Below are 288358 nucleotides of genomic sequence, written 5' to 3' on the forward strand. Positions count from 1 at the left end.
AAATCCCTGAGTTTGCTTTATTTTTAAAAATCAGATTCCGGAGTGACATATGCACTTATATGTTCACCGCAGCACTGTTTACAATAGCCAGAATCTGGAAAAAACCCGAGTGCCCTAGAACAGATGACTGGTTGAAGAAACTCTGGTACATATATACAATGGAATACTATGCAGCTGTTAGAAAAAATGAGGTCATGACGTTTGCATATAAGTGGATCTACATGGAAAGTATCATGCTAAGTGAAATGAGTCAGAAAGAGAGAGACAGACATAGAAAGATTGCACTCATCTGTGGAATATAGAATAATAGACTATAAGACGAATACCCAAGAATAGTAGAAATAAGTACCAGGAGGTTGTCACCATGGCTTGGAGGCTGTTCTCTTACTCTGGGCAACTCAGAGAAGGGAACAGCAAGTAAAATGTGGTTGTTGGTCATGAGGGGGAAAGATGATGCGGGCCAAATATAGACTAGAGACAACGCAATGGCCACTCAACACCTTTATTGCAAACCACAACACCTAACCAGAGAGAGAGAACAAAAGGGAATTCCCTGCCATAGTGGCAGGGTGGGGTGGGGGGAGACGGGACTGGGAAGGGGGGGTGGGATGTTGGGTTTACGGGTGGTGGAGAATGGGCACTGGTGAAGGGATGGGTTATCAAACTCTGTAAGGGAGAAACATGAGCACAAAAATGTATAAATCTGTAACTGTACCCTCACGTTGACTCACTAATTAAAAATAAACTATAAAAAAAAAAATCAGATTCCGGGGCTTGAGTGATAGCATAGCGGGTAGGGCTTTTGCCTTGCACGCAGCCGACCCGGGTTCAAATCCCAGCATCCCATATGGTCCCCTGAGCACCGCCAGGAGTAATTCCTGAGTGCAGAACCAGGAGTGACCCCTGTGCATCGCCAGGTGTGACCCAAAAACCAAAAAAAATAAAAATAATAAAAATAAAAATCAGATTCCTTCTGTTTTACTCTTCTATTATGCCTGTAGTCAATGTGGCATCATTCCTCTTACACCCCTTCAGTCTACTATCTTTGGTACCCTCAGTTCTATGATCACAAACAAAGGATTTGGTTTCTCTTGCTTTGTTTCTTCATGTACCATATTTGTGTGAGGGCTTTCTTTTTCTGGCTTATTTACTGAATATGGCCCCTTCATTTTGATCCATGTTGTCATAAAAGAAAAGTATTTTATAGACTTAGTATTCCATTGTGTGTATATGTATACATATTATATAAGGATATGGGGAGTTATAGTCTTAGATATAGATACGTGTGTATTTATATGTGTATCCCCATATACTTACCCACTCATCTAGTATTGGAGTATTGTGTGTGTATTATATGTATTATATAAGGATATGGGGAGAGTTATACAGTTTAAGTTTTATCATTTACATATATATGTGTATATGTGTGTGTGTCATATCTTTATCCACTCATCTAGTATTGGAGTGTTGGGTTATTTCCTTGTATCTTAGCTCTTATAGATATAAAATGGACAGAGATAAGTATGTGTCTTCAGATTCATGTTCTTTTGTTCTTCAAATAGAAAACTAAGAGTGAAATTCCTAAGTCATATAGATAGTTAAACAGATCTATTTTTATTTTTTTTGAGATCTCTTTCATACTGTTTTTCAAGAGGCTGAACAATTTACATACCCATCAACAACAGTGTCTAACCATATGAGGTTCATTTTACTTACCTCTTCAAACAAGTTCTGCTTTGTGCCTTTTTGATACAGTTCATTTTCAAAATGGTAAAGTGAATTATTCTTAAATTGAAAAAAATTGTTCACAATTTCCTGATAAATTATAATCAGGGGTATTTTGTTGATGTGTTTGTTTTGATGGAACTCTTCTCCCCATTTTGGAAGGGCTTATTTGTTTTGTTGTTGAGTTTTGTGAGTTATGTACCTTGAATATACAGTTTTATTCGATGTAGGGTGTGCAAATATTTTTTCCCATTCAGTAGAATGTCTTTAATGACAATTGTGCAGAATCTTAGTTAAAGGCTTATTTTTTAATTTTTACTTAATTTGTTTGGGAGCCACACCGAGCAGTGATCAGGGATCACTCCTGGCTCTGAGCTCAGGGATCACTCCTTGTGGACATATGGGACATCTGTGTGTCAGTCACGTGAAAGGTGAGTGCCCTACGCACTCAGTACTATCACTCAGCCCTCGAGGCTTGTTTTTCCTTTTTGCTTTTTCTTTTGCCACTGAAGTCTAATGCTCAGACAACATTGAAGGCAGAGATCACGGAAAGGGCCTAGGTTGAGATCCCCTGAGCTCCATTGGTAGTGACCTCTGAAAGTTGTGGCCCCAAAACACAGAAAAAAGTACCGCTAATGTTAATATGGAGTATTTTTCCTGTGTTATCTTCATTGTGGTTTTATTAATTAGGGTCTGCATTCAAGTCTTTAATCCACTTAGAGTTACCTTGTGTTGGTGTAAGATAGTGGTCCATTTTCATTCTTTTGCAAGTGGCTATCCAACTAATTCAATTTATTTATTTTATTATTATTATTTTTTTGCTTTTTGGGTCATACCCAGCGATGTTCAGGGGTTACTCGTGGCTTTGCACTCAGGAATTACTCCTGGCGGTGCTTGGGGGACCATATGGGATGCCGGGGATTGAACCCGGGTCGGCCGCATGCAAGGCAAATGCCCTACCCGCTGTGCTATCGCTTCGGCCCCTTATTTTCTTTTTGGATCACACCCAGCGATGGAAACCCGGGTAGGCTGCATGCAAGGCAAGCATCCTACTCACGTTACTATCGCTCCGGCCCCTCAATTTATTAAAGAGGTTTCCCTCTCTATTCTATGCTTTTAATGACAGTCATTATAAATTAATTCTTTCATTGTAAATTACTATGAGAATTTCATTCTGGGCTGTTGATTCTGTTCCACTGACCTTAGTCTATTTTCATTCTAAAATCAGTTTTCATTTGATAATTTTTTAATGTAAAATCAGGAATATGTTGCGTCGATTCCTTTTTCTTTTACTCTAAGAATATCTTTGACTGTCTTAGGTGGTTCCATAACATTTTCAGTAATCATTTTATTTCCTTGACAGTTCCATTGGAGGGGCTGGAGCAATAGCTCAGCGGGTAGAGCGTTTACTTTGCACGCGGCAAACCCGGTTCGATTCCCACCATCTGTAGCACCGCCAGGAGTAATTCCTGAGTGCAGAGCCAGGAATAACCCCTGTGCATCGCTGGGTGAGACCCCCCCAAGAAAAAAACAAAACAAAACAAAAAGATTCCATTGGAATTTTGATGAGGATTGCATTGAATCTGTAATATTTTGGGTAGAGCGGTCATTTTAAAAACATTTTCCCAATCTGTAAATTCAGAATATCATTCCATCCCTTGAATGTCTTCTTTCTATAGTGACAAGTTTTTGTTTTTTTTTACTTTTCGGGCCACACCCAGCAATGCACAGGGGTTACTCCTGGCTCTGCTCAGGAATCAGTCCTGGAGTGCTGGGGGACCATATGGGATGCTGGGGATCAAACCCGGGTCAGTCGCGTGCAAGGCAACGTCCTACCCGCTGTGCTATCACTCCAGCGATAGTGACAAGTTTTGATATATAACTCATTACTCCTCTGTTGATTCATAGGTGTCAATTCTTATAATGCAACTAAAAATATTAGTTCATTGTTTATCTTCTTTGCTCATTGCATATATAAATGAAACAGGTTTGTAAATTGGCTTTTTAGCCTTCCACTTTACTGGTTTATTGTGTCTAATATTTTGATTGTTTTGGGGTCACAGCCTGCAGTGCTCAGGGCGTACGCTTGGATCTTCACTCAGAGATCACTCCTGGCAGGCTCAAGAAACTCATGGGGTGCCAGGGATCAAACCCAGGCCCGCTGTGTGCATGTCGAATGCCCTACCCACTGTACTATTGTTCCAGGCCCTGGCTAATATTTTTTCAATGGAATTTTCCGTAATTTTTTAGTTTTGCACTCCAAATTCACTCTTTTGCAAATCAAATTCATCTTGGGTGACAAGGAGAAATACTGCATCATAGCATATTTTCATTTTATTCTGATCCTTTGTGATATGTAATGTTAGTAAATAGTTTACATATTTTGACATAATTCTTTTAATTTCATGGTACATTGGTGACGTATCTATTTTTTAAATCCTATGTAAAAATGCCTCCATGCAGCTAGAGTATAGCAGTTAAGGTGTTTGCCTTACACACATCTGTGTCTAAGAAGAAAATCTTTTTTTAAACCGTTGCCTATGATGTAACCTGTAGATTATTTTTTTATGCTTTTTGGGTCACACCCGGCGATGCACAGGGGTTACTCCTGGCTCTGCACTCACGAGTTACTCCCTGGCGGTGCTCAGGGGACCATATGGGATGCTGGGAATCGAACCAGGGTCGGCTGCATCCAAGGCAAACCCCTACCCGCTGCGCTATCGCTCCAGCCCCAAACCTGTGGAATTTTTATATGGGCATTTCTGTGATGAAGTATGTTCTATTCCCCACCCCCCCCTTTTTTTTTATTTGGTTTTGGTTTGGGCCACACTTAGTTCAAGTATCAACAATCCTGTGCTACGCTCAGGGATAACTGGGTGGGGGGACCATATGCAATGCCACAAACTAGGCGGGTGAACTGCAAACAGCAAATGCCCTTACTCCTGTGCTATTGCTCCAGCCCTTTATCTTCATTTGGTTGAGTTTTTAATCTTGTCAAATTGTGTGGTTTGGAGAAATCATATGGTGGGTACAGCACTTGTTTTGCATGTGGACAACTCAGGTTGGTCCTTGGCACCCTATGTGGTTCCATTGAGCCTGTCAGGAGTGACTCCTGAACATACTATGTGTTTCCCCCCCAAAAAAAAAGTTTTCTGAGCATCTGTTGATGAGTTTTATCTTTTCTTGCTGTATTCAAATGCATAGCTTCAATCTACTCATAGAGTTATCCTTAATGTATGTCATAAATCCTGTTTAATCACATTTCATGATTCTTTACATGTACTGTTCAGTTTATTACTACTTAGTTCAAGATTCTTGTGTTTGTGTGTGTGTGTGTGTGTGTGTGCGCTAAACCCAACACATCAGTTGCGCGCACACACACACATGCTTGCATGCACATTCTCATGGTAGTCTTGCCTCAAAGTGGGACCCTGAGGCTTGATAAGGAAGTTAGGAAGTTAGGTTGTTGATATTTTTCTTGTTCACTGATTTCTTTTCTTCTGATTTGATTCTTGCATTGCTATTAACTTTGGGTGGGGGCAGTATTTATATAACACCTGGTACTGCTGAAGGCTTACTCCTGGCTGTGTGCTCAGTGATCTCTCCTGGCAGGACTCAGGATCACAGGCAAGATTAGTGTGCAAGGGAAGAGCCTCACCACCGTATTATCTCTCCTGCCCCTGAGCTTTGGTTTCTCTTAATGTGGTCTTCTATCCACGTTAGAAAATTTGTGGACAGAGTTATGGTTCAGCAGGAAGGGCACTTGCCCTGCACCCAGCAAAGACATGTTCGATCCCCAGCATCCCATATGGTCCCCTGAGCAGGGCCAGGAGGGCAGAGCCGGGAGTAAGCCGTGAGCACCGTCTGCTGTGCCCCTCCCCACCCCTCACACTGAAAAGTTGGATTTTGTCTTCTGATCTATCCCAGTGTCTATTGATGTGTGAGTCCAGGCCGTTGGGTTTAGTGAGATCATTGCAATGTAGGGCTGCCGCCATTTTCCAGTACGACTCAGGGTGCTCAGGATTCCCCTACACTTCTCTTATTCTCTTTCCTTGTACTTTGATACCTGCCTTTCTTGCAGCTGCTGAGCTCCAGCTGACTTTCATTCATTTCTCCTAAGCATTGCGCTTGCAATGTCAGCATCTAAAGAAGCTCAGGGCCGGTGGAGCACGGGTGTCACTGGGACTGCTTCTCGGTTGGAGAGAGAATTCACTCAGCTGAGTACATGCATTGCCGGAGGGAGGTCCAGGGCCAGTCCCTTGAACCACGGAAGAAGCTGCTAAACACTGCAGTGTGGGCCGCAAATCAAACCATATTTTACAAAGCACATTGCTTTGAGGTTTTTGTTTGGTATTTTACACAGCTCTGTTCTGGGGTTTTCCCCCAGGATTTCTTCTTCTTTGGGTTGCTTGAGTTCCTCGTGACCGCCATTCAGTCTGCTCAGGGCCTAGGTGGTGGTCAGGGGCTGACGTGACAGCACAGCCCAGACGCTTCCCCAGGAGGAAGCCCCAAGCACAGCTGGTTGCCCCCCCACCCCCACAGAAGACCCTGCCAGCAGCTCCAGGGCAGAGCCTGCAGGCCCGGGTGGTGAGGTGCCAATGCCCGCCAGCACCCAGCACCGCAGTCACACAACCTGGCTGCCTATGTTGTGCTTGTGACACTCCAGGCAGGCAGGCTGGGGGGCAACCAGGGTTTCGTAGGGTCTTGGGAACCTGGCAGCTGCCAAGGTGCCAGTGTCTCAGTGGGAACCCACTGGAAGTCCGTGTGACGGTAACCAGGAAGGCAGACTCAGGCCTCAGCTCCATTTGGGGACTGAGCTCTCGGGAACTGGTCGGGATCCACCTGCTGGCTGTGGTCCCAAGGGAGCAGCCAGTGGGGGGGGCCCCCGTGCCAGTTAGCGGGCCTTTGGGTTGCGTGTGGATCCCTTGCCAGCGGGAACTGGTAGAGTGCAGGAAAAAGCATTCTCGAGAGTTGTTCTCTGCCCCCAGCTCACTTAGTTATCTGCCAGGTGGAGTTTTGCAGGGCTTGGCTCCGGTGTCTGCTAGTGTGGAGGGAGGGTCACAGCCCACTCACCACAGTGACGCCGTTCGGAAGGCGCCCACAGCCACCAAGAGGGATGTGTAGGCCTGGCCAACCTGGGCTCACCCTTCCTGGGTTCCTGCCTGTCGCTCCCTCCTCTCAGGGTAGGGTTGAGGTGAGGATTGGAGAGCAGGGTAGATGGCAGAACTCTCACCCTCAGGGTAGGGTTGAGGTGAGGATTGGAGAGCAGGGTAGATGGCAGAACTCTCACCCTCAGGGTAGGGTTGAGGTGAGGATTGGAGAGCAGGGTAGATGCCAGAACTCTCACCCTCAGGGTAGGGTTGAGGTGAGGATTGGAGAGCAGGGTAGATGCCAGAACTCCCATCGTGCCACCAGAAGGACGTTCCGCACCTACAGAATCTCTTCCTGACCACAGCTTGTTGCGAGCATGGTGAGGTTTCTTTCTTGGAAACTAGTGTCTCTTAGTTTCCTGCCTACGTACTTTTTTTGTCCATTGTTGTGAACGTTGTTTTTTCTGGGTTTTGGATTGCTTCTAAATGTTGGTGTAGATTTGCTGTGACCATGAGAAAAGGTCAACATAATTTCTCGGGGCTGGAGCAATAGCACAGTGGGTAAGGCATTTGCCTTGTACGCAGCTGACCTGGGTTCGATTCCCAGCATCCCATATGGTCCCCTAAGCACCGCCAGGAGTAATTCCTGAATGCAGAGCCAGGAGCAACCCCTGAGCAGTGCTGGGTGTGATCCCCCCCCCAAAAAAAAACCCACGTAATTTCTCACTTCTTGTTTTGTTTCGGGGTTTCTCCTGGCTTTGTACTCAGGAATCACTCTTGGAAATGTTCGGGGGAACATATGGGATGCTGAGGATCAAACCCAGGCCACGTGCAAGGCAAGTGCCTTCCCTATGGTACTATATCTCTAGCCCCCGCCACACAGTTTTAAGTAGCATTGCTTTGTAGTGTAGTTTGAAGTCAAGCACCATGATGCCTCAATTTTTTTTCTCTTCCTTAGAATTCATTATTTTGAGTCTATATAAATGTGTTTCTATTTCTTTCTTTACAAAATATCATTGGAAATTATATTTTGGAAATAATATTTATATTATAAATTATAACATTAGATATTATAATAAAATATAATTTTTCAATTCTTAGGGCCAAAGAGATAGTAGAGCAGATAAGGTGCCTATCTTGCATGCAGTCAGTCCAAGTTTGATATGCAGCAACACAGAGCTGAGCTCCGGAAAGAGTGATCTCTGAGCACCGGGGGGTATTGCCCAAAAACAAACCAAAAAAATGAAAAAGTTTTTCCAATTCTGATTAGAGTACCGTGAGGAAACTCAGTACTAGGCGGAAGGATCATTTGTACACTTTCTGTAGAGGAATCTGAGAATAAGTATGAAGAGCCTTCAGAAGGCTCCTAGTATTCAATAGAATTGAGTTGGGAGGAGATGGTTAAATTACACCAGAGATCATTCAAATGAAGGCAATCTGCTGCAACTTGAAATGTTTTTGGGGAGCTAGGAGAATATTAAGTGTATTAAAATGGGGTACAACTATGTACAATATTCCAACATTTTTTAAAAGGGCAAAAACCAAAAATGTACTAGGATTTTTTTTTTTTAAATATCAAAGAATTGTTTTTCTCTATGCTTTCATTTGGTCTCCAAGTCACTCATAGTAAATAAGAGTTAAGTGACAAGGAGAAAAATGCTTTTTAGAGGGGCTGGAGTGATAGCACAGCGGGTAGGGCGTTTGCCTTGCACGCGGCCGACGCAGGTTCAAATCCCAGCATCCCATATGGTCCCCTGAGCACCGCCAGGAGTAATTCCTGAGTGCACAGCCAGGAGTAACCCCTGTGCATCTCCAGGTGTGACCCCCAAACCAATAATAATAATAATAATAATAAAATAAATGCTTTTTAGAAGTTTCAGTCTTCCTTGGTGCGAGAGGCTGAACAAGGACTTGGAGACGCCGCCTGCAGTTTCAGGTTTCTTGTCTGTGACAGACAGGACGGCTGTTACCCAGCACCCTGCGGCTTGCTGTGCTTGCTGCTGGTCTGTGCGGGCAACCCCTGCGTCTTTGGGGCTGTGCAACCCCGTCAGTCAGAAGCAAACGAACGTCTTCCCCTCCCTTCCCCTTTCCCTCTGTTCCTTCTGGCTCAGAGCACCAGAGGAGATAACCCACAGAAGCTAGATTTTTTTTGGGGGGGAGGGGGAAGGCACACTGGGAAGTTCTCCTGGCAGTACTCCTGGCTCCGCACTCAGGAACCACTCCTGGAGGCCCGGGGGACTGTGTGGGATGCTGGGAATTCCCTGGTCAGCTGCACAGGAGACAAGGCCCCCTCGGGTCCTCTCTTGGCTTTAGCGTTTGGGAAGGAGGGCACAGCTTCGTGATCCTGAGAGTATCACTACACTTCCCTGACTGGGCATGGCTAATAAAAGGAGTTACTCACCTTCCTTCTTCTAGGACTAAATGAATTCATAGATGTGCAAGTTGGAATTTTCTTCTGTTGGAGAATTTTGCCTTCATGACTGATTTTCTTACTTTCTCTTCTAAGGCAATGAAAGAAATGGGATTTACTTAACCAGTGGTTTGTAACTGAGCTGCGTAGTTGAGGTCACAGGGAACCTTTTTTCATAAATGCAGAGCCAGGAGTAAGCCCTGAGAACTGCAAGGGGTGGTCTCCACAGCCCCCTCCCCAAATGGCAAGAAGGGGTGATAGTGTGGTGCAACAGTGTCACTTGCAAGTATTAATCCCTAGCACAGCAAAGCAAAATATAAACAAAAACCTCAACATTAATAAAATTAAAAAATGGGGCCCGGATCAAGATGGGTTAACATTAAAATGAACAGGGGCACATGATTTGCATGCAGAAGGCCTGGCGTTGATCCTGGGCACTGCATGATCCCCTGAGCACCTACAGGTGTGTCCCTCAAAACATAAACATAAAGTTAAAAAGGCAGTATGTAGGCTCAGTCCAAACTAATCTAATCAGTCTCTTGGTGTGGGATCATTTAAAATCTCCCCAGGTGGAAGCTAATGGCAGCCAGTAGCAGGGCACTCTGTGTCTTCCTTACACCCCTGCCGATCACAGCTGTTCTGGTAGAACAACACAATTACATCCGTTTGTCTTGAAATTCTTTGGATTCCATCCCTGCTCAGGAGATGGTAGCACCTGAAATTTCTAACAGCCACCCTTGTCCTCCCCACCACAAACACTTTTTAAAAACCTGTGTTCAAATTCTAATCTATCATCTTATCTAGGGTTTCAATTAAGCAGATGAGATCTCAAACATTTGAACATTTCCAAAGTGCAATCAGCCTTATAGGGACTTGGCCAGGTTATGTATGCTTAACTCAACAGGCTTTTATTTACCTACTTGCCTGAACAAATTAGATACTTTAAAAATTATCATTGTACCCTTTGGACCCTGCTGCGGAGCGAGCATGATGGAAGAGCCCAAGGAAGCGCTCTTGGACTCCAAGCAGCCCACTGAACTAATTCCGGCATGGGACCAGAGACCCCACGGTGCGCTGAAACAGTGGGAGCCGGGCATCCCCCAATTCTTTTAACCTCTCTCTCTCTCCACACCTCCCCCCTGAGCACAGCGCAGGATCCGAGGTTTTCCTGAGCGCAAAATGGAGACGCCGAGCCTCTCTCTAGGCTTCTCCATCTTATGAGCACCATAAAAGGGTAAAAGTTTGTAGTGATATTTCTGGTTGTACTTTTCCTGGACTTTATACAGAAACCCAAAACCGCGCGGCCGCTGTTGCGGCCGCGCGACCTAATGTCATCTTAGCATCAGCAATATGTAATATGTCCCTTTTTAATGGGTCGGACTTTTGTGGGAGATCCTAACAAGAATAGTAAGTCTGTTGCTGAAATATTGAAGGCAATCAAAGTGGTAGCCATCTCTCTAGACTGAACTAAGCTATATCCCCACGCCGGCTGAGAAGAAATTTTCTTCTTTCTTGGGAAGAAACGCGGCGTGGTGTCAAACATAGTGTGATGTCCATTAAGCAAACAGACCTGGTGGCGTGGGAATGGGATATAAGGGGAAAAATTATGTACATGGAACAGTGGGACGCTGGTGGAATCTCGAGCCGGAGCCGATACCAGCGCAAGCCCTTCGGTTCCAGAAACTGCTGGCAGAAACTCTACTAGTCTATCAACTAAGCCAGAGCCCCACGCCTGCCGATGACGGGAAATAACCATCCTTTTCGGTTTTTTTTTCCCTTGTCAGGCAGCGTGGCGATTACCAAACAGGCGTGAACTCGGTGGCGCGGGGCAAGGGGGAAAAAGAAAAGTTATGTAACAAACAGCGGGACTTAATATCTCTATATTCTTAGCAGTGGAGAACTATCAAATGCCTCCTTGGCAATAGGACTGCTTTCCTTTTTTTGGGGGAAACCCCAACAATGGTAGTGAGTTGTGTGTTGAAACATGGAATGTAATCGAGATAAGGCATAAACGAAGTGGAACTTATCATGTACAAGGGTGGGGACTGGGGAGGTGGGAGGGGGTGGCAGGTATACTGGGGGGGTTGGTGATGGGAGATGGGCACTGGTGAAGGGAAGGGTGTTTGAGAATTGTATAACCGACATAATCCTGAGAACTATGTAACCCTCCACATGGTGATTCAATAAAATTATTTAAAAAAAAAATTATCATTGTAGGGGCTGGAGAGATAGCACAGCGGGTAGGGCGTTTGCCTTGCACGCGACCGACCCGGGTGCGAATCCCAGCATCCCATATGGTCCCCTGAGCACCGCCAGGGGTGATTCCTGAGTGCAGAGCCAGGAGTAACCCCTGTGCATCGCCGGGTGTCAAGAAAAAAAAATTCATTGTAATGCAGCTTTTTCTAAATCATCTCAGAATTCATTATTTTTTCATAAAGATAGCATACCTGCCTTAGCTAGGGCAAGTACTTTACCCACCTCTACAATACAGCATGCTCTCCTACACCCACCTGGTCATACACTAGTGTGGCAGTACACGGCAGCAGGTTCCCCCTCTCTTACACAGCCTTAATCTGGACTGACCTTCAAGTGTCAGTGTGAGCCTTCTCTTTGCCCTCTGTGTAACCGACCACAGAATGTGGGAGTCGTAATCTGTAGAGCCTACATGTCCAGCTCCATATCCTCCTCTGACGTTTTTGATCATTACAACGTATCTTTGACAAGACACTGTATACCCTGGTGTTCCTTTGACGAATGCTCGTCCTATCACTGTTCATGCTCTTGCTAGTGAGTCTTTCACTGTGATGAAGTCATTAGGATGTAACTGCTAAAAAAATAGAATAAAAGGAGGCCTCTGGCAGTTGGTCTTTGCCTCGAGCCAGAATGAGCCTTGGCTCTCTGTGCTCCTTACATTCCTCTGGAGTGTTTTATCTCTGTGCCTCTGACCGGAAGAATATCATGCAACACAACCTTAAGCAGCTTTTTGTGTGCTCTCTTCACTTTCAGTCTCTTCATTTTTTTAACAACCTTGATGAGTGGTGTTAGTCTGACTTTCCCAGGACCTTCGGCTGGGAATGGTGAGATAGATCTGACAGCCAGAGCCCAACCCTGTGTTTACCGGCACCTCAGCGCTCCCTCTGCACCCTGCAGCCTGCCTGGTTAGGTGTCCGTTTCAGCCAACTGCATCTGTATTTCTTGACCAATCCCACTCTCTCTCTCTCTCGAGAGAGATCTCACTCCCCAGTCAACTAGAACAACCCTTCAAGGGGTCACTCTTTCTAGTCTTGTTTTCCAGTTCATCCTGAATACCAATCACTCAGTTTAACTAATGTTAACACTTGCGCTAAGCAATGAAATTTCATATGCCATCCTGCCAGAAAACTTTTTACGACAAAACTCCTTCAAACAAAATCTCAAAACTAAAACTTTTTTTTTGGGGGGGGGAGGTTGGGTTACAGCTGGTGATGCTCAGGAGTTACTCCAAATACCTTTTAACAGATCTGCTCAGGCTGAGGATGATTTAAAATTATCACTGTAATGTGCCTTTTTCTCAATCATTTCAGAAATCTTTAAAGACAGCATGCCTGCCTTAGCTGTGTGTGGCAAGTACTTTACTGTGTAGAGTATGTTGCCTCTTCCCAGCCCATTTTCTTTTGAGGCATCTATGATGTCTTTCTAGAATTCCTCAACACCTAATTGGAGTATTTAATTTGTAAACTGTTTTAGGCTGCTCTGTGGCAGTATCTAGCTAGTCTGAGATTGTTCCACAGCTAAGTAAATGCTCAACAGAAATGCAGGCTCAAGTGCACCAAAAGATACAATCATTTGTTATGGTTCCAAACTGGAAAAAAATCCAAATGCTATCAACGTTGGAATATTTTTCATCAATGAAAATAAATGAACTATTGCTTCTTGTAATGAGATAGATGAATCTTAAGACCAAGTGAAAATGACAGAAACCGAGGTCAATCCAACATTGTATTTCTTTTTTTTAAAAAAAGTTTTATTGAATCACCGTGAGATAGTTACAAGCTTTCATGTTTGGGTTACAATCTCACAATGATCAAACACCCATCCCTCCACCAGTGCACATTCCCCACCACCAATATCCCGTGTATACCCCCCTTTCCCACCCTCCCCCTGCCTCCATGGCAGACAATATTCCCCATACTCTCTTTCTAATTTGGGGCATTATAGCTTGCAACACAGACACTGAGAGGTCATCATGTTTGGTCCATTATCTACTTTCAGCATGCATCTCCCATCCCAACTGGTTCCTCCAGCCATCATTTTCTTAGTGATCCCTTCTCTATTCCATCTGCCTTCTCCCCTCCGCTCATGAAGCAGGCTTCCAGCTATGGGGCAGTCCTCCTGGCCCTCGTATCTACTGTCCTTGGGTGTCAGCCTCACAACATTGTATTTCTATATGTTTAAAAAATAAACAAAACTAGTTGAGTGGGTAGGTGTTGGCCTTGCACTCAGTCAACACGGTTTGATCCCTGGCACCCCATCTGGGACCCTGAGGCTGCCAGAAGTGATCCTTGAGGCAGAGACGGAGGAATCCCTGAGCTCTGCCAGTTGTTCACAAACAAAAGTGACAAAACTATAAAATAGCATATGAAGTTACTGCTTAGGTTATTAAAAAAAACAAAACCAAACACTCCCTCCCCCACTCCAAGAGTGTGGGATCTGCCTCGAGTCGCAAACTTGCCTAACATGTACCCTGCCTTGAGTTCGAGCCTTGGCATATCATGCCCCACCCAGCATGGCCCCAGTGAAACACACATGCAGGAAAGGAATTCTTCAAAGTCAAGATGCTAGCGCAGAGAAATGGCATCAGGTGTTTGCCTTCCATAGGGAGGGCTCTGCTTGGACCCCTGGCTCTGCATATGATCCCCGGAGCACTGCCCGCGGCTGTTCCTCTGCAAAAATGAGGACTGGCCCCAAGCGCTGCCAGGTATGCTCAAACCCCATCTCTTCCCCCAATAGTCAGGATCGCTGACTTGGGCGAGGAGCAGAGAGGGATGGAGGCTTTCTGAGAAGAAAAGACTACCAAGCTCTATTTTTTAAAAAAACTTTAATTGAGTCACTGTGAGATAAGATTATTACAAAGCTGCTCATGATTGGATTTCAGTCCACCGTGAGTTTACATTTCCCAGCACCAGTGTCCCCAGATCTCTCCCTCTCATCCCCCCGCCCCTGCCTGCCTCTAGGCAGACCCCCCCCTCTCCTTAAGGGCACTGTGGTTTGCAATATTGATATGAATGGCTACCAAGAACATAACTACTACTTTTAACCCTCAGATCTTGTCCAGCGTGATCATTCCCAGTTATTATTTTTTTAAATCGGGCCGAGTCACAGCGCCGTCAGACACAGGGCCGTGGCGGCAGTGCGTGCAGTGGCGCATCCACTGTGGGTGCTGTCAGCCAACCACCCGGTGACCTGGGACTCGGTGCAGGTGTTCGAGCTGGCACAGACCCTCCGTGATAGGGTCCTGCTCTGCCAGCTGCTCCACAACCTCTGGGCGCACTCCCTCAACCTCAAGATCAGCCTGAGGCCGCAGATGGCCCAGGTGCTGCCCAGAGACACAGGCAGGTGCGTGTTTGTCAGTGTGCAGGTCGTTACAACATGCCAGTCGACCTAAAGCTTACATTCAGTAGACTGGGAACACCTGGAAAGGCGATTAGAGGCCGTCCCAAAAGCCTCTGTTCCTCTCGGAGAGCCCGGAAAGCTACAGAGAGTATCCCGCCCCCACGGCAGAGCCCAGCAAGCTACCTGTGGCGTACTCGATATGACAAAAACAGTAACAACAACAGTCCTCATTCCTCTGATCCTGAAAGAGGCCCCAATTATGCCATTGGGCTACACTAGCACTCGACAGGAACGAATAGAGACGTTACTGGTGCCCACTCGAGCAAATCGATGAACAATGGGATGACAGTGATAGTGAGATATATGCATATATATATATATATATGTTCCTAATATTGGTTGTCTTCTCCCTTATACCCCATCAAATGTGGTGTGCTATGGAACCCCTGAAGGTTTTGATTCTAGCGATGCCAATGTAATAAAACATTAAAAAGGCAAAACCAAATGCACAAGACATCTAATAGAAATAATGCAGCAAATAAAAATTTGCATAAAAATAGATGTCTTGTGTGTATATCCAGGTGTCTGACTTCCTGTGCAAAGAATTCTGATTGACCTCTGTAATTTGGCTGCCTAATAGTTCAAATTAACTTGCCATATAACCATCCTAACTAACCCTCTTTTGTCATTTGTAAACAGTAGATTTTACTTTGCATTACTATGAACTCCGAGACAATGCATATAAAATGACTACAGCACGGACCAGAAAACCAGTTCTACACATACCAGAATACTTAGTCTGGAAACGATTTGTGTCCCTCAAGAAGGTCTAGTGAAATACATCACCATACCTACAGACGGAATACTTCTGTAACTTAAGGAAACTGCTCTAGTGAAATACATCACCATACCTACAGACGGAATACTTCTGTAACTTAAGGAAACTGCTCTTAAGAAACATGGGAATATATTATAAATTGTAAGTGCATGTTCAAGGAATAAAACATTTTATATAAAGAGGAAAATACTATTTTCTAGTATAAAATCAACACGAGATGCATTTAAGAATGCTTAATAGCGGCTCTGACAGTCACTCCCAGCACAGTGGGAGAACGGGAGACTCCCCAAGCTCTGAAGACTCTTGGCTCCTCTATGTTCGGGGGCTACACTCAGCACAAGGGCACCCCCAGCACTGCTTGGGAATCAAACCCAGGCCCACCGCCTGAAAGCATCTTTGGCTCCGTCCTCACAGCATCTAGGAGCCATCCTACGTAGGAGCCATCCCATCCAGGAGTTAACCCACGGAGAAATTATCCCACCCAGACGCCGGCTAGGAGCCATCTCCCAGGCACCAATCTTTTTATTTTGGGTCACACAGTGTCTGGGGCTTACCCTGGCTCTCTGCTCAGAGACTATTTCTGCGGTGCATGAGGGAGGACTACTGGGATGCAGGGGAGAGAAACTGGGTGGGCCAGACGTAAGGCCATGTACTACCCGGCCCCCAGATTTCTGATTCTTGAATTGCAGTTTTATTAGCTATTCCCATTTTTTGAACACTGGGCAGTGTTCCAGAGTTACTCCTGGAAGAACCACGTGGTGCCAAGAGATCGACTACAGGTTTCCTTAAACACCATTTATCTTTTGAATACCTGGAACCAAATGTGAATTCTAGATAGCCTTTCTCTTCATATTTTTTTTTTCTTTTTGGGTCACACTGGCGATGCACAGGGGTTACTCCTGGCTCTGCACTCAGGAATTACCCCTGGCAGTGCTCAGGGACCATATGGGATGCTGGGAATTGAACCTGGGTGGGCCATGTGCAAAGCAAACGCTCTACCCGCTGTGCTATCGCTCCAGCCCCTCCTTTAGTATTTTAAAATGTGGCCTTTATCAGAAAAAAATGCATGTGCTAGGTGACAATGTGCCTCAGACCTATTTATAGGCCCTGTAATCTTTGGACTTTTTTTTTTGCTGTGCTTGAGACTGCCGGGGTCTTATGAACGTAAAGCATTTCACTTCCTAGCCTGCAAAACTGGACCTTTAATCAGTAGAAGCATTTACTTTTTTTCCAATAAAATGAGGATAAAAGAATGCAACACAAGATTCACATATCTAGTGGATCATCATAAGATCATCAGAACATTTCGGCTGTTATTCAAGTAAATTCTGTCTTCATGGATTTCGCTGCTTCAGGAACAAGTTTTTAAAATTCTATCTCTGGGAATGTTTTGTACTCTGAAGATTCCGTGTCGAGCAAACTGAGCGAAAAGCTAAAATTTCCCCTGGATGGTCAGTCAACAGTTGGACTGGACTTCCCCCCACTTTTAACTTAGTTCAATTTTAGCTAAAATAACTGAAAGTGCCAGGTATCCCATACGATGAGTTCTGAGCTCTGTTCTTGCTTTTTTGCAGCTTCTATTTTGGTAACAAAGAACTTCATGTTCCCATTGTTTGGTGTTAAGTAATCACAGTGATTAATCAGGACAGAAAGTCACTTATCCAAAACATTCTCATTTTAAAAATCATTTTTATTGTCATTTTATGGATAAAAAAAAATACATGGCATGACTATAAAGTAATGAGACAAGTTTTCATGTGTGGCTTGTGTTACTGAGTCTCATTAGTATATAGTCACATCCTGTCTCAAGCTCGGAAGAAAAATATGCCTTGGCTATATGATTATCAATTTTGTTACTTAAAATTTATTGAGTGCCAACAGAGCACTAGGCACATATTAACACAGAATTGTACAGTCTCTATGTTGTAGACTATATTATTTACAGACTTCTCAAAGATCACATTAAAGCATGTATTTACAGAACTTTAGACAAAAATAACAATACTGCAAATCAGCAAGTTTGTCTAGCAAGGAGCACCTTTTTCCATGAGTGAGAGCATAACGAAGAATCTACTGTGCGAGAGCACAAAACTTTCATTATCCAACAAGTCCATGGTATTTCATTATAGAGTTCTATAAAGCTAGAAGAAAAGTCTAAGTGGGATTGGTTTAATTAGGTCAAATAACATTTAGAAAACTTTCTGCGGAGACCACCACTCGGAGGGGTTATCGATGTATATACATACGCAGAAACTAGAATGCAGCTGCAGGGAGGCGGAAGGATGGCGAATGTGAAAATCAGTTCCCCCAAACCTAGAGTTTCTTTCCTGTAATCATCATGGAAGCTTTTTGCTTTTCAAAGAAGCAGTTTTCTTTTAAACACATTATACAAAATTATTTCAGAAAACTTCAAGAGATTCTTAGTTCAGTGTAACAAATAGAAAATTCTCCAACACATGTCGTCATCGGAGGCCTTTTAAGACTAGGGAAAGTCAAAGGTCATTTCAGTGATGTCCACATGATGTCCAGGTGTCTGGCAGGCAGCCCCAGTCTTGGGAAGTGGGCCAAGAATAAAACCCCACAACCCTATTATTTATCCTGACTAATGCTGGAAAAGTCTGATCATCAATATACGGCAGAGTGCAATGCCAGTTATCCCCCTTCAGGGAGAAATCAGATTTTCCTTTGAATGAAAAGTTTTAAAAATTTATATCCACCTCTGGTTCTTTTACTAAGAGAATCTGTCCCCAAATTCAAGTTGAATATATTGTGATTATAAGCAGTCAAACAGTTTGAAACAATAATCTGAATTTACTTTGCATTATAACAAATGGAAACTGCCTCCCAATCCTCACGTAAGTTTTTTTCTTTAATGTGAAGAACCCTTCTTATCTGTTCTCATTTTAATGTCCTATAAATCAAAATATACTAAAATAGACAGGTGACTGGACCTGGCCTTCAGTTAAATTTGTCTCTCTCTATATTTTTAAAGAATGTCTTAAATGAAATGAAGGACTCAAGAAAATGTTCAGTTTTTTATTTAAAAACTATAAACAGTCACCAAAGTAAATAAAGCCATTCTATAACATAAACTGTTAGGTCTATATTTTTTACTGCACATCCTAAGGACACAGCAGAAATGGTGGTTGGGAGGCCTTCCACATTTTTGGATGCTAATAGAACAGGCAATAGGCAGTTATAAATGGATACATTTCACGCTGGGGAGGAAAAAGACAATTTAAGGAAGTGAGCAGTTTCTGAGCAGGAATGTGGTACAGTATTAAGAATGGAAGAATAATACAATAAAATTCCACACTATATTAAGATAGAAAAAGTAGTGAAGAAAATATCATACCTGCACATAATGCATATATAACACAGGAGAAAACCTGTATAAAATTCCATGTATTTAAACCAATTTACAAATACAAAAAATTCTGTCCAAGCTCTGAGCTTGCACGTGACAAACGTTTACAGTGGATACATGTTAGGGAAAAACCAAAAACAAACAACAACAACAACAAAACCAACAACAAAAAAAAACCCCACCAAAACAAAACCTTCAAATAGTTTTTCTTCTACAAAAATGACATGAGATATATTATTCCATACTCTTTCAGCCAGCAAAATGAGTTCTATAAGGTGTATAATACAAAGAAAAAAAAAAGGAAGAAAAAAAAAGAAAAAGGAAGGAAGAAAAACAAAAGGGGAGGGGAGAAAAATGGAAAAAAAAAAAAATCACAGTTCCACAAAACTGTTTTGACTTTACAGCATCAGTACCTTTGCAGAAGTATTTACACAAATTTAAAGAACATTCATCCACTGCATAGAGTATATCACAATTACTTACAATTGACAGGAAAGTCTAGAAAACTTTAGAACCTACCAATAATGCTTCTAGGACACCACAGAATGTATTTCCAGTGGCTGCAGTGGCATGAAAGGTGTTCATTCTATTCACAAATATTTACAAGATCTATTCAGACTGGTAAATTTTATGATAATAAATAAGTGAAAATATATTGGCTCAAGTAAGAAAACCAAGCTACTGATTTCTAAACAAAACACACAATCCATAGCTAGATATTGGTGGCCCCCTCTGAGATCGGGGTACAGGTGTGCTGAAACATTTTTTTTTAATTATTCAAACCAGCTTAAATGGTTTTGTAAATATAAAAATGTGCTCCTTTTTGGATATAGATAAAAATATTTAATGCTTCTATTTCATCTGCTCATGTAGGTTTTACAATATCCCATGTATATTCCAATGTGGATGGTACTGAATTCTGATCCTACCAGTTTCCATCAGGACTTATCAGGGCTGAGCGACATCCTGCAGATGAGCTGGCTGACAATCCCACAGCAGTTTTTTTTTTCTTTTTCTTTTTAGATTTTTTTTTTAAAACAGAGAACAAAGGGATTCGTTCAGAGATCAGAATACAAAACTTCCTCTCAGTATCACGGAGGAGATAAATTCATTCTATGGTCTCTGCTCCATTAAGACGCGGTGCTTTCTTCAGTAACAGTATTGAAATGTGTCTGACGCTGTGTCCCCACTGTAGAAGTGGAATTTTCACTGCAGCATTTCAGAATCTTTTTCTTGTTCTTTACTCTGAACTGTACAAGTAAGTTCATAAAGGCATTTGGCAAGGGTGGAGGAAGCTTCCATGTTACTAATGGCTAGCACTGATAAGTTGTTTTCATGTCTCTTTAACAATCTGGAAGAAAACCAGAAGATTCTCAGTATCCGAAGTTACAGTAGAGATTCCTCCTAGATTGTTTAAGTTAAAAAGCACCTCGAATATCTCTGCCCCTGAAGGAGCCACATGGCACTGCAAGAGGGCTGGCTCAGGAAACGGAGCGAGCCCTGCTCACATTCCTATGAGCAAACAGAGGCACAGCCCAGGCACTCGGGACGGAAACGACCTCTGGTTAAATGTAGGCAGCCAATCAGTGGCAAAATGTATTTATTTTTGGCTTGGGGGCCACACCCAGCGATGCTCAGGGGTCACTCCTGGCTCTGCACTCAGGATCCGTCTTAGTGGTGCGTAGGGACCATCTGGTATGCCAGGGATAGAACCCGGGTTGGCCACATGTGAGGCAAACCACCGTTCTATCGCTCTGGCCCATGCATGACGAAATTCTGTACCTTCACACTTCCAGAAAATTCGTATCTTGTCTCTCAGCCAAAATTATGAAACCACAGACCGGTGGTTAGGGACCAGGGGAAGGTAGACACCAAGAGGCACGCATGGATGGGGGAGAAAGCGTTCTTTCCTCAGTGCCGGGGACTGAGTGAGGTCTCGGGGCTGCAAGGGACAGGCCATGCTGCTGAGCCACGCGCCGTGCTCCAGACCGGAGGTCTGAATTAGGCAAGGCGTGTTCAGTGAGCTCAGACACATTCGTGCTTGGGGAAAGAGGATGTACACGTCAAGGTGGAGGGTTAAGTTGACACCTGCACGCACCTAACCCGACTGACCCAGCCCCACACTCAGTCCGCGGCACTGCCAGGTTAGTCCAAAAAGGAAAAAAAAATGATCAACCACGCATCTCATGTTATGAATCCTTATCACAGTAAAAAAGGAAGTGACCTCTAGGACTGGAAAGGCAGCAGGCGGGGCCGAGCGGCATGCTGCCCCCTGCTCGGTCACCGAGGCCACCTCTCCCCAGAGCTGTCCCTGCAGCCAACGCCAGGAGCAAGTCCTGACCGAGGCTGGGTGTGGTCGGAGGAAGAGCAGCAGCGCAAAGACGCAGTGTCTCCTCGGAGGCCACGGGAGGGCTGGGCTGAAGAGGGTGCTCGCCTACACACAGCACCCGGGCCAGCCCCAGAATCCCACATGGTTTCCTGAGCAGCGCAAGAGTCATTCCCAAGCAACCCCTGAGCACTGTAAGGTGGCAGCGAAAAACAGTAACAACTACAAAAACACCACTAGAAAATAAAGTATATCTGAAGAGAAATAGAGTCACAATTAGAGAATGCAATTTGTGTCACAGAAAAAGGAAATATTTTGTAAAATTGCTCTTAAATAAAACTGACTAATGCATTTTTCAAGTTTTCTGCTCTTAAAATTACTTATGAAATAACTATAATTTATGAAGTTACTGATAGTAATCTCACCCCTCCACCAGGGTTCCAGTATTTCCTCCCCAACCCAACCCCCACTCCATCCCTGCCTCAAGTTTTTTTTTCTAAAGTTAGTTGAAGTTTTCTTTCGTTGTTGTTCTCCTGGCTTAGCAGTCACTCCTGGCCGTGCCCAGGGGCCATACGAGGATGCTGGGCACGGGACCTGGGTGGCTGCACACAAGACAAGTGCCCTCTCTGTTTTGCTATGACTCTGGTTCTTGGGTGTTTGCTTTTATCTCGTTCCCTGTTTATATATGCTATCTACTCAAAAGAGAAGCTGAAACTAAATATTGAAATTATATAACGAAACGCTGGCAAGCATAGGAAGAGACTGAGACTCATTACTGGAGAGATTAAAAACTGACAATACCTGTTTAGAATTATACAGCATTATGTACTTAAGTTATAAAAACCAATAAATCACGAACCCTCTTAAAAGTTCAAAAAGCAATTATTTATGACATGTGTACAACCAATTCATGTCATATAAATATTTCCCTTATTCAAAGTTGTGTACAATGCATTCAGCCAAAAACATGTATAGAATGCACACAGCAGATTGTCTTACTAGATTTCCAAACTGGAAACAGGTTATTCAATATGCCAATCAAAAGTAAAATAGAAAAAAAAAATCAATGTTAGTATACGTTTATGATATAATTCTATACTGCAACAATATGAACCAAGAACTGCCTCATGAACAACATGAGTATATCTGAGTAAAAAAATAAAGGAAAAAAAATGAAGCACAGCAAATGTGCTTCTACTCTGTTAAGTACGAAGTCAGGCAAAAGCGACGCAGAGTTCAGAACGGGGCCAGGGAGAAGAGCACCGAGACTGCGGGGCCGGAAGGGCTGCATGGACAGGGCCTGTCTGAACTGGCCACTGCAGAGTACCCCGAGAGTCCAGCAATACCTATGACTTGCCAGCTTCGTACAAACGCTCGTCATTTCCGTGGTTAGTCTCGCTCTGGGGGCCACGCCTCGTGGTGCTCGGGGGGACTGAGTCCGGCAAGTGCCTCCCTGCCGCCTGCTGCCGCCCGGCTCCCCAGGGCCTGCCCCGGGGCGCAAGGGTTTGCAGAAGGGCTGGAGAACAAGACTGGCACCAGGAGGCCCGGCCCGGCCCCTGACTCCTACAACCGCGGCCCCCGCCCCAGCAACTGCAGTTGAGGCCCCCGCGGCCCCCTCCAAGCCACTAGAGAACGAGCACCACGCGGTCAGGGCGCCGCTCCTCCCGAGACGGCTCCCTGAGCCCTGCACTGAGTGCCCAGGGGTTCCCTTCTGACAGCCAGCAGGGCCTGGGGCTGCTTCTGTGACGCCCAGGCCCACACCTGAGGGAATCAAGCCCAAGCATGAAAAACCATCTCCTTGGATCTCCTGCGCTTCCTCCGAAACAGACTGACTTTTCACTCTAAATTAGCCATTAAAAAAATTAATAATAAAATGTTAAAAGCATATAAAACTTCTAATGGTTTGGCTTTTAAGAGATCATGAGAGCCTTACTCTGGCGTGAGTTTCTGTACATACAAAAACCGATGAGATAAACCTGCAGCTAATCTTATTCCATTTAAAAACTAATTCCTGACTGCTGGAGAGACAGTGCAGCAGTAGGGCACTTGCCTTAACTGGCTCAATCTGGTTTGGAACCCTGGCACCCTCTTTGGTCTTCTTAAGTCCCACCAAGACTGATCCAGAGTGCGGGGCCAGGAAGAAGCCCTGAGCACTGCCGGGTGGGATGCAACCCCCATTAGAAATTCACGCTGGCTACAGAAACCAGATTACTCACCTGCGACCACATTCTGAATATTTACCAATATTTTTTAATATTAAGGCAGCTGTTAGTCGGATGTGTTTAGTTATTGGTCCCTCTTTTTCATCCTTGAAAAAGAAAGGAAGAAAGAATAAGGATCTAAATCACGCAGCAGACGCTTCTCTCCGAGTAAGGTTCAAGGGCGCCTTACTGTAAAGTCCCGGAAGACGAGGTTTCTCGACCCTCTCCGGAGAGCCATCAGGGCAGCGCTCGGGTGGTTCACAATGGCCTTTTGTGCTCTCGGAGTCGAGCCTGTGCCCCCCACAGCCGGCGGCCTACAGGGAGAAGACACAGAAACGACAGTTACCGGTACGCCAGTGACACTGCCAACAGTGACCGACTAGACAAGGGTGCACAGACAGCAGTGCCCACTGACCGGGATGGTGCCGCTTCTCAGTGCTGGCCAAGAGAAGCTCAGTATCGAAGTCAAGCCGTTTGCTCTCTGGTCTCCCAAACGGACTTGGCCTTGGGGCAGCCCGACAGGCGGCACTTAGGGCTCTCCTCGGCTTCTCTGGAGCCGGGATCCAATTGGGGTTGGTGTGCGGAGGCAAGTGCCTCCCCTGTACCAACTCTTCGGCTCCCGCCAATACATCATTTTAAAACACAACACACAGACCCATTTCAAAAGTCACCGTGCCAGTAAACATGTCATCAAAATAAACATAATACAGGCTGGGAAAGAACAGTACAGTGGGCAGGCCACTTGCGTCACATGTGGCTGACCTGGGTTCGACTGCTGGCACCTCAGACAACCTTCCAAACAAGACCGAAAACAGTCCCTAGTGTAGAGCCAAGCATGAGTGCTGAGCACCACCGGCTGTGGCCCAAGATCCAAACACATAAACACAACAGTGCCAAAGCGGCAAGAGTTCCCAGCGTTGAATAGGACACAAAGATGTTAAGAAAAAGGTCTATAATTTGCGCTGCGAAGTATGACTAAACAATACCTAAGTAAAACATCATCTAAGTATACAGCGGTACATGTATACGTCATCTGAATGACATGAAACTGTGCCAAATTCTTGGGCTGCAGCAACAGCACAGCAGGTGCCTCGCATGCGGCCAACCCGGATTTGACTCCCAGCAGCTCATATGGTTACCCCGAGCACCGCCAGCAGTAACCCCTGTGCATCGCCGGGTGTGACCCCCCAAAAAATTATACCAAATACATTTTTAAAAAGTACTGTACAATCTTACATTCCATGATCACTAACTTCAAACAATCCTCCTAATACAGATCTACTGTCTTTTGAGTTGCAGAGATAAATCTTATATAAAATCAGATTTATAGATATATTTTTTTCTTTTTGGGTCACACCTGGCAATGCACATGGGGTTACTCCTGGCTCAGCACTCAGGAATTACCCCTGGCAATGCTTGGGGGACCATATGGGATGCTGGGAATCGAACCCGAGTCGGTCGCATGCAAGGCAAACGCCCTACCCGCTGTGCTATCGCTCCGGCCCCAAAATCAGATTTATATTAATAACACTCAATATTTCCTTTGGTTTTGGTCACACCCAGCGGTGCTTAGGGCTTAGTCCCAACGGGCTCAGGGACCGTATGGGGTGCTGGGGTCGAACCAGGGTTGGCTACACCAAGGCACGTGCCCGACCATCTCTGGCCCTACTCAGTATTTCTATGTGAAAAACTGCATCAATATTTATTGTAATCTGGTGAGGCAGCGGGGAAGAGAGAACGGGCTTCCAGGGAAGGAAGCCATGTCTGCATCTGGTATTCTAACTAAGGGTGTGACTGAGTAAGTACTTCAGACTCACCCCACTGCATTTCAGGTTTCATAACTGTAAAGTACGATATTCTTGACACTTTTTAATCTGGTAAACTAATTCCAAATATTAAATAAAACATAAAAGCCATCTTTAAAATTTTTTTATCTGTATCTATATCTAGGAAATGTTATTAGTTTTATGTAAGTGATAAGCAATTTTAATTTACTGTAACTGAAATATCAAGTTTGAAAGCTAACATCCACTGTATTATATAAAGTAAATAGTGTATACAAATTTAAACAAAGTAAAAATCATAGAAAAATTTGTGGTAGAAAAATGTACCTTTCCACTGACTTGAGAATAAAATCCAAACTCATTACTATAACTTAGGAGTCTCTCAGCTACTTACTGTTCATTATTTGGGTCTCAGTTTGAATGAACTTTCGTACAAAAAGCCTATTTTTTTTATTTTTAATTTTTTTGAAGTAAATAGATTTTATTTAGAGGTTTCTGAGGGAAGGAGGAAGGGATAAGTGGCAGAGAGAATAGTGAAAATAACGCGCTCAAGAGAGAACGCAGGCTTCTCCAAGGGTGGAGGAAGCCCCTACACATAAACGAGCTTTAGACACAAAAGTATGGAAGCATGAAAGTACACATCTCAAGAGGGGAGATGGGGGCGACACATATGCTCGGCCACTCGGGTGCAAGCAGCACATGGGCTCAGGGAGCATATATGCGCGCCAAAAAGCCTATTTTGATCTCCCCAGATTGGAACAGCGAAGTGCTTATAGTATAGTATCTTGTGCATCCATTTTAGTACTTTTACACTGAACAGTGAGAACTGTCTCTAGCCCTCAACAGATCTTCCAGACACTCAAGAGTAGCACAATCACTGCACCTTACTGCCCAACAGATGGAAAAGCATGTTGGAAGACTCTATGTACCCCTTCAATTTCAGCTCTACGAAGTTAGATTCGGGGTGCTCAGGGCTTGGGAGACCAGACGGCATGCTGGGGATTGAATTCTGGTCAGTCACAGGAAAGCGAGCCCCTACCTCTCTGATCCCTTTGTGAAGTTGTAGACTATGTGTTGTTCTCTAAATTCCCTATGTTTGAAACAATACCCAACATAAAGCAGATTATTTTTTTTTTTGGAGGGTGTGGGATTCTCAATGAATTAGACCAGCAGCTCAATGAAAGGGACTGTGGTGCTGAAGGTCCCGGGGTCACCATCATGAACTGAGCGTTGGCACTATCTCCTGGCCCCTGCAGAAGCTTAATAACTGGTAAGAAGTCATGTAACATTATGAGAGTTAAAAATACCTGGATTCAGAACTTGTTAACACTACTAGGAGTTAGCACGACTAGTATGCACTGCAGCACTGTCCTCCTGTTATTCATCGATTTGCTCGAGTGGGCACCAGTAACGTCTCCATTGCGAGACTTGTTGTTGCTGTTTTTGGCATATTGAATATGCCATGGGTGGCTTGCCAGGCTCTGCCATGCGGGCAGGAGACTCCCAGTAGTTTGTCGGGCTCTCCAAGAGGGACTGAGGAATCAAACCTGGGTTGGCTGCGTGCAAGGCAAATGCCCTACCCGCTGTGCTTATTGGACTGGACTACTGGTAATAGATCAGTAACTGTACAATAAATATTACACACACATCTAACTGTAAAGAGAAATCTTTGCCATTATCAAATACATGTTTATTTTCTAAAAAAAAATTTAAAACTAAATTTTTCAATTTACAAAAAATCTCTCATATATTATGTCATTACCGCTAAGGAATTGAATACAAAATACAAGGCAGAAATCAAATATGAGGGCCAAAAGGTACCGTATAGATCACATTGTCCAACTAGCTAACAGGTACCAGAGTAACTTCCAGAGGGACAGGGAGATGGCTTACAGGGCTAGCCTAGACTAAGTATGAGACGGTACTGGGCTTGGGTCCCCAAGAATGGTGACTAAAAAAGCCCTCCTACCCCAGCATTTCTGGCTGTGATACAAACACTAAAATGAAAAGAGAATAAAATAGTTAGGGCCGGACAGATAGTACAGCAGGTAGGGCGCTCGCCTTGCACGTGCTGAACCAGGTTCAATCCCTGGCACCCCACAGAGTTCTCTGAGCACTGCCAGGAGTGGTTCCTCAGGGGTGAGGCAGCAGTAACCCCTGAGTGTGGCCCAAATACAATAACAGCAAAAGGAAACAAAAAGAACTATCAATTTACCCAGATACAGAATGTACACAATGTGAACAAGGCCACACAGCTGTCCCTGCAGACAGGACAGATGTGCAACAGGGTGTGGATACAGCACTTACTTGGTAGAAGACTTCTGAGTTCCTGCTTGTCCTGGTTCGTCTTGTTTTAACCCCGCAAGTAGGGCATCCTTTGAACAGTGCTTATCCTTTTTGATCAAGAGGAAACAAAAGAATACACATCAGGGTCCTTACTGCATCCACGTGAATTACTCCCTAAACAGTAATAGGAAAGCGTACCTGCAAGTGGGTAATGAAAGAAAACCTCTGACGCTGAAAAGGTTCACACCCTTCCCAAAGACACTGCCCCGGATAGACATCTTTTCCTCCATGTTCAGTTGCGGCATGGTAGAAAACCTGGGAAGGTGTCTGAAACCACCTAAAAAAAAAAAGTGGAAACAGTCTGAAATAGTCATTAAAACGAAAAGTCGGCTTTCCTAATTTTCTAAATTAATCATAGAATTAAGAAACTAGTACATGCAGATTTCAAGTTCAACGAATATTTTGAAACTATTTTGAAATATCCCTGCTTATATTTCCAAGTCAAATTGTTAAACTTTACTTAACATTTTTGGTAATTGAATTTTAATGTCCACCCTTAATTCTCTACTGTCAATGAAGGTTGTCTGAAAATTTATTAAACTTAAGTATTTTATTAAAAAAAACCTTTTTCAGACCACCCCAGCTGCACGCAGGGCTTCTCTCCTTTCTCTGTGCTCAGAGGTCACTCCTTGAAGGGCCTGGGTATCCTACGGGGCACCAGGCATTGAACCCGGGTTGGTAGCATGCAAGGCAAACGCCCTACTCACTGTACTCACTCCAACTGAACGTATTTAAAAATATAATAGGACATTATCTTGTGGCACTGTAGCACTGTCATCCCATTGTTCATTGATTTGCTCGAGTGGGCACCAGTAACTTTTCCATTGTGAGAGTCGTTGTTACTGTTTTTGGCATATAGAATACACCACGGGAAGCTTGCCAGGCTCTGCTGTGGGATACTCTCGGTAGCTTGCTGGGCCCTCCGAGAGGGATGGAGGATTTGAACCCAGGTCGGCCTCATGCAAGGCAAACGCCCTACCTGCTGTGCTATCGCTCCAGTCCGTTATCTTTTAAGTAAATATATTCTACTGTACTCTTTAGTTATTCAACATTTATATAAAAACTGCTAAATATTCCATAAAACAGTTCATATTACACATTCTCTTGAGCATAATGCATTTGAAAGCTATAAATATTGTCTTGTCTATTAACTGAATTTACATTTTGTATATCCACCTAGATTTAAAGCTTTATCTAATTTATAAATGTCATACTTCTTCATTCATGTCTTAAAATCTGCGATATGAATGTCTGAGTTAGAAAATGGCAAAAGACACAGACCTAAAGTCAGATACTAGTCTCTAGTATTAGTTAAAACACAAAGTGATCTGAGAAAACACTGGGTTCTAGATGAGCAAATACGTCAAAAAGTCTCACTACAAAAATTAGCAACTAAAACATTTGTATAATCTTCAAGGTTATGGCTGACCTCTCAGGATTTAAAAAATGCATATGTAAGCATGCCTATCTTTGGTACCAATTTTTGCAATGCAATAAATATATATCTCAAATTAACATTTAGTATTTTTTCCAGGAGGTGAGAAAATTATTTTCAGAATGGGGAGGTTCTCCACAGTGCTTGGGGACTCGGGGACATTCCTTGGGGTACACATCCTTGCCACGTGCTGCCAGGGCCAGGGCCGGTGCGAGCCGCGGAGGCCGGGAACGAGATGCCGAGGATTAAACGGTGTAAGCCAGCGCTCTGAGCACCACCAGCCTGGCTCCAGGAAACAAAGGACTTCACTTAAAACGGGCTTCCCCAGCCAGTGCTCAAGGGGCCACGTGGCACAGGAGACTGAAACCAGGGACAGCTAAGCTCAAGGCCACTTCTGTAGTCTGCATGTCCTCGGGTCCCCCTGTGACTAGATCCTAGAGCTATGATAGTCGTAAGACGAGGGACAGAAATCAATACCACTGTTGCTTAATGTCTTTGCTACTGCAGTGAAGAGTTTTAGGGTCCAATATTCAACTTCCAGGTTCCTTTCCTGTACCAGGATAGTCCTATTATTAAACTTCCGATACTTTGCCATGGGCTAAGAATTGAGCTTTTCCCTTGAAAGTCCTGGTTGGGCCCTGGAGAACAAGGAGACTCCCAAGTGCCCAACCCATTTCTCCGAACAGCTCCGGAAGGGCTTGTGGAGGCTGAGGTCAGAGAGCTCGTCTTTAGAGAAGCCAATAATCACTTGCAACACCGTGCTCTGCCATATTTGATTTCTTTCCCCATGCACAGAACAAGCTTTTCTCTCTTTTCCTACCTTGTTAAGAGAAGGATCCTCTACTACTTCCTTTTTGTAAGATTCTAATTATGAGAACTATCTCAAACAGAAAGGGGGTTCGAGAAGTCAGCCAGAACAATAGCTTTACTTTTTCTTTCCCACAAAACTATGATTTGGGGTGAGGGTGGGGCTGGGGCCACCCCTACGGAGGTCTCCCTCACTCTGTGCTCAGAGATCTCCACTAAGGGTACTCAGGAGGCCATCTTCAGTTCTGGTGACTGGATCTGGGTTGGCTGCATGAAAAGCAAGCACCTAATGCATGTATTATTATCTATTCGTTAACTTCTTTCCATTCTAATAATCATTAATACCAGTATTATAGTATACACTCTCAATACTGTTAGTAAAATTAATGTGTGTGTATATATATCTTTCAGCACCAATTCCCACTTATTAGTCTATCAAATTGTCACACGTTTTACATCACTTGTATCACTTGTATCGGAACATGCGACAATAGAGGTGTTGGTGGCATTGGGGTCCTTGTCAACACAAACTTGGCCACGAGCACTGATTCATTCGAATGCCTAACAACCTGAATTGGACGATTACGCTTGAAGAGATGTGGCTCACTGCCTGCTTCTTTAAATATTCTTTTAAAATGTGTGTCCCAAGCTGGACATAGAGCAGGGGTTAAGGTGCACAGCTTGCATGTGGTCGACTCCAGTTGAACCCCCAACACCACATGCCCTGCATACAGACCCCCAGTTCTCCAGTAACTGACCACGGTGACCTCTGGCATCCCAGGACCCACGCTGCACGTGTCAGCAGGTCCTCCTGCCCGACTGCTGGCTTGGATGACCAAGCATTGCTGAGAGAGGCCCCCAGACCTCCTGAGCACAACTCTGGAACCTCCACTCCCTAAGTAAATAAAGTTTGTGGCCTCCACTAACACCTTTATGAAATAGGATTTGTACAACTTGCGCAGCATAATAATGCAATATTTAAAAAGTGGAACCTAAGCTTAAGGATTAACATAACATTAAAGTGATAAGTATCTGAGTGTTCTTTTTTTAAAAATTTTACTTTTTTTGCTTTTTGGGTCACACCTGGTGAGGTACAGGGGCTACTCCTGACCCATGCACTCAGGAATCACCCCTGGCAGTGCTCAGGGAACCATATGGGATGCTGGGAATTGAACCCGGGTCAGGCGCATGTAAGGCAAACACCCTACCGGCTGTGCTATCGCTCCAGCCCCGTATCTGAGTGTTTTAAATGAGAGAAAGTATGTGATTAGATTTGGAAACTTAGGAAAATGAATCTGAGACTGAATTCCTTGAAAGATGTGGCAGTATTTATCACCTTTACACTATTCTTAATGCAACGTCACATGCACAATATTCTAGGTTCTGTTTAGTACCGTGTTATTTTGCACATTCACGTAAGTAGCTTCAATCATTCTATGATTCTTTCCTTGGTGAGGAGAGGCTGGGGCCACACCCAGCAGTCACTCCTGGGAGAGCCTGGAGCTTGACAGGAATCGGTCATGTGCGAGGACAGCACCTTAACCCTGCTACTCTCTCCAATCTATAATAGTTCTTCAAGGAAAGTAACTTTCCCAGAACCATGAATGACTGGGCAAGAGCTGGAATTGGAAACTGACAGAACACCTGGTATTTTCCGTACTGTTCTGTAATACACGACTGTTTACTCGGATATTATGAATTTAACACTAGGGAAGAACTCTGGTATATCTGAGTTTTGGAGGGGGTCACATGTGGCAGTGCTCAGAGGTTACTCCTGGCATGCACTAGGGATAACAAGGCGTGCAGGGTGAGGCAAACACCCCCGGGTACTCTCAGCATGGTACTCGGGAGCCAGGTACACAAAGCATGTGCTCCAATCTGAGCCATCTCCCTGCTCCCTGACATATATTTTCCCTAAGTATTTTAAATAAAACCAAACAGAACTTAATCAGAATGTGAACAATGTGGCTGATAGCAAATAACTGTTTTGTTTTTTGGCTACACGTGGAGTGCTCAGGCGACCATACTGGAGGCCGGGGACCAGACCTGACTGTCCACATGCAAGCAAACGTCCAGCCCACTGTGCTATCTCTTGTGTATGTAACTTGTCATGGGGCGGCCATCGTGAAGTATTCTTTTGAGTCCAATACTTAAAAGATCTAGAATAAATCTAGAAAAAAAAATCTAAAATAAAATTCCTGCCATCAATTATTACTAGTCTCTAGTAAAATATTTATTTATGGTAGTCAGTGTTTATAAACCCCAAGGAAAAGAGGTGTGTGTGTGTGTGTGTATATATATAAATATATATTTTGCTTTTTGGGTCATACCGGCGATGCACAGGGGTTACTCCTGGCTCTGCACTCAGGAATTACTCCTGGAGACCAATTACTCCCAGGAGACCATATGGGATGCTGGGAATTGAACCCGTGTTGGCCATGTGCAAGGCAAACGCCCTACCTGCTGTGCAATCGCTCTAGCCCCGGAAAAGAAGCATCTTAAACTCATGTTGTCAAAAATACTATTACATAAGGTAATTCTCACATTGACAAAAACTAAACTGGCTTAAGATTCAAATATAATTCCAGAAAAATACAGAGTTCCAGAGTTTTAATACAAAACCTTCCACATGCACTAATGTGATGAAACTTTCTGACAAGAGAAACATCAATTCTCTGAAGATAATTTCTGGTTTTATGGCTGTAATATAAAAACTCAGGGAAAAGATACTATAAAACTAATTTCAATTTTACTCTCCTATTGCCATCTAATTTGAGTTGTTGGTCAATCCAGTTACTGATGAATTTCAAACTAGCAACTTACTCAGAATCTCAGTCACTGGCACATTATCATGAAAAACAAAATTTCCATTCAAGTTACCTTATTCTATCAAATATTTCCAAACTACCACGATTAATATTTGAAATATTACCCTCAACTATAGTCTTCAGACACTTCTTTACAAAATGTATCAAATTGCTAGTTTTTGTTACACATCTCTTTTTAACTATTTAATAAACTATAGTACTTCTAAAATTTTAATTAATAATAGAAATAAAAGATTTAGCATCGGGGCTGGAGAGATAGCACAGCGGGTAGGGCGTTTGCCTTGCACGCGGCCGACCCGGGTTCAAATCCCAGCATCCCATATGGTCCCCTGAGCACGGCCAGGGGTAATTCCTGAGTGCAGAGCCAGGAGTAACCCCTGTGCATCGCTGGGTGTGACCCCCCCCCAAAAAAAAAAAAAAAAGATTTAGCATCAATTTGGCTACTGTTTCTGGATGAAATGGAAGCACCTTTGTTGAAAACACAGATTTAAGATAAGCTTTTATTCATCTGTAGTATCTGAGTTAATATATTTTATTACTTTCTATCAGACCGATGAATATTTAAGACCTCATATTGATATTTAAACATTACTCTGGACTGGAGAAACAGCATAACAGGTTGAACATGCTTTTTGAACACAGGAGGTTTCATGCCTGAAGTGTCATGATTCCCCAGGCTTGCTGAGGAGTCACCCGGAAGGACGTGGAGCGGCCTCCACACACCACGGGTGCAGACCCACAGCAAGCCACAAAGAGTAGACTGCTCAGGTTTCTACAATAAAAGTCATGAAAACGTCTGTGAGGATATGCAGGAGGAACTGCAATCTTATTAAGATCCAGCTGGAACCAGAGATTTGACCCTCACTCTAACTTGAGCGGCCAGTCGGGATGAACCCCGGCTGGCGGCATGCAAGGCCAGTGCCTCACCTCCGGCACTCTCTCTAGTACTTAGAGACGCTTCTTTTTGTTTTTGTTTTGGGGGCACACCCAGTGATGCTCAGGGGTTACTCCTCGCTCTGAACTCAGGAATCACTCCCAGCAGTGCTTAGGATGCCCCAGGTGGAACCCGGGTGAACGGCGTGGCAAGGACAGGGCATTGGCCACTGTACCATCTCTTCGGCCTGGCAATGTGTCTTTAGGATAAGTCTGAGGACCTCTCAATTGCCAGTTTCACCTTTAAGTACACAATTTTCATTTGTCTATAGCAGTGATGAATAGATATGGGCTGGAGGGATAGTATAGAGGGGAGGGCATTTGCCTTGCACGCGGCCGACCGGGTTCAATCCCAGCATCCCATAATGGTTCCCTGAGCACTGCCAGGAGTAATTCCTGAGTGTAAAATCAGGAGTAACCCCTGTGCATCGCTGGTTGTGACCCAAAAAGCAAAAAAAAAAAAAAAAAAAAAAAAAGAAAGAAATAAGATATCTAGGAGAAGCAATATAGGTCTAAAAGAAGAGGCGTAAAATATCTTTTTAAGGGCTGAAGCAATAGAAAAGGGGGGAGGCTGGAGCGATAGCGTAGCACCCCATTTGCCTTGCACTCGGCCGACCCGGGTTTGTTCCCCAGCATCCCGTATGAATTCCTGAGCGCAGAGCCAGGAGTAATCCCTGAGCATTGCTGAGTGTGACCCAAAAGAGCCAAAAGCAGTAGAATTACTGTACGAACAAGGTATACTTGAAACCTCTTAGAACTAAGCAAAGAAAAAAAAAGAGATCCTACGTTAATGATAAGCTGGGGAAGGAAGCTCTTATAAACATCCCATTTGCCGTTTATCTTAACACTGCTCATTCAAAGATACTATGACCAAGAAACAGCACCAAAAACAGTGTATGTCAATTTCTGGCACCCAAGACAACGAGTCCTTTCCTGCAAAGAGAATTTAAAGTGCAGTTCAAGCGGCTATGAAGACTGGGGTTGAATTCCTGGTACTGCACATGTCCCCAGAGCAATAGATAGTAATGGCCCCTGAGCCATCACTGGAGGTGACCCAAAATCAAACAAAATGAAATTTAAAATTAAAAGTGACAGAGAGGTGGCTCAAAGGCCCTGAAAATCCTAGGAATGTTGAGTATTGCCCCCAAAACAACAAAATACTTGGATAAAAAAGTAAATTACAGGTACTTTTTTAATCACAGGATTTTTTTTTTTGCGTCACACCTGGCAATGCACAGGGGTTACTCCTGGCTCTGCACTCTGGAATTACTCCTGACAGTGCTCAGGGAACCATGGGATGCTGAGAATCGAACCCGGGTCAGCCTCGGGCAAGGCAAATGCCCTACCCGCTATGCTATCACTTCAGCCCCTCAGGGATTTTTTTTGGGAGAAGGAGTCAATTTTCTTTAATAAAAATAGAAAAAAAAAAAAACCCAGGAGCTCTAGAGATAGTACAGCAGGTAGACACTTGCCCTGTGCGCAGTCATCCCATATATCCCCTACGCACGGCCAGGAGTAATTTCCGAGTGCAGAGCCAGTAGTGAGCCCTAAGTATCACTGGGTGTGACTTGAAACAAACAAAAACAAAATCAAAGGAGCCAGAGACATAGTACAGCAGGTAGGGCATTTGCTTGCCTTGCATGCTGCCATCGTGGCAAACAAAATCAAAGATCGAATCAAAGACTGAATCGCCATTATTTATACTTGTTCTATGTACTGCAAGCCAATAGTCAATTATCTTGCTGAAATGTACAAATGAAAATAAAAAGATAAGTTCTAGGTAAAGAACCCAAGTTGATTTTTTCCTCTGAGAGCAAGTGAACATATTCACAAAATGAAAACCAGTAGCTCTTAATTCTTTGAGAACCAAGATCAAAACTGCATTAATGAAACTAATCAACTAAACAGGTAATCACAATTTCTACTCACAGAAGTCAGTAACTAATAGGAATACTTATATAATAATCATAACTAGTATGAACTATTTTGAAAGCTAAGTCTTCTGAGGGCTTGAGCTCCAAAGGAAGAGGATTAAAACTTGTCCAAGTTTCTAAGTTCCTCCAGAAACCCCAGTGGATAAATGACAGTGAAGGTTAGAGAGAAACTCCCCAATGTCCTTCTTGTAGGGCATAATTACTTAAAAACACGCCCAGAGTTGCCTTTTCTTTAACAAAGGCTTGCCCTCACAGAAAATTAGTTCAACCCAGTATACTAAAATAGTGGAGTATATGCCTTATATGTACAAGATTATGAAGTCAATCCTCTGAACCACATGGAAAATATTACTTCACCAGAAAAAGCTTACTTACTTTGCAGAAAAAGCAATTACAGAATGAAGCCCGCCACACAATATTCCACTTGTCTATTATAAAGGGTGAAAAATAAAGGCTAAGAAATTCTTCTCAAAGACAGAAGTGTTAGATTCACATCCCCTGTAATATATAACGACAGGATATAGTTTCCAGCACCAAGGTACCTCTCCACCAAACACCAGCGTAGTAATAGCAGCACACTACGATTTACAGAGTTCCAAGACACAGGCTCAGCTGAAGAGTGCCTATGGAAACCCACAGAAAATGGGGGGCAGGAGAGGGCACTAAAGGCCACTGATGGCCACTAACTGACACCAACAGTTAGTAGAATGTTACATACAGAATAGCTCACTCGCTAAACAAAAGCCTAATCCTGGAACTCTACCTCAGTTTGCATTAAATGACAGAACAAGTCAGTTTCTAACAAAGACTCACAGATAACGCCAAATACAAGCAAAAAGTAATAGCAAAACGAAACACAACAAAAGCCAAAAACTCAACTATAGATGATAGAGACAAAGCATGCAAGGTCTGACAGGCAGAGATTCTGGAACAATTGTACTTCCTGTGATAAGACGAATGAAAAAGTGGTAGTATACAAGGGCATGTTTAATGTCAGCAGAACAAAGAAAACTGCTAACGGGAGAAATACTGTCACCTGGGGCCAGAGAGAGGAGAGTGGGAAGTAGGTACAGACACAGTCCAACAGGCAGGGCCGAGACGAATCTGATTCCCAGCACCCCATATGGTGCCCGAGCCCCGCCAGAGTGATCCCTGGCCCAGGTGTTGGCCCCAGAGAGCAGCAATGGGTAAAGCAGCTGGCCAGGTTCAATCTCAGCAACACATACAATCCTCTTCAAGAAGAGATTCCTGAGGGCTGAGCCGAAGTATGCTCTGAGTACAGTTTGGTGGGTGCAAACCCCCACCCCCTTAAAAATAAAGCATGCTATTAATGAACCCATCAGTAGAAGAGGAATACTCAAGGAAAAAAAATGATAAGCCTGAAGATACATCACAGAGACTACCAAAGCAGATGGCTCAAAGTGCTGGAACAGAGGTTTCGGGTGCAGGAGCCTGGACTTTCAGCCCCAGGACAAGTTTTCAGAGCAGCACTGGGAGTTATGAAGGGTGGGCGGGGGCTGGAACGACAGCACAGTGGGCAGGGTGTTCGCCTTGCACTCGGCCAACCAGGGTTCAATTTCCAGCACCCCACATGGTCCCCCAAGCACGGGCAGGAGTGATTCCTGAGTGCAGAGCCAGGCATAACCCCTGAGCATCACTGGGTGTGACCCAAAAAGCCAAAAAAATAAAAGAAATTAAAAAAAAGAGAAGGGAGGGAGGAATGTCTACACACACACACACACACACACACACACACACACACACACACACACACACGATGCAAATTTAAATTCCATTCTAGGTAGTGAGCATCCTTGTGGTTCGCATGTAACAGAAAGTTCCCAAACTGACCTGTCAAGCTGGGGAGGGGAGGGGCACGGGAAGGCTGGCATGGGAAGCTGATGCTGGTGATGGAACTGGTACTGAAACAGCATATGCCTGAAACTCAACTGTCAGAAACCTTGAAATCACAGCTCTTGAAAACAGAACCAAACAAAACAACTTTTCCAAATCTTTTAATTTGGAAAAACGTAAGTATAATTATGGGGTTGCGGTGGAGAGGAGTAGGTAGGGCACGCGCTCCGCATGTGGCGCACAACCCAGGAGCCCGGGTGCAACCCTCGGCGCTCTGTTTGATCCCGAGCCCGTCAAGAGAGCGCCTGGAGCGCCGTGAGCACCGCGGCTGTGGCCCAAACACCCCCAAACCCTCCATCCCCTCACCCCACGCAAAAGCACTATTCAAGGACCGTGAAACTATGAAGAAAAGGCACACCACTTGACAGACAGGAAAGATCTATCCTACATTCTACTTATTAACTGAAACAAGGATAAAATTACAGTGGATATCACTTGAGAAATCACATAAGCAAAAATGGAGGAAAATAGTTAAAGCATTTAAGAAAGTCATGAACACAGAATTTTAAGTTCACAAAACTATTTCTCAAAAGTGAGAAGGAAATATTTTTCCAAAAAAAAAAAACCAAAAACTGAGAACATCTGCAACACTAGACCTGACTCAAGAGAAGTAAAAAGTAGTTCTTCAGAGAAGACAAATGATACAGGCCAGAAACACAGATCTATAGAAAGGAAAGGTGGCGTTTTTTGAGGGGGTGCACACCTGGCCAAATGGGATTCTGAGGATCAAAACTGGCTTTTTTGCATGCCAAGTGGCCTACCTACTGTCCTGTTGCTGTGACCTTGAAAATATGGGTTTAAGGAAGGAAAAAATGGAGATAATTTTAAAAACAGGGAAAAATCCAGAGAAAAGTCAAGAGAGACTAAGAGTACATTATGTCAGGTCACTCCCCAAACGGAGCATGTACCAAAATAATTTTTCCTATTCTTTTGGGCCACACCCAGTGATGCTCAGGGGTTACTCTGGGCGTTGCACTCAGAAATTACTCCTGGTGATGCTTGGGGGACAATATGGGATGGACATGGGTTGGCTGTATGCAAGACAAAAACCCTACCTGCTGTACTACCACTCAGGGCCCATTTTTTTCTTATTCTTAAGTGATCAAATTAAAATTTATTCAAAATATAAGCCAGGAAGATGGCTCTGGGAATAGAAAACATTCTCTGCACGCAATGTGCCTTACAAAGCTAGCTCTGAAATGACCCCTGAACCCACCAAGAGTGATGCCCGAGTGCAGTGCCAGGAGTAAGCCCTGAGCACAGGAAGGAGTGATCCTAATTCCCCTGAACAAACAAACTAATGATTTTGTATTAGAAGCACTAGTGGATATATGTAAACTATTCAATACAAATATTTTTATGAAAGTTAGTGCTAGGAGACTAGGGAGAGGGCCCGAAGGGCTGAAGCATTGCATGTGGACGCCGCAGGTCTGGAATCAGGTATGTAGTATCTGACGCACCGCATTAAGATCAGCCTGAGTCCAGGTGCATCTCCTTCCCAATAGAAAATGATTTCAAAAGGAAAATTTCATAAAATTACAGATGACAGAAATTCCGATGTAAAAGAACTGAGAACAGAGACCCTCTGCTCGTAAAGACTGTGATCCAAGAGGTCTTCTAACCCACTTTGGCACCCAGAGCGGCTTCTTACAGAAATGCATCTAGACTGTGAGCTGTACCAAGACTATATGGGAAGGATTTTCCCTCTCCACCCTGTTTTTCTGCGTGGAAAATGGTAGCAGCAGCATCATCCACGTGGCGAGAGTCACCCCCTAAGACTTCTACCCAGAGGCAGGAACTTTGCAATATTGTGGCTCATAGGGGATCATGGGAAGGGGGTGGTACCGGTATGCCCTCGGCCCAGATAAGATCCAGAGCTACTGCTCTCGAAACAGACCCTCTGCTCCTGAAGACTATGATCCGAGAGGTCTTCTAACCCATTTTGGCACCCAGAGCAGTTTCTTACACAAATGCATCTAGACTGTGAACTGAACTAAAATACCAGAAATCCAAAACCGCGCGGCTGTGATAGCTCATAGAATCTTCATTCTCAGCAATGAAAAGAAATTATTAAATGATGCCTTTTCATCAGGCTTGATTGTTGGGGGAAAATTCCAAACAATAATAGTGAGTTCTCATTTGAAATATTGAATATATTCAAAGTATAGAGAATAAAACGAAGATCATTAGCTACTTAGGTGGGGGCTGGGTGGGAGGTGGGCATATTGGGGTTCTTGGTGGTGGAACATGTGCACTGGTGAAGGGATGAGGGTTCAATCATTGTATGACTGAGACTTAAACCTGAAAGCTTAGCATTTTTTTTTATCTCACGACGGTGATTCAATAAAAAAAAAAAAAAGAACCGAGAACAAAGAATATTCATGTGAATCTAATAAATTTCCCATTACTTTTTGCAAGACTGCCATAGACACATGAAGTTATGTCCAGGTTTCCTCACGGGATCCCCAGGCTGACTGGATGGACTGAATGGAGGCTGAGAGCTGTTGGGCTGGCTCTGCACTTGTACAGCTGGTGAAGGAGTCATAGGAGTGTTCTGTGAAAAGACATAAGAGCATGATAGTGAGACAAATGAAAGATCCATTTCATACCATGGGTTTGTAAGTGAATACACTGAAAGTATGCACATCTAACACCTGAAATTTTCATTAATGCTTTTAATAATTACATTATTCCTTTGAAAACACTTCTTTCACAAAAATTCTTAAGAAATCAGATTCTTGGGCCGGAGCGATAATATAACGGGTAGGGCATTTGCCTTGTACACAGCTGACCTGGGTTCGATCCTTGGCACCCCAGGTCATATGGTTCCCTAAGGAGTAACCCGCTGGGTGTGACCCCAAAAAGGAAAAAAAAAAAAAAAAGAAATCAGATTCTTTAATCCATAGAAACCAGACCAAGATCACACTGCTGTTATAGGATATACACTATTTAGAATTAAGACTTTTGATACGTCTAAAATTCTAGTATCTGTGGATTTAACTAGAAATAAATTTACTATAAATATATCTAGCTAATTTGCTTATATTTTTCAAAGAAAAAAAAAAACCCTGCAATTTGTGAGTGTGTGTGTTTGTTTTGGGCCACACCTAGCACTGCTCAGGAGGAGTTCTTCCTGGTTCCGCATCTAGCAGTACTCGGAACCATACGGTATGCTGGGGATCAAACCCAAGTTGCTGTGCAAACGTCCCACCACTATAGTATGGTTCCAGTCCCCCCAAATTACAAACTATTACGTTGTCAAGAGAGAGCCCATGTGTGAGGATACACGCATGGTATGTACTCCATCACTTAGTCCTTTGAAAATAATCCCGTTGAGAAATATTTCATTTTAGAATTTTTGGGGGGGGGGGAAGACTGGGGGCTTATGGCTTAACGCTCAGAACTTACTCCTGGCGGAGTTAGGCGTAGGCTGCATGCAAGACAAGCACTATCCGGTCTACCACTCCTACCCTCACTTTAGAACTTTTTGTTTTTTTTTTTTTTTTGCTTTTTGGGTCACACCCAGCGATGCTCAGGGGTTACTCCTGGCTTTGCACTCAGAAATTACTCCTGGCAGTGCTTGGGGGACCATATGGGATGCCGGGGATCGAACCCGGGTCGGCCGCATGCAAGGCAAACGCCCTACCCGCTGTGCTATCGCTCCGGCCCCTCACTTTAGAACTTTTAATAAAGTGACAGCAAAGTCAAAAGAAATTTCAGTTGTTCAATATGCTGTAACTCTACATAGAATGTACTGAATATTCTTCAGCAAGCTATTTTAACTAAAACCTTCATTTTTAAAGATGCTCAATCATAGTTTTGAGGATGAATTAAAGAATTCTAAATGTGGACATAATTCTTAAATACAAGCTGTTATTTTTTCCTTTTACATCCCTTTCTCTGAAAAACAATTACAGTCACTTAAAACAAAGGCAACACGATTTCAAGTCGTAACTCATATTTCTTTTTTTTTACTCATATTTCATTTATACTGTATGACAAAAACATAATGCTGAATTTCTCATAGAAGTGGCAGCACACCATTCTCAAATCATTTACTTAAAGGCAATCAATTTAAACTTTGGAAAGAAAATATAATTTTCACTCAGAAAGTAGCAATGGTAGTTGAGCAAAACAGTTAAAAATCACTGAAGACCTCAAGCCAAAAGTCACAGTAATTAAAAAAAAAGATAAAAAGAGGAACACAGGGTTGTAACACTGTAATACTGTTGCTCATCGATTTGCTCAAGTGGGCACCAGAAACGTCTCCAATTCGAGACTTATTACTGTTTTTTTTTTTTTTTTTGCTTTTTGGGTCACACCCGGCAATGCACAGGGGTTACTCCTCAGGAATTACCCCTGGTGGTGCTCAGGGGACCATATGGGATGCTGGGAATTGAACGTGGGTCGGCCGCGTGCAAGGCAAATGCCCTACCCGCTGTACTATCGCTCCAGCCCCTTGTTACTGTTTTTGGTGTATCGAATACACCACGGGTAGCTTGCCAGGTTCTGCCGTGTGGGTGGGATACTCTTGGTAGCTTGCTGGGCTCTCTGAGAGGGGCAGAGGAATCGAACCTGGGTCGGCCGCACGCAAGGCAAACACCCTACCCACAGTGCCATCGCTCCAGCTCCTAAACACAGGGCTATAGCATACAACTGCAAAATGAAACATTGAAGAAAATTCTTGTCAGGAACGTAAAGCCATAACTTTGTTTTTTGGCTTTTTGGGTCATACCCGGCAATGTTCAAGGCTTACTTCTGGCTCTACACTGAGAAACTACTCCTGGCTCTGCACGGAGGGACCACATGGGATGCTGGGGATCGAGCAAACGCCTTCCCCACTGTGCTAACACGACAGCCCCAAGCCATAACTTTTGAATTCAACTTTCTTGGTTTTTTTGGGGGGGTTTTGGGCCACACCCAGCAATGCTCAGGGTTCACGCCTGGTGGGCTCAGGGGACCACGTGGGATGGCAGGGATTGAAATCAGGCTGACCACTGCGTGCAAAGCAGACACCTTACCCCTTGTACTATTGTTCTGGCCCTTGCGTTCCAAATTTCAAGAAATAATCTACTTTGAGGATATAACTGAATTATTTCTGTAACAGGTAGCATCCTTACTATTTTACAATCTTGGGCCAGAAATAATGTACAGTATATATTCCAGTTTGACTCCTGGGGCCACTTGAGCACTGTCAAAGTATTAACAGTATTTTGATGACACTGTTATTAATAGATACACACATGCACACATGTATAAAAGATGCATTTATGGTCATTAAAGGTGTCATGGAAAAGATGTGGACTTTCAAACTTAAAGACCAAATTTTCTTTCTGCCTTTTACTTATTTACTTATTTATTTATTTATTTATTTTTGGGTCACACCTGGCGATGCACAGGGTTCACTCCTGGCTCTGCACTCAGGAATTACCCCTGGCCGTGCTCAGGGGACCATATGGGATGCTGGGATTTGAACCCGGGTCGGCCGCGTGCAAGGCAAACGCCCTACCCGATGTGCTATCTCTCCAGCCCTCTTTCTGCCTTTTAATTAGCAGTTTTGAGCCACCAACTTAACCTCTCAATTTTGTTTCCTCATCTAAATAACATGTAACTGATGGGATGGAAACTTAGAAAAACTATACAAGAAGAATCTAGTTCTAGATTAATAAATGGCAACTGTGGGGGTGTGGGGCCAGAGAGGCAGCAGAGTGGGTAGGGGCTGACTCTTCATACAGCCACCCTGGGTCCGACCCTCCAGCTCCCCAGTGTGTTCACAGCAGGATCCCTGGGTGCAGAACTAGCAGGAAGCCCTGAGAACTGCCGGGTGTGGCCCTCAAACAAAAAACACAACTGTAACTCTTTGCATGCTAACAGAAAAATTTACCAAGGAAATCAACATTTTAGAGATGATATGTTGAGAAAGAGAAAGGAAAGGAAGATAACATAAGAATGCATTTATTTACGTAAAAAAATTGGTGAAACCAATTACTTAAAATAAAAATATTATATTGAGTCGAAATTCTAACAAGGGATAACCAATACCCGTCTCAGCCAAATACAGAGTGAAATGACAAATACCTGGAAATTTAAAAGGCAAATTTGTCAGAGACATCAAATTTCCCAGAACCTGCTTTCCTAGAGTAACAAACATTAAAACTATTTAGCATTCAATTTTAACAAAGTATTTTACCATGTTATTTATTTATAAGACTTAATTCTTCTGTCCCTTTTTTGTGGGGGGGCGGGGTACATCCATTTGTGCTCAGGAAACCATGTGGTAGAGGGATCAAACCCTGGGTTCTCTCATGCAAAGCAGCCCTTTCATTCATCTCTTCCTCAAGTTGCCTTGCTGAAGTTGTAGGTACAAACATACACTGTTATATATTTCTCAGACACAGCTGAGAAACAGATACTGAAGTATATTATGTATAATGTTTGTGATTAAGTTGAAAACACTCCAGGAAAAGAAGTATGATGGACGGGAACAGACTAAGAAAAAACTTGGCGGCCAGAAACACTGTGCAGCAGCAGTGAGGGCGCTTGCCTTGCACGCGCCCTCCTGGGCTCCATCTCCAGTGCCCATACGGTCCACAAGCATCACCAGGAGGGACCCCTGTGTGAAAAGCCAGGAGAAGCCCAAGACAAAAACAAAACAGAAAAAGAAAAAAATTACAGTGAAATGGAACTAGAATGACAAAATGGTGATACTGGAAGGAAGACGATGGATACAGTAGAACTTAGAGATTCTACTTCTGCAGCATTTGGAAAAAACCTCACAATGTAATCATACAGTGCTACATGAAACAAAAATTAAGTACATAATATATTTCAAATTACAATTCCGTGACTTACTTTAACAGAAATTACTTCTTAGATTATTTTAATATTGTGAGACTGGAGCTAGAACATGTTTTGCCTCGTTTCGAACCAAGAAATCCCCTGAGCACGGCTGAGAATGAACCCTCAAACACCAAGGTCGTACTATACAATGTTTTTCAATATACCAATTAAAATAATTTTTAACAACTGTTTCCATTTTTTTGTGGTTTCTGGGGCACACCTGGCGATGCTCAGGGGTTACTCCTGGCTCTGTACTTAGGAATTAATCCTGGCGGTGCTCAGGCAACTGACTATATGAGATGTTGGGGATCAAACCCACGTCACCCACATGCAAAGTAGATGTCCTACCCTCTGTACTATTGCTCCGGCCCCTTAACAACTACTTCTTATATAAAATGCAATATATTTCTTTTATGATGTTGCTGAAGGAATCATAAACACAGCTGGGTATTGAACCAGGGTTACACAAGGCAAGCAACTTACACCTTGTAATCTCTCCAACCTTGATACCACATGATAAAAAAAATTACTTAAATGTTGTTTACTCTTGACTTATCAGATCATTAATAATAACCATAGCTCCAATGTAAAATTAAGTACAGATATTCGTTACTACAGATTTGGTTTTTAAAAACATATTGCTGTTTTGTTAAATCTTGCTTAGCATCTTTTCTCAAGGGCAAATTATGGTTGAAAATTCTAGGTGACATTGCAAATATCTTTTGATATGAGTACAGATTTCAGATTCTTACTCATAATATAGCAAAATTTTTAGAATGACTAAAATTTAAATGTTTCAATAGTGTTAGAAAAACTAGCCTATTCTCAAAATGAATTAAGTAGTAAGTTCAACTTCTTTCTTTTTCTTTTTTGGGTCACACTCAGCGATACTTAGGGGTTACTCCTGGCTCTGCACTCAGGAATTACTCCTGGCGGTTTTGGGGCGACCATATGGGATGCTGGGGATCGAACCCGGGTCGGCTGCGTGCAAGGTAAACGCCCTACCCACTGTGCCATTGCTCCGGCCCCACAACTTCTTTCCCTTTGAAAGTCACTTGTGAAAGGGGAGGAGGAGGGTGCTGGAGAGATAGTACAGTGGGCGAGGCACTGGGACATGGCCAGCACTGGTCTCATCCCCCTACTGAGAATGGTCACCTCAGCACTGCCAAAAGTGATTCCTGAGCTAGGAGTAAACCCAGGGACAGCAAAGTACAGTCATTTTTTAATTTAAAATATATTAAATCAAAAGGAATCGGCTGGGTAAATGAATATGTAAACAAGATCCCATAAGAGCTTAATTTAAGGAACTGTGAAAGTATATTCCTTTTCAAAAAGTTAGAGAGACTTTGAAAAGGAACAAGAATTACATTAACTCTAAATGCGGTATCAAAAAGATTTTTTGAGCACAATAAACAATGTTTAAATTTTATTCCTGTAGGTGAGCACTTCGCTGCTGTTCGGAACATGTTTCCTTCCTCTAAAACACAAACAAAAACCCCACAACACTCCCAAACCATCACTGTGGTTTAGTTAACATGTTCACAATAGTATTCACATTTCCGGTTGTGATCTAAGTACCAACTCGAGAAGAGTCGGGAACTGGGGCGAAGTACTGATGTTCGAATCCAGCAACACACACTACCCAGAGACTGGTACAGTCCCAAAGACTCCTGAGCACTAACGGGCTTAGCAGTTCTGCATCTCTGGGCCTCGGCACCAAACCAGGTTGATGGGTGGAGAGTTGCCAGAAGGGCTCCCAGGCCTCCTGAACACTTGTGAGGTACCTCCCCACATCTCATCCCCACAAAAACAGAAGACTTCAGAACCTTAACCCCTAATGTAGCCTACAGAAACATCAAAGGAAGGTATCAATGGAAACACGTACAAGAATAACCATTTTCCATAAACCTGTATCTCCGAGCAGTGCTGTGAGTGCTTGTGTGCTGGTTCAGTTCCAGGGTTCAGAGCTGGCCAGGTCAAGTAGTGCCAGGAAGCCACCAGATTCATCTTCAACAGATGGTGTGTGTGTGTGTGTGTGTGTGTGTGTGTGTGTGTGTGTGTGTGTGTGTGTGTGTGTGTGTGTGTGTGTGTGTGTGTGTGTGTGTGTGTGTGTGTGTGTAAGTGGATGCTCATGACACCAGAGAATGAATTGGGCCTTGAACAAACAAGGGAGCAAGGGAGCGAATACTTTACGAGACAGTAATTAATATTTTTCATTTTAACTGTAAATAATCTTTCTGCAAATAGGTACAATTTTTATTTAAACTATCAGTTAAAATACTAATACCAGATCTGTGTTTATAAGATTTGTTTTAATGTATATTTTCTATTAAATTTTTTTTTAAAGATTTATTTTCTCAATGGGGGCTGGAGCAATAGCACAGCGCACGCAGCCGACCCGGGTTCGATTCCTCCACCCCTCTCAGAAAGCCCGGCAAGCTACCGAGAGTATCCCGCGTGCACAGCAGAGCCTGGCACGCTCCCCGAGGCATATTCAATATGCCCAAAACAGTAAAAACAAGTCTCACAATGGAGACATTCCTGGTGCCCGCTCGAGCAAATCGATGAGCAACGGGACAACTGTGCTACAGTGATTTTCTCAACTGGGGTTGGTTTGGGGTGGGGGTGGGTGCTTGGGTCACACCCAGTTGCACTCACAGATCACTACTGGCAGTGCTCAAGGGACCAAATGTGGTGCTGGGGACCAAGCCCCAGAAGGTCATATGCAAGACAAGCGACTTATCTGCCGTACTATTTTCTCCAGCCCCTCTGTAATGAAACCCTTACAACTGATCAGTAGAGAAGGCATGCCAAGTAAAGGGAAAAGTACAGGAAGGATGGTTCCAGGAGGAACATTTCCTACAGTATTCCTAGCCCCTCCTGCTCATTATAAATGTTTAACCTCCGTAATATCCCCAGGCCTCTAAAATGTGGAAATAACAAGGTTTGGCTGAAAAAATCATTTTGAATCCTTATTTTCACTACCTCTTTAAGATAATTCAGATAGTATATAAAATGGATTGATCTGATGCCATTTTATATACTATGTGAATTGTAAAATGTTAAGAGGCAGGGAAATAGCTAAAGGATCTGGAGTAAATGCCTTGCACGCACTCCGGGGCCCACGGCACTCCTCAGCCCCCGCATCCAACTGTTAGGTCTACACGTTTGGCCAAGTATCTCCAAAAGGGGCTCTGGATCCCAAACCTGACCCCAGCCCAGCCCCACCCGAAAGACCCAGATTGATGAGCATATAAATTTTTCTTTTTTAAAAAATCTGGGCAAAGTGAAAATGTTTCCTTATTAGAATTAAGAATGCACAACTGCCCACTGTTAAATGGCAACTTACAATGCCACTGAACAGGTGATCTTTTTCAGAGTCTCTAACTACCTTATCCAAAATAAAAAGCTAAAATATACCTGCATTTACTAAGTGCCTAACTTTGCACAACGCACTGTATTTTGCACTGTGTCTTTGACAGATTTTAAACTTCTTCCATGTCACCTAAACATCAATTTTAGAAATACAGAATGCAGTTACTATTTTTTACATAAGATACAATCTGTGGGTGGGTACATGGAAGCTTAGAACAAGGTTTTCTCTTAGATTAGGAATAAATATATTAGTGGCTTGAATTAGATACATATATTCAATGTATTCTGTATTTTTGCATTAAAATACAAAAATGATCACTTAATGACATACACATTCTGTAATGCCGGAGTTCAAATAATCAACATGGTAGATATATAAAAGCGCTTTCTAGAACTTTACAAGAAATCTTTTAGAATAATGGAAAAACAAAATCAGAACATCTGTTTCGGCTTCAGATATATATCCAGGTTTCAGTCCTGGCACTAGCTCCTATTAATCTGTGACACTGAACGAACTATACCATCTTCATGCGTCATCTCTGAACAGTACTAACATATTTTCTTTCTTTTTCTTGGGGGCGGGGAGAGGTGTAGCATCAGTAGGTGCTCAGGAGGTCTAGGGGTCCCACGAGTGATGTCAGTTCAGCTCAAGGGTTCAAGGACATGATGCTGCTCGGTCCTGCAGTGCTGGGGGTGCCGGACAAGCACCCTAACTACCACACCACACCCCAACCCAGTATTAACAGTTTTCATCTACTTAATAGAATTGTGTTGGTTAAATGAGAAAATGCTTTAGCGCAAAATTTCTAGTACAAATCAGATACTTAGCACTTAGCTTATCATGTGCTACTTAAATAACATTATTGAACATAAAGACATTTTAAGAATAGCAGAGACAAAAAAAGGGTTAATGAAACAGTTTCACATAATGAATTTTTCTTTTAACTTGGCTTGGTCCATTACAACCACTTAGGATTATAAGGAAATCTAAGAAGAAAACATTAAGGCACAGAATCAAGATAAATTGGGAAATTTAAACGATAGAAAACAATTTAATGAACGCTTACTAGTACTACATATTGTACTAAAACTTTTAGCATGACTAATTGAAAATTTCAATGTGTAGAAACTGAGTAAAGTTAATTGTTTTAAACAAAAATTAATATTATCAATCATGTATATTCACTACAGAACATTCAACAAATTATTTAGGTACTGTAAAATTAGATCCAAGAAGTAATAAAACACAAATTAAAATCTCACTTTGCTCTTACGTTCTAAGCTTTACCAATCAACTGTTCCGAAGTGGCACTATTTCACCTTCCAAATTTTCTCCACACACCTTTACATTTTACGCCAATGCCCAAAATGATCATATATTTGATGCTATAACCGTAAGCAGAAATAAAAAACCAACAGAAGAGAAACTATTCACAACAGAGTTGGCAATGGTCACAAAAGGTTCAGACTACATCATAATTTTAGACAGGGAAGGGAAGGTAATCCAGAAAACAGGTGAGAGACAACTTAAGTAAGACCTTAGTTTCAACTGAGACAAACACAATTATTATTCAGATCTTTGTAAGTTTACTGGACATTCCCCTCACTTCCCCTATTCGCAACATATAATCCTAATCCTAAAAATCACTTTCTTTACTAAAGCACATCAAATATGGAACAGCAGGTATTAAAAGAGTATAGCAGAAACATGACAGTAAAGTACAGAAGAAACATAAAATTAGGGGAATCAGAATAGCTGAAACAAAAACTACATGTAATCATACTTAAAAAAATATAGACAACTAATTTATTATATAAATGTAACAAGAACACATCTGGTAAAATTCTTAATGGGGCCTACACTTTTTACAGAAGGATCGTGAATACAACCATAAAACCAAACTAATGTCAAAATTAAATACAGAATTTCCCTTCTGCAGTACTTTTAACACCTGGCCACCATCCTTACCCAAACTCTAAGAAGGCTAAGATACATTTGACATCTTCAAAATTCTGCAGAGGATGCTAGTTTATAAATATTCCTTTGTCAACAGATTTACTGATTTGATCTACAACAAGAGTTTTCTTAAACAGCCCTAAGAATAACAATTGAAAATTAGTCTTACACAAATATAAACACAGCACCACAGCTTGTGCATACCGGTTAATTAACTTTTCACGGTGAGACCTGGGAGAAGAGTGCACGTCCCCTGACCACACCTGTAAACCGGAGTTTCTCGGGGAGATGCAACGGTAGAGAGCCTTACCTGTGCGACCACACTCTGCGTGTGTGCTGGCGGCTGCTGCTGCTTCTGCTGGACAGCACTTTCGATTGCGGCTTTAGCGACAGTGCTCGGATCTGCTCCCGCTGGCACCGCGACCATGGTTGCACTGCAGCCCGCGTTGTTGGGGTCACTGATTGTAACGATTCTAACTCCTACTTTATTTGGAATTCCTGTGATGGTTTCCCTATCATTATCCTCTGCTGGTCTCTTTACAGTTTTGCACTCTGCTGTGCCGTTTGTTGACCTAACATCAGACGACAGGGCAGGAGAATGAGACACTCTGGATCCTGAGTGGGGGACTGCTAGGATTTGATGCCCCTGTATAACAGAGGACGTAGAATGTGGTGAGACAACTACACTTGGGCGTTGCTGAGGCACATCTGAATTCAAACTTGAAGCTAGAGGTCCATTAGGCAAATCAGTACCACTAAACTGCTGTGTTGCCACGTTTGAAGCCTCCTGTAAACTGCCCCCAGGTGACGAGCCACCCAGAGTTAATACGGGTCCATTAGAAATTCTGTCTAATTGATCACCTTTGGCAGTCTCTTGCTGAGTGGTATCTAATGTCCCTTGTGGCTCCACTGGAGATATCTCACCGTTTCCTACATGATTGGAAGTTTTGTGATTTGGAATGTTTTTGCTTAAATGAGAACCATCTCCTTTATCAAAATCACATATTCCATTAACTAGAGGTTTTTTCAAATCATTTTTTATATCCTGCATGTCCATTTGTTCTGAGTTCTGTTTTCCAGACGCTCCATTCTCACCTAACTCTAACAATGGCCCATTACTCACCAGTGAGCACTGACTAGCCTCACTCTGACTTTTCCCTGAGTTTGAAGGAGGTAGACTCGAGTCACTGTACTTTCTCCCATTTAAGAGACTCCCCACCTGCATTTCACTCTCCTTTGCATCCCCATTGCTGGTGCTCAAGGCGCCTCGTCGGCAGGACGGGTTCTCCATCACTTCAATTTTACGTTCATGAACATGTAAACCTGTTGCTTCTTTTGCTTCCTCCTCCTTTTGGCAAATGATTTTATCACCTTTGAATGGGGGAGTAGCAGTAGTACAGGATGATTGTCCAGCTGGAGACGCCTGATTGGCTGGAAGTGTTTGCACCTGAAGCCCAACTCCTGCCTGGGTTCCGCTCACGGTGATGCCTGCTGGCGCAATGAGCTGAGTTGTATTTCCCTGACTCACAGTTGCAGTTGCAAAACTTGTATTTGGCACAACTGTTATGGTTACCTGGTTGCCAGAAGTCCCTTGAAAAATGGTTGCTGGGCTATTTGAGATCAGTGGGCCCGGCAATATTTGCAAGTTCGAGATGGGCACAGTCTGTACTCCCCCTGTGGATGGCATTGCACTTTGGACCAACTGAACATTTTGCTGCCCAACCAACAGTTGCTGAGCTGGAGTCTGCCCCTGCACTCCAAAACCCGCAGCCTGGTTATTAGCCACCTGGTAGACCACCTGAGGGCTGGGAGCTCTTGCGTTGTTAGGGGGGGGAATCTGTGGAGCTGGGAGGATAAGCTTACCACCCGGAGTGGAAGGACCACGCTTCGGAAGCAGCAACTGTTTTATCAGACTCGACTCACCAGAAGCAGGCTGAGCAACGCCTGTACTCGTCGGCTGTGGCGGAACCTGCATCTGTACTTGCGACGGCTGCACTTGGACCTGTACCTGCTGTGGTTGGGGTGCTGGTGAATGCTGCTGCTGCTGCTGCTGCTGCTGCTGCTGCTGCTGCTGCCTTTTCACAGAGAGCATCTGACTGACAGTGGGAGGTGGTCCCTGTGACTGAAGGGTGGAGGATGACGACATGGCAGTAGGGACTTGATTACTAGTAGCTGGAACTGGTGATGGTGAGGAAGATGGAGTTATGTTTGGTTGTCCAGTGAGTTGAACTGTCTGACCAGTTGGAAGAGCTGCTGGATTAGCAAGAACAATTTGGTGAATGGCTGGTGCGTACGTTTGACCTTGCTGAGCTGGCTGACTTACAATGACCACACTCTGCTGGGCTGGCTGCTGTGGTGGTGGGACAGGCTGCTGGACCACTGTTGATGGAACTTGCTGAGAAGGGAGAGGTTTGGGCGCAATGTTCTGGAACCCGACCCTTGAAGGCTGTGGACTGGGGACACCAGCAATGGTAACCATTTGTCCTGCAGCGACCTGAAAGTTCTGTACGGAAGTTGCTGAGACAATATTGGATGCAGAAGTTGTGACATACTGTGGAGGCGCTATGATAACAGTGTCTTGCGGCTGACTACCAGTTGATGACTGTTGAGATGAAGTTTGCACAGGCTGGGGTGATGTGGTGATTAACTGCTGACCCTGTGAAACTGTGGAAGTACATGCAGGTATGTTCTGTACTCTGCCAAATATGTGGCTCTGGGGAACAGCCTGCTGAATCACTGTCACAGGAGTACCGGAAGGTACGCCCGGCACCACCGTATGTAACGGAGACTGCTGTGGAATCACCGATGGGTGGTGAAGCAACGTCTGAGAATTTACAACTGTGACCGGCTGTGGTCCTGTGCTGTGATTCTGAACCAGAGGGCTCTGTGAGGCTGCTCCCACAGCGATAGTGACAGGAACTGCAGTCTGGGGTACAGAGTTCTGGATGACTGTGGCCTTAACAACTTCACAGGGAATTGGAGTTTTATTCTGAATGACAGTCACTGGAGCATTTTGCTGCTGGTGAGTATGAACAGAAGGATTTGGTGGGATTCTCGAAACAGTCTGTGCCACAGTATGAACACCTTGTACTGGAAAGGACATCTGTGTTGCAGTCATATTGGAAGATTGGTTGGTAACAGGAGTTCTCTGAAAATGGTTTCCTACAGTTTGTGGTCCATGAGGAATACCTAAAAATATGAAGAAAATAATTATAATAGAATGACTTAAAAGATATGAGTTTATTTTACTTAATATAAAAGGGCCTTAAAATTTTTTTCTCTTTCATTTTTGGGTTTTAGGGTCACACGTGGAGATGTTCAGAGGTTACTCCTGGCGGTGCAAGGGGAACTGTATGGGGTGCTGGGGCTTGAACCTGGGTTGGCCTCAATGCAAGGCAAGTGCCTTCCTCACAGTACCATCGCTCCAGCACAGGGAAGCTTAATACAAGGGTTTTAAGAAATTAATATAACAACTTTAATTCCTATGGATATAGTAAAATAAACAAGAGAGCGCTACTGGAGAAGTTTTATTAGTCAACGAGTAATACTACTACAGAGCAGCAGCAATACCTGCAGGTGAAGGGCTCGAAGAGACATCAGGAACAGAATCAACACGCACGACAGGAGCAGACACTGGCTGCTGCTGATAGTACATCTGGACGGGCAGCGGCAGGGCCCTCCGCTTCACGCCCACCACGTGGATGTGCACCTGCCCGCTGCTGCTGGAGTCCTCCACTCTCTTCACTGTGTGGTTTGCAAAGACTGTTCTGTAGAGCAGACACAGACTCCGTTTTTATCACTGGCACAGAACTCTACTAAACATCACGGCTCACCTAAACAGGTGTTCTTACTCAAAGCAACAATATATTTACTGCTATTTATGAACTATGACTCATAGTTATATTGTACAAGTGTAGGAAAGAGAAAATCCAACACTCCAATATTTTAAATTATTTATTAATATCACTGTCGCATTTTAAACATTTCTGCTGCATATAGTTCAAAAAGAGCTGATATTATATAAGCTTTGTAAAAATATCACAAAGCCTTGATAAGTCTAAGACAATATTAGTTAGACTAAAAATTAAGATTAAAATGGTCAAATTAATTTCTTTAAAAGCATAAAGAAGTAATTTAATCTCTCCTCTTTCTTTAATAAGTCTCATAATATTCAAACACAAACACTAGATGATATTTCAAAACTTTCCCTGCACTTGAACTTCGAGCATGTTATAATGTAACCATACAAAATTTTAAATACTGAGAATATTTAAAAATAGCTAGATGTAGGAGGGATACTGGGAACACTGGTGGTGGAAAATGGGCACTGGTGGAGGGATGGGTACTTTGTATGACTGAAATGTAATCACTAAAGGTTTTTTTTTTTTGCTTTTTGGGTCACACCCGGCAATGCACAATGCACAGGGGATACCTCCTGGCTTTGCACTCAGGAGTTACTCCCGGCGGTGCTCAGGGGACCATATGGGATGCTGGGAATCGAACCCGGGTCGGCCTCGTGCAAGGCAAACGCCCTACCCGCTGTGCCATTGCTCCAGCCCCATAATCACGAAAGTTTTTAAGACTGTAACTATCCCTTAAAAACTGTGATTCTTAAAACGAAAAACAACTAGCTAGACGCTTGGTATCTTCTCCAAAGAGGAACAGGATAATTATAAGTTCTTCGCTTAACTAAGTTAAGAACTAAGCATCTTACCTAAGACATTTATAAAATCCAGTTGATGTTAAAATTCCACCCCGAGCTAATTTACTGCAGGTTGAGAGATACTCAGAATACATTTCTGCTCGAGAGACAGAACAATCTGGATTTACTTCAAAATGAGCATTAAGCCTAAAAGATGAGAAAAAATAAGTGGCATTATACAATATGATATGAGACTCTACATTAGTTTTAGTCTATTCTGTATCTACAACAAAAACCATGTTAAGGCAATGTTATAAACAAATAATAATGTCTTATTAATCATTTCACTCAAGCTATTAGCAAAAAGTTTGGTTTTAGAAAAGTCAAATGAAAGGGATTAGCTACTATTTTAGTATACAATCATTAACAATATACAAACTATCTTACATCCCAGTGAGAGTAGGACTGGTCTGTTTGCAAATAATTAAAATTAAAATCTATCAGGAATCATCAATTGTGAACTATTTTTATGGAAGAAACAAAAATAAAAAGAAAAGTGGAATTAAAGTTACACTTTTGCTGAAAATCTTATCAAATTCCTTCTCAAAAAACTTACTAAAGTTTTCAACTACTCACTAAAATATTCCTCATGCTGCACACTCCCGTAACATTTCAAATACTTTTCATCCTAATATATTACAAACTAATTCAAACTTCAGAAACTAATCTTTTTCACAAAATGACATTCCCTAGAAGTAAAGGCCCAGTTATCCTTGTGAAGACCATTCTAAGACTATATAAAAAACCACTTACTGCCATATCTTATAATATTTGGGAGGAATTTAAGTCAAAATTTACGAATTTAAGTCAAAAATTAATAAACAATGTAAAGATAACTATGATAAAAGAAGTTTAACCAACTGTATGTTTATTTTTTCACAAAGTGGCTACCAGTGTTATCATAAAAATATTTATTAACTGATTATGTTATTGTTGACACACCAGGCTCTTTTATCACATCCCTTGATTATTCACAAGAAGGCAAAATAAGCTACCAAAGACAGGAAGTTATGCTTTTAATGAAAACAGAAGGGACGTTAACAATAAAATCTACTCCTCCCCCCCTTTTTTGGGGGGATGGGGGAGAGGAACCGGGCAACACCCAGTCCTATGTTCAGGGACTATTCCTAGGTCTATGCTTTGGAGAGAGCAGAGTGGAACTAGTGGGACCACTAGAACCCTGTGGTGCTAACTGGATCCTACGTGGTGCTGGGGATCTGAACCAGGAGGGCCCGCTGCACGGGGAAGAGCATACTGTATCCCTGGCCTGTGGCTTGAGTTCTTCAGCACTTTCTGAGAGGGCAGGGGAATCTCCAAGAATGATGAGAAACTCAGAGACCACTCTCAGTAACAAGTCAACTGACCAGACAGTGCCCAGTGTTAATCCCGCCCACTGCTGCTGGCACCCAGCAGGAATGGGTCCACAGGACCCCTGTGGCAGTGCTCAGGAGATTAATTTGGGTTCTTGGGCAGGCAGGGCATTCAAAAGGCACTATCTCCAGATCTATCTTCCAAATCCTAGTTTTATCTTCCTAAAATCACACAAATTAAATTTCCATTAAAAAAAACTTTACTTAGGGGCCAGAGAAATACAAGCCTTATACACAGCTGACCTGGTCCAACCCTTGCTCCCACATATGGTCCTCGAGCCCCGCCAGGACTGATCCCTGAGCACAGAGCTGAGAGGAAACCTGAGCACAATTAGGTATGGCCCCGGGTTTGATTCCCAGCATCCCATGTGGTCCCCTGAGCACTGCCAGGGGTAATTCCTGAGTGCAGAGCCAGGAGTGACCCCTGTGCATCACTGGGTGTGGCCCAAAAAGAAAAAAAATAAACAAATAAACCAAGGTTGTTAAGACAACTGCCTTGCATGCAGTGGACTCTGATTTCTAGCCCCGCATTTAATTTTTTTCCACAAGAAGGATCCAAGACGGTTATTAGACAGCCGTGCAAAATACAAAATGATTACTAGCAAAAGTCTCTGACAGTCTACCATCCAAGCACCGCTGGACACTATGGTGCTACCCATCGAGTCTCCAGCTCCTAACAGGCTGCCTGGAAGAGGCGGTGCCCGTCCAAAGCAAGGCCTGCACAGAGGGGCTGCAGAGCCCACCGGGCACAGGCTCAGGAAGCTGGTGCTCATGAGCTGCTGCAGGCCAGCGTCAACGTCCCTACTTGGCGGAAGGGAGTAAATGTGCAAGTGAAGTTTCTGAGGTGTGGGTCAGGAGGTGGGGGCAGAGCAGGGGCCCAGAGGCAGCAGTGGGGCCTTGACGGGTCTCTCTTCATTCCTTCTGGCACCATCAGAGTAACCCCTGAGTCAGGAGTAGCTCCCAATCACCCACGAGGAGTGGCCCCTAAATCCTGTAAGTCGACACATTATTTTCCTTCTTTTTCATCTTTGTTCTGGGGCCACACCTGGTAATGCCAGAGCTTATTCCTGGCTCTCTGCTCAGGGCTCAATCCTGGCAAGGCTGGGGACCATACCCAGTACTGAGAACAGCTGCACGGCCCGAACTGGGCTGGCCATGTGCAAGGCAAGCATCGCACTGCCGCAATCGCTCTCTGACCCCAGACAAATCTTATTTTCAAAGATGATTTAGAACACAATTTTACTCTGAAAAGTTATACAGTAAAATTTAATGAAATTCTAGTCAAACACTATTGTACTGATGAATATTTTCATTTTTAGTCTTCTAAATTACTAGTAGGGTGTTTCACTTTTCTTTGTTATATAAGCACTAAAAAGAAATACTAAACTAAAAAGAAATATAAAAGCTACCTAAAAAGAAATACAAAATAAAACATTTTGCAAGACTGTTGAAATACATCTCCTTTTCTCTTTTGCTCGAGTCATCTGAAGGATGAAACCTTAATAGAAATAAACTACTTACCACTGACAAGCAAACTTCTCACTGTCTATTTCCACTATTCCTGGAGGCGGAGCAACATGCTGTGCTACAACTGCTCTGGAAGCTGAAAAAAAAAAACAAAACCACACATTAGGGACATCATTTTTAAAGACTCATCTCTGTATGTCATATTTCGTGCATGGACATTGAATCAATGGACATCTGCATCTTTTCTAAATAGGTGTATCAACATATGTAAATATACAAATTTGAGAAACATAATGAAGCTGTCATTGTCCTGTATACTTTACATAACTTAAAATATTTTTTAGCTCAAATAATAAAAATCTGTGGATAGATTAGATCACTAGCAAACTATTTTTTTTCCATAACAGAGAAATCAGAGCTGAGCACAGTGGGAAAGTTCTCTCAGAACTAGACTTGACTGGACTCTAGGTCAGCAATTTCTGAGGTCATAGATGTCTTGTTCCTTAACAAAATCTCAAAATCCAGTCTTTCTGCCATAACCCCAGTTCACTAATCTTTTCTTCTCTTAATTTCATGATGCTGTTATAGGATCTGTAACTCTTTCAGGGTCCAGAGAACTTTTGTACCTTTTATCAATTATACTATGATAAAGTATAACATACTCTGATGGAAATCTCCTGAATCAATTGTCAAGTGTATGAGATATTAAACATATTACCAACACAAAACCAACTGTATTTTAAATGGAATTAATTTTAACTTTTGTATGCACCTCATAAATCTTCCTATTTGAAAGTAATACACTATTAAATTTTTTTAAAATTTACTTTTTGCTTTTTTTGGGTCATACCAGCGATGCACAGGGGTTACTTCTGGCTCATGCATTCAGAAATGCATGAATGCACGAACTTTGGTGGTGCTCGGGGGATGATATGGGATGCTGAGAATTGAACCTGGCTCGGCTGCATGCAAGGCAAATGCCCTGCCTATTGTACTATCGCTCCAGCCCCATATTTATTTTTGATAACTCTCCCAATTTGAAAAAGCCAGCTTTCCTGCAGTCTTTCTAGGATTGCAGGATGAGAGTTAAATGCATGGCACCGGAGACAGGCTGGTTCTGGAGTTCCACCCTTAGGTACCAGGTATTCAAGGGCAACTGAGACATTCTCAGGCCTACCTCAAACAGAAAATTAAGGGAATGGAGACTAGAAGTTAACTTATCAATTTGTTGAGAATGTTAAAAATACAGCATGGGGGCCAGAGAGATAGTACATCAGGCAGGGAACGGTACAATTAAATTTGAGGGTCACTGTGCTATTCTTGAATACATGAGTTTAAATAAGGTGTAGCTAAATAGAGTGGCAATTATTCAATGTATTATTTGATGCTTATTACTAGATCTTACCCTCGAAAGTGTTTTAGATACAAAGGCAGGGAAGTAAAAGTTTTTAATTAAAAATGTGTTCTCATCTATAGATGAGAGAATGAGATGTAGTCTGAGAGTATTGAATAAATTTTTTTTAAAAGCTGTGATTGTAAAACTTCTCACATTGAAGGTTTTTTTTTTTTTATAAAGCACTGAAGTAATAGTACAGCCGGTAGGGTGCCTGCCTTGCATGTGGCCAACCTGGGTAAAATACCTGGCACTGTAGATGGTCCCTGAGTCTGCTTGGAGTAATCCTTGAGCAGAGCTAGGAGTAATCCCTGAGCACAGCTGGATCACTAGATCACTTTCATCCCGTTGTTCATCAATTTACTCGAACGGGCACCAGTAACATCTCTATTCCTCCCAGCCCTGAGATTTTAGCAGACTCTTCTTACTCATCTTCCCCAATGATCAGAGGCTCTTTCAGGGTCAGGAGAATGAGACCTACCTATCATTACTGTTTTTGACATATTGAATACGCCATGGGTAGCTTGCCAGGCTCTGCCATGTGGGCAGGATACTCCTGGTAGCTTGCGGGCTCTCCGAAAGGTATGCATATATCTGTTACTGTATTTGGGATATGAATATGAATAAGGAGAGCTTGCCAGGCTCTCCTGAGCAGGCAACAGACTCTCTGTAGCTTGTCAGGTTCTCCAAGAGGGAGAACTAGGCTATTAGATGTTGAGAGGCCGTGATGCTTCCGGGAGCTTGGTTTTATAGTCTCTGGATGTTGGCTGTTGATAGGATTACATGGCACTGGGGGCAGTTTCTGTGTGTGACTGCCTAGCTACGGGAAAATGGGGGATCTGGGTGGTAGAGGCCAGCTGGATATATAGACCAAAATTTTTAAAAAAAGATTATGTTTTTTAAAAACGGGCAACAGTATCAAGAGTCCATTGACAGAGAAAGTAACTTTTATTTTAGAGTATCAATTTATAAACATACTTGCAGCTATTTAAATGATGATGAAGAAATTTAGGTCAACCTAACCACAGATACAAAGTTATATATTGTATAGCAATTCAGAGAAACAGAATAATAAAGATGCACATTACATATGAAAACTATTAAAAATACTACATATGAGCGCTGATGGGAGGAGCCAAACTATAAATGAAAGTTATCAGTAAAAATTTTTAAAGTTATCTTTGATAATTAATCAAAGATTAAAAAGTATCATTTATCATTTTTAAAAACTCACCAGCTCAAAAATAACTTATTTTAAATACGTAGGTGCCTATTTCTACCAATGGGCGTGTATATGCATGTATACACACACATAGGTCTCCAATACATATACATACACACATATATATATTGTGCACATATACATCCAAAATATATTTTCTCTCTATATATGCACATCCAATATATATCTGCAATATATAGAAACAAGTCACAAACTAATTTTGCTTATTTGCCAAATGAGGATCAAATCTTAGGTTGGGGTCTAGGTTCATCTGTTAATAAGTGGAAAAGCAAAACACAGTAGCTTTCATAAAAATTACCTTTGAATTTTCTTTAAATGACCCATTATAGTTCAGTGTCTCACTGACAACCTATTTTTGATTTTAGGGTCACCCCTCGTAGAGCTCAGGGCCGATTCCAGGCTCTGTGCTAAGGGTCACTCCTAATGATAAGGGAACCAGGTGTGATGTGGATGTTCAAGTGGAGGTCAGTCACATGCAAGGCAGGCCGCTTAGTCCTGGTACGATCCTCTGGTTCTTTCTCAAAGCCTTTTTTGTTCTGCTTGTTTGGGGGCAACACTTGGTATGCCTAGGCCTTACTCCTAGCTCTGTGCTCCGGAAGCACTACTGACTCCTGGCAGTGCTCAGTGACAATATACACTCCTGGGGAACAAGCCAGCATTGGCTATCTGCAAAGCATGGGCTTTCACTCTCTCTCCAGCCTTCCTCTCACTATTAAACACCATTTTTCTGTGTCCGTCAATTAATCTTCCATTTCTTCCTTGATGACAACCCCCCAAAATGGCAATATGTGTTTCATTGAGAAGCTACTAATATTCTGACCACAGAGTATACAATATACATGACTATGTAACATTTATTGCCTGTAGGTAAGAGCTCATTGAAGCGGACTGGCAGCCAAAATTAGTTTTGCTCTTTCATATCTTATTTGATTCTGTTTATTCAAGTAAGTGCACATATGACATGACTCTACGGTGTACTTTAAAAGACAGTAATGGAAATCAATAAAATATGCAATATATTTTCTCTTCCTTGTATAGAATATATAATTTTGATACAATGAAAGCAGGAGAGACTAGGTTCAAGATCAAATGAGATTTAACTAGGAGACATAAGAGTTTGAACTATGGCCATAGAAAATTTAAGGTATAAGAAGTTTCAACAAGAGTTGGTGACTGAATGGATATAGTGTTTAATCACTAAGGAAAATGAAATTTTTATTTTAACAAAGTAAGTAAGGTTTAGGGAAACCTGAATGGATTTCTAGACTAAAATGAAGAAGCAGAAAAAAAAAAAACCCAAAGGTTTTAGACAGAGAAAAGAGGTAATGGAGAAACAGATCAGAGCTAAGATTCAGAAGTTTGTGTCTCTTCTGGAGAAAAGAAGAACTTCTTAGATGTTCAAATTTGCAAATCAAGAAATAAGATTTGAAGAAATCCAAGTCACGTGACTTCCATGTTAATTACAAAATGAAAGGTATAATCAACAGAGAAAATGAATATCCTCCAATTTAAAAAACACTGAAAAGAAATAACTTGGGGATTTTAGAAGGTGTGAGAACACATGAGGTAAAAGACAAACTGTTTTAGTTAGGACAAATCAAGGTGGAGAAAGCTGAATATGCTAGAACATAAAAATGACTCATAAGTAAGGAGAAAAAAAAGTCCAAGGAGTGAAGACAATGCTAGTCAAAACAGGTCTGAATGAGAGATTCTTACAGTTAAACAAAACTGATCTAACGGACCCAACAAACTGCTCAAGTGCAAGTATACACGAACCATTGTATGCATGCGCAGACACCTACGTCTGATCCTAAGTTCTGATTCTGTGGTGCTTGGTTCAAGATGTACTAATATTAGAGAGTATTATATTTATTTATTTTGTTCATTGCCTAAAAGAATTATAAGACAATATATGATTCATATATTCTTGGTAAATCAAATTTTGATGAACAAAATCACAAATAAGAAGATCATTGGACATAATTTATCCTTCTTACATTTTTAAAATACCTCACATCACTTCACATTCCCCTAAATTCATCTCAACTTCATTTCTTTATTATTCTTTCTCTCATCTTGATCCTGCTGCTCCTAGAATGTTTAACATCTAAGAAATTACACACTCATGTTGTCCTTTAGTCTACTATAAAATAAGTTTCCTTTATTTATTTACTGCATAGTATTAAATCTTACACACCAATTACCATACTCAGAAAAGATCACATGAAGTCACTAACCTGGGGCCGATGCTACATGTGTCTGGGTTTGAACTTGTTCAATAGCTTGTGGCCTAATTTCAGATAAAACTTGATGAGTGGAACTTGGATGTTCAACAAGTTTTACTGCAGCTAGAGCATCAGGACCAAACATCTGAATATCCATAGAAACCAGACACACTAACATGTCTAAAATAGATTAAGAATTAATAATCATTCATTAATAGATATATGAAACAATGATATTGAAAACATGTGATACAGAATACTGCTTCTTTAAAGTACACAAATTAAAAAAAAAAGATATTTAGGTTTAATCTCTGAAGACTAATTTAGCAACTCTGAATCGGGGAATTAGGGAGTGTTTTACAAAGTTCCCTAAGTGACTCTGATGTACAGGCACTTTTAAGAAAATGATATCTTAATTTCCAAATAATACTTTTAAAGAAAACTTGAAAAGTATTTCTTTATTAGTGCTAGTACTTTAAGAAAGTGAGTTCATTGATTTCACGAATAGTACTACTACCAGCAACTTCCAAGAAAAGAATGACATTTGTTCCAATTAGTTTCAGTTGCATAATTTAGTCATACCTCAAAATCTGAAGCAGAAAGACCAGCTCCCCAAAGTTAGACATACACATTTTATTGATTCCAAATTTGATACACATATATGAGAAATGAAAATAAAATTACGGATAGTCACGTAAATTTTCGTATCTGATAGAAGTGTCTGCTCTTTTAAAACAGAAATAATAAACTGAATAAGTATGTCTAAAAGGATAATGATCCTCAAAATAAAACAGCAACCTGAGACATCAACTGTGATTTTTGTATAGTAAGTTAACAGAAAATAACCTAAATGTCCCTTTAGTTTAATCTTACCTATGCTTTTTTCTACTTTTGCAATTTTTGTGCAAGCCACATCTCCCATTTCTGTAAGCATATATAGCACCTCAAGTGTTGAGATTACAAGCAGCACATCAGGCAAAGTGAGATGACATATGATCTCTCTATATGAGTCCTGATCAACATATTCACAAATCAAAACACCATTATCTTCAGCTTTGCAAAGATTTCCCAAAATTTCCATTCCTGAAAAGCACATACACAAACATGCATTTATTTTTAACATTAAAAAAAGTGACATATTTTTAGATAATGATAAATTTAAAAGAACACTCACCCCTCATCTTTAAAAATCTATCCCTGGACATTAAACATTTTGTAACAGTATGAAACATCAGATGAGTGGTTTTAAAGTCAACCGGGTCCAACAAAAGCTAGAAAAAAGAAATAATATATTGTTAAGGCAAGCTTCATTCAATGCAATACATTTCCCTTTTGGTGAGGAAAGTCAGGGAGGCGAATACCGAGGGGTACCCAGGAGCTACTCCCAACAGAGTGCTAGCAAACGGCCCCCAGACTGGCTTTGGGAACAGTGCTGGGTCAAAGAACAAAGCTGGTTCTGCACGCAGAGCATGCACTCCAGTCCAATGAGCTACCTCTGGCCCCCAATGCTATAATTTTTTAAAATTTAAAAATAACAAAAAATATGATTGCTTAAATAATTACTGTGAAACTATCAATAAATATTTTCCCACAAAAAATGCATAATTCTTCTGTACCACTACTTTTGGGCAAAAAATATACAAAAGCATTTAATAATCTATAAACGCAGCAAGTATAATAATGTCACATCCTAAAGTTTTAAAGGCATATCATTACTAACTATAAAAATGATATTATATTATTGTCACATGCTTACCTCAGCTGCAATATTTCCTAATGTGTCAAGGCCTAGTTGCCTTAGGGAAATAAAATGACTATGTGCAGAAAGTAAAAGGAAACGCAGACAAGTGCGATTAGCTGCCAAGAGCTTAACATTGCCCTCCTCAAAGGAAAGATTCCGCAAAATCACTGCAATCTGAAGTACCCGCTGTCCTTCAATATCATTGATGCCCAGTTTTCGGGGAGGATGAAATAATGATTCCCAAATCCATTCTCCTGATGAACCTTCTACAACAGAAAAAAACACCATAAGTTCACACCCCACTTATTATTTCAAAGCTCTTTAAAATTTGTTGTCAGTGACTTACCTTGAGACTTGTTTCTATCAGAAATGAGGTCACGTACTTCACTGTCATCAACAATGTCTTTCCAAAACTATAAAAAGAAATTACTACACTTACTGCTGACAATTTGAAATTATTGAATTATTTTGAAACTAACCACAGACTGTAAAATTAAACTATTTCTAGTTTAATTAATATAAATTCACTATATTCTATGAATTTCATTCTCTAAAATAAATGCTTTAAATTTTTTAAAGTTTAAGTTACTTTTTAAAATAAAGATCTTTTTAGAGCAAGTTTTCAAACCTGAATTTCAGAGATTCCCTAGAAATTTATGAAAAAAGAGCATTTGTAAAAATGTATAAAGCAGAATATAACATGTTTATGTTTATTAAATTCTAACTTCAATTCTGAATGTTAAGAAAACAAACAAGAGGGATACTAATAGTATCTATGACATTGTTACTAATGAGTAATAGATGTTTTGAGATCACTTTAGAGCTACAAGAATTCTAGAAACAGCACTTAATGGTCCCTGAAAATTATGCTATTATGTCAGTAAGTTTCACAAGATTGTATCTTTCCTCTTTACAGACACTCTTGAACATAGCCAGCAAAATACTGAATCTATTCCTAAAATAATGTTAAACAGCAATGGTAAAACCACATGTTCCAAATCGGAAACCTAGTCTCTTTCCAGTACTCCATTATCTACAAACTGTCTTCGTTTGCCTTTCAGTCTATTACAGTTCAGGTAACATGATTAGATAGTGTTGACTCTCAACACTATTGACACAGTAAGCCAGTATGCCCCTCCCACCACCAAAGAACCCAATGTCCCACCACTGTTCCTACATCATCCCCAGTCTGCCTCTTTGTCACCCTGCTCTCCCCACTGTGCTTCTTAATTTGAGTTTTGTTACTAAAAGTCAAGGTACAAAATGTGTTTTTTGGATCCAAATATATGTGCACTAGTCAATAGGCACTGTGCCAGATTCCTTCTCAGATTAAGAAATAAATGTTAGGGAATTTGAGCCATAATACAATGGGTACAGTGCTTGTCTGTATGTCCCAAAGCACTGCAGGAAGGAAGGAAAGAAGAAAGGTAGTTAAAATACGAATCATTAAAGTATAAGAGATCAAAACCAAATGGGGGGCTGGAGCGATAGCACAGCGGGTAGGGTGTTTGCCTTGCACGCGGCTAACCCGGGTTCTAATCCCAGCATCCCATATGGTCCCCTGAGCACCGCCAGGGGTAATTCCTGAGTGTAGAGCCAGGAGGAACCCCTGTGCATCGCTGGGTGTGACCCAAAAACAAACAAACAAACAAACAAAAAATGAAAAACAAAACCAAATGGGCAGGAAGACACTAGCTAAAAATTAAAAGTCATGGAAATAAAACAAAACAAATGAGCCCGGTGGAATAGTAGGCACACTGGAAGAGTGATTAAAGCGAACTTGAGAAACAATGCTAAGGAAAACTACCCAAAATACAATCCAAAACATATTTAAAAGACAGTTAATGTAAGATAGAAGACTGAATGAGAAAGACATATTGGGTATTACAGAAGTAACAAAAGCATAAACCTTGTCCCATGGATGCAAAAGACAAAACAAATATAGAACTAATCAAAAAACAAAACCATGACAGAAAGGTTACTTCAATAAGAGGCTATAAAATAGCACGCAGGCGACCCAAGTTTGATTCCCAGCATGCCATATGGTCCCCTGAACGCTGCCAGGAGTGATTCCTGAGTGCATGAGCCAGGAGTGACCCCAAGACAAAAAAACAAGACGTCATAAAGTCAGAGGAATAAAAGAAAATTAACAACTAAGGAATATACACACATATCTGAAACAAATTAAAAAATGTTTCCATAAGATAACCAAAAACAATGACTTAAGGATGACATCCAGAGAGACAGTTCAGCAGGCTGGTCTGCACGCACTAATGCATGCTGGATTCTGGGCACTCTGTATGGTCTGAACACCACCAGGAGAGATCCCGAGTTTGAGTCAAGGAAGCCCTGGACACTGCTGGAGGCGCTCCCCACCAAATCCTCCCCCCTCCCTTAATTTAAGAGAAATTAATGAAAGATCTTGAAAAAAGAAAATAAATATTCAGAAACTGATGTGATATACAAAAATGGGACAATTAGATTAAAATGTGTATTTTCTTGGATATTAAATTACAGGAAGATACAAAAATTGAGATCAGTGCCAGAAAAACAGAATATGGATTGAGAAGGTCTTGCCTTGCAGGTGGCCACACCCAGCACGCATGTGGTCTCCACCAAGCACTGCAGGACTGACCCCTGAGCACAAGCCAGGAAGGAATAAGCCCTGGGTATCACTGTGTGGCAGCAAAATCAGAACCAAACACAAAATAGAGACTATATTCTTAGTGATGAGTCAGGAATAAAAGGAAATGTTTTCTCAAGTTAGAAAATGCAACATTTTAATTGAAATTTCAGTATTAAGATTTATTTACTGAAAAGCTCGAGTGGGCACCAGTAACATTTCCATTGTGGGACTTGTTACTGTTTTTTGCATATCGAATATGCCACGGGCAGCTTGCCGAGCTCTGCCGTGCGGGCGGGATACTCTTGGTAGGGTTGCTGGGCTCTCCGAGAGGGACGGAGGAAGCATGCAAATACACAGAGCAAATAGACTAATGAAACAGAAATTAATATAGAATATGATCAGCTGATTCATTTAAAAGGATAATAAAAAACAATGGGTAAAAGTTCTTCCAGCAAATAATTTAAGCTCAACTGTGCAACAAAATGATAAAAGGAGAAATCTGACTCCTACTTTTATGCTAAACAAAAAATTACATTTATTTAAATAAACATCTAAATTATTAATTTAAATGTGATTCATTTATTTATTTAAAAGTGAAAAGTAAGACAGAGGTTAAAGAACCCTAAATTTTTTTACAACCTTGGGGTAAAGTTGTAAACAGGCACATTAAGGGTTAGCTTTAATAAAATTTAAATTAAAATGCACTAAAATTTTGATCAAAATATGTCCATTTAAAGAATAAAAGAATAAGAAGACAAGTTGCAAAGCAGATGGTCCTTTCCAAGCACATCCTATTTTTTTTTAATCTCAAACATATGAAGAGCTCTCACATATCCTAAAGCACCTAAGTAGATACCCATGGATGTGTCTGACTGATATGAATGAGGCTGAGTTCAATCTAGACACACGGACTCCATAGTCAACCCTCCCCAAGCACTGCCAAGTACGACACACCTAGATAGCCCTTTATGTTTTGTTCTGGGGCCACAGCTGGCTGTGCGAAGGGCACAGAGTAACCCTGACTCTGACTCAGGATCACTCCTGGCAGACCTGCATGGTGCTGGGAATGGAACCTGGACAGGCCACGTGAAAGCCAAGTGCCTTGTCAGCTGCACTATCTCTTTGGCTCCCCCAGCTGGCTCTTGAAAAAAAAAAGAAAAGAAAAAAGAACTGCAGAAGTTTCCACTGACTGATGGATAATGAAAATGTGGCCACACACATACTAGTATTAGAAAGGAATCTTTGCATTTAAAACAATACGAATAAACTGAGGATAAGTGAAATAAACCAGAGGAAAACAAATACCACACGTTCTCACATGTATGTGAAATCTTTAACACACACACACACACACACACACACACACACACACACACACACACACACACACACACACACACGGGGTTGCCAGATACCAGATTGGGAATTAAAAAAAAATGTGTCATAGGGAAATAGCGCACTGCATTCTGATTATCTAATAATAAATTCTTAAAGGTTGCTCAGTAGTTCTGAGAAGGATTCACCGGGAAAGGGAAAACCCCTCTGGCTCCCCCAGCACTGGCAACCCCGGGCACCAGAATCAAGAGCACCCCCGACCCACCTACCCACTGGGCCTGGCATCAGAGGCAGTGGGCCCTAAGTCCCTCAGTCCCTAAACTAGGATGGGGGCTCCCCAACCACCACCCCTGCCACAGAAGCTAATCAGACTTATATGGTAATAATGATTTTATATTAGGTCAAAGCGTCAAAAAATTATATTACCTGAAATTGTTATACGTTAACAATATCCTGATTTTAAAAAGACAGCCAGAAAGTATTTTTTTTTAAGTAGCAGAAGCTTATCAGCAAATTTTATCAGTCAAACCGAAATACTATCAACATTTTTTTGGCGGGTGTGTGTGTCTCTGTGTGTGTGTGTGTGTGCAAACCTAAATACTATCAGCATTTTTTGGGCGGGTGTGTGTAATTTAACTAGTTGGGATATAAATCCTCATTTCATGACTCTGTTTTTGGGGGTACATCCAGTGGTGCTCAGGAGGTAGTCCTGGGTCTTCACCAGAAGTCACTCCTAGTGGGCTCAGGAGACCACACGGGATGCTGGGGATGGAACCTGGGTCCCACGTACAAGGCAAGTGCTCTACATCACTCCAGACCCATAATTTATGTTTCTTTTAGTAAAATAACTACGAGAAAAATCCTATTTGCTGACAGATTCTTGGTGCTTTGGGTTTTGGTTTGTTTCGGTTTTCTTGGTAGTGCCTGGGGAATACTTCCAGCCTTGGTGCTCAGTACAAGAAGTGGGTGACGACTGTGTGGTGCTGGGGACTGATCCTGGGCTCCATGCAGTCACTGCAGCCCCCTGAGCTACCTCCCACCCTCCATCCCCTCAATCGATACTCTTCAAAACAAGTTTCTTAAATGAGATTTACAAGTGTTTCACTATCCAAATTTGTATTGAAATTGAGTTTTATTTTCATGCTTATTTGGGGGCCATACCTGACAGTACTGGCGGGCTCTGAGGATCATGTGGGGATCAAGACCAATCAGGCCTGTGCAAGGCAAGCCCCCTACCTGATGAAACCATCTCTCCAGCCCCTGAAACTGCTTTGCAATATTTAACTACTTACTCTACGGAGTCTGAGGCCCCAGAAGTAAGTGTAGGGGCTGGAGAGACAGCACAGACAGTAAGGCACCTGCTCTGCTTACAGTGGAGCCAGGATCAACCCCCGGCACTGCATATGGTCCTCTAAGCACCTCCCAAAGCAATACCCATGCAGAACCGAAAGTAGGTCCAGAGTATCTCTGGGCATGGCCCGAATATACAAACAAGAGGGGATGGGAAAGGGGGAAAGGGAAAAAAGGCAGGAGAGGAGACTGGTCTAGAATGATATTAAAAAGGGGGAAAGTTCAACATAGTCTACATAAACTAAACATGAAAGTTAAAAATCAGGAATCCAAATATTATGGGCTAAATGTCGTGCACTGCATGAAGCTGGCCCTGCTCTGATCTGCAGCACTGTCTACCGTCCTCTGAGCACTGCAAGGGTCACTCCTGAACATGAAATCAGTGCTTGGCCAAGGGAAGTGTAAAACCCAAGCCCTGAAAGTTAAAAATCAGTTTTGCCCACAAATACTGTTTTTGTGTATGTCCTACTTAAAGTAACAATGGAGACAGTAGTCTAAAAAGATAAATTAGGGGCTGGAGTGACAGTACAGAGGGTAGGGTGTTGGCCTTGCAGAAGGCCGACCGAGATTCAATCCTGGCATCCCATATGGTCCCCTGAGCACTGCCAGCAGTAATTTCTGAGTGAAGAGTCAGGAGTTATCTTTGAGCACTGCCAGGTGTGATTTCTGAGTATAAGTCAGGAGCAACCCCTGAGAACTGCCAGTTGTGGCCCCAAAACCATAAAATTTTACAAATATAAATTAAACTGTTTGACATTTTCTGCAACTTCCTACTAGAAATTCACAAGTTAATGTTTCTGAAACTTATTCCAAAAACTTTCCTCCAGATCAACAGCTATGAATCTTTGTAGATTCACATATACCTTTGAGGATTTTTATGAAAGTCTGATTCCTCATCACATCCAAACATTATAATTTCAGAGAGTACATAAAATTAAAACTTCCTGAAGCCCATTCTCAGAATGCCTAGTTGAACTTTTTGCTTTTGTTACAGATTTATCATATCATTCTTAGAAGCCAAAGTATAATGAAAGATATTTAATGAACTCAGTCACAATTTTAAAATAGGTATCTTTAGAAATTATGCAAAAGAGAAAAGTACAGGTAGTTCAATGTTTATAAAACTGATCACAGACCTTTGATCACTAACCCTTGGTCCTTGGCTATGTGTAATTTAATGGACCAATATTTTAATTTATGTCAATTACCTTAACAAAATCTCTATCAGTCTTCTCCTTCCATTCTTCTCCAAATACAGTAGAAAATGATCCTAAGGCTAAAAGATAAATAGTATATTTAGTAAAATCTCTTAGTTCCCTAACAGATAGGCTTGGAAAAACAGTGAAAATGCATTTTAAAATATCTTGCTTAATAAAAATCATTCTGTAGTAAATGAGAAAAAAAAATCACGAAAATTTCTCGACAAATTATATAATTTATCTAACTTATGGGAAATTCTTATCTCTTCAAACTGAAAAACAGACAACAAAGGAAAAAACAGAATAATAGTTTCCCTGTCTTAACTTTCACCTGTAACAAAGAAAAAATAATGACGTCAAACTGATAGTTTTACACTGCCAAATTATTTTAATTTAAAATTTTCATAACAATTATGTAATTCACATTTCAATACAATAGGACAAGAAATCCATTGAAAATAATTCTCACAAAGGATATCTCCTTTAAGGCATATTCTTAGCCCCACAGCTCATTTGTATTCCTTGATCAAATGATCCATTTCAAAAGCTTCTTCTTAATAAAAACCTGACCTTACTACAAAAGTTAAAACATACAGTAACATGTTGGATTTCACTTTCCTTGTGAGCAGTGGGGTGACACTGGCTCGTATTGTCAGTATGGAGAAAATAAAGCAACAGGATATAAATGTCTAAGCTATGATTTCCCCCCCCAAAAGAATTAGGTCATGGCTTTTATCAGCTATTAGATAAACTATATAAAAAATCCACTGCTTTAAGAAAGCAAAAAGAAAACTGTAAAGTCGAAATTTCATGTTTTTTTTTTTTTAACTTTTTGGGTCACACCTGGTAATGCACAGGGGTCACTCCTGGCACATGCACTCAGGAATTACTCCTGGTGGTGCTTGGGGACCATATGGGATGCTGAGGTTCAAACCCAGGTCAGCCACGTGCAAGGCAAACGCCCTACCCGCTGCGCTATCGCTCCAGTCCCTGATTTTTTTTTAAAAAAAAGCAAAAGTAAGCCTCTGAATATGCTATGATAAGTATAAAAAAGGGATATAAACCTTAAGTCTTATGTCTTTAAATATAGGTAGAATTTTCATCAAAAAGGGGAATAAAAATAGTCTAACAAATTTATATAATCAACAAACTTTAATATTGATAAAGATCATAGAAGACAATATATAAAGAATGTAAAGTTCTCAAAAAGCAAATTAACTATAATGACCTACAAAAATATTTATAAAAATATCAAATATACATATAAAGAGCACTTAATGAGAAAAATTAAACTCAGGTGCCATCCAGGGGACATACGGTGAATTTTTTAACTTGTTCCTGTGTCACACTGGGTGGTGCATCACTCCTGAACCTGCACTCAACAATCACCCTGGTGGGCTCCAGGGCCTGTGAGAGGCTGGGGATGAACCCAGCTTGGCTGAACGGAAGGCAAACGCTCCAACGAACGTGCCATTTCTCCGGGCCACAGGTTTTGTTTGTTCGAAAAAGCCTTACAAGAAGAACTTCATTGGGCAAAGAATATTGGATAAAAATGTAAATGAAAAAAATCAAACTTCTAAATCACATGAAATTTCATTACTTTTTAAAAACAAAAATGTAGAAACATTCCATACTTTAGAAAAATGCACTTATAATTATTTTTCAATAGAAATACTCAGAAAACCAAAACCTTTCCTCACAAGCCTCCTCAGATGAAATACATACAGAATCACCACACTTGAAGCATTCCATGCTAGTGTCAAGCTAAATTACTGTTTAAATAACCGTTTGATAATCTGGTCTTTAGATAGAAGTGCTTACAGAACAGACATTAAGTCAGAGAAATTTGGTCTAAAGAACATCGTGCTTCAGTGCACAAGAAATTAGAAAGATTGCTTGTATGTTGTAATCCGTCCTTAATCAATGACTATAAGACTTCAAAAAAAAAATCACTCTGGTTTGAGAATATCCATTCTAAAAATTTCATGTTAAAGTTTATAAAACATGAGAAAGAATTAAAGCCCCCTTTTATATTAAATGCTGTGAGATATCTTTCAAGGAACAAATCAAAAAATTAAGACACACAAAAACATGTGGGTGAGATGCAGAGCCATCGTATTTACTAATTTTTTCCGGGTTGTCCTCCTGAATGAGCTTGAACAGGCGTGACCTTAAGCCAAGCCAATAAACCAGTGGAGGCTCCCTGACGAGCAGCTCGGGAAGAGCACAGGCCTGCACTGTGCTGGCCTAGGTCCAAACTGTGAGCACTGAACTACAGCACGGGCAGTTTGGCAGCATGGACACTCATGCCCTCCAACACTGCAGGGAGGGCTGGTGCTGGGGAGCATTCCACTCCGCTTTAAATGGGCTCTGAGCATTTATCACTGAAGAGCACTGTTCTGTTGAGAAACTCTTGCTATGAAGAGTATTCTGATGTACCCAGTTTAAGTTGGTATGAAATTTTGAAATCTAAGAGGAGGCAGAGAGAGGGCAATGAACAGGGTATGGAGAAGAGGAAAGACACAGGCAGGAAGACAAGCAGAATGCGAGGGAGGAAAGAAGGGTAGAGTGGAGGAGAACGGCGGAGAAACACAGATGTTCAAGTCACTTTATTAGGTTCTAGATCTTTAAAACAGTCTTTAAAAAAAAACTAATGACAAAATCACAAACAATTCTTTAAAAGTAGATTTTTTTAACAGCTTTCACTTTACCAGTAATCTCTGACTGACTAGTGGACAACTAATCCCAAGAAGTTAAGTGAGAAATACAAACAATTTTACTTTAAAGATAATAAAAAAGACAATTTAAAGAAATAAATCTGTAGATTAAATCAATTATTCTTAGCAACCATCACTATCAGATTATTCTCTGATAGTCACCAAATTTAGATATTCAAAGTTACACATGAGGAGAAGTCCTGTGTAGCCAGCAACAGTTTCAGGCATGGTAATGTAATCTTCACTTTCGCTTGCTTAAGCCAATTACAAAATGTACTCACACAAAATAGGAAACTATAAAAATTTAAGGAATTCTAATTAAATAATAATCCCAAAAACTGTACACTATTTAACTCCAATCAAATCACAGAAAAGAATACTCATTTGCAAATATTCCTAATATAAAGACAAAATTTGACATGGGACTATTTTAAGAAATTTTTACACTATGCCTACTGTGAGATTATGATACGTTCAATATATACTAACATACTTTCTCCTTTAATGGGATACACTAATGATGAAAGAAGTTAAATTAGGATAGAGGAAGGTTAAGAAGAAAAAAATTATACTGATAGTATTCAGCTAATTAAAATATTTTAAAAATAAAAATTATGAGCAGGAAAGATTTAAGAATATATCTTGCAAATTCCTACAAAACTAATACTAAAGAATCAAATAATTTGGTCATGTTAAGAAAACCTGGACTTCAGCTGGAGCAATAGTACAGTGAGTAGGGCATTTGCTCTGCACGTGACCAACCCGGATTTGATCCCCAGCATCCTATATGGTTCCCTGAGCACCACAGGAGTAATTCCTGACTGCAGAGCCAGGAGTAACCCCTGTGCAACATTGGGTGGGTGTGACCGAAAAAACCAAAAAGAAAAAATAAAGCAGACTTAATAAAATATAACTTCACAGAAAATAATCTGATTTGTAAAAACTTGCATATACCAAGTAGAATACAAATTACTTAATAAATATTACTTTTCATATTCAAGTACCAAAATTTCAACTGTACACCCTTAAACTGATTGGTTAACAACTATCGTTACACACTAACGGATATTTAGTTTACACAATATTTTTCAAGTTTTTTGTTTTCTCTATCAAAGTCCTCTAACACTCTTCTAAAAACAAGTTACCCATATGTTACTCCGAAGAAACCCCATGATTTTATTTTAAGAGTTCTCCTGGGATTAATTAGCATTCCATGTGTTTGAGATTAAAAAAAAAATATCTCAAAGAATATATTAAACATAATAAAAGCATATACATTATGTGATGTTAACAGAAAGAATTTTTCTCATTAAAAATCTTAAAGAATGCTTTAATACATATTTAAAATGATCAAACAATATGTTCAACTTAAAACTTACTGTCATCAAACACCCCAGCATTAGCAAGTAATAAAGTGATGATTTTAGGATCTTTTTCAAGTTGCATGACGTGTTTGCTTTCATTTGACAGGAGAGTGCATACATTAATTGCAAAATCCACTTCATTTGGGAGTCCAGACAGCAGTGAAAGCACCAATTTATTATAATCATTTGGCGAATTGAAATCCATGGATAGCCCATAACTTTGACGCAGATAATCTAACGAAGATAAAAATGAAAACACCTTGAGTAAATTGAGTACACAAAAAATTATGGTTAACATCTTTTTTGAACATAAGACTGAAACTTACTTTTTTTTTTATAACATAAACTAAGTAGATATAAAAAAAAGAAATTTGGAGAGTTCAACTTTCTGTCTTAATTTAAAAGTACATTCTTTAAATGGGCTGGAGCGATAGCACAGAAAGTAGGGCATTTGCCTTCCTCCATCCCTCTCGGAGACCCTGGCAAGCTACCCATGGCATATTCAATATGCCAAAAACAGTAACAACAATGCTACAGTTGTTAAAACTATACTTTAAATAGTTTTAAAATGCAAAAAAAATACATATATCCTTTAGCTATCATTTCCAAAATATAATTGCATCACTAGGTAAAAATAACCCAACTTTATGCTTATATTTTTATGCTTATATATATATATATATATATTTAAATTCTTTTGTTAATTCACCATGTGGAAAGTTACAAAGCGTTCAGGTTAAAGTCTCAGTTATACAATGTTCAAACACCCATCCCTTCACCAGTGCACATATTCCACCACCAAGAATCATGATATACCTCCCCCCTTCCCCCCACCTCCCTATGCTTATATTTTTAAAAGATAAAATATTATTTTGTTTCTTGGCCACACCTGGCAGTACTCAGGACTTACTCCTGGTTTTGTGCTCAGAAAATCATGAGGTGCTGGGCATTGAACCTGGGTGGCTGCAAGCAAGGCAAGTACCCTCGCCGCAATACCGATTTTCTGACCCAAGATAAAAGTCTTATTCTTATACACTATATATAAGCCAGAGATCCAGGGTTCTTTGAAAGCTCTATGTTTTTCACACAAAGCTTACTTTACTTGATCATATTTATTGTGACATATTTGACAAGTACTTATCAAGCACTATAAACATTAACATGACAGGACGTTAACTTATTTAATATTTTATTTGCAAATATTTCCTCAGATAGTATCCGCTTTTAAAATTTTTTAGCTTTGGGACCAGCTCTGACGGTGCTGAGGGGCACTTCTGGCTCACCATTAGGAATCACTCCTGCTGGTGCTCAGGGACCAGATGAAATGCCAGGAATAGAACCAGGGCCTGCTGTGCGTAAGGCAAATTGCCTTACCTGCAGTACTATCAGTCCAGCCCCTGGTCTTTCATTTTCTTTAGTGTCCTCAGAGAGCAGAAATTTTCATTTTGACTAAGTTTAATACATGTGTACGTACCTTTATGGTTCATGCTTTTGTGTCCTAAAAAAAAAAAGTTATAACCTATTGTAACCCAAGGAAAGACTTTCTCTAAAAAAACTTAAAACTCTTCAAAAATTTAAAGGGGAGGGGCCGGAGCAATAGCACAGCGGGTAGGGCGTTTGTCTTGCACTCGGCCAACCCGGGTTCGATTGCCAGCATCCCATATAGTTCCCTGAGCACCGCCAGGGGTAATTCCTGAGTGCAGAGCCAGGAGTAATCCCTGTCCATCGCTGGGTGTGACCCAAAAAGAAAAAAAAAAAAAAGGAGAGAGATGCTTATTGAAAAATAATCTGCTATAAAAACCAGTATTTAAAACTGCCATTCTGTGAACTGGTGACACTGTGCAAGTGGGAAAAAAAATGGTTAAAAGCCACTAATGAAAAAACATAAAAGAAAATATCAGTTTTATAAACAATGACTCCTAACTGGAATAATTTAGGCCTACATCGAGTATGTTCTAAGACAGAAGAAGACAGAAGTACATTTTTGAAATAAAGAGTAAATAAATTCAATCAAGAAGAAGCAAGATTTAAGACAAATTTAAACTTCCCATAAAACCTTTATATCAGCCAGCTTTTTATAATTTTGATAAACAGAAAATTTTTCATGTAGAACATAACTACCTGGAGAAAAAGTTAAGATAAATCTCAGCAATAGATTGCAAAGAGCATTCAGGCAGACTGAATGGAAAAACATTCAGGAACTACATTCAAAACTGTTCATATTTTTTATGTACTTTCAAAATGTCTTAGAATTATCATATTTTCTATTGAAGAATTCCACCAGAGTCAATTCAATGCATCCCCATTCAAATAATTTTGTCAAAATTATCTTCAATTAGAAATAAATGATCATGGAAAGTACTTTACATTAGGCTTAGTTAAGATTCCTAAAATAATGCAGATATTTACAAGATGTTAGTATCTTTCCTTTCTCCCTGGAGATGATCGAACAGGTACAATTTTATAATTAGAATGAAATCAAAAACGTATTTTCGAAAAAAAAAAAAAAGTGGGGGCTGGAGTGATAGCACAGCGGGTAGGGCGTTTGCCTTGCACGCGGCCGACCCGGGTTCTAATCCCAGCATCCCATATGGTCCCCTGAGCTCCGCCAGGGGTAATTCCTGAGTGAAGAGCCAGCCAGGAGTAACCCCTGTGCATTGCCGGGTGTGACCCAAAAACAAAAACAAAACAAAACAAAAAAAACAACGTAGTTTCAACGTGTGACTTAAATTTATACAAATATGTCACATCTGACAATCTGAGGCACATCCTGTCTTTGTTTTCAGTTCAGATGAAAGGGAAACTGTCTCTGGAGTGCCGTTCTATACGCAGTACATACATTCTATAATATATTCTTTCTACTGATACTAGCAGTCTAAGTATGTTATAAAATGGAATATTTGAAAGAAAATCTTTCTCAATTACAACAAGTAATACAAAATTCTCTGCAGTTTAACACTTTCAAATTTAAAAAAAATTATTACTTTACAGTGAGATAAAGTGACAAAGTTGTCCATGATTAACACTTCCAAATTCAAATACCACAGGTGCAAATGGGTAAAGTGCTTCCTTTTTTTGTACCACATGTATCAAATTTTCATCATCAGGTAAGATAGCAAAGAAGTAAGCAATCAACCTGAATTTAAACCCCTAGTACCACACCCAGGCCCCTTGTCACTGTACCATGATCACTCTTGATCACAGAGCTGGAAGAGACCTTAAACAATGCTGCGTATGGCTTAACCCCTCCAACCTCATCCCAAAAGAAAGTCAAGTTTAGTGCTTCCCAAATTGATTAACAGTGCTCCAAGAGGCGTGTCGGAAGTCTCGGGTGCAACTGTAAGAGGGGCAGGGGAGGGAGACCCGCTTTCTGTAGCTCCCTTAGAGAAGACACATTGTCAGGGGAACACGAAGGAAGTTTTTGTTCTGAATAGGAGACAGTAAGCCAACTGTGTGTGGGTATTCATGAACTATATGACCACCAAGATCTCAGCTAATTCTAAAATTTTACTTTTTCCTTTTATTTCAGGGTGTTGTCATTTGTCAGTATTGCCTTGTATTTAACAATTCAATATACACTAAAACATTTCATTAGTATATTACATTTTAATTAAAAACACTTTTTATTTTTTTTTTTATTTTATTTTTTTTTTTTGCTTTTTGGGTCACACCCAGCGATGCTCAGGGGTTACTCCTGGCTCTGCACTCAGGAATTACTCCTGGCAGTGCTTGGGGGACCATATGGGATGCCGGGGATCGAACCTGGGTCGGCCGCATGCAAGGCAAACGCCCTACCCGCTGTGCTATCGCTCCGGCCCCAAAAACACTTTTTAATTAAGGTTTTTGTCCTGTTTACAAAAAATGGGGGGGAGGGGTTTGATTATAAGCCACATCACTCATTCAATGTAGAAATAACCTGTTACTTCTTGTTACTGAACAAACATGCTTGTTACACAGCAGTCACGAGTCTTTTCATAAATAGGAAGCATAACAAGTCTTATGTTGTAAGTTTATACTATTTACAAGATCTGATGGTGACTTAACAAGTTCTCCTTAGTCCCTGGGGTACTAAGAACTCATTCATTTGGTTTGCATTTACACCCTCTTATCTAATCCCCAATTATATGAAAGTGTCAGATGAAGATCAAAGATATTTATTCTATTTCACTAGTGATAACTTTCTTGGGAAAGAAGTGGGGAGAGTAACTTGACATGAAAGAAACTGAGAAATACAGGAAAAAGAAAAAAGTGATACTGGCATACATGAGAGCTTAATTCATGCATTACTTATTAAAAATTGACATTATTGTCAATAAAGAATAAAAACTAGATACTTGTTAAATTTTAAAAATGCCCTTGATGGATGTGGCCAACTCAGATTTACCCGAAGCACTTCATATCGTCTCCTGAGCAATGCCAGGAGTTATCCCTGAGCACAGAGCAAGGAGTAAACTTTGAGCACCAATGGATATGGCCCCCAAACCAAACCAAATAAAATATCTTCGAGGCACTGGAGAACTAGTAAAGCAGGTAAGTTGCCTGTCATGCGCCCAACAAACCCCAGCATTCCTATATTGTCTCCGAGCACCCCCAGAAATGACCTCTGAGTGCAGAGCCTGGAAGAGGTGCTAAGCACCCAGGCTGTCTTGGATCCCACCCACACCCTCCACCCTGAAGAAAAAGATAGATGTCTATTTCTTCAGACCTTTCCCAGTCATATTTCCCACCACTGGAGCGACTAAAGCACTGTCCCTTCTACCTGGTCTGTCTCAAGGACCTCTGCTCCCCACCCCACCTCCCACCCATGCAGGAGGGACCACATCCTACTGTCGGGACACACTGATTTACACTTAATGCTGCTGGGTGAAAAGAGTAGGAGTGTAAGGTGGGTGGAAGGATGGGATGCCAGGGATGAAAATCAGGGATCATCTACCCACCTTCTCTACAAGTTGGGCTATCCCCCGCACTCTCAAGTACCTCTTTATTGACCTGAACTAGATTCCCTCCAATTTGCATCCTGCTGTATTTCTGACATAGATTCCTCTATAATCCTTGACCTAAATTTAAAAAATATTATTCCCACTTAACATTGCAAAACAGTAGAGATCAGAAATGCTCAAAGAATTTTGGATATTTCATGAACTGCAAAACGAAGAGTAAAATGCAAATATTTTTTGGCTTCCCTAATACAGACTGACTGATAATGTGGATCATCAACCAAAGCAGTAAGAAACTATTTCAAAGTATAGGTATTTGTAACTGAAAATTACAACAACTAAAATTCTTAAGAAGCAGGCTTATAATAGAAAGTATCGTGATAGAATTCAATGCAGGTCTTCATTTTTTAAAAAGTTTCATTTTTCTCAGGTGTTAAAGTGCTTTCATGAGCAAAGTAAGAGATCATTTCATTGGATTGTATTTCCTTAATTCAAAACTGTGGAGGTGTGCCCTAATAACTTCCAATGATATTTACCTGATACACTGTGTTGCTGGTAATTGTAGGAAGATGGAATTGCACCAATAGGAAGCTGTGGCTTTGGATTGCCTGGTGGTACCTCATCATCATCCTCACCAAAATGATGAACTTTCTCGTACTTTTCTAGGTAACTGAAATAGAAAAATAGCACAGCAGAGACTTTTAAAATTTTATGTCTTTAAAAAAAAAAAAAACTTACCATATCAGTTTTCTGCTTTTAGAGGTATTAAATTTGATAACTTATTTTTGAAAAGATACCACAAACTTCTTTGTGTAGTAAAATGGTCATTTCAGAAACAGTAATACAGGTAAGTCAATGCAATGGTCACAAAAGTTTTTATATATTTTCATAAAAACATCATAAGAAATAGTACAGTATGGTAATTAAGATGAAGAACACCCACTTCTGAAGACCAATACTTTACTGATTTAAAAACACTATAGGGGCTGGAGCGATAGCACAGTGGGTAGGTTTGCCTTGAACGCAGCTGACCTGGGTTCAATTCCCAGCATCCTTGCATGGTCCCCTCAGCACCAACAGGGGTAATTTCTGAGTTCAGGGCCAGGAGTAACCCTTGTGCATCACCAGGTGTGACCCAAAAAGCAAAAACAGATAAATAAATAAAAACACTATATATGTTTGTGATGGGCTGGAGCGATAGCACAGCGGGTAAGGCATTTGCCTTGCATGTGGCCGACCCAGGTTCAATTCCTCCGTCCCTCTCGGAGAGCCCAGCAAGCTACCGAGAGTATCTTGCCCGCATGGCAGAGCCTGACAAGCTATCCGTGGCATATTTGATATGCCAAAAACAGTAGCAACAAGTCTCATAATGGAGACATTACTGGTGCCCGCTTGAGCAAACTGATGAACAACAGGATGACAGTGCTACAGTGCTATATATGTCTGCAATAAAAACTGAGAGAAATTTGAGATATTCAAACTCTGGCCTTTACTACCATTCACCAGAAATAGCCATAGGCTCATGTGCATTTCAGTTTATTTATTTTCCATGCACATTTTTACTTTTGTAATTTATTTTAGAGCAAATTGTGTCAATATACACAATACTACCTAATTTTTAAAAAAAGTTTTATGGTATCTGACCCTACCGATATCTCAAAATTGAAGTGTGTTTTAAGCTATATATTTCACTGTTCTTACTTTTTTCTTTTCTTTTTTTTTTTTTTTTGCTTTTTGCGTCACACTCAGCGATGCTCAGGGGTTGGTTACTCCTGGCTTTGCACTCAGGAATTACTCCTGGCAGTGCTTGGGGGACCATATGGGATGCCGGGGATCGAACCCGGGTCGGCCGCATGCAAGGCAAACGCCCTACCCGCTGTGCTATCGCTCCGGCCCCTGTTCTTACTTTTAAATGTTTTGATTTTTTCATTTTCATCCAATGACCAATAAGCTTAATCTGTGTATTTGCAAGTATATTTTTCTCATGAAAACATACAATCAATATGTTCCTTTTAAACAGCAACGGGGACTGGAGCAATAGCACAGCGGGTAGGGCATTTGCCTTGCACTCGGCCATATGGTCCCCTGAGCACCGCCAGGAGTAATTCCTGAGTGCAGAGCCAGGAATAACTCCTGTGCAAAAAGACAAAAAAAAAAAAAAAAAAAAAGACAGCAATAGCACAAAGTTCCCATTCCGAAGTAATATTTTCCCACAGTATTACTTCCTCTGGGTTTGATCTTTCTTCTAAACAGTAACTGAATTAAACTTCCAAATCCATCACCAAAGAGGTTTCCAGAGTAAGAATGTAAAATTGGGAAACAGTGGCCTAATATTTAATAAACACAACACTGAAACTGTAACTTGTTAATATTTCACACAAAAAATGTTAATACAATGCGATTTATCCTAAGAAAGTTCTAAAAGTGCTCATTTTTAGAGCAATGTGAACCTCCTAATCCAGTCTGTTAATAAATACATTAGTAACTTCTATTTTGGTTCAATTTTGGGGCCATACCCAAAGATGCTAAGGGGACCAAAAGCCACGTCTAGGATTTGAACTGAAGTCAGCTAGATGCAAGTTTAGAGTTCTAACTCTTGAATGATCTCTCTTGCCCAGTAAATATTTTGGAACTGCTACAGTTACCTGCCTTTTCTAGACTATCTGAAATAATATAAGAAGAAAACAATAAACATCTAAATGATTTGGTAAGTGTAATCTTGTTTTCAGCATCAAAACTTGTAAGAAATAAAAGAAAAGTGGAAACTGGGGTTGGGGGCGGGTTTGGGGAGTTGGAAGGGCAGACTGGTGGAGGGAAACGGCCACTCAGGAAGGGACTGAATGGCGCTGATGCAGTCTACACCTCAAACCCAATCACAAATAACTTGTGATTCATGATTTAGTTTAAAAAAACTTTAAAGGTAGGAAAAATGGAAATGCATGCACACATAGAGCTCCAGAACACAGAGAAGAGCCAGCGACTGCAGACACTTTTACACAACTGACAGAATGTACAGGCCTGAAAACATGAAACAGAGGATGGAAGCCAGTCCAGTGCCTGCCTCCCATCGGCTTCTCCAGGTTTGATCCCAGGACCACACAGGAGTGAGGCAGGAGTAAGCATGGAGCCAGGAGGAAGCTCTGAGTACTTCAGGACTCACCCAAGGCCCCCCTACCAGTACGAAATACCAAACAAAAAACACATAATGAGAGGATGGCTAAAAAGAGTCTCTCTTCAGGATAAACTCACCATGGATAGAACTATAAATATATCAATGTCTTTTTTCCCCATTTCTAATAAAGTTATTATAGAATGAGGACCATATATAATTTTAAACATAAACAAAAATAATGTAACTGCTTCTGTAAATGGGACACTATCTGTATCAGTGTTTCTCCAGGGGCCAACTGTGGGCTGCAAGGACAGTCAAGGAAATCACAGGTGAAAACTGCACAAACCAAGGGCCATGACACAAGAACAGGGAGTCAACAGGTAGGACAGGGTCCTCACAAAAGGAACAATACTGAAAGGAGCACTGCAGCACTGCACTGTCTTCCCGTTGTTCATCAATTTGCTCGAACAGGCACCAGTAATGTCTCCATTGTGAGACTTGTTGTTACTGTTTTTGGCATATTGAATAAGCCACGGGGAGCTTGCCAGGCTCTGCCGTGCGGGTGGGACACTCTTGGTAGCTTACTGGGCTCTCCAAGAGAGACGAAGAAGTGAACCCGGGTTGGCTGAGTGCAAGGCAAATGCCCTACCCGATGTGCTATCGCTCCAGTCCACTGAAAGGAGCACAATTAGAAAAAGAATAAGGAAAATGTTTTTACATCAAATTAAATCACCAAAGCAGTAGTACTAATAGGGGCATTTTAGAATGCATGGTCTTTCACAAATGACTGAACTCACAAAACACTTAAAAAAAAAAACAGTTAAGAGAAACAACATGCATCAAAAAATTACTTATTAAAATAATCAAAGTAACAGGAGCTAGAGAGAAGTATGGCTGGCAGAGCCTAGGACGTGCATGCCACCACACTGAGTCTGAGTTCCAGCATCCCAGAGAGACTACCGAGTGCAGAGCGTGGTGTAGGCCCTGAGCATCACTGTGTAAGCCCCAAAACAGGAAGAAAAAAGACAAAATGATCAATATAACAATGAAATACGGATTTTTAAACCAAATATTATACTAAATTATTTTGAACAGTTAAAAATGTTACTCAAAATTCAAGGAATAGATTTTAAATGTCTCTTACTATAGCTGGGAAAGAAAACTTACTAGTTAAAACTATAAACAGGTATCTTCCCTTCTAGAACATTCAAAGAGTAACATAAGCAACATGAGTTGATGAATGAAAACTCAAGTATTACATAGTCAAGAAGTATAATTGTGTATTGATAACTACAAAGTAATGCCTCCCCTTTAACAAATAGCATCAATAATTCAGATTTTCACACTATTCAAATATATGTAACTTCTGATCCCTCTGCAAGTTCTAACTTTTCCCCATAATCATTATAAAACTCCAATCCACAGAAATTTATGGTCTGCACTAATTAAGATTTTTGAAATCTTTATTTCCCTGACTTGAAGGCTACTACATGTTCTCAGTATCATCCGTAAGTAATTCCAATTGAGACGGAACCTGTCCTAGTTCAACTAGAATTCTCGCACCTAACTCTTATAAATTAAAAAAAAAATAATAATCAGTGGTTACAAAATTATTCATTAAGTTTCAGTGTTACAAAGTTTCAACACCCGTCTCTTCGCCAGAGTCCACTTCCCTCCACCAATGTCCCCAGTTCCCCTCAGCCTGCCTGGAGAGCAGAGGTACCAGCTCCCCTGCACCTGACACGCCTCAGTGGCGCAAGTTCTTTGTTTCTATGCCTCCGAGGCCTGGTGAGTCCCTTACTAAGTTCCTTTATACCCCACGAGAGAGGGTCATTCTGTATCTGTCCCTCTCCAACTCAACACGATACTCTTGAGATCCGTACATATAGCAGCAAATTTCATGACTATCTTTCTTTGAATTACTGGCATGAGTAGTATTGCATCCTGTGTGTACCATAGTTTCTTTACCCAGTCATCTGTTCTTAGGCACACGGGTTGTTTCCAGATTTTGACAATTGTGAACAGCATTGCAATGAACACAGGGGTGCAGATATCTTTTCTAGATTGTCCTTTCGGCCCCTAGGTATATTCCAAGGAGTGGAATTGCTGGGTCCCATGAAAGCTCAATACCTGGTTGAGGAATGACCAGACTACCTTCCAAAACAGTAGACATTCCCTCCTGCAGTGAATAGAAGTTCCCCACATCCCCACCCTCTGGCCAACACTGGCTGGGTTTAGTTCTTTTTGACGTTTCTGGCACCTAATTATGATCTCCTGTGTTGTCCCTCTCAATTCTTTATCAAGAGCTTGAACTTACACACTGACACACATTCACAAGATTCACACATTCAACTAAGCACACTTCTTTCATTTCAAAATTAATGACAACACTCTGAACTGTTATATAAAACAATAATTTACCTACACTACATATTTGAGATTGGTAAACAAAGAAATCCAGATAGCAGTAAATACAACATCATGCAAGCAAAGAAAATGAAGTTCACTTTTTCAACATTTAGAAAACAGACTCAGGTAGGAAAAGCTGTATCTTCTTTTTCTTCAGCTTGACATTAATTTATATCATGGTATATTCAATGATACAGGTCACAAACTTAGAGGAAGAAGGTAAATATAAAAAACCAGCATACAGCAGAGAAGTTATTTTAAATAATTTAAAGGAGAGGTGATAAAAGAAAGAAAAGGTGAGTTAGAAAACATTAAAAAGAAAAAAGGCAAGTTAAAATTTGGAGTTTCAAAGGTGAATAGAGGGGCCGGAGCAATAGCACAGCTGGTAGGACATTTGCCTTACACAGGGCCGAACCTGGTTAATTTCCCAGCATCCCATATGGTCCCCTGAGCACCAGCAGGAGTAATTCCTGAGTGCAGAGCCAGGAGTAACCCCTGTGCATTGCTGGGTGTGGCCCCCCTAAAAAAAATTAAGGTGAGTAGAATGTGATGGTTAGCATAATAATAGGATCTAGGAAGTGAAAGCTATTTACAATGACTTAAAGAACATTGGGGTAACTAAGCACTTATCTACAAAAGCCAAATCCTTTTTAAAAATTACCATGTCAAAAGAAATCTAGAAAAAGGGCCAGAAACATAACAGAGATTAAGGCATTTGCCTCCCATGCAGCCAAGTGCAGTTTGATATAGATCCCACCAGTAAAGCCTGGAACAACCCTGAGTACAGAATTAGGAGTAAGCAGGAGCAATTATGGGAGTGACCCAACCTTCACCTGAGATAACAATTAAAAAAAAAAAAGACTAAATATAGAATAAATCTAACAAAAGTGATAATCAGAAATAAAAAATACAAACAAGTTTGCATAGTTTAAATGTGAAGAGCAGAAAAAGTGGTCCTTAGTAGAAAGCTTGCCACTGTCTATCTGTGCCTGAGTGGGACAGGTCAGGGAAGGGACCACTAGGACAATGCTAGAGGGAATGGTCACTCTGGAGCGGGACTGGGTGCTGATATCCTATCAGTAACAGTGCCTAAAGAAGGTGGGGGGACAGAAAAAAGAAAAACTGGGGACACTGGTGGAGAGAAATGGAAACTGGTGAAGGAATTGATGTTAGAACATCAATTAATACCTAAAACCCAATCATGAATATTTTGTAAGTTTGTAATTCAATGATTCAATTAAAATTTTTGTTTAAAAAATGAAATATGTGTATATCAAATAAAGTTCTTGAAGCTGGGAATCAAGGCCAGTAGGCAAAAAATAAGTTATTAAGTTATTCAAATGAATCTTTTTTTTTTTTTTTTGCTTTTTGGGTCACACCCAGCAATGCACAGGGGTCACTCCTGGCTCATGCACTCAGGAATCACCCCTGGAGGTGCTCAGGGGACCATATGGGATGCTGGGATTTGAACCCGGGTCGGCCGCGTGCAAGGCAAACGCCCTACCCGCTGTGCTATCACTCCAGCCCCTATTCAAATGAATCTTGATAGTAGTCTAAGTATGACTCAAAGTTAAATATATCCAGAGCCACTTTTAAAAGGTATACGAAGGGCTGAAGCAATAGCACAGTGGTCAGGGCATTTGCCTTGCACACAGCCGACCCAGGTTTGATTTCCAGCATCCCATATGGTCCCTTGAGCACTGCCAGGAATAATTCCTGAGTACAGAGCCAGGAGTAACCCCTGTTCATTGCCAGGTGTGTCCCAAAGAGAAAAAAAAAAAAAAGGTATACAGAATGATTGAACCAGGATATGACTTCTCTTCAAAATTAATTTTGCCCTAAACATAGCCAGGTGTGCCCCCACAACCACACCGAAACCCACAAAGCAAAACAAAAATAAATCAAAATTAAGGAATGATTAAAAAATGACTGATGAAGAGCATAGATGATTCAGGTATTATTCTCAGTCATAAGTAACCTAAAAAAGAATGTATCAATAGTAATTACAAAAAAAAGAGCTGAAAGCTACGAAATTACTAAAATAACTTGAAAATGGTACTCCGAATGTGAAGTTCTAACTGTCCTATGCAAAAAAAGAAAGTAGAAGAAAGAAAAATTTATAAACCGGTCTGTGTATTACTAATACAGAAAAAGTGAATTAAATGGGTTAATTTTCACAGTTAATATTAGGGGAAGTATGTTCTTTTTTTTTTTTACTATTTATTATTATTTTTTTAATTTATTTTATTGAATCACCAAGTGGAAAGTTACAAAGTTCTCAGGTTTATATCTCCGTTATACAATGCTCAAACACCCAACCCTTCACCAGTGCCCATATTCCACCACCAATAAAAACAAAAACAAAACAAAAACAAAAGCAAAAACAAAAAAAATTATACATCCCACCCCTCACCCCCCAACCTCCCCCCGTGCGTGAGTGATAATTTCACTTCCTTTTCTCTTTACCTTGATTACAATCCAGATTTCAACACACAACTCACTACTGTTGTTAGAGTTTCAAAACATACTCACTATTTTTGTTGGAATTTATCCCCCAAGAATACAGCTCTTTTAACAAGGAAATATTTGATAATAAGTTTTCCACTGATGAGAATGAAGAGATAAAATGTTTACAATTTCTGTATTATAGTAATTAAGTCCGTGGAGATTTAAGTTTGAAAATGAATCATTTCCCTTCCTGGACCAGCATGTAGCAAAAGCTTAGTTCACAGTCTCCATACATGGGTGCAAGCACTTGCTGGAACCCCAAATCCTAAATTGTCTCTGGTTCCCGCTCGTTCCACATCCACCGGCTGTGCAGAGGCATGGGCACCCAGGCCGAAACCCGGCCGAGCTGAGCACCGGCCCCGGCGGGGACTGCCCCGGTATCCCGCGGCTGTTTCAAGTTCAAAGCACCAGGGGAAGTATGTTCTTAAATGTTTGTCAGGTTTTAAGAGCTGGGAATAAAATGAAAATGAAATCATAATTTCCTAAATCACTACAGAGAAGTAAAAGTACTAATATGTAAATAGGCAGTAAAGTAAAAGAATAAGCTGTCACATAGCAATTATACTTGGGGATATGTCCTAGGGAAAAAAGTGCAAATAACTCAAATATTCATAAGCAATAGTATGAATTAATACAATATTATGTGGCAGTGAAAATTAATAAAGCAACATGAATCAATACTAATGGCCACTAACAAAATTTTTTCAATTTCAGAATTCCACTTAAAACAGCCATAAACAGGGTTTGGGGCGATGGTACAGCAGGTACTATCAGGTACCTTTCACGAAGTCGACCCGGGTTCGATTCCCAACCAGGAGAACTGGTTCATTGCAACACACAGTCAGGCTTCCCCAGCCTGTCCCCAACAGGCCCAGAAGCTTTTGCTTCTCACTGGAGCAAAAAGAACAGAAAAGGTCGCACCATTGAAAAGGTAGGTATTGAGGCTGGATAACAGTACAGCGGCGAGGGCTTTTGCACGAGGCCGACCAGCGTTCCATCCTTGGCATCCCATAGGGTCCCCCCGAGCACCACCAGGAGTTAATTCCTGAGTGCAGAGCCAGGAATAAACCCTGAGCATCGCAGATGTGACCCAAAAAGAAAAAGAAGCCATAAGCAAACAATAATCTAGGTATGTATTTCATGCAAGGCAGAGCTTGGCAAGCTCCCCATAGCATATGCCAAAAACAGTAACAGTAACAGGTCTCATTCGTTAGGAAAGACGAGTAAGAAGAGGCTGCTAAAATCTCATGGCTGGGACGAATGGAGTCATTACTGGTGTCTGATTGAGTAAATCAATGAACAACTGGAATGACAGTGATACAGCGATGCATTTAATAGACAAATATGGAGTAACACTTCAAAAAAAAAAAAAAAGGTAGGGCTGGAACAATAGTACAGCGGGTAGGGCGTTTGTATTTCATGCGGCCGACCCAGGTTCAAATCCCAGCATCCCATATGGTCCCCAGAGCACCGCCAGGAGTAATTCCTGAGTGTATGAGCCAGGAGTAACCAAAAAAAAAAAAATAAATAAATAAGCTAGGGTTTATACCCCTTTAAAAATATAGTTCCATAAAAAAAAAAGGGGGAAAAAATACAAATAACTTCAAAGTATTGATATAGTTTAACTTTTTTTGGCTATGGTGTGGATACATTTGCATGTGGTAAATATTTTGTCTATGACACATTCACAATTAAAAATTTTTAAATTAAAGGAAAGAATTAGTATTTTTTAAAATAAGAAATGAGTTATGAGCACAGAGCCAGGAATAAGCCCTGAGCAAAGGTAGGTGTGTCACCGAAACAATAAACAACACATGTCCACTAACACATACCTTCGAGGTACAGCACTTGTCTTACACATACGAGGTTCTGAGTTTTCATCTCAGGCACCACAAAACAACAATGCTGTTTATAAACTATGTAAATGGTTTTCAAATACAGAAAAAGACCCAAAGACACTGAAAACTACAAACTAGAAAAAACAACAGAACTGTAGGAAAAAGACTATGTAAAATATATTAATATCAATTAAACATATATACCCAAGACTAAGATTTTGCTACAGATGTCCACTGATAGAACTTATACTGAAAATTTAGTAATATTAAAAAATCACCATAAAAGTGACTCATCTTTTTTTAAAAAAATGCCGAAAGTTATTTAATAAAATGAAACATCCGCGCTTCATAGAAAAATTTTAACAAAAGTTCTATAACAGTGCTACATTTGAGTTTCTAGATTGTTTCTTTATTGGTGCCACATAAAACAATGTGTTATCATCTACGTCCTTTTACAGTACAATTATTGCAAAACATTGTACTTCATGTTGATCTAATATTGTAGCTTCTGTGGACAAGTTCCCCATAAAAGTGTGCATGTTTAAGATATTCCACTGGAGAGAGCTAATTTATGATTAAATACTGCATCCTTGTTTCATACAATCACTCCATGTGAGACGATATTGAAGGACTAACAGCAAATTGTCATTTTTGTTCAGCCTTTGGGCACTAAAAATGCATCAGATCCCACGTATGTCATTATATCTTAACTGGATAAGAAGATGTTATCTAATTTTAATTTAACTACTATAAAAAATAACAAGACTAAATAGATTGCATTTCAAAGAAATCACACAATTTGAGAAATGCAAACAAATTAATAAATACACAAATGCATTTAGGAGGGATACAACATGCACATCCCCCAGGTTCCATTCTGGGCATCACATAATCCCAGGCCTTGCCAGACACAACCCTGAAGGCTGCCCCTACAACACTGCTGGGGTGCCTGGGTACTACCTGCATCTGCAAGGCCTAACCAGAACCACAGATGATTCCAATGCACTCAATTACAAAACAAAGTATTTAAACAGTAAAAACTTCATTATACACTAAGTCCTCATTTAAGTAGTTGTTTTTGAAATAAGTTTTTAATAGCTACAATGTTAAGCAAGCCTACTGATTTTATGATAGAGCTAGGGGTTTCTTATTCTCTTATCAAAGTTGAAATGAATGAATTATTTGAGAACCAGCTGTATTTCGTGGTAATATGTGAAGTAACTAAGGTAAGTAAATAAGGCAGAAACAGAATGTGGAGAATATTTAGAAGTACTTGTGGGCACTGGAACAACAGTACGGTGGGAAGGGCATTTCCCTAGCATTTCTGGGTCTGATCCCAAACATCCTATATGGTCCTTTGAACACTGCCAGGAATAATCACCAAGTGCAGAGCCAGGAGAAAATGCTGACCATATCCAAGTGTAACCCATAAACAATCAAAAAGAGAAGTATTTATTGAGAAGTATTGAGAAAAGAGAAGTATTGAGAAAATTTATTATTTCACTTTTCAAAATTAATTTTTGCTGAATTTCCTACAGAAATACTAGATGGTGAACAAATTCAACTTAAAACTTAGAAACAGAACCAAAAAAAAGGACCAATTTTCATTCTACCCTAAGGTGAAGGTGAAATTTTAAGAAAGGAAAGAAAATCATGTAAAGGGCTTGGAGAGAGTACAGTGGTTTAGGATGCCTGCCTTGCATGCAGCCAACCCAGGTTTGATCCCCGGCATTCCATATGCTCCTCTGAGCGCTGCCAGGAGTAACTTCCTGAGTGCAGAGCCAGGAATAATCCCCGAGCATTGCTGGGTGGGAACCCACAACTTAAAAATAAATAAATAAATAATAAATAAACCATAAAAAATTTAAATAAAACCGGGGCTGGAGTGATAGCACAGCGGGTAGGGCGTTTGCCTTGCCCGAGGCGGACCCGGGTTTGATTCCCAGAATCCCATATAGTCCTCATGAGCACCGCCAAGAGTAACTCCTGAGTGCAGAGCTAGGATGCACCCTGTGCATCGTCAGGTGTGACCCAAAAAGCTAAAAAAGAAAAAAAAAAATTTAAATAAAACGTCCTTCCCCATTTCTTGCCACACTTAGTTGTGCTAAGGATTTACCTAAACTTGTGCTCAGGAATTACACCTGATTTCCAGGGATGCATACCGGGTGCCAGGTGCCAGGGATCAAACCCAGGTCTGCCATGTGCAAGGGAAGTGACTTAATTTCTGGTCTACCTTTGGTCCCCATGGGTATTTCATTTTTTTTTGTTTGTTTGTTTTTTTGGGTCACATCCGGCGATGCACAGTAGTTACTCCTGGCTCTGCAGTCAGGAATTACCCCTGGTGGTGCTCAGGGAACCATATGGGATGCTGGGAATCGAACCCGGGTCGGCTGCATGCAAGGCAAACGCCCTACCTGCTGTGCTATCACTCCAGCCCTGCAAGGATGTTTCTTAATTGGGAGTCTACTTCCTGTGATTCTGCTGCTGAAAACATTATGCATGTATCTTACTAAAACTTTTACATCTGCAGAGAAGTTGGAGAAGGAATTTTCCAAATAGTCAAAAATCTCCCCCCAATTCCGTGGTGTTTAAGCCATTTATTTACAAACAGTACCAGCAAATTTCATACTTACTGTCATAAGAACAGTACAAAGAAATAATGCCCTCAGTCAAGGCACGCTAATTTTTAAATTTTTATGAAGTTGTTCATGATTATTTATTACATTCAATATTCCAATACCAATCCCACCACCATTGCACCTTCCTGCCACCATTATTTCCAATTTTCCCAACCACCACCCAAGTCTACCCCAATAGCAGGTCCTAAATGATTGATTTTATATTACTTGTAAAAATAATTTGCTACAAATGATCAAAAGGACTTCCTTACGGGGCTGGAGTGATAGCACAGCGGGTAGGGTGGTTGCCTTGCACACGGCCGACCCGGTTTTGAATCCCAGCATCCCATATGGTCCCGAGCACCGCCAGGGGTGGTTCCTGAGTGCACAGCCAGGAGTAATCCCTGTGCATAGCCAGGTGCGACCCTCCCCCCCCCAAAAAGGACCTCCTTAGAAGAAAGTGTGTTAAGATTGTTATCTCACTCTGGAGCCTAGAGTCCTTGTAAAACATGTTGTTACAGGTTAAGCCTTTTGTGACTATTACTAGAGACTGGTTATTGTCTACATTCCATCTAATGTGGTGTGCTACTCCTAGTATGTCAATGGTGTAGTCTGAGATGTTACACAGTCACAAATGTGGCTACACACTCCAGGAATTCTAAAAATTTAATGGTGTGATGCATATAGCTGGAGTTTTTAACTGAATGGTGACTTTGGGGTCCTGAGGCTGCTCTGCAGTTTGTTGATCTCTTTCAAGATTTATGAGTCTCCTAATCATGGCTGGTTAATGAGCTTACATAGTGCCAGAGGCAGTTCACAGGCGTAGCTGCTAGGATCCCAGATGCACAGGGAGGTGAGGGGAGGTAGCTGCTCCTAGACTCCTTGAGAGTCGGGAGATTTCTGCCACAAAATCCACGTATGTGAGTTTTTCAAGAGTCACTTCTTAGATGAGGCTTGTCCGAAGCCAGAGGAGTCGGGCATGAGCACGACAGGGATTGGAGTCTGGAGGTTTTTGGCTGCTAGGGCTCTGTTTGGATCAGTAGTGGGCTCACCCACCTCCCTCCAAGGTGCCCTGGATGAGACTCAGCCTGAGCAGGCGCTGAAGCATCTCTGCCTAAGTACACTCATTTTTATGTGCTGTTCATTTGCTTTATTCTTTCTCTCAATTTTTCATTATCTCTACTGCATGCACACACGCAAAAGTTCTTCTTGAACTATTAAAATTAAGTTGTTTGCTTTGCTTTTTCATAAGCTTGAATTTCTTCAGGAGTATAAGATAGTTATTTTGGATATAGTATCTTTATTTGGAACTATCATTTTTTTTTTTTTGCTTTTGGGGTCACACCCAGCATGCACAGGGGTCACTCCTGGCTCTGCACTCAGGAATTACCCCTGGCGGTGCGCAGGGGACCATATGGGATGCTGGGATTCGAACCCGGGCTGGCTGCGTGCAAGGCAAACGCCCTACCTGCTGTGCTATCACTCCAGCCCTACTATCATTGATTTTTAATTAAAGAGTTTATTTTGGGCAGAAACACCACAGATGTAAATGTCAATCTTAATCCTAATTTATAAGTGAAGAGTTACATTGTCAGACTGATAATGCTAATAGTACTGATTACTTTATTATCCTTTCTCCAACCCCTTCTATTTTAATTCCAATGCTGAAATTGTTCCCAATTGGCCAGTGGGGACCTTTACTTTTGTTTTTTTGGTTCTCTCTTCCATCCTGGTAGGGATCTTTTCAAACCAGTTTCTATGTGCTTTCAAAATTATCACTTCTATTCTGTAAGTAGCTCCTTGCTTTGCAGCACAAAGTAATATGGGTTTGTGATCTATACTGTGATCTATATTGGAAGATAGCTCTAGCTATCTTCTCCAAGGAACATTAATTTTTTATTAACTTTTTAAAAAGTATTTTTTAATTGAATCACAGTGAAATACAGTTACAAAGTGTTCATGATTGGGTTTCAGTCATATAATGTTCCAACACCTGCTCCTTCACCAGTGCACATTTCCCATCACCAGTATCCCCATTTTCCCTCCTGCCACCCTCCCCACCATGGCAGGCACTTTTCTATTCTCTCTCTCTCCATCCCTCCCTCCTCCCACCCCTAGGGTTGATTTGCAATACAGACGGAAAGGTTATCAGGTGTATCCTTTTACCAATTTTCAACACACAGTTCCTGTTCAAAGTGATCATTTCCAACTATTACTGTCACACAGGTCCTTTCTCTATCCTAACTCCCTTCACCCCACACACACTTTCAGCAAGCTTCTAATTATTTTTTTCTTTTTTGGGTCACACCCGGCAATGCACAGGGGTCACTCCTGGCTCATGCACTCAGGAATCACCTCTGGAGGTGCTCAGGGGACCCTATGGGATGCTGGGATTCGAACCCGGGTTGGCCGCATGCAAGGCAAACGCCCTACCCGCTGTGCTATCACTCCAGCCCCAAGGTTCTAATTTTTAACACTAATTTTAAAGGAGAAACGGCATTTAGAAACCAGTAAGTCAACTGTGCTCACTGCTTACAAAAGTATCTTAGCTTCTGGGCCCTTTCAACACACATTAGAAGAAAAATGTATACATACATCTGTACATAAATCTTTTTTCTCTTTTGTTAAGAAAGGATGAGATCGTAATGCTGCCCCTACTGTCAATGCAATGGCAGTCTCCCCTCCCCTTCAGCTCTCTTTCCTCCCAATTCTATTTTTCCTGGTTCCCCTCAACTGATTTTAGCTTCTAAAATGTATTTTTCATACGGTATGATTCTATTTTCAATATGAAAACTAAATTTGTACTTTACAGCTAAACTAACAACTAAAGGTAATTTATATGATACATCTTCTGGTGGGTTGGGTGGTTTATTTTATATTAAGAAAGGTCTGTATTTCTATCTAGAAACATATTTCTGCCTATACCTTCAAACTTAGAGTGGGTAATTCCTTAACCCCATGTTCTTACTGTTTTCTGATCCAGTGTATGAACATTTTTTTTGTGTTAACAACATTAGTTCACTCAATTGCACTGGCCCTCCCTTGGCCCCTCTCTCTCCTCCCTTACCCTGTAGTAACCTCAGCTCTATGCTCCAAGTTAGCAGGTTTGGTTTTCTTTCCTTTTCTCTGTTCCCTTTCCTTGTTTCTCTATTTCCTACATAAGTGATATCACCAATATTTGTCTTTCTTTTTCTGACTAACTTCACTTAGCATGACTTCCTTTACTTCTATGTTGTTGCAGAGTCAAGAATTCAGATTTTATGACTGAGTGCTATGTACTTACATATATCTGCATTTTTCTTTATTTACTCATGTATATGTACAATTAGGTTGTTTCTATATCTTGCTTTTTTTTTTTCCTTTTTGGGTTACACTCGGCGATGCTCAGGGGTTATTCCTGGCTCTGCATTCAGGAATTACTCCTGGTGGTGCTGGGAGGACCATAGGAGATGCTGGGGATTAAACCCACATTGGTTGTGTGCAAGGCAAATGCCCTCCCTGCTGTGCTATCACTCTAGCTCCTATCTTGCCTGAAAGAAATAAAGTTGTGCATGTATCATTTCAGAATAAAGGGTGTTTTCTTTCTTTTTTTAATTCTCTGGATATCTACCTAGTAATGGAATTGCTGGTGCATATGGCAAACTACTTTTTAATATTTCTGGGGGGCCATTTCCAGAGGCACATAAAGGACGATGTACCTTTGGAGCGTGTGGGGGAATCAGACAGGGTTCCCACACACAAAGCATGTGCTCCAGTCCTTGAAGCCACAGCCATCACCCTAGTCCCAATTTTCAACATTCTGAGAGATCTTCTACTGCTTTCCATAGAGACTGAAACAACACACATTCCTACCAACACTGCATAAGGGGTCCTTTTTCTCCATATTCCTGCCCACTCATTTGTGGGCCACTCCATATAAAGCCTTATCCTAGGTGTGAGGTGATGTCCTGCCCTTTTGTGATTCCAGTTTCCTGATAGTAAGCGAGGAGCATGCTCTCATGTGTTGCTCCAGTTCATCTCTGTGTCTTCTTGGTGAAGTGACCCTTTAGTGCTCACCAGTTTTAAACGGGGGTGTTTACTGTTGCGTTTCATGAGTTCTTTATGTGTCTTGCCTTGGCCAAAGGGTGTGTGAATATGTTCTCACAATTAGTAGATGTCTAATGGCGAGGGGGGGTGAGAGGGAGGGGAGAAGGGGAGGTTGGGTCACATCCAGTGGCACTCAGGGACTATTCCTGTGCTCAGGAGGGACACCCCTCCCTTTTATGAGGATTAAAGATGCACATACATTCCGAGAAAGGGCTCAGTGCCCAGAGTCTATAGAGCCGGAAATGACTGACCTCCCCACAGGAGCCACCCAGGTCTGGCCTGACCTGCAGGATCTCTGAGGAGCTCCTAAGCAAGCTCAACAAACACATGTGGTAAGCAAGACTGGAGAGTTGAAGCAAAGTGAGCTAGCTATATGCGAGGCAAGTGCCTCACGCTCTGTACTATGTCTCCGTCCCTCACTGTACTCTTATTTCGGTAGTGGGCGATACACCCATTTTACCTGCAATGGATACATAAGTAACTACTATACTGGTCCTCATTTTATTAATTTTTAATTTGGGGGCCACACCCAGCAGGCTCAGGGCTTACTCCTAGCGGTGCTCAAGGATCTAACACTGGCTGGTGGCGTGCAAGGCAAGCACACTATCTGCTCTGGGCCCTTATATTCATTTTAATAATAATTTCTTTCTCTACGCAAGAGCTCTTTGGTTTGCTATAATTCCATCTGTTTATTTTGCTCGTTTCCCTTACCACTGGAGTCATGCCCAAATATATCATGGGAGCCAGCATCACAGTGTTTCGCCTACGGTTTCTTCAATGGATTTTACTGCTTCGGGATAATATTCCACAACCTTTATTCCTTACCCAGTGGAAGGGACCAGTCACTTCAAGTCATTTTCTTTCTTCCTTTGTTTCCTTTAACTGAATCCCTGTGAGTTTACAAAGTTGATCATGACTGAGTCTCAGTCCTACCATGTTCTCAAACCCATACCATCATCAGTGCATATTTCCTGCCACCTATGTCTCCAGCCACCCCGCCCCAGCTTGCTCAGCCAGTCTCACCTCCTCCATTCTCTTCAGGCAATGCAATCTGCAATCCTGTCACTGAAAGAGTAACCCAACTCTGGTCCAGAACCAACATTTCCTACTATCAATGTTATCTTTTAAAAAAAATTTTTATTAGAGAATCATTATGGTCATGGTTCTGACAGTGATTAGAGAATCACTGTAATGTACAGTTACAACCTTATGAACTTTTGTGTTTGCATTTCACTCATGCAGTGGTCATTTACCCATCCCTCCACCATTCACCTCCACAATGATCCCAGTATCCCTCTCACCACCCCCACCCTATCCCCCACCACCCCACCCTGCCTCTGAGGCAGGGCATTCCCTTTTGTTCTCTCTCCTTCTGGGTGTTGTAGTTTGCAATAAAGGTATTGAGAGGCCTTCATGTTCGGTCTATAGTCTACTTTCAGTTCGCATCTTCCAACCGGAGTTGGTCCTCCCAACATCCTCTACTTGGTGCTCCCTTCTCTATCGGAGCTGCCTTTTGCCCAGCATGTGAGGCCAGTTTCCAAGCTGTGGGGCAGACTTCCTGGTCCTTATATCTACTGCTCTTGGGTGTTTGTCTCTCACTCTGTTATTTTATATTCCACAGATGAGTGCGATCTTTCTATGTCTGTCTCTCTCTTTCTGACTCATTTCACTCAACATACTTTCCATGTTGATCCACTCATAATCAATGTTATCCTGGCCCCTTCTCCATCTGACCTGCACTCCGTCCACCCCCACCCTGCCTTAGTGCAAGCTTCCTACCACAGTAGGACCGGCAGAACCAGTCTCCTGAACCTTATTTCTACTGTCCTTCAGTGTTATTCTCATAGTACATTTTTTATATCCCACAAATGAACTAATATCCACCTTGAACTAATATCCACTAGCTTACCTATAGCAACTTTTTACAATAAAAAATCTTTTTCTATATTTTTTCTTTATAACCACACAATCATTTAGGATTTTCATAATTTACATAGGATCCTTTCACCTTTGTTAGCTATGCTTTAGTTTAACAACATGTTTCCTTCTGTAGATGGCTTTATTAGTCAAGAAAGATTGCTGCAGGGAAACTGTGAGACAGTACAGTAATTAGGACACAAGCCATACATGCACCTTACCCAATCTGATCCTCAGCAACACATGATACTCTGAGCACTTCCAGGCACAACCCTGATGCCTCTAAGCTCTGCTGGGGTGGCGTCAGAAATCCCTGGCACCCAGAGCACACACAGCACAGCATCCTCAGGACACTGCAGTGAGCCACCACCTTGTTTGCCCTAACTGAGAGTGAGACCCCTGATGAGCACATGGGCAAGTATCACAAGTAAAGGAGTACAAATCTCAGTGAACACATTGTCCACCTGTGCGAAAGGTGTGTGTGCAACCCCTGGTTATAACAACATCAACCCCAAATAAAGAGAAAGTAAAGATAAACAATACAAGCATCAAACTCAGGGCCTCACACATCCGAGCCTAGAACTGACTTTTCAGATAACGCAATCTGATTTCAATGAAATGTCCCCCACCCAAATCCTCTGGAACTGTTAAACTAAGTAGAAACAAAGATTAAATTAAGAGACACATTTCTGAATTATATTCCTAAAAAAAAAAAAATTGAATTTCCAGAAGCGTAAACAAACTACAGACTTTTCAATAAATGACTGGGGGAAAAAAAGCAGAAGAAAGAATTGTTAAAAAAAAACTTATTAAGTGACATTATAAGCATCATCAGTGATTTTAAGAAGTAATTATCATTCTATGAGCCCAACATATTGGAGCTAGAAAAATCTACTGATGCAAAAAAGAATCAATTTGGCGTACATAAGGAATTGTATCGAGAAGAAAAATGCTCAATAAATTTCAATTGTATTATCACTGAGAAATTCAATCCACAGGGTAAGATTTAGTTTATTAGTAAGCTGAAAGCAATTTAACTAGATATTGGCTTCAAAAGCACTGAGCAGACTATAGATCCAAGAACTTAATATAATAATCTGTTTTCTTTAAAGAATCAATTAGAAGGTAGTAATATACCTTTCTATCACTATCACTGTATCATTGTACCACTGTCATCCCATTGCTCCTCAATTTGCGATTTGCTTGAGCGGGCACCAGTAATGTCTTCATTGTGAGACTTCTTGTTACTATTTTTGGCATATCACATACACCACGGGTATCTTGCCAGGCTGACAGTATGTCACCTGTCGTGTGGGTGACATACTCTTAGTAGCTTGCCGGGCTCTCTAAGAGGGGCAGAAGAATCGAACCTGGGTCAGCCGTGTGCAAGGCAAATGCCCTACCCACTATGCTATATCATCATATTAGGGTGAAATTAACATAAAATTCACCATATTTAAGCATATAATTCTGGGACATATAGAAGAATCACAATACTATACACTACCGCCTCCTTCAATCCCACAATTTTTATAGCCCCCAAAGAAAATCTAGTACCTATAAAATGGTGTTTCTCAATTCTCTTTACCCCTGGCCCTGGCAACTACTAATTTGCTTCCCAGCTCTGTAGATTTCAGCATTCTGGATATTTTATATAATTCTAGTCATAGAGCATGTCATCCTGAGTATGGCTTTATTTACGTTTTCCATACCAATCAAAGATAATGTAATCATTTTAAGAAAGAGTAAAATAATATTTGATGAAATGATTACATCATATTTTATTTCTCCATTCATAGACAGTTGGGTTATTTCCTCTTTGGGCTATTGTGAATATTTGTATACAAGTAGTTTGAATTCTATTGGGGGGGCCGCAAGGAAAGGAGTTAGGCCACATCCTTTGGTGCTCATAGCATATTTCTGGCTCTGCTCAGGATTGACTCCTGGGTGTTCAGGGGTCCACATGTGGTGCCAAAGATTCATAACGAGATTTAGGTAAGGGCTTACATCCTGTACTATCTCTCCACTCAAACTGTTTAAATTCTTTTGTTTTTTTTTTTTTGCTTTTTGGGTCACACCTGGCGATGCACAGGGGTTATTCCTGGCTCTGCACTCAGGAATTACTCCTGGCGGTGCTCAGGTGACCATACGGAATGCTGGGAATCGAACCCGGGTCGGCCGCGTGCAAGGCAAACGCCCTACCTGTTGTACTATCGCTCCAGCCCCTCAAACTGTTTAAATTCTTATTTTCAATTTGTAAGACTGCTACAAGGAGAGAAACGGCTAGACTATATGGTCATTCTACTTTTAACTTTTCAGAAATGCTGAACTTTGTTGACGCTATATGAAAAATGTGTTTCTTGACTACATTTCTGAATAGGAGAAAAAGTGAATCTGATAAATCTTGACCAGTAAATACACTATTAGTGTTGCTTTAATAAAATGACAATGAATTAAGATACATTCCTTTAAAAGCCACATACACACAGTATGGTCTTCCCCTAATCCTTTCATTTGTTATTGTCACTGTTGTTATGCTTAGAATCAGGAACTTGGACCAGCAGTGTCTGCAAACTTGGTTACAGTGTTCATTTGGCGAAGGGTGGGGTGGTGGTGGTGGTGGGGTGTCCAGATGCTTCATGTGGTACTCTCACATTTGGCTGCTGTGCTAGGCAGTTGTGATGCTTGCAAACGTGTTTGCAGTGATTGCTAAAGGTTGCTCAATACTTGCATGCAGTGCTGAGAAAGCCCACAGTTGTTTTCTGTTCATTTGGGGTGACACCCAGCTGTGCTCAGGACCTACTCCTGCCTGTTATTCAGGAGACAACATGTGGTGCCAGGGATCAATCCCAAGGTGCCTACATGAAAAACAATCGCCTTACTCAGTGCCTTTCCACTCCTGGATATCCTATACTTGTGATACAAGTGATTTTGTCAGTGGAACTGCTAGGATCACAGTAGACAAAGTGAGGCAGTGCTGTGGCATCATGCATGCAAAGCAGGCTGTTGTACTAAAGCCACATCTCTAGGCATCAGATCTCAAATAAAATACACTGTAACTGATAGGGGAAATACGTCTGGAGTAGTGAAAATGACTCTATCTATAATATGCATTCAGTAAGAAATCCCGTGGTTTCATACTGTTTCTGTATCAGAGCCAGTGGTATATTTAAGATAGTGAGTTGTTTAAAAATTACTTCCAAGCTGAAATATCATAATTTAGTATTTTGTGAGAAATTCTAATATTAAGTTAGAAATCTAAAAAACTATAGTTCTCTAAGTAATCCAAAAACTCATCTTGAAGCAAATTCCCTAGTTGAAGCACCTAAGGTTAAAAGAACAGTAGTAGGGAGCTGGAGCAATAGCACAGTGGGTAGGGCGTTTGCCTTGCATGCAGTCAACCCAGTTTCGATTCCCAGCATCCCATATGGTCCCCTGAGCACCGTCAGGAGTAATTCCTGAGTGCAAAGCCAGGAGTAACCCCTGTGCATCACTGGGTGAGACCCAGAAAGCAAAAAAACAAAAACAAACAAAACCCAAACAACAACAAAAACGAACAAAAACCAGTAGTAAAGTAATAATGATAATAATGTCATAAACAAAGGTCACGAAATATATATGGAAACAAATGAGGTAAGCAATACAATAATCAATTCACCAACCATAAAATAGGAAACAAACACAAATATGTGAATAAATATAGAATCAGAAAATTTTTTAAGCAACAAGCACGCAATGAATCCCACTAATTATGCCCCCTCCCCAAAGCTAGGAATAGTACCCAAGCACCACCACAAAGGCAGACGAATCTAAGGAATTAAGGTGCATTACATAGAGAGGCAATAATCAAAGTTATGAATGGAAATAATTAGTAAAAGTGTGCTAAGATCCTTTTATTGCTCAATAGCAGATAAAATCGTAACATGAAACTCCTAACATGTAAGGCAACTGTTTTTGATTTTTTTTTCTGTCTTGCTTTTTGGTCACACTCGGCGATGCCCAGTGGCTACTCCTGGCTCTGCACTCAAGAATTACTCCTAGTGGTGCTCAGGGGACCATATGGGATGCTGGGACTCGAACCCGGGTCAGTCACGTGCAAGGCAAATGCCCTCTCTGCTGTAATATTGCTCCAGCCCCAAAAGGCAACTTTATTCAAGAGTTTTCAGGACCGCATAATTTCCAAGCCAACTATTAAACTGTAGCACTGTAGCACTGTTGTCCCGTTGTTCATCAATTTGCTTGAGCAGGCACCAGAAACGTCTTCATTGTGAGACTTGTTGTTACTGCTTTTGGCATATCGAATACACCACGGGTAGCTTGCCAGGCTCTCCGAGGATGGAGGAATCGAACACGGGTCAGCTGTGTGCAAGGCAATTGCCCTACCTGCTGTATTATCGCTCCAGTCCAACTATTAAACAATTATTTATTAAAGGAACCAAAAAAAGCAAAGCAAAAATATACTTGAATTTATTCAGTAAGGGGCCAGAATGATACTACAGAGGAAAGAGAGCCTGCCTTGTAAGTGGTCAGCCCAGATTTGATTTATGACATCCATGAGTACCTGAATATCACCAGGAGTGACCATTTAGCACAGAGCCAGGAACAAGCCCTGAGCACCACCACGTGTGGGCCAAAAACAAAACCAAAATTTAAGTCATATATAAAAAGCAAGATGAGCAAAAATAGTAGTACAAACTTACCAGTAATCATAACATAGATAATAAAATATTAATGCTCAAGAATTTACAATGATTAGATTTAAATACACATAGGTGTTGTATTGTAAAATTTTAAAGATACTTACGTACAAAGGAATGTTCAAAGGTTATACCAATTGTATGATAAACAAAAATTGGGAGTTGCTACATCAATCAGACACAATAGGTTTAAAACAAACTACAAACTATTTTCTGTTTTAAGATGAATACTATAAAATCATGAAAGGTTAAATTTACCAAAAAGATGACAGTTTAAAAATTCTAAGGTGGGGGGGCTGGAGTGATAGCACAGCGGGTAGGGCGTTTGCCTTGCACGCGGCCGACCCGGGTTCAATTCCCAGCATCCCATATGGTCCCGTGAGCACCGCCAGGGGTAATTCCTGAGTGTAGAGCCAGGAGTGACCTTTGTGCATCGCCGGATGTGACCCAAAAAGCAAATAAATAAATAAATAAATAAATAAATAAAAAATAAAAATTCTAACTATTTAAAATATAACCTCAAAATATTTAAAGCATACGCTGAGAGAATAACAGAACTATATGTACACTGTAATATATTTTAGATCTTTTTAATTTATTGTTAGTTCAGACGAGAGAAAGTGAATGAAGATATTTAATAGTGAAATAATGATCAAACAGCCTAATAAAGAATTACATTGATAGAAACCATATTCTGCTCAGATTAGGAATGTTTGCACAAACTGATCACGTACAATATAGTTAGAGCAGGAATCTGGAGATAGTCCAGTCCCTAAGGCCTTGCGCTGTACTGCACCACCCCAGGTTCGAGTCCCAGCACCCCAGTAGTGATTCCTAATGGCAGTGACAGGAGTAAGCCCTGGGCGTGGCAACAAAACAAAACAAACAAAACAATTTGAATAATAGTAAGTAGTAACATTTCAACTACTCTAAAGAGATGCCAAGCCAACAAACTTCCCAGTCTCCACCAGGTAGAAAAACTCCCAGGTACACTAGTCTTCAGGCTAAAAACGCTGGGGCCATCTAAAGGGTGGGGTGGAGGGGGGTCTTGAGGGATCAGTTTCCCCATAAGCCCCCGCCTCTGCCATGTAAACAGCTCAGCTTCATAGCTACAACGGTCTCGGGCTGAAAACTCTGGGGCCGCCTCAGGGGTGGGGTGGGCTGGGCCAAGAACTGTTCCAGTCCTCCAGCTTCTGGAGCAACACCTCCACATTCCAGAGTATATGAAGGGAAAAACGGCGTAAGGGCCACCAGTCTCAGTAAGGACAAGCAGCACAGAAGAGCCAACAAGGATGTTGTAACACCACTGTGAGATATCACAACTATCACTATTTTATTTTACTCAACTATTTTCTGATAATTCCTCTTACCAATTTGTTGTTACAATCAGTATAAAATAAATTATTTATGCCTGCTGAGGGATGGGCTTGGGGACTGGGCGGAAAACTGGGAATAGTGAAGGAAGTTCGTACTAGTGGCAGGATTAGTGCTAGGACACCAAATACCCCAAACAACTGTATTATGAACAACTTTGTAAACCACGGTGTTTACAGTTAGGGGAAAAAATGAAGCAAGATCACAACAATGCATTAAATTAGAAGTCAATAAGCAATCGATATGCCAAATACAGTAACAATAACGAGTCTCATTCCCCTGGCCCTGAAAGCGTCTCCTAAAACCTCAGGGTTGGGATGAATGGAGACGTTACTGGCGCCCGCTCGACCGAATCGATGAATAACGGGATGACAGTGATACAGTGAAGCAATAAAAAATGGAGCTATAGGCCCAGAGAAGGGCTACATAAGCCAGACGAAACAAAATAAGGAGAATCCATATCAGTAACTTAAATATTAATTCAAAACACATAAATCTTATACTAGAAAATAAAAACTACCTATACACCAATAAGTACCTCATATGATATAATCCTGATCAACTGATAAAGCAGTCACATTTAATCAATTAACATTTTACAGATAACAACTCTAAAACAGTGACTTTCAAAGACAGAATTTAAACCTATTTTATATACAGAACCAACAAATCACTGCAACAACTTTAAAAGATTTTTGGTCTGCTGCAGACCAATGGAACAGGGTTGAATATTCTGACACCCCCCCCCCCCAAGTATATGATCATCTAATCTTTGATAAAGGAGCAAGAAATGTGAAGTGGAACAAGGAAAGTATGTTCAACAAATTGTGCTGGCAAAACTGGACAGCTACATGCAAAAAAATGGGCTTAGACCTCCACCTATCACCATGTACAAAAGTCAGATCAAAACGGATTAAAGACCTCAATATCAGACCAGAATCCCTAAGGTACACTGAAGACAAGGTCAGCAAAACCCTCCACGATATTGAAGCCAACAGTATCTTCAAAGATGACACGCCACTGGCCAAGCAAGTGAAAACAGAGATAAATAAATGGGACTATCTCAAACTAAGAAGCTTCTGCACCTCAAAAGAAACAGTGACCAAAGTACAAAGACAATTTACAGAATGGGAAAGGATATTTACGCAATACCCATCCGATAAAGCATTGATAACAAGGATATACAATGCACTGGTTGAACTCCACAAGAAGAAAACTGCCAACCCGATCAAAAAATGGGGTGATGAAATGAACAGAAACTTTCCCAAAGAAGAAATCCGAATGGCTGAGAGACACATGAGAAAATGTTCCACATCACTAATCATCAGGGAGATGCAGATCAAAACAACAATGAGATATCATCTCACACACCACAGACTGGCCCACATCCCAAAAAACAAAGCAACCGGTGTTGGCGTGGATGTGGGGAGAAAGGGAATCTCCTACACTGCTGGTGGCAATGCCGACTGGTTCAGCCCTTTTGGAAAACAATATGGACGATTCTCAAAAAGTTAGAAATTGAGCTTCCATTTGACCCAGCAATACCACTCCTGGGAATAAATCCTGGAGAGGCAAAAAGGTACAGTAGAGATGACATCTGCATTTCTATGTTCATTGCCGCTCTGTTTACAATAGCCACAATATGGAAAAAACCAGAGTGCCCGAAAACAGATGACTGGCTAAAGAAACTCTGGTATATCCACACAATGGAATACTACGTAGCTGTCAGAAAACGTGAAGTCATGAAATTTGCATATAAGTGGATCAACATGGAAAGTATCATGCTGAATGAAATGAGTCAGAAAGAAAGATTGACATAGAAAGATTGCACTCCTATGTGGAATATAAAGTAGCTGAGAGGTACAAGCTTACAATGTTGCGATTTCTGACAGATATTTCTCTGGACTTAGTTACTAAAATACTAAAATACAGAAATCCAAAACCATGTGGCTGCTAGTGCGGCCTCTCGACCTCATATCTCTTCATTCTCGGCAATGGAAAACAAATTAACAAATGCTTTCTTTTCAGCAGATCTACTTTACGGAGGAGAAACTCCAAATCAATAATGGTGAGTTTTTTGTTGAAATATTGAATGTAATCAAAGTAAAGTGAAAGTAAAGTGAAATTTACCAGTTACACATGCGGGGTGGGGGGCTGGGGAAGTGGGAGGAAAGTGGGAGGTTTACTGTGATTCTTGGTGGTGGAATATGTACACTGGTGAAGGGATGGGTGTTCGAGCATTGTATAACTGAGACTTAAACCTGAAAGCTTTGTAACTTTCCACATGGTGATTCAATAAAATAATAAATTAATAAAAAAAAGAATCAAAAGATTTTTGGTCTGTATTAAAAAATACGATGTTTAATAAAATGTATTTTATTTATGATGTTTAATAAAATACAAAGTGATCAACAAAGCTATTCACAATACAGTTATTTTAGGCAATGTTCCAACACCAATCCCAATATCACTGTGACCTTTCCCCATGTTTCCTTCCCACCCCCTAACATGCCCCCTTAGCAGGCACAAAACACATATTTCATAATGCTTGCTCCAAGAAAACTTAAAGGAATAGCAAATGGAATTATCAGAAAATCTATAAAAGTCAATTTGTGCTGATTAACTGCTGTATGACTTTAGCCTATGTAAATAAATAAAAAATGTAGTACAATAAATGTAAATGTACAATAAAATGCCTACTCTCATTTACATAAACAAGCTTTCAATTCTGGTGTCTAGGGTGCCCTTAGAGCAGCAAGGAGACCCTCTGCTCCTAGCCCTGGCCGGGCCAGTGGGGGACGAGACTCCCCACTCCTCCCACAGTTAAGAGCAGTGGAAAAGGCAAAAGACGCGCTTCCCAGTGAGTGGACGCTACTGCGGATGCAGGACATTCTCCCTTCTTGCATAGACCTGTACCAGAGACCTCCCTAGCGGGGCAGGAGACACTGACAGTCCAGTGGGAAAGATGCACCTCCAGATTACAAAACAAAAACGTGGTGCAGCAGCACAGAAGCCCACCACAGTTAGTGGCAAAGACTGTAATCCTGAAGGCCCTATCAGTAACAACCCTCCGTAAAACCTCTCTGAAAAGGAGTTCAGAGTAGGATTTATTAGATGTTTAATGAGCTCAAGGAAAAAATGGAACAGTCAATAAAATACAAGACGAGAGCAGAATGAGAAAACTACAAAACGAAATGACAGATCAGGAAAACTTGGTAGGCAAAATAAAAAATTCACTTACCAGCAGAAAGAATCAGTGCAGACAGAATCAGTGAGCTCCAGAATGAGTTACAGAAAACCTTCACACAACAGCGGAAGAGAGAAAAAGCCTCAAAAAAATGAACATATGACAATAGAGCTTTGGGGTAAATTCAAGAGGATCAATTTAAGAATCATTTGGATCCTTGAAGAAGGTTGCCAGGAAGACAACCCTTAGGAAAAAGCAACAGTCAAAGATATCATTACTGAAAAATTGCCAGACTTGAAAAACACACGCATCCAGATCCAGGACACCCAAACAGTACAACTAAAAGGGATCTAAATAAAAATACCCAAGACAAACTTTAGTTAGAATGATGAAAACACTAGATAGGATAGAATACTGAAAGTTTCAAGATCAAATAAGGAAATCATATACAAAAGGAGTGTCCTTAAGATTTATAGCAGATTATATTTATGCAAATTCAAAAATTTATTAATATAGAATTCAATTAACTTTTACTAATGACAGGTGAGAAATGATTATCATAATGACATAATGTCATCCACTGTTCATTGATTTACAAGAGGGGGCACCAGTAACGTCTCTATTACACTCAGCCCTGAGATTTTAGCAGCCTCTCCTTACTTGTCTTACTCAACGATTGGAGGCTCTTTCAGGGTCAGGGGAATGAGATCTATCGTTACTGTTTTTGACATGTTGAATATGCTACGGGTAGGTTGTCAGGCTCTGCTGTGCGGGCGGGATACTCTCGGTAGCTTGCTGGGTTCTCCGGGAGGTATGTATATATGTTACTGTATTTGGGATATGAATATGCCATGGGGAGCTTGCAAGGTTCTCCTGTGCGGGCAATAGACTCTTGGTAGCTTGTCAGGTTCTCCAAAAGGTAGAACAAGGCTATTAGATGTTCAACCTTCCTGGAGCTTGGTCTTATAGTCTCTGGATGTTGGCCATTGGTGGGATTACATGGTACCGGGGGGCAGTTTGTGGGTGTGGCTGCCAAGCTACTGGATAATGGAGGGTCTGGGTGGAGAAGGCCCAGTCCCAATCTGAGCAGGCTTGGAGATCTTGGCCCCGGTCCCACACACCTGGGCTCCTCTGCTGGTCCCTTCATGCGTGAGGCTCGTCTGAATCTGTGGAGAATGGCCCTGACCATGGCTGTGCTGGGTTTCAGGGGTCTTCAACTGTAGAGGCTCTGCTTGGGGCAGGGAGGGAAAGGCAACCTGTCCCCTCTGAGGGGCCCCGGGGAAGACAGCCAGGTACGGGGGCAAGAGACTCTGCGTTGCTTTCTTCCGGGAGCTTGGTCTTAATAGTCTCTGGATGCTGGCCATTGGTGGGATTACACCAATATAATGTATGTAAGTATATAATGTAATATACTTTAGATTTCAGAGTTGAAAACATGTATGGTAATAGGCATTTTATTATATTGTATTAAATGGTTTTAATCTTATTTACATATGTCAAACATCATATAGTAATCACAAACTGGCTCTTACTGATTTATTTTCTAATCAATCTATTTGCCATTTCTTAAAGTTTTGTTGGAATAAGTGATATAAAGTGAATTTATTATGTGCCTAGAAAGAAACAGAAACACTCCAAGCTTCTATGTGGCAAGTATCACACCAAAAGCAGACAATGACACCACAAAACAAGATGATTATAGGCTGCTATCCCTGAAGAACACAGATACAAAGATCCTCCACAAAATTCTAGCAAATAGAATCCAACAACACATTAAAAATATCATACACCATGACCAAGTTGGATTCATTCCAGGGATGCAAGGATGGTTTAACACTCGCAAGTCAATCAACATAATATACCATATCAATAACCGAAAAAATAAAAACCATGCACAGAAAGCATTTGATAAGATCCAGCACTCATTTACAATAAAAACTCTCAACAAAATGAAAGTTGAAAGAATACTCTTCCACATACTCAAAGCTATTTACCACAAGCCTACAGCCAACATTATATTAATAGGGAACAACATAAAGCCTTAGCTCTAAGATCAGGCACAAGACAAGGCTGCCCGCTCTCACCACTTCTATTCAATACAGTACTGAAAACACTTGCCATAGCAATTAGGCAAAAAACAGATATTAAGGACACCCAGATAAGAAAGGAAGGAGTCAAGCTCTCACTACTTGCAGAGATGATACTATAATTAGAAAATCCAAAAGACTACAAAAAATGCTCAAGAAACAATAGATTTGTATATTAAAGTGGCCGGCTACAAAATTAATACGGATAGGTCCATAGCTTTCCTTTTTGCAAATAATGAAGGAAGAGAGAGATTAAGAAAACAATACGATTCACAAGTGTACTTTAGAAAGTCAAGTACTTTGGGATCAATTTAACTAGTCAAAGAATCTATACAAAGAAAACTACAAAACACTACTTCAAGAAATAAGAGAGAACACAAGGAAATGGAAACACATTCCCTGCTCATGAATTTGGAGGATTAATATCATCAAAATGGCAATACTCCCCAAAGCACTGTACAGATTTAATGCAATCCCTACAAGGAAACCCATGACACTTTTCAAAGATAGATCAAACACTTCTGAAATTCATGTGGAACAATAAACTCTCCACAAATGCTAAAGGAATCCTTGAGAGTGGGGGAAATGGGAGGCTTACTTTCCCCAACTTCAAACTGTACTATCAAGAGTAGTAATGAAAAGATCATGGTACTAAAATAAAGACAGACCCTCAGACCAACGGAACAGAACAGTATTCGGCAGAGCCTGGCAAGCTACCCATGGTGTACTCGATATGGCAAGAACAGTAACAACGATGGTCCTCATTCCCCTGATCCTGAAAGAGTCCCCAATAAGTGATAGGGCCACATTAGCACGCGACAGGGAGGAATGGCAACATTACTGGCGCCCACTTGAGCAAATCAATGAACAACGGGATGACTGTGATACAGTGATTCAGAAACAGACCCTCAGTTATATGTTCAGTGAATCACGTAAAGACCAAAGTGGAGCAAGAAAAACCTGTTCAATAAGTGGTACTGGGAAATGGTTAATAAACTGGTTAATGACACGTAAAAAATTGAACTCAGATCTCTTCCTAACACCATGCACAAAAGTGAAATCAAACTGAATTCAGACCTTGATATGGCCCCAAATCACAAGGTACCAAGAGGAAAATGTAGACAGAACTCTCCATAATATAGAAGTTGAGGGTATCTTCAAGGATGAAGCACAACTGACCAAGTGGAAACAAACATTGAAAAAAAAAAATCAGAGTACATTAAATTAAGAAGCTTCTGTACCTCAAAGGAAATGATAACCAGAATACAAAAAAAAAAAAAAAAGCCCACAGAATGGGAGAAACTACGCAACACTCATCTGATAATATCCAAGATATACAAAGCACTGTAGAAAAAGTTCTACGGTGGGGGAAAAAATCTAATCCTATCAAAGAATGGAGAGAAAAGATGAACAGAAACTTCCTCAAAGAAGAAACACAAATGGCCAAAAGGCACATGGAGAAATGCTCTGCATCACTAATCATTCGGGATATGCAAATCAAAACAACAATAAAATACCATCTCATGCCACCCACAAGAGACTGGTACACATCCAAAAGAACAAGAACAACCAGTGCTCAGCGTGGATACGGGAGAAAGGGGCTCTCATTCACTGCTGGTCAACTGGTCCAGCTTTTTTTGGGTATGGACATTGCTAAATAATCTAGGAATTGGGCTTCTATTTGACACAGCAGCCTCACTTCTTGGAATGTACCCAAAGACTCAAAAACAAAACAAAGCAAAGATATTTGCAAACCTATGTTCTTTGCAGCGTTATCCACAACAGCCAAAATCTGGAAACAACCCAAGGTCCAAGAATAGATGCCTGTATAAAAAAGTTATGTTCGCCTTGCACTCAGCCGACCCGGGTTCGATTCCTCTGTCCCTCTCAGAGAGCCCAGTAAACTACCAAAAGTATCCAGCTGGCATGGCAGAGCCTGGCAAGCTACCTGTGGCATATTCGATATGCCAAAAACAGTAACAAGTTCACAATGGAGACGTTACTGGTACCTGTTCAAGCAAATCGATGAAGGATGGGAGGACAGTGCTACAGTGCTACATATGCATAATGGATTATTATTCAGCTCTAAGATAGTCATGTAGTCTGCTGCTAGATGGATGGACCTGGAAAGTATCATGGTGAGTGAAGTTAGAGGAAGAGGGACAGACACATAATAATTTCTCTCAAATGCAAAGTACAAGGAAACAATAGGGGAATAATGAGAGACCAAAGACAATGGAAACCACCAACATGAGAGCTGGTATTCAGTAACCCCCTGAGGGGGATAGGAAAAGAAAACAACTATGGTGGAGGGAACATCAATCATGAGAAGGAGGCATGCTGAATGGTGGTGAAGTGTTAGATATGAAATCTTATCAGTAACATTACAGTAAAACACAATGCAAAAACTTAAATATTTTGAAAAGTATTCCTTGTAAAGGCAGACTGATACGTAGAAGTAAATGGGGGGAAGGGTTGAAATTGGTGGAGGCATGTGGGCACTGGTGAAGGAAATAGTGTTGAAACAACGTATGCCTGAAACCCAATTATGAGAAACTTTGTAATGTCACAGTGACTGATAAAAATTAATAAATAAAATATATTGCCTTAATTTTAATTTTGTATCTGGGTCTCCTAAGGGTAATAATGTCTTCCTTGTCATTAACAAAAATTCTTCACCAATATGTTTTAGAGTTTACATGACATAGACACAGCCTACCACTGTAAAATTTAGTAAGAGTGAAAAAATTAGGAACATGTAAAGGGGAAAATATGAATAGGCCTATAAAAGTACAAAGTGTTTAATCCTATGAAAGGGAATATTGGTTTTATAATGGAAAACATTATATTATAGATACTACTTAAGTGGCCGGCTCCTAATGCAGGTTAAGGGATTGTAATCAAAATCTTTATGATTGGAGGGGGGAAAGGTTAAAATGCAGAACAGTCAATATAAATGAGACACTAGTATACTTTTTAAAGTGGTTTTCAACTGCTGGTCTGTAGACCAGTGTCATTCTGCAGAAATTTTCTGCTGATTCACAAATGTCACTGACTTAGGTTGCATCAAGCAACAGAATGAAGAGTAAAGCAGGGCAGCACTGCCGAGATGATGAATATTAGTGGAACTGTGCATACAAACATTAATCCATCAGTTATGTACCACATCTGCTAGACTTTGTAAAAAAATCTAGGGATTGAACTGGTAAGGCAATCTCTCCAACTATCTCTCCAACTCCACATCAATCAAATAAGTGCCACCTGGATGTGGACTGGGTGGCCTCTCCCTAGAGCCGCTGAACATTGTTTAGGAGGCCCTCCAGAAAAAAACTAATGTGTTGACACCAGTGTATGTGACAGAAACGAAGATTAAATGAACAATCGAGAAAATCTTCCTTAGCCATTAGAATAAGGAGTTACATACAGCCTGGTTTCACTACTATCACCATGGCCCTGTGTGTCGTATATTCTGAAAATCTATTAAATGACACGAAGAAACTCTGCACACCTGTTAATCAATTGCTCAATATAGCTGAATTATTAATCAACTGCATCTCAATAAGGCACTCAAGTTTTCTTTGCAAGATTATACAACTAGATGAAAAATCAAAAATGAAATCAAATGAAGATGAGTGGTGCCAAGTCACTGCTCCAGCTGATCTTCAAATATCTAAAATTGAAAAAAACCCCTGTTCACTATTGAGACATAACTGTGCTGTAGCTCAGGAAATTTGGGATTCTCAAATTGATCAAAACCTAGAAATTATACTGCATTCAAACAGCCAATATTGAAGAGCAAAGTTGAAGAGATTTTAAAAAGCAGGATACATTTTGATTAACTTAATGAATCAATTCAAGTTACTACTCGTGTTATTTTACTTTATTAGGTGAGGAAGAGTGATGATAAAAATTTTAGTGATAAACCCATTTGCTGCATTGACTTACTTGGGTCCACCACTAATTCAGCGACATTAGTGATTTTTATGAGTTTTGCTTTTAGTTTTGTTTTTTACTTTTAGTTTTGCTTACCCAGCAGTGCCCTGGTGATACTCAGGGAATGAAATGAGATGCCCGGATAGAAACATGGTGGCAAGCAGAATCTTAATCCCCACACTATCTTTCCAGTCCCTGCACAGATACTTTTAAACTGAGAAGTATGTGCTTACACAGAAGCTGGTCCTTAAGCATAGCTACATACAGGAAGAACATAAGGAAATGGTTCCTTTCACAAAAATATCTGGTTGCTGCTGACATCACTCAGTAAGCCATCCGCAATATGGCTTTAAATAAAGTTTTAAGGATGCTAGCTCAAGATTTTAATTATTACCCTCAAAATAAGAATACATGAAAGTCAATTTCTTTATTAATAATTCATTTGTGGAAGATCTCAACTCAGGCACACTTAATCCTTATAAAAAAAAACCTTATAAAATTGTCTTCAATATCACTCTGGTATCCAAACATAAAGTGAAGTCACTGTCAAAATTTTTATTATCACTAAAAAATAAGAGCAGTCATCATCTCTTAGTCACTGAGCTATTACAATGCTGTGTCAATTAAAATATTTGAGACTTTTCAGCCCTGTCAGTGAGGAAAACCAGAGAAATTAAAAAGATGAGTCCTGCGCTCTTCTCTCGGAGAGCCCGGCAAGCTACCGAGAGTCCCGCCCACAGGGCAGAGGCCGGCCAGCTCCCCGTGGAGTACTGGATATGCCAAAAACAGTGGCACATTGCTGGTGCCTGCTCAAGCAAACTGGTGAACAACGGGACTACAGTGCTCCAGTGCTACAGAATCCTGCGCTTCATCTCTAAGAAACAATGCTGCAACTGTAGTCACCAAGTATCTAGCAAAGACGCAGATCTCAAAATAACATTATTTGAACTGTAGTAACTTACTGGTTTATTTAAAATATAGAAAAACAACAGTATTTTTAATTTATAGTACTAGATTTAAGAACAAATATAGAGGGCTGCGGAGACAGCCCAAAGGACTGAGGTGGATGTCTGCATGTGGAAGGCCTAGATTCAATCCCAGTCTGGTTTCACAAGCACCACCAAATGTGATCCCTAAAAGAAAAACTCAAAATACACAAAATGCTATCATAATTGTTTTTATAACTTCTTAGATACACAAAATATTTCTACTTTTACCACTTCACAGGAGTGAGATTAGTTGAAAGTTATGTCTTAATGTGGTACTGGATTTGGGTCACGAAGATTCTGTCCAGAATCCTAATATATAAATTCATAAGAGAAGTTGGTCTGTAGATTTCTTCCCTTGGGATGTTCCAGTCTGCTTTTGGTATCAGGGTAATGTTAACTTCACAAAACAGGATTTCCTTCTTGATACAGGTAGTATGTCATGTAGCATTTAAGTGGTATGTAATGAGATTTTGTGTTTAGAAAAAAAATTCCTTCTATATAGTTTTTCTGGAAGAGTTTGGGGAAGACAGTGCTAGGACATTTTTGAAGGTTTTGTAAAACTCAGTAGGTAAAACCACCTGGAGCTAGATGTTTTGGAGAAATTTTAGATTATGGTTTCAATTTCCTTTTTTATGATTCTACTCAGACTTCCCAATTTCTCCTGATTCAGCTGTAGGAGGCTCTCTGATTATCAGAATCATGAACTATCAGGTTCTACAAAAAAAGTTGCAATGAATTAGTTATAGTAGCCTTTGAATTTCCGTGGTATCTGCTATTACTGTTCTTCTTTCTTTCTCACCCTACTTCTGAGGGTTTTATTTTTGCTTCACTGAACTGTCAATTTTATTTACTCATTTATTTATTTATTCATTCATTCATTCATTTATTTTTGGGTCACACCCAGCGATGCTCAGGGGTTACTCCTGGCTTTGCACTCAGGAATTACTCCTGGCAGTGCTTGGGGGACCATATGGGATGCCGGGGATCGAACCTGGGTCGGCCGCGTGCAAGGCAAACGCCCTACCCGCTGTGCTATCGCTCCAGCCCCTGAACTGTCAATTTTATTTATTCTTTCTAATAGCCAAATATTCCTCATCTTTTATATTGTCTTTTTGGTTTCTCTATCATTTATTTCCACTGTAATTTTTATCATTTTCTCTCTTCCGATTTCCTGCTTTATTCTTCTTTTTGTAATTCCTTTAGGTATGAGGTTAGACTGAGATATTTGTTGTTTCATGAAATATGCTTGTCATTACCATGAACGTTCCCCAGTACTACTATTGCTGTTTCCCATGTGTTCTGACTCACGTTTTCATTCCTGTTCATTTTTCTGGGGATTTAATTTTTTGAACTTTTAATTGCTAACTTTTTTATTGCTAACTCTATCACTGTGAGACAGACCTTACAGAGCTGTTCATGATTGGATTTCAGTCATACCGTGTTCCATGTTTCAACACTGATCCCTCCACCAGTGTACATTTCCCAGCACCAGTGTCCCCATGTTTCCTCCCATCACCCTCCAGCCCCACCCTGCCAGGCTCTTTTCCTCCCTCCCTCCCTCCCTCCCTCCCTCCCTCCCTCCCTCCCTTTACCCCATCCCTTTTGGGCATTGTGGTTTGCAATATTGGTACTGAAAGATTATCAAGAAAATCTTCACGGGATTTAAAAAAATTATCTTTATTTCTTGTGAACCTGATATTCAGTAACATGTTTAATCTTAAATGTTTTGAGTTTTTTTTTTCAACTTTCTATTTGTGATTGATTACTACTTTCACTGAATTGTGATCTTAAAAGAGTATTATTTCAATCTTCATTGCTTTATTGACATTGGTTTTGTGTCTGAACATATTGTTTATCCTGAATAAAGTTCCATGTGCACTAGAAAAGAATGTGTAACTTTTTTTTTTTTTTTTTGCTTTTTGGGTCACACCTGGCGATGCACAGGTGTTACTCCTGGCTCTGCACTCAGGAATTACTCCTGGCGGTGCTCAGGGGACCATATGGGATGCTGGGATTTGAACTCGGGTCGGCCGCGTGCAAGGCAAACGCCCTACCCGCTGTGCTATCGCTCCAGCCCCAAGAATGTGTAACTTTTCAGGGGACTGGGAAGTGGTAGAGACCCTAAAACATCTGTTAAGATCAATTCATCCAATTCTTCATTTAAAGAAGAATGAAGTAATTCCTGAGTGCAAAGCCAGGAGTAACCCCTGAAGCTACTACTTCATTTTTTCTAATCTATTATTAATTTTGTCTATTCTCTTATGTCTGTCTTCCTACATGTTAACAGTCGTTAACGTATTTGGATTATAACAAAAATAACAGGATATAATATCCTTTAACTACTAAATTTTTTTCCTCTCCACTGAAAAAAAGAGATGCTGGGAAATATTCAGGGTTAAAACATAAAAGAACAGAGAATTACTTAAAACTTTTCACTACGAGCATTATAAAACACCTATATACTAAGAAAATATAGAATAAGCAAAATTAGGTTTCAATTAAACAATTAGTAAAAGCTTCATGAATATGTTTTGGTTGAAATATTTTAGAAAGGTACTAAATTTGATTGGTCCTCATAATACAGAAGGAAAGCTCTTTAAAAGGAAAGAACAGAATTACATACAGGCAAGACATTTGCTGGTTGCCAACAGTATTGTTATAGAAAGCAACTTCCATAAAATTCTATGCATAGCATCAAACAATAGAATTTTCTTTGCAGTTAGTACCAGGAACACAATTCCAGGCAGTCATAGGCATTCTCTCCTAATAACTGATCCTCACAAATATTGGTATTATTCTATAGAGTAAGTACAAGTTTGATTCAGTTGCTAAACCTTTTAGCTAAAAGTTACTACTTTTATTTTTTTAACAATTATCAAACAACTCTTAGAGAAATGTGCTTATTCTCTAAGGAATATATAATATTCCTGAATCTCATGAAACCTGTTATCCAAAAGAAACTACAGTAATGCACTGTCTGCATTCTTATGTGTCTTTTAAATTTGCACTTTGGGTGATACCTGGCAGTGCTCAGAGCTTAGTCCTGGCTCTGCACCGAGATCAGTCCCGGGGAACCATAAGGTGTGCTGGGGCCTGAACCTGGGTCGGAAGCATGCTAGGCAAACACATGACCTATATACTGGATCTCTCTGGCCCCCAGCATGCCTGTGCTATTAATAAGCAGGCAAATATTAACTTCTAAGTTTAGTCTTTTCACCCAAGGCAAACAAATTTAACCTCAAATGACTACTGATAAGTAGCTTTACTATCTTATAGCAACCAAAGTTGACTATTAAAATACAGTATAAATGGACAAAATGCTTTAATTTATAGCTCTTAATCAAGAATATCCTCACATTAAAAAAATTTAGACTTGGGCTGGAACAATAGTACAGTGAGTACATTTGCCTTGCACGTGGCCAACCCGGGTTCGATCCTCAGCATCCAATATGGTCCCCAAGCATTGCCACAAGTAATTCCCGAGTGCAGTCAGGAGTGTAACCCTTCCTCCAAAAAAATCTAGACAAGAAGGTTCTACCTGCTGTTCCAACTCCCAAAAATATAATCATTTTTAATCAAATGATGAGTTATTTCCCTGAATATATTTATAAAGCATGTGTGTGTATGTATAAGAAGTAATCATTCAGGGTTACTTTGAAACTATCTTTTAAGCTTTCCGGCCCTGCGCGAGATCGACCCCTGAGGCAACTGAACCACTTTGGACACGAGTGGCGCCCCCAAAATGCCTCCAAACTGTGCGCTGGGAGCTTCTGGCCCAGGCGCTGCCGGCAGGGTATGCTCTTTTCTCTCTCAACTCTTTCTTTCTGAACGCAGCGAGGCTATAGCCGGTTTTTAGGCTATGCAGGAAGTCCGGGAAAGCCGATGGGGCGGGACTTCCGGATCCGCCCTGTCGCGGCCGACATTTAAGCACAGAGCCATGTGGGGTCGCTCCTTTCCGGCCCCGTGCAAGATCGACCCCGGAGGCAACTGAACCACTTTGGATACGAGCGGCGCCCCCAAAATGCCTCCAAACTGTGTGCTCGGAGCTTCTGGTCCAGGTGCTGCCAGCGAGTGATGCAATTACCAAAAGAATTTTCCCTGGACTTCATATAGAAATCCAAAACCGCCTAATATCTTTTGATTGTTTGATTGTCAGCAACGTGTAAATGTTCCTTTTTGGCAGGGCTTACCGTGGGGGGAAACTCCAAACAATAGTACTGAGTTTTTTGTTGAAGGGTAAAACATTCTAACGATAGAATTTTAGGCAGAATTTTCCCTGGACTTTATATAGAAACCCAAAACCGCGCGGCCTCGGCAGCCTAATGTCATCTAATCATCAGCAATATGAAATGGTTCCTTTGCAATGGGTTGGACTTTGGGGGGACCATAATAGGGTTAAAGTTTGTAGCGACGTGTAATTTCTGGCTGTACTTTCCCTGGACTTTATACAGAAATTCAAAGCCACGAGGCTGCTGCCATGGCCGCGCAACCTATTGTCATTTAATCATAACCAATATGAAATGGTTCCTTCTTAACGGGTCGGACTTTGGTGGGAAATCCTAACAAGAATAGTAAGTCTTTTGCTGAAATATTGAAGGCTGCCAAAGTGGTAGACATCTCTATAGACTGAACTAAGCCATATCCCCACGCCGGCTGAGAAGAAATATCCTTCTTTCTCGGGAAGAAACGCGGCGTGGCGTTAACCATAGTATGATGTCCATTAAGCTGACACGGACCTGGTGGCGTGGGAATGGGATACAAGGGAATAAATTATTATGTACTTGGAACAGCGGGACGCTGGTGGAATCTCAAGCCGGGGCCGATACCAGCGTATTACCTTTGATTCCAGAAACTGCTTGCAGACATTCTACCAGGCTATCAACTAAGCCAGAGCCCCACGCCCGCTGATGACGGGAAATAACCATCTTTTTTGGTTTGTTTTCCCTTTGTCAGGCAGCGTGGTGATTACTAAACAGGCGTGATCTCGGTGGCGAGGGACGAGGGGGGGAAAAAATAGAAAAGTTATGTAACAAACTGCGGGACTTAATATCTCTACATTCTCAGCAATGGAGAGCCATCAGATGCTTCCTTGACAGTGGGACTGTCTTTTCTTTTTTGGGGGAAACCCTAGCAACAATAGTGAGAAACATGGACTGTAACCAAGATAAAGCGTAAACGAAGTGAAACTTATCACTTACAAGGGCGGGACTGGGGGGGGGGGCGGGAGGGGGCGGGAAGTTTAATGGGGTGGTTGGTGATGGAATATGGGCACGGGAAAAGGGAAGGGTGTTTGAGTATTGTATAACTGACATAATCCTGAGAACTTTGTAACCCTCCACATGGTGATTCAATAAAATTTAAAAAAATAAAAAAATTAAAATAAAATAAAAAAAATAAAATAAACTATCTTTTAAAAACATTTCCCATGAAGACTGCTTAAGAGAAAAAAAGATATAAACTTTCATATAGCTTATTTTCTGAAAAACTTCATAAATTTCTCTACTAAAATATCAAAATACTGGGACCTTAAAAATATGCTTATGGAATGCCCTGCCGCAGAGGCAGGGTGGGGTGGAGGGGGATGGGGTGGGGGTGGTGGGAGGGATACTGGGAACATTGGTGGAGGAGAATGGGCACTGGTGGAGGGATGTAAACGATCACTGTATGACTAAAATGCAAACATGAAAGTTCATAACTTTGTAACTGTACCTCACTAATAAAAAATTAAAAAAAATAAAAAATAAAAAAAAAAAGCAGCTTATGGAGCCAGAGAGAGTATAGCATGTAAGGCGATTTGCCTTGCATAATGCAAACCCAGGTTTAATTCCTGGTAACATGTATTAAAGATATTAATATCTTTTTGTTTTGTTTTTTGAGGCATATGCAGGGCTGCTTAGGCCTCCGTCCCTGAAGGAAAAATGAGATGAATAGGGAAGGGAAAAAAAATCAAGAAGGAAAGAAAAAAGAGGCTAATGGGAGGCAAAGGGCTTGGGGCACACGGGCAGTGCAGATGTGTGGTACAGGGATGTATCTAGGCCACGGGCACACAACAGTGTAAGAGTGACATTCAACAACAATAACCAAACTCCAAATTGTGCCTGACAAGGAAATAGCCTGGGGAGTGGGAGGGAACCTGGGGACACTGGTGGAGGGAAGCGGACACTAGTGGTAAGACAGGTGTTGTAACACTATACTCTTGAAACTCAACGACAAGTAACTTTAAATCACTATGCTTTAATTAAAAAAAAAAAAAACTTTTACACAATCATTTGCTAAACTTGAAAACACTATTCAAATTAAAGATATAACTATCTGTTTTCAAGGAGGCTACGCCCAGGGATGCTCAGGTCTCACCCCTGCAGTGCTTAGCAGACTGCATTCAATGCAGGGATGGGACTCGGGTCACCCACGTGCAAGCCAAGCACCTGCACCTCTGTACGAGCTCTCTGAGCACCACGACTGTCTTCATCTGGAAAGGCCACTCTACACCCTCATTTCCCGTTTAGAAGTAACATTAACTTCTTTCTATTAATACAATCTATGTCCAAATTCACACATGTCCACTGGAACAAAAGATCTGAGAAGCACTATCCTTGTTAAATTTGTCAATGCTTATAATTCCAGTATTTCATAAAGTAACTCTAATTTACATACCAAATCACACTGTCATACCATATCAAAGTACATGTTATAAGATATGGTTAAAGAGTAAAGTCACCATACTTATGATGATTAATTCAATTAGCAAGCTTTCTCATAGATCCTTTACTTCAGGCTAGTCTTCTTACATTAAATAACTAAAAGAAACAAATGTACTTGTTTACTTATTTTTTCCTTAGTGATGAATTAGAAGGACTATATTTTATAGAGAAAAAATTGTATTACTTGAATTTTGTAAATACTAATTGTGTAATAGTACATATTTACCAGCGAGTTAATATATTCTTTATGGTGATTCAAATAGTCTTTTACAGAGTGATATTATGTAATCAATATTTTTGGAAACAGCGTTAATTTTTATGACTTCTCTAACACAGTACACTGACATTTATATTCTCAATGATCTTCACATTAGGATGGTAACAAATAGAAGCACGATGTAGAAGCAGTTACGTCTAAGAATTTTTTTCCCCCTCTAATCCAAGGATCTTGCACTTAGGCACTCTAAATTACTGTTCACTGCTTTTTGCTATCACTAAACAAGCAGATAAAATGTTTCTGCATATGAGAGGAAAAAGCAAAGCTTCCTGTGCCTCTGACAAAGAAATGGAATAATTAATGAAGATATATCTGGTTACCAATTTGAAAAACTTATTGTGATGTAGATATTCCTACAACAATTCAATGTTAGAAAAATAATGATTAGAAAAATGAATTAATTTATCCAAAGTCAAAACTAGTGAAATGACATAAACTTGTTTCATGACAGAGCAACCAGCTGATTTTAGTTCTTGTTTTCTGGCCCACACCTGACGATACCCAGAGCCTGCTTCTGACGGCACGTGACTCTGGTGATCTAAGAAGCAGAGACTGACCCTGAGCCCCTGCAGGCAAAGCGCGGGGAGCATCCCTTAGAGTGAGCACCCAGCATGCCAGCAGTTTTATTCTCTGTCACCTAGAGTCACCATCTTCATATCATTCCTACAACCCAACTTTGGAAGAAATCAGGCAAACAGGTTGCTTAACAATATGATAGATTCACAGGCAAAGTTTTTATTTCTAATGCTCATTACAAACCTTAGTTTTCTATTCATAATTTAGGTAATTAGGGCGTTTGCCTTGCACATGGCCAAGCTGGGTTCGATTCCTTCGTCTCTCTTGGAGAGCCTGGCAAGCTACTACCCGTGGTGTACTCGATATGCTAAAAGCAGTAACAAGTCTCACAATGGAGACGTTACTGGTGCCCGCTCGAGCAAATCAATGAACGATGGGGAGGACAGGACAGTGCAATTTAGGTAATATATGGAAAAATTGGGTAATTCACTGTAAAAAAAGAGCTAAGAAAGAGGAAACACAGGGATGACCATACTATGACCAAATAGTGTTCAAACTAAAAAAAGGTATTAAGAGGTAAAGACAGACAGGGCATATTAGGTAAAGGATTAACAGATCAAGATCAAGAACACTTAACTTTTTATTTATATATGAATCAAAGGGGCAGCAAAGTTCATAAAGCAATTGTTCACAGATCGGAGGAGATACACTGATGGCAACACAAGAGCAGTGGGAAATCTAAACAACCCACTGGCATCACTGGAAAGACCAGTACACAGAGTATCAGTAACAGCACAGCAGTCTTAGGGAACTGGAAGAGCAAAGATTGATACACATGTGAAAGACCCTCCATCTTCAAACAAATGTTATTTCCAATGTACATGGAACATTCTCCAAGATAGACCACATTACGAAGTGACACCAAAGGTCCAGAAAGTCATAAAAATAAAAATCATACCAAGTATTTTTCCCAACTAAACAATATATATTAAGCAACCATTAGTTCAAAGAGGAAACAAGCAGAATTCTCCAGAACAGGGACCTAAGTGGTCTTCAAGGATTCAACTCCACTCACCAAGAAAACAAAGTAAACAGATGGCATTACATCAAACAAAAGAGGTTTTGCATGGGCAAAGAAAATTGGACTGAAATAAAGACCTGCATTAGATTCCTGCACTCACAAAGCTCAGTGAAAAAAAAACCCAATAACCCCATCAAAAAATGGGAAGAGGAGATGAACAGACACTTCCCTGAAAACAACATACTGATGACTAGTTGGCATATGACAAATTGTTCATCATTTTTTAGGAAAATACAATCAAAAGATATAATCGCATTCCAGTGAGTACGATGATAAATTAAATACAATACCAGTTGTTACACCTAAAAAGGTAAACAACCGGTATTGGTGCAACTGTGATGAAGCAAGTACCCTCATTCACTCTTGGTGAGAATACCATCTAGTCAGTGTCTATGAAAAACAGTACAGACACTTCCACCCAAATTTTACAATATAGGGGCTGGAGCGATAGCACAGTGGGTAGGGTGTTTGCCTTGCACACGGCCGACCCGGGTTCGATTCCCAGCATCCCATATGGCCCCCTGAGCATCACCAGGGGTAATTCCTGAGTGCAAAGCCAGGAGTGACCCCTGTGCATCACCGGGTGTGACCCAAAAAGAAAAAGAATTTTACAATATATTTCCACAATACACTGAAATTCCACTCCTTGACATCTATCTAAACCCCCCCCCCCACACAATTAATTGAGAAAGGTATATATACATAATTCTACTTACTGCAGCACTACATACAATAGCCAAGATATGGAAACAACTCAAATAACCAACAATAAATGAATGGATAAAGCATGGTGGTATATAGCACTACTAATGGAATTTCCGTACATACCAATACTTTTCTATCTGTTCCTTCCTTCTTACATGTAACAATGTATACATACAGAAACTGTAAACAAAAGATGAAATACAGCTTTTTGCTAAGAGGCTATCACATTAAGTGAAGTAAGAGTGAGGACAGGGCTGGAGTTATAGCACAGCGGGTAGGGCGTTTGCCTTGCACTAGGCCGACCCAGGGTCGATTCCCAGCATCCCATATAGTACCCTGAGCACCTCCATGAGGAATTCCTGAGTGCACGAGCCAGGAGTAACCCCTGTGCATCAAAGGGTGTGACCCCCCCAAAAAAAGTGAGGACAAATACTAGATGATCTCACTTACATGTGGTATATAAAGAAATAAAGCAAGGTAATAATATCAAATAATAAACCCCGGAATTCTGACACAAACCTAGTTACCAAGCCAAGCAACTGAGGGAAGTGAAGGATGATACAGGGCCATGATGTCTTTTGACACTCCGGCGGTGGTAAAGGTACAGTGAGCTTGCACACTAAAGGCAAACATTTAAAGTTAACCATATTACTTCAACTATAAAAAAAAAACCCTAATAATAAAAACAAAAAAATTAAGTACAAATATATACAAAGAGAATATAAATGTGTAAGAACAAATATTTTCACTTTATTTTTATGTATTCTATTTTATTACAAAATGAACAGGGTCAATATTAATATAATTTTCAAGTCTATAAAAATCAATATAATTTCTAATGTTGACTTATTTTTGTATCACAAGGCACAAGCTATGTTTTGTTTGTTTTTGAGCCATATTCCAGCAGTGTTTAGGAGCTATTCTTGGCAGCATGCTCAAGAGGACAGTAACCCTGGTGGTTGGTACTTAAAAATCGTATGTTGTGTTGGAGATTTAAACCAGGGTTGGCCACATACAAAGCACGTGCCTTAATCTCTGTACTCTCTCTCCAGCCCAGCTATGTTCCTCATATAGGTGGTAACCTAGCATATATGAAATTCCTTTATTCCTCAATTTCAATGTAGTCTATATACCAGTTGTGTTTATAAACTAACTCCCCAAGACTCACTATCGTCCCTCTTCCCACCTCAAATTGTCTTTAATTTTCCACAACTTCTACATTAGTACTCATTAAAAAATGTCTACCTCTACTAGTTAAGAACTGCTGAGGAAGCAGGCTGCATCTTTTACTGAAGTAGTGCTTCCAAAACTGGTCCACAAAATGTCTCTCAATATGCTCTACCAAAAAAGTATTCTATGATCAATTAACTTTGAGGAACCACTCGTATTACTTGTCATCCCATTGATCTTCGATTTGCTTGAGCGGGCACCAGTAACATCGCCATTTGTCCCTGTCACGTGCTAGTGCAGCCCAGTGATATCTGCTTCCTCCAGGAACAGGAAGAGCCTCAAATAGTTCATTCAGGGATTTGACGACGAAATCTGACCATCTAGTTGGTGGGTGGCCAGTGGTCTTCTGATGTTCCGTGGAATCCAGTCGGGTTTTTGAGAAATATTAGTTTTCTTCAGCTATGAGTATTTAACATGCTAGCGTACATAGTATTGTTAGGAATACTAGAATGTGCAGCTTTTCTTACTCACACTTCTTTTTAAAATCCCTACCCCCCAAATTATTCACGTTTTATGGAGTAGTTGTGAAATGCTGTCCTTGGAAATTTATTGCCTGAAGAAGAGAAATCCTATTAAATTAGCAGAGATCTTCTCATTTTTTTTTCTACTTTTCACTTGCTTTATTGCATTTTAAGACTCTTGAGCCCCGGGACCAAGTTTTGCCCATTTTTTTGTATGTGTATTATAATATTTATCCTTGTTATTATCCTGTACTTGATTTTTTTCGGTATCTTCCCTCTCCCCACCCTTTTAATGGAATCACCATGACATAGTTAACAAAGCCTTCATGATTGAGTTTCAGTCATACAATGATCCAACACCCATCCCTCTATCAGTGAAAACTTTTTTCCATGACCAATGTCCCCAGTATCCCTCCCACTCCCCCTACCCCATCCCACCCCCTACCTTCCTTCTTACTCTCTACTCTGGGGCATCAGAGATTACCTTTATGTTTTAAAGCCAGAGACAGTATGGGGAGTAAGGCTCTTGCCTTGAAACTCGCCAACCTGGGTTCGATCTGCAGCACTACATATGGTCCTCTGAGCACTGCCTGGAGTAATCCTTGAGCAGAGTAAAAATTAAGCCCTGGTGCCATTTAAACGTATTAACGGTCATGTTCCAGAGACACACAAATGAGTCTTGGAAGAGAGCAGCAAGCCACTGAGATGTCTCCCCACCCGGCGCCAGGCTGGTTTCATCCAGGCACCCTGGTGTCCCTCCATCTACATCAAATGAATCCTGGCAGCCACAACCTCCAGAACCCAGTCACCGCCAGGCTCACGAACAACCTTCACAGGCTTGCCCCGAGCCCCTCATGCATGAGAATGAATCTGAACCCGCTGAAAAAACCCAGTTATGCAGGACTTGTGGAGAATGGGCGCCTTCCTCCCATCGACCTGCCCTTTGGTTTCCTGCAGTCGTGCCCATGAACTGCCGCTGTATGCCATTTAAGCACACTAACAGCCATGATCCAGACTCACAAATGAATCTAGGTGAGAGCAGTATGCTGCAGAGATGCCTCCAGACCCCCCAAATCACCATCCAGGTAAAAAACTTAACTCTGGCATCCTATTTAAAATTTTAGAATTCTTGGAGCGAGTATCATACTCTATGCCACTGATACACCAAGAATAGCACACCACATTCGATGGGGGGTTAGGTAGAAGACAACCGATCTTGATCAAAAAGAGATCAAGCAGAGCCCTCAGCAGCCACTTGCTCCCACAATCCAAAATGGCAACCATACCTCCAGCCTCACTCCACTGTCTCAGGACGAACCTCACACATATATAATCTGAAAACTTGGGTATGCGGGCTTTGTGACTGAAGTCTCCAGTCTTTGTCAGAGTCGGGGTGGGCTACCTTCCCCCACTTCCCAGTACTCCTGGAAGCAGTGGCAGTTGCCCCACACAAACCAACTCCAGCGCCACCATGTAAGCTCTTCTACCAGCCTCGCTTAAAGACCCATAAATAAATCTCAAAAGACATAAAAAACTGTAGCTAATCTCAGATCTGCACAAGGCTGAACAGACAGGGGTAAATTCCGGGGAGAGGGGCGCAGGTTAGCCTGGTGCCCACCCAAACAGAGCCCCCGGCAGCTACTTGCTTCCACAATTCAAAAGCACCTCCATGCCCCCAGTCTGACTCCACCATCTCAGGACAGACTTCATGGAGATATAATCCGCTGGAAACTCGAGTATGCTGGTTTTGTGACTGAAATCTCCAGGGTTTCTTAGGTGTCAGGATGGGCTACCTTCCCCACCTCCCTGTACTTCTAGTAGCCTCCTCAGTCACACCCCAAAGTTGCCACCCAGTTAAAAAGCTACTCCAGTCTTGCAATCCCGATAAAAATATTGAATGCCCTGAAAAACATGATGATCTCTTAGTACCTATACTGCAAACCATAATACACAAAAGGAAAAGAAGAGAGAAAGAAAGAAGAAAATAGAGGGAGGCTAGGGGTGAGGTGTTGGGGGATCATGGGAGGGAAACAGGGGACATTTTGCTGAGAAATGTAAACTGCTGAAGAGATGGCTGTTGGACCACTGCATGACTGAAACCCAATCATGAAAAGCTTTGCAATGTCCATCTCACAGATATGGAATAATAAATTAAAAAAAAAGTAATGTGGAGTTCATGCCTGCTTTCATCAACATAATCAGTGGCTGAATAAATAGCAGTACTCCTACATTTGAAAAATAAATAAAAAATAAATTAAAGAAAGAAAAAAGAAATCATGCATAAACCAGTTCATTTTCTTTCTTGGACCAGCATTTCTCAACCAGGGAGTCCCCTAGGATATTCCAAGGGGCCCATAGGTGAAAACTGTATATATGGGGGGGTCACACCATGAGACTAGGAGGCCAATCAGTAGGAGGGGGTTGAGGGCAAGAAAAGAGCAGAAGTAGTAAATAAGGTCGGAAGGGAAATAGGACACAGTCAGAAGGTTGAGGCAGAAGTTATTACTTAGAAGGAATATAAATTACAATTTTAAAATATTTTTAGGCAGCTAGGTATGCAACTCAACAACAGAGAACACGCCTTGTAAGAGGTCATGATTCTGTTCCCTAGCGACATAAAAAGAAAAAATTTTTGTGGTGCTAGGGAACAAAATTTATTTTTCCTTTTCCTATTTTTTTTTGGGGGGGGGTTGGGTCACCAATCCTGGAGATGCTCAGGACTTAGTCCTAGTTCTGCACTGAGGAATTACTCCTGATGGTACTTGGGGGACCATATGGGATGCTGGGGATTGAACCCGAGTTAGCAGCATGCAAGGCAAATGCCCTATCCACTGAACTATCACTCCGGCCCCAAAAGTTATTTTTAAGTCTTAAAATGTTGAAAATAAAAGATTAATATGCAAAATACAAACGATAATTTGGTTGATATAAAAACATGGGAAAAAACCCTTATATCTTCATATATTTGCTCTGAAACTAGCTTATTAAATTTCAAGAAGTGCAAAATTATACTGTATATACTCATACATGCCATATGTATGCATATACATATATATTTGTTATATACTACATATATCTTTCCCATCAAAAAATATTGAAAGATACGCCTTTCTTCTGAAGCCATCGTGGTAGTGTTTGGGGCTTACTTCCTGCTCTGTGCTCAGAGATCACTTTTGTCGGGGCTTGGGGAACCACATGGGATTGGCCGTGTGTAAGGCAAGTGCCTGCCTGCATGCTGAAATAGTGCCCCCCTACCCCATTAATTTCTTCTATTAGATACCCCCCTACTGCAATTTCAAAGTGGGTCTTCAATGTTAACCACCTTCTGTGGTGTCCATGTGTAGTATCACTTCTCTATGGCAGTGGTTGTATATTATGTTTGACTTTGCCAACTAAGGTACATCTAGCAACGTACTGGCAACAAATGGATAAAAACCGTGGAAGCTGCACAATGACAGTGCCAAAGGTGACACCAGAGTTGAAAAGTCCTGGACTATATAGTCAAGCAGTGTGACCATTTATACAGATAAAGAAACTAGAAATATTATAAAGAGAAAGGCTTGCTGCTATTCTGACTCAAGACTGCTTTACTAAAGATTGCAACCAACAGGCTAGGGAGACAGCTCAAAACCTTAGAACATGCTTTGCATGGTGAAGCCCCAAGATTTATCACAAGCTCTGACACTTCCCTGAGTATCTTACTCCTGAGCACGGAGTTCAGAGTAGCCCTACCCCCAGCACTATTGATTTTCGCCCCAAAAGATCAAACCAAAGGATCCCAACAAAACAAAAAGAATGCAAATTAACAATATTCACTGCAGTTGAAATGAGTACTCTGGACAACTGAGTTGGGTGTTGAAAGTGAGTAAAGGAATACACTTTTCAGTCCCTGTACTGCAAACCAAAATGCCCAGAAGGGAAAGAGAGCGAGTGAATGAAAAACAGAGAAGAAAAGTGCCCGCCACAGAGGCAGGCTGGAGGTGGGGGTGTGAGTGGTGGTGGGTGGTGGGAAGGAAACGGGCTTGATGGTGGGAAATGTACACTGGTGAAAGGACGGGTGGTGAACACTGTAAACCCAACGGTGAACAACTTTGTAACTGTGTATCTCACTCATGGTGATTCAATTTACATTTTTTTCTTTCATACTGCAGACATAAAATAATCTAAGTCAATGATGGATCTATGAGTTCAGAATCTTCAAGAGAACAGAAACCAAAGTTAGTCACCATCTTTATACCTTAGTTTGTACAAAACTTATTATCAAGTAAAATTCTTTTAAAGAGTTCATGAGAAACAACATTCCTACCTTTTTATACATCAGCAAAAATTCAATAGCTTTCACACATAAAAGTAATTTTGCTGAATATAAATCTACACTTTTACCTACACTTTCTATCACATCTTTAAGTATCTAACTATGTAATTCTATTTTCAGCCCCTGGCATTAATGCACTACTATTATTACGTTTTGTGAAAATCCCACTTTCTTTCCTGTATAAGAAGTTTCGTCTCTTTGTCTTTGTGACCACTGGATTTTTTTCCTTTTGAATGTCATGATTTGGGGACTGAGTACACTACAGGTAACAAGGCCTTGCATGCAGCACCTCACAGTCTCCTGAACTGCAGAGTGAGCAACAGTCACAGACAGGTGAGGCCTTCATATGCCAACTCAATTTTTTAAATTGACTTTACTAGTATTTTTAAAAATTGTAACTGTTCGGGATGAACATTCTCAGGTATACAACATGCTCTTTCAATATGCTGTTTTAAATCCTTCTGTTTGTGTTTAAACTATTCATTGCTTTTCAACTTCTATCTTTGCACATTGCCATTATTTATTTACTTTTATTTTGGTTGGAGTTTTTGCCCCTTGAAAATTTATACTTCTCCCCAACTGAGGTCTATGCCTAGTTTCTGGGTTTTTCTAATTTCAATTTGTTTTTATTTTACATATATATTTTTTCTTCTCTCTTTTTATCTGGATGAGGGAGGGAGGCATGCACAGCAGGGCCCAGGACTTAACTCCTCACTATATACCCAGGGATTGGCTCCTAGAAGGCTCAGGGGCTTTGATGGGAGTCCAGGGATCAAAACAGGTTGACTTTGTGTACGGAAAGTACGCTGCCCACCATACTATCTCTCTGATCCCCATATACATTGTTTTGATAGAGGAGGTTATACTGTAGTCATCTGGGTTGTTGTTTTTTGGTTTGATTTCAGGGCCATATCCAGTAGTACACAAGCTCTACTTCCAACTCCATGCCTGGGAGAGGGAGTGTGTCATTGCTGGAAGTGCTCTAGGGACCATGTGGTGTTGGGGGTCAAAGTTGGACTGGTGGCCTCCTATATGTCAAGCCTGTTGAACTTTCTCTCAGGTCCAAGTAACTCATTTGTTTTGTCAGCACATTTTTCCTGACATATTCAAGTCACTGTCTTTATAAAAAGTCATTTGCTCCTCATCTCTCTGCCTTTATAAAAATTTAGTCCAAAATGTTTCTCCCATACTTCCTATTACTCATTTTTAAAAATTAATTATTTATCCTAAATTTTTTTTTCAGCAGAAATTGCCTCCTAACATTTCAAAACATTTTCTACCATTTCAAAGCTTATTCTGTTACTTTTGTGTGGTCTTCTGAAAGCAAATTGCTTTTCTGAAACCTTCTGGTAAAGATCCCTCTCTTAATTTTTCTTGAATCTTCTTTTACTATTGAGTACTTAGTGCTCAATTTGAAATTATTCCAGCGATATCCTCCCAATGTGGTCTGTCCTGAAAAGGAGCGTTGGCTGTAGTTTTGAGATTTCATAATGCCTAAGTAATCCAACCATTTTATCTTACCACATTATCTATCACTTACACTCATTCTAGTTCCATTTACTTTTCTCAAATTGTTTTCTAGGGTAAGTTGGTTTATAGAGCATTTTAGTGGTTTCCTACTTAACAGTCTGATGAAACAGATAAATCATTGTTCTCTGTTCTTACTCCCTCAATAACGGCTTAGGACTTATAGTTGTGATATCTCCTCAGGTTCTTTTACTTAAGGCTCATGGGAATATCACTTTCTGTCATGGATGTTATGCTTTAGTCTCTGTGGCATACATCTTCTAAGAGAACGATCCCAGTGATTTCTTATTCCTGACAGCTATTCATGGCCTATATAATTCCATCAAATATGGGCTAAATCAAATGATTTACCTATTATATGGTGAGAATATGATAGAGATGATGGAGGTCATTTGAGGTTGCAAAAAGACTTAGCTTCCACCTTATTCAACTGACTTTTCTTTCACTCTTACTTGATCCCTTGTGTAAATTGTCCTAGGGAGAAGCAAAGACTACAGGAGGATTCCAGGAACAAGTAAGGTCCTTAGTCCAAGGGCCAAAAAGGAAATGAATTCTACCAACAACCACTTAAGTGAGTTAGGAAGTAGACTGAAATTACTGTATTCCAAGACAACATCTTTACTGATCTTGATTTGTCACAGACTGATACAATATATTACAAAACTCTTAAGCAGAGTAAATGTAACAGATTTGCGGCCAGAGAACTAAACAAGGGTTAAGGCTCTTGTTTGACAAGTGGCTGACCCTGGTTGAATCCCCAGGACAGCATATGCTTCCCCAAGCACTACTAGGAGTAGTCTTTGGGGACAGAATCAGAAGCACTGTCAGATGTGGTAAAAAATAGAAGAGAAAAAAAAGAGAGAGAGACAGAGAGAAAATTGCACCCAGATTCAAAACCCACAGAAACCTTAAGATCATAAATATTTTGTTATTTAAGCTCCAGTTTCAAGGGGAGTAATATGCTTTGCAGCTCTGTAGATAATTAGTAAATCACAGAACAGTTTTGTTTTTATGCAATGTGATCTGGAAAGTCTAAACAATCTTATAAGTGATTTCTAAAAGAAATTAAACATTTCTGCCATGGGCCAGAGCTCTGGCTCAGTGGAGTGGCATGCATGCTCGGTGCAGGTGTGCAGCCCTGGACTGGCTCAGTGGAGTGGCATGCATGCTCGGTGCAGGTGTGCAGCCCTGGACTGGCTCAGTGGAGTGGCATGCATGCTCGGTGCAGGTGTGCAGCCCTGGACTAGGTCTCCAGCACAGGCCCACCCTCCTTCACTAGAGGCCGGGGTATGGCCCTAGTCACCACACAGTCGGGTCTGAGCAGTGACACATCAGCATACTGCAAACCAATTATCGCCTGATAATGGTCTACAAGACTCCCAGCACTGCTGGGGAGAGAGGGGGAGCACCTTCTTAAGAAAGGTGAAAAAAAAATTCCCGATTTTTAAACCAATTTTACAACATATTGTTCTGTGATAAGCAAAACTAACAGCAATTTAAAAATATCAATGAACTCAGATGTTTAATTCTCAACAATGTTAAGTCCTTCTTCCTCAAACTACACACCACTAATTCCAACATTCATTACTTTCAAAATCTGTTTGCCAAATAAAGGAGATATCAAAACATCACTTTTCAAATGAGTAAAAGTGTAACAGAAAAGTAAAGCCAGAGCAAAGATATTCTTTCCTCAAAAGCAGAAGTCAGTATATAGCCATTTGTATATAATCTGTAAATTTTCCAAGTTCTTTAAAATTCTTACTCCAATTACTCCATGTTTTACAAGATAAAATCCTGGCTTGATCCCTATTCGCAATTTCCATTTATGGATTTTTTTTTGTTTCATGACTTTATTCTGTGTATAGAAAATACATGGTACACTGCAAATGCTCATTCAACTATTGCTGAATGAAAATATCTACCCAATTTTACAAAGTAAGGGATAAGGAATTAGCTCAAAAGGGTATGTCCAACTGCTGTTCCTGCATGCCCCACAATCAGACCTGGCTACAGCCCTGGTCACTCCTGAACATTTTTGGGTGTCACTAGAGGCCCCCAGTACTACTAGGTCCAAGCAGTACTGTACTGCAGGGCCTGCGCACCAATCAGGCCCACGCTGAAATAGCACTTAAAATACCCTGACCCCTAGCATAGTAGAGACGGGGTGGGCAGGGGGAAGGGGAGTCAGGGCTACCAAGCATTAATTTGGCATTTTCCTGTATCCGGGCACTCAAGTATTTTATACCTATTATCTTTTATAACCCTGAAACAGTTTTAAATTTTCATTTCATAAGAAAAAAAGGTCAAGAAACTAGATACTTATAAAACACTCAAGAGAGATCATCTTCAAAGATGTATTTTAGTTTAGGTCTGGTTGTTGCAGCAGCGTTCAAGTTTATGGTACTGGCCTACAAAGTTGCTGCATACCACCATAGCCACTAAGTGCCCGGTATACCCTCCAACACTGTCCCTTTGTCACTTCTGGTCAGATCTTCAGTTCCTCCTTCTGTCCCATCCCCCCACTCCTTATATCATGAACCAAGGTCAAAAATTTGTCATTGTTCAAATACGGAAGAGACAATCTTAGGGGAAAAAAATGCAGAAATATGACTCAGCAGTAGCATTACCTGCTTTGTGCGTTAGAGTCTCGGGTTCAATCACTAGCACCATAAAGAAAAGGTAACCTTAAGTGACAACAACACGGTTCAATCACTAGCACCATAAAGAAAAGGTGACCTTAAGTGACAACAACACGGTTCAATCACTAGCACCATAAAGGAAAAGGTAACCTTAAGTGACAACAACCCGGTTCCCACTGACACGCAAACTATTATAGTGACCGTACATGTCAAAATTCCTCTGCACTAGAAAAGTATGTTTTCAATATTCATTTTCTCGTTTCTAGCTAACTTATTTCCCTTAAATAGCAACATGGTTCTCATGGACACTAACTTTCACAGTGACAAAAAAATCCAAATTTCTTAAATTTCTTACTGATAGAAAATTTGCTATTAAATGATTCGAAATGCAAATGGATAAAGTACAGGCATAATTTTCTAAAAGTCAATGAACCGACCCTTTGTTACTGTTCAAAGCCCCTGGTGTTCAGGGCCTATTCCTGGCTTGGCACTTGGTAGGCCATGCAACTCTGGAGATAAAATCTATGACTCCTAAACGCCAAGCACACATTCCAGCCTACTGAGCTAACTCTCCAGTCCCAATTGTTTCTTTTAAACATAGTAAGTAGCAACACTGTAGCACTGTTGTCCCTTGTTCATGGATTTGCTGGAGCAGGCACCAGTAACATCTCCATTGTGAGACTTGTTGTTACAGTTTTTGGCATATCCAATACGCCACAGGTAGCTTGCCAGGCTCTGCCGTGCGGGTGAGATCTCCTGGTTGCTTGCTGGGCTCTCTAAGAGGGCTAGAAGAATTCTAATTTTATACAGTATTCCACAACTAGTATTACAGAATTCAGTATTTGTATATTTCAAAACTAATTAAAACAAAAAGTTTCAAGGATTCCACATGGGATGCCAGGGACAGAACCCAGGTCAGCTCTGTGCAAGGAAGATGCCCTGCTTGCTGACCAGCACCAGCCACCAAAGACGAAGACATAATTTTGTATGAAGGAAACTGACAGTGAATTTTAAATACAATAATGATAGCCAGTGTTCACAAGGGTCTTTACTAGCCATTCTGCAAACTGCTGTCAGAAACTGAATTGGATCAGTATTTTTAGGTGGGAATTTAGCAATTAAGACTCTTAAAAACACTTATATTCACTGGCTTTGTAATTCCCCATCTAGGAACCTTAAAGGAAAATAACGGCCACAGACAAAGACTTCAGATGCAGACAGATAAAGCTCCCAGGCCAGAGACAGTAGACGGGTGAAGACGCTTGTCTTTCATGCAGCCTATCCTGATTCTATCCCCAGCACCCTCAGGAGCACAGAGCCACAAGCACAGAAAAACCCAGATTTATGAACCATAAGGATCACTAAGTAATTTATAATATCAACAAAAAAATTATCTCTAATAGTTAACAATAAATTACTAAATTAATAATAAATAAATTACTACAAAGTTATGAAATTCTTAAAACTATTTTGTTGGTCTTTAGGCCTATTCCTGGCTCTGCACCTAGGGATCATTCCTGGCAGGTTTGGGACACCATCTGGGGTGACAGGGATCAGATCCAGGTCAGCCAAACCCTAGGTGCTGAACTGTCTCTCTAGTCTCATGAAACTATCAGTTAGAGGAGAAACTCTTACAAGTACCTTAGGTTACAAATATATTAAGACGGGCACACAATGTGAGCATCAGGCAGCAGACCAAGTTCCGACTCCCGGCACCACGGGGCCTCTGCAGCATTTCTGGGCTAGTCCTGGAAGGCCCCATCAGTGCTGCTGTGCGTGGGAGGCCCCTGAGCACTGTGTGGGTCTGGGGCTTCGAGCACCACGGTGGAGGCAGCCCCACAGCCTCTGCCCAGCGCTGAGCTGCTGACAGAGCACCTTTGGGAATGACCCTAATCATGATCAGAATGATCATGTTTGAGAGCCCCCAGTAAAACGCATAATGAGAGATCTACATTAAATTTCTTATTCAAATTTATCGTTTTTTGTAACTAAAAAGCAATCTGACCCTCCTCAGCAGTACTTGGGAGTCATTTGGTGACCCCCCCCCAAATCAGGGTTACTCCAAGAATATAAGATCTACCAGGTCTTAAAACACTTATGTTTTTAAATAAACCAGGAGAAAACACATCAGAATACTTAATGAATTATTCCCTAGTGACAGAATCACATGCAATCTGCATTTTCCCCTTAAATATCTTTTCAGAATTTTCTATAACATTTAATTTGAAAAAGGAACTGTTATTTTTCAACCGTTTTATTTTCTAAACAAATTTAGATAAGTGTTTGAATTTTAATTTTGAAATATAAATAATAATCTGTAAACAAAGTCAACTATTTAATTTTTTTATTAATTTAAAATGTACTAAGGGGACTGGAGCTGGAGAGACAGCACAGCAGGAAGGGTACTTGCCTTGCACACATCTGGCACGGGTTCAATCCCTAGCATCCCATATGGTCCCACACGCACTGCCAGGAATGATCCCTGTATTCAGAGGCAAGAGTAAGCCCCGAGGACCTGAGTGTGGTCCCAAAACAAAACAAACTAAAAGAAGTACTACAGGGAAAACTGATTTTTGTATTAGCATTTGTGCACCAAGCACAATATATAACCTCAGAAGATATGCAAATCAGTCTAAAATCTTTTATTACTTTACTAATTTTGATTTTTCATTACTATTTCTCCCTTCCTCCTTTCTATCCTAGTACAGCTACATATATCACATGTATATGCAGTACAGCTAGGAACTCCCTCTCTCTACTGTCTTTATCTGGTCTGTATATACACCAGTAACAGAAACAGAGCAAACAGCACACAGAACTTATAAACATTCTTTTTTACAATGAACACAAATACCCTGGCCTTCATTATTCAGACCTACCAGAGGTTAGAGAAACTAAAATTGGAAATAAGGAAAAATAGCAAACTGATGATAAAGTTACCCCACTCTGCTATCTATATCCTGAGCCTCTAGTAAGATAGTCTCTAAAGGAAAAGCCAGGTGTACTTTGTGATTTTAGCCATTCCTATTAACAAACTAGCACGGTTTTACTTGTGGAGCATAACATAAACTTTAGAAATAATGATCTTATACCTGGGATCTTACACTGATAAAGGATAATATGTAAACTAAGAAACATTTTTTGGAGGAAGAGGGGTTTTTGGGTCACACCAAGCTGGGGGACCACGTGTCTTAGGATCAAACCTGGGTGTCCTGCCTACAAAAACATGCACTCCTGCCCCTTCAGGTCTCTCTCCACCAACTAATTACATGTAAGTCGTAAATTAGTGTGCTTGCTTCAACAAGACACACACCAACATCGGAACAGTACAAAGATTTGTATGACTGCCACACAAGGATGACACAAATTCATCAAGTGTTCCATATATAAGTGCACAGCCATACACACATATATTTTGATTTTCAGGCCACACCCCGCTATGCTCAGGGCTTACTCCTGGTGGGCTTACGGGCGGACCATATAGACTGCTGGTTATCCAACCCATGTCAGTCACATGCAAAGCCAAGTACCTTACCTGCTGCACTATCTCTCTGGCCCAGCATTCCATAATTTTTAAACGGGGGTTTTATTTTGCAGAGTTTTTCTATCAACAACAAGAAGACATAAATTAGTCCAAAACAAAAATAAATGTAGTTATCTGTAATACAGCTACATATAGCACCTGTATTGAAAGAGTACACTGCCTGTGCCATTAGAAGCAAAGTGTGAAGATTTACGAACTACAGAAATATGTTAGCAGTTCTGCTTTTCTGTTTTTTGAACTGCTGTTTTAGCACTACAGGTTCAGTGAAACTTTTTTTTTTCTTTTGGTTCACACCTGGCAATGCATAGGCATTACTCCTGGCTCCGCACTCAGGAATTACTCCTGGTGGTGCTCAGAGGACCACTGGGATGCTGGGAACCGAACCCTGGTTGGCCGAGTGCAAGGCAAACACCCTACTCGCTATGCTATCGTTCCAGGCCCCAAGTGTGAAGTTTTAAAGCAAACAATGAGCCTAAACTTCAGCTATAATGCTTTCAATGGGCTCACTCTTTTCTTGGCTCTTCAAGATTTTACCCAAGTGAGCCCTTAATTAAAAAATATATGTGCATCAAATCATATGTGCTCAAAGCAAAGTAAGATTTAGGAACCAGAAAAGTACTTAATTCATTATCTAGGCAGTTATTCCTTAGAGTTCTGCTTTATTTGAGGAAATGATACATGCCTGTTTTGTCTTTAAACTGTTGTTTCCGTAGAGAGTTAAATGATCACCAGTGCCAATGAACTATGAGGTTAACAGAATGACCTCAAATAGGCATTATAGTAAATGAAATTAAAACGCCTTGATATCACAATTTAAAATAAATCTCTCTGGCTTACTGTTTCAAGTCTGTGTTCTCCCTTGAACATGTCCTGTTCTCTCTTTGCTTTTCTCATTCTGGAGATGTCTAAATTCTATCCTGAACACATATTCCTCTCTTTCTCTTTCCTCATATCTTTCTAAGCAAATTTTGTTCTAAAATGAAAAATATACTGCTTCACTATAAATTAAAAAATTAGTATCTATATTACATCTACTATAGCATGACCTTTTATAGTTTAAGACATATTCTTTTAGTTTTCAATGTACTTCCATTTCAATACTTATTACTATCACCCTAATTTCCATTTTAAAAATTATTTTAAGAACATGTGAGGTTTTGGAGCTGGAGTGATAGCACAGCAGGTAGGGCGTTTGCCTTGCACGTGGCCGACCCGGGTTCAATTTCCAGCATCCCACATGGTCCCCTGAGCACGGCCAGGGGTAATTCCTGAGTGCAGAGCCAGGAGTGACCCCTGAGCATCATTGGGTGTGACCCAAAAAGCAAAAAAAAAAAAAAAAAAAAAAGTGAGTTTTTTTTAAATACTTCAATTATTTCACCCTCAGAATCCTGAATATAATTACAGTAGTTACAAGTCACAAAACACCGAATTTTGAATTGAATCTCTTGATCCTTTGAAATAATTTGGTTTTTTCCTTTTGGGTCATGACACCCAGCAATGCTCAGGGCTTACTCCTGGCTCTGCACTCAGGAATTACTCCTGGCAGTGCTCAGAGGACCATGAGATGCTGGGGATCAAACTCGGGTTGGTCGCATGCAAGGCAAACGCCCTACCCGCTGTGCTATCACTCTAGTCCCTGAAATAGTACTTCTGAATATAAGAAATCTTTCAGTAAACACCATATGCACTACTTGAACTCAGTCAATAATTCGAATAATTTATCTTCCCATATATGTGTTTAAAATGTGGTAACAACAAAAAAAGAACAAGTGTAGCAAGGTTTCTGCTCACTGTTACTTCAAATATTTTTCCTCCTTTCTCTTTTCTTCTTCTTCTGGTATGTATTAGTGAAGCAGGAAGGTAGACTGGCTGGGGACAAGAGGAGCCATCAATGAATTTTCAAGAATAAAATCAAGCCAGGATTTAAAGAAGCTACACTGTCACCAGTCCTAAAGCAGCAAACAGCGTGAAGGCAGGACGCACTACAACTCTAACTGGCACCGGCAAAGGCTCAGAGCAAGCTGGCTTCCCTCTGCTGAGAAGCTCCATCAGAAAGAAAAGGTGCGATAAGGACGTGAAGATGAACAACCAAAGAATTTCAAGCTCTTGCCCTGGACAAGTCCTAGCACTGGACTCATCTCCGTAAAAGGCCCCATATGGAGGCAGTCTGGGAGAAATATCTATGAAGCCATTCGGCAAAGGCCAGTGGAGCACTTCCCCAGGGGAGAATGGAGGCGCCCACCTCATCCCAAGATGCTGATTTGCAGCTCTCTCCTCTAGAGAAGCCCGTGTGCTCCCATATGATACTCTGCCTTCCTCATCATCTTTTAATAAAACTGTTTACTTCAGTAGTCATCTTATTTTCCTGTGAAGGAAGGTGATGTTCCTGGAAAACATGGGTAGAATTTAGCACCAACTCTTCTTCCCTGCGAAGAGCACTGGATGTGCTCAGGATACAATCCAGAGTTTTAAACGTGCAAGGCAGAGGTACTCTGCCATTAAACCCCATCCTGGGCCCACCCTTCCTTTGTGTGTTTCCTTGGGGGGCCCGGCTGGAGACCATGCAGGCTCAGGAGCTGAGTGGGGCCCTCAGCATGCAGAGCATGTGTCTGGCCCAGTCAGCCATCTATCTCTCAGGCCTACCATCCTGTTTTTAAGAGCAATTAAAGGCTTGAATTTCTTCACACACCCCTGCTAATTAAATTAGCACCTTTGGAAAATGACTCCTAGCTCCATAATCTACTGCCTGATTCTCCTACTATGTAAAGACTCTAAGCCATGACACTGGAACTGGGGGTGAATCTAGTGTTGTATTTCTGACAACCCAACTTTAGAGCCTGTAGGCTTTGTGGAATAGCAAACAGCAGTCTCCACGACACCAGTCTTCGCGACAGTATTGCACTCAAATACAACTGTGCAAACGTGAGGTGAAACTGGTGAGGCCCCACTTCTCAGCAATGTACCACAACTCGGCAGCCGTTACCAGGCGGGGTGGGGTGGGGTGGGGTACACGATGAAAAAAGCTGGCATTCTGCTTTCCTGGCCGGGAAGCGTGCTCCAGAAGGCACTGGTCTGAAGCAGAGCTTATATTTTGGTGTTCAGAAAGAAAACATGAAAAGAGAAAAAGTACACAAATAAAATGAAACTCAGTGCTACGTACTTCACTGACCTCGTCCCAGCCATTCTCCTCCTCCCTCCTACAACACTTCGTGTTTGCCATATCAAACGCTGCACGGTGGCCGAGGCCCAGCAACGCTGTACAGCACTATCACAGACAGTGACACTACTGGGTAACCACGGTCTTTAAACTGGAAAAAAAACCTGCTTATGTAAAAAAATAAAATTAAAAGAGCCATGCTGTCCTTCCTGCTGGCCTTGGCCCCTGCTGGTCCTTTGCTGGAATACCCTCACTGCTCTGCTGCCTCAAGGCCCAGGTGTTGTCTAGGCTGATGCTCAATCTCTGTGCTCTCCCAGAGACCCCGGCAGATTTCTACCCTGTGTTCATCTCCTAGAGATGCCATAACAAATTTCTACAAACCTAGTGACTCAAAACAGTCTATCTATTTTCTCAGTTTTAGGTCCGTGAAGTGCCAAATCAAGGCTTCTTCCCTTTGAAGGTTCTAGAAAGTTTCCTAATCTGTTAGCTCCTTAGTGCCCTCAGAAATCTCTGACATTCTATATTATTGTAAATGCACCATTTTGTCTGTCCTGCATGATTTTCTTATCTGGGTCCTTCTCCTTTAAGGACACCAGTCATTAGAGTCAGGGTTCACCCAATTGTAAGCTTATTTTAACTAATCGTATCTACAAAACAAAATCAAAACACCTTGTTTGTACGTAAGATCACATTCTAAAATTTCAGCTCAACAAGAATTTTCTTTTTTTTTTAAAATTAGTGAATCACCATGAGTTACAGTTACAAACTTATGAGCTTTCATGTTTGCATTTTGTTTACATCCCTCCACCAGTGCCCAGTCCCCTCCACCAGTGTTCCCAGTATCCCCCCCACCCCACCCCACCCCACCTCTGTGGCAGGGCATTCCCTTGTGCTCTCTCTCTCCTTTTGGGTGTTGTGGTTTGCAACAGAGGCACTGCGTGGCCATCGTGTTTGCTCTATATTCTATTTTCAGTGCGCATCTCCCATCCTCGTGCGGGTCTTCAAACCACACTTCACCTGGTATTCTCCTCAATAAGAATTTTCTGGTGCACTATTTAACCCAGTATAAGTCCTAATATTTATAATGGCATAATGTTGTGGTCGATTTTCTTTCCCCAACTAGTCAATTAATTATTTGAGGACAGAAACATGTAATACTCACCTTGCAATTTTTGCTGTCTAGTATAGTGTCTAGCATATAACAAAAAAATATTAAATGTTTTTTATTGTCGAAGAAAAAAAAGAAAAGAAAACATCAAGTCTTGGTTCAAATACCACTTTTTATCACGTCTTAGTGTACTTCCTTTCTCTGCTGTATACATCCTCCTAAGATTTCAAATATACTTTAAAAAATATTTTCAGGGCTAGGCAAGTGACCCAGCAGTAGAGCACTTCTCTTGCATGTGTGAGGCTAGATTCCCCAGCACCACCAAAAGAAAAAAGAAAAACACCATTTTTTTTCACATTTTTTTTTATTAGTTTATTTTTAATTAGAGAGTCATCGTGAGGGTACAGTTACAGATCCATACATCTTTGTGCTCATGCTTCCCCCATACAAAGTTCAATAACCCATCCCTTCACCAGTGCCCATTCTCCACCACCCGTAAACCTAACATCCCTCCCCCCCTCCCCAGACCCGTCTCCCCCCACCCCACCCTGCCACTATGGCAGGGAATTCCCTTTTGTTCTCTCTCTCTGATTAGGTGTTGTGGTTTGCAATAGAGGTGTTGAGTGGCCATTTTGTTCAGTCTCTAGTCTGTATTCCACCCGCCTCACCCTTCCCCCACATGACCTCCAACCACATTTTACTTGGTGGTCCCTTCCCTGAGTTACCCAGAATGAGAGACCAGCCTCCAAGCCATGGAAACATTCTCCTGGTACTTATTTCTACTATTGTTGGGCGTTAATCTTATAGTCTATTATTCTATATTCCACAGATGAGTGCAATCTTTCTATGTCTGTCTCTCTCTTTCTGACTCATTTCACTTAGCATGATACTTTCCATGTTGATCCACTTATATGCAAACGTCATGACCTCATTTTTTCTAACAGCTGCATAGTATTCCATTGTAAAGATGTACCAGAGTTTCTTCAACCAGTCATCTGTTCTAGGGCACTCGGGTTTTTTCCAGATTCTGGCTATTGTAAACAGTGCAGCGGTGAACATATAAGTGCATATGTCACTTCGACTATACTTTTTGGCTTTTCTGGGATATATTCTCAGCAGTGGTATTGCTGGGTCAAATGGGAGCTCAACCTCTAGTTTTTTGAGAATCGTCCATACTGTTTTCCAAAAGGGCTGAACTAGCCGGCATTCCCACCAGCAGTGTAGAAGGGTCCCTTTCTCCCCACATCCTCTCCAACAGCGGTTGCTTTTGTTCTTTTGGATGTGTGCTAGTCTCTGTGGTGTGAGGTGGTATCTCATGGTTGTTTTGATCTGCATCTCTCTGACGATTAGTGATGTAGAGCACTTTTTCATGTGCCTTTTGGCCATTCGTATCTCTTCCTTGGTAAAGTTTCTGTTCATTTCTTCGCCCCATTTTTTGATGGGGTTGGATGTTTTCTTCTTGTAGAGTTCAACCAGTGCTTTATATACCCTTGATATCAACCCCTTATCTGATGGGTATTGTGTAAATATCCTTTCCCATTCTGTAGATAGTCTTTGTATTCTGGTCACTGTATCTTTTGCGGTGGAAAAACACCATTTTTAATTGTTTACAGTGTCACTGAGAAGTGGACCAACAGAAATCCACATGCTATCCTCTGGAAGAAGGTTGCCCCAACAAATCCATACCTGAAATGTCACTTCATTATTTTTCTAATGCATCCTCCTTGGAATCTCCTTCCTTCCTAACGGTCGCCAAGAACAGGGCTGAAGTTCTTTATTATAGCCCCAACAAGAGACTCTGAACTGTATTCTACAGATAAATCCCATGCCACACACCAATAATCCTTCCTATTACCCAGAGTTTGTTGGTATTTTGAATCTGTGGTATGATTTAGATACTATTTTCTCATTTAAATGATACTTCAACAAATGACAAGCACTGTGATGTTGATCATAATTTTATCATTGTACAAACATAATGGAGTTCCTTGAAAGCTGGTACTGATTTGGACTCTTTAAGGACAAAAGTTCTTTCAGATATCTATTCCATAATATGGGTTCTGTCTCCATTTTCAACTCTACTAAAGATATTTTCCGGCAAATAATTTTCCTCTGTAAGCAACTTTTGATTTTCAAATGTTCTTTAGTACCTATTTCAGCATTTGTAGACACACTTACAGCAGATACTAATTCCAGTGTTCTTAGAATCTGTGTAAGAACAGCATGCCAGACACCAGATTCACAGGTCATCTTTATAAAACCGCATGTAAAGAGTGAGAGCAGTAGTCCAACAGGTAAGGCACTTGTTTTCCTTGCATGCAGCAGAGACAGGTTCAATTCCCAGCACCCCATGTTGGCCGCCTGAGCACTGCCAGGAGTAATACCTGAGAGCACAGCCAGGACTAACCACTGAGCATCACTGGGTGTGGCCCAAAAGCAATAAACAAACAAACAGAAAAGAAAGAAAACCAAAAAACTCATAGATTTCTCTGTAGATTGCACCAACTGCAGAAATGGAAAACTTCATGTTTGGGACAGCAACCCAACTCCTACTTCTCTTCTTTTCCACCTTGCCACTGTGTCTCTGCTGCTCTGCACACAGGTAGACTTGGCCCGTGCTGTCTGTCACATGCCTCTCACATCTCCAGGGTCACTGCCAGTTACTGGTTCCTGGTAGCTGGGCTGCACTGTCATCTTCCTCTCAGAGTCACTACAGTCAGCTCATCTAGCACTGGCCTGCTTCTTCATTATTTTCTTTCTGCCACAGATCTGAACTGTCTGCCTGCAGTCTACTGATGCCTTCTGCTGGCATGCTTCCTGGGTCTCCACACCCTGGAGCCTAATTCCCGAGGCAAGGCCTATGTTTACATATTTTACCTATCTCCACTCTTAGTTCTCTCTGTTACCTGACTGAATACATGGCAGGTAGGTGAGAGATTTTAAACGAGCAATCAGATGTCCTAAATTATCTGTATCTCCCCCTTCCCTTAACAACAGATGCACTTTCACAATAAACCATGATTAAAAATAAATAAAAACATTTAAAAAACATAGTGCAAGTAAATTCAACATCATATTCAGGTCCATTTTTATTTCTGAGCACCAGAAACTTCTTACTTTAGTTATGACTTGTGTTGTATAACTGCTGTGTCTGCCTGGGTTCTTAGATGCTCCTGTTTATCTGTTTTGGCCTTTCCCAAACTTCCTAGTCTAACTAAGCAGTAAGTTAGTCTTACTGCTTCCAATGAAGCAGTAAGCATTTAACGGCTTCCATCATTTAGTTCTTATTCTTCAAGATTATAGTGATAGTAGGACATGACACGCCTAACAAGTGAACAATAATCATCCCTGATTTTGAACTTTCATAGTCCTTAGTCATTTTAAATTTTTTGCTTCCATTTTACCACTTCTACTAGCAACATAGGCAGTAAATTTTATAATGCTTAGGGGCTAATGACGAATAGAAAGATGTCATTAAATTAAGCACAAGAAAAATGATGCTATCAAGAGAGGTGCTGCCAGTGTAAAATGCTATAATGTAACTAAGGAAGAATTCTGGGATCACTGTTGTATGTGTGGCCCACTGCTGGGCAACATTCATTATGGAATGCTTTACTTTATTAGGCCGATCAAAGTATGGAAAAAAACTGCTCAAGCATAAGGAACTACTAAACAAAAACAATTATACTCCCCTAGTCAGATCTGTACTGTAAATACAGATTTCACCTGTTTAATATAGTGAAGAAATATTTCTTGAAATCTGAATTAGAAGTAGTTTTAAATCACTTAAGATGAAATTATTTTAACTACTGAAAGAAAACCTGAACATATAAAATTACTAAGCACTGTATAATAAATTTTATTAAATAATGGAAATTCCAATTTATCAAGGGAACTTAAATTATTAGTAAAAGTCAGCAAGCAATAAACATCCCCTCTACCTTATTACAGAATTTTCCTTTTCCCCCTGGGTAAGAGAGATTCCATTTGGGAGAAGACACAGAAGGACAGTGGGGGAGGGTCCAGCAGTGGGGGCAGCACTGTAAAGGGTAATATGGGAACTGTTATAAACTACACTATCTCAACACAAAAATGTGTGTCGGGAGGATTATACTCCTAAGCTTTATTCTCCAAAACATAACTTACTCCGAAAGTACTTATTTTGCTTAGCATATACAGTTGTTGATTTACAATGATCACTACATCAAACATAAATGTTGCAATACAGTGTTGTTGCAATAAAAACATTTTAAAATAAAAACTCCACAGGGAAGAGGCTGGAGAGAGTCCAAAAAGTAGGTCACCTGCCTTACACTTGGCCAACCCGGGTTCAATTCAAGCATCCCATATGCCACCCCATGCACCACCAGGAATAATGCCTGAGAGCAGAGGCAGAAGTAATCCCGGATCATCACTGGGTGTGGTCCAAAAACAAAAACAAAAACAAAAACAAAATTAAAACCAGGCAAAGGGCAAGGTAAGTTTTAATATTAAAGCATGATACTTTGAGGCTGAAGTGATATATCAACATTGTGTTAGATTATTAAAATTAATTGAATTATGTAGTTATTAGTAATACTAAATAAATGCAGAAAACTGGAAAAGGAACAGATTGAGTTTAGAGGATAGATCTCCTCTAAACTCTCTAAGTGTCTATAAAGAATAAAAACTCTTTTAATTTGATTTTAAAATTTCTGAAAAAAAATCTAAAAAGCACCGAGTTAGGGCACGTAAGTCTTTTAAGTATATCAACTGGGGTCTGCTAATTAATATCATAAGTCCCTAAAACAAAGAATTAAATCATAAAGGAAAACAAGGACTTCTACTGACAATCAGGATGGAATATAATGATGCATTTAGTGGAAATCTGGTTCCACAAAAAGAGAATTCCAAATGATAGCAGTGGGAAGAAATATGTAACTTTTACTTTTTTAATTTTTAAATTTGTTTTTGCTTTTTGGGTCTGCCTGGTGATGCTCAGGTATTACTCTTGGCTCTGCACTCAGGAATCATTCCTGGCGGTGCTCGGGGGACCAGATGGGATGCTGGGAATTGAACTTGGGTCAGCCACATGCAAGGCAAACACCCTACACAGTGTGCTAGCGCTCCAGCCCTTTAACAGAACTTTTAAAATACATCAGACAAAAGCCGACAAATTACAAGGTGAAATCAAGTGATTTCAATGTTTCGCTCTCAATAACTGAGAAAACCCTAAAGGGCACATTAGTTGTTAACAGTGCTATCAATGTATTTGATTGATAAGTATGTACAGAATATTTTAACCAGCAACAGAACAAATTGCACTTTCTTTTCAAGTGTACACACAACATTTACCAAGGTAAACCGCATTATAAACCAAAAATAACTCATTTAAGAACATTCCTCAATAGAAGTTTAAAATATTCAAAACATAAGCATACTCTCTGATCACAATGGAATAAAATTAGAAATAATTAAATGATATCTGAATGGGGCCAGAAAAAAACAAGGCTTAAGGCATCTGTCTTGCAACATGCCTACCCCAAGTTTGACCTCCTGAACCACTAACAGTCCCTCAAACACCTCCAGAAGTAATCCCTACAGAGAACCTGAAGTAAGCCCAGAGCAGAGCTGGGTATGGCCCCAAAACAAAAAACAAACCAAAAAAGTTAACTGAAAAATTCCCTAATATCCTGTATGCTAAATACTCTGATATTACAAATGGATCAAAAACAAAAAAACTCAAAAGGGGAAATCAAAGGCATGGATGAATGTATGTGAGTGTGTGTGTGTGTGTTTTAAAGTACATTCTAGAATGACTGAACTCATTTGTAGAACGAAGTAACATAACAGGAGACTGACCCACCGCTTGGAAGCTGTTCTCATGCAATGGAGGAAAGGTAGCTGGATGGAGAAAGGAGCGCTAAGCAAATGATGGTTGGAGGGGTCACTCGGGATAGTAGATGTGTGCTGAAAGTAGACTATGAACCAAACATGATGGCTGCTTGCTGTACTGCAAACCATAACACCCAAAAGGACAGAGAGAGTAAGAGGGAATGTGCCTGCCACAGAGGCAGGGGTGGGAAGGGGTGGGGGTGGGCAGAGGGTACTGGGAATATTGGTGCTGGTGAATGGCACTCGTGGAGGAATGGGTATCTGAACACTGTTTGCCTGGAACACAATCATGAAAGTCTGTAACTGCATTTCACGGTGACTCGTTCAAATGAAAATGAGAAAGTGAGAGAAAGGAGAGAGAGAGAGAGAGAGAGAGAGAGAGAGAGAGAGAGAGAGAGAGAGAGAGAGAGAGAGAGAGAGATCAGCCCTGATAGTATCTTCAGTTTTGTCCAGTGAAAGCCATCTTCAGACTTCTTACCCCCAGAAATGCAAGATAGTAAATTTTTGCTCTTGTAAGCCTCTAATCTGTAGTGGTTTACTGTAGCAGTAATAGAAAAATAATAATACTCCTTAAACGTTAAACTGCAGAGCCTAAGAGATGGCTCAGAGGACTAAAAGACATACTTCACATGTGAGAACCTTGTTTTCAATCCCTAAAACACTATCTGGTCTCCCAAGAACCATCACATGTGGCCAAAAATAAATACAAATTACATTTATATTCTCAAAAAAAAAAAAAAGGTACAGAGCTGGATGGACAGTACAGCAGGTAGAGTGCTTGTCTTGCATGCCACCAACCTGGGTTCGATCTTCAACATCCCATGAGGCCACTATCAGGAATAATTCCTGAGTGCGCCTGAGTATCGATGGTATCCCCCTCACCAAATAAAACTACAATATATAAAATTGGGGGGAATGGTCCTAAGCATTATATAGAGGTAAACTAACAGTATTAATAAAAAGTTAAGACAATGCATTTAAAAGTCAAATCTAAATCCATTATCATTCTACAACATATAAAATACAAGTACAAAATACATGTAATTGTATTTGTTAACCATTCTTTGAAGACTCAAAAGGGAGGTAGGGGATTGCTCAGTGACAGTAACTACCTTGCAAACTTAAAGCCATAAATCCAATTCCTTACTCCTAAATGCTTAAAATGAACATTAAGGGAAACTTCAAGTTTCAGAAGATTTGTCAGGCAAAGGTCTTTTGGTGTAATCACCTCTGTTTTTGTTTTTGTTTTTGTTTTGTTTTTGGTTCTTTGCCTCCTGCTTTGGTAATGGAAGCACTTAATTAGAGTCTAGCTGTTCTCCTGGGCACACATGTGTTTGGTTTTAACATACTTGCTTGTATTCTCTATTATACACTCTCCGACCCTCTCGGAGAGCCTGGCAAGCTACTGAGAGTATCCCGCCCGCATGCAAGAGCCTGGCAAGCTCCTGGTCACGTATTAGATATGCCAAAAATAGTAACAATAACAGTCTCATTCCCTCGACCCTGAAAGAGCCTCCAATCGTTGGGAAAGATGAGTAAGGAGAGGATGCTAAAATCTCAGGGCTGGGACGAATGGAGACGTTACTGGTGCCCACTTGAGCAAATCGATGAACAACGGGATGACAGTGCTACAGTGCTACTGACACCCATATGCACTGATCGAGTTCTTGGCAACCCAACTCTTTCAGATCCCTGGTGTGGAATGGCGTGTAGAGTCCAAGGCCCAGCAGTGTCAGGTATGTGTGTGCGCAACTGAAGTTGTACCGTCCCCTTGGGAGCACAGTAACCAAAAGATTCAGTGCAAGCACCACAGCAACCCCCCAGGTGGTACAACCAGAATGTCTCGTGAGTACAATTAAAGGAGTGTGATTCCTGGGAAGCATTGAAGCCAAGCGTGTAAGCATCACACCTGGATGTAAAGCCATTGGTGAGAACCAATATGTGAGCACCACAACCCCTGATCATGACAACAACAATTAACAAACACAGCAACAAAGCGAAAGAGGGAGGAATTAAAAATTAAAGAAAAAAATCCTAAAACTATAAAATACCTAGAGAAAATAAAAAGAGGTTAGTTTAGGTCATCAAAGATGTCTTATATAAAACATTTTAAAAAGTGATGCTTAAAAGGCTGGTAAATGTTTTTATTTAAAAATTGTGTGTGTGTGTGTGTGTGCGCGTGCGGGGTGGGGGCGAGGGAGGGCACAGAGAGACAGTACAGTAGGTAAGGTGCTTGCCTTGCATGCAGCCAGCCTCAATCCCCAGCATCCCATCTGGTTCCCCAAGCACCGCCAGAGTGAACCCTGAGTGCTGCGACATAACACCCTGAGTATTGCTGGGTATGCCCCCCTCCCCCGTCCCCCGAAACAAACACAAAATGGGGAGTGAGAGGGTTGTGGCATATGACGGATCAACAGTGCTTAGGACTATTCCTGACTTGTGCTCAGCAGTTATCCCTGAATATACTCAGAGGTCCATATGGTACCAGGGGTCAGCTGCGTGCAAAGGCAAGCAGTACCATCCCTTCAGTCCAAAATCTGAAGAGGATCATCTTCTCACTGAAAACATACATACACTAAGACTGGAGGTGAGGCACTGGCACCCTGGCTGGCCCAGGGTTAGCCTCAGCACTCCACTACAGGTGCAGTCCCCAGCTCTGCACACAGTACCAGGAGTCCTGAGCACCCGCAGGTGGGGTCCCAAGAACAAGAATAAAAACCGAAACAAACAAACAAACAAAAATCATCACTGCACAAGCACAGTTAAAATTAAGGTACTATGTTTGAAAAATAAAGCTTGATAAGAATACAGAAGTTACATTTTGGAAGATGGCTTGGCAACACCATAAAAAGCTAAACAAATCCTTACCAAATTTTCTTAGCCATTTTATTTCTACAGACATCATGCTGTATTCAGAAAAGAAACTTATTCAACAATGAAATAAGAATATATGAAACAACACATCTTAAAGTAACTTTTGCTAAAACTAAAAACAGCAATTAATTGAAGTCATATTGTTGATTCCATTGACATAAAATTCCAGAAAAATACAAATTAATTTTTAAATAAAAATTAGTGGCTGACTGTGGCTAAAATAGAGGGAAGATGATACTAAGGACAGAAGAATCGTTTTGAGGGGAAAGATAGACGTATACCTTTCTTGCTGGCCTTGTTGCTAAAGAATCATAAGCAGTGAAAGGAATCAGGCTGGCATGGGCTGCAAGGAAAGTGCCTAACCCCTTGCACTCTCTTCTCAGCCCCAAGACACATGTATTACCTTGACTGTGCTTATCACAGGGACAAACCTACGTCAAGACTCATCAAATTAAATACTTGTGTATGTTTGATTTATTAAGTGGCAATGATTTTTTGATAATGCTGTTTGAAAGAAAGTAGAGAGCAGAGAACGACAAGCAAGTTTGTGAGCAAACATTTGTGAATCATGTATCTGACAAAGAATTTATATCCAGGACATTTAAATAACTGAGAATATGAGAAAATCTTAAGAAATGAGCAGAAAATATGAATGCATACTTTAATAAAATATACAAATAACAAGAAAAAAAGATCAACATTGATCATTTAGAAAAATACAACCTAAAAGAAGGAGAAATCTTTCCTGATGGCTAAAATTTAAAACAACAAAAGTAAAACAAATAATACCAAGCCTTAGCAACAAAGACGGGCAGCAGAAACACTCACACTCTGCTGAGCAGAGTGAGAAACGGTTCAACCAACCTCAGAGAGCGGCTGGCGAGCCTCCTACGACTGAACCAGGACCCAGTAATTCCATCCCCTAGTACCTACCCAAATGAAACGAAAACTTCTATTTCCACAAAATGTGAACAAAGATCTTAATTATTAAAAACTGTAAACAGAGATGAGTCTCACATCCTGGGCACCCCAAAGGGGGTGGGTGAGCCCACCACCCGCCCAAACAGAGCCCCGACAGTCAAAAACCTCCACACTCCAATCTCGGCCATGCTCATGGCATCTCAAACTCGACACCACTAGTATACAGGAGTAGCACAACACACTGAACTGGATGTAAAGCGGAAGGCAACCAATCTTAATTATGAAAATAACATGTATAGCTCAACCTGCAACATGTTAGTAATCTCTTACACATGGAATTAATGGCTCCAGGGAGAGATACAACAATCATCACACACCTTCTTCTAAGGAAACCTTTACTGATCATTTTTAGAGAATTATTAATAACAAGTAGCATAAAATAGATTATTTAGGGCCTGCTATTGGAGCATGCTTGGGTGGTGGTTGGGAAAACTGGAAATAATGGTGGTGGGAAGGTGCAATGGATTTAGGATTAGTGTTGGAATATTCGATGTAATAAATAATTTTGAACAACTTTATAAAAATCTTAAAATTGTGAACAACCCAAATTTCTTTTAACTAGGAAATGACAAAGTAACCGAAATATATCTTTACAAAGGAACACACTCAGCAATAAAAAATAAACACACTGGTCTGGAGAGAGCACAACAGGTTAGATGCTTGCCTCACATACAGTCCCTCGGGGTTTCCAGGCACACACTGGTCCTGAGCACTGCTAGGACTGATTTCTGAGCTCAGAGCCAGGGATCTGGGTATGGTCCCAAAACCAAAAATCAAAAAAACTTACTAACATAGCAACATTAGTGTCAGATACACTATACTAAAGAATCCAAATGAAAGACTAACGTATGATTACATTAGTATGTCCTCAAAATATTTTAAGGATGTAACGACATAAAAAAGACCTGAGAGTCTGGGAACATGGTTCAAGGATACAGCACCTGCTTGCATACATGAGGTCTCTAATCCAATCCACAACACTGCCCACTACCGCTTACTGTGGTCCCCACGACTGCCACCACGATTCGTGATGCAACAAGCAGGTGTAACCCCGAGCATACTGCAACCAAGTGTGCAGGCACTAGAACCAAGTATATGACCCCTAAGAATCACAAAAACAAACAGAAAGGAAGGAAGAAAAGGAAAAAAAAGATTAATGGTTGCTGGAGACAGTAGATGGAAATCTGGTTTACCAAAAAAAAAAAAGCAATTTGATGGGTGACAGCAATGTTCTCTATCATCATTCTGGTGGTATTTACTACACTGTTTTTTTTGCATTTGCCAAAACTTATAAACTTAATTTTATAAGGGGGAAAATCATTTTACAGTTTAATCACTATCACTGTGAAATAATGTTAAGCAAAAAAAAATTCTCAACAATATAAAGTTAGCAATTTTCTAATGCATTTTTCTTCTTTGTTTCATAAAACCACTGTTTGGGGTTCCAACCGCAGATAGCATCAGAAAACACAAGATAAGGGTAGAAAATTACAGACTTAACAAAGGGGGGAGGAATAAATAGAATAATCTATCAGGTGTGGAATGTAAAGCAGCATAGTAAGAAAGTAACAAATGACCAACGAGACCCAGAGAGCATGCCCTCAAGACCGGCTCCTCCAAGGGAGCAGAGCAGGAGCTGGGAGGGACGGGAAACAACTGCAGAGGGACGCTGAAACTATGGTGGCAGATGTGGTGCTGGAACAGTCCATGCCTGAAACCCCGGTACAATCAGCACCGTAGATTACAGTGCCCACACGAAAACTGAGAAAAATAAAAAAAGAGAATGAAACTTTAAGGCAAAGAATATGTTTTTTACTTTTTATTGCTAAAAGGAAATTCAAATATTTAAGTATACTATACTTTTAGGTAAAGAAGTAGATGAAAAGTAGTTATGTCTTAAAATTGCTTTAGAAAGTTGGTGTAATTTCTCTGTGTCTGTCTCTATTTTTGGTTCACACTGAGAGGGTGGCTCAGAAGAAGCCTGGCACATGGGGTGCCAGGGATCAATCCCAGTCAGCTACGTGTAGGGCAAAAGCGCCACCAGATACAGTCTCTCCAGGCCATGAATTCTCTTTATTTTCTATTTTCATAACTCAGTGCAAAACATACAAATACACTAAGGAGCTTTCCAGTGATTATTTCTATTTGTAATGGTTCTGTAAACATTAAATACCCTAAAACAAAATGGCTTTGATTACTAATTTCAAACATAACTCTTAAAAAACAAAATAAAACAGACTTCCGCTTAGGAGACCTCATCTCATTCATTCCATGGGAGGCATCCTGCCTGTCAGACTGTTTTTCTATGCTCTTTAAACATGCCAGCACTGAACTAGCCATCTAGGCTGATCAAGTACCACCAGGAATGACCCTAGAATCCCTAAGTACTACTTGGGAAACCTAAAAAAAGGAAAATAAGACCTATGAACTATATAAATATGACAAATTTTTAGGTCTCTGTTTTCTCAATATCAACAATCTATTAGTTTCTTCCTCTAAATACTTCCTTCTTCCAGAGACAATATACGTATATATATATTTTTTTTAATCACTTCTGGGGCTTGAGTAATAGTACCGTGGGTAGGACACCTGCCTTGCATGCATTGACCAGGTTCAATCCCCACCAGGATTCAATGGTCCCTCTAGCCCACCAGGATTAAGTTCTGAGCATTGCTGGGTGTGCCCCCCACCAAAACCTTTTTAAAAAATCACTTTGATGTAATTTATTAGAAACGATTTCTATAACTTCTAAGAGTCAACACTAATCCACAATTCTTATAAACCCATTAAATTAAAATTTCTCATTAGAGAAGTCATCCTGGTCTTTCCCAACATTGTATTCTTATAAAACAATGTAGTACCCAAGACATAGTAAGTACAAGACACACAAAAAATAGCCATTACATACAATTCAATACTTTTAAAATTCTATTTATATCATGAAAGATTTTCAAAATGTAATAAAGCCAGAAGAGCATAATATTAAGCACGAAGAAATTGTCGGGTATATTTCTTTCCTATCTTTCCATAAAACAATTCTAAGATGGTCTGAGAACTTGAAAGAAACATAAGAATCAGTTACAGTCACTAATTGTAAAAGTTAAAGCTACAAGTTTGGTTCCTAAGAAAGTAAAAGACCAGCACCATCTGCTGGCTGTGGCTCCTACCTACGAAATGCACTGCAGAGAGGACAACACAAGTACTGACAAATGGTAATACTACTGTTAAAATGCAGAATAAAGTAAAACACATAGGGACATAGCTTCTGGCAGGCCACGATTTAAGGAGTACATAGTTTATGAAACAGTAGGCACCTATGGCTTGTTCTGCAAGCCCGCACTCTCCCGTGAGCGTCTATCATGCCTGCTCTTCCTCATGTCTCTGCTGCTTCTGTCTACTCTGGAGAAGCCAGTGCTGAACACCTACTTCCTGTGCTCTCCCGCTCCCTCCCATCTTTTATTGGTCTGGAGGCCATGGCCAGCAGTGCTCAGGGCTTGTTACTGGCTTTGCACTCAGAGATCAATCCTGGCAGTGCTCAGGGAGCATAAAGGGTGCCGGGGATTGAGCCTGGTTCAGCCACGTCCAAGGCAAATGCCCTACCCGCTGTGCTATCACTCTGGCCCAATGCCCCTGTATCTTTCTTTTGTTTTGCCTCCCCCCCACCCCCCCGGCCACGTATCTAATAAGTTTCATTCAACAAAAGCGATCTTGGGCTGGAGCGATAGCACAGCAGGTAGGGCGTTTGCCTTGCACGCGGCCAACCCGGGTTCGATTCCCAGCATCCCATATGGTCCCTGAGCACGGCCAGGAGTAATTCCTGAGTGCAGAGCCAGGAGTGACCCCTGAGAATCACTGGGTGTGATCCTCCCCCCCAAAAAAAACCAAAAGCAACAAAACGATCTTACCTCAGAAAAAAGGTCCCATCTTGCTTCACCAAAAAATAAAATAAATAATAAATGTATAATAACTACTGGTCAAAATATGAAATGATTATATATGCAGCCTCAATGTGAATAAAGCAACAACTGAATATTTTGATACAAAAACATCAGATGAGCTACTTTAATATGAGGTAAAAGAATGCACTTGAGATGAGCAAAAATTTAATTAATACTAAGTTAAAGGCCGAATAACATGACATTCATAACATCATAATAAACACTGAATATTTATTTTGACGCATGAAACAATTATAAAAAGTTACCAGGGGAGAGGAGAGATACACAGTGGTGAAGGACACGTGTTTAGCATCTGTCCGCGGCACCACGTGTTCCCCTCTCCCAGCCACCCGCTGCAGCCCTGAAGCCCCAGCACTGCTCCCCCGGTTCTTGCCTTGAGCCGCTAGCCCGGGACGGACACCTGGGCCTCTGGATTTGAGAAAACCAAATGAAATAAAATCTATCCATTACTAAGTCACAAGTTATCTTGATATATACTCCTCCAAATCAACAAAATACAGACTAGCCCACCCAATATAAGACGACAGAACTCAAGCTCAAGATAAAGAGAATTTTGGGGCTGGAGCGATAGCACAGTGGGTAGGGCGTTTGCCTTGCACACAGCCGACCGGGTTTGAGTCCCAGCGTCCCATATGGTCCCCTGAGCACCGCCAGGAGCAATTCCTGAGTGCAGAGCCAGGAGTAACCCCTGTGCAACGCCGGGTGTGACCCAAAAAGCAAAAAAAAAAAAAAAAAGATAAAGAGAATTTTAAAGATGTCTTATCTGGAAAATAATCTGTGAATTAAGGAAGAAATTCTAAAGATATTACTTAGAGCTAGATGACAAAGATGTCAAAATATGTGAATTTTGGCTAAACCTAAAATAAAATTAAAAAGTATCACTTCCCATCTACAAGATGTGTTTTTTTCTAGGGGCCAGAGCAGTAGTTGCAGCAGGAAGGGAATCTGCCTTTCATGAAGCCAGTCCAGTCTGATCCCTGGCGTCCCAGATGGTCCCCTCGCCCACCCAATGCATGGCCAGAAACAACTCCTGAGCGCAGAGTCAGGAGTAAACCCCGACAGGGCCACATAAGGCAATATACAGACATATATGTGTGTGTGCGTATGTCTGTCTGTCTGTCTGTCATGGGAAACCCCTTTCTCTTGTGGAAGCTCGGCGTGTTCTGGAGTCTGGGAGCTACCCCAGAGACATTAGACTAGCATGCAGGGTTTGACTGTTAGGCTCTCGTCATGAAGAACTGCTCAGGCCAGAGGGGTCAAGGGCTACTAAAGCTCTATCTGGTAGTGCATTAGGGCCACTTGGTACCAGGGATCAAACTAAGGGACTTGTGCATGCAAGGTCCTGGAATTATTTCCATGGCCTCCAAAATTCCTTTTGCAAATTACATTCAGATGACAAAAGCAAGGAAGAATTTAATCTTAAAAACTTTAGACTCAGTACTTGCTGATTTACTTATCAGGTTCCATAACCTTCAATCTTTAATATACACTCCACTCAAGACACTTCATACAGGGTGAAGGGAAAAAAAAAAAAAAGACACTCCACTCTGCCTTAATATAGCAACTGTGTCTTAAATCAAAGCTATTAAAAATCTGGCTTCTTTTGTGAACCATACTATCAGCAATGAATCATGTGATCAACTGTTTCCCATGTACCCCAGAACTGGGAGAACAATGAGCTTTCAAATTTATTTCAATAAGCTAAGCATTCTTTAAGACTATTCCATCTGGGTCTACTTAGTCTTACAAGTCTTTTGCTGACAGCAACACTTCCTAAACTTTATTTAGAGTAACGGTGTGCATGGATAGGCATGCTGGGATCTGGTGAAACCTAGAATAGGAAGGGATGGGACAGTATGTGTTCAAATGGGTTTGGAAAATTCCTTGGACAGTCACAAGACACACTGTAAGCATATAAGCTTTGAGAAATGTTGTAGAAAGAACCCTGTTTAACTCTTATAATAAATTTCCAAATTGTATTTAAGTCAGAACAGCTTTTTCCACAGTCCACCTAATTAACAGTTTGAGAATCCTGGCTGCAGGGTCTCTGTCAAGTAAACCAGATCATAGTCATGAAAAAAGTAGACTAGATACTTCATTAAGAACTTTAAGCTACTTTTTCTTGCAGCAGGGAGTACTAAACTTTCCCACTTTAGGCTGCAGTTTGAAAGGCTATATACTCTATCCTGGGAAGCAAGTGTAACATATTCAGATATGTTATTTATTTAAAGAAACACAGCTTTTTAACAATCCTAAAGACTCAAGAAGATTCTTAACTACTAGCTGAAAGAATTCCTTCTCTAATATTTTTTGGGGATAATTCACAATTATCTATGAACATTAGTTGAATAAACCAGACAGGTTTATTTGCCACTCCTGCCTCTACATTTCCCTGTCTGAAATGTATCCCACATACCAATGTATAAGCTTATATCCCCCAAATACAATTTTATCAAAAAACAGTTCTCCTTAAAAACAAGTAAACAGCACGAAAAGTACAACAAATATCACATCCTGACTACATGTGAAGAAAGGTAAACACACGATTTTCAAAACCTACACATTTGTATCTATCTTCAGTTCTTACCTTACCTTACCTACCTTCCACCACACACAAACACAAAACATCTGATACAACGGGGTTCATTTGAACAATGAAAAACCACTGGGCTCATTTCCTTCTTTCCTTCTACCTTAAAAGGTCTCGATCTTCTGGCCCTTTTCTCCCATCTGAATCCAACCAGTTCATTTTACCCTCAATCAAAACAATTTCCTCTTCTCTTTCTCTCTTTCTTTCTTTCTTTCTTTCTTTCTTTCTTTCTTTCTTTCTTTCTTTCTTTCTTTCTTTCTTTCTTTCCTTTTCTTTCTTTTCTTTTCTCCTTCCTTCCTTCCTTCCTTCCTTCCTTCCTTCCTTCCTTCCTTCCTTCCTTCCTTCCTTCCTTCCTTCCTTCCTTCCTTCCTTCCTTCCTTCCTTCCTTCCTTCCTTCCTTCCTTCCTTCCTTCCTTCCTTCCTTCCTTCCTTCCTTCCTTCCTTCCTTCCTTCCTTCCTTTTTGGCTCACACCCGGCGTTGCACAGGGGTTAACTCCTGGCTCTGCACTCAGGAATAACTCCTGGTGGTGCTCAGGGGACCATATGGGATGCTGGGAATCGAACCCGGGTCGGCCTCATGCAAAGCAAATGCCCTACTTGCTGTGCTATCGCTCCAGCCCCCCCTTGACTTTCAATGGAAAAGGTTTACCTTTACGCACTGATTCAATTAGCAGCAACACATTAACTTCTATATATTCATAAGCATTTTGATGATGGGGCCACTAAATAGGTCCCTATGCGCCTGGGCTGACGACGGAAAACCAACATTAAAAAGGTGCAGTATGGCAGTGTCTATAACAGAGGCATAAATGGAGGAAAAAATAGAAGAATCACTTCACTGCTTGAGGAGATAAGACTTTTAGAGAAGGTGACATTTATGTTGACATAAAAAAGCAAAGATGGGTAGGAGCATATCAGGCAAAGAAGGAGAAGGAATTCTAGGCAGAGAAAACAGTGCATGCAAAGACAAAACGGCAAGAAAAAACTTGGCATGTCTGAAGAGTTATAAATAGAGGAGCATGGCTGGAGTTCAGAATACATTAACTAAGTTCAACTACCATGTACTGGTCTGCACATTCAAGAGCCTTAAAACAAATGGAAAAAAAAAAAACACCAGGGTATCTGCCCTCAAAGACTGTGCAAGGGTACGACACAAAACTGATTGGCATATCTACTCCAAACTAAACAAACAGTACTGAGCATTTATTATGAACCAGATACCGAGGCTAGGTATCCAAGATAGAAATAAAGAGGACAATTTCTGCTCTGAAGAAACTAACATTTTAGTAGGAGAGATGAAGGACATGCTCATGGGTAATAGATCCTAAGTTTTAAATATTCTGTGAAAATATCAGGAGAAAAACATACTGATACAGTCCTACATTTTTGCAATTTAAGGAAACTAAGTTTATAATTCAAAATGTATAAAACTGACATCTTGTAATATCCCAGTAACTGCTAAATCCTTCAAAGTTTTAAACTTTAAACTTGAGATATTTAGAAAATATAGCCATTTATTTCCTCCAGAATGATAAATCTTACTGGATCAAACCATAATCATTGTTATTATCCCACCTAACACATCTCCTGTGTCTGCCCTTCTCCCTGGTCATCCTCCCCGTACGAGATCAGATAATGCTTCACTGCTCAAATTTCTCCAATGGCTTACATGATCTTAGAAGATCTTACAAATATCTTGCAAGATCTTACAAAGGCTCCACAAGATCTGCCACCAGCTCTATTTTAACTTTCTGATATAGTCATCTCCACCCTCTCCTCTCGCTATTACTACAACTACTTAAAATAGCTTCCTTACTGTTTTTCTTGAATATACTAGCCATGCTCTATTACTGTAAGCCCACTTATTCCAGATAAGAACATGATTTGACTCTTTCACCTCCTTTGGGTTTTTAATCAAACTTTATTTTATTAGACTTTTCCTGTCCATTCTATCTAGAACTGCAATATTCTATCCACTTCCTTGAAAACTACCCTCTTCTGGGATAAAGCAATAGTAGAGTGGGCTGCGTGCTTGCCTTGCACATGGCAGACCCAGGTTAAATCCCCGGCACCCCATGTGGCCTGTGAACCTGCCAGGAGTGAGCCCTGAGCTCAGAGCCAGTCTTAAGCCCTCAGCACTGCTAGGTGTGGCCCTCCAAAAAAAAAATCACCGTTATAAAAATGACCAAACACCAAACACAATTATCCTTTCATCTCCTTAATTTTTTCCACTATTTATTCCTGAATATATTGTTTATATATTGTCAGGCACACAATTATCCTTTCATTTCCTTAATTTTTTCCACTATTTATTCCTGAATATATTGTTTATATATTGTCAGGCAGAGCCTGGCAAGCTAACCGTAGCATACTCGATGTGTTAAAAACAGTTTACAATAGGTCTCATTCCCCTTACCCTGAAAGAGCCTCCAATCATTGAGAAAGACGAGTAAGGAGAGGCTGCTAAAATCTCAGGGCTGAATGTGAGAGATGTTACTTGTGCCCGCTTGAGTAAATCGACGAACAACAGGATGACAGTGACAGTGTTATCGTTTACGTATTTATCACCATTGACTGAAGAGCAGTATTCAATATAATCAATAACTTACGGTCACTGGAGGCAGAACACACGAATCAAAATTTGTAGCTGAGACTAAGCAAGTTACTTAACCTCCCTGAATCTTAGCTTCCTCTTCTATAAAATGTTAGGGTTAGTATTAATCTTATAGAGTGGTTTCGAAAAACAGAATCATGCAGGTTGAGCAGTGTCTAAAAATGGCTGTTCAGCAAGTTTAAGTTAGCAATTTTCACAATAAATATTTCTCATTCTCAAAATATCTCCAGTGAAGAATTATTATACCCTTTTCAGTATCCTCAGTATGTTTTCTTATTTTTTTCTTTTGGCACATGGTTGGGGGGCTGGGAGGTGCTCCACACCCCGCGGTGCTCAGGGTGGATATACATGTGGTACCAGAGATCAAACTGGGGTCAGTCACATGTAATACAAACACCTCAATCCCTGTATTTAACAGTAACCATGTGTGTGTGTGTGTGTGTGTGTGTGTGTGTGTGTGTGTGTGTGAGATTTCCATGCAAAAACCTTGGATTGCCAGTTTGATATTAAGTTGACATTAATCTGGGGGCCTGAGGGTATTTGGAGATGAGAGGGCGGGGCGGGTTAAGGCACTTGGCCTTACACTTGACTGACCCCAGTTGGATTCCCAGCACTGCATACGGTTCCTCAAGTCCCACCAGAAGTAATTCCTAAGCATAGAATAAGTTCTGATCATCACCATGTGTGGCCACCCAAACAAAAATAATCAAAAATCCTATTATTCTGGATCAACTCCTACATTACACAAAATTCCAATCTACTGTAGTTTTTAAAAAGACAAGACACTAGTATCAAGCTTAAGTGCTATAGAAATTGCAGTCACTTTTATATTAATTTATATTCTCCATTAAAACTGACTTACTGATATTTGTTTTTTAAAAACCACACAAGAAAAGGTTAAGCATGATATACTACCAAACCTGTATTTTAGATCTGCCTAATCTTCCAGATTTTTCCAAATTAGATTTGACACTCGCTGAGAGGCCACCATACTTACCTGCATCTACAAGAACTTCTCCAGTGGTTGGGGAGTTTATACTACAATGTGTTAAATGTTTAATTAGGAAACTAATTTGACACTAGTTATTAATTGTGGTACTTATAGGTTGTTTTACTCATCTATAAAACAGAATATCCATGCAGTACGTCCTGGGTTCAGATCCTAGTGGAACCAGAGTGGAAACAGTTTAATTTTGCTTGAATTATTGTATCAGAAATTATTATGAACAATATTGCAAGAAAATTATTATGAACAATATTGCAAATTTTCTTAATTTCTCAATTAAGAAAAATTTTTAAGTTCAAAAATATTTTTTGATTTTTTAAAAAACTCTTGTACAGTTCTTATAAAAATCCATCAAGATTACTACTTGTGCCCAATTCAATCAGCTTAACCAATGGCTGAATAAATAAACAGCAGTACTCCTACATTAAAAAATAATAATAAAAGCCCACTACTTTCCTCAAATTAAAAAGAAAAGACAACTACTTGTAAAAAGAAACTATACCATTAATCTTACTGCAAACGTCCTTTCAGAATTATCAGTTAGGGGCCCAAGTGACAGACTGTAGGATGCCTGCCATGCCAACGGCTGACCTGGTCTGGTCCCGAGAAGTATCAGTTAGGGGCCCGAGTAACAGACTGTAGGATGCTCACCATGTCAACGGCTGACCTGGTCTGGTCCCCAGAACATGGCCAAGAGGGATCAACAAGCTGAGTATGGGGAAGCCCTGAGTTGTAGTCCCAAACCCAAAAATAAATATAATTATATACATTTAAAAATGTTTGATATTTATTTTATCACTATTATAGAACTTGAGGGGTATAGTTTCATACTTCTATATGAGTACACTATAATATTCTGTTGCATTTTTGTTATTGTGTGGTTTGTTTTTGGATTTTATTTATTTATTTATTTTTTGCTTTTTGGGTCACACCCAGTGATGCACAGGGGTTACTCCTGGCTCTGCACTCAGGAATTGCTCCTGGCGGTGCTCAGGGGACCACATGGGATGCTGGGAATCGAACCCAGCTTGGCTGTGTGCAAGGCAAAAGCCCTACCCGCTGTGCTATCACTCCAGCCCCAATTTTGGGATTTTTTAGTTTTTGGGCTTTGGGGCCGTATCTTGCAGTATTCCATGCTCAGGGTTGTTATACAGTGGCACGCAGGAAACTACACAGTGCTAGGTTCCTATATACTGGTGCTCCAGTCTTTGAGCTGCGTTTGGTTTTGTGTTTGGAGGGGTGGAGAGGAGGTGGTGTCAGGGCCTGAACTCAGAGCCCCACATATGCAAACATGGTCTCTATCACTGAGCTATAGCCCCAGCTATTAAAACTTTTTTTCTTTTTTGGTTTTTGGGTCACACCCACTGGTGCTCAGGGTTCACTCCTGGAGATACTTGGGGGACCAGGGACCAAACAAAGGTCAGCTGCATGCAAGGAAAGTGCCCTGCCTGCTATCCTATCTTCCCAGCTCAAAGTTGTTGCTTAAAAAAAAAAAAAAATCATCTCCCATTAATACCCCAAACATTTTAACAGCTTGTTCATTCCCTTCAAGTTCTATCTTCTTGTATTTTAAAAAATAATGTTGCAATCACTTCTATTGCAAGATGACAATATAGAATACCTTTTTTAAGAGCCAGAACGACCAGATTCAAATAGCTCGAGCTAGCTCATGAATTTACTGTATGACATGGGCAAAACTCTTAAAATTCATGTCCAGGGTGATAGCACAATGGGATTAAGGGCTCACATATAGTGTGTACCCAACCTCAGTTTGATCAGGGCCCTAGCAGCATGTATCCTAAAGCCTTCACAGGTTAAACACACACACACACACACACACACACACACACACACACACACACCTGTTGCTCATCCATTTGCTCAAGAGGGCACCAGTAATGTCTCCATTGTGAGACTTGCTGTTACTGTTTTTGGCGTATTGAATACGCCACGGGTACTGTCGGTAGCTTGCTGGGCTCTCCAAGAGGGACGGGGGGAATCGAATCCGGGTTGGCTGCATGCAAGGCAAATGCCCTACCCGCTGAGCTACTGCTCCAGCCCCCCCCCACCTTAAAAGTCACCGTCCAGTTTAATCATGTATTAATATCAAGAAAATAATATAAACATCACAGATATGAAGATGAGGTCAATTACTGTAAACTCCCACGGCACAAAGTCAGTAAATGTTAGCAAAAACAAAAATATTATATATAAACTTGGTGTTCTACTTTAAAAACGTCGTAAAGGGGGGCTGGAGCGACAGAACAGCAGGGAGAGTGTTTGCCTTGCACGCGGCAGATCTGGGTTCAATCCCCGATATCCCATATGGCCCCCTGAGCACTGCCAGGAGTAATTTCAGAGCCAGGACTAACCCCTGAGCATTGCCGGGTGAGACCCAAAAAGCAAAACAAACACACACAAACAAAAGTGGAGGGGTGTAAAGAGCCAGAGAGAAAATACAGCAAAAGGTAAGGTGTCTGCCTTGCATTCGGCTGACCTGGATTTCACTAGTAGGAGCCACATTAATCCCCAAAGCCCACCAGGAGTGACTCCTGAGTGAAAAGCCAGGAAGAACTGAAAAACTAAGCACCACCAGATGTGACCCCAAAAACTAAACAAACATTTTTGAAAGGTGCAGTAAGTCAAAAGTATATAAGGATTGTAGAATACATAAATCTTTCTAAATAAATTCTCCTACTATCCTTTGCCTAGGTATTTTTAAATACATATAACAGAACTCACGTGCTGCTACATAACTTCCAGTAGAGGTCTCCATCTAAAAAAATAATGTACCTGACTAAAGACCTATTCCAGGCAAGTAATGAAAAAACAAAAATGACAAAACAGTGGCAAATTTTCAAATATGCAATTTTTCCAAGCAAAAATTTATAATAAGGAATGCCTGAAGTATAAAATTATTTTTTCCAATGACTGTTACAATTTTGGCATGGGCCCTGCAATAACCCTGTCTTTGGTGACTGGATAGCTAGTGCAGTGCATAAGGCGTTTCCCTGGCATGTGGCCGACCTAAGTTTGGTCTCCAACATCACCTAGGGTCCCCTGAACACCACCAGCAGTCAGCCCGGAGCACAGGACCAGAAATCAATCCTGAGCACCACTGGATCATGGTCAGCCTCCAACCCCCACACCACATCAAAGTCTTCTGACAGGAAGGGAAAAAAGACTGCTGGGTACAGATGATAAATCAAGAGTATATTCATCACTACCATTACGGCCAACGATACCTATGCCTTGGCAATGAGATGAGTCAGTAGAATCATTTTAACATAAAAGTAAAGGTCACATATTACACTAGCAAAGAAATCTCTTAACAATCTTTTACATTATTCTTTTAAAATCAGAACAAAGGACTATAGTAATAAAGGCAGCTCTGCATTGGCTTCAACTCACATCATTCAGTAGTTATCTCTGGTGAGTCAATTATACTTACAAAGGCCACCAAAATAAATAAATAATTTTTGGCCTAGCACAAAGTAGACCCCAGACCTCTTAAAAACCCTTTCTAGTTTGAAGAATGGTGGAACAGTGAATTATTACACTAACTATATTAAACTGTTGCCAACTACCTATTTCTGACTCCTATCTTTAGGAATCTTAAATTTTCAGGCTCAATTAGCAAACTGCAGGACCTCTATGTAATATTAAGTCACATCCAGTACTTAATAATAGTATCTACCTTGACTTAGCCTGATAAATTTGAAAGACTTGGTAAGTCATAGGTAAGATTTGCTATGGCCAAGACCTGACCAAAAATTAATCAATTTTTTTACTGCATGCCAAGAGTAACCCCTAAACACCACTTGTTGTGAAAACCCCTGTTCAAAAAAGAGCTGCATGTGCTCAAGCACCACACAAAGCCATTTAAGCTAATCCTCAAAGTTTATAAAGATGAAGGTAAAGAAAAATAATGTTCTAATAAGCAACTAGCAAATCTTTGAGAATCTTTTTATCTTTTTACTCCGGCTTTTGGGCCACACCCAGTGATGCTCAGAGGTTTCCCCTGGCTTTGAGACCAGGGATCTCTGTGGCGGGCGCAGGAAACCATACGGAGTGCCAGGAAGAGAACCAGGTTGGCTGCACGCAAGCCCTATCATACTATCTCTCAGGCTACCAAACTAGCAAAACTTTATTATCTAAATAATGGCAATTCTACTGATACAACACAGAAGGTAAAAACATAATGCAGTTAATTTAGTGGTTGATGGATTGAATGGTTTCACCCATACAGGCAAATTAAAAATTCTAATTTTAACAGAAGTGTGGCTTTGCATTGGATCTCCATAGGTTGGATAACCTATGAACTTTAAAACAATACAAAAATCAAGCAAAGATAAAATTAAACTGTTAGATAAAACATAAACGATATCATTAAATCTGACATTTCAGTATTGTTGACTCAATAAACCAATCTAGAAATACTGAAAGATACAGACTTTCAAAACTTAATGCTGTATCAGGAACACATAGCATTTCTCAATAAGAAAATTCCAAGATCAGCATCAAAACAAGAAAAAGATACTCTCATCTTCCTAAATACCTAACAGTGGAAAATAAATGATAAAAACAGTATAAGGCATAGAACGAATTAAATCACCCCTATTTGCTAGTGTGTCCAAAAGAAGAAAATTAGATGACAAATCACAAATACCAAAACAACACAGATGTAAACATAAAAGAAAAATTAACTTTCATATAAATAAGGAACAATTTTAAGATACACTAGGCAGCCAGAGAGCTACTACAGTGGGTAAATTGCTTGCCTTGCGTGCAGCAAACCCAGAGTGGGATCTGACCTGGATCCCCATCCCCATATGCTTTCCCTGCCCCCCCCCCCCCCAGTGATCCCTCAGCTCAAGCTGAGTATAATGGCTGTGTTCTCAGAACAAAAACAAACATCAAAGAAGACACAATGGAAGAGAAAACTACATTTACAACAGCAACTGTAGCACTGCAGCACAGTCCTCCTGTTGTTCATCAATTTGCTCCAGTGGGCAGGCACCGGTAATGTCTCCATTGTGAGACTTGTTACTGTTTTGGCATATCAGTACACATATCAGTACACCGCGGGTAGTAGCTTGCCAGGCTCTCCAAGAGAGACGAAGGAATCAAACCTGGGTCGGCCGCATGCAAGGCAAACACCCTACCCGCTGTGCTATTGTCAACAGCAATAGAAAACAAAATGTATATCCAAGTATACAGTCAAGAAATACTAAGATTTTTTGGGGGGTGGGGTAGGCGAGGCACACCTGGATGATGGTCAAAAGCTATTCCTGTCTCTGTGCTCCAAAATAACCCCTGGTGGTGCTCAGGGGAACCACATAGGTGCCAGGGGTTCAAGCTGAGGTCATGCATGCCAAGGAAAAGTCTTTACTTCCTGTACTATTTCTCCAGCCCCAAACCTTTGACTCTTGAAACAGAAAGATCTGCATAGTTTCTCTCATTGTTCATTATCAGCTCTCTTAATGCAATATATAAATTTAATGAATTTCTATTAAATATCACTAAAATTTATTCTGGAACTAGAGTAAACTGGCACTAAAGTCCATTTGGGATAAACAAACATAAAAGAATATCCATAAAAGGGTCAGAGCACTAGTAAAGTGGGTAGGGCACTAGCCACGCATGTGGCAGACCTGGGTTTAACCCCCAGCATCCCATATGGTCCCCTGAGCACCATCAGGAGTGATTCCTGAGCGCAGAGCCAGGAATAGCCCTTGACCACCACTGGTGTGCCCCAAAACAAAAAATAAATAAATAAATAAATAAGAACACTTGTCGGGCTATAGTGGTAACACAGAGGGGAGAGTGTCTGCCTTGTATGTGAGAGACTCAGGTTCGATACCCGGCATCCCATATGGTTCCCTGCAGGAGTAATTCCTGAGTGAAGAGACAGGAGTAACCCCTGAGCATCGCCATGTATAACCGCAACCCCCTCCCCAGAAGGCCAAAAATAATAATAAAACCACTTGACAAAAGAATAAGATGGGAGCAGCACTACCAAATGTTTTAATTCCATAAAGTCAATAATTAAAATATCATTTCTCTTTTCTCTTTTTCACATCCCATACTGTTTAATCCCACAAACTGACAAAATGTAAAAAGCTACACAAAACAGGAAAGGCCATTTTTATATAGTGTGTGTGTGGGGGGGAATGTAAAATAGTTTTCCTACAAAGAGAATTTGACAATATATACAGAATTACATACACATTTATTCTCTGATCAAGCCCCATTTTAATAGCTTACTCTGAAAACGCATCTTCAAAGAATCTAAAATTGGGTTTGCATTGCTACTAAATTTTCGTCATACTACTTTAAAAGCCTTTTTTGCTACTGTAAAACACTAGGAGAGCTGGAAACGTGACCTGAGTTAGAGTACATGACTTGTGCGTGCAAGGCCCACCCCTGGGTCTTGTACCCAGGCCACCTGAGAGCCCTGAAGGCCCTTGGGCACCAACGCTGCCTAGCTGACCACCTTCAGGAGTTAGAATTAAGAAAATAATATATTGAAAATGACCTAAGTGCCATACACAGGGGGCTAACTGATTCAATCACAAAATATGTACACAGTGAAATACAACGTAACTACAAAGAAATGAAATAGAACATTATGAATTTAAGGGGATATTTAATAACTATCAATTTTTGCTTTGTTTTTGAGCCACACCCAGTGGCACTCAAGGTGTACTCCTGGCTCTTGGCTCAGGGATCACTCATGTTGTGGCTCAGGGGACCATTTGGAGTACCGGGACTCAAATCTGGATTGGTCACATGCAAAGCAAGTGTCCTATCACTGCACTCTCTGGCTGCTGGAACTATTAAGTTTTAAGAAGGGAAAGTCAGACAGAGGGAGAAGTGCAAATATAGAATGACTGCGCTCATTTGCAGGATATAAACAAACAAAAAAATACAGTATGTGAATAATACCCGGTGACAATAGAAACAAGGGCCAGGATGACTGGTCCATGTTAGGAATCTTGTCACAAAGGGGGAGATGGAGTGCAGTTAGGACAGAGAAGGGACCACTATGACAATGATGTATGGAAATGATCACTCTGAACAAAAACTGAGTGCTAAAAGAAGGTAAAATGATATGCATGATACCCTTTCAGTAGCAGTACTGGAAACCACAGTGTCTAAAAGGAAAATGAGGGGGGCGAGGAGAGGGAGAGAGAAGGAGAGGGAGGGAGGGACAGAGAGAAAGGGAGGAGCAAGGGGAGTGGGGAAGGGGGGAGAGAGAGAGAAGAAGAAGAAGAAAAGTAAAATATCTGTCTTAGAGGCAGGCCATAGGGGAAGCCGGGGAAGAAGAAGAGAAACCAGGGACACCAGTGGCTGGAAATGTGTACTGGTGATGGGATGTGTGTTGGAACATTGTGTGGCAAACTCAATCATTAAAAACTTTGTAACTGTATACCTATCTCATGGTGATTCAATAACAAAAAATATTTAAAAGGCAAAATACAACAATGCAGTCCCCACTTTAATTATGAGAATGCACATATCTTCTCATTTTTGCAAGAAACACATGAAAGATAACCTGAAACTAAGAAAATTGAGTAGATATAAAGCATGAGCACGAATGTGACAGAAAAGATAACCTCCAAATAAATCGTGTCTTCAATTTTTAGAATCTTATTAAATATTTTACATATTTATAAATTGAAAGAAACAAGAAGGGAAGAAAACAAAATGTGAACACGAATGGGGGAAAAAAGTAAAATCTTACTATTTATATTTATCACTGTCGTCCCGTTGTTCATGGATTTGCTCAAGCAGGCACCAGTAACGTCTCCATTGTGAGATTTGTTGTTACTGTTTTTGGCATATCCAATACGACACAGGTAGCTTGCCAGGCTCTGCCATGCGGGCGGGATACTCTAGGTAGCTTGCTGGGCTCTCCAAGAGGGACCGAGGAATTGAACCCAGGTCAGCCTCGTGCAAGGCAAACGCCCTAGCCACTGTGCTATTACCCAGAAAATTATCTGATGGCTATGATTTTTTTTAAAATATAGTAATTTCAATGATATAGCTTCAGTTTGAACACCCAAAAAACTAGTAAATACATAACTTCACTTGGCAGGTTTACTGTTTGTAGTGGTGTGGGTATAACAATACTGAAAATATTCTCTGTGCTCTATGTATAACAGAAATGACAAGATGAGTAAATATACTAATGTTGGTAACTAGGATTCCTGATGTGGGTGACAAGAGACAAACAAATGGGGGAAAAAAATCTGTGTGGGTAGTAACCAGAGATAAAAGGGTAGGACTTAGGATTTTCAAAACAGGCATATGAATATTTTGAAAAACAATTTCTAGAGCTGGGTCGGGCGCTTGCTGTGTGTGCAACCAAACTGGGTTCTATCCCCAGCATCCCATACTGTTCCCTGAGCACCGCCAGGAGCCAGAAAGTAACCCCTGAGCATAGCTGGATTAGGCCGGAAAACTAAAAAATAAATAAAAAACAACTTTCTAGATCTGTTCTCTGTAAGAACATGAAAGAAATGATCCAGCAGTAATAAACACACTTACCTCCCAGATTTTGGCTTCTACATACTGTGTGCTCACTGAAAGGAACCAAGACTCAAGAAATAAAGAACTAGACCTTTATTTATTGCTAGAACTAGGTATGCAAAGCACAAAACTGATCCTGGAAAATCTTCTTTTGTGAAAAAGTGAAGAGAAACTTAAAATGGGAAAATACAGTCAACTTGAAGGAGCTCTTTGGTCATACTTAAGCAGCAAAATGTGGGGGCTGGAGACAGAGACAGTGTCAGGATGCTTCCTTTGCACATGGCCAACCCAGCTTCAACCCTCAACATCATACAGTTCCCAGAGCACCACCAGGAGCAATTCCTAAATCCAGAGCCAAGAATAATGCCTGGGCCCAGCTGAGTGTGGCCCAAAAAAAGAAAAAAGAAAAAGGCAAATAATAAGCAGCAAAAGGTGTTACAAAAATATTGTTTTATTTTAGCCCACTGTATAAAATAAAAACCAACATGTATTCCACATAAGAATTGTAAAAGGAATGACAGAAACAAGAACCAAGCATCTATCAAAATAACTAATCCAGGTCAGAATCATTAGTGAATGTCAAAACTAGTGGGTAAAAATTTGCTGGTGTGCAAGGAATCCAAAGCATTAACATGTATGTCCACATAACCAATAGGGTTACCTATTAATTACATAATAGAAAATGCTAATCTTTCAGAGGAGAAATCAGGACACAACCTTAACCAAAGTTAATGTCAACAATAACAGACAGTGACAGCGCACACCTCCTGTCAAAACGACTAACTTAAATACAATCCTGAAATAAAAATCAAGTAAAAATTTTAGCTTAGTGGGCTTTAATGTTCAAATCTAACAGTATATTTTTAAAAAAATGCTGACAATCTAGAGGTCTAATAGCTAAATGAAATTTAAGACGATACATGGAATAGGAAATAGGAAAGTTTGAATAAGGTTTGTATGTTAGATAACACAATTATTTCCAAATTAAGTTTTCTAAGTTTATTATACTTTTGTTATTTAAAAAATTTTGTATTTTGGGAGTGATAGTACAGCAGGTAGGGCGTTTGCCTTGCATGAGGCCGACCCGGGTTCGATTCCCAGCATCCCATATGGCCCCCTGAGCACCGCCAGGAGTGATTCCTGAGTGTAGAGCCAGGAGTCAGCCCTGAGCATCGTCAGGTGTGACCCAACCCCCCCCAAAAAAACTGTGTTTTGAAGCAATACACAATCAAATTTAGTAATAAAGTATATGGTATCTTTAATACAAAACAGCTAAACAGTATGTAATAATGACAACAGTAAAGTATATACAGGGTACTGCATATTAGAAAAATATAAAACTACTATGGCAAAATAAGGATAAGTGATTGATATAAAAGATGTAAAAACAAAAGTCCACATATATATGTACTAGTAACAAAAATCTTAAAACCAGAGAAAACGGCACAGGAACAAATCAATAGCTTTCACCATTTCCGTCTCAGACATTTTACTGCTATGCTAGACTGGATTGCAATGTGGAGTGACCTGGAAAAATCACTCAAACAAATGTTATAAACTAAAAAGATTACACCAAACTACTAGACATATTACTTGCAAGTGCACTTGAGGTACAGTTTTAAAGTACTAACTACTATTTATGAAATACTAAGTGATCTTATCTAAGCTCATTTACACTAAAAATTTACTAACTCTGCAAGACATTTTTGAAAATGTGATAAAACTAGACATATTACTGACAGATTTAAACTCAGACCCACATCTAGGGTACTACAAGTATTTTATGCATAGATGCCTTAATGCATGGTCTCTTCTACTTGAACAGAATGCTCCTACTTAACTCATGTATGATCATATTAACATTTTATTTATTTTGAAGTGATCAATAAGCCACAGAGGAAAAATAAAATCTCATCTGAAAACACATCAAAATGCTTGTTGTAATTATATAATAAGCAATATCTTTGTTCACTTAGTAACTAACCATTGAATATTGTAAGAATTTACCAAGTAGGGGCTGGAGAGATAGCACAGCGGGTAGGGCGTTTGCCTTGCACGCGGCCGACCCGGGTTCAAATCCCAGCATCCCATATGGTCCCCTGAGCACGGCCAGGGGTAATTCCTGAGTGCAGAGCCAGGAGTAACCCCTGTGCATCACCGGGTGTGACCCAAAAAAAAAAAAGCAAAAAAAAAAAAAAAAAAGAATTTACCAAGTATAATGGTAAGAACTCAGAAAGACAAGTATCATGATACACGCTGTATTTTTAAACAATAAGTATCTTCAAACAATATTCTGATACTAATTCAAATCCTCCTTCATGATAATAACCATTTAGTTTGGCCCCAATAGATAGTATCAAAATAACCCATTTGCTGAAAGGCAAACATATCTAGAATATGGAATACACTTGAAGATGCTTAAATGAGGATAATGGAGGATTATGTTTAAGATAATGCTTTGTAAGATGTAAATAAAGCAGGTATACAGAGAAGGAAATGGAATAGTGAAAGGGAGAAAAGCATACATAATAATATGTAAACTATGTTTTCCAAATCTCAATTGCAACTGACACTTGAGATTAAAGCTAGCCTGCAATCGTTAAAAAAAAAAGGGGAGGGGGGCAGAGCAATAGCATAACAGATAGGATGAGATGACCTAGGTTCAATCCCCAGCACACAATATAGTTCCCCTGAGCATCATTGGACGTGGCCCAAAGACAAAAAAATGAAAGAACATAAAAATACTAGTAGCTCATCTGCTCCAGAACAAAGGCTCCAGGTAGACATCTTAATGGCAAAATACAAACCAGCACATATGATAAGATCCTGAGTTTAGTCTGTCACCAAATGACACCCAAAACACAGATGAAAGAAGGCTCTTCATGGTCACCAAGCATCACTCCCACCTACTCAGTACTATCACTATACAGGGCCAAACTTGAAGGGAGTAACTTTGGGTCTCCCAAAACTATTGGATATAGCCCTATTTAATTTAAAACAAAAAAAAGTTTAAAAGGTATGAACAAATATTTTCCTAAGTGTTATTTTCTTCAAGATTAAGTACTTCTAGGGGCTGGATTGATAGCACAGCGGGGAGGTCATTTGCCTTGCACGCAGCCAACCCAGATTCGATTCCCAGCATCCCATATGGTCCCCCAAGCAACACCAGGAGTGATTCCTGAGTGCAAAGCCAGGAGTAACCCCTGTGCATCGCTGGGTGTGACCCAAAAAGAAAAAAAAAAGATTAAATACTTCTAAATTCGAAATAATAAACCAAAATTTCACATTACAAAAATCTGAGAAATAAAGATACACCAAATTAAGCTAATGTTATGTTTACAGGTATTAATGCAAGTTAATCCCCCTAATACTGAAGAGTTCAATGAAATTCTCACAAAGAGAAAAACATTCAGCAAATTACTAGCACAAGAGTTATCCCATTTAAGATTATAAAGTCTCTGAGAAAAATTATCTTACTTTCAAAAATCCAAATTATATGAACACGATTAGGAAAAGTTCAAACTGTTAGTTCACTGACCACCAGTGCTGCCCCCATTTTTTTCCTTAACTGAGGTGGAACCCTTTTATCTTCCCTCGAGTCCAGAGACAAAGTATAGGGTGTGTCAGGTTCTGCTAGCCGATGACAGGTGCAGCTTGAGCAGGTGTCCCTAGACCAGATGTCACCTAGAGGGGATTTTGTGGAAGTAAACCAGGCCAACATGTTGTCAAGCTAAACCAGTTATCTCAGCTACTAAATTGGTTTTATTGCAATAGTTAGATCAGCTATTCTCAAACTTTAGGAGAGTAAGAATCATCTGGGCACCACTTCAGACTATTGATAACTAAAACCACAAATCAATCTAAGTATCACTAAAATGGGATGATACCACATAGCATACTTCATACTCTGACAAACACAGCACTACTTACTGAATATGTCTCATACTGAGCTTGAATATTGAACCTTTAGATATAAAAGCATTGTGGAGAATAGCTTAGTGATAGAGCATGTGACTGCAAATAATTGTTTTCATGAAATTATAGCAGGTGTCAGAGAAACTGGCTAATTGATACTAAAAGGAAGTGATGAATCAAATTCAGAATTTGGACACTCAAAATAACAAATGATCCCATGACTTCAACAAGCCAATGACATAAGGAAAAGAAAGGAAAAGGGAAATTTTAAGAGATGAACAACAAATTCTTCCCAGGCCCCACCACAAAATTCATTTATAGTTAAGTTAATGGTGGGCCTTGCAAACACTGACTCAAATGTTACTGGAACTACAGATCTATTATTTGAGAACAACTATTTAAAATATGATGCTATTCCTAAAAATTGCCAAGTGATTTCTGTTCCAACAATAGGTTATCGCAACATACTAAGTCAGGGGAATTTATCCTACATGATTAATTAATTTGCACTTCACAACATAATATATACACAATATTTATTCAAATACAAGTAAAATTTCAGTTTCAAAACACAATTTCTTGGGTCGAAGTGATGATAATGCAGGAGGGTGGATTTGTGAGTTCAATCCCGGACACCCCAGATGGTCCCAAAAGCCCACCCAGTGATCCCTGAGCACAGAACCAAGAGTAGGCCCCAAACACCACTGGATGTGGCCCCAAAACAAACAAACAAAAAACCCCACAATTTCTTTCAGTAACATAGTTCTTATATGTTAATATCTTAAACAATAAAATTAATGAGGCCAGATAGTACAGTGGGTAAATTTCTTGTCTTGCACACAACAGAAACAAATACAATCCTTGCAGCACTTTATGGCGCGACACAAGGCACCCAAGCACCTCTGGGAATGATTGCAGAGCACAGAGTCAAGAGTAAAAGCACCTCCACAATCAAGTGTGTGTGTGTGTGGGGGGGGGGGGAATATCCTTAACAAAAATCACAGATAATCTGAATGTTACGGTGTTATGGGAGAGTTACACCATCTCTAGGTCCCCCACAAAAATTTTATTTCCTAAGTAAACAAATCAGTTTTATGACAGGTAACCAATAAAAAAAATAAGCATAAAAGGAATTTTTATGTACTCTAAATAAACAGAATCAACCTGCCTATTTTCTCAGCTCTACTATGGATAATTAACCTAACAAGGTCATTTACAATTATTTTAAATTCAATACTACTGCTTTTCATAAAAGCTGTATGAGATAGCAAGCCATCAAATATTTAAATAATCTTTAACCCTAACATCTCCATTTTAAAAAAATGGGTTTTTTGGGGGGGGCACACCCAGTTGTACTCAGAGCTTACTCTTGGCTTTTTATTCAAGGCACACTCAGAAATATTCAGGGGAACATGCGGGGCGCTAGAAATCAAACTAGGATTGGTCTCGTACAAAGCAAGGGGCCTAACCCAATAGTATCTCTTCAGCACCTAACATCTTCATTCTTAATTCAAGCAAGTATGTTACTAAGACCATTATCTGCTTCTAATCTGCCTTCCCTAATATCCACACTTTATGATATGACTTCTCAGTACTTAAAGTCATAGAACCGGCAGATACAGATGTGCCTGAGTTACAATGGCTCAGCTTACTATTTTTTGACTTTATGATGATGTAAAAGCAACAGGCATTCAGTACAAACTAGGGTAAACAATACACTCTTGTGATGCGAGCAGCAAGAGCAACTTCAGTCAACATTTCTGACTTCTTGGTCTTTTCAACCCACAACATAAGCCCCACGATAAGTCGAGAAATATCTGCACAGAACTTTGACAGGTCTATCATCGCATGTCCACAAAAGTAATTATGACAGTACAAAACCACGTGATGAATGATGCTGTTACATACTGAAGGCTTATTTAGACAAAGTGAAAAAAAAAATTTATTTTCAATAAAAATACCCTGCTAAGAAAAAACTTCAAGTTAAAATCATAGAGGACAGGGGAAATAAAGCTTATTTATTTGCCTCTGGGGGGCTTCTGAGGCTCCTGGTTCAAGTAAAAACTGTAAGCTAAAAGGCTAAACTAAATTATTTTGCTGTTAAAAAAATAAACCCTGCCAATATATGAATAATTGCCACAGTCTTAAAAGTCTTTTTCATGGCCATACATATCTATTTTGTGTTTTGTCACATTACTGTTTAAACTACAGAAAAAAATACACTTGTGCATCTATATGGACATCTTTCATATTGTTGATTTTTCTGAATCAACAAAGGCCACTGCTTATCTTACAAGTTCAACTTTTTTCCTATTTGGATGACAATTATTCTTCGCCTTTCTTTTTTTTTTTTCCCTTTTTGGGTCAACACCTGGCGGTGCACAAGGGTTACTCCTGGCTCTGCACTCAGGAATTATCCCTGGCGGTGCTCAGGGGACCATATGGATGCTGGGAATCGAACTCAGGTTGGCCGCATGCAGGGCAAATGCCCTACCCGCTGTGCTGTATCTCCAGTCCCTCTTCGCCTTGCTTTTCCTGGCAGTAAATACACTAATTTTAACATTTCCCTATTTAAACCATTTAGCAATCCTTAACAATATAATTTATACAGCTGTGATAAAAATTTACAAACAGGGGGCTGGAGAGATAGCACAGCGGGTAGGGCGTTTGCCTTGCACGCGGCCGACCCGGGTTCAAATCCCAGCATCCCATATGGTCCCCTGAGCACGGCCAGGGGTAATTCCTGAGTGCAGAGCCAGGAGTAACCCCTGTGCATCGCCGGGTGTGACCCAAAAAAAGCAAAAAAAAAAAAAAAAAAAAAAAAAAAAAAAAAATTTACAAACAGGTTCAAAACAATTACTTGATTCTGTTTATAGTTAATATGTATTTATATATCTTGATTAAAATAGGCATTATTTCAGTTTTCATTTTCCTCATTGTTTTCTAATTTTTTCCTTCTTAACCCTCTGTGTGTGTGTGTGTGTGTGTGTGTATGTGTGTGTGTGTGTGTGTGTTGTTCGGAAAGCATGAAGTGCTGGACTGCTGAACTTACAGTCCTAGCCCTCCCTCACCCCTTCTTTTAGATCTCAGTATCTATCCTAAACTGGGCTCCAGAGAATTTCCCTCAGACATGGAGTTTCACACATACTCCTGTGATATGAGTGGAGGGAGGAGGTAAGTGACATTTCCCAAATTTATCTACAGATTCACAATACATATTAACAAAATCTCTAAGATTACTGCAATAAAGTAAACGCAAATTTATTAGCTTTAGTGCTCAAATTCATTTGGTCTGCTTTTCAAGGAAACATTTGAGGAATAAATACTATGTTTCATACAGCACAAATCGGAAATTTCTCATTAATCTTGAATACCAAAGAACGTGGTGGTGGTAAGAGATCAGAGACAGAATCTCCCCTTGCCCAAAGTCCTCAAATTCCCAACTCAGCAAACTACATTTTTACCAGTAAACTTTAAGTACAGTATATGCCACTCTGGTATATAATACAGTTGCACATACATGTAATATATTATATAACATGTAGCATATAATAATATATAAGAACAAAAACTCTATAAATATTTTACATAAACACCTAAATACCTGAATACTTCACTCAACCTGTACTGATCATTGGCTCACTAGTCCACATAAATTTTAATGAACTGACTAAAACTCCCATCCTTCTCTAACTTCCAATATTCTTATTTGGGAATGCAAAAAACCCTTAATAATGAGATATTTATCTATCAGAGTTTTATAGGAGATACACATACAATCAACTCAGTCTGAAATACAGTGGAGGTAGAATTACACAAGTGCTCCTAATTAGGCAGCTAAGTAAAAAAATATAAATGCAATAACAGACAAAAACATTTTGAGAATTAAATTCTTAGTCCATATCCCCAGTGGAATTTTTATCTTCAGTAAATTTGTATCTTTAGTAAACGATCTTACAAAGGCAGATCCTATTTGGAGATAGACTTAAGACTTTATAAGATACAGCAATAGCTGGAGAGATGATCTGCCCAACAGTGCGGGCACATGCTTGGCATGCAGGAGGCCTGGGTTCAATACCCAATACTGCATGATGCCTAGAAATCTGGAGCAACCCCAAAGCAGAGTCAGGAGCAGCCTCCAAAAACAAACAAACAAACAAACAAACAAACAAACAAACAAACCTGCTAAGACATGACCCAACCTAGCTAAGCTTCGGTCAGGCTTTCCGTTGTTTCTATTTTCTACTCTTCCTTTCTGCAAGTCTGGATGTCCTTTTTTAGGAGCTATCAAAATCAGAGTTATTTAAAAAATGTAAAATTGAGAGTTTACAAAATTAGATGAGTAGCTAATTTGGACACAACTGATCTTCAGTCACCATACTACTTTTATTTTCCCTCCTTGAATAAGGCCATTTCTAACAATTCACAAACTCAATGTGTTACTTTACTTAATTACAATTTTGAAGTTTTCTTGAAATTCAACCACAGATTATTCATAAAAGTGTATTAAAACAAAAAGTGAGCCACACAGTAGGCACTAACTACAGAACACATGAGTAGAGTTATTCAATGTAACTGAAACGTAAACTCTATAGATATAATTTAAGGATTACCTAAAAGTTTAAAAAAGAAAAAATGATCACAATGCAATGAAAAATTCATTTTGGTGAAAGCAACTCAACAGTGAACTAAAGGTAAATAATATTTTTTTAAAAAAAAGTATTACTGGAAGAAAACCACTGACATAGCTCTGCACACATTTTTAAATTCCAAGATACTGCAATTCCATCCTCCAATCAAATTTTTAACAAAACCATCACACTAACCTTGATTATAGCTATTCCATTGGCTAGCCAGAGTTCTTCACAACTAAGTTTTGAAATATTTACCTACTCTTCGTACAAAGGCTTTCAATTCTTAAGAGAAATGACTTAACAAATTGTCCCCTAATCTTAGGAACAAAAACAAAAAATTCACTGAGTAAAACATGAAACTTGCTGGATAAATTTAAACTGGCATAAATTTAACTATATGCAATTCTCAAAAATATTTAAATTTCTCATAATTCTTTGTGCCCTGTGGCCGCTGGAGTGATAATGCAGCAGGTAGGGCATTTGCCTTGCACCCGAGGCCAACACAGGTTCGATCCCTGGCACCCTATACGGTCCTGAGTCCCTTTCGAATGATCCCTAAGCACAGAAAAAAAGAGAAAGTCCTGAGCACTACCAGATACGGCGTCCCCCCAACCAAAAATTATTTGTGACCAACTGAATAAGTATTAGATTGATGAATTATTACTGAACATGTCACAAACACTATTGCTTTTCAATTAATATGTGCCCTTCAACTTAATACATAGGTTCTTTTGGGACTCAGTTTCTCCACTTGTAAAATGTAGGAAATTATACCATATCCTCTCGTACTTATACGTACATTATAATAACACATTTGTAGAACATATTAAGATGCACATCCAAGGAATCGATCAGAAGGCACTTAATATTTTTAAGCTTAAATGTCAATGATAAAACAACTTACCAATTTTATTTCCAATTTCAAACCGTGAAATGTTGCAGTTAAGTATATTTGATATAGTAAAAACAACCTTTTTGATAGAACATAATACTCAAGTCTACATTCAATGACTGTCCATGTTTGTAGCAAAACAAACAGTAAAGTGTATGACTATATATACCGCGCCAGCATATTTGTTTGCTTTCCTTTATTTATGTCTGTAATATTAATATATCACAAAACACTAGGCCAAGAGTTACCCATCAAACAATGAAATTACAGAATTATGCCAGCAAATATTAAATATATAGAGTAAATGTAAGCTAACATATATATCAGTGGTATGAGGCAAATGAAAAACCAATGTATATTTAAAAAATTATTCCATCTATGATTCATAAAACACATTACATCTTCTCATCAAAAACCATGGTGTTCAAATTACTATTTCTCCAGGGAAGTTAGAAAGCTACTTATTACTACTTTTTACTATGAAGAAGCACTTTCATGATTAAGTTACAGAATTACTGTGAAAGCATGGCATTTGTATTGCCAGGTAAGATTTTTTCAAAAGAAGGTGTAAAACCCAGCATAATAAATATCCTCTAGCTACTTACTATTACACCACTATGGGAAAAAATTTCTTTTCAAGGTTGGTAATATCCAATTTTTGACCAGTATATTTCTTTTGTATTTCTTTACAAGCCATGCAAATCTTCACGTGGTTTTACTTTCCAAAACAAATGCTTCAACTTTTTTCTTAGTAGCCTAGCTACAACTCTATAAAAACAAAACTGGAGAGTGACATCTAATGAGGAAAAACAAGTTTAACTAAGACACAGTTCAAAAAGTAACCTCTAATAAAAGAGCATAAAACTCAAATTGATCAAAGAACAATGTAAATAGAGCTGCAAATGCCCTGAACCTATACAGTTAAAAACAGTAGCTGGATTTATAATCCAAGGATAAGGATAATCTCAAGAAAGAAATCACAAATGATTTTTGTAACTTTTCTTAAAAATTGGCGTCTAGACATTTTTTGTGTGCTAAAACCCTGTTAATATGAATCTAAATTCTTAAGAATAAGTATCTCTTGAACGGTATCATTCATTAACTTTGGCTAGTAAATTTCAGTCAGTCCAGCATCAGGAATAACTTTAAAATGTCTAATTTTAAAAGTGTGAGGTTGAAATTGTCAAACTGATTGCCAGAAAACCACAAAGTATTTTTAACAATATTCTTCTCAATATTGTAAATGTAAATCAGCTAGTGAATGTCACCATATATAAAAAATTCTCTACTTCTCATCACATTACTTAAAGCAAGATTTTGAGGTTTTATTTACTCTCGTATAAAGTCCTTTATTTGAAAACTCACTAGCACACGTGATAACAACGAAAGAGATGATTGTACTTAATATTTCTAGACTTCTGTGTTTTTCAATAACTATTCCACAAAGTTTTGTGACTGGCGTTAGCTCCGAGAGCCTGAAGTCAATCTAAGATAAGCCAATAGAAAGTACAGCCACAATGGAAAGTGCAATTACTGCATTTCCTATTTCAGAATACTAAACATCACACAGACTATTCGACTTGGAGACTGCGTGTACAGCAACGACCAACGTCAAACTTCAGTTACACAGAAACTACACTTCCTACAAAAAGGCTACTCCGTATTACCCAAAAAGCAGTGAGAGCATCATTCTAGCTTTAAAAAACAACAACCAACTGAAGACCCATTACGGGTAAGTAAACACTGACGATAAAACATACCCCGATAAATGAAAATATTCCTAGGAGAAAAAAACAAAGTTGAACCAAGATTTAAACGGTGTGACATACAAACAAAACAATCGCTTTGTCAAAACGTCAAAGGAGAGAATCAGAAAGGGCAGGTCCTAGCATTCCAGTTCAGCATTACGCTGCTAAAGAAAGCAATCTCAACGCTCCACACACACGTTTATATTCCTAAACACAACCCTGGCCCCTACAGTACCAGGTGCAGGGCCGAGTCCACTGAGGGACTACAGTGTCACTCCCACACAGCATTTTTTGAGTCAAAATTGGAAAAGGCAAAGGAGTTTCCAAAGCAATAATAAAAGTCTCCCAGGGGATACAAAGTTTCCTTAAGCACGCTAACTGGCTCGCACCCCTTCCCGTGCCCGGACAGCAGGCCACCGATAACAATGTCACAGCAGAGCCTGCCGGGCGGGAGGCGGGTGTCACCTGCGAGGCAGGCAACAGTGTGAGCAGGAGGAAAGTTCCCACTCCGACCCGATGGGCCCGCACCGAGTTGTGTGTGTGTGTGTGTGTGTGTGTGTACCTGCGAGGCAGGCAACAGTGTGAGCACGAGGAAAGTTCCCACTCCGACCCGATGGGCCCGCACCGAGCTGTGTGTGTGTGTGTGTGTGTACCTGCGAGGCAGGCAACAGTGTGAGCAGGAGGAAAGTTCCCACTCCGACCCGATGGGCCCGCACCGAGCCGTGTGTGTGTGTGTGTGTGTGTGTGTGTGTGTGTGTGTGTGTGTGTGTGTGTGTGTGTGTGTGTGTGTGTGTGTGTGTGTGTGTGTGTGTGTGTGTGTGTGTGTGTGTTGGGGGGCCCAGCTCAGGGCCCACTCACCGCAAGTAATACTGCTTGAGAGCGAAGGCCGCGTTGGAGCAACTCCGGGGAAAGTTGAACTCCTCCACGATCTCGGCCCACTGGTTCTTCTCGGAGACCTGCGGAGCACAGCCACGTCGGGCGGGGCGAGGGCGCGGGACCCCCGGCCGGCCCGGCCTGCACTTGTCCGGCGGGGGGGGGGGGGGGGGGGCGGCAGGGTGCGGGCTTGTTTTGTTTCTGGGCCGGACAATGGCCAGCCCGGCCCGGCCCGGCCCGGCCCGGCCCGGCCCGCTCCCACTCGGGGACAGAGGCCGGCGGAAAGTTCAAGGGGCGGCGGGGGGCGGCGGGGGCGGCGCGGGCCGGGGGGCCGCCGGGCCCGGTCTAGGCCCGCGCGCGGCCTAGCGCTCCCGCCGAGCCGCGCAGCCCAAGATGGCTATTGGGAGCCGGGTCCTGCTTTCTTTTGTTAGCGCCGGGCCGGCCCCCGCCCGCGCCCCCCGCGGCCCGCCCCGCGCCCGCGCCGGTGCGGGACCCGCCGCGCCGCCCCGACTCGCACCAAACTGCCCCGCGAGTCCGCGCGAGCCGAGTCTCCGCCCGCGCTAGCGCGACGGCGGCGGCGGCGGCGGCGGCGGCGGCGGCGGGCGCGGGGCTCGGCCGGCGCCCCCCGCGCCGCGCGCCCACCCTGCCGGCGGCCCCGGCCCCGGCCCCGCGCGCCCCCCGCGCCCCCCGCCGCGCCGCGCCCGCGCCCGCAGCAGGCCGAGGGCAGCCGGGCCGCCGCCGCCGCCGCCGCCGCCGCCGCGCCCGCGCCGGCCCCCGCCCGCGCCCCCCGGCCCGCGCCCCGCGGGTCCGCCGAGACTTTGCGCGGGGCCGGCGGCGGGGCCCTCGCAAACTTCACTCACCTTGGCGAAGCCGCCCAAAGTAGTGACGCGGGTGTAGAGCCCGTGCAGGTCCAGCTCCCGGCCGCCCACCGCGGGCACCTTCCGGAACGGCGACCTGCGGGCACACAGCGCTGTCAGCGCCCCGCCGCCCCGCGCCCCGCGCCGCCCCGGCCGGCCCGCTCACCCGCGGCTGAGGTGGAACTGCCGCAGCTCGTCCAGGAACGCGAGCCCCTTCCTCCGCTCGTCCGGCGGCGCCTTCCCCGGCGCGCTGGCCATCGTGCGCTGTGCGAGGCGAGGCGAGTCTCAGCAGCGGCCCCCGCTCCCTGCGCGCCCTAGCAGCGCCCCGAGCCCATTCCGCGGCCGGCGGCGGCGGGGCGCAGTCATGGGCCGGCGCTGGCGGCGGCGGCGGCGGCGGCGGCGGCGGCGGCGGCGGCGGCGGCGCAGGGCGGGCGGGAGGGAGGGGGAGGAGGAGGAGGAGGGAAGAGGGCGCGGAGGCCCGGCGGCGCGGAGGCCCGGCGGGAGGGGGCTCTCTCGGAAAGTTGAAAGGGCCCCGCGCGCGGCGGGCGGCGGGCGGCGGGTGGGCGCGGGCCGCGGGCCGGCGGGCGCCCGGCGCGGCCTCTGGTCCCCGCGGCCTCTGGTCCCCGCGGCCCGGCTCCCGCGCCTCAGCGCCGCCGGCCCTGGCGGCTGGGCCCGGGGCCGCGATTCAACATGGTGCTGCTGCGGGGGCGCGCGGGCGGCGGCGGGCGGGCGGCCGGGGCCGGGCGAGCCGCCGCGGAGGGGCCGGCGGGCGGGCGGCCGAGGCCGGGGGCGGCGGCGGGCGGCGGGCGGCGGGCGGCGGGTGGGGGCGGGGAGGGCGGCGGTGTGTGGTGGTTTGTGGCGAGCGGGCCGACAGCGTGTGTTCCGGGCGCGGCGCCGCGGGGCCCCGCACTCCGCCACGCGCGGCCTCGGCCAGGCGGCCGGGGCGTCACCGGGCCCGAGGCTCCGCCGCGCCGCCGCGGCCGCCGCACAGCGCCCCCCGAAGGCCGGCCGCGGCACTGCGCCTCCCGCGCGCCCCGGCGGCGCCTCGCGGGGAACAATAGGCTCGGCTCGCGCGCAGGGCTCGTCTGCAAAGTGCCGGCTCGGCGCACGCACACAAAGCCGGCCAGGGGCGGCGGGGAAACGGCCGCTACCGGCTGCCCGGGCCGGGCGGAGGCGGCGCCCGAGCCCGGCCCCCCGGCCCCACCAACTAACTTCGGCCAAGTCGGCGCTTCCGCGTTGCCGCGGTGGGCACGCCGGGCCGGCCGCTCGCGCGCTGCCAACAGCCGTTTGAGCCGGGCGGCACCGGCGCTCCCGACGGCCGCTCCTGACGGCCGCGAGCGAGCAGGAGGCCTTTATCCTGCCGGCGTTCGCTCCCGCCCGAGGGCGGCCCGGGGAGGCCGGTGCCCGCCGCCCGGCCGCCTTAGCCCCGTGTCGGGATGCCACTCCGGACCGCGTCGCTGGCCAGCCCAGGGTCACCGACGAGTCACGACCCGGAGGGTTTTCCCCCCTCAGGTGGTGTTTCCCATGGGAACGTTTGTTTGGCTGTGGAGAAATTATGTAATGAGGGGAGCGCGCTTCCGGTGCTCGCTCGAGGAAACGTTTCTTTCCCGAGCAAAGTTGGGCCCGCGCGGGGTCGGGCCGGGCCGCGGCGCGAGGCCGCCGCCGCCCGAGGGGCGGGGCCGGGCCGGCGGGAGCAGCGCCCTGCCCCCACTGCGCCCAGGGGTCGCGGCGCACTCGCGCAGGCCCCTTACGTAACCGCGCGCGCCGGGGATTCCCTGGAGGGGGCCGTTCTCTTCAACCATTACACGGGCCCGGCTCCTGCCGCGCCGCCGCCGCCGCTCACAAAATGGCGGCGCCCATGGCGGACGCCGCCGACGCCGCCTCGGCCCCATTTTGTGGAGGCGAGCGGCCGGTGCGCGCCGACGGCCTGGGCCGAGGGCGCTGGCGAACCGGGCGCCGCGGGGACGCGCCGGCCGTGGGCCGCGCTCCGGTCCCTGCCGCGGCGCCGTGTGCGCCCGAGGACGCGCCGCGAGACGGCGCGCGGCGGGGGTCGCACGGGGATCCCCGCGGCTCCCCTCAGGGGCCGCCGCTCGGGGCGCCCGCCGGCTCCCGACGCGGATGGACGGTGACGTGCCGCGCTTCTCTGCTCGGGACGATGCCCTCTCGGGCCACTGTCACCTGCGTGTGCGTGTGTATGTGTGTGTGTCCGCGTGTGTTGTGCGCGTGTGCGCGCGCATGCCTGTCCAGCAGCGTGCTCTCGCTTGCCTGTGCCGGGCCCCATGGGCGCGTGTGGGACAGGCTCCAGACGGCCCGGGAAGCCGGGCCCTGGCCCGCAGGAGGCTCGGGCGGGAGGCGGCCGGCGTCCCAGAGCGGAGCGCTGACGTAGCGGGAGGAGTGTCTGCCCAGTACAGCCGGTGTGCTGTGGGGCTGAGAACTTGCGGCTGGTCGCCCACTGCGGAGCCCGGCTTCCCCACGGCCGCCGAGCCGAAGGAAAAAGTAAGCGGACGGGAGGTCGCTGGAGCGTGAGGAAGCGGGTTCCGCTGAGGAGACGCGGGGCCGCGGTGCAGAAATGACTTGATTCACGTGTTTCTCTAGTTGTAGCAGTCGCGTGTGTGCGTGAAGCTCATTTTTGTGTGTTTTGGATTCATGTTGATTTTGACCCGCATGTATACACTCCGGTGCCGAACTGCATCTCCGAACTGCATCTCCGCGCGGCTTGCGGTTCAGTCCCCGAGTTTGTGCCCCATCTCCAGCTGCACCTGGTTGCTCTTTAGCATGTGGGTCACCGAGATAGTTGACAGTTGTGCCTGCGCCTCGGCACAAGTTTCCTTAGTGAATTTGGTCACCCTTATCAGTTTGTGCACGTGTGAGAAAGCCCTATCCGAGTGCCCAGAGAAGACTTGCTGTGGCACTGTGCTGGTGGTGACCGAGTGCGTAGTATTTCTCTGTGCCTCACCGCGCCTGCCTACAGCGGGCAGCAAGGAGCAGGTGGCCCCGGAAAGGAAAGGCTGGGGATGTGCAGCGCCTTGACAACAGATACTCTCGGATGGAAGTGTGAATCGCCATTTTCAAGCATGAATAGAAGATATTCATAAATTACCAATAAGGATCACAAAGTTTAGTGTTCTAATGAGAAATAGTGACAAGACCATTTTTGTATTGAGCAGTAACTGCAGACCCTCAACATCATGTTTCAGTGAACTGGTCTTTAACCATTTTAATATTAACTAATCAGGAAGTCATGTTTATAGATACAAGGTAAGGAAAAAGTCCCAAGTAAACGAGCACATCAGCAACAATAAACTGTCCTGTTCATAGGATTTGTGCAGCCATTAATGCTCTTGCCTTGCCTGCAGCCCAGTAACTTGAGGAAATGGTATGTCAATTCTTCTAGAATTTTTGAATTTTACATTACTCTGCCGCTTGAAAGGATTGGTTGAGTGAGGTCATTGAACTTCAATTCTAATTCTTTAGAGTCGGATTAAAGAAAGTATTGATAGGTGTGACATGTTCTCACATCTTGCTGCTCTCGCTACGATTTTTAATGTGGGCTTACTTGCCTAATTTGAAAATTTGATTGCAGTATCGAATCTTAAATCAGGTCTGCCTTCAGACTTTATTTTTGAGTGGGGGCCACAACCACCTGTGTTTAGGGCCTACTTTGTACTCAGGGATCAATCCTGGCAAAGGATTGATTGGGTGGGCCACATGTGGCACCCAGAATTGAACCTGCTGGTCCTGTTTCTCCTGCCCTTTTGTTTGGTACACACACACACACACTATATGTGTGTGTATACATATATATGTGTGTGTATGTATATATGTTGTTTTGGGTGGGCTGGAGCACAGTGGGTAGGCCATTTGCCTTGCATGCGGCCAACCCGGATTCAATTCCTCTGTCCCTCTCATAGAGCCCGGCAAGCTACAGAGAATATCTCACCCACACAGCAAAGCCTGGAAAGCTCCCCGTGGCATATTCGGTATGCCAAAAACAACAACAACAAATCTCAGTGGAGACATTACTGGTGCCCGCTTGAACAAATGGATGAACAACAGGAGGACAGTACTACAGTTGTTTTTGGTGACCACATTTGTCTGTACTCAGGGCTTGCTCCTTGATCTGAGCTCAAAAATCACTTGTGGCAGGGTGGCACCAAGGTCAGCTGTGTGCAAAGCCAGAACCTTGCCTTACCAACTATATTAACTCTACAGCCCCCAGATTTTATAGCTAAACTTTTTATATGAGGAAATAGTTTATGCTCCTGTAGCATAGAATAATTGTGCTGTAGATTCTCTGACTATACAGTTGGTAAGATTTGTGAAGGATTTGTCCCTGAAAGGGTCTATAGATTTAGAGGTTACTTTTTGTACATAAATCTAAATTAATGTACTTAAAATGTAAGTGATACTTTTCAATTTCAAAAGACTTTAGTAATATTTGTTAAAAAATTAAAATTTAAACAACCATTACACTCTATGGGAAGCATTTCCAGATGTGCAAATAATTGTGTCAGGAAGACAGGGAGTAGTTATTTAAGTCAGGGATCTGATCTTGAATTTTAATTTGTCGCAGATTTAAGGGGCTACATTTTTGCATTTTTATTTATTTCATTTACTTTGATCACTGAAAAATTGGCCCTAAATGAGTTGTGCTAATTATAGTGTTAACTGCAATGTAAAGTCATTTGGTATTTTGTTTATAGTACCATAAATGCTAAACCAAATAAATTTTTATTAAAGCAGAATATATTTTAAGCAGTTATTGAGTGCCCACCTTGGGCACAAAGTGGGTGAAGAGAAGTTGACTTGAATCTAAAGGAAATTATACCCCAATTACCTGATTTTTGTTAACTACTAGCTTTAAAAGATTGTACTAAAATATTCAGACCACAGTGTTCTTAATATTTAAAATTTAAGCAGGATCTTTAGCATGAAGTCAGATTCAAAATTCTTTTCAAAATTCAGATTATTAAATATAGTTTTGCATAGAAAGCTTTATATTAGTATTTAGATCAATACTAGCTTCATTGTCATTAAAAGTGCTTTAAAGATATTAATAACAGCATTTAAATCATATTTGAAAACAAAATATATGTTTTTAGTAATTAACTTTTTAATTATGAGGCAAGGTAACAAAATTGTCTTAATGAATTTTTATTTTGTTTCAATGTTTTGGTACGTTGACTATTCTAATATTTTACTTTGCTGTTAAGTTTTTAAAAATTAAACCCTAAAGACAAATGAATTCTGTATGTAATGCACTTTTAATTCTTGACTAGTTATAAAGCTTAAGTCAATCTTGTTGACAAAACAATAAAATAGGAATTAATCTGAGATTTGTTTGTTTCATGAAAAGTTTGTTTCATGAAAAGTATGTACCATTTTTTCTTGCTAAACTACATGAGTTAATGAAATTGGCTTTGTAACTTATGTAGTTGTTGTTTTTCTGTGAAAGCATTACTTTTAGGTTTGGCTTGGTTTGCTTTTGCAGTGCTTCTTCAAGGGCCTCTCACTCATAAGGCAAATGCACAACTGCTGAGGCATGTTCCTAGTCCCTGTTTTTAAATACTAGAAACCGGAAAGGCAACCAGGTCCCTTGTTAATTGTTGGTTTATTCAATACCTTAGAGAACTTGTAATCAACCTTCAGTGGCAACATGTTTTTTTAACATAACACATTTATATTAACATGTTTTTTTAAACATATATAGGTAAAATTCAAAAGTCTTCTAAAATTATCTTAGTATTGTATTGTGTATGAGAAATGTTTATATTCATTTCTTCAGTAGTTCAAAATAACTGACCTAATGGTTTGCAATATACTACAGTGCTTTCTTTTAAACATGATAATTTTTGTGTTACATGTTACGCTTAATCAAATTAAACTTCCCTCCTATTAATAATAATTTAATAACAGCCATCAGTGATTGAAAGTGCAAATATGCATTATCAAATATTAATTTAACTATTTAGACAGATTTTCTCAGGGCTAATCAGGTAAACCTGTGATCCCGCCCACTGGGAAAGATGTAGCTTCTCTTTGGTATATGCAGGAATTTGCTTTCTTCCCACTGAAGAAAACCCATTCTTTACGGTGCCTTTTGGCACTGTAAAGTAATTTTTGTTACAATTGTTTTGTTTTTCTACTCCATTAAAAATGGTGAAACTATGACTGTCCCATCTTGAGTGGTTTATATATTCACTTCAGATACTTAGTCCTATATCATCCTTGTTCTTTATTTTTCCCCAGAGCTGTTCGTGATGATTTGTAATATTCCAACACCAGTCCCCCACCGTCACCTTCCCTCCACCACTGTCTCCACCATCTTTGTTCTTATATCAGTTTCTAAAGACACTTTGGGAATAGTAGTATTAGTATAATGCTCTTTTTGTTGTTGGTAAACATCTTAGCAGTGTTTAGTTGCTGTGCACAGCTTATTGCTGGGGGCATGGGTGTGGGAGTGTCCCTAGCAGTGGTAAGAGGACAGTGTGCTTCTGGGGATAAAATCCTGACCCCCTCAACTGCAAGGCAAGGTTTACACTGTTTTGAGCTATCTCCCCAGCTCTTTTTACCACCTTAACATAAATTTGCAAAGAAGTTTCCAGAATCAGAATTACACGTGAAACGGGGAGCCAGAGTAATAGCACAGCTGGAAAGATGCTTGCGGTGCGAGTGGCAGACTTAGGTTTGATTCCTGACGTCCCACTTGGCACCCCCCAAGCATCGTCGAGTGATTCCTGAGTAACCTGAGTAGCGCCAGTTATGCCCCTGTTAATAAGATCACAAACTGTTGTCAGATAACTAATCAGAAATGCAGTCTATAAAATTTTTTAAAGTTATTTTTACAGGTTATTACAACACTGAAGTCCAGATGTCATGAATATTTTTTAAAAAGATAGTGTTTGCAAGGTCAAGTTTTTTTTTTTTAATTAATTTATTTTATTTTATTATTTTTTTCTTTCTTTTTTTTTTTTAAAGAAATATTTTATTGAACCACCGTGAAAACAAGAAAAAAATACAAAGCTTTCAGGTTTAAGTCACAGTCAAATACTGATTAAACCACCATCCCTTCACTAGTGCACAGGTTCCACCACCAAGAACCCCAATACACCCCCCCTCCCACCCCACCCCCCATCTAAGTAGCTAATGATATTCCCATTATTCTCTATATATATTGAGTACATTTCATATTTCCATACAGAACTCACTATTATTGATTGGAAATTTTCCCCAACAATCAGGCCTGCCGATAGGCATCATCTAATAATTTCTCTTCATTGGTAAGAGTGAAGACTTTGAGTCCGCGCGGCCGCGCGGTTTTGGGTTTCTAATATTTTAGCTCAGTTCACAGTCAAAATGGATGGCTGCAAGAATCCGCTCTGGTGCCAAAATGGGTTAGGAGACCTCAGGATCACAGTCAATAGGCACGGAGGGTCTGTTTCTTGTGCCGCGGCTCTCGGTTCATCTCTGGGCGGAAGGCGCGCCGGGAACACCCCCCCTCCCAGGACCACCTACAGGCTACGTCACTAAAGAGAGTCCTACCTCCTGGTGGAGGGGTCTTAGAGGGTGGCTCTCACCGCGTGGCTGCTGCCGCTGCCGCCATTTTCGCTCAGAAAAATGGGGTGGAGAGGGAAAAAAAATCCCTCCCCGGGCTGCACAAGGTTGTAGCTCAGTTTACAGTCAAAATGCATGGCTCAAGCATCCGCTCTGGTGCCAATACGGGTTAGGAGACCTCAGGATCACAGTCAATAGGCGCGGAGGCTCTGCTTCTCGTGCCGCGGCTCTCGGTTCATCTCTGGGCGGCGCAAGGTCAAGTTTTTGATACAGAATTCTACTGCGGCTATTTGGTGGTCTGTGCATTTTCCCATTTTCATTTTGCTAAGATTTTTAATATTATTCAGATAATTAGATGAATATCCTACTTATCAATAACCTAATTCAGATAATTTGATATGCCAAAAACAGTAACAATGATGGGTCTCATTCCCCTAGCCCTAAAAGAGCCTCCAATGTGGCACCGTTGGGAAGGACGAGTAAAGAGAGGCTGCTAAAATCTCAGGGCTAGGACAAATGGAGATGTTACTGTGCCTGCTTGAGCAAATCGATGAATAACGGGATGACAGTGACTTAAATTATGGATATGTTTGGTCTTCATAAAACAATTTACAGTTACAGATAGTCTGAGTTGGCAAGGAGAGAATTATATGAATACTGGAATTCCATAAGTTAACATGAAGAGAACAGGTACAAACAAAATTCAGAAAAGGGCAGTTAACAAATGGTGTAATAAAAAGTAATAGAAGTAAGATTTATGTCAAGGTATATTTGCTTGAACAGTCTAAACAATCACAGATATAATTAAAGATATATATAAAGATACTTTCATGCGGCTGACCCATGTTCGATTCCTCCGCCCCTCTTGGAGAGCCCGGCAAGCTACTGTGAGTATCGAGCCCACATGGCAGAGCCTGGCAAGCTCCCCGTGGTGTATTGGATATGCCAAAAACAGTAACAAATAAGTCTCACAATGAGAGGCGTTACTGGTGCCCGCTCGAACAAATCGATGAGCAACGGGATGACAGTGACCTTTTCTATGGATGAGATTTAAAGTGACCAATTAAATGAGCAACGGGATGACAGTGACAATGACTTTAAAATTATGGATATGTTTAGTCTTCATAAAACAATTTACAGTTATAGATAGTCTGAGTTGGCAAAGAGATTCTGTTAATGTCCCCTCTTTAACCACATCCCTCAACATTTTAGTAATAGTGTCATAATTTGCAAGCCTAATCTTTGATGTATTTTCAGAAATATGTGAATTGTTAAAAGCTTTTGTGCCTTGGTTTGTTTTTTTTTAAAATTGTATGTCTAAGGCATCATTTCCCAAAATATGCCATGATCTGAAATCAAAATACATAATTTTGGGAAATGCCATCTTAAACCAATTTAAAAATTAAGAGGGTTGTGCTTCCAAGTGATGCTTAGGAAGCTTGAGGGCCACTCTGTGCAGTGCTACTGGGGTTGGCTTCATTTCAAGCGGGAAGCTTAACCACTGTATTATTTCTTTGGCCTCAATTTAAAAAAAATTTGTACAAGACCTCAGGCCTGTAGTATATCTACTTATCCGCTATTTTCCAGATGGACCTGGCCAAGTAATAGGATTGGTGTTCAATGGGAAATACTAGGAAGTGCTGATCTAAATATTTAAAATAGGACATTCATCACTGTGGGGCTATAGCTCACTGAGAATATTCTCATCTGTGAGGTCCTAGGTTCGATCCTTGAACAAAAGCAGGATGAACCAAAACATAAATGCTTAAAGCAGAACGCATTATCTTAACCTAGAATGTGAGCTTCAAGAACGAAGCGAGGGTCCCTGCTCATTTTTTCTCATCCCATATTCTTGTAATCAACAGAATGCCTAGTAAACATTTTTGAAGAAGTGTTTGCTACTGAATAATAATTCTTAAAGGGCTGTTATAAAATGTAAACGTAATTACTAAAGTTTATTATAACATTTTCTTGTGAGGTTTTTTTTTTTCCCTCTTAAGCTTGAAAGTTTGAAACTTATTTCTCCAAGGGTCTATTTGTAGTTTGTATTTAGGAAGATATACAGACTTACTACTTAAAAGAATTATTCACAAAGCAGGAAACGCTTCAGAATTGCTAAGGTACAGCAATCAGGAAGTTCTCTAGCACCTTAATTTCATTCACCCATATGTTTACTCCTCTGGTACTCTACAACTTTTTTCTTAACCTCCTCCTCTTCCATTCTTAGCTCCTGTCTCCCAAAAAGACTATTTGTTTTATTTAAGTTTTTGCTTCTTTCTGGTTTTACATATAGTTTCACAGAATTCATGGCATGCTCCAATTAGCTGCTATTGCCTCATACTGTAGATCTTCTCTCAGTGCTTTCCCATAGATTTTCTGCCTTATCTGTTCGAGGTTTCTTAGGATGCCAGCATGGAAAGACTTCACTGCTATTTGAGTAGTGATGGAGGACAGTTTGAAGACTCAATTCCAAGGCATAGTGTACATTATAGGGAGCCCTGTGAACTTTGTTACCTTTTTGATTAGATGAAAAGGAAATTTCGGGTCTCTCTGAGATATAGGGACTTATACAGTCCTCTTATGGAGTTCTGTAGATTGAATTGCAGTTCTAGTTGATGTTAAAGACCATGGCCATAATGTTGTATAGAGAAAATAGAAAAAGAAAAATATATGAACAAGATCTTTGACTTAAAATTGAGAAAGAGTGCTCAGTGCACTGGTGGAGGGGGGTATACATTGATGGTAGGTTATGTCGTGCTAACATTTTGAAGAGGTGAGAAATTATACCTTAAAGTAGTCTTATTAGGCCAAAGGTAGAACTGGTAGGGCACTTGACTTTCACGTCGTCAACCCAGATTTGTCCCTGGCATTTCGTATGGTTCCTTACTGTAATCCCTGAGCACAGAGCCAGGAGTAAGCCCGGACATTCTTGGTATGAACCAAAACCAAACAAATAAGAAACATAGTCTTACAAATCAATGTTGCCTACAACTTTTTTACTTTGAAAATTTTAAAGAGAGAAAACAGGAAAGAATGCAGTTTAATCATTAGAAATCAGTTTCAAGATAAGACATGGAAACACATTTTCCTACTTTGATTATTTTAGAAGAAACTTTTATCAGAGAAATCTGTTTCTTGCAGTCCTGAAGCTGGTTGTTCAGGATCAGGATATGATCGGTGATGGCTAAGTTCTGGTAAGTTTAATCCTTTCTGAGCTTGCAGATTGTCATCCGCCCATTTCCTTGATGGTGAATTGGAAAAAGGAGCTCTCTGGCTCCATTTATAAGGACATTAATTCCATCAAAGAGTTCATTCATAACCTATTCACTTTCCCAAAGGCTCCATCTCCTAATGCCATCGTAGTAGGTATTAAATTTTAACCTAAGACTTTGCAAGAATTGTGGACACAGGTGTTAAAGGCGCTAAAAATGCTCAAAAAACTCAGGCAGGCAGAAGGGCAGAGGGGACATCGCACAGCACAGTGGGTGAGGACTTTGCCCTGCGTGAGGCTGACTCCAGTTCAATTCCTGGAACTGTACAGGGTCCTCTGAGCCTTCACCAGTAATGATACCTGCACCAAGCACCAGGTGTGATCCAAAACCAAAATCGCAATCAGGGGAAACAGAGTCACAGAAACTACTTAAAAATTTGGTTGTGGTACAAACAAAGGACAGATTTGAAAGTGTACCCAAGTCTGCCCTTCTAGAACATCAAGGCATCAGAGAGAAGGGAGAGTTGCCAAGGGCAGGATTTCCTTGAGGTGCCAAGGGGAAGCTGGAGAGATAATATAGCAGGTAAGGCTCTTACCTTGTACACAGCAACTGTTTCGATCCCCAGTATTCTACTTAGCTTCCTGAGCACCACCAGAAGTGATTTCTGAAGGCAAAGCTAAGAGGAACTCCTGAACATCACTGGGTGTGGGCTCCCTGGCCCCCAAAAAGGAGGTGTCGAGGATCATTTGATGTGTACCTCAAATTTAAGACCTCAGATGTGTGGATCTATGTATGCATGTATATGTGTGTATTTGTCAGATGTGTGTATATATATATGCGCATATTTAAGCATGATGTTAAATGTAAACATTTTTAATATACAATCTTTTGAACTCTTACTAGTTCAAAATTTGAAGCAATACATAGTGTGAAATTCATATTTTGATATTTTTTTGCTTTTGTAACAATTTCCTATGAAGATATATAACAATCTTTGCCTTGAAGTCCTTTTGAAATAGAAAATATGGAATTGGTTAAATGAATCTATTTTATGATAGAGATACTGGCCATGCCTGGAAAAGTCTGAGAGCTTTATATAATGCAGCACGTCTGAAAATAAGAATGTTTATAGTTGATTACTGGGAAGGGAGGATAAGGGCAGAGTTTTCAAACTTTCAACACCAGTGACCAGCACCAATCCAAGTTGATCATTTTAAACATACCATAGTGTGAAATTCACATTTCAATAACTTAGGCATTCTTTTTGCTTACTTCATTATTTACCTAACCATTATGGTGGACCAGTGGCTTTCAGCCATTTTTTACCTGCACAACCACTTGTATGGCAGTTGAAAACCACTGGGCCACTGTATTTATTTATTTTTTTATCAGTGAGTTTATCTTTTAATTGTAATGTATATTTTATACAGTCTTTCTGTAACATCAAATGGTCATTCACTATGTATTTATTTTTTATGTTTCACAGTTTGAGGGTTTTTTCCCCTCCTTTTTATTTATTTATTTTTAATTTTATTTTATTGAATCACCATGTGGAAAATTACAATGCTTTCAGGCTTAAGTCTTAGTCATACAATGGTGAAACAACCATCCCTTCACCAGTGCCCATATCCCACCACCGAAGACAAAAAAAAAAAAAAAAAGAACCACAGTACACCTCCCATCCCGCCCTCCCATCCCGCCCACCCGCAACCCCCCCCCCCGCCTTGTAACTGATAAATTTCACTTTACTTTCTATTTACTTTGGTTACATTCAATATTTCAACACAATCCTCACCATTATTGTTAGGAGCACCCCACTAGAGTCAGACCTGTTGTGAAGGGAAATGAGGTCGCACGGCCGCGGTAGCGGTCACACGGTTTTAGATTTCTGTTCTTTAACAACTAAGTCCAGGGAGATTTCTTCCGGATATTGGATCATTGCAAGCTTGTAAATCCCATCTGTGGTCGTCATAATATGGCGGTCCCCACGCCCTTCATCCACGGGAAGGGACAGGCGAGAGAGAAATACCTTTCCCCTCCTTGGCAGGCATGGGGTCGCGGCTTGGTTCTCAGGCTGGAGATATTCTGCAAGTAGCTGCCCATGTTGAATTTGGTTCAGCTGGGTCTGGATTCACGCTCGTGCAGCTGCAGAGGGGCCACACGCCCGGGGTCACATCTCAGAGGAGCTGGGCCACTGTATTTAAAGACAGAGACATGAAAGGTGTTTGGGGAATGGTGATGACTCACATGCAGGGAGTGAGGAAGAACAGACACCCAGAGACTGCACTGAGGCCAATCTCAGAGGTGTCTAGTGGTATTAGGATTTGAACTTTTTCCTAATTTTTTTTCTCAATTATTCTTTTTGGGTCACACCCAGCAATGCTCAGGGGTTACTCCTGGCAGTGCTTTGGAGACCATTTGGGATGCTGGGGATCGAGCCCAGATTGTCCACATGCAAGACAAACGTCCTACCCATTGTACTCTCGTTCCAGCCCCCTAATTGTTTTTCTTTTGCTACATAAACAATGAAGACACTACATGTATGCAGTTTCTAGTCCCTAATGTTTTCTTCAATTATTTCCATCTCAAGTATATGATGCTGCCTGGAAGAAATCCATTAATGTAGATGGTTGCAGATAGATAGAGTTGCCTTAACATATGTTTAACTTTTTTTCTTACTATTTCTGTACAATGGATTAAAAAAATATTGACTGTGGTACATCTGCACAATGGAATACTATGCAGCAGTTTGGGCTTGAAAACATGAAGTCATGACATTTGCTTATACATGAATGGACATGAAAGTTTCATGCTGACTAAAATGAGTTAGAGAAGAAGATCAGACAGAATGATTTGCACTCTTTTGCCAGACTTAAAACACAGAACATAGTATGAGAATAGTACCCAAAATCAGTAGAAACAAGGGCCAGGAGGACTGGTTCCTGGTGGGAAGCGTGCCACAAAAGGGGAGGGGGAGTGCAGTTAGGACAGGGAAGGACTGTTCTGACAATGATAGTTGGAAGTGATCACTCTGGACACGAACTGAGTGCTGAGATGATGTAAAATGGTATGCCCTTTCAGAAAGGTAACTACTGCAAACCACAGTGCCTAGAAAGAAAACAGGTGTCTGCCATCTGCTATAGAGGCAGACTGCCTGGGAGATATGGGGGACAGGAGGGAAACGGGACATTGGTGGAAATTACACTGGTGAAGGCATGGGTGTTGGAACATTGTACGACTGAAAATCATGACAAACTTTGTATCTCAGTGATTCAATAAAAAAAATTTTTAAAAAATAGATGAGAATAGTGTGAGGTTGTTGAGTATGTGAGGGAACCAATCGTTAAGATAGTATTATCACATCAAATGTGAAAGTAGACGAATCCAGATTTTCAAGTTATAGAATGAAAAGAGCGCTCAGATGAGAGATACAGTGCAGAAGTAAAATTGACATTCAAACTAAATTTTAAGATTTATCCATACTTTGTGAGTCAATTCTAGTTAACAATACTTACACACTCTCTCTCTCTTTGTCTCTGTCTCTGTCTTCCTCGCTCCCTCTGTCTTCTTCTCTCCTTTCTCTCCATCTACTTCCTACCCTCTCATGTCCCAATTCACTGGCTGTTCAGGTGTTCCCATGCTACAACAAATTGGTACAGTTATCTTCATTACACCAAAACTAAGTGTGATGTGGGGCTGCTAGCAAGCACTGAAATGTTTTTAAACTAAACTGTGCACAGGCACCACAACTTAGAGTGTGACTCTCCTGTGGGGGGTGGGGAGTGGAGAGAGAGGGAAGGAGAGGAGAGGAGAGGAGAATAGCACCTGCCATAGAGATAGACAGGGATTGGGGGTTGGGTGATGGGAGGGAACCTGGGGACACTGGTGCTGGGAAATGTACTCTGGTGGAGGGGTTGGTGTTGGGACACTGTATGACTGAAATCCAATCATGAACAGCTCTGTAATGCTCTATCACAGTGATTCAATAAAAAAGTTTTTAAAAAATGAGGCATAGTGTTATATTCTTCACTAGCATTTTCTTAAAAGATGAGTATAAATTTTTGCCTCCAGAGCCCTTTTATCTGGATTTTCCTACTATCCCTTTATAGAGTATTCTAGCTCTATGTTATCTTTTAAGGGATATAGCCTTTCAGAAAGGGTACTTGAAATTACACGTTGCATTCTTTGTACAGATATACTATACTTTGACATACAAATAGATTGAGGCTTTATTCTTAACAGTAGACAATTTAGTATTTAGATTTTAGTATCTCCTTGGTTTCTTTAAGGCAATGATAGTGGTGTTACACAATTCCTATGGTACCAGCTCGTGCTCCGCCGAGATTCGACCCGGGTGGCCATGCCTTTGCACAGCCGCTCTGCTGCTGAATGACCAGGATCCAGAGCCAGCTATATTACTTATGGTCCCAGCAAGTGCTTGCAGCCATGTCTCCAGACTGTGAACTAAGCTTTTGCCCCATGCTGCTCCAGGAAGGGAAATGATGCTATTTCCAACTTAAATCTCCCTGGACTTAATTACTAAAATACAGAAATCCTAAACCGCGAGGCCGCAGTAGCAGTTTAGGGCTTTATATCTCTTCATTCTCATCAGTGGAAAACGAATTATCAAATGTTTCCTTGTCAATAGGGCCGTAGTCTTGGGGGATAAACTCCAACAAGAATGGTGAGTTCTGTGTTGAAACTCCAACAACAATAGTGAGTTTTGTGTTGAAATACGGAATGTAATCAAAGAAAAAAATGAAGTGAAATTTATTAGTTCTGCAGGTGGAGGGGTGGGAGGTGGGGGTGGGAGGGTGAAGGTATACTGGGTTTTTTTTTTCTTTTTGGTGGTGGAATATGAGCACTGGTGAAAGGATGGGTGTTTGAGCATTGTATAACTGAGACGTAAGCCTGAGAACTTTGTAACTTTCCACATGGTGATTCAATAAAATAAATTAAAATATATATATATATATATATATATATATACAGCTAAGAGACTAGTTAATCCCACCTGCACATTATATAAATGAGGAAACAGAATCAAGAGAAGTTAGTGTATTTGTTCCTGTAATAGAAAATTAGGCATAGAAAGTATTTTTCTATTCCATGTCTTATGTTTTCTTTTCCTCTCATTACTTCAAATTGGAGAATAGATATATTGCTCTTATAAAAAGCTAAAGGAATATTTAGGACTCTGCCCCCTCCCCTCAAAAATCACATCTTCTAGCAATAACTACTTTGGTGTTCTATTGGCACTTTTGTCTACGTTTGCTTTTATATAGTTCTTACATACATGTTGTTTATGTGAGTATGTGTCTGCATGCAGGCTTGTTTTGCCTAAGTGGTCTTTTTCTCACTGGAATATTTTTCAGTGTAACCCAGTCTTTATATATGCATAGTTGGGCTACTTTTTTAAAATCACTTGTATCACTTGTCATCCCGTTGATCTTTGATTTGCTTGAGTAGGCACCAGTAACGTCTCCATTCATCCCTGTCACGTGCTAGTGTAGCCCAATGGCATCTGCTTGCTCCAGGAACAGGAAGAGCCTCAAACCGTTCATTCAGGGATTTGACAAAGAAGTCTGACCATCTCCTTGGTGGGCGGCCACTCGGTCTTTTGACATCCTGTGGAATCCAGTCGGTAACAGCTCTAGTCCAGCTGTCTCTGAATCGCATTATGTGTCTGGCCGATCTGATTTTTGACACCTTAGCAAACGAGACGGCATCCCTTATTCTTGACCTTAAACAGAGGTCAGAACTCCAGATTCCTTCTCTCACTTGAGTGAAATGTGATACTCCAAGCACTACTCTTTCAATTCCTCTTTGGGATACCCGAATAGCATTCTCATCCTGTTTTTGTAGGGCCCAGGTCTCTGAGGTGTATGTTAGTGCAGGAAGAACGGTGGAGTCAAAAAGATGTGCCCAGAGCCGGAGGTCCTTTGTCTTCTTAACGACTTCTTCAACACTCGTGAAGGCATTCCACGCTGCTCTCTTCCTCCTGCGCAGTTCTGGTGCCAAATCATTCGTCATGTTGAGTTCTTGACTCAGCTACACATAGCTGCTGCATTCAGAGATGTACGTTCCATTGAGAGCAAATGGAATGTCAGGGACTAGTTCGTTTTTCATGGACATTGTTTTGGTGAGATTCAGCTGCAGTCCAACCTTTTCACACTTGTGGTCAAAGTCGGCCAGCATTTGTGCCAGTTGGCTAATTTTTGGTGTTATTAGAATGATGTCATCAGCGAAGCAGAGGTGGTGTAGTTGCTGACCATCTAGCTCTACTCCCATTCCTTCCCATTCCAGTCGTTGCATGATGTTTTTGAGGGTGGGATTGAAGAATTTCGGTGAAATGGTATCACCCTGCTGGACCCCTCTCTTTACGTCAATGATCACTTCCTTGTAGAATGGTGAGATCTTGGTGGTGAATCTGTAATACAGCTCAGGGAGGATCTTGATGTACTGAGTTTGAACGCCCTGTTTGGCTAGGGCTTCGATGACTGCTTCAGTCTCAACAGAATCAAATGCCTTCTTTAAATCCATGAACGTTAGACAGAGCAGCATCTTGAACTCTTGCAAAACTTCAATGAGTTTGGTCACTGTGCGGATATGGTCGATCGTGCTGAATCCTTTTCAGAACCCAGCTTGCTTGCATGGTTGTCCTTCGTCTAGTGTTCTGCCTATTCTATTTAGGATGACTTGAGTGAAAGACTAGATTGGGCAATAGTTGCCAATGTTGTGGATGTCTCCTTTGTACAACAGAACGGTCCTGCTGGTTTTCCAACTTCACCACCTCCACTTCACTGATGACTTTTTACAAATATGTATCTTATATTATGCACATGGAAGCCACTCTGCCACTTTTCTATTATTTGGACCTGAACTTTGTCAAGTCATCAAATGTTAATTGGAACTTGTGTGTTCCTATGTTTTAAACCATAGGTCCTAGCTCAGAAATTGGATAATGTTTGGGCCCAGAGATGCTCCAGTGCAAGACTACCTGCTGCCTTCTGTTTTTCATTTTTCTGTTTGTTTGTTTTTCCTGCGGAAGGATCATGCAGAGAGTCTCTTGCCTGCACGCTTGGCTGTCTTCCCTGGGGCTCCTCGGAGGGGATGGGCTCCAGTTTCCCTCCCCGCCCCAAGCAGAGCTCCGGGCGGCCAAAGACCACTGGAACCTAGCTACAGCCATGCTCAAGGCCCCTCTCCACAGGTTCGGACAGGCCTCATGCATGAAGGTACCGGCAGAGGAACCCAGGTGTGTGTAATCCCATCAACAGCCAACATCCAGAGACTTAAAAGCAAGCTCCCAGAAGGTATCTTATAACATACTTCTCCCTCTGGGAGAAACTAGCAAGCTACTGAGAGTTTCCTGCCCACATGGGACAGCCTTGCAAGCTTCCCATGGTGTATTCATATGCTAAAACCAGTAACAAGCTGGATCTCATTCCCCTGACCCTAAAAGAGCCTCCAATGTGGCATCATTGGGAGGGCCGAGTGGAGACAGGCTTCTAAATTCTTAGGGATAGGATGAATGGAGAGGTTACTGAGCCTGCTTGAGAAATCGATGATCAACGGGATTTCATGATTTCATGATTCGTGTGATTGTTTTTCAATATTTATTCAGCCTTGATTAAGCTGGTTGAATTGGGCATAAACTCCACGTTACTTTTTTTTTTTTCTTACTGAATCATCGTGAGATACAGTTACAAAGCTTTCATGTTTGAGATTCAGGTGTACAATGATTGAACACACATCCCTCCACCAGTGCACACTTTCCACCACCAGTGTCCCCAGTGGTGTCCCCTCCCCTTATCCCAGTCCTCACCCTGCCTCCATGGCAGGCAAGTTCCCCAATACTCTCTCTCTACTTTTGGACATTACGTTTTGCTCGAATTTTCCCACCACCATTCAAGCCTGCCTGTAGGGACAGATGCTAGATCATTTATTGTCCATTGCTCATTTTGAATATCATGGGTGCCAAGGCCACACGCTTCTTGAATCCTAGATTGTAACTGGTTGGGTTCCAGAGACATTTCTGTAGGGCACTAATCCATTTTGGGATTCAACTGGGCGTCTCTGGACCAGGGCTGTTGGTGCACTAAGATGGCACCCGGAGGCACATTGTGGGTTTGACAGCCAGGCTGATGAGTGGGCAGGGAGCCAGGGAGGAACAGCCTGGCACTTCTGCCACCTTGCAGCCTGGAGATTTAGTCCTGGAACCCGCATACCTGGGCCTTGCTTGTGGAAGCTCTTGATCGCTGGGATTCCACCTGAGTAGGCGGGGAGACTGCACCTGCTCCATCTGGGGTGCCCCAGTGACATTGGCACGCTGTGGGGCCCGGAGAGATCTCCAGCGTTGTGGTGTCTTCTGGGACTCGCTGCTGTGTCTCTGGCATTTGATCTCTTTCAAGATTTATTTAGGGGTCTCTGAAGCACGGACAGTAATAGAGTTTACAGGGTGGGGCTGGAGTTGGTTCATGGGAGTTACTGCCAGTGCTCCCATGTGTATTGGGAAGTGGAGTGAAGTAGCCTACCCCAAGTCCGTGAAAGCCTGGAGATTTCAGTCACAAAACCTGCGTACATGAATTTTCAGCAGATTATTTCTTGGTGAGGTCCTTCCTGAGACGGTAGAGTCAGGCTGGGGGTGTGGCAGCAATTTTGGATTGTGGAAGCAAGTGGCTGCTGGGGACTCTGTTTGCACAGAGGCCCATCTGCCCCCTCCAGTTTACCTCAGTCTGTACAGCCATGCGCCGATCTAAGATTAACTGTGTCTTTTGATCTTTTTCGAGGTTTATCTATGGGTCTCTGAAATAAGGCCAATAAATAAGCTTGTATAGGTAAGGCGTAGGTGGTTTGTGGGTGTGGCCCCACATACCTAACTTTTGGCCGTTTAATTTCTTGGTAAACTTGGTCCCAAGTTGTTGGGGTCTGGCCAAATGCACAGCGGCAATTTTGGGGTGTCAGGAAGCCTGAAGGCACCATCAGGCTGCTCATGCACTCGCCCCACAGGTACAGGTTGAGCTGCTGGTGGCACCAGACCCCCGCCTGCTGCCTTCTGAGCATGAGGACCTTAGTTTGGTCCCTGAGACTCCCTGCAGGCTGTCCCATATAATTTGAAGACCTGATTGTTTTGCTTAAAGGTGCAGTTTTTAACAACTTTTCAAAGATGTTAAGCAAGGCCTTTTCTCCAAAGCAAAATGAACATGGAAGAAAAGTCAAAAGCACTAAACCCCAACTGTTACTACCAAGGTTGAGGGGAAAAAAACATCTTCCTCCATGGAAAGGTCATGAAGAAAACAGTGGGTTGCTTAGCAGACTCTGAGGTGTCAGCCAAATTTAAGATAGCTTTTGTTTGGGTTGTTTTTTTCTTTTTTCTTTTTTACTTTTTCTTTTTTTAATTTGGGGCCACACCAGTAGTGCTCTGGGCTTACTCCTGGCTCTGTGCCCAGGGATCGAGGTCTTGGAACCATATGTGGTGCTGGGGGTGGAACCCAGGTCAGACATGAGCAAGGGAAATGCCATGTCCACTGAACTATCTCTCCAACCCCATTTTTTACATATTAATCCTAAATAGTGAACTGAAAGGCCATATTCCAAGAGACTGATTTGCATATCTAGAATTCACTTTAGTTATTCTATATGAGAATGTAGCCATCAAAGAGAACTTGTTAACCTTCTTCTAGAGTGGAGTTTACATTCTAGAAGGGTCAAAATGTAGGAAACATTTTGATGAAAGTATGATGAAATAGATACTTTGATTAAGAATGTCCCCACAAAAGAGCAAAAGAGCAGGAAGTGCTAAACAGGATATTTCAGTGGTCCTATCTTGAACTGCTGGTTTCTCTGCTTCTTACTGCTCAATGGGCCTTCTTGCAATTTTGACAGTAACTCTACCCTTTTTAAGATCTCTTCCTTTACCAATGTCCAATTCCATTCCATTAATAAACCAGAACTGTTTCTTTCTATACTTATCAAGTAGTCTTCATCTCCAAGTTGAAATATTGTTTCTTTTTCCTGCATAAAATGTTGGTTTTGTTTTGCAGCTACACATGGTGATGCTCATGGCTTATTCCTGGCTCTGCCAAATCAGGAATCATTCCTGACAGGCTTAGGGGACCATATGGGGATCAAACCTGGGTCACCCCATGCAAGGCAAAAAAACCACGATACCCACAGTGCTACCCCCAGCCCCTGCACAAAATATTTTTTAACCTAGTATAAATGATATAAAAACTACAAATTAGCAATTTTTCATGATAACCAGTATTTGAAATTTGTGAGAACCCAAAAAATCTACAAAAATATAACTGAATCTTGTGTTATGTATTTAAATTGATTTACTAGCATTCACTTCCCTATAACTTTAATGCAAGATCTTGAGCATCAGACAGTATAATTTTCTCCTTTTCCCTTTGTTGCAATTAGCTGTCATACAGTGCTTGCAAGCTTGGCTGTAGCACTCACTGAGGGGAGTCACACTTGAGTTGTGAAGTTCTGGCAGGGTTGCACTTTTTTAGCTGATTGTTTGCAGTTATTTGGTTTCAGGGTTGAAGAGATTACACACTTTGTTGCAGTGCCAGGGATTACAAAATTGGCATCTCAAATATCAACTAGGAAAACAGCTTTGAATGAAACAATGTTATTAAAGAAATTGCTTTTTATAATTTAATTATTAGCTTACTTGGTTCAACTTTCTACCTTTACAGGAATTTCTTGTGTAGCATTTGGTTCCATAAAGTCCTTCAAAGTGTGTTTGTGTGTATGGTTCAGCAGGTATTTTGTGTTAAATTTAGGATATTCTGTGATAAAAGATACTTCCCTGTCTTCATAAACATATTCTGGTGGATTTTACAAACAACAAATTAAGTTTCTCTTATTCCCTAGCTTTAGAATACTATGAAAAGAAAAGGCAAGATAATGGGAAGATATAACAAAGGAACCAAACTCATATAACCAGTGGTGTAAAAGACAAATACTTTCATTTGCAGAGTCTTCAAATGCAATTTGCAGAGTCTTCAAATCTAATCAACAAACATCTGCTGAGCATCTCTAACCCTAGACCAAATTCTAAAAAAACAAAAGCAAAGTAAAATATAGCCCTGTTCACAAGGGGAAATTACAATAGTGTAAAAGTTCGTCAATGTGTTACATGCCACATATGTGTCTTTTGATTGATTCATTCCATTGGATAGCTCTAGTAACTAGAATGTCCTATTTCCACTAAACCAAAATCCCCTTCTAATTTCTTTTGGTCCCAGTTGTGTCTCCTGAGTCCTTAATTTTTTAACCAGTAAATATTTTGAGAAACTACCATGTGTCAAAGGTCACCAAGTTATCCTCATGAACACTTGACTTTAGGAAGACTAGGCTATAACTTTGTAGCATTTGAGGAAGTGACTTCACCTTTTCTTGTCTCCCTCCCTCCCTCCCTTCCTCCCTCCCTTCCTTCCTCCCTCCCTCCCTCCCCCCTACTTCCTTCCTTCCTTCCTTCCTTCCTTCCTTCCTTCCTTCCTTCCTTCCTTCCTTCCTTCCTTCTTCTCTCTTTCTTATTTTTCTTTTTAGGATCACACCCAGTAATCCTCAGGGGTTACTCTTGGCTCTACACACAGATATTACTCCTGGCAGTGCTCAGGGGATATGCTGGGGATCAAATATGGGTTGGTTACATGCAAAGTAAATGCCCTACCTCTGGCCCCCAGTGACTTCACCTTTCAAAGTTGAGTTACCTACCCTACTATTGATTAGCAATATTCCTCCCTCCTCCCCTCCCTCCCTCCCTTCCTCCCTCCTTCCCTCCCTCTCTTCCTTCCTTCCTCCCTTCCTCCCTCCTTCCCTCTCTCTCTTCCTTCCTTCCTTCCTTCCTTCCTTCCTTCCTTCCTTCCTTCCTTCCTTCCTTCCTTCCTTCCTTCCTTCTTTCCTTCCTTCCTCTCTCACTTCCTTTTTTCCTTTCTTCTTTCCTTGTGATGAACAATGTGTGTGAAGTACTTAATTCAGAGCCTGATGCACTGCTTTCAACAAAGGCTAGCTGTTATCATTCCCCTGGGATCCCAATAAGTAACAGTTGCAGGGATGATATAAGTGTTCTAATAGAAGTAAATGGATTGCTTTGGGAATATGCCAGAGAAACCCTAATCTTGGTTGGAGAAGCCCAGGAAATAACCCCGAGGAAGAAATACTAAACTTAATGTTGCAGTATCAAGCATGGGGAGTGAGAAGGGGATGCTTAATTCAGAGAGGTAAGGGATCATGGCATGTTTAAGATAGACACTTCAGTTGTTGAGCTGTTTTTAAGAAAGTTAAAATATGAACAGATTTACTGAGAACACCAGTCTCAACTAGGCGCACAGAGATAGTACCATTCACTCCAGTCGCTGCTTACAATGGAAGTCAAGGCCATTGAAATGCACCGTGAAGGCAGCTCACGGTGGAGCCCTCCTGGGCACAGTGTGGGCTTCAGTGTCAGAAACGTGCCTGCCAAAGATGCACAGTGGCAACAAAAGTGTCCCCCCAGTAAAGCATCTGGCCTCACAGTTCAGACTTTGAACCACCCAGGCCAAATCAGTGCCAGATATGAGTCTGCGTAGGATTGTCACACATCTACACTACTTGCAAGTGTGCTGAGCTAAAGGGGGTTGTTATCATGCCGGGGCAAACGCCCAAAGATAGCCCCACATTCTTTAAATCGGGAGATGCTGTTAGTGTTGATATGGCAAGCCCGTATGTGCGGAGGGCTTCTGACTGCCTTCTTTGTTGTTTTGCTGCTTGTGCCAGAAGACAGATTGTCTGCTGTGGGTGTTCTGAAAGCAGTGGACAAGGGGGCAGCTGGAGCTGGCAAGGTCACGCACTGAGTCTGCCCCAAGACTCAGAAAGCTAAGTGAATATTATCCCCAGTACCCGCCACCCCAAGTCTTTTTATTTTTAAATTGAGCAGCGTGAGATACACAGTTACAAAACTGTTCCTGATCCAGTTTCAGTCATACAATGTTGCAACACCCCTCCCTCTACCAGTGTTCATTTCCCCCCACCCATGACCCCAATTTCCCTCCTGCCACCCCCTAGCCTACCTCTGTGGCATGCACTTCTCTCTCTCTCTCTCTCTCTCTCTCTCTCTCTCTCTCTCTCTCTCTCTCTCTCTCTCTCTCTCCCTCTCCCTCTCCCTCTCCCTCCCTCCCTTTTCTTCTCCCTCTTGTTTCCTCTCCTTTTGGGCATTATAATTAGCCATAGACATACTGAGGGGTTATCATGTTTGTTCCTTTACATACTTTCTCAAAGTCTTTAAGTCCCATATATGAGAGATCATTCTGTATTTATCCCATTCTTTCTGAAATCAATACTTCTATTTATTTTTTATTAATTTGACTAATTTTTGCTTTTGGTGTCACACTTGGCAGTGCTCAGGGGTTACTCCTGACTCTGCTGTCAGGAATTACTCCTGGCGGTGCTTCAGGGACTATATGGAATGCCAGAGATTGAACCTGGGTTAGCCACATATAAGGCAAAAGCCCTACCCACTGAAATCAGTACTTTTACAAACAAGTTGACTAACAAAATCTGTCACAGGACTTTGAGACCTATTAAAATAAAAATTTACAGGTGACCTACCTGGGTTCTCTCTCTAACACTGCATATGGTACCCTTGGCACTGGTAGGAATGACCCCGGAGCACAGAGCCAGGAGTATGCCCTGAGTGAACACAGCTGGACACGCCCAATCCTCAATCGAATAACAGTTTAATGATAAAAATATATAAGTATATATTTACATATATATTTTATGCATTTCAATAAATACATAGTCATAGGTGCCAGGCTAAGTTGCTGAAGATATTTCTTGCAAATGGGTAACTATTAAAATTTGGGAAAATTCCCTCGGCAATAGGGTAGACAAAAGGACTTAGAGAAGGTGAGGTACCAGAGAGATTACAGGTGGTAGCGTGCTTGCCTCGAATGTGGCTGACCCTGTTTCACTTGCAGGAACCACTAAACATTCCTAAGCCTCACCAGAATGACCCTGAGCCCAGAGCCAGGAGTAATCCTGAGCACTGCCAGGTGTGGCGACAAACCCAAAATAATAATGATATAACAAAATAAAAATAGATTTAATAAAAGGTAGAAGGTGAGGAAACCAGTTAGAATATTATTGCTGTGCTTCTTTCTATTGGAAAATATCGTTAATTAAGACAGTGACATGGGAGAGTAGAGAACTGATTCAAGAGAGAATTAGGATTCGGTGACCGGTTCAATGTAGATGCAAGAGGAAAGAAAGAGGAATTGTCCAAGGTAATTCTTAAATGATTCTCTTGAGTGTATGAAAAGTAATGACACTGTAGTGTTTATAAGGAGAGTGGTGGGTGGGCTGGGCAGGTATTTCAGTTGTAGATGTGTTGAATATGAGAAAGTCAGGGCAATTGAATATTCGCAACAGGAGTTTGCTTAGCAGTGGTCTGGGCTACAGATTTGGAATTTGTTTACATGGTTATTGTAAAGAGGAGGACCAACACTAAGGGGAATTCACATTATATTGAGGATGAATGCCTGAGCTTGTTGAATAGAAATAGCACTGTCCTGGAAACTAAGGAGAGACTTAAAAGAAGACAACAGTCACAACAGTCACAGGACAAGAGAAAAATGTCCTTCGAGTGTGCACTTAGGAAGTTATGGGACAGGTGCTCTTTTGAAGTCGAGGAGATTGCCGAAACCTGCGGAGAGATAGGATGCGAGTGAGGAAGACAATGTTGGAGGCTGTTTTCAGAGGCTGTGGAGAGTGTAAGGAGAGAGGTTGGAAGCTCAAGAACTATAGGTAGGGTCTTATTTGTTAAAAGATCTAGAATTTGACCTTTTTGCGTAGGGGAAGGAGCCTGAAGAGAAGGAGATTAAAGGTATTGAATAGAATGTAAATAAAGAGTAACCAGGATTCCTGAGAAGGCAGGAGAGATGCAGCAATCTCTTGGAGCTCCTGAGGAGAATTGTATCTTAGGAAGATGAAGTGTTGTAGGAGAGACAGTGTGACAGAAACAAAAAGTACTAACTCTTGTGTCTGAAGAAAATTAAAGGGACATTCAGATCTCAGGCCTGAGAGTACCAACATCCAGATAAAGAGAGGACTTTGGAAAACCAGTTCCAGCCACTTACTGGAGCTTGCTAAGAAAACTAAACCCTAGCTCTAATTTACTTTTCTCTTCATTAAGCACAAAATACGTATTTGTTTATACACTTCTAGCTGTAGCGAAAGCACAGTGGGTAGGGCATTTGCCTTGCACACGGCCAACCTGGGTTCAATTCCTCCATCCCTCTTGGAGAGCCCGGCAAGCTACTGAGAGTATCCCACCCACACGGCAGAGCCTAGTAAGCTCCCCGTGGCATATTCAATATGCCAAAATAGTCACAAGTCTCACAATGGAGACATTACTGGTGCCTGCTTGAGCAAGTCGATGAACAACGGGAAGACAATGCTACACTTCTAGCTGTATGACTAGATGCTATTGGTACATACAATATATGAACAAGAATGTGTGACATCTTCCCCCCAGTCATGCTGCTCTTACCCAGCAGCGCGTCCCTGCCCCCCACTAGTTCACTCTTTTTTGTTTTAGGGCCATACCTGGTGGTGCTCAGGGCTACTCTGGTATAAGGGATCACCCCGGGCAGTGCTCAGGGGACCGTATGTGGTATAGGGGATCAGATGGGGACAGCAAACAAGGCCTTAACCTCTGTTCTATCTCACAGCCCAAGCTCACTTCTTAAAACCGTTTGCCCTCCTGTACGGCTGCCAGGGCTGGAGCAATGGCACAGCAAGGAGGGTGGTTGCCTTGCATGTGGCTATCCGGGTTTGATCCCAGAGGCCCCACAGGGAGTGATCCCTGAGCACAAATCTAGGAGTAAGTCCTGAACCAATGAGTGTGTTCCCCCCCCAAAAAAAAAAAAACAAAGAAAAACCACTTGACCCAAACTCTGTGTGCTACTTCCCTGGACAACATGAGCACCACATTTCAGATGCGTGTTCTTCCCTTAATAAAGCTTTCTGCTTTTACCTACACTCACTTGAATTCTTTCTTTAACAAGACAACATATTTCCAGTGGCATTACTTTTTTTTCTGGAATCCCTCCCTTCCCCCCAGTTTCTGAGCTTTAGCATGGCAGGGATTAATTTCCAGGCCTACATGATATAGGTGTGACGTGATATTTTTAGAAATAAAATATGGACCGAAATAAAACCTCACCTGGGTCCTCTGTTAACATGGAAGCTTTCCCCAGTCAGTCCTCTGGTAACGGGGGACACATCTTCCACAGCAGAGGCCCCCCAGTTTGCTTGACTTACTGCCCCTTTTCAGGAAAAGATTACTTAACACCCACCCTTACCCCAAATCCATCTTTTCAAGTGAACAAATATAATGACCCCCCCTTGAATCAAGGGTGACTTGATTGCCCCACCCGGATTGTTCCAGTGTCCCCAAGAGAACTCTGTCACCCACTCTGAGCACCCCTGAGCTTGAGATGCGGACACGGGTTCAGCGGAAGGCAGAGCAGGCTTGAGTGAACTGGTAACCTTGCAGAGTTGACGTGGGGGAGGGACTGCATTACAGGAAAGTTAAATTACTCGAAAAGTTACCTGAGAAGAGGGAAAGCCTAGAAACAGTAGGAAATGGCAGTAGTTGGGGCACTGGGTTTTGTCAGCGTTTCTCTTTAGTAGTGAAGACACCCAGTGACCAGCAACAGCTGGGATTTCATCATCAAAACATACTGTCTCAACTGTTGATTCCCTTGTTTGAGATTTTACATGTTTGTTATGTAGCCACCAGTTGGCAGAGCTGTTTTCAAGCTGAAAGACCAAGAAAAAGCATTTACCCAGTCAGGGGGAAATTGGGTCAGTAGTGATTCCTTTTTCTTTTTCCTTTTTCTTTTTGGATCATACCCAGTGATGCTCAGGGGTAACTCCTGGCTGCTCAGCACTCAGGAATTACTCCTGGTGGTGCTTGCAGGACCATATGGGATGCCGGGGATTGAACTCGGTCGGCTGCATGCAAGGCAAACGCCCTCCCTGCTGTACTACAGCTCCAGCCTCCAGTACTGATTTCTGTTCAAGAAAATGTACTGCTGATAAAAGTCAGGAATTAACTAGAAATTGTTCAAATGTAATTGGAAAGTCTCTTAGATCTTAGATCCCTTCTTCCTTCCTTCCTTCCTTCCTTCCTTCCTTCCTTCCTTCCTTCCTTCCTTCCTTCCTTCCTTCCTTCCTTCCTTCCTTCCATCCATCCTTCCTTCCATCCTTCCTCTCTCTTTCTTTTTCTTTCTTTTTCTCTTTCTTCTTTCTTTCTTTCTTTCTTTCTTTCTTTCTTTCTTTCTTTCTTTCTTTCTTTCTTTCTTTCTTTCTTTCTTTCTTTCTTTCTTCCTTCCTTCCTTCCTTCCTTCCTTTCTCTCTTTCTCTCTTTCTCTCTTTCTTTCTTTCTTTCTTTCTTTCTTTCTTTCTTTCTTTCTTTCTTTCTTTCTTTCTTTCTTTCTTTCTTTCTTTCTTTCTTTCTTTCTTTCTTTCTTCTTCTTTCTTCCTTTCTTTCTGTTCATTTGTTTTGGAGCCATGCCCAATGCCCAGTGGTGCTCAGGGCTTACTCCTGGTTCTGAGCTCAGGGATCGCTCCTGAGTGGCCCCAGTTGACTGTATAGACTACCAGGACCTGAGCCCTGATCAGTTGTGTGCAAGGCAACCACTTACTATTGCTCTGACTCCTCTTCAAAATATTTTCAACATAATGTAAACACAAGAAAATCTTTCTAAAGTTTTAAACATTTTTATTGGAATTATTTTCTAAATTTCAAAGTTATTCATGATTTTGTTCCAGTAACCCAATTTTCTAACACCAATTCCTTTACCAGTGACTACTTCCTTCCACCAATGTCACCAGTTTCCCTCCCTCCCCCCAGTCTTCCCTGAGCTATCCCTGTCCCACCCTCTCACCCCATTGGCAAGCTTCCTATGATAAATCTAAGTTCTATCCTAACACTGCATAGTATAACACCCAAAAAGGAGAGAGAGAGTAAAAGAGAATGTGCCTGCCACAGAGGCAGGTGGGAGGGATGGCGGGGCGGTGGGGAAGGGGCTGTGCTGCGGGGAGGGATACTGGGAACATTGGTGGTAGAGTGGGCACTGGTGGAGGGATGGGTACTCAGTCGTTGTATGACTGAAATGTAACCACAAAAGTTTGTAAATCTGTAACTGTATCTCACGGTGATCCAATAAAAATATTTTTTTAAAGCAACAGTTCTATTGCTCATTGTTTCCATGGCCTTAGGAACACAGGGCAACTGAAAAATCAAAGGCTGATTAACATCTCAAATTGTCTACTGAATATTGAATGCAGACGGCATTAAGTCAAATAAATAGTTCATGGGCATGTCGTTTCCTCCATTGTCAGTCTCCTAGCTGGAAACTAAGCTCAACTATAGATGGATTTATTTTTTTCAAATCATTGAAATGCTTTGATGCACTAGCTTCACCTCCTGACATTCTTAGTTTAAATTCCCTTGTCATTAGCACACTTGATTTTGTTGTCAGCTTCTTTGTACGCTGTAACAGTGGCTCACAACCGCAGCTCCTCAGGCCAGTGCCAGTGCTCAGGCAAAGCCGCTGGAAGATCCCTGTTGTACTCTGGCTGCTACAGTCAGCCAGCGGACTGCTGCTGGGCCGGGGCTAATTCTCAGGTAGGAAGATGTGGGATGAGAGCGTGTAGTGGGCCGGGAGCTTGTCTTCCATGCAGCTGACTTCAGTTTGATACCTGTCACCCCTCAGTCTCTCAGGCTCCTGCCAGCGCTGATCCCCGAGCACAGAGCCAGGAGCAAGTTCTGAGCACAGTAAAACTTGTGCTCCAAAACCAAAAACAAGTGAACAAAAAGTTGTGAACAATGAGCTGGGAGAGAATTTAGTGTTTCGTTTGAACACCAGCACCACCTGACTTCCTGAGCACTGCGCAGGGAGCCCTGGAAGCCTGAGCCCTGCCTGGCCTACTAGCACATCGCTATCCATCAGGCCTGGTTGGCATAATGTCCTCCGAGCCGCGTGAAGGGCCCCCAAAACAAGAAATAAGCAAAAAAGTTGAAACTGTTGCCCTAAAATTCAAGACTTTTAACTAGTTCATCTGAAAGCTCTAACCAGTTGATGTTATGTTGATCTCAAATGAAGTTGCTTTTACTGCACATCTTTTTTAAACCGTGTAGTTGTGATTATGACCAGTGGGGTGAAAGTATTTTTGATTTGGCAGGGCTGAGGGGTGGAGGGGGAGGCAGTCCAGTTTGCACCTGTTGTCTAAGAGTTCCCCTCTCATTTACAAAAATGCCGTAGTTAAATGGTCAGATGTTCTTTTCATTTTACAATGCCTTCTTTATGCAATGCTATGCGAGGAAATTCGATCCTGCTCATAGAGATGAGTCATCACTGTGCTTCTTTGGAGCACTTGGGATGTTGTTTTATTATGCGTACAATGACTCCCAACTGTGTAGGTATTCTTTTTTGAGTTGAACTTAGAAAGCTTAGGCATTTGTTTGTATTCTGATCTATTGATTCGCTTTTTTTTACCCTTTATTCCCTTTCCTCATACATTTCTAATTTGCATCTTTTATGCATCTCAGTCAGCTATCTTCTTTTTGAGATATGGCAATAAAGAAAAACCTACAATGTAAATATATTGCTTCTAGACAGTCTTGAATGACTGAAAAATCACTTTGTTCAACGTGACTATTTCATATTTCTTTGATACATGATAAGTTTTGAAGAAATTGTTAGGATTTGAGGGGGCAGGGTGGGTGGGGAGGACTGTACTCAGGACTTACTCTTGCTCAGGTGTGAGTCCTAGCGGGACTCAGGCTACTGGAAATGATGGTTGCTTGCAGGAATATGGTGGAACAGAAACTCTCATATGCTGCTGGTGGGAATTGTTTTTCTTTCTGGGTCACACCCGGCGATACTCATGGGTTCCTCCTGGCTCTGCACTCAGGAATTACTCCTGGAGGTGCTCGGGGGACCATAATGGATGCTGGGAATTGAACCTGGGTTGGCCACATGTAAGGTAAGTGCCCTCCCCACTGTGCTATCGCTCCAGCCCCTGATGGGGATGATTTAACTCTACAGAAAGCAGCATGGAGAGTTCCAGGTAAAGTAAGAATTGAACTGCATATGACTGAGCAATTCTGCTTCTGGCCATCTACTAAAAAATGCAAAAACATTTATTGAAAAGGACATAGGCGCACCATTATTCATTGCGGCTATGAGGGCAATACCTAGGATATGGAATCAACCTAGGTGTCCAGTGACAGAGGAGTGGACTCTGAAGATGTGGTATAATGGAATATAATACTATATATACTAATATGTATGCTAATGCACAATGGAATATTATGCAGCTGCGAGGAATAATAAAGTCACGCAATTTGCTGCAGCTTGAATGGAACTGGAAGGAATGTTATGTGAAGTAAGCCCGAAGGACAAACACAGGGCAATCACACTGTTGTGGTCTAGAGAGTAACTGGACGAGGGAATGCATGGAGGGAGAGCCTGGTCACCAGTGACCACAGAGTGTAGGAAGGTGAAGGACGGAGAGGGAGGGAAATCAGAGGGGGTAGCAAGAAAAGGCAGTTAGGGAGTAATGGGGTACAGGGCCATGGGTGCATCAGTTGTGTAGAGGAGTGGTGTGTGTGTATATATATATATATGTATATATATATACATACATACATACACACATATATACATACATATATATACACATACACACATATATACACACACACACACACACACACACATATATATATATATATATATATATATATATATATATATATTCCAGACAGCGTCAGCAATACTGAAAGCAAGAGATAAAAACCACAACAACCAAACTTAAAAATGTTTCTGTCAAGGAGGCAGGCCGGGGTCTGCGGGTGGCATGGGTTGTGGAACTGGTACTGGAACCAGTACCTAAAACACTGTTTAGGCTGCCTAAAATGCAACATTGTAAATCATGGCATTATGATTAAAATACAATAAAATATATGAGTATTATAGTATTAACACTGCGAGGCTTGAGAATTTAGTAACCGGTGAACAGTGGAATGGGTTGACAGTAGAATGGTAGAATGGGTTGGGGTGGGTACTGGGCAATGATCAAGAAATGAGTGCTTTTGGGGCTGGAGCGATAGCACAGCGGGGAGGGCATTTGCCTTGCACGCGGCCAACCCAGGTTCGATTCCCAGCATCCCATATGGTCCCCTGAGCACCGCCAGGAGTAATTCCTGAATGCAGAGTCAGGAGTAACCCCTGTGCATTGCCAGGTTTGACCCAAAAAGAAAAAAAATTAATGCTTTCAAATTCCACACTCTGACCCTAGCAGTAGTTGTTTGGTCTCCTAGTCCAAGTGTTAGCAAAAGACAACTATTTGAACCCTTTGAGCTTAATATCTGTGATGATAATATCGTGTTTCCAGTGAACAGTACTGAGGGTGGAGAGGAGATGAGGAATTGAATGAAAGTGGTCAAAAGGTAAAAACTCCCCGTTGTAAAGTAAGTATTGGCAATGTAGTGTACAAGTGATGACTGTAGTTAACACAGCTTTACAGTACAGCTGAAAGCTGCTAAGAGTAAATCCTTATAGCAAATCACAAGATTAAAAACAAGGGGAGTAACTATCTGAAGTAATGAATGTTAACTAAAATTATTGTGATACTCATTTTGCATTATATGGATAGCAAGTAATTATGCTATATGCTCTAAACTTGTAACATGCTCTGTGTCAATTTAAAAATAAGTGATATGAATATGAATATATGTGGAAATATTGCCACTAGCAAATATGGATGAGCCTTAAAATTATGTTAAGTGAAATAAGCACATACAGAAATGCAAGTACTGTATGATTTCTTAAATATGGAATCTAAAATAGTCAAACTCATGAAAGCAGGGTAGAATCTCATTACCTGGGGGCTAGGGGGAAAGGGATAAGGAAAGATGTTGGTTGTTGGGTTCAGCACTTCAATTATGCAAAGTGAATATATTCTGGAGACAAAAATGCACATTGGGGGCCAGAGTGATAGGATAGTGAGTAGGGTATTTTTCTTGCACATGGCCTACTGGGGTTCAATCCCCGGCATCCCATATGGTCTCCTGAACAATGCCAGGAGTAATTCCTGTGTGCAGAGTTAGGAGTAACCCCTGAGCATAGCCAAATGTGACCCAAAGAGCAAAGAAAAAAAACAAGCACATCAATGTGACTACACTAATTCTGTCAGATGCTTAACATTTACTAAATGGGTAGGTCTTATATCCATAAAATAAATGAATATAGTAACTAAACGAGGGATGTCAATATGCTTAATTTTTTTGTTGTTCTGTTTTTGGACCTGACCCAGAAGAGTTCAGGGATTATTCCTAGCTCTGTACTCAGAAATCACTCCTGGTGGTGCTCAGAGAACCATACGGAGTGTCAAGGACTGAAATTGGGTTTACAGTGTACAAGAAATTAATATAATTTCTAATACCTTAACTAAACTAAATCTTTCTTATAATAGATACTAGGCTTTGAATAATGTGAATGAAAACCATTATTAATACCATTATTAATAGCATTGTGAACCACGGAATCTCAATGAAAAATGTAAAAAATAAATACTAGGATAATCTTGGTAAATGAAAGCTATTTCAAATGTAATGAATCAGGTCTGGGATGCTGCTCAACATAGGGTGCTTGCCTTTCATATGGGAGGTCCTGACACTGTAATGGAGAAATAAATTAATATAATTCAGGAACTGAAGTGCTCACTCAAAAGACATATGCTTTGCATACTGGAGGCCTAGGTTCGATCCACAAATTCACGTGTTCCCTAGCAAGGCGTACGACACTCAATACTGGACTGTCTGCCACAGTGCCTGTTTCTCATGGCTTGCCTCTCACGCCCCCTCTACTGTACCAGATTTTTGAAAAGGAACCAGACAGCTAATATTTATTTTAAAATGCGAGCATTTTCCTTGCGTTTATTTCAAAATAGCTATAGCCACTTACTTTCCGTTTGTTGTTCTAGATTGTAGATAGCCCTTTCCTTTCTTTCCCTTTTAAATACAAGTTTTGCATTTAGTGTGCAAATAATGGAAACTGAAGAGTCCCTAGCAGCCACTAAAAACCTTAGATTCAGTTTTATATTACTGAAAAAATAAGGCCACGATCTTTGTTAAGATATGATTTCAGGTCTTAAAACGTTCCCTATGATAATTAATTAATTAATTAAATCCCTCCCCCCACCCCAAATTTAGATTTTAAAATTCTATAAATTTGAGTGTGGAGAGATAGTACAATGGGTAGAGTGCTTGTCTTGGGCCTAAGTTCAATTCCCGGCATCTCATATGGTCTACCAGGAGTGATTCCTATATGCAGAGCCAAGAGTAATCCCTGAGCATTGCTAGGTATGGTCCAAAAAATCTTTAAAAGTTCTCTAATTTTTTCAGAGGTTTAATAACCAGTTTGGAAGTTTTCTACTTTAATTGTGATTTAGCAATCAACGGCATTTTAAAAAGATTATCCATAAGATCCAAAGTTTATTCACAGTATAAGACAAAACAAAAGACTCAATATATATCAATACTTTTTAAGGTAAGTTTTGTTTTGTGTTAGACCTACTCTTATTTATTCAAACTTTGCCACTTTGCAAGCTCCAGAGACGGAGACCATTGCTTGTATTTTACATTACCGACCTTAGTGCAATCCCCAGCATCACACATGACCCCTCAGTCCTCTAGCACGACCAAGAGTGACCTCTGAGCAAATGTCCAAGAGTAAGCCATAAGTACCATTGAGTATGGCCCCCAAATGAAAATAACAATAAAATAAGAGAGAGACATACTTATAAATGTCCCCACCACACAGCTTCTGAGCTTCTGCTGGAATGTCCAGTCACTTCAGGTGAGGCTGGTCTTTGGCTGGCATCACTGGGTTGCCTCTCAAGCAGGAGGCAGAGGCTCTTCCTTCCACCTAGGTCCCAAAGCTGCCACATTCAATTTGTACTGTACCAATGCACCCACATCACAGCTCTTTTAGACCATGACTAGGGGGCAGATCTACTCAGCAAATTATACACTGCTCACAGTTATATGTTCTGTCATTCTGTGAAGATAGGTAGAGAAGGAACAGAACAACGTCCAGACTAATCCTTAAGCATCTTCCACCTACAAAGACTCAGCCCATAGCACAGCAAGAACGCTAGAAAAACAACGGGAAAACATGTAAAAGCCCACCAAGTCTGTGAGCAAGAACTTGTTCAGTAAGTTCTCAGTGACTTCAGTGACACTATCATGATGATGTTTAATGAGCTCAAAGAAGCGATGGCAGAGGTAGTCAGCAAACATATGATAGTCATAATGGAAAAACTACGAGCAGAAATAAAGAGTATGGTAGATTATATGAAAAACTCAATAGAGGCTCTGGACAGCAGAATAACAGCAACTGAGGAAAATATTGAGGCACTCCGAGATGAAATGGAGGAAACTGGTAGGAAACAACAGAAGGTGAAAAATAGTCTGAAAAGAAGTTAACAATATACCAGAGAACTATGGGCTGAGTTCAATAGGTACGGTATAAGAATCATTGGAATCCCCAAAGGACAGGAAGACAAATATGAGAAAGAAATATGATAAACAGTTGAGAAAATATGCCCTAGAACAGATGACTGGTTAAAGGAACTTTGGTACATCTACACAATGGAATACTCTCAAGTCACATACTGCAGGTTGCTGGTGGGCTGCTGGTGTCCCAAGCAGCTTCCTCCTCTTCGTCAGTCATTCTGGGGGTGCGGGCGCGGAGAAATCTCTTTCTTTCTTTCTTTCTTTTCTTTCTTTCTTTTCTTTCTTTCTTTCTTTCTTTCTTTCTTTCTTTCTTTCTTTCTTTCTTTCTTTCTTTCTTTCTTTCTTTCTTTCCTTCTTTCTTTCTTTCTTTCTTTTCTTTCCTTCTTTCATTTCCTTCTCTCTCTTTCTTTCTTTCTTTCTTTCTTTCTTTCTTTCTTTCTTTCTTTCTTTCTTTCTTTCTTTCTTTCTTTCTTTCTTTCTTTCTTCTTTCTTTTCTTTCTTTCTGTCTGTCTTTCTCTCTCTTTCTTTCTCTTTTTCTCTTTCTCTTTCTTTCTTTCTTTCTTTCTTTCTTTCTGTCTTTCTCTCTTTCTTTTTCTCTCTTTCTCTCTTTCTTTCTTTCTTTCTTTCTTTCTTTCTTTCTTTCTTTCTTTCTTTCTTTCTTTCTTTCTTTCTTTCTTTCAATTTCAAGATGACCTAATGTCATCTTAGTATCAGCAATATGTAATGGTTCCTTCTTAATGGGTCGGACTTTTGTGGGTGATCCTAACAAGAATAGTAAGTATTTTGTTGAAATATTGAAGGCAATCAAAATGGTAGCCATCTCTCTAGACTGAACTAAGCTATATCCCCACGCCGGCTGAGAAGAAATATCCTTCTTTCTCGGGAAGAAACGTGGTGTGGTGTCAATCATAGTGTGATGTCCATTAAGCAAACAGACCTGGTGGCGTGGGAATGGGAAATAAGGGGAAAAATTAGGTACATGGACCAGCGGGACGCTGGTGGTACCTCGAGCCGGAGCCGATATCAGCGCAAGACCTTTGGTTCCAGAAACTGCTTGCAGACACTCTACTAGACTATCAACTAAGCCAGAGCCCCACGCCGGCTGATGACGGGAAATAACCATCCTCTTCGGTTTTTTTTCCCTTTGTCAGACAGCGTGGCGATTACTAAACAGGCGTGAACTCGGTGGCGCGGGGCAAGGGGGAAAAAGAAAAGTTATGTAACAAACAGCAGGACCTAATATCTCTATATTCTTAGTAATGGAGAACTATCAAATGCCTCATTGGCAATAGGACTGTCTTTTTCTTTTTGGGGGGAAACCCCAGCAACGGTAGTGAGTTGTGTGTTGAAACATGGAATGTAATTGAGATAAGCGCGAATGAAGTGAAACTTACCACGTACAAGGGTGGGGACTAGGGAGGTGGGAGGGGGCGGCAGATATACTGGGGGGGTTGGTGATGGAAGATGGGCACTGGTGAAGGGAAGGGTGTTTGAATATGGTATAACTGACATAATCCTGAGAACTTTGTAACCCTCCACTTGGTGATTCAATAAAAAAAAAAAAAGAAAGAAAGAAAGAAAGAAAGAAAGAAAGAAAGAAAGAAAGAAAGAAAGAAAGAAAGAAAGAAAGGAGGGCCCAGAGCGATAGCACAGCGGGTAGGGCGTTTGCCTTGCACGCGGCCGACCTGGGTTCGATCCCTGGCATCCCATATGGTTCCCCAAACACTGCCAGGAGTAATTCCTGAGTGCAAAGCCAGGAGTAACCCCTGAGCATCGCTGGGTGTGACCCAAAAAGAAAAAAAAGAAAAAGAAAGAAAGGAGAGAGAAAGAAAGGCAGAAAGAGAGAAAGAAAGAAAGAAAGAGAGAGAAAGAAAGAAAGAAAGAAAGAAAGAAAGAAAGAAAGAAAGAAAGAAAGAAAGAAAGAAAGAAAGAAAGAAAGAAAGAAAGAAAGTGAAGGAAATGAAAGAAGGAGAGGCAAGGAAGGAAGGAAGGAAGGAAGGAAGGAAGGAACGAAGGAAGGAAGGAAGGAAAGAATTTCCCAGAGTTGGGGAAAACAGGCACCAAGATCCAAGAGACTAAGGGTCCCAGCAAAAACAGACTCAACTGGAAAACTCCAAGCACAGTATACTTAGAATGACAAGCGCCAAAAATAGAGGGAAGCAGCAAGATCAGAAAAGGAAGTTACGTACAAAGGAAAGCTCATAAGATGTACAGCAATCTCAGATGAAACACTGAGCAAGAAGAAAATGAAGGGATATATGAACACCATGAAATAAACATCTCACCAAGAAAACTCCATCCACTAGATGATCATTCCAATTTGAAGGGTACGATACAAAGCTTCATGGTAGGCAGCAGAAGCTTAGGGAATCCACAGCCTTGAAACTAGTTTTACAAGAAGTGTTAAAGGAACTTCTTTAAAGGCCAGAAGGAACTTCCCAACATGTGGCACTGAATGTGGCACTCACCGATGGTGCCTATGGTGCCCTCTACCAGATTAAGAAATAGATTTCTCCTAACTTGCTAAGGGATTTTATACATGTCAGTATAAATACATGAATTAACATCTAATTATACTGATTGTTGTGTCTGATCAGTTGTTTTCACATCCATAGATTTTTTAAATTAATTCACCTTGAATTACAAAGCTAAAATTCAGAATTTGTATAGCAATATTTTAGAAATGTAGATACTTAAGCAGTATCTATAATATAGTATCTTCCGATATTGAGCCAATACTCCCTTTCTTAGGATAAACTGCTATGTAATTTTATAAGCCTATTAATATTTTTTCATTTAGATTTTAAAAATTCTCTTCATTCAATAACATTAAAATTTGTTATTTGTTTCATTTGTTTTGCTTGGGGGTCACACACAGCATACTTAGGGCTGGGTGTGTACTTAGGGCATCCGTGGGTGTATACTTAGTGCTTCCCTGGCTTTGTGCTCAGGGGTCACTTGTGGCGGATCTCAGGGAATCATATGGGATACTGGGGACCATATGGGGTGCTAGGGATTGAACCCAAGTTGTCTGCATACAAGGCAAGTGTCCTACCCGTTGTACTATCTGTCCAACCCTACCTTTGTAGTTTTACCTATTTCATGGGAACTCTAAAATTTGTCAGCAAAGAATTTTTTTAAAGTTTTATTTATGACAAGGAAGACATAATAATTACTACAATGAGATTCAAGTACAAAATGCAATATATTTTAGATGCCAGAGTTGAAAATTTATTCATGTTAATGAGAATAGGCAGTATAAATGACTTGAATTTCTTCATTATATAGGTGAAAATCATAAAAGTAATCAATCATCACAATGATTGATTTATTGATTTATCTTCTGATACTTTCATTTACCATTTCTTTAAATTTTGTTGGAGCAAGTAATGTGAAATAAGTTTGTAATATGCCTGTCCAGGGAGCAGTTTGGGGGATGGGAGGGAACTTGGGGATGTTGGTGATGGGGTTGGAGTGGGAACATTGTATATCTGAAACAGCTCTATTAGGAACAACTTTGTAAATCCCGGTGTCTTAATAAAATAAAAATAAAATTCAAAAGCAGCAGAGTCTAGAAATGACAGTACATGGCACATGAAACAAATGATAGGCATTAAAACATGAGAAGATAAAGTCTCAACAGAAACTGAAAGGAACGTCCAGTCCCTTTCTTCTGATAGCCTTATGGATATATCCCTATAACTAACCTCTCCTGAAACCGCACGAATATGCACTTCCTTATGAAAGAAGTCTTCCCCCTTTCATGTGATTACTCCTAAGATTTTGAAGGAGTAGGTCATTCCATTGATCTAATAAAGCACCCAGCCAATTTCTGCCATAGAGTGGGTAGAATTCACCTGAAGTTTCCCCAACACCACCAGCAGAATGGTGCTAAAGCTCTATAGGCTCCAACCAATCAAAGTTGTGGCAAAGCTGGAAGTCTACCAGGAGCACTTTCCTACCCTATCCTGCCCAAAGGCACAGGCGAGACTGAATAGAAGAGAGAGCCTTTATTGGCAAGAAGATAGCTTAAAGTTAGGCAGGATATCTAACTAGCGCAAGCTGTAAAGCAAGTTTTTCCCTCACTTTTTAATTGAATCATCTTGAGCTACACAGTAATGTGGCCAACTGGGGTTTCAATCCCTGGCATCCCATATGGTCCCCAAAGCACCACCAGGGGTAATTTTTAAGCAAGTTCCCCCCCCCCCGCCCCACTTTTAATGGAATCACCTTGAGCTACACAGTCACATGGTCAACTGGAGTTCAATCCCTGGCATCCCATATGGCCACAGGGTCTAAAAAGCACTAACAGTAATTTTACATTTTCCACCACCAATGTCCCTATTTTCTTCCCATCCATACCCCCCAGCACTGCCTCTATGGCAGAGACTTCTCTCTCACTCGCTCGCTCTCTCACTTTCTTTCTCATTCTCTCTCTCCTGCTCTCACTCTCTCTTCTCTCCCTCCTCTCTCTCACTCTCTCTCTCGCTCTCACTCTCTTCTCTCCCTCCTCTCTCTCACTCTCTCTCTCGCTCTCACTCTCTTCTCTCCCTCCTCTCTCTCACTTTCTCTCACTTTCTCTCACTCTCACTCTGTTTTTAGGTACTATGGTTTTCAATGCAGGTACTGAAGGGTTATTATGTGTATCGCTCTACCTCCTTTAAAACAAGTTTTAAGGAGAGGAAGTGTGAGGCCTAGATTTATGACTAGTAGCGTAGGATAATGCAACAGTCTCTATACATTTAGTAGGGTCTTTTCTAGGCTTCCATATTTATAAAGAGAATTAGTGACCATGCACAGTTGAAGAACTTACAATGGCATATATGGCATGTACAGAAAATGGCAGGAATTTCCTCAGATGTGGGTGGTAATGAGATGGTAATGTGGATGGTAATGAGAATGATGACTGTGAGACAAGGAAGATGCCATTGTAGTCTCCACTGAATAGTGTTATTCATCCAGGGATCTGTGGTCTTGTCCTTACCAATATAAAGGTATTTGCAAAGACCAGTTGAAGCCACAGCAAAGTAGCAAGGTAGCTTCTGCAGGAGAGCTTATCACATCCTCCATGCTGCAAGCCTCAGATGAGTCTGTTTCTGCTTTCTTTACTACATAGATTCCAGGTCTTACTCCCATCTCTGCACTTAAAAATTACTTCTGCTGGTGCTTTGGGTACCATATGGAATGCCAGGGATCGGACCCAAGTTGGCCACATGCAAGGCAAGCGCCCTGCCCATTGTACTATCACTCTGACTCAGGCAATTTTATAAGTGTTAAAATTATGGTAGAGGTGACTTGGAGAAATAACTGTGAATGGTCTAGTGATGGACTGAAGTACAGTGGGTGGAGAGGGGGTTAATAAAACTCGGCTAGTTTTTATGTAGCCAGTGATACACAAAATCCCTGAAAACTCCTTCAAAGATTTCTCCCTCCAACAATCTTAAAAATGGTTACACAATGGAATACTATGTAGCTGTCAGAAAACATGAAGTCATGAAATTTGCATATAAATGGATCAACATGGAAAGTATCATGTTGAGTGAAATGAGTCAGAAAGAAAGAGACAGACATAGAAAGATTGCACTCATATGTGGAATATAATGTAACTGAGAAGTACAGGTTGGCAACGATGCAACTTCTGGCAGATATCTCTCTGGACTTAGTTACTAAAATACTAAATTACAGAAACCCAAAACTGAGAGGCCTCTAAGTGTGGTCACTCGACCTCATACCTCTTCATCCTCAGCAATGGAAAACAAATTATCTAATGCTTCCTTTTCAGCAGGTCTGACTTTAGGGGAGAGACTCTCCAAACAATAATAGTGAGTTTTGTTGAAATATTGTATGCAATCAAAGTGAAAGTAAAGTGAAATTTATTAGTTACACAGGCGGGGGGGGGCTTAGGGGGGGGCTAGGGGCGTGGGGGGGGTTAGGGGTGTGAGGGGGCGGGGTGGAGCTATACTGGGATTCTTGGTGGTGGAATATGAGCACTGGTGAAGGGATGGGTATTCGAGCATTGTATAACTGAGATTTAAACCTGAAAACTTTGTAACTTTCCACATGGTGACTCAATAAAAAATTTTAAAAAATGGTTACAGATGATAGATAGAGATGTCTATTCATAGAAGAAGTAGCTTCTCCATCTGATATATCTTGAAGGTATGTTTTAAGAGTGGAGGTTTTTTCTAACTGTAACTGTATGTTGCAAATTTTTGTCACTAAGTTTTAAAAATTATATTTTAGACCAAATAATATAGAACATTGGACTGAAATATGTACTTTTTGATACAGTCTCCTAATTTTAAATTTTTGAGAATTAGAGTTACATTGATGAAAAATTAAATCTGCTGGTGGTGGGGAATGTACACTGGTGGAGAGATGGGTGTTTGATCATTGTATGATTATAACTCAAACATGAAAGCTTGTAACTGTATCTCACGGTAATTCAATAAGAAAAAATAAACCTGCTTTTAGTGAGTATATTAATGTAAATTATAAGTAATTTAGATAAGCAATATACATGCCTATTTCAGTAGGGGGGGAAATTCACTATATTTTTGCTCAGAAATTCCCCAACACCTAGACTTCACTTAACACATGGTAAATTCTTGAATTTTGGTGAATGAAGCTAATGCATCATATCAGTGATAGACGGGCTGCCTAAAGTGTTTAGAGTGCGTTCCCTTTCCCCGTGTAATGTAATCGCACAAACAGGATAAAGAGTGGTTTTACTATGGCGTACTTTTGTCCCTTACTTTCCTCTCTTGCTGTTCAAGATTTTTGATTGAGGGGATTAACAGGACATAAAATAATAAAGGTTGAAAACTGTGACTTAGCAACCTGACCCCACTGACCTCCTAAGAACAATAGTGTTTCTGTAGCAGACTGTTTTACTACACCAAAGATACTTTTTTCTGTCTCTACACCAAATCTGTCTATATTTAAAACAAATATAATAACAAATGCTAATGCTAACAGCGCAGTTGGACTGGAGCGGGTAGGGTGTTTGCCTTGTACATAGCCGACCCGGGTTCGATTTCTCCATCCCTCTTGGAGAGCCCGGCAAGCTACCGAGAATATCTCGCACACTCAGCAGAGCCTGGCGAGTTACCCATGGTGTATTTGATATGCAAAGACAGTAACCAGTCTCACAATGGAGACATTACATTTGCTCACTCGAGAAAATCAATGAGCAATGAGATGACAGTGATACAGTGACAGTGATTGCACAGTTACTATGTGACATACATGGTGTTGGTTACTTTACATTAATCTCATCAAGTTTCACAATAACCTTCTCAAGTAGGTACGAAAATCATCTCTGTTCTACATATGAGGAAAATTTAGAGATGATTAATTCTTTTTTTTTAACCTTCAAAATGTGAAATGGGGATTTATATCCTGGCACTTTGGGCCAAAAGTCAACACAGTCAGGTGTTATTTTAGGGTTGAGATATAACAATGGCTGGAATGCTTTCTCTATCTTTGAGTTAATCAAGGTAGAATCAAGCTTTTCAATTGACTAACAAGAATTTGGGTGCAGATGGAAAAGCAGGTTTAAATGTAACCTTTTAAATAGCTTTTCCTAAATTCTAAAATCCTAAAAACGCTAGTAAAAAATATATGTGTACCCTGTGTTCCAAATGAATTCCTTATTTTCAGTGTGTAAAACTGTTGATAAAATGTGAGCCAGTATTTGAAGTTGAAGTACCATCTTTCTAAGCTTCTTTTCTCCCCCTTTATTTAAACACCATGGGTTACAAAACTTTCACGATGCAGTTGAACAATTATGTGGTCCTCATAATAGTAGGACTTTCATGTCTCCTGTTTTAAGTGGTCGTATCGTTAACTAGTTACACTTAAGCTCTTCTTTGTATCTCTGGCATTGTTACTGATAACAGGTGTGATACAAGTCACCATGTTAGACCCTGAGATTTGAAAGGGAGTCATACCATATATAGACAAAAAGTGTCATGAGAATACAATTTTCCTCAATACTGCCTCCATACAGATGGCTGGACTCCATCGCCTCAAGACTGAGCTCCGCAGAGTGGCAGACTTCTGAAAAGTTCAGGAGCACTGGGGCGTGTGAGGGCTCTGACTCTGGGCCTTCTCTGAATGGGGATGGGAGTCCCCAGCAGCCACACCCACATTCCACCCCGCCCCTCCCCACCAAGCAAACTCATGGATGGGCCCTGCTCCAGACTCAATTACATTTCACTGCCCAGTTAAAGTAGTCTGGCTTTTCTGGAGCGCACGGCCGCATTCACACAACATGTCCAAACTCTGCAATACACATCCCAGTAAAGCACACCAGATCGGATGCAATGTATTGTAGCAGCCAACCAAGCTCAAGTAACAAAATATCAACATGGAAGGCTCGACTAGCAGCAACCCCTCAGTGAACCTTCAGAGAAGGACCTAATGTCCCTATGGTGAGATATAACAGGTTCCACAAGTTTTCTTTTGCTGAATATATTTTGATAATTCCATTAGCCATTTAGTGGTAGTAAGCAATATAAAATAAATTATTCTGGACCTGCTACAGGGCAAGCTTGAGGGTGGTTGGGAAAATGGGGACAATGGCGGCAGGAAGGTCACACTGGTGATGGGATTAGCATTGGAATATTAAGTGCCTATAACAAATGCATCGTGAATAACTTTGTAAATCATATAAAAAGAGAATGCAATTCCTGGGGCCAGAGACATAGCACAAACAGCACAATCAGATGCATGCCTGTAGGATAACATTGGTTTGTCTTTTCTCCCTTGCCACAGGGAGCTTAGGTTTATGGGGTTACACCCATCACAGTGCTCTGGAGATACCCCATTCCTTTGTTTATCTGTAACCTCTTCTCTGTGCTCTCTTACCAGCCAGATAATCACCTTTTCCCCCTAATCAGACTCCATTAACTTGTAAGATCAGATCCTTCTAAGGACACGAGACTTGTATTCATGAGTGAAATATTGCCTTTCCCCTCTCCTTACATCTTTCACATAGTTTAAAGCAATGTCCTTTTTGTATGGACACAGGAAGACAGTTAACATTATGCTTCTGTAACTTGAGAGTTGATTCTGAATAATATTCACTCCCGGGTATCTGCTTTCTCGACTTAAGCCTCAGTTACCCTAAGTTCCTAGCACCCCAAAAGCACGGTCCCGACGAGGGATTGAATGGACCCAGGGCGAGCTGTGAGCTACCCTGGCATCTAAATGGGTCAGGCCAAAGTGCCACAATACATAACTATAAGAGCATGGTCATAGACAGATTTTGTCATGATTCAAAAGATTAGGACCCTGCTAGGATTAGGAAAGACTAATCTGGCCTGAGCACTATAGTCTGAGGTCTATAGTGAGATAGCCTCAGGAGAACAATTCTGTAAGCTTAATGTATCTCTTACTGTGTCCATACAGAATGATTAATATTATGAATGTTTATATGTTAGCTGGACAAGGAGAGGAGAAACACACCCATGGGATTCCGTTCTTGGGTGGTCGTCCTGCAGGATGAGAATCTGTCCTAGAAGAAGCTTCCCTAAAGAGGGAAGGACCTTACCTCTGTTGATTTTATGACCACACCTACATGTAATTATTACCCCAACTTCTCACGCTTTGGGATTTAACAAGGCAGTAAGAGTGGTTTGGGGAGGCAGAAGGAGATTGAAGTGGGATCGAGAAAGAGAATAAAGTAGAATGGAGAATAAGGTGGAAGCAGAGGGAGAATCAGAGAAGAATGGAGATGAGATTGGAATAAAATGCAACTGACACCAATCAGCCTGGCCCTCGTTCCTTCCTTCATTGGCCTATCGCCATCGGCCTCTTCGGGTAGGGAAGCAGCCCGAGACTGCCAAAGGCAGGCAGGCAGGAGATAGAGAGAGAGAGAGAGAGAGAGAGAGAGAGAGAGAGAGAGAGAGAGAGAGAGAGAGAGAGAGAGAGAGAGAGAGAGAGAGAGAGAGAGCCGCCACGTGGCCTTTTAGTAAATATACATGCCTGCATGCAACCAGCCCTTGTTCAATACCCACATGACTCCCTGAGTGTTGCAGAGTGTAGCTCTGGGGGCACCAAAGCACCACTGCGTGGTCAGTGTAGTCCCAGGCTCTGCAGCCTGGGGCAACATCACATGCTCTGGCCCTTTCGTTGAGTGTCTGCTGAGGTCGGTCAAGACTCGATGTGGGGGTGAGGGGGAGAGAGATAATGCAGTGGATAAGGCTCTTTGCCTTGCATCTGACTGATGTAGTTTCGACCCCTGGCATCCCCTATGATTCCCAGTGTTCGTCAGGTGTTACCCCTTAGCAAAGAGTCAGGAGGTGTGTCACCAGGTGTGGCCCAAAAAGCAAAAGAAAAATATGGAATTAATGCTGGGGCTCTAGGGTCTCTTAAATACCACTTGGAAGGCCCCCCCCCTGGGAGAATAAAATACAGTTTCTTTTAGGGGCCACCAAAGGGACCAGGTGATGCCAGGGATCAAAACCAGAACTCATGCAGACTCACTCTAGTCTTGGGGCTGCTTCCCTTGCACTTCAAATACGGTTACTAAAAAACTATCTTAAAACACACATAAATATAGATTTTATCTGCATCTTCAGTTTTATAGAAATATAAAAACTGTCTATTAGCAACAATTTTCTCTCCAAAGGAAGAATCTGGCATGATCATCTGCCATGTACAATTCCTGAGAAAGAGGCCCCACAGCAATATTATTGACACCACGTCTAAGTGATTTTAAGAGAGGGAACATATGTTCTTTCTGCTTCCACAGCACCCCAGCACTGGTCTGCACATGGAGTGGGTGCTCAGTGTTCACTGGAAGCAGCTCGTGAGAGATGCTGCTGCTATCTGATGTTTTTCTTTTTATTTGTGTAGTGACTGACTTTAGGTATTATCTTGTCGTTGCTCATCGATTTGCTTGAGCGGGCAACAGTAACATCTCCATTGTGAGACTTGTCGTTACTGTTTTTGGCATATCAGATACGCCACGGGGAGCTTGCCAGCCTCTGCTGAGCGGGCGGGACACTCGTGGTAGCTTGCCGGGCTCTCCGAGAAGGGCAGAGGAATTGAACCTGGGTGCCATCGCTCCAGTCCAGGGTTTCTAATATATTTTTTAAAAAACTTTTATTCTTTAAAGGCACTCTTAATTTAAAACTGTAACTTCTATTTTTCATTTATCATATTCATGACTAAAGCATGCTGTTTATTCATCTTCTTCATTTTGTTGTGGTTACTTCAGAAATGAAATATATTTACAGAATTGCCATGGTTGGTTTCACACAGGCTGAGAAATGCACAGTCCAGGGGGCTGTTATTTTTATTGGTGGCAATATAAATGGTATTATGAGAGGAAGATAGCTTAGAAATAGTTCACTATTAAGCCATTTACTCCAATGAGTGACTAAAGCTTTATTGCACAAAGAAGCTCTGGGAAACAGTTCAAGAACACCCCTCAGAAATCTGAAGTCAGCGAGGGTTGAGAAAGCTTCTGCAGTACTCGTAAACCAACTTCTAAGAGCAGATACTGCATGTGGGCTGTTAAGATGGATTGGATGTGTTGAGTTCATGGCACCTCAGTCTGTTAAAAGCACAGTCAGGACTTCCCTTGTTCTTATAGTGGGAGTGGGTGGCTAGAGGGTAGGAGCCTCCAAGGGCAATCATAATGTAATTTGGAAGTCAGCAAGAGTACAATCAAAGACCTGTGTACCGCAGAATGCTACAATCACCTAGATTTGAGTGGATACAGTAGCATGTGGTGATTTGTGTAGAGACATATTTATCTTTTTTTTTTTTTTTGCTTTTTGGGTCACACCTGGTGATGCACAGGGGTTACTCCTGGCTCTGCACTCAGGAATTACTCCTGGCGGTGCTCGGGGGACCATATGGGATGCTGGGAATTGAACCCAAGTCGGCCGCATGCAAGGCAAACGTACCCACTGTGCTATCGCTCCAGCCCCATATATTTATCTTTATTTAATGTTTTGTTTCCATGTAGGTAGGACAAAATCTTCTTTGTCCTTTTTATTTATTTTTAAATTTATCTTCTTCCCAGTAGAACAAAATCTTCTTTGTCCTTTTTATTCTTTTTGTCTTCTGGGCAAGTTTTTAGATATTGTATTTACTTTTATTTAAAAAAATTCTTTGTATTTTGTGTTTTGGCCTACACCTGATAGTGCTCAGGGCTTACTCCCGGCTCTGTATTAGAAACTGAGCTTCCATTTGACCCGGCAATACCACTCCTGGGAATATATCCCGGAGAGGCAAAAAGGTACAGTAGAGATGACATCTGCATTTCCATGTTCATTGTAGCACTGTTTACAATAGCCACAATCTGGAAAAAGCCAGAGTGCCCAAACACAGATGACTGGTTAAAGAAACTCTGGTACATCTACACAATGGAATACTATGTAGCTGTCAGGAAACATGAAGTCATGAAATTTGCATATAAGTGGATCAACATGGAGAGTGTCATGTTGAGTGAAATGAGTCAGAAAGAAAGAGACAGACATACCACTTTGACGCGCCCGCAGCCCCAGTATGACTGAGGAAGACAAGGGAGCTGCTTTGGACACCAGCAGCCTGCCAGCAACCTGCAGTATGTGATTTGAGCGTTTCCGCCAGGCCCCCCGTGCGGGGGCCCGGCGTTTCTCTCTCTCTCTTTTTTTTTAATCTCTCTCTCTCTCCTTCAACCTCTCCTGGGCACAGCACAGCCTCCACCCCACTTCTCTGAGCACAAAATGGAGAGACGCACCCAAATGCGCGGCGCGGCTGGCAGGAGATCGAGGGCGGGGAAGTACCGGTCTCCGCCCACATCAGACACTTAAAGAGAGTGCAGCCACGTGGGCTTTCCCACTTTGCCGCGCCCGCAGACCCAGTATGACTGAGGAAGACAAGGGAGCTTTCCCACTTCCGCCCGTGCGGGGGGCCCGGTATTTCTCTAGGTTTTCCCATCTTATGAGCACCATAAAAGGGTAAAAGATTGCAGTGATAGAATTTCAGGCAGAATTTCCCCTGGACTTTATACAGAAACCCAAAACCGCGCGGCCGCTGCCGCGGCCGCACAACCTAATGTCATCTTAGTATCAGCAATATGTAATGGTTCCTTCTTAATGGGTCAGACTTTTGTGGGAGATCCTAACAAGAATAGTAAGTCTTTTGCTGAAATATTGAAGGCAATCAAAGTGGTAGCCATCTCTCTAGACTGAACTAAGCTATATCCCCAAGCCGGCTGAGAAGAAATATCCTTCTTTCTCGAGAAGAAATGCGGCGTGGTGTCAAACATAGTGTGATGTCCATTAAGCAAACAGACCTGGTGGCGTGGGAATGGGATATAAGGGGAAAAATTATGTACATGGAACAGCAGGACGCTGGTGGAATCTCGAGCCGGAGCTGATACCAACGCAAGACCTTTGGTTCCAGAAACTGCTTGCAGACACTCTACTAGACTATCAACTAAGCCAGAGCCCCACGCCGGCTGATGACGGGAAACAAACATCCTCTTCGTTTTTTTTTCCCTTTGTCAGACAGCGTGGCGATTACTAAACAGGCGTGAACTCGGTGGCGCGGGGCAAGGGGGAAAAAGAAAAGTTATGTAACAAACAGCGGGACTTAATATCTCTATATTCTTAGCAATGGAGAACTATCAAATGCCTCATTGGCAATAGGACTGTCTTTTTCTTTTTGGGGGGAAACCCCAGCAACGGTAGTGAGTTGTGTGTTGAAACATGGAATGTAATCGAGATAAAGTTTAAACGAAGTGAAACTTATCACGTCCAAGGTTGGGGACTGGGGAGGTGGGAGGGGGCGGCAGATATGGGGGGTTGGTGATGGAAGATGGGCACTGGTGAAGGGAAGGGTGTTTGAGTATTGTATAACTGACATAATCCTGAGAACTATGTAACCCTCCACTTGGTGATTCAATAAAAAATTAAAAAAAAAAGAGACAGACATAGAAAGATTGCACTCATATGTGGAATATAAAGTAGCTGAGAGGTACAAGCTTGCAATGATGCAATTTCTGGCATATATTTCTCTGGATTTAGTTACTAAAATACTAAAATACAGAAATCCAAAACCGTGTGGCTGCTAGTGCGGCCACTTGACCTCATATCTCTTCATTCTCAGCAATGGAAAACAAATTATCAAATGCTTTCTTTTCAGCAGGTCGACTTTAGGGGGGAGAAACTCCAAATAATAATAGTGAGGGTTTTTTTGTTGAAATATTGAATGTAATCAAAGTAAAGTGAAAGAAAAGTGAAATTTATCAGTTACACAGGCGGGTGGGGGGCTGGGGAGGTGGGGCAGTGGGGGGCAGGTATACTGTGATTCTTGGTGGTGGAATATGTGCACTGGTGGAAGGATGGGTGTTCAAGCATTGTATAACTGGGACTTAAACCTGAAAGTTTTTTTTTTCTTTTATTAGTTCACCATGTGGAAAGTTACAAAGCTTTCAGGTTTAAGTCTCAGTTATACAATGCTCAAACACCCGTCCCTTCACCAGTGCACATATTCCACCACCAAGAATCATAATATACCTCCCCTCTTCCCCCCACCTCCCCAGCCCCCCACCCCGCATGTATAACTGGTAAATTTCACTTTACTTTCACTTTACTTTGATTACATTCAATATTTCAATAAAAAAATCACTATTATTGATTTGGAGTTTCTCCCCCCTAAAGTCGATCTGCTGAAAAGAAAGCATTTGGTAATTTGTTTTCCATTGCTGAGAATGAAGAGATATGAGGTTCGGAGACCGCACTAGCAGCAGCATAGTTTTGGATTTTTGTATTTTAGTAACTAAGTCTAGTGAAATGTCTGCCAGGAATCACAACATTGTAAGCTTGTACCTTTCAGCTACTTTATATTCCACATATGAGTACGATCTTTCTATGTCTGTCTCTTTCTTTCTGACTCATTTCACTCAGCATGATACTTTCCATGTTGATCCACTTATATGCAAATTTCATGACTTCATGTTTTCTGACAGCTATGTAGTATTCCATTGTGTAAATATACCAGAGTTTCTTTAGCCAATCATCTGTTTTCAGGCACTCTGGTTTTTTCCATATTGTGGCTATTGTAAACAGAGCGGCAATGAACATGGAAATGCAGATGTCATCTCTACTATACCTTTTTGCCTATCCGGGATATATTCCCAGGAGTGGTATTGCTAGGTCAAATAGGAGCTCAATTTCTAACTTTTTGAGAATCGTCCATATTGTTTTCCAAAAGGGCTGAACGAGTCGGCATTCCCACCAGCAGTGAAGGAGAGTCCCTTTCTCCCCACATCCACGCCAACACCAGTTGCTTTTGTTTTTGGGGATGTGGGCCAGTCTCTGTGGTGTGAGATGATATCTCATTGTTGTTTTGATCTGCATGGTGATTCAATAAAAGAATAAATTTTTTTAAAAAGAAGTATTATCCTGCGTTTTGACATATACTGCATTATTTTTTTTGTATTTTTTCTTTTTATTTTCTTTTTTTTTAAAGAAATATTTTATTGAACCACTGTGAAAAAAAGAAAGAAATACAAAGCTTTCAGGTTTAAGTCACAGTCAAATACTGATTAATCCACCATCCCTTCACCAGTGCACCCGTTCCACCACCAAGAACCCCAATACACCCCCCTCCACCCCACCCCCCATCTAAGTAGTTAATGATATTCCCATTATTCTCTATATATATTGAGTACATTCCATATTTCCATACAGAACTCACTATTATTGATTGGAAATTTTCCCCAACAATCAGGCCTGCTGAATAGGCATCATCTAATAATTTCTCTTCATTGCTAAGAGTGAAGACTTTAAGTCGCGGCCGCGCGGTTTTTGGTTTCTAATATTTTAGCTCAGTTCAGAGTCAAAATGGATGGCTGCAAGCATCTGCTCTGGTGCCAAAATGGGTTAGGAGACCTCAGGATCACAGTCAATAGGCACGGAGGGTCTGTTTCTTGTGCCGCGGCTCCCGGTTCATCTCTGGGCGGAAGGCGCGCCGGGAACGCCCCCCCCCCAGGACCACCTACAGGCTACGTCACTAAAGAAAGTCCTACCTCCTGGTAGAGGGGTCGTAGAGGGTGGCTCTTACCACGTGGCTGCTACCGCTGCTGCCATGTTCGCTCAGAAAAATGGGGTGGAGAGGGAAAAAAATCCCTCCCTGGGCTGCACGAGGTTGTAGCTCAGTTCACAGTCAAAATGGATGGCTGCAAGCATCCGCTCTGGTGCCAAAATGGGTTAGGAGACCTCAGGATCACAGTCAATAGGCGCGGAAGGTCTGTTTCTCGTCTACTGCATTAAATTCTATTGATCTCTATTTTTTTCTCTGTAGAAACCTCAAAAGTTTTTAAAATTCAGTCCTGTTTAATGCTGTAGTGTATGAATATGGTTTTACTACCTTTCTTTGGCATTTATCCTCCAAATCCCAAGAAGTCATTAAAAATGTAGTACAAAAAAAATGTAATACCGGACCCAGCCTGCTCCGCGGCCCTGAGCACCCCACGCTTCCCTCTCCTCCGGACTGCCGGCCCCCCGTTGACCGCTGCCGGGTTGTGGGGGAAGGGGCGTGGCCTAATCGTCAGGGGGCGTGGCCTAAGGAAAGTGGGCGTGGCCTCATTACCGGCAGCCAAAGCTCACGTGGCGGCAGATAGTTCCCTCAACGTCCTATCCAGGACTAACATCCTAGCTATTCGCAAGCAGTAGGACAATAAAACAAAAGACTTCACGTAAGAATTGAAGGAAACATCTCAGTAGGAGACCAGGTTCTACAAGTAAAAAGGCAACCACTATTAACTGAGCCTATCCACAATCCTTTTTCGCAACAAAAGGAAACAGGGATACTCATCTTCAAGGGCCCTCTTTCATACCACAACAACAACATGAAGAAACAGCGAAAATCCCCAGTGCAAGCAGAGGATGATCCAAGGAGTCCGGAAACCTCAAGGGGCATTTCCTACAAACTTGACCTCTCTGAGAAAGAATTCAGAGTTGAAATCCTCAACATGTTCAATGAACTCAATGCAAAGATGGACAACTTCAAGGAAGACCTGGCAGAAACAATACAACAGACAGCCAACAAAAATACGGGAAGAAATGAGAGCAGAAATAAAAAACCTTCAAAAAGAAATGAAGGATTCGGTACATGAAATCAAAAACTCTCTGGCTGCCCTCAACAATAGGATGACTGCAGCCGAAGACAGATCAGAATCAGTATGCTTGAAGATGAGCTGCAAGAGGCCTACAGGCAACAACAAACCATGGCAAGAGACCTCAAAATAGCTCTAGCCAGAATCAGAGTCCTAGGGGATGATTTCAAGAGGAACAACATTAGAATCATTGGACTACCAGAACCACAGGGAACCCACCCCAACGAAAAAGACACAGTCAAACAAATCATTGCGGAAAACTTCCCACAGCTGGACAATGCGGGCATCCAGATTCAAGGCGCCCGAAGAGTGCCAGCTAAAAGAGATCCTAATAGAAAAACCCCAAGACATATCATAGTTACAATGATGGACATCGCTCAGAGAGACACTCTACTGCAAGAAGCAAGGTCCAAGAAGGAAATTGCTCCAAAAGGAGCTCCCCTTAGACTCACAGCAGATCTATCAGAGGAAACCCTCCAAGCTCAAAGGCAATGGTGGGATATAGTGAAAAAACTCAATGAAATCAACACTTCACCAAGAATACTTTATCCGGCTAAACTCTCATTCAAACTAGAAGGAATCGTACACTACTTTGGGGATAAGCAACAGCTCAGGAACTTCATAGACTCAAAACCAAACCTAAAAGAAGCACTAAAGGGGCTATTGTAAGACAAGAACAACCCCTACAAGCACAACAAACCCTTGCACAAAGATGGCACAAAATCCCATAACAATAATCTCTCTTAATGTCAATGGTCTGAATTCACCAATTAAGAGACACAGACTGGCAAAATGGATTCAAAGACTGAACCCAACATTCTGCTGCCTGCAAGAAACACATCTGAATAGCCAGAACAAACACAGACTCAAAGTCAAAGGATGGAAAACAATCCTGCAAGCAAACAACTCCCTCAAGAAAGCTGGGGTGGCGTTACTAGTATCGGACAAAATAGACTTCAGGTTGAAAAAGATTAGAAGGGATAGTGAAGGCCACTTTTTATTAATCACGGGATGTGTACATCAGGAAGAAATCACACTCCTAAATGTCTACGCACCCAATGAGGGACCAGCTAAATACCTACAACAGCTGCTAAGAGACTTTAAGAAGGACATCTCGAGCAACACAATAGTAGTTGGAGACTTCAACACCGCACTGTTTCCTCTGGACAGATCAAGAAGATTAAAACTCACCAAGGAAATACTGGCTTTGAAGGAAGAAATAGAAGAGAGAGGACTAATAGATCTATACAGGGCTTTATATCCCCCCAAAAAGGAATACACATTCTTTTCCAGTGCACATGGAACATTTTCCAGAATAGACCATGCACTAGGCCACACAGCATATCTCAACAGAATCAAAAAGATAGACATTGTACCAGCTATCTTTTCAGACCATGATGCACTGAAGATAAAACTTAATCGTGGACAGATGCAGAAAACCAAATCAAACACCTGGAAATTAAATAGCTCAATATTGAACAATGAGTGGGTCAGGAAGGAAATCAAGGAAGAAATCAAAAGGTACCTGGAAACAAATGAGAATGAAGACACGAGCTACCAGAACCTGTGGGACGCAGCTAAAGCTGTTTTAAGGGGAAAATTTATAGCTCTGCAAGCATATCTCAGGAAGGAAGAAAGGGCCCACATAAATAACTTGACTTCACAGCTCAAGACCTTAGAAAAGGACCAACAAAAGGAGCCCAAACCAGGCAGAAGGAAAGAGATAATAAAACTTAGAGCAGAAATTAACAACACGGAAACCCAAAAGACAATCTGAACGATCAATGAAACCAAGAGCTGGTTCTTCGAGAAAATAAACAAGATTGATAAACCACTAGCAAGACTCACAAAGAAAGAGAGAGAGAGAAACCTTATAAGCCGAATCAGAAATGAAAAGGGGACATCACAACAGAAACCAATGAAATTCAAAAGATCATCAGAGACTACTTTGAAAATCTCTATGCCACGAAACAAGAGAACCTAGAAGAAATGGATAAATTCCTCGACTCCTATAATCTCCCAAGGCTGAACCAAGAAGACCTGGAGTACCTGAATAGTCCAATTAACATCAAGGAAATTGAAATGGTAATCAAGTCTTCCCAAAAACAAAAGCCCTGGTCCAGACGGATTCACTAGCGAGTTCTTCCAAACATTTAAAGAGGACCTTTTGCCAGTCCTTCTCAAGCTTTTCCAGGAAATTGAAGAAACAGAAACCCTCCCAAACAGTTTCTATGAGGCTCATATCTCCCTAATACCAAAAGCAAACAAAGACACCACAAAAAAAGAAAACTACAGGCCAATATCCCTGATGAACACAGATGCGAAGATCCTCAACAAAATATTAGCAAATAGAATTCAACAACTCATCAAAAAGATCATACACCACGACCAAGTGGGATTCATCCCGGGGATGCAAGGATGGTTTAACATCCGGAAATCAATCAACATAATCCATCATATCAACAAAAGAAAAGATAAAAATCATAAAATCATAGCAGTAGATGCAGAGAAAGCATTTGACAAGATCCAGCATCCGTTTATGATGAAAACACTCGCCAAAATGGGTATAGAAGGGACCTTCCTCAATATAGTCAAAGCCATTTATCACAAGCCTATGGCAAGCATTGTCCTCAATGGGTAAAAACTAAGAGCCTTCCCTCTGAGAACAGGGACGAGACAAGGATGCCCACTCTCTCCACTTCTGTTCAATATAGTACTGGAAGTACTTGCAATAGCGATTAGGCAAGAAAAAGATCTTAAGGGCATTCAGGTAGGAAAGGAAGAAATCAAGCTCTCACTATTCGCAGATGATATGATACTATACCTAGAGAACCCTAAAACCTCTACCAAGAAACTCCTTAGAAACAATAGACTCGTATAGTAAAGTTGCAGGCTATAGAATCAATACCCAAAAGTCCATTGCTTTCCTATATGCAAATAATGAGAGAGAAGAAAGTGACCTGAGAAAAGCAATCCCGTTCACAATTGCGCCTCAAAAAATCAAGTACCTCGGAATCAGCTTAACAAAGGAGGTAAAGGACTTATATAATGAAAACTATAAAACACTACTTCAGGAAATAAAAGAGGACACAAGGAAATGGAAAGACATCCCCTGCTCATGGATTGGAAGAATTAATATTGTCAAAATGGCAATTCTCCCCAAAGCATTGTACAAATTCAATGCGATCCCTATAGGGATACCGTTGACATTCTTCAAAGAAATGGAGCAAGCGCTCCTGAAATTCATATGGAACAATAAGCCCCCACGAATAGCTAAAGCAATCCTTGGGAAAAAGAAAATGTGAGGAATCAACCTCCCCAACTTCCAACTCTACTACAAAGCGGTAGTCATTAAAACAGCATGGTATTGGAACAAAGGCAGAGCTGCAGACCAATGGAATAGGGTTAAATACTCTGACATACACCCCCAAATATATGATCATCTAATCTTTGATAAGGGAGCAAGAAATGTGAAGTGGAGCAAGGAAAGCATGTTTAACAAATTGTGCTGGCAAAACTGGACAGCTACATGCAAAAAAATGGGCTTAGACCTCCATCTATCACCATGTACAAAAATCAGATCAAAATGGATTAAAAACCTCAACATCAGACCAGAATCCCTAAGGTACATTGAAGATAAGGTCGGCAAAACCCTCCACGACATTGAAGCCAAAGGTATCTTCAAAGCTGACACGCCACTGGCCAAGCAAGTGAAAACAAAGATAAATAAATGGGACTATGTCAAACTAAGAAGCTTCTGCAACTCAAAAGAAACAGTGACCAAAATACAAAGACAATCTACCGAATGGGAAAGGATATTTATGCAGTACCCATCCGATAAAGGGTTGATAACAAGGGTAAACAATGCACTGGTTGAACTCCACAAGAAGAAAACTGCCAACCCAATCAAAAAATGGCGTGATGAAATGAACAGAAAGTTTTCCAAAGAAGAAATCCGAATGGCTGAGAGGCACATGAGAAAATGTTCAACATCACTAATTATCAGGGAGATGCAGATCAAAACAACAATGAGATATCATCTCACACCACAGAGACTGGCCCACATCCCAAAAAACAAAAGCAACCGGTGTTGAGTGGATGTGGGGAGAAAGGGACTCTCCTTCACTGCTGGTGGGAATGCCGACTCGTTCAGCCCTTTTGGAAAACAATATGGACGATTCTCAAAATGTTAGAAATTGAGCTCCTATTTGACCCAGCAATACCACTCCTGGGAATATATCCCGGATAGGCAAAAAGGTATAGTAGAGATGACATCTGCATTTCCATGTTCATTGCCGCCCTGTTTACAATAGCCACAATATGGAAAAAACCAGAGTGCCCGAAAACAGATGATTGGCTAAAGAAACTCTGGTATATTTACACAATGGAATACTACATAGCTGTCAGAAAACATGAAGTCATGAAATTTGCATATAAGTGGATCAACATGGAAAGTATCATGCTGAGTGAAATGAGTCAGAAAGAAAGAGACAGACATAGAAAGATCGCACTCATATGTGGAATATAAAGTAGCTGGAGGTACAAGCTTACAATGTTGCAATTCCTGGCAGACATTTCTCTGGACTTAGTTACTAAAATACAGAAATCCAAAACTATGCTGCTGCTAGTGCGGCCTCCTGACCTCATATCTCTTCATTCTCAGCAATGGAAAACAAATTACCAAATGCTTTCTTTTCAGCAGATCGACTTTAGGGGGGAGAAACTCCAAATCAATAATAGTGATTTTTTTTGTTTAAATATTGAATGTAATCAAAGTAAAGTGAAAGTAAAGTGAAATTTACCAGTTACACATGCGGGGTGGGGGGCTGGGGAGGTGGGGGGAAGGGGGGAGGTATATCGTGATTCTTGGTGGTGGAATATGTGCACTGGTGAAGGGATGGGTGTTTGAGCATTGTATAACTGAGACTTTAACCTGAAAGCTTTGTAACTTTCCACATGGTGAATCAATAAAAGAATTAAAAAAATAAAAAAATAAAAAATAAAGTAATACATGCTCATAAGAATCAGACCCAATAGAAGTGTGTTGCCATCTTCCTCACTACAATTTTCTGTTATTATCACCCCTTAGGCATAGTGGTGCTCAATATTCTGGCTGCAACATTTAATATTTGTGTGATACTGGATGAATGTTACCTGTTTGTGCCTCAATTTTTTTAGCAAAGGAACAAAATATTCAATAGCTTGCAGGCATACCTTGAGAATGTATGGATGTAAGTCAGGCAAAACTCATAGGACAGAGGCTGGCACTTAATGTATATTTTATAGACATTAGCTATTCTTTTTTTTTTTTTGCTTTTTGGGTCACACCCAGCAATGCACAGGGGTCACTTCTGGCTCATGCACTCAGGCACTCAGGAATCACCCCTGGCTCAGGGGACCATATGGGATGCTGGGATTTGAACCCGGGTCGGCCGCGTGCAAGGCAAACGCCCTACGCGCTGTGCTATCACTCCAGCCCCGACATTAGCTATTCTCATGTCTCTTTCCTGTGTTCGTGGGCCCTTCAGATTTTATTTTCACGTAATTGGTACCATTTATTGGTACATCTTTTTTTTTTCTTTTTGGGTCACACCCGGTGATGCACAGGAGTTACTCCTGGCTCTACGCTTGGGAATTACCCCTGGCCGTGCTCAGGGCACCATATGGGATGCTGGGAATCGAACCTGGGTTGGTCGTGTGTAAGGCAAATGCCCTATCCACTGTGCTATTGCTCCAGCCCTATTGATACATCTTATAGCCTAGTTCTTCCTCTGGGAGAGCCTGGCAAGCTACTGAGAGTTTCCTGCCCACATGGGAGAGCCTCACAAATTCCCCATGGCGTAGTTATATGCCAAAACCAGTAACAATGATGGGTCTCATTCCCCTGACCCTGGAAGAGCCTCCAATGCGCACCATTGGAAAGGACAAGTAAAGATAGTCTTCTAAAATCTCAGGGCTAAGACGAATGGAGACGTTACTGAGACTGCTCGAGAAATTCGATGATCAACGGGATGATGATGATGATGATGGTAATGATGATGATGATAATTGGTACCATATAATTCAAGTGACTCATATTGTTTGCCTATTCATATCTACTGTGTTCTTTTTAACAATTGCGTAGTATCCCAGTGCTCTTTTAATAATGAGCCATTTCATTGTCTTACAGTACATCACTATTTATAGGGCAATTATTTTTATACTCAATAAATTGCAAAATGGAGTTAAAAAATCTTAATTGAGGTATCAGTTGATGATAGTTTCATGCAAACATTAATTCAACACCAAACCCATCACCAAGGGATGCATTTCCCTCCCCAGCTCCTCCCATTCTATTCACTCCCGACCCCCAAAGATCAGTTCTGTGGATCATGTCTCTGGGTTTGTTGCTCCCTTGCTATGTGTCTTTAAATCCCACACACGAGAGAGGTCATTCTGTGCCTATCTTTGTTTTGGACTGACTTAATTCAGCATTCTATCCATGCAGTAGCAAATGGCATGGTGTAGTCCTTTCTATTGTATACCACAACTTCTTGATCCACTGGCCTGTGGCTGGGCTGTTTCTAAATCTTGGCTCTTATACAAAGTGCTGCAGTGAGCATAGGTGTGAGTTAAAAATATTAATTCAAATCCTTTTGTATTAATGTTTTTGTGTTTTGGAGTAGATACCAAGAAGTGCAGTCACTGGGACATATGGGAATTCTCCACTTGCTCTTTTGAGAAGTCTCCATCTTGCTTTCCAAGGAGGTTCAACCAGGCCTCGTTCCCCCTGACGGCGAAGGAGCGTTCCCTGAACCATAGCCCTGCCAACACTGTTTCTCTCCAGACTCTTTGATAGAGGCCATCCTCAGTGAGATGATATCTCTTTGTAGATTTGATTTGCATTTATTCATGTAAATTTAATTTTATTTATTTATTTTTATTTTTTTCCTTTTCTTTTTTTCTTCCTTTTTTTTTTTTTAAATTGAATCACCGTGAGCACAGTTACAAAGCTTTCAGGAATAAGTCTCAGTCGTACAATTTGATTAGCATTTCATTAATAATAATTGAAGTTGAACATTTTTTCATAGGCTTATTGTCTATTCATCTGTCTTAAGGGGGAGTGTTTGTTTATTTCTTCTCCCCATTTTTGGATGTGGTTGTTGGGTTTTTGTTTTCTGATCTTCATGAGTTATAGGTTTTGGCTATTAGACCTTTATCAGTGGGTGTCTCTTAGTATTTTTCTTGGTTTGGGGGCCACACCTGGCAGTCTCAGAGGTTATTCTTAGTTCTGTACTCAGAAATTACTCCTGGTGAGACTGGGAGAACCATAGAGATGCTGAGAATCAGATCCGGGTCAGTTGTGTGCAAGGCAAGCACCGTACCTTCTGGACTGTCCTCTGCCCAACTGTTTTAACGTTAGCTTGAGGAGTTCCTCTTCTTCTTCTTCTTCTTCTTCTTCTTCTTCTTCTTCTTCTTCTTCTTCTTCTTCTTCTTCTTCTTCTTCTTCTTCTTCTTCTTCTTCTTCTTCTTCTTCTTCTTCTTCTTCTTCTTCTTCTTCTTCTTCTTCTTCTTCTTCTTCTTCTTCTTCTTCTTCTTCTTCTTCTTCTTCTTCTTCTTCTTCTTCTTCTTCTTCTTCTTCTTCTTCTTCTTCTTCTTCTTCTTCTTCTTCTTCTTCTTCTTCTTCTTCTTCTTCTTCTTCTTCTTCTTCTTCTTCTTCTTCTTCTTCTTCTTCTTCTTCTTCTTCTTCTTCTTCTTCTTCTTCTTCTTCTTCTTCTCCTTCTTCTTCTTCTTCTCCTTCTTCTCCTTCTTCTCCTTCTTCTCCTTCTTCTCCTTCTTCTTCTTCTTCTTCTTCTTCTCCTTCTTCTTCTTCTTCTTCTTCTTCTTCTTCTTCTTCTTCTTCTTCTTCTTCTTCTTCTTCTTCTTCTTCTTCTTCTTCTTCTTCTTCTTCTCCTCCTCCTCCTCCTCCTCCTCCTCCTCCTCCTCCTCCCTCCTCCTCCTCCTCCTCCTCCTCCTCCTCCTTCTCCTTCTCCTTCTCCTCCTCCTCCTCCTCCTCCTCCTCCTCCTCCTCCTCCTTCTCCTTCTCCTTCTCCTTCTCCTTCTCCTTCTCCTCCTCCTCCTCCTCCTCCTCCTCCTCCTCCTCCTCCTCCTCCTCCTCTTTGCTGCGCAGAAGTTTTTAGTTTGATATAGTCCCATTTGTTTATTGTTGTTTTTATTGTCTTTGCCTCTGCGGTCATCTTGTGGAAGACATGTCTAAAGTCCACTTCTTGCAAAATTCAACCTATATTTTCTTCAGTTATATTTAATTAATTCTGGTTTGATCTCAAGGTCTTTAATCCAATTTGATTTACTTTTTTGAAAAGTTTGAGATAAGGGTCCAGTTTTGTGTTTTCTACAAGTGGCTGTACAGATTTCACAACATCATTTAAAAATTTTTTAATGATTTTTTTAATTGAATCACTGTGAGATAGACCCTTACAGAGCTGTTCAAAACATATAGAACGATTCACAAATTTGAGTGTCATCTTTGTGCAGGGGCCATCATTGTATCACTGTCATCACTGACATCCTGTTGCTCATCAATTTGTTCGAGCGGGCACCAGTAACGTCTCCATTGTGACACTTGTTGTTACTGTTTTTGGCATATCATATTTGCCACGGGGAGCTTACCAGGCTCTGCCTTGCAGGCGAGAAACTCTTGGTAGCTTCCCGGGCTCTCCAAGAGGGATGAAGGATTCAAATCTGAGTTGGTTTCGTGCAAGGCAACACCCTACCCGCTGTGCTATCACTCCAGCCTGCAGGGGCTATGCTAATCTCTATATCATTCCAATTTTAGTATATGTGCAGCTGAAGCAAGCACACAACATCATTTGTTAAATATATTTGCTTCACTACACTTTCAAAACTCGGCTCCTGTGATTAGCTGCCCATAAATCTTGGGACTTAACTCAGGTCTCATAATTCTATTCCCTTGGTCTGTATGTGTGTCTTTATTCCAGTACTGTGTTGTTTTGATTATTATAGCATTGTAGTACGAATTTCTTTATATAGCTTTTTTTCTCCTACCAGTTAATCTGATATTCAGAACTTAGATTTGGGATTTTTGCTTTCCTATAATAGTTTTTATATCTCTGGACTCTGAAGCTTAATGTTTAAACTACATAGAAATAGAACTATTATACCTGAATTTTACCTATTAAACAAGGCAATTTCTTTTATGTAAATTTATGTAACATATAATGCCTACATGCATAATACATATATATATATTTATTGTGTAACTGGCAGCAATTGGGATTGTGCAAGACAAAAATTGTGACTCATAGGAAACCTTTCCATCTCCAATTGATATATCTGCATTGTGATAAATAGGAAAAAGGAGTGAAAAAAGAGAGACGGTAAAGTTTACAGCAGTTATATTTTAAAATAAATAGTAAGATGTGTGTCACATGTCATTTGTCATCTCATTGATCTTCAATTAGCTCGAGCGGGTGTCAGTAATGTCTCCATTCAGCCATGTCACATGCTAGTGTAGCCCAGTGGCATCTGTTCCCTCCAGGAACAGGAAGAGCCTCACATCGCTCATTCAGGGTTTGACGAATAAATCTGACCATCTTGTATGCAGGTGGCCACATGGTCTTTTGACGTCCCGTGGAATCCAGTCAATAACAGCTCTAGTCCAGTGGTTGTCTCTTAAATTGCTTTATGTGTCCGGCCCATCTGATTTTTGATGCCTTGGCAAACAAGACAGAGTCCCTGATTCCTGATTGTCGATGGAGGTTGGAACTCCGGATTCCTTCTCTCACTTGAGTAAACTGTGATATTCCAAGCATAGCTCTTTCGATTCCTCTTTGGGATACCCGAATAGCATTCTTCATCCTATTTTCGTAGGGCGCAGGTCTCTGAGGCGTATGTTAGTGCAGGAAGAACAATGGAGTCGAAAAGATGTGCCCGGAGCTGGAGGTTCTTCTTCCTCTTAACCACTTCTACAACACTCTTGAAGCCTTTCCACACTGCTCTCTTCCTCCTGCACAGTTCTGGCACCAAGTCATTTGTCATGTTGAGTTCTTGACCCAGTTACACATAGCTAGCTGCTGTATTCGGAGATGTTTGTTTCATTAGAACAAATGGAACGTAAGGGACTGGTTTGTTTTCCATGAACATTGTCTTTGTGAGATTCAGCTGTAGTCCGACCTTTCCACACTCACAGTCGAAGTCGGCCAGCATTTGTGCCACTTGGCTAATGTTTGGTGTTATGAGAACGATGTCATTAGCGAAGCGGAGGTGGTGTAGTTGCTGACCATCTCTCTTCACTCCCATTCCTTCCCATTCCAGTAGTCGCATGACATTCTCGATGGTGGCACTGAAGAGTTTCGGTGAAATGGTGTCCCCCTGCCAAACCCCTCTCTTTACATCAATGATCACTTCCTTGTAGAATGGTGAGATCCTGGTGATGAATCTGTAATACAGATCACGGAGGCTCCTGATGTACTGAGTTTGAACTCCCTGTTTGTCCAGGGCTTCGATGACTGCTTCAGTCTCAACAGAATCAAAGGCCTTCTTTAAATTGATGAATGTTAGACAGAGGAGCATCTTGAACTCTCTCGAAACTTCGATGAGCTTGGTCACTGTGTGGATATGGTCGATCGACCAAGATGTATAGAGCATAATATTTCACCATTTTAAGAGTATGGTTAGTTTAGAAGCATTCACATTACTGTGTAAGCATCACGAAAATTACTTTTTAATCTTCTCAGAATCTCATTATTTATTATACAATGTCTCCTCGTTTCTCCCCTCTTGCATGCTATGGCAACCAAAATTTTATTTTATTTCTCCATGAATTTCACCACTCTACCATTCTTTTATGGTGGAAATCATCCTATTTTTGCCATTTTGTGACTGATGTATTTCACTTAGTAGAATGTCCTCAAGCTTCATTCAATCCATAGTAGTGTGTCAGAATTTCCTTCCTTTTAAAGATGGAATAAACTGTATTTTGTTTATCTCTTTGTCCATCAGTGGACACTGATTGCTTCCATCTTTTGGTTATTGTCAGTAACATGGAGCTAGGAGCCTGAATATCTGTTAGGTCTTTGCTTTCTACTTTTTCCTTTTATCTCTTTTATGTTTCAATAAAACTTTATGAACAAAAAGAGGCACAGGTCAATTCTGGTGGAAGGGATATTTGCTTAAGGCCTTGAAATTTTTCTCAAATTTTATTAAAGCATTGTTTTGGTTTTTTCCCTCTTTTCCTCCCTTTTGTTGTTGTTGTGGTAACTAGGGGTCACACACATGGTTGTGGTAGTTACCCCAGATGACTCTCCTGATTGTAGTGTTCACATGTGTCCTCACCAGGGCCACACTCTTAGTCGTGACGCTTGCACAGTTTCAGTTGCAGTGCTCGCACACACCTGACTTTGCGCTGGGGGCCACACACTGTTGCCAGGGACTTCAGACGGGGGGGAAAGGCGCTAAAACGGAACTCCGTGCCTGTGTCTGACACCTGTGGTCAAACTCCAGATCCCATACGTGACCTCACGCCTGAGACAGCAGACACTTTCAGTAACTGCTTTCAATTGTTTGAGTACATTAACACAAACAGAATTGGTGGATGTTATGATAATTCTATTTCCAATAGCTTCTGTGACATTTTACATTTTTACCAGCAATCCACGGCCGACCCGAGTTCGATTCCCTCGCCCCTCTCAGAGAGCCCGGCAAGCTACCGAGAGTATCGAGCCCACTCGGCAGAGCCTGGCAAGCTACCTGTGCATCTTGGATATGCCAAAGACAGTAACAATAAGTCTCTCAATGAGAGACGTTACTGGTGCCCACTCGAACAAATCGATTAGCAACGGGATGACAGTGACCAGCAATCCAGAAGTGTCCCAGTTTCTTCATTTCTGGTTTTTGATAATAGCTTTCTAATTAGAAAGTGGTACTCTCTCATAGTGTGTGTCTGCGTGTGTGTGTGTGTGTGTGTGTGTGTGCACCACACCTGGCGATGCTTGGGGGTTACTCCTGGCTCTGTGCTCAGGAATTACTCCTGGCAGACTCAGGGGATCATAGTGGCGCCAGTGACTGAACTAGGTCAGCTGCGTGCAAGGCAAGTGCCTTACCCGCTGTATCACTGCGGTTTTGATTTGCAGTCCTGAAGAGTTTGTGATGTTGAACATCTTTCCCCATTACTATTTATCATTTTCATATCTTCTTTGAAAAAATACATTGTTTTGTTGTGTGGCCACACCTGACAATATCCACGGGATCATATTGGTGGTGGGGATTGAACCAGGTTTGGCCAAAGCAGCGCAAAGCAAGTGTTTCACTTTTCATATTATCTCTCTGACCCCCTTATTCATTTTTTCTGTTTGGCTTTGTGGAGTTGAAGGAGTTCTTTCTATAGCCCGATTATTAACTTATTGGATCCTATTTGCAAACATTTTCTCCCCCTCCATGGGTTGCCTTTCCGTCTGCCAGTAGCTCTCTCTGATGTGTGTTTTAATTTGATGTACTTTGGTTTGCTTGTTTTTCTTCTCTTGTTTGACTTTTTATATCATATATTTTATATGGTTTTTTTTGTGACCATACTGAAGGTGTGCAGGCTTATTCTGCTCTGTGCTCAGGGGTCACTCCTGGTGGGACTGGGGACACACATGGTGCCTGTCATTAAGCCTAGCCAGCCTAGGCTTACACACCGTCAACCAAGGGAGGGCTTGGAATAGACGGAGCGCCTGCTTTGCAATGTGAGGCTTCGAGTTTGATCCCTGGCACAACCCTATATGCCTAGATGTTCTATTTGAGATCTCTGATAACACAACAAAGTGTCTGATCTTCAGTGCACTGCAACCTTATACTTAGCTGCAGGGAAGGTTGCCACAAAAGCTTGGTACAAGCTACTTTAAATAAAAAGAAAAATGAAATATTTTATCATTCCACTTTTTTTAAATTATCTTGAAGGTGCTATAAAATTGTGTTGTATACTCAGGTCAGGGCATTAATTTCTAAAGTATAACCATTGTATTTTATGCAGGTGATATATTCTTAAAGATCTAGATAACATCCCAAGAGGAATAAATGTTAAATAAGTGGTGAGGGCTAGAATCTTCTTATAGTCTACAAATAGTCTACAAATTATTACAGTGATATTGATCTTGCAGCGGGTCACACTTCTTTCTTGCACAAATACTCGATGATTTTTACAGTTTAAAGATATATCTTCTAGGGGCTGGAGAGATAGCACAGCGGGTAGGGCGTTTGCCTTGCACGTGGCCGATCCGGGTTCGAATCCCAGCATCCCATATGGTCCCCTGAGCACGGCCAGGGGTAATTCCTGAGTGCAGAGCCAGGAGTAACCCCTGTGCATCGCCAGGTGTGACCCAAAAAGCAAAAAAAATAAAAACAAAAACAAAAGATATATCTTCTATATCTAAGTATCTCTGAATTATTTTTAATATTTTTCAGTGTGTACTCTTCTAAATGAATAATACTGGTTGTGTGGAGTTTGGCTTTCATACAATTTATCACATTTAACTTTCATCCCAAGGATATTGATATGGGAATGAGTTTTCAAACTCAAGACATGGCAGCATTGTTTCGGCTATAAGAAGCATTTTGCATTACATACCCACACATACTAAGTAGCAGAATGGCCCCTGTCCGCCTAGCAGGACTGTCCATTTTGTCTGAAGGGTAGGTAGGCCTTTCTCTTGAGCTGTTGTAATGCAAAAAGGAGAAAAGTCTTACTTGCTACCAGCTCTGAAATGATGTACTTTTAAATAATTTTCTCTGTCCCTAAAATTTTTAAATGATAAAATATAGCACTCAAAATATTTTTGTTGGGCTATTCCAAACTGATATGAAGTATGGTACATATTACATAGTATAAAGTGCCATGCTATATACATATATATAGCACTGTCATCCTGTTGTTCATTGATTTGCTCAAGTGGGCACCAGTAACGTCTCCATTGTGAGACGGTTGTTACTGTTTTTGGCATATTGAATACGCCACTAGTAGCTTGCCAGGCTCTGCTGTGCGGGCGGGATACTCTCGGTAGCTTGCTGGGCTCTCCGAGAGGGACAAAGGAATCGAACCAAGCATTGCAATAGCTCTCAAAGGAGCAATGAACAAGTACAGGGCACCTAATCTTGTCAACAGCTGAGAAATTGGATAGAATAAAGAACATTAATTATAAAGTGTATTAGTTTAGATCTATACTGTTTTTATTTAATTTTGTTTTTCTGGCTACACCGGGTGGTAATCTGGACTTGCTTGTTTCTGTGCCCGGGGATCACTTCTGGTCAAGCTTGGAGGGAGGGACATAGGGTGCCAGGGATGGCACCTGTGTGGGCCTCGTGCAAGGCAGTGCCCTCCCTATAACATCACCTCTCCAACCCCATATATTTTTACCAATAGGTTAAATGTAAATTTCTAAACAATAGATTATGTTTCTGTAGGATATCATTGGTTTGTTCTTTCTCCCTTGCCACAAAGAGTTTAGGTTTGTCTGCTAACACCCATCACAGTGCTCCTGAAGCACCGCCATCCCTCTGTGTTTATTGGAATGTGGCTCTAAACATTTTAGGACAACATTGGTATGTCCTGTCCCCCTTGCCACAGGAAGCTTAGGTTTATCACAGTGCTCCCAAGGCACTTCCATTCCACTGCTTTTATCTATAAACTCCTCTATGCTCTCTTCCCCAACCGGTCAATCACCCTTTTCCCCTAATCAGACTCTGTTAACCTGTAAGGTCAGATTCCTCAGAAATCTATGATTTTATATGAATGAGTGAAATATTGCCTTTCTACTCTTTTTATGTCTTTTGAATAGTTTAGTTTAAAGCAATGTCCTTTTTGTATGGACAAAGGAAGACAGTTAATATTATGCTTTTGTAATTTGGGATTTAATTGGCTTCGAATATTATTCACTCCTTGGCATCTGCTTTCTTGTCTTAAGCCTCAGTTGCCCTTAGTTCCTAGCACCCCAAAAACAGGGTCCTGACGAGGGACTGAAGGGACCCAGGGCAAGATATGAGTACCCTGCATTGATATGGGCCAGGCCAAAGCGCCACGATTCTTTTTTTTTTTTTTTTTTGCTTTTTGGGTCACACCCAGCAATGCACAGGGGTCACTCCTGGCTCATGCACTCAGGAATCACCCCTGGCGGTGCTCAGGGGACCATATGGGATGCTGGGATTTGAACCCGGGTTGGCCGCGTGCAAGGCAAACGCCCTACCCGCTGTGCTATCACTCCAGCCCAAAGCACCACGATTCTTAACTATAAGTTAAGAACTTGATCATGGACAAATGCTGTCATGATTCAAAAGCAATGATGAGACTAGGACCCTTCTAGGGATAGGAAAGACTAATCTGGCCTAAGCATTATAGTCTGAGATGGAGATGACCCCAGGAAGGAATTCTATAAGCTTAATGCATCTCTTACTGTGTCCATACAAAAGGATTAATATTATGGATGCTTATATGTTAGTTGGACAAGGAGAGGAGAAACACACCCATGGGATTCCGCCCTTGGGCGGGTGTCCTGCTGAAAGAGAATCTGTCCTGGAAGCAGCATCCCCTGAGGGAAAGAAACTTACCCCTATTGATTGTGACCACACCTATGTGTAAGCCCCAACCCCTCAAGCTGCGGGGATTTAACTAGGCTGTAAGAGAGGGCTGGGGGTTCCAGTGCCAGATCTAGAGTGAGAAGGAGAATGAAGTAGCATGGGGGAGGAAGAAGCAGGAGGAGAATCAGAGGAGAAGGAGATGGGAATGGGATAAACTGCTTCGCCTGCCCATTGTCATCGACCTCCCTGGGGTGGGGGGAAGCAGCGTGAGACTACCAAACAATGGCAGCAGGAAAGAGATAGAGCACTGCTACCTTTTTTGTGATTACACAGTTTCTGTCTTTGGAAACTCTTGTGCCAACGTGGTTTGGCACAAGCCTCAGGCAACCACAAGCTAACATCTGAGCTCACAAAGCTGTGCAGAGAAGTTGTAAAGGAAGACCTCAAAGAGAGAAGAGCAGCAGTGTTGGCCAGTGCAGCAGAAGCTGGGAAAAGTATTCGCAATGCTCGCCTGTCCTTCGCCAACTACAAGACCAAGATGACTGCGATCCGACGTTCCGATGGATCTATCACATCTTCCAGAAGGGCAATGGAGAGGATTATTCATAACTTCTACTCGGATCTCTTCGACAGCCACGTCCACCTGCCCACATACCAAATTCTGCAGGATGGATATGTCATTCCCAACGTTCTCCCTTCCAAAATCTGACACACCATTTTGTCAGTAAAGATGCATAGAGCACCTGGTCCAGACAAGGTCAGACCCGAACACCTGAAGAATCTGCCGCCAGTACTCATCAATACACTGGCTCGGCTCTTCACACGCTACCTGTCTGAATGAAAGGTTCTGTCCCAATGGAAAACCAACAGGATCATTCTGTTGTATACAAGAAGGGAGACATCCACGACATTGGCAACTATTGCCTGATCTGCCTGTTGTCTGTCGTCTACAAGTTGTTCACTTGAGTCATCCTGAATAGAATAGGCAGAACACTAGATGAAAGACAACCATGCGAGCAAGCCAGGTTCTGAAGGAGATTCAGCACAATCGACCATATCCACACAGTGACCAAACTCTTTGAGATTTCGTGAGACTTCAAGATGCCACTCTGTCTAACGTTCATGGATTTAAAGAAGGCCTTTGATTCTGTTGAGACTGAAGCAGTCATCAAAGCCCTAGCCAAACAGGGCGTTCAAACTCAGTACATCAAGATCCTCCTCGAGCTGTATTATGTATTCACCACCAGGATCTCACCATTCTACAAGGAAGTGATCATTGATGTAAAGAGAGAGGTTTGGCAGGATGATACCATTTCACCGAGACTCTTCAGTGCCACTGTCGAGAATGTCATGCAACGACTGTAATGAGAAGGAATGGGAGTGAAGATAGTCGGTCGACAACTACACCACCTCCAGTTCGCTGACGACAATGTTCTCATAACACCAAACATTAGCCAAGTGGCACAATTGCTGGCTAACTTTGACCAAAAGTGTGGAAAGGTTGGACTTCAGCTGATTCTCAGCAAAACAATGTTCATGAAAAACGAACTAGTCCCTGACATTCCATTTGCTCTCAATGGAACAAACATCTCCGAATACAGCAGCTAGCTATGTGTTCCTGGGTCAAGAACTCAACATGAGGAATGACTTGGTGCCAGAACTGCGCAGGAGGAAGAGAGCAATGTGGAACACCTTCAAGAGTGTCGAAGAAGTGGTTATGAGGACAAAGAACCTCCAGCTCTGGGCACATCTTTTCGACTCCACCATTCTTCCTGCACTAACATACGCCTCAAAGACCTGGGCCCTATGCAAACAGGATGAGAACGCTATTCGGGTATCCCAAAGAGAAATCGAAAGGGCTAAGCTTGGAGTATCACGTTTCACTCGTGAGAGAAGGAATCCGGAGTTCCGACCTCCGTTGAAGGTCAAGAATAAGGGACACTGTCTCGTTTGCCAAGACATCAAAAACAGATAGGCTGGACACGTAATGCAATTCAGAGATGACCGCTGGACTAGAGCTGTTATCGACTGGATTCCACAGGATGTCAAAACGCCACGTGGCCGCCCACCAACGAAATGGTCAGACTTCTTCGTCAAAACCATGAATGAATGGTTTGATGCTCTTCCTGTTCCTGGAGTGAGCAGATACCATTGGGCTACACTAGCACGCAACAGGGACAAATGGAGACATTATTGGCGCCCGCTCAAGCAAATCAAAGATCAATGTGATGACAAGTGATACAAGTGATACACAGTTTCTTTACCCAAATTGCTGTCATCTTTCCTTATTATAAATAGTTGCTAAATTCTAGCAAATAATTTTTGACATCTCTTGAGATAAAATTATTCCTTTAGCTTATTAATGTGATGACCGATATTAATACATATTAATACATCAGTAAATAATCATTTCTGCTTTCCTGGATCAATCCTTCCTGATATGTTATTGTTCTTGTTTGCTTGTTTGAGAGCCACACGTGGCAGTGCTCGGGAGTCAGTCTTGGCTCTGCACTCAGGAATTACTCCTGGTGGTGCTTGGGGAACAATATGGCATGCTGGGGATTGAACCAGTGTCGTCCACATGCTAAGCAAGTGTCCTACCCATTGGTCTCCTTTTCTGATATTTTTAACCTGACCAGGAACTGACTTCTAAGTATTCGAAGGATGTGTCATTGCAAATATCAGAGACTTGAAAATAGACTTACACCAGCGGCTTAGGAATCTGGGATGACGCCCACATCCTGCTTATAATAAGTAACTGCTTTGGTCCCTATTAAAAATAGAGAGGAGAACTTTCGGACCCTACTGTCCTAAGTGGTTCCACTTCCTCTCCAATCATCTGACTTGGAGAGCAGGGCCATAAAGTACTATTCTGACATGTAACTCATTGCTTCTAATCTGTAGGCAAAAATTTCTTAAATTGGAATTTAGGTAACAAGTTTACTTCTTTACTGCGGTGTTAACATTCATGGTTGTGAGGCAAAAAAATGTGCCTCTACTCTATCAAAGTGCCCCAAATCCTCCACAAAAGTCCTTTGGATACTTGTAACCCCAGAAAATGCTATTTTCTTCTCCTTTTTCCCCTATTTTCTTTATTTAAAAATTTTTTATTATTATTATTTTATTGAATCACCATGTGGAAAATTACAAAGTTCTCAGGCTTATGTCTCAGTTATACAATATTCAAACACCCATCCCTTCACCAGTGCCCATATTCCACCACCAAAAATCCCAGTATACCTCCCGCCCCTGCCCCCCCACCTCCAACTGCCTAACTGATGAATTTCACTTCATTTTCTCTTTACCTTGATTACATTCCATATTTCAACACAAAACTCACTATTGTTGTTGGAGTTTTCCCCCAAGAAAGACAGCCCTACTACCAAGGAAGCATTTGACAATTAGTTTTCCATTGCTTAGAATGAAGAGATATGTAGCCCCACTGCTCCAAGTACATACCTCTTTTTTTTTTCCTTTTTCCTTTTCCTTTCCCCCCCATCCCCCTTCCCGAGCCTCATAGTATGGTGGATGCCACGCCGCGTTTCTCCCCGAAAATGGGAAACAACTGGGAAAGAGGGATATTTCCTCTTCTCAGACAGCATGGGGCTGTTGCTTAGTTCACAGTCTAGAGAATGGCTGCTACTTTGATTACCTTCAATATTTCAACAAAAAACTCACTGTTATTATTTGGAGTTTCCCTCCAAAGTCAGACCTGCTAAAAAGGAATCATTTCACATTGCTGACAATTAAAAATTCTGCCAGAAATTGCATAGCCCATCTCACAGTCCCAGTTCATTGCTGTAAGAAGCTGCGCTGGATGCCAAAATGTGTTAGAAGGTCTCTGCAATCAAAGTCTTTAGGCACAGAGGGTACCCTCCTTTTTTTCACAGATCTGTGGTGGTTATAAAATTGCCATAACAGGGTTAGTTTTTACATTAAGTAATCTAACAAACTAGCTGCCTGGCTTCAGTAGATAAGTGATTTTTAGTGACTGCATTCTTGGGGGAAATAAGTGAACTGGAAAGTGAGTGCTCCTGCACCATTCTAATTCCAATAACACTTTTGGCAAAAGATTCTTAATGAATATATGACCATGCAGAATCTGTGAAACAATAGTTTTGAGGCATCCAAATATACACTCTGTTGGTTTGTGTCAATTTGTTATGTAACATTAGCTGAAAGTGCACTTTTCATTAGCTTTACTGTTATCAGCAATACAACAGAGAGTTAAGACAGTAGACTCTGGAAACTGTAAAATTTGAAGCCCATTTTTTATCACTTACTAGATATTTGATTGTGTTGTGTAAACTACTTAATCTCTCTATGCCTCAGTGTCTTCATCTGTAAGATAGAGATAATAGGTGTGAAAAGTAAATGAGATTTTTAAAAAAGTAAATGAGATAATACAAGTAAAGTTCCTGAAATCATATCTATCTATCCGTTGGACATTATTTTGTGAAGAATAAGCTAGTTACTAGATTTTCTCCCTGATGGCCTTAGCTATAAATGATGGTTTAGGAATCTTCTGTGAAGGAAAATGCCTTCTAGTTTTAGTTTGCAGGTACATTTGGCCAGTATGAGAGCTAAACAAAGAATAATGGTTTTGCATTATTTCATAAGGACATATTAGAAATCCTTTAAAGAAAGTTTTCTTAAAGCTAAGGAATTGATTTTTAAGGAATTGAAAGATAAATGAAGTTCTATGCTAGCCTAAATATGACACTTTATTTAGGTGCATTACAGTAAATACTGTTTACACTCTCGGTTCTTTTCAGTAGCCAAGAAAGAACTGGGCAGAAACAGTCTAAAGAAGCAACTTCAATGGATAAGAATTTACATATTAATCCAATATAAAAAATGAAACAAAAACATGAGAATAGATATTTATTGAGGGAAGGATTAGGGCCTAAGGACCTCTCAGGAAAAGTTAGACATTATATTTGTATAGCATTCAGAAATAACTAAATATCTTTGTCTACGGTGTCTTATGAGAACCTCGAAATTGAGTTAATTCTTGGGTTAACCTGAGATGAGGTAGTAGAAACTCAGAAGATTTCAGTCTCTTACTTGAAGTCACACAGTGACTAAGTGGGATGAGATTCAAAGCTTCTTCCTGATCTGTGTGATAGGACATTTGGTCTGCCATAACTAGTGTTTATTTTTATCAGCTTCCATGTCATTCGGGATAGAATTATTTAGGACTTAACATTCCTGATTAGGAATGTATTTCACATGAACAGGGTGTGGCAGACATCCTGCAAGTGAGCTGGGATTTTGAGTTCCAAGTTTCAAGGATATTTATTCTCGTCAACAAACCCTAGCACAGCAGGTAGGGCGTTTGCCTTGCACGCAGCCGACCCGGGTTCAATTCCCAGCATCTCATATGGTCCCCTGAGCACCGCCAGGAGTAATTCCTGTATGCAGAGCCAGGAGTAAACCCCTGTGCATCACCAGGTGTGGCCCAAAAAGAAAAAAACAAAACAAAACCCTGTCTTTCTCCAGACCATTCCTGATAAGCAGCAAATTTGTGACACTTTGACAAACCTCCTGAAAGTTTTAGTAATAACAGGAAAATGTTAAGTAACGTGGATACTCAAAACTGATAATTCATTATCTAAAAATTATTCTGTATTACTATTGTGACATATTCATAATTTTTTCTATTATGACCTTAGGGATGATTTCAAAAATGCATGGAAAAGATGAAAAGACTATTTGGTATAATGAGAAAAATGGCTCTGAATTAACCTTTAAAAATAGTATCAATCATATGGTATTATAATATGAGAATTTTTATTTGAGCCTACATTTATATCTTAACAGTGCACATCATTTTTCATTTTTCCTTTTGTTGCCAAATACTGTCACTGTAATCCTGTTGTTCATTGATTTACTCGAACGGGCACCAGTAATGTCCTGAGATTTTAGCAGCCCCTCCTTACTCGTCTTTTCCAGCAATTGGAGGCTCTTTCAGGGTCAGGGGAATGAGACCTATCGTTACTGTTTTTGGCATATCGAATACACCACGGGTAGCTTGCCAGGCTCTGCCGTGCGGGCAGGATACTCTCGGTAGCTTGTCGGGCTCTTCAAGAGGTCTGTATATATCTTTTACTGTATTTGGGATATGAATACACCATGGGGAGCTTGCAAGGCCCTCCTGTGTGGGCAATAGACTCTTGGTAGCTTGTCAGGTTCTCCAAGAGAGAGAACTAGGCTATAAGTGGTTGCTTCTGGGAGCTTGGTTTTATAGTCTCTGGATGTTGGCCGTTGGTGGGATTACAAGGTGCCAGGGGCAGTTTGTGGGTGTGACTGCCAAGATACTGGAAAATGGGGGGTCTGGGTGGAGAAGGCCCTGTTGCAATCCGAGCAGGCTTGGAGATCTCATATACTCCAGATACTATGTATCAGTAATATTCATTTAAAAACCCATATTCTTAAACATAAGCAATGGACTTAGAAGCCAAAACCTTCTCTATTTAAACCTTGTTTTAAAAAAAGATGCAAAGTTGTCACATTCATGTTGAGATATTTCTCCTTTTAAATTAGCTCTCAGCAGTCTTCCTGCTGTGCATGGCCGAGCTACTCACTGGGCAACTTCACTCAGCTGAGTGAGTCTCTGGAATGACCCCAGGGCTCCAACCTTTGCTTCTCTCCTGGGCCTCTGAGTACCGACGCTAGGTTAGTCTCTTTGTGAAAATAGCAAGACCATATGCTATCTCATTCATTATTAGATGGTTATTTATTGAGAGCCTTCACAGAGACTACACTCTTAGAGAGATGTTCGGTAAGAATGATATAAACTGTGTGGGATATAGTTGAAATGATAAGGATTCAAAAAATCATTTAAAAATGTTTTAAAACAGGAAGATTTTGAAATTTGAGATAAGTGGGATGGAGAGACTTCATTGAAAAAGTGGACTATGAATAAAAAAGAGAAAAGGCTAAGCAATAGGACCAAAGTAATGTCACAGTGAAAGTTTGTAGGACTCATTTCAGAAATACAGATAAAGGTGGTGACACACAGGTAAACCTCATACGATGCATATCATTCTCCAGGTGACATCTAAATACTATATAAATTAATTTAATCTTTAACAAAAACTTCATTCTAATAAATCAATCACTTATTTTTAAAAAGCAATTTATTTGAGATGGAACTGGAAATGAGATAGGAAAGGCTGCACAGAGGTTGTGACATTTAAGTTGGCTCTAAGTGATGACATATAATATTTCTCCAGTCTTATATTGAGGTGTTTTGTGGCTCATGATGAATATCAAGCAAAAAATAAATTGTATCTCAATGCTTCTTTGAAAAGTTAGAGTACAAAAGATAACAAAAATTTGAATATTTGAATGCCATTACACTAGCTGGAAAATTACTTCAGCCTGACGCTGTCATAATTTTTATTACAAATATTAATTAATAGAGAGATGTTTTCCTCATGAGGTTATGAGGTTTTTAAAGGACAACAGCTTATTTTATTAAAGTCAACTAGAGAGTTTCTAAAGACTTGTAGTATTTTAATTTGACAAGTACTTTTGATTATTAAAAATATTTATTCTGCATGTTCTAATTCTTAAAGCATAAAAGCCTTTGAGAATTTATTCAAATTACTAAGCATGAGTCTATTGGCTTTAGAATAAAAAGCATCATTGATGACAAATGTAGGGACTTCTCATTTTGAAATGAAAATAAAGCATTTGACCTTATGTCTCAGTTTATGAATATGCTAATAACTATTAACTTGCTCTGTTTTGTGGATTTTTGTTCTAACAGCCCTTTAAGAACTTTAAAGTGGCAATTTTCCAAGTGACTTTCTCTCTCTCATAAGCAGGGCACAGTTGTAATAATATTTGAGTAGTAAAAAGATCAGTACAGGAGCAGAGGAAAGAAGACGCAAGGAGGAAGTCATTTCAAGGTTTGTCTATGTCTACGTGTTTACTTTTTAATTAAATCAAAGATATATTTGTGCAGCATGTTGCTTATGTTTTATACAAACACATCATTAAAACATTTAAAATATTGGCACTTAGTTATGAATAGTCACTGTGGCAATACTGCACAGACATTATTAAAATTCAATTACCAAATTCTCCAACCAGAGTGAATAAGTAAATTATTAAAATTAAATCTCTGAAAAAAAACAGATATTAAGTAAACCTTATACCATACTGAAATGAACTGAACACATTCCACTCAGCTCCACTTTCTTCTTTCTTCTACGTTCCTCTTTGTTCTACCTGAAACTATCATCCATGAACCGATCATTGCCAAATATATTTTAAAAATTTTGGTTTGGTGTCTTGGTAGCTGTGCTGAGGAATTACTCCTGACTCTGCACTCAGGGGTCACTCCTGGCGGGGGGCAAGCGTGCGGGCAGCGTTCAAGAACAGCACCGTGCCTGCTGCACCGTTTCTCTGGCCCGCACTGCCAAGTCTCCTCTCACTCCTACCAGCTGTAATGAGCCACAGACATCTTTCTTAATCACTGTCCCACTAGGAAACTGGGGAAAAGGCACTTTATTCTCAAATGTTCTCTTTCAACTCTTTCTCAATTTTCCGGTCATGTTTTCACAATTCACTGAGGTGCTCAGGTCGGAAATCTGTGCACGTCCCTCTTTCCTCTTTCACTGCGAGCCACGTCTAACCCCAACGAGAGTTCCAACTGGCGTCCATACCCCGTTACCCTCCGGCTTACCAGCTACGCCTCGGCTGGAGCGACCTTTCGGAAATGCAGATCTGATCACGTCATGCTCACACGTGTCATCTCAGATCGGGCCATCATAAGAGACAAATGTTCTAGTATGGTCGGGCCTTGGCGCTTGTTCCAGCCTAATCTGGTGCAGCTCGGTTGCATCTTTGGGACCACGTTGAATAATTTAGTACCCTTCAGTAATTTTTCTTTATCTTTATGTACCATCTTCTGGTTATTTTGGGGATTACCCTAGGTGGCACTGAGAGGGCCCTGGACCATTCCTGGTGACTCCTGGCAAACGGGCTGGAGCGGCTCAGTGCTAGGGCCTGACAATGCAGTGTGACTGCGGTCCTGGGCTGCTGGAGACCACCAGAGCCATGCTGGGGGCAGTGCTTGGAGCCAGGAGTGCCATTTCTGGGGATGGGTGAGGCCTCAGGACTGCATCCCATGCCAGAGATTAAAGTGGGGTCCCGTGCATGCAGGAATTGTGTTCTAGCCATACTACCACCTCCCTGGTCTCTTTCTTCTATTTTTTATTTAGTAAGTTTCCTTGCATACTTTATTAAGCCTCAGCTCAAACATACCCTTTTTCTTCTCTTAATATTTTTGGTGCCATACCCAACAGTGGTCAGGGGTGATTACTGCCTCTATGTTCAGAAGTGACCTCTGGAGGTGCTCGGAGGCCCTAGGCAGTGCTGGGTCTCTAGCCAGGGCTGGCCAGAGCAAATCATGCCAGACAAGTCACCACCTCCTGCACGCTGGCTCTTCGAGAATAGCCTTCTTAGCACACTTACTTGAACTCTACAAGCAAACACATTCTTCTTTGCGTTTTGATAGTGCTCAGTTAATTTTTCTAACATACTGTATATGTGTTATTAATTTATGCATATCCTTCCCTAAATTTTACTTCTGAAAATCAAGAACAGAGATCTACTCATGTTTATATCTTTAATATCTAGGTATAGCCAGCAAATTTATGAAGCCATACTTCACCAAACACTATGGGAGATATTTGGTTATAGAAGTATAAATATATTATAGATTATAATACAACATATTATAATAATATATTACAATATAATATAACATATAAAATATAATATAGCATATGATATTATAATATATATAATATATTACAATATAATATAATAGATATAAATAATACAAATAGCAAAGGACTTGACAGATTTACGTGCCCACCAAATGAATCTGCACCAGTCTTTCCTTCTGCTCTCCCTCCTGTCAGTGCTCTTACTCATCCATCTATCCATCCACCCTTTAATCCTAGAATTTTGCCAAGGGAATGCAGTACCAATACTGTGTTGTCCCACATTCAAAAAATGATATAACCTCTATTCTCATTAAATGTATAACCTACTTTCAAATACTTTGAAAGACCAAGAACATAAAGTATTACAAATTATGAAAAGTCTAATGAGGGGCTGGAGCGATAGCACAGCGGGTAGGGCATTTGCCTTGCACGCGGCTGACCCGCGGGGTTGGATCTCCGGCATCCCATATGGTTCCCTGAGCACCGCCAGGAGTAATTCCTGAGAACAGATCCAGGAGTAACCCTTGTACATCGCTGGGTGTGACCCCAAAAAAGCAAAAACAAAACAAACAAACAAACAAACAAAAAATTCTAATGAAAAACAAGACCAGACTATTACAAGAAAGTGATGTAGAGATTCTTCAAGTTTTCATGGAAGACTTCTGAAGAAGTGTTTTGAAGAGATGTCAGTCAACCATAAGTTAAAAATAAACGTAATAAATTAGTAAGTTATAAATGTTTATGTCCTTCCTATACTTACCAAAGTTTAAAAGAATTGAAAAGATAGAGGAAGCATCAGTCTCTGTGATCCTTCCCAAAGATTTGAGTCAGTAAGGAGCACAATGGAATTGGAAGGGATTTTTCCTAGGAAAACTGCTTCCACCACACAGTTTAACCGAAGTCACTAACCTGTCCATACTTGAGTTTGTTTACTTCATGACTTTCTTCTTTCTCTTTATCCTTATTTGTCTGGTGTACTCTGATATATACTCTGGTGTCTAACTCAAGCCAGCATCTTGATTTTATGTAACAAAATATTGGTGCAACATTGTTTGCTATTTGATTTTTTTTTTCTATTCTTCACTTGCCTCCTACTATTCAGTCCTTTGTCTTCGTTCTCTTAAATCACTGTAAAAATCCTCATTTCTAGGCTTTTAGGATTTTATTTTTAATCACTATTGTTTTTATTATTGCAACAAAAAATTGAAATGTAAATTGCAAAGACACTACTTTAAACAGGAAGTATGAATTTTCCTCTAGGGGAGTGTCTCAGAGATAAAGTAACTCCTTTGCATAAGTAATTGCCTAATAAAATAACCCCTCAGAATCATCAAATTTAATATTCCTTTGTAAGTGTATATGTGTTTCACAATTCTGTGCAATGTATTTTCATGGTTTCTTTTAAAATTGGTGTTTCCAAAAATCCCGGACAAAATAAGCTTTTTTTTTTCCCTATTAATGGTATACTAGGTTCTAACTATTTCTGTCACTGTTTAAAAACGAACTTTTAATTAAGGCCCTTCTGATTTATAAAACCGTATATATTTTAGGGGTGCAATTTTACAACTTTTGAAAATATAAAAGGAGTTTGTAGAGAATACTATGGTGACCACTTATATTTTCCTTTCCAGTCTTTGCCTCCAAGACAGAAAATCTCATTCCCGTGGCCACTAGGGTCAATTTTTGCAAACAGCCAGAGGTAGAGTTTATAGTGATATCTGTCACTGTCACTGTCATCCCGTTGTTCATTGATTTGCTCGAGCGGGCACCAGTAATGTCTCCACTGTGAGACTTGTTACTGTTTTTGGCATATCGAATACGCCACGGGGAGCTTGCCAGGCTCTACCGCATGTATGGCGGGATACTCTCGGTAGCTTGCCTGGCTCTCCAGAGGGGCGGAGAAATTGAACCCGGGTCGGCCACCTGCAAGGGAAATGCCCTACTGGCTGTGCTCTCGCTCCAGTGATATCTACTAGATTAAAATCAGAATGACTAAAACAAGCTCTGAAAAAGGTCACCACACCATTTCTACCACCGAAGTACCAATCTCCCTTCACCACCATCCACTGATCATTCTCCTCCTCAACCTCGGTGGTAACTATTGCTCAGTCTAAAGGTTTTTGTTTGGCTTTGTTCATTTCCTTATGCCTCTTTACAGCTTACACATAGTGAGATCACCTAGGAAATGCTCTCTTGTCTTTCTCTTCAATTAAATAACTTTTACTTTTCCTCCAGTCTTCTGCCAAATATCCCTTCTTTTGAAAGTAGTATTGGTCTCTCTTTCCATTCATTCGTCCTTCCATCCATCTGTTAACTGAATACTAAACATTTATATGCACCTGGTAAAAAACAAACTAGCAACAACAGTAAAACATTCTCCCTCTTCAGAGCTTGTTTTAGTCATTTGGCTATTTGCGCCATAGTATTCTCTACAAACTCCTTCAACTATATACTTTAAAACTTTTTTCCCACTCTCTGATGATGTTATATGAATTGATTTGTGTTCATGTTTTTCTCTTTGAAGAACTTTTTAACTACATATGACTACCTGTAATGGACACAGGCCCATGGCCCTGTCTCTGATACCACTGATGCACCTAATGATAGCATTGTACTTTTTTTTTTCCGCTTTTGGGTCACACCCAGCAATGCACAGGGGTCACTCCTGGCTCTGCACTCAGGAATTACCCCTGGCTGAGCTCAGGAGACCGTATGGGATGTTGGGAATCCAACCCGGGGTCGGCCGCGTGCAAGGCAAACGCCCTACCCGCTGTGCTATCACTCCAGCCCCTAGCATTGTACTTTTGACTCCTGTCAGTGTCTGGCTGAAGCCTGACGTGATGATGATCTAGTGACATTAAATTTTAATTAGAATTGTTAAATGTTTCCTTACAATACTTGAATTGTACACATGACTTGAAACATTTGTGTTGAATTTATCACCATCAGTGGCTCAGATTTTAATTGATTTCAAAGGAGTGATTAAAGTGGATGAGTTTATTAAGGTGAGAATAATCTAATATGTCTGGTGTCCTTATAAGAAGAGCGTAGGACACAGACATATACAGAGAAAGAACACTTGGAATCAAGAGTCTTTCCTACGAAGATGGCCATCAGAGTAAAGAAGACCTCAGAAGAACCCACCTTTACCGATAACCTGAATATTAGACATCAAGACTCCAGTTTGTCAGGAAATAAATTTCTAGTTTTTAAAAAAGTAATTTTCAAGATGTGCTGGTCCACAAGTGTAATACATGTTTTTACACAATCTGGTGCTGTATTTTAGCAGGCCTAGAACATTTATATAGATATATTTCATTTTAATAAAGTTTTTAATATAATAAGAAATTGAGCAATATCTATTGATTTTATGTCATAAGGGATAAAATATCAGTGCACTTTTAATATTTATCTTTCTCTTTTCTTTCTACTTCCAAGTTTTTAGTTGGCATATTTTTATCTATTTTATTATGTAAAAGTGTATGCTATTTTATGATTATATTTAATGCCTGATTTTTCTTAAATAATGGTGCTTTTATAACTCTTCTTCCCTGACTATAGCATCCTATTCCCCCTTCTTATCTTACTCTAACAGTTCCATAATGGAATATTAACAAGAGCAGTATTCTTTCATTTCTATTCTATAGATATATACTTGCTTTTCAGGCCTTTTCTACAATTTCCCCCAAAATTGGAAATCCAATAATCTACATTTAAAATATTATCTATGTAAATCTTGTACATTAAAGAAGGAGGTTGTGGAATTGAATTCAATTAACAGAAACATTTGTATGACTGTTTGAAAAAAAAGTTCAAAACTGAGTTGCCTGGGGCTGGAGCAATAGCACAGTGGGTAGGGCCTTGCACGCGGCTGACCCGGGTTCGAATCCCAGCATCCCATATGGTCCCCTAGCACCGCCAGGGGTAATTCCTGAGTGCAAAGTCAGGAGTAACCCCTGTGCATCGCCAGGTGTGACCCAAAAAAAGAAAAAAAAACTGAGTTGCCAACTGCCTTTCTTTTTCCAATTTCTTCTTATTTGGAAAAATATATATGCTCTAATTTTACTGTTATTATTTTTATATTCCTTCCATTTATTTTCTGTGAAGTAAAATGGTTTTGAAGAAATTTGCTTTCTTTCTTTCTTTCTCTCTCTCTCTTTCTTTCTTTCTTTTTCCTTCCTTCCTTCCTTTCTCTTTCTTTCTTTCTTTCTTTCTTTCTTTCTTTCTTTCTTTCTTTCTTTTTTTCTTCCTTCCTTTCTCTTTCCTTCTTTCTTTCCTTCTTTCTTTCATTCTTTCTTTCTTTCTTTCTTTCTTTCTTTCTTTCTTTCTTTCTTTCTTTCTTTCTTTCTTTCTTTCTTTCTTTCTTTCTTCTCTCTCTTCCTTCCTTCCTTCCTTCCTTCCTTCCTTCCTTCCTTCCTTCCTTCCTTCCTTCCTTCCTTCCTTCCTTTCTGTCTTTTTTCTTTCTTTCCTTCTCTCTTTTCTTCTCTTTCTTTCTCTCTCTCTTTCTTTCTTTCTTCCTTCCTTCCTTTTTCTTTCTTTCTCTCTTTCTTTCTTTCTTTCTTTCTTTCTTTCTTTCTTTCTTTCTTTCTTTCTTTCTTTCTTTCTTTCTTTCTTTCTTTTTTCTTTCTTTCTTTTTTCTTCCTTCCTTCTCTCTTTTCTTCTCTTTCTTTCCTTCTCTCTTTTCTTCTCTTTCTTTCTCTCTCTCTTTCTTTCTTTCTTCCTTCCTTCCTTTTTCTTTCTTTCTCTCTCTTTCTTTCTTTCTTTCTTTCTTTCTTTTTTCTTTCTTTTTTCTTCCTTCCTTCCTTCCTTTTCTTTCTTTCTTTCTTTCTTTCTTTCTTTCTTTCTTTCTTTCTTTCTTTCTTTCTTTCTTTCTTTCTTTCTTTCTTTCTTTCTTTCTTTCTTTCTTTCTCCTTCCTTCCTTCCTTCCTTCCTTCCTTCCTTCCTTCCTTCCTTCCTTCCTTCCTTCCTTCCTTCCTTCCTTCCTTCTTTCCTTCCTTCCTTCCTTCCTTTCTCTCTCTCTCTTTCTTTCTTTCTTTCTTTCTTTCTTTCTTTCTTTCTTTCTTTCTTTCTTTCGTCTTTTTTTTAATGTAGGAGTACTGCTTTTTATTCAGCCATTTATTAAGTTGATTGAATTGAGCATGGACCCCATATTACTTTTTTCCTAATTGAATCACCGTGAGATACAGTTACAAAGCTTTCATGTTTGAGATTCAGCCATACAATGATCTAACACCCATCCCTCCACCAGTGCACACTTTCCACCACCAGTTTCCCCAGTATCTGCCCCACTCCCCACCCCATCCTAGTCCTCACCCTGCCTCCATGGCAGGCAATTTCTCCAATACTCCGTCTCTATTTTTGGGCATTATGTTTCGCTCAAATTTTCCCACCACCATTCAACCTGCCTGCCCAGGGCAGGTGCTAGATTATTTATTGTCCATTGCTCGTTTTGAATATCTTGGGTGCTGCAGCTGTGTGCTTCTGGGATCCTAGATTGTAAATAGTTGGGGTCCAGAGACATTTCTGCCAGCACTAATCCGTTTTGGGATTCAACTGGGCACATCTGGACAGGACTGTTGGTGTGCTAAGATGGTGCCCGGGGCCAAGTTGTTGCAGTAACAGCCAGTCCAACTAGCCAGCGGGGACCCTGGGAAGGGACAGTCCAGCACCTCTGCTGCCATGTGGTATGGAGATTTAGTCCTGGAACCCGCATACCTGGACCTTGCTGAGGAATCTCTTGGTCGCCGGGCTTCCATCTGGAGTAGGCGGGGAGACTGCACCTGCTCCATCTGGGGTGCTCTTGTGAGGTTGGCTCAGTATGGGGCCTGGAGAGATCTCTGGTTCTGGGTGTCTTCTGGGACTCGCTGCTGTGTCTCTGGCTTTTGACCTCTTGCAAGATTTACTTATGGGTCTCTGAAGCAAGGCCAGTAATAGAGTTTACAGGGTGGCGCTGGAGTTGGTTCATGGGGGTGACTGCCAGTGCTTCCATGTGTATTGGGAAGTGGGGGGAGGTAGCCCACCCCAACTCCGTGAAATCCTGGAGATTTCAGTCACAAACCCACATACCCGAATTTTCAGCAGATTATATCTTGGTGAGGTCCATCCTGAGATAGTGGAGTCAGGCTGGGGGAATGGTGGTGATTTTGGATTGTGGAAGCAAGCGGCTACTAGGAACTCTGCTTGGGCAGGCACAGGCCAACCTGCCCCCTCAGATTTACCCCAGTCTGTTCAGCCATGCGTGGTCTGAGGTAAACTGTGCCTTTTGGTCTCTTTCAAGATTTATCTATGGATCTCTGAGATAAGGCCAATAAATGAGCTTGATAGGTAAGGCGGAGATGGTTTGCGGGTGTGGCTCCCACATACCTAACTTTGACCTTTTAATTTCTTGGTAAACTTGGTCCCAAGTTATTGGGGTCCGGCCAAAGGCACAGCGGCAGTTTTGGAGTATTAAGAAGCCTGAAGGCACCATCAGGCTGCTGATGCACTCGCCCCTCAGGTACAGGTTGACCTGTTGGCAGCCTTCTTCAGTCTCAAACCCACCTGATGGGGCCTAGAGGACTCTGTGGTGCTGGGGATTTAATCTTTATTGGCTGCAAGTAGAAGCAAGTGCATTATCTGCCGGACTATCTCTCTGATTCAATAATTTCATTTTTCAAGAAGGCTACATGGGGTAAATTTCCCAAGTGCCTGAAGTGGTACCATTGTTCACAAGGTGTGTATTCAGCTGTTAAAAAGCCTTGTTTTGCCTGCTATGACTGACATGATCTTCAGAAACTTTCTTATATTCTCTAGGTCTCAGTTTTCTGGATAATACTAATACCAAATAAATTAGATTGTTTTTAGAGTTAAATAATTTAACAGTTGCAAACAGTTTAGAGCTGTGTATGGTGCATGATGAAAATTTAATAAATATTAACCATACTAAAAGCCTGAAAATGTTTAAAGCAATGGTTATATTGATCCTGGTGAATAATCTCAATATAGAATCCTTAATAAAGAATTGTTTTCTGTTTATGTTCTGTGAAAACTTGTGTTGCCTTTGAGATGCTTAATGTTATTTTCTTTGTAATGGTCTGTTTCTCTATTTTTTAAGCTTCTATTTTTAAAAATTCTTGGAGTTTACTATTTTATCCTTATTATCAAAATCTAAAACATGATCATGATGTGTTGAAATAAAGTGTTTTTGTTTCATGCCCATCAGTAGTCAGTGAATGCTTTAATTTTGAGCATTCCAGTTTCTCTTCTAGCTACATTTTCTTCTATTAGATTTTTTTCTATATATGGTTTATTCTTGAGTAATATATATCATTCCTGCAACTTTATTTTCAAGACCTCCAATTTGATCTTTAACCTTAATCATTCTATTAACTCTGTTACCTAGCTTTTCTATTTTTTGTCTTTTGGTAATCAGATTTTAAAGTCTTCTTTTTCCTTATTGATCTTTTTTTTTTATAGAAGCCTATATTGCAAATTTCTTCTGAATCTCCTTGGGAATACTACATTTCATTTATAAATTTTTTCTCTATTTCTTATTATCATATTTTTAAAAGTCTATTGCTGTGTGTTTCTTACTGATTTTTTGTTGTTGTTGTTGGTCTCAGTTGCAGTTTATTCCATTCCCATCTCCATTCTCCTCTGATTCTCCTCCTGCTTCTTCCTCCCCCATGCTACTTCATTCTCCTTCTCCTCTCATGATTTTTATATCTTTCTTCCATGCTGTTAGTTTCCCTCAAAAGTTTAGCTGCCTGTTTATATTCAAGATTAAATAAAAGAGAGAAGAAAAGTGCCTGTTATAGGGGCAGGTGTGGGGGTGGGGAGGGGGTAGGAGGAAAACTGGGGACACTGGTGGTGGGAAACACACTGGATGTTGGAATATTGCATGACTGAAACCCAACCATGAACAACTTTGCAACTGTATCTCACAATGAGTCAATAAAAATTTAAAACTAAAAAAAAAAAAAAACCAATAGGCAGTTTGGGATGTAGAGGTCTGAGTTATAGTACTTTTGGTGTGATTTTGTAAATATTTCCTCCTTTGCATTAAGGGAGAAGGGGTTAGGTAAGTTGGCAGTACTGTGGGTAGCAGTTGTTTTAAGAATTCTGTACAGTCTAGAGACGGGCAAGGGTGGGCAGGCAGGCAGCCTCCTAAGGACGTCTTCTTTATGGGAATGATACTGACTGGGCTCAATTAGTCACAAGGAAGGGCTCTTTGGTGCCAAAGGGACAAAGGACAATGTGGTTTCTCTGGTGTGAAGAGGACAAAAGACAGGTTTGCTCCTTGGCAGGAAGGAGGTGTGATTACTGTGGCCTTTCTCTCTCTACAGGGGCTGGATGAAATGCAGCCTGGGGAATCCAGCCCTGTGAAGGGGGAGGGGAAGCCCAAACAGGCCTCACACTCTGGAGTTGCATCTCTTTAAGAGCTTGCCTCATGAGTTGGGGGAGAAGGCACCTGGGATAGAGGAGGGATCACTAAGGCAGTGATGGTTGCAGGCTCGAGGTGGGAGATGTGTGCTGAAAGGAGATCAAGGACCAGAAGTGATGGCCTCTCAGCATCTATATTGCAAACCATAATGCCCAAAAGTAGGAAGGTGCCTTCCACGGGGCCAGAGGGTGGGAATGTGTGGGGGTGGGGGAGGGATATTGGGGACATTAGTGGTGGGAAATGCACACTGATGGAGGGATGGGTATTTCATCACTGAATGACTGTATCTCAGTGATTCAATAAAAAAAAGTGTTTTTTGTTTTTTTTTTTTTTAAGAACTGCTTGGATTTTGAGTATTCTGACTTCCACTGCAACTTTAACCTATGAGTGTTTGGAGCCAGGCTTTTTGTTTTGTTTGTTTTGATTTATGGGACCACTTGTGCCCATCTGCTTTCTAGTTTCTTTGCGCATGTCTGTGTGCTGGGGGAGACTGCAGGAGTGGAGGGGCTTCCCAAGTGTTGCTCAGGGGGTTGAGGCAATTCCTGGTGGTCCTTGACTTGGCAGACACTTGGAAGCTGAGACCCTAGGACAGGTGCTACTTGAGTGCTACTTGGTGCTACTTGCCAGAGACCACCAGGGCCACTTCTGCGGTGCTCAGGGGCCCCAGGGCCCCAGGCTGTCGTGCTCAGGAGGCCCGGGCGAGAACCTTGCACTCACCCTAACCCATCTCCCTGGTCACCAGTTTTCTAATGTTTGGAAAAACAAACCAAAAATGTGTTTTATTCTGAAGACTTACTCCATTTTATATTACTCTTGGAAGGTAATGGACCACAGGGAGAAGACCGAAAAATATAATCTGTGCTGCCATAGTAGAATACCACAGACCAGGTGATTGAAAGAAACAGAAACTCCTTTCTCGGGTTTGGAGACTGGGAAGTCCAGGATCCAAGTGCTGACGGATCTGTTGAGGGCTTCCTGACTCACTGATGACAGCCTTGGTGCTTCCTTCCACGGTGGAAAGGGTAAGAGAGACCTCTCAGGTCTTTTTTTAATTTGTAAATTAATCCAACTCACAAGGATAAAATATTAGGATTTTAACACATGAGTTTGGGTGGATACTTTTAGTTCATTGCAGTCATCTTAAACACACTTGTCACTTGTCATCCCATTGTTCATCGATTTGTTCGAGCGGGTGCCAGTAATATCTCCATTTGTCCTTGTCGCATGCTAGTGTAGCCCAGTGGCATCTGCTCACTCCAGGAACATGAAGAGCCTCAAACCATTCATTCAGGGCCTTGACGAAGAAGTCTGACCATCTCGTAGGTGGGCATCCACGCGGTCTTTTGATGTCCCTTGGAACCCAGTAGGTAACAGCTCTAGTCCAGCGGTCATCTCTAAATCGAATTACGTGTTCGGCCCATCTGATTTTTGACGCCTTGGCAAACGAGACAGCGTCCCTGATTCTTGACTGTCGATGGAGTTCAGAACTCTGGATTTCTTCTCTCACTTGAGTAAAATGTGATACTCCAAGCATAGCTCTTTCGATTCCTCTTTGGGATACCCAAATAGCATTGTCATCCTGTTTGTGTAGGGCCCAGATCCCTGAGGTGTACGTTAGTGCAGGAAGAATCGTGGGGTCAAAAAGATGTGCCCAGAGCTGGAGGTTTTTTGTCCTCTTAACAACTTCTTCAATGCTCTTGAAGGCGTTCCACATTGCTCTCTTCCTCCTGTGCAGTTCAGGTGCCAGGTTGTTTGTCATTTTGAGTTCTCGACCCAGGTACACATAACTGCTGCATTCAGAGATGTTCATTTCATTGAGGGCAAATGGAACATCAGGTACTACTTCATTTCTCATGAACATTGTCTTCGTGAGATTCAGCTGCAGTCTGACCTTTCCACACTCACGGTCAAAGTTGGCCAGCATTCGTGCAGCTTGGCTGATATTTGTGTTATAAGAATGATTATCTGCGAAGCGGAGGTGGTGTAGTTGCTGACCATCTATCTTCACTCCCATTCCTTCCCATTCCAGTCATCGCATGATATTCTCGAGGGTGGCACTGAAGAGTTTCGGTGAAACAGTGTCACCCTGCAGAATCCCTCTCTTTACGTCAATGATCACTTCCTTGTAGAATGCTGAGATCCTGGTGGTGAATCCGTAATACAGATCACAGAGGCTCCTGATGTACTGAGTTTGAACGCCTTGTTTGGCTAGGCCTTCGATGACCGCTTCAGTCTCAACAAAATCAAAGGCCTTCTTTAAATCAATGAACGTTAGACAGAGCGGCATCTTGAACTCTCACGAAACCTCAATGAGCTTGGTCACTGTGTGGATATGGTCGATTGTGCTGAATCCTTTTCAGAACCTGGCTTGCTCACATGGTTGTCTTTCATTTAGTGTTCTGCCTATTCTATTCAGGATGACTCGAGTGAATAACTTGTAGACGACAGACAACAGGCAGATCAGGCAATAGTTGCCGATGTCATGGATGTCTCCCTTCTTTACAACAGAACAGTCCTGCAGTTTTCCATTGTGACAGAACCTTGCATTCAGACAGGTAGCGTGTGAAGAGCTGAGCCAGTGTATTGACGAGTACTGGCGGCAGATTCTTCAGGTGTTCCAGTCTGACCTTGTCTGGACCGGGTGCTGTATGTGTCTTTACCAACGAAATGGTATGTTGGATTTCGGAAGGGAGAATGCTGGGAACGACATATCCATCCTGCAGAATTTGGTATGTGGGCAGATGGACGTGGCTATCAACGAGATCCGAGGAGAAGTCATGGATAACCTTTTCCATTGCCCTTCTGGAAGATGTGATAGATCCATCAGGAGGTTGGAGGGCAGTCATCTCGATCTTATAGTTGGCGAAGAACAGGTGGGTGTTGCAAATACTTTTCTCAGCTTCTGCTGCTTCGGTCAACACTGCTGTTCTCTCTTTGAGGTTTTCCTTGATTGCTTCTCTGCACAGCTTTGTGAGCTCAGACATTAGCTGTGATTGTCTGAGGCTCTAGCCAGACCACATTGGCGAATGAGCTCAAGAGTTTCCGAAGACAGGCAACTTTTTATGGCTTTCTCTCCCTCTGCATTCCTCGCACAATGATGAATGTGCTTAACAAGTCGATCATATTCCTCATTGATGTTCTCAATGACAGCATCTTCCCATATTGCTGCAGTACTGCCAAAGGGCACCCAGTTGGTGGTCGTTCTGGGAGTTCTCTTCTTAAACTTTGCAGCCCTTTCTCCCCACTCCATGAAGTAGAATTTCACACAAAGGAGATGGTGGTCAGATCCCATTTGGAATTTTGGGACAACAGTGATATCCATCAGGCAAAAACATCTATAGAATAAGATGTAGTCAATTTCACTGTGGAATTGTCCACCCAGAGACTCCCATGTCCAGCATTTAGATTTGGCCTTCTGGAACTGCGAGTTACTATGGATGGTCTTGGTCAATATGATGAACTCAGAGGTCTCTCACCCTGTTCATTCCATTCTAAGCCATGGATCCCGATGTGGAGTTCTTTGGGTGACCTTCTAGGTCCTATCTTGGCATTAAAATCACCAACAATGACCTTATAGAAGGTGTGGTCTTCTTTGTAGAACTTCTCAATTTCTTCTTTGTCATAGTTGGGTGTTGGTACATAGACAATGAAGATAGAAACTGCCGGCAATGAGCCACATCTATTCAAACATAAGTGTCCAATTCGGTTGTTAGGCATTTGAACGAGTAAATGCTCATGGCCAAGTTTGTGTTGACGAGGACACCAACACCACTGACGCCTCTACTGTCCCATGTTCTGAGGAACAGTTCTTCTCCAGTGTCGAAAACAGCATGATGTGTTCGATGCCTTCTCGTCTCAGTCAATCTAATGACATTGTACTTGGTCATCCGCGCTTGCAACATCAGGTCCTCGATGGATGCTTCCGATGCCAGCATATGTATGTTAAAAGTGCTAACAGTCATTTTAGACCTTCTTCATTTTGACAGTTGAGTTTGATTTTATCAGCCGCTCCTTGTTCGTCCTTCTCAATGCTGCCGTGTTGGGGGCTTTTCCAGGGTCAGGGGAATGAGGCCCATTGTTGTTACTGGTTTTGGCATATTGAATATGCCATGGGAGCTTGCCAGGCTCTGCTGTGTGGGAGCGGTACTCTTGGTAGCTTGCTGGGCTCTCCAAGAGGGATGGAGGCTTTTAGGGTGGCCTCCAATAGCCATTATAGGTGTTCTGATGGTTCACACCATATTTGAGCCCCATCAAATGTGGTGCAGTAATGATGGAAAATGGGAAGGAAGTGTTTATGATGTGTTGCGTGACTGATTTGCAGTCCGGAAAAATCAGCCTGGTGTATGGCGGCAGTTGTGTAGTGGAGGAGGTCTTAACACATCTTAACACATCTTAAGCACAAACTTCATAAATTAAAAAATTAATTTTAAGCATGTTAATCTTTTGGATTGTAAATATGTTTACTTCTTTCAAATTCACACTGTTTTGAGTACCATGACTCAGAATATTGTATTGGAAACAGCTGCTTTACTCCGGTAGCAAGTATGTGATGTAGACTTGTATGCAGCAGTGTAGGCAAGAGTGGGCATTGTCAGGAAACTTGACAGTCCCTCTCCAGACAGCTCTCAGCCCACAGCAGGTTTCACATGAATTACCATAGTACACACTTGCTTTGGAACACAGACTGTTCATCTGATTAAGTCAAGATAAAAAGATCTTATCTAATTCGTTTAACTGAACTTCTGCAAGTGGTTTTGTAGACAACTTGGCTTACCAGTTTAAGAGATGTGGGAGTGTGTGCATGTATACATGTGAATATGGTAAAAATAAATAACTATAGCATTGTAGTATTGTTGTCCTGTTGCTCATCGATTTGCTCGAGCAGGCACCAGTAACGTCTCCATTGTGAGACTTGTTGTTACTGTTTTTGGTATATTGAATACGCCACAGGTAGCTTGCTAGGCTCTGCCGTGCGGGCGAGATACTCTTGGTAGCTTCCAGGCTCTCCGAGAGGGGCGGTAAAATTGAACTTGGGACAGCTGCATGCAAGGCAAACGCCCTACCCACTGTGCTATTGCTCCAACCCATAACAAGCATTATAAACTAAATCTCTGCCACAAAGGGGGCAGGTTTGGATGGTGGGTGGGAAACTGGGGACATTAGTGGAAGGAAGGTCATACTGAGGGTAGGATTGGTGTTGGGACACTGAATACCTAAAACAACTGTATTATCAACACCTTTGTAAATCATGGTGTTATAAAAAACAAAGAAATAAAATTAGAAATTTATTAATTTTCTCCTATGAACTACAGAAAAACTAATTTTGAAATTCATAAAGGATGAGATTATAAACTTTTTATTTTAAAATAGGCTTGGTCATAACTTAGTCATAAGATAATTCCTAAGCAGGACTAATAGAAAGTATTTCTTTTTATTGCACTCTATCCTAGTCTGAGCAATACTTCCTTGTCTCTCTAAAAGTTAACTGTTTTCATGGGTTTTTCCCTTTCTTCTTGTTTCTGGGCTACAGTGCTCAGGGTTTACCCTGGTACTATGATCAGGGGTCACTCCTGACAGAGAGCCTGTGCTGAGGATCAATCAATCGCCCTCCCACTGTAGTAGGCCCAGGCCCCTATCATGAGATTTTGAAGGGTTGGAGTGATAGCATGGTGGATAGGCGTTTGCCTTGCACACGGCCGACCCGGGTTTGATTCCTCCGTCCCTCTCGGAGAGTCCAGCAAGCTACTGAGAGTATTTCTCCCGCACAGCAGAGCCTGGGAAGCTACCCATGGCGTATTGGATAGGCAAAAACAATAACAAGTCTCACAATGGAGACGTTACTGCTGCCCATCCGATTTGCTTGAGCAAATCGATGAACAACAGGACGACAGTGCTACAGTCTTCTAGAAATGCTTTATATTAAGGAAGAAAAGAGAATATAAGTCTTCACTTAAAAATAAAACCCAAGGGGTTGGAGTGATAGCACAGTGGGGAGGGCGTTTGCCTTGCACGCGGCTGACCCGGGTTCAAATCCCAGTATCCCATATGGTCCCCTGAACACCGCCAGGAGTAATTCCTAAGTTCAGAGCCAGGAGTAACCCCTGTGCATCTCCAGGTGTGACCCAAAAAGCAAAAAAATAAATAAATAAGTAAAAAATAAAACCCAAGACCCACATCCCGTGGCCACCACCATGTAAACACCGCCCGGCGTCACAGCTTCCTGACCAATCTCCACCCAGCCAAGCCCGTGCGGCTCGTGGGTAAGCTGCGTGCTGAAAACTGGGCGCCTTTGGGACGGGGATGGGCTGAGACTCACCAGTCCTACAGATCCTGGAGTGATTCCTCCAAATCCCACAGTACTGACAGCCCAGGGGAAGCTCAGCAGACTAGCCTAGACGCCAACCAAGTTCAAGAAATAAACACAACCACACTGAAGACTCAGACAGGAACAGCTAGCTCAGGGGAGCCTTCGACAATGACTTCCATAACCCATTGTGAGATACAACAATTTTCACAGATTTTCTTTAGCTGAAGTATTTTTTGATAATTGCATTTGCTTTTGTTGTAACAAATCATATAAAATAAGTTCTTTCGTTCCTGCTAAAGCGGCAGACTTGGGGTGGGGTGAATTGGGTGGGAAACTGGAGCCCAGTGGGAAGGGAAGGTCACATTGGTCGTGAAAGTGATGTTGGAACACTGAGGACTCAAAACACTCTATTAGAAACAACTTTGCAAATCATGGTGTCTAAATAAATTAAAAGCCCAAATATAACATATACTGTTCTATAATTTGCTTTTTCACCTTTTTCATAAAGACATTTAAAAAAAGCCATGTAGGGGCTGGAGCAATAGCATAGCGGGTAGGGCATTTGCCTTGCACGCGGCCGACCTGGATTCGATTCCCAGCATCCCATATGGTCCCCTGAGCACCACCAGGGATAATTCCTGAGTGCAGAACCAGGAGTAACCCCTGTGCATTGCCAGGTGTGACCCAAAAAGAAAAAAAATAAAAAAGCCATGTAGGCTTTTTTAGATGCTTATTTAGATGCTATAATATATTTATAAATTTGTATATAATATATTCTTATAAATATGTTTCAATATATTTAATGAAATTTCTACAGCAATGCTTAGCAAGTAACACTGTAAATGTGTCTTTTGGCATGTAAGAATGCTATAGGAAGAGGGCTGGAGGGATAATACAGAGGGGAGGGTGCTTGCCTGACACACACCAAACTGGGTTCAATCCCTGGCACCCTGTATATACGGTCCCATGAGTCTTGCAGGAGTGATCCCTGAGCACAGAGCCAGGAGTCAGCCCTGAGCACTTCCAGGTGTGACGAAGAAACAAACAAACAAAAGGAATGCTAAAGAAGACTTTGTTTTGTTTTTTTTTGTATCATTTAAAATATTTGATAGATTTTGCCACAATACACTTATTATAGGTAGCAATATATATTTTTGAAATAGTTTTTACTGTCAGAATTTTTCTTTAGTGTTTTTTTAATTAGAAGTTGATTTCTAATACATACCTACATCTTACATTCTAGATTTTTATGTATTTATTTATTTATTTTAATGAAATCACCAGCCCAGCCCAATTAAATCACTGTGAGATATAGTTACAAGCTCTCATGTCGGAGTCTCAGTCATACAGTGATCGAACACCCATCCCTCCACCAGTGCACATTCCCCACCACCAGTGTCCCAGTATACACCCCCCTTTCCAGCCCTCCTCCCGCTTCCATGGAAGACAATTTCCCCCATGCTCTCTCTCTACTTTTGGGCATTATAGTTCACAATGTAAATACTGAGAGGCTATCATGTTTTGTCCTTTATCTACTTTCAGCACACATCTCTCATCCCGAATGATTCCTCCAATCACCATTGACTTAGTGATCCCTTCTCTATTCCAGCTGCCTTCTACCACAGTTCATGAGGCAGGCTTCCAACTATGGAGCAATATTCCTGGCCCTTGTGCCTACTGTCCTTGGGTGTCAGTCTCATATTGTGTTATTTTATATTCTATAAATGAATGAAATCATGCTATATCTGTACCTATCTTTCTCACTCATTTCACTTAGCATGATACTCTCTATGACCGTCCACTTATAAGCAAATTTTATAACTTTGTCTTTCCTAACAGCTGCATAGTATAACACTGTGTATATATACAAAAATTTCTTTAACCAGTCATCTGTTCTCAGGTACTCGAGTTGTTTCCAGATTCTGGCTACTGTGAGCAGTGCTGCAATGAACATAGAGGTGCAGATATCACTTGTACTGTGCTTTTTTGCACCCTTGTGATATATTCCCAGAAGTGGTATTGCGGGGTCATATGGAAGCTCAATTTCTAGTTTTTGACGAAATATCTATGTTGTTTTCCAGAAAGGCTGGACCAGTCAGCATTCCCACCAACAGTGAAGGAGCGTCCCTTTTCCACCACATCCATGCCAGCATAGGTTGTGTTTGTTCTTTTGAATGTGTGCTGGTCTCTGTGATGTGAGATGATATCTCATTGTTGTTTTGATTTGAATCTCCCTGATGACTAACAATGTGGAGCATTTTTTTCATGTGCCTTTTGGCCATTTGTATTTCTTTTTTGTGGAAGCTTTTGTTCATTTCTTCTTCCCATTTTTTTTTTTATGGGATTGGAGGTTTCTTTCTTGTACAATTCTACTTGTGTCTTGTATATTCTGGATATTAATCCCTTATCAGATGGGTATTGGGTAAATATTCTTTTTAAAGGAAATATTTAAAGAAGTACAACTGTTCGGCCAAGGAGCACATTAATTTTACATTTTGCAAGACAATGCCAAGCAGGCCTCCATAGAGTTGTACCAATTAACACTCCTACCAGAGATGTTTAAGTACTTCTTGTATAACTGTGTAACATTAAACTTTAAGATACTTATTTAAAAATAAGAAAAATAGTATGGTTTTTATATTCATTTTTTGTTTGAATAAAGTTAAATGGTTTCAAATATTTGAGATCCATTTAATTTTCTGAATAGATTTTAGGAGCAGCTTCTTATGTATTATTTGTAATAGAGTTTTCAAAATTGTTTTTTCTTTGCTCATATATTCTGCTTATGATATTGCTATGCTGAGTGTTTATCTCTTTTCCCCTTTTCCGTTTTCCTTCTGAAATCTGACAACAAAGATATAAAGCAGAGATCCTTTATGGGGCCAGGGGGATTTTGTTCACGAAGGCAGAGAACCCCTAATAAGTGGGACCAGGGTCATTATAAGAGACTTGAGAGAATTCCCTTCTCCATTGTGAAGTTACAGTGAAAAGATGACCTTCTATGACCAGGAAGTTTATTTTCATCATCGAATCTGTTGGGCCTTGATCTTGAGATTCTCAGCCTCCACAGCAGTGAGAAATCAATTCCTGTTGTTTACAAACTACACAGTGTGTGACATTTTATTATAGTAGCCCACATGAACTAAGACAGATTGCCTTGCAGTTGGGTTTTGACTTCAATATGCTTAAATTTATCTCTTTTTAAAATGACTTCCAGATTTTGTTTCTTGAAGACCATTTCTACCCTGAGATTGTAAAACACCATCCTATTTTTTTTCCTAGAAATTTTAGCTTTACATTTTTTACATTAAAACTTTTGATCATATTGGGTTTAGCTTTGTGTTAAGTGTGAAGTTTTAATCCAACTTCATTTTTTTTCTCTCCAGATGGCCATCCATTTGTCCCAACAATTTATGGAGTCATTTTTAAATTTTGGCATCTGGATCATTTTTCTCAATATTGGTAAAATTTTAACATTCTTGATATGAGTCTGGAAAAATGAGTTAAATTAAAAAAATTTAAATTAAAATTTTTTAATTTAAATGTTTCGGTAACCAAGAGAAAGACCAGCAAGAGACAGTTTCTAGATTTGAGGCAGGGAGTTCCATCTTGAGAACTACTAGAATTAACACATCAGACTTGCTAGATCAGTAAACTCCCTTTCCATCACTTCACAGTAGAAATACTTCATAGGAGGTTTTCCTAGTACATGACTTGATGCTATTGCAAAGGTCAACTACTTTATGCATTAGATTTTCTGTACATTTTTAGTTTTTTTTTTTTAAACCCAGCAATATTCATTGGTTACTTCTGGATCTGCACTTAGGAATTATTTCTGGCAGTACTCGGGGACTACATGTGATGCTGAGGATCAAATCAGGGTTGGTGTATGCACGGCAGACAATTTACCTGCCACTGTTACTCTGGTTCCACTGTTCATTTTTAATATCACATGAGCTAACCAGACCTGAATTTATAATATTCATTTTCTCATATTCTCATGTATTTTGAACTTCGTATGTAGCTAGCAGAAAAAAAAAGGTCAAATCTAAAAATAGTTTGAAAGTTATTTTGCTAGCTATTTTCACGTTGGCATAAACAAGCTCCTGGATTTATACATCGGGAACTTTTTTGGTTCTGATTTATTTTCCTGGCAAGATGAATGCTATTTGTCTTCATACATTTTTCCTGTATACATCTTCTGATTGGGCTTATAACCTTAACCCCAACACATACACTCCTCATCTCTCAACTTTCTATACAGTTTCCAATTGGTCGAGTTTCTTCTGGGGATTTGAGTGTCTTGACTAAAATAAGGTTTAACGAAATCTTCCTTATATATATGTATATATTTGAGGGGCCATAGGAACTTTGCCTGGAGGCACTTAAAAAAGACATTTTTAAAAACAGAATACTGGGGCCAAAGCAGTAGTACATAGGGTAGCGTGTTTGCCTTGCATGTCGATGATCTGAATTTGATCCCCAGCACCCAGGAACGCCCCCCACTACTCACCTCAGAGTGATCCCTGGAAACAGAGCCGAGGGTAAACACTGAGCACCACCAGGTGTGACCCAGCAGCTGCCCCTGCCCCCTAAAAGCAGAATACTTGGGGCCACAGTGATAGAGCATTGATTAGGGAACTTCCCCTGCACATGTCTGACCTGAGTTTGATCCCCCAGTACCACATATGGCCCCCGGAGCATAGTCTAGATTGATTCTTGAGCACAGAATCAGGAGTAAGCTCTGAACACTTCTGGGTGTGGCTCCAAAACCAAGGGGAAAAAACAAGCAGAATACTGACTCCTTATATTAATTTAGTAAACTTATCTGTTAGAACTAAAAGAAAAAGCATAGGATCTAGAGGAATTTACCATCAACACTCCCTTCCAGAAACTAGCATCATTAATTGTGTTATTATTACTGTAACCTAACTTCAATACTGCATAAAAAATGAATATTTCTGTCTCATTATTTTCACTTTAGATTCCGTCTGTACTCAAGACCAGGCAGAGATATTGGGAGACGAAGAGCATCATAAAATGAAGAGCGTCATAAAACCAAGATCTGAAAACCACAAGTTACATTTTAGTTTCTGAAAACTTTAAAACTTAAAAAAAAACAACCAACCATTTTCAGTGACACAGGCTCAGATGAGACTCATCCATGAGAGAATCTGCTGAAAAACCCAGGTAGGTGGAACTTGTGACTAAAATCTCCAGGCTCACACAGAGTCAGGAAAAGGCCAACTACTCCAATCTCCCTGTGCTTCCAGTAGCCTGGCAGTCACACCCAGGAACTGCCTCTGGCGCCATGTCAACTCATAATTTGCCACGATCCAGAAACTCACAAATAAATCTCTCTGAAGGAAGCAACACAGAGCAACATGCCACAGAGATGCCATGCCTCCAGATCCCACGCCAGGCTGTCTCACCTGGAGTGGGGGCAGATGAGTCCTGCCACCTACCCCGTCAGACTGTCAGCTGAAAACCTACAGAACTCTATTGCTGCCGTGCTCACAGCTGAATTCCTGGAGTGTGTGGTTGCATTTGTGGCGGCATGACATCTCATACTCTCATTTGATATAGCACTGATATATCAAAACAAGGACTTAGTGGCTCCAGGATGGAATACAAGAATCTTCACACACTTTCCTCTAGAGGAAATTTTTAGATCATTTTTAGCAGATTATTCATAATAAGAATTACCAAAAAATTACTTAGGTCCTGCTTTAGGGCAGGCTTTGGGGGTGTTAGGTGGAAATATTAGAAATATGGTGGTGGGAAGGTGTATCGGTGGTGGGATTGATGTTGAAATATTAAATGTAATAAATCATTGTGAACAAAAGCACTTTTCACATACTATGAGAGATAAACTTTTGTTATAGGTTAATAACTTCCTTCTACCTGGTTTGGCAAGAATAAACAGCTGGTAGAGCACTTGCCTTGCACATGGTGGATCCTGGTTTAGTCCCTAGCATCCCATGAGTAAGCCCTGAGTACCATCATGGCCCAAAAAGCATTCTCAGATTTAGTAAATATGAAGCAAGTCAAATTTTGTTTAATTATCCTGTGATTAGCAGATTCAGGAACAAAGAGATATATGTATCATTTGATAAATCAGGTCACAGAAGTATAGATGGATTTCAATTGTCTTTCAGTGTCTCTTCTCTTTACCTCCCCTCCTCTCCCATCTCTTCTTCTCTTTCTTCTGTTTTTGAACCATATCCGACTGAGTTTAGGGCCTACTCCTGGCTCTGTGCTCATGGATATTCAATGCCTGGAATTGAATTGGGTGTCAAAGTTAAACACATTTACCTATGTACTATCTTTCTGGCTCAAGTGTCTCACTTTTCTAACAAATTAAATTTAAGTTCCCTAAATTTTTTAGAACCTGTGTGTAATTTTAGCTGGACTTTTAATAGTATACATCTATGCTATAATTGTTTAGAAGAAAATATTCAAAGAGGGTTTCCTATCTTTGTATAATAAACAATTCTCAGTGAAGAATTTTGATCCTTTACAATTTGTTTGCTTTTATTGAAGTTATTAATATAGTTTCATTGAAAGTAATATAATTTCATTACCTTTTTGCTTTTAGAAAAGAAAAACCTTCTCTAAGATTATTTACCAATAATCTTATAGGTATTCAATCCAAAATACATACCTATTTACTTTTTTTTTTTTTTTTTTTTGCTTTTTGGGTCACACCCGGCGATGCACAGGGATTACTCCTGGCTCTGCACTCAGGAATTACCCCTGGCCGTGCTCAGGGGACCATATGGGATGCTGGGATTTGAACCTGGGTCGGCTGCGTGCAAGGCAAACACCCTACCCGCTGTGCTATCTCTCCAGCCCCCATACCTATTTACTTATTGCATTCTAAGCCCAGGCCAAAATTATCTGTTTGAATAGTAGGTCAGCATAGACTTGGTCATCTCAGTATAGAATATTTAACATTTTGTAAGAGGAAGATGTTAGAATTACATATGAGTATGTAATTCATCTCTAAGATATTAGAATTACATTTGAGTATTTACTTATTGATCTCACACATTCCATGTGTGAAAAAGCTATGTGCTAAGAAGCATTAATAGTTAAACTTAAAACTTAATGGGGGCTCCAGTGTTTTAAATTTAAGTAGTGTGAAAATTTATAGGAATTTGAAAAGCTGTTTAAAGCCAAATTTATAGCAACCTCTGAAAGGGCATAGACCTAATGGGAAATATTTTATATCCTAATCTTACTGAGGATTTCATCTTGTTTTTCTGGCGTTTTATTCACCTGATTATTTAATTTAATTATATTCCTATTCTATTTGAAGTCCATCTTCATTCAGTTTTCAAGGAGATGATGTATCAATAAGTCACAGGGGAGTGAGGAGAGAGCTCACAGCTGAGTGTGTTGGGAGCCATCCTGGGCTTCCCACTGTGTGGACCTGATTAAAAAAATCATGGAGTAGGTATGTTTTCTCTTGGGGCTTAAGAAACTCTGAGCCACACCTGGCTGTGTGCAGGACTTACTCCTGACTCTGTGCTCAGGAGACCACATGTGGCACTGGGGGTAGAACCACGGTTAACTTGTTGCTTGCCTTGCCTGTACTATTTCTCAGGCCTCAGCTTAGAAATGTTTAAAATGTTTTATTTTGAAATATTTAATATTCCTAATATTATTAAAACATTAGGATTTATTTGTTCTAAATGAATCTGTTCAACTCTAATTTTGGAATACTTCTGAGAGGGATAATGTTTGATGTTAACAGACACCGATATTTTCACTCTATGATACAATGCTCCGGCATATAATGGTGCCATACTATGTCCGAAACACAGTTTTCTATGATTTCTATAACATTGCATAATCAGCATTTTTCCACACAGAAGCTGAAAATAATGTAAACTTAAAAATGAATTTTTACAAATTTCAGTAAGGTTGATTTTATCTAAGACAGTTACATTCCTTTCTTAGATATTTGATATATTATTTCTTATTTATAGAGTTGATAGAACTGGAGTTATAAATAAAGCTGATTTTATTTTTAAACTCAGATCATATTAAGATTTATCTAAGGACAAAGTTCTCTTTTCATTAAATTTGGCATTCATAATAAAAAGGACTGTGTCACCTCTTAGCCCAATTTCAATCCTCATGCAATTCTATTTCCAATGTGCTTTTCTTTATTTAAACTTCTTTTTGAGGATGAGAGTACATGGCAAACTTATTTATCTTTTTATTAAATTTTTATATTATATAAATTCATATGAACTTATGAATGATAGGAATTTAAGGATGAATCAAGATATTATTCTTCAGTTTGGAAAAATGAAATGGTACAGTTAAATACACAAACAATGGATTACACTATCACTGTCACTGTCATCCCACTATTTGCTCGAGTGGGCACCAGTAACATCTCCATTGTGAGACTTGTTGTTACTGTTTTTGGCATATCGAATACGCCATGGGTAGCTTGCCAGGCTCTGCCATACGGGTGAGATACTCTCGGTAGCTTGCCCGGCTCTCCGAGAGGGACAGAGGCATCGAACCCAGATCGCTGTTAGAACTCCAGCCCTGGAATGGATTACTACTGAGTGTAATATCTTTGGAGAGAAGGCTATTAATGGCTTGGTGGTGTTCAGGACTTACTCCTGGCTCTGTGATCAGGGATTACTACTGGCAGGGCTTAACATGCCTATGTGGTGCTGGAAACTGAAGTGAGCTCCCTGCCCACAATCCTCCTGAATATGATAATGTTTATGTAGATATACAGATAACTGTCAATGGGTGTGAAACAAGAGCTGTTTGAGAAGTATTTCAGAGGAGCATTAATGTGAGTTTACCCAATGCAAAGCAGGTGAAGGAATAGTATGAGTAAAAGAAGGAAGCATGAGAGTTTATCATACTCTGATAAGAGGAAGGAAAAATGGTCCCAGGGATACATAGAGTGCTTACCTTGCATGTAGGAGACTAAAACTGATCACATTTCTTCCTGACACTGCCTCAGCCACTAGCACCCCAACATGGCACACTAAAAATAGATGGATGGGATATGTTTGAAAATTGTCTCTTACACTGAAGGACCTAGTCAGCTATATGCAACGTATTTCCTGAAATTCATGAGTAACTCACCCAGGTTTCCAGGAGAACAGTTTTAGAACACAAAGAGAACATGTGTGTTATTGTACCAGGAATCTTCTAAATATGAGACCAAATGTGGAAGATGGAGTACACTGAAAAATTTTCGGTTGGAAAGTGATTTGTACTTTCATTATAGTGATGGAACTCTGTATGAAACAAGAAGCAGCACTCCAAAGTGTGATTGTAAGCAGAACTCTCAGGAGGCTATGGAGGCTAAGTGTTCTTGCAAGTGGTGATTTTGACCAGAACAGAGATTATAGAGACACTTAAGAAGTAAAAATGGTAAAAAGTGGTTTGTAGAGTGTGGTTGGGTAAGCAAAACAAACAGGAGGGTGAAAGGTGGTCGCAATTAGGCAAGGAAAAGATATCAACTGACTCACAGATCGGAAAGGAAGAAGTCAAGCTCTCACTATTTGCAGATGACATATTGCACTGTAGCACTGTTGTCCTGTTGTTCGTCGATTTGCTCGAGTGGGCACCAGTAATGTCTCCATTGTGAGACTTGTTGTTACTGTTTTTGGCATATCGAATATGCCATGGGTAGCTTGCCAGGCTCTGCCATGCGGGCGGGATACTCTCGGTAGCTTGCCAGGCTCTCCAAGAGGGATGGAGGAATCGAACCCGGGTTAGCCACATGCAAGACAAATGCCCTACCTGCTGTGCTATCGCTCCAGTTATATTTAGAAAATGCTAAAGACTGTTAAAAAAGCTCTAGAAACAATGGATTTGTATAGCAAAGTAACAGGCTACAAAATTAACGCACAAAAGTCACAGATTTCCTGTATACAAATAAAGAGAAGAAAAATATATTATACATAAATTCCCTTCACAACTGTGACTCAGAAAATCAAGTGCCTTGGAATAAGCTTAACTAAGGATGTGAAAGGCCTAGAAAGAAAACCACAGAACACTACTGTAAGAAATAAAAAGAGAGTACAAGTATATGGAAACACATCCCCCGCTCATGAATTGGGAGGATCAATATCATTAAAATGGCAACATTCCCCGAAGAATTGTATAGATTAAATTTACTCCCTATAAGGATGCCATGTCACTTTTCAAAGAAATAGATAAAACATTGCTGAAATTCATATGGAACAATAAACCCCTCTGAATAGCTAAAACAATCTTTGGGAAAATAAGATGGATGGCATAATTTGCCCCAATGTCAAACTGTACTACAAAGTAGTAGTAATTAAAACATCATGGTATTGGAATAAAGATAGGTCCTCAGATCAATGGAATAGAGTCAAATATCCTGATTCTGACCCTCAGGTGTATGACCAGTTAGGAAAACTGAACAGTTACATGCAATGCCACCCGCCCCCAAACTCAGATTTCTTTTCAATGCCATGCACAAAACACAAATCGAAATGGATTAAAGACCTTGATATCAGACCTAAATCCATAAGGTACATAGAGGAAAATTTAGGCAAAACTCTTCATGACATTGAACAGTCATCCACGAAGCATCTTCAAGGATGAAACACCACTGACCAAACAAATGAAAACAAGATAAACAAATGGACTACACAAAATGAAGAAACTTCTTCAAAGGAAATGATAATCAGGATACAAAGACAGCCCACAGAATTGGTAAAATTATCTACATAACATCCATCTGATAAGGGTTAATATCAGAGATATATAAAGCACTGGTAGAACTTTACAAGAAAGAAAACACCCAACGCCATCAAAAAATGGGGAGAAGAGATGAACAAAAACTTCATCAAAGAAGAAATACAAATAGACAAAAGGCACAAGATGAAATGCTCTCCTCCAAATCACTAATAATCAGGAAGATCCTAATCAAAATAGCAATGAGGTAACATATCACATCACAGAGACTAGCACACATCAAAAGAATAAGAACAAGCATTCTGGTGCAGATTCTGGGAGAAAGTGCCTCTCATTTATTGCTGGTGGTAATGCTGACTGGTCCAGCCTTTTTGGAAAATAATATGGACATTCAAAAAAAATCTAAAAATTGAGCTTCTGTATAACCCAGCAACACCACTCCTGGGAATATACCCTTGGATCCCAAAACACAATGCAGCAAAGACATCTGCACTCATATTTTCATTGCGACACTGCACTATAGCAAGAATCTGGAAACAACCCAAGTGCCCGAGAACAGATGACTGGATGAAGAAACATCTACACAATAGAATACCACATAGCCATCAGGAAAAATAAAGTCAGGAAAACTTATAATGGACAGATACGGAGAGCATCATGCCGAGTGAAATGAGTCAGATGGAGAAGGACAGATATAGAATGGTCACACTCTTTTGCAGGATACATGTATTTTGTAAAACCCTAGGATAAGAAAAATAACCAAAGGCAATAAAAACAAGGGCTAGGGCCCGAGCGGCCCCACACGTACAGCTGCTCCGCTCCTGAACGACCATGATCCTGGAGGCCCACCAACTAATTTCGGAACCCAGCGGCTTCTTGCAGAAATGCTTCTAGACTGTGAACTAAGCTACGGCCCCATCCTGCCCCGGGAGGGGAAAGGTTTTTCTCTCTTGGCCTTTCCTTTCAGCGGCGGCAGTGGCATGGTGACCGCCATCTTTTAAAGCCCACTAAACAGAGGTATGAGCTTGCAGTGATGTGACTTCTGGCAGAAAATTCTCTGGATTTAATTACTAAAGTACCAGAAATCCAAGACCTCATATGCTCTTCTTTCTCAGCAGTGGAAAACAAATTATCAAATGATGCCTCTTTGGCAGGTCTGTTTGTTGGGGGAACATTCCAAATAATAATAGTGAGTTTTTTGTTGAAATATTGAATGTAACCAAAGTAAAGTGAGAGTAAAGTGAAAATCATCAGCCACACAGGTGGGGGGTGGGGGTGGGATGGGGGTATACTGGGGTTCTTAATGGTGGGACATGTGCAGTGGTGAAGGGATGGGTGTTTGATCATTGTATTACTTAAACCTGAAAGCTATGTAACTTTTCTCATGGTGATTCAATAAAAAATTTAAATGAAATTAAATTAAAAAACAACAACAACAGCAGCAAAAACAAGGGTTAGGAGAACTGGACCACGGTAGAAATCTTTCCACAAATGGCAGAGGAGAGCACAGTGAGGACAGAGAGGGACCTATGACAATGATAGTTGGAAATGATCACTCTGGACAAGAACCAAGTGCTGGAAGGAGGTAAAATGATACGCATGATAACCTTTCAGTAACAGTATTGCAACCACAGTGTCTCAAAGGAGAGAGAGAGAGAGAGAGAGAGAGAGAGAGAGAGAGAGAGAGAGAAGTTTTTGCCATGGGAGTCAGGAGGGGTCGTTGGTGATGGGGAAACACACTAGTGAAGGAACAAACGGGTGTTGGGACATTGTATGACTGAAACCCAATCATGAACAATTTTGTCACTGTGTATTTAATGCATTTCAATTTTTAAAAAAAAGAAGAAAAAAAAGGAAGGGAGCTCAAACAATTGTACCAGTGGGCAGCTTGCCTTGCATGCAGCACACCCGGGTTTCAAACCCTGGTACCTCATGTAGGATCCAGGGCATGGTACCAGGGTCCACAAAGCAAGGCAGACGCCCTTCCTGCTGTTCTATCATCCCACCTCTGCCCCATATTTTTGTTGTTCTTGTTTTGTTTTGGGGGGGCGGGGGTAAGGTCTATTTATTTTGAATTGTAGTCAACATAGTAAAAACACTATGCATAGGGGCTAGAGAGATAGCACAGCGGGTAGGCGTTTGCGATGCACGCAACCAACCAGGGTTCGATTCCCAGCATCCCATGTGGTCCCCTGAGCACCGCCAGGAGTAATTCCTGAGTGCAGAGTCAGGAGTAACCCCTGTGTATTGCCAGGTGTGACCCCAAAAGCAAAAAAAACACTATGCATAGCATAAATAATTTTGTTATTCTCAAGTTGAGAATTAAATTTATATTTTTTCATTTCTTTTTGTTGGATCACCATGAGATGCAGTTACAAACTTTCATGATTACTTTTCAGTCA

The 288358-nt window shown here is 41.2% G+C and overlaps 2 protein-coding genes and 1 long non-coding RNA gene across 4 annotated transcripts; 2 read left to right on the plus strand and 1 right to left on the minus strand.

Moving 5' to 3' along the window:
* Nucleotides 1–18677: 18677 nt before the first annotated feature.
* ARID2 (AT-rich interaction domain 2) lies at nt 18678–183118 on the minus strand. Its single transcript, XM_055141422.1, has 21 exons — nt 182906–183118; nt 182743–182836; nt 181868–181965; nt 79908–80041; nt 74450–74668; nt 70363–70430; nt 64190–64256; nt 63859–64109; nt 63277–63373; nt 62976–63185; nt 62115–62282; nt 57296–57377; nt 54417–54551; nt 53273–53469; nt 50013–52891; nt 39939–40084; nt 27818–27956; nt 27641–27726; nt 23740–23863; nt 23565–23656; nt 18678–20373 (listed from the first exon to the last, which is right to left on the minus strand). The coding sequence occupies exons 1-21, from the start codon at nt 182995–182997 to the stop codon at nt 20229–20231; spliced, it is 5523 nt and encodes a 1840-aa protein (XP_054997397.1). The 5' UTR covers nt 182998–183118; the 3' UTR covers nt 18678–20228.
* Nucleotides 183119–183785: 667 nt separating this feature from the next.
* Nucleotides 183786–189563, plus strand: LOC129406125 (caskin-2-like). 2 transcript variants are annotated; one of them, XM_055144132.1, is made up of 2 exons: nt 183786–186115; nt 186651–189563. In XM_055144132.1, the coding sequence occupies exon 1, from the start codon at nt 184176–184178 to the stop codon at nt 184866–184868; it is 693 nt and encodes a 230-aa protein (XP_055000107.1). In that variant the 5' UTR covers nt 183786–184175; the 3' UTR covers nt 184869–186115; nt 186651–189563. The 2 variants fall into 2 exon arrangements, with proteins under 2 accessions (XP_055000107.1, XP_055000108.1); XM_055144133.1 differs by having other exon boundaries at nt 183786–185997.
* A 69038-nt stretch (nt 189564–258601) lies between these two features.
* LOC129405759 (uncharacterized) lies at nt 258602–281715 on the plus strand. The gene is made up of 4 exons (XR_008630757.1): nt 258602–258687; nt 269757–269958; nt 277325–277398; nt 280228–281715. It is a non-coding gene; the product is annotated as an uncharacterized LOC129405759 (long non-coding RNA).
* Nucleotides 281716–288358: the final 6643 nt, after the last annotated feature.

The sequence above is a fragment of the Sorex araneus genome, chromosome 6 (assembly GCF_027595985.1).
Source record: "Sorex araneus isolate mSorAra2 chromosome 6, mSorAra2.pri, whole genome shotgun sequence".
NCBI lineage: Eukaryota > Metazoa > Chordata > Mammalia > Eulipotyphla > Soricidae > Sorex > Sorex araneus.

Coding starts and splice junctions, on each gene's coding strand:
- ARID2 (XM_055141422.1), bottom strand. CDS start 182,997: ATGGCCAGCGCGCCGGGGAAGGCGCCGCCGGACGAGCGGAGGAAGGGG. Junction 27,957..39,938: donor CTATGGCAGTCTTGCAAAAA/GTAATGGGAAAT, acceptor TTTTTTTTTTAG/GTGGTTTCAGACACCTTCCC. Junction 20,374..23,564: donor TATTCAGAATGTGGTCGCAG/GTGAGTAATCTG, acceptor GTTTTCTTCCAG/ATTGTTAAAGAGACATGAAA.
- LOC129406125 (XM_055144132.1), top strand. CDS start 184,176: ATGCCACTCCGGACCGCGTCGCTGGCCAGCCCAGGGTCACCGACGAGT.